At 34.6% G+C, this 288,358-nt stretch overlaps 1 protein-coding gene and 2 long non-coding RNA genes across 10 annotated transcripts; 1 reads left to right on the forward strand and 2 right to left on the reverse strand.

Moving 5' to 3' along the window:
• Positions 1-15,927: 15,927 nt before the first annotated feature.
• Positions 15,928-226,631, reverse strand: LOC149784237 (uncharacterized). Of its 6 annotated transcripts, none has more exons than XR_016413815.1 (6): positions 226,207-226,631; positions 225,583-225,704; positions 221,098-221,304; positions 115,419-115,630; positions 18,646-18,857; positions 15,928-16,053 (listed from the first exon to the last, which is right to left on the reverse strand). It is a non-coding gene; the product is annotated as an uncharacterized LOC149784237 (long non-coding RNA). The 6 variants fall into 6 exon arrangements; XR_016413813.1 differs by having other exon boundaries at positions 115,424-115,630; positions 221,093-221,304; XR_016413810.1 differs by having other exon boundaries at positions 15,929-16,053; positions 221,093-221,304; positions 226,207-226,628.
• Positions 185,954-189,184, forward strand: LOC149784238 (uncharacterized). The gene has a single exon (XM_089933244.1). It carries the CDS (start codon positions 186,037-186,039, stop codon positions 187,375-187,377), a length of 1,341 nt encoding a protein of 446 aa, XP_089789370.1. The 5' UTR covers positions 185,954-186,036; the 3' UTR covers positions 187,378-189,184.
• LOC149784239 (uncharacterized) lies at positions 204,918-218,364 on the reverse strand. Of its 3 annotated transcripts, XR_016413809.1 has the most exons (6): positions 218,276-218,364; positions 207,923-208,048; positions 207,487-207,576; positions 206,438-206,634; positions 205,780-205,937; positions 205,058-205,584 (listed from the first exon to the last, which is right to left on the reverse strand). It is a non-coding gene; the product is annotated as an uncharacterized LOC149784239 (long non-coding RNA). The 3 variants fall into 3 exon arrangements; XR_016413807.1 differs by adding an exon at positions 204,918-205,025 and having other exon boundaries at positions 205,478-205,584; positions 206,438-208,048; XR_016413808.1 differs by having other exon boundaries at positions 206,438-207,603.
• Positions 226,632-288,358: the final 61,727 nt, after the last annotated feature.

Consider the following 288,358-nt stretch of genomic DNA (forward strand, 5'->3'; position numbering starts at 1 on the left):
TGGCCTTATAGGATGTCTGTACAGCACCATAATTCTCATTCAGGACCTGCTAGACATCAACATAAGTATTTTGTACACATGTTGACACGCTGACACAATTATCCATTCAGAAGTAGCGATAAAAAGTTTCTTAATATGGCTACTGTGGCAACCACATTGTATGTGTGAGTGGCACCATCTTGTTTTTTCTTCCAGATATTTTCACACAAATATCATATTTAAAGATAACATGAATTCATACAAGATCTTGTCGGTTTATTTCATAACAGATTTTTCCCTCATATTAATATAATCTTTTGAAAACATTTATACATTATAGTTCTAGAAATTTTTCATGCTCTCAGAAACTATTAAAATCACAGCAGAAAGTGTTCTGTTATATCTTTATTCATCACTGAAAAATATTTATGAACTCTTAAAGTTTTTTCCCCTATATTAACTTAATTTAATGAAGATTTTCAGACTATAACCTTTCCATTGGATTTATTTTTTCAAACATGGCGTAAAAAGTATGTTATAGTAACCAATTTTTACATTGCCTTCACCATCGCAGAAATCTCTATAATCAATTTCCTAGTAAAGAAAAGCCAAGAAAATAAATGGACAGTTAATATTCACTTCAGGATCACAGACCTGAGGCAAATATGTCATTGTTAAATCAAACATTTTTATTGTGTTTCCTTAGACCTAAATATATATATATACTTGCTGTTACTCTAAACGAAGGCTGGTGATCCAGTTGATAACCTTTTGGGGGTTTTAAGGATGTCTTTAAAATTAAGGCCTTAAAAATGTTGAGATCTTATATTAAAAATTACAATTTGAGCCTTGCAGATTCATGTCCACAGGTGCCCAAATAAAAAAAAAAAGGGGGGGGGGGTGCAAGGGGCAAGCTTGTTGGTGTGTTATAAAATAACTGACTTATCATCGGTGTGCTGACAGGTAATGTGTAATTAAATCACTGTTGTAATATTAATAATGAGTGAGTCTGCACAAAGGAATTTCATACAGCTAAACTAACTCAACAACTAGAGGCAATTAAGAAATATATCCACATTCGTGATTCTGTCAAATGGCAGATACAACAGCATCAGGAAGCTCAAGTGGCATTTACAGAAGGTAAAGAGCCGCTATACTTGTTATCTTTTTAGGGATGTGCTTGGATTTTGCCCTCAAGCTGGAGCAGTCATAGGATATATAATAAATCGCCACGGTCGGAATTTATCCCCAAGCTGGGGTAATCGATGGGTAAAGTCTTATCCACAGTCGGGGTTTTATTCAAGCTTCAGGTGCAAGTTTTTGTGCATCTCCATGCCCTTGCATAAAACACAGTTACACGTTTTTTTATATAGATATTTTTCAGTTGTAGACAGGAATAATATGTATTTGCGAGTGTTTGAAATGAATGGGTTCATTATGAATTGAGTGGCACTACATTTCAAAAGCAAAATTGGATTGAAATGCAAGAACTGTAGTACGGAATTAGTGTTGGTTCTGGATCGTAGAATGGAATTGTGTGTGTGTGATTGGATTTTTAACGTAGCTTGAATAATTTTTCAGTCATATTGCTACGATGTCTGCAGTGTGGCAGTTTATAGTGATGTATAGCACTGGGGCATCATGCTGCAAACATGTAGCATGATGTTGCACCCAGTCACATTATCCTGACACCAGGCCGATCAGTCCTAACACTAACCTCTTAATGCTGAGCGTCTAGCGAGGTAGCTGTTAATACCATTTTTGTAAGTCTTTGGTATGACTTGGCTGGGGTTTGAACCCATGACCTCCTGCTTCTGAGGCGGATGCTCTAACCACTAGGACACCGGAGTGGTCAGAATGGAATTGTAACAATTACAATGGAAGCAATTTGTATTATGCTTGTTGGGGCATTCCTCACTGATGGCTGTCAGTGACATCATCATGGGAATGTGTAACAGCCACATTTTGTAAGAACAAGGTGTAGTTGGTGAACAATACAGACACTTTTCTGCCATTTCCACTGGCATCATCTCATATGATGTTATTTAAAAAAACTTCCTACAACATACTCACAACATATAAAACCTATATGCAAATCTGATGAAAGCTGCTTGTGTTTCTGAAACACATATTCCATACTGGTGGCAAGAATGTCCAAATCTACATTACAAAAATGAAAACATTACCATCCACCTAGGAGTTGCAAATGTATGAAATCCTCTTGTTGGGTAGTTTTACTAACAGGCTTTACAGCAGGGCCTTCCATTAGATTTAAATGTGGCAGGTAAGTTGACAAAGTAGGGTGGGGGGTTGGGGGGACCTACCCCAATGGGGATAATTCATTTTTTTTTAAAGTAGCATGGTGTAAAGTAAAAGTAGATGGGCTGATAAGGAATCCACTGAATTTACAGACTAAAGGTTCAGACATTTGTTTTTAAGAGAAAAATGAAAGAAGGAAACAATACAACAGATATTTTAATATGACTTTAATGTTTATTTTCTAGATTTAATTAAGATTATGAATCAGAATCAGTCTCCAACTCCACTGTAAAGTTTATCTATTACTTCTTCTGCTCAGGCACCTGCAAATTAAAACAAAATTGTAATGCTTAAATAAAGTCATATCATCTCAGCACTAGTTACATATGCAGAAGTCATGTTAATCAGCATTATAAAAATGTATGAAATTTTCTTCACTGCACTTGTGCTTCCCTTACTATCGTTAAGCCATGATACAAGATAACTTTGCACTTACTTATCATTTCTGGCAAGTGGATGGTGCAATCAATTTGCACAAAGATGAATTTATTTCATCCAAATATTTCATGTGAATAAAAATTCCAAATGGAGGCACTTGTCCGATCAGACAAGATATATGCATATTGTAGTTAGCTGGACTCTAGCTTTGATAGTCCTGGGCAATAGGATAAGCTGATTTTGTTATCAGTTTAGAAATGCATCCGCTTTGCAAATACTATGCTTTAAAGGACGAAACTGAATCCAATATTGATGAAATAAGAGTCATTTGGATTACCTTGTTTTTTATCATTCTGCGTTGGTTGGGTGCATATTTGAGGGTCTCTGATATGGTCTCTTCCATTCCATTTGCCTTTGCTTTGCCATTAGTTTTCAAGCAGGCTTCTGCAAGAGTAATACAATGTTTTAAAAAAGTTTCACAACAAAGGATGCATTGCATTTTTTTAAATGCCAGCAATAATCAATGGAATATTTTTAAAACATGTACTTTGAAATGTGGTCTCAAGTTACTTTATCAATTCATTTGAAAATCTCTGGCAAGTCACATGAAAAACACAATTTAAATCAAGCCATACTTACTTATCAAAACCTGACATATCACAAGCTCTTGAAATGCTTTTTTCCCTTTACGTCCCTTTGGACTATACTCTGGCCAGTCTTTTTGTTTTAAGCTTTTTCATCATCCTGCAGACACTATCCCCAATTGTAAACCTGCCAAGGGAGCTCAAGTAGCATATCTGAAAATAATAATAATAATAATATTACTATTTTTTGATTTTGATATTATTATTAGTAGTAGTATTTCATGATCGATGTGACAAAATATGCTTGTATATAGTTATTTTTTGCCATGGTTTTGCAAGCAAATTTAATTTCTCTAACTTGAAAAAAATTTGATAACATTAACTATGCAACACAATGTACTAATATCAATTATAAACCAAATTAACCACCGTGAATCTATTAACTTCATAAATGACATTCACTCAAGGATTGAATTAAAGTAGCCACATAATATGTAATAGTGTATATGTAGTAAAATACCTGTTACATGTTCATCTCTAAACATGTTTTGGCCTACATCCGTAAGACAAAACAGCCGACCACTACATGTTCACCCCACCCCCAAAAATAATTATACAGGCACTGCAGAACTTGCATAATGCATATTAAGGTTCACAACAGCAAATAAAGGTTATAACAGTTTTTTTAAATAGAAAATAAAGCCCCAATTTACCATCTTCTTGGAGAGTTTGGGATTCTCCTCCAACCTCTGGCAAAGGCCCTCTAGTTCCTCCACTGAATCACATGGCATTGCAAGAATTTCTTCTCTATATTCTGTGTCTGGGCCTTGTGTATGAACTTGGAGGGCCAGCTGCTCCAACAAATTCTCAATATTTGTGTCCAGTTTCATAAGTACATTGAACTGGAAATCTGTAACAGATTTGTGATGAAATTAGTTTTGAAAGATCAAGATCATTATTATAAACTCCTTAAAAAGATCTGTACAGTGAACATGGGTTTAACAATGAAATATATTTATGGAATGAAATACATGGTTTTTGTACAGTTTATATGAAAACTTTTCCCATAATCCTTTATTTTTTTATTCCCTGGATATGTTGTTTCACTGCTGGTGTCTGTAAAGTCTGCATTCAATGTAGATGGTTTAGGCGTCTGACTTACACAAGACAATGGTATACATCAGAAAGAAAAATAAAAAAAACCAATGGAATGATGAACAGTCGACACATCAATGAAAAACAATTCATTGTTTATTTGCACAAATAAGTCTTGAACAGTATGTTTTATGACCTATAATTTAATTAATTAACATCTCACAATGTTCTGAAATAACAGTATCTAAGCTACAAGAGCTTGTGCTTTCATGTCATAATCTTCCATTTTGCAAACAAATTTTGATGTTGAATCAATGTATATGACCTTAGCATTGAACACTAACATTCAAAATGTCTACAAGATGACAAGACTATTATCAACTGAAGTGACAACAAACCAATGAGTTTTACATGCATTGAACATAAGCATTTTTAAATGCTACAAAATGTGTTTTTAGTGTATGGCCACAAATTACCCAACATTTTGTCAAACATAAAACAGTTCTACTACCTTAGATGAGAATTAAATTCATAAATACAGTGTATAATTGACCTACTCGTATTTAGAGAGCTGTAAATGAAATAAGAGATTATATAAAAGTCAACACCTGTAGTATTTGTTTCATTATTCTATAATGTACATTTTTTTTCCATCCTCAATACTTACTACTTGCAGAGGAACTGGCAGAGAGAAATCTTTATATTCTCCACTCCAGAGTGGATGGGGATGGTGATGGTGTTGTCCTTCTGGATGCAGCTAAGAGTATAAAGATTATCACTACTCCTTAATTGCAGTAAAAAAGAAACAAAGAAATCAGACTGGATTTTTTGGCATGTAAACAAAATGCATACTGGTTGCAATGACCACTGTATATAAAGCAGTGATACAATATATCACAAAATGCATTCTTTTTTTAACAAAACATCTAATCTCATATATACAGCATCATGAGTAAGTAAGTACTCTTAAACACATCTTATTAAACAGACAGAAAAATGATGAAATTTATACATACTTTTGATAAAGAATTTCCAATTGTGGCATGGTATAAAAGCAATTGATAAAAAATAAAAAGAGACCAGATAAACTAAATAGAACATACCAGCAGGATAAGAGGAAATCTTGGAGTCTGCAAAATACTCTCCATTTCAGGAGGTTTTGGATGAGATGGCTGACCAGAAAGGTTTCCACTTGAGATTTTCATCTTTTTTCAGTTCTTCATTTTCATCTGAAATGTCAATGAGAACTTGTAAATACTGTATGAGTCCTTGAATACACTGACTCCTTGTGACATACAGGGTTTGCAGAACAATCGCTAGCAATATTCACCACTTTTAAATCCAGCTGGTGAATTTTCACCATGAAATGCATCCGAATGCAGTGAATAATCCTGGATTAAAGACAAAATAGTGTACAGAAATGTGCAATAAATTAGTCAAGCTCCAGACAAAACAAAGATATGATTTATCTCTGATTCATAATGACTTTTCTTGTGCTACACATTTTACCAATGCAAATTACATTGAATTTTGTAAATTAAATGGTACAATTAAGATATGTATGTCAAAAGATTACTAATCTTCAGCTTTCCAATTAATGCTAAACACAAGTATCAAGTCATGTATTTAGTCTCTCACCACCAATAAATGCATTTTTAAGTAATCATCGTAGAGTGCACCAAAGTCATGTGAACTTGATCCAATTCCAACATTACTGCTGCTTGAGTGCTTAGATCCAGTATTGCCTTCACTAACTGATGTTATTAATACCTCTCTCTCATCAGCATAATTTCCATCATTTTTCAAAACTCCCCATTGTAAAACCTCTGCTGAAGAAACTAACACTACACCATAAGGATTTAAAGAACTACTGCCCGGTTTCTAATCTCCAATTCATATAAAAAAATCTTACAAAAGGTTGTTCAATCCCAGCTTGCATCTTGTCTGAATTCAAACAGTCTTTTTAGCAATGTACAATCTGCATGTCGCCCTTGCCACAGGACACAAATTGTGTCTGCAAATAGATTACACTCCAGCCCAGTTGATCTATGTTGTGGTGTTGCACAGGGGTCTGTTCTTGGACCTGTTCTCTACACTCTATACACTCAGCTGCTCTCAAGTGTCATAGATCATCATCCAGTGTCTCACCAATTGTACACTGATGACACCCAAATATACAAATCTAGCCACCCAACTGAAGTTGATGCTACCATCCAAGGTGTAGAGATGTGCATTTCTGATGTGAAATCATGGATGACTTGTAACAAGCTGCAGATGAATGATGATAAAACTGAGGCCATTCTGATTACAACACAAAGACTTTCTCATTCACATCCTTTACCTCACACAATAAATATCAGCAACGCCAACATTAAATTCACACAATCAGTACAAAACCTAGGTGTTACTCTGGACAGTACTCTCACATTGCACCAACATGTCATGAACATATGCAAGGCTGCATATCTTGAGCTGAGACGCATCAGCTCCATTCTCAGATATCTTTCAGTTGATGCCACTAAAACACTTGTGTGTTCATTACTACTTTCAAGACTGGACTATGGTAACTCAATTCTGTCTGGTTCATCTTAATATCTACTGCAGAGACTTCAAAAAGTTCAAAACATAGCTGCTTGGATCATACTTAGAGTACCACAATCAGAGCACACCTCCCCGCTGCTCTGTACCCAACACTGGCTATCCATTCGATCCAGAATCAAACACAACATTAGTTCTCTGTGCTACGTTTCACTGACAGACTCTAGTCCAACATACCTATCCGACCTCACCTATGTGTACACACAAGCAAGATACTTACACTCCTCTTCCGACAATCATATACTCATTATTCTCACTATGAAAACAGAGTCACATGGACAGCATTCTTTTGCATACCAGGGCCCAGCAACATGGAATGAATTGCCCACTGAACTTAGACACAAAGACGCAGTGATCCCATTCAAGAGTGCTCTCAAAACTACTTATTCTGACTGCAAAAACAAACTTAATGACTTAATAATGTTAACTACCTTAAATATTCTCAGCATGTTTTTTATGTTTTCTAATTTCATGGTGTTTGTTTTTGTAATCATATCATTGTGTATGTTTTTATGTTGTCTAATGTTGCAAAGCACTTAGAGCTTCTAAAGATTAGGCGCTATACAAAGTCCTCATTATTATTATTATTATATTTAGCTTGGATGAATATTTTTTAAATCAGTGGCCATAACTAAAACAATGGGATTTTGTTTTATGATCATAAAAGTATGTTGGACACCATCCATGATGTACAATGCTGTCTGACATTTCTATGCACCTAAGGTTTCCATCTCAAATATTAAAGCAAAATGCATATCAAATTTGACAGATTGACGAAAATAAAAAAAAGCAATGCTTACCATTTGAAAAGAGGCAATTGTCACTAGAATATTCTATTCAAAATGATATTAATTTTGGACACAGGGGATACCACCCCCATGTTTTCCTGACTCATGATATGTCGGCCTATTCTGTGCACAGCTTTAAAAGATGTAATGTTTATCCATCGAGCTATAGAAATGAAATACATTTACTGTAGACTGTTTCTGTCAGCAGTTAAGTTGAGTAATTAGGTCAGATTTATAGCTAGTTTACAAAATTCAATGTAGAATGCCAATAAATGACAAGATATATTATTGCAAACTAAAGTGATCTTGAAAAAAGATTAGTAAAGTTTAACATTTTATAAAAAAAATAAGCTATTATGTGGAAAAGAAACAACAATGAAATAGGATGCAATGTGTTTACGACTAGTTTTGGAAGGTACCGTCTCTAAGGTACCGTCATAATTGTACCGTAGTTTAATGGGTGGAAAGGCCATTGAAAGGTAAGGGCAGTGCGGAGACCATTGAGTATGTTCCAGAATAGCTGAATCTTTGTAGATACATAGATCCATTCGTAACTTCAGTCCGCAAGCGAAACACTGTACTTCGTATCCCAATCCTGACTCAGGTCCGAAGTAGACAAATCCTGTTCTAGCTAAAACATACGAAGAAGGTAATCCTTCCCTATCCGTAGGCCATTTTTGAAACATGTCCAATCGACGGGCACAATCACAATAGTCAGGTAAGAAGACTGGAAAATGGTAGGGTTTGAACTTGGAGTTCTTGCTGGATTTCTCACTCGATTCTTGCTGTGGCGAAGTCATCCTTCTGGTGGGTGGCTATCCTCTTACAACCAATGTTTTATACCGACATGTCCATACGGCAAAGTAAAGTGGGTGGGAAGCCGCACTCGCTTCTGCTACACGATTTGATAGACTTTTTCCAAGGGTCGACTGACGATGTGGTGTGTGGGTAAACGTACAATCTTGTTGGGTTGATAGGTGGTCACTTTCTCTAGACTGCAAGGCTTCTTTCAATACGCCAAAGTTGACCACTCGACTGGTACGATAATTCAGAGTAAGTCCTTTCACTTTACACTTCGTGTGCACTTCTTGTTTGTCCCAGTATTCGTAGCCGTAATTTTTGGGACCACCACTGACGAAACTTAGAATCTTGTCATCGGGGTGCTCGTCTGTCCAGGCTCCTAAACGGTCTCCTTCGATGTCAGGGTGCTGTTGACTCGGGTGATCGATATAAATGCAACTGTCCATGTCAAAGTACAAGACACGTTCCCCTAACAGTTCTAAAGCTTCGTACAATTTTAAGTGAGCATGAGCTGTCATGTAAGCTGCAATGATGACATTTCCAAGGGGGTCATCTTCTACAAAGTTCAGATCTTCTTCGTAATTCACCAAGATCAAATCCTCACGAACGATGTCCACGTGTTTCATGAATTTGGCTTTGTCGTGAATCATCTGAAAGTAGCGGGAAGGTTCGGTCAAATACTCCGTCTTGGGTAAACACAGTCATTGTGCCATTTTACCCCACAAGCAATTTAACATCACTTTGGCAAATCTAAAGTGATCTAAAGTAATGCCTTCTTGTGCCCAGAATTTCTCTCTGAATGTCTTTTGGTCTTTGGGAGTGTGACACCAGGACAGATAGCCACTGGCTTCTTGCTTCAGTTTCAAAAAGGCATCCACGTAGTCTGCGAAAATGCCTTTCTGCGTGGGGTCACCCTTGTGGAATTATTGTGTCTTGGGAAAGTGGCAAATTTCGTACACTTCTAACAGTTAGTATCCCATGTTCAGAGCTTTGAACAATTCTACGCTGACCCATGTCCCCGTCAAGGCCCGTTCTTCCTGGGTGTGATGACAAGGTTGATCTTGGTTGCACGTTTCAGCACAAGTACGGCACAAAGGAAACAAGTTTGCCTTGGCAATGGCGAGGTAAGACGGGATGGTATAGGTTCGTGGGAGGCAAAACTTTGCACTTGATCAAGCCTTCGTAGTGTCGAATGTTTTTTAGGTCGATGTGTTCGGTGAACAATTGTGGGTGCCCTGCAGGAAAGTAACAATATTTGCACACGTAGGGATACAGTGAACACACGTCCAAGTATTTGATTTCTTCTCCTTTCTCTTCATCAGCTTGGTACAGCAAACAGGTGGCATTGGTCCTTCCTCCGTACAAACTATCCCTTGGGTTCAGGGGGTCCATGAACTGGTAACTTTCCATGAGGTGTTTAAACTCGGGATCGGTGTTCAAACGGTGATCGTATTTGTGTTCCCACATTTCCACCACTTGGTATCCTTCCTGTTCTAACTTTAGGCGTCGCTGACAAATGGCCTGGTACAAGTCTTCCATGGTTCGTTGTAAGAACTGATTTTTAGTGCTGCGGTCAGGGTAACAGACGGGACATCCGTGAAATAAGCAACCGTTAAACTCGTACATGATCTTGGGGTTTTCTAAGTCCCAGCCATCGACCGAATGCATTCCGATGATCTTTTCGCCCTGTCCGTTGCGGGCATGCTGAATCCATTTGTCTTCCTTGTCGCACAAGTAATGCAACCAGCATGGGGCTTTGACCGAGTATTGACGTTTGACATAGTTGGTCGTTTGAGGACTGATGACAGCCACAGTGTTTTCAAGCATGAATCGTTGTCGGTAGACTAAGGAACATGCTTTGGCAATGGTGCAAGCTTCTTTCAAAGGATCGACCCCTCCGTGTTCCATGAACAGTTCTCGAAATTTTCCACAGCATCGCCGTAAAATGTCCACGTCGGAATGACGATACTTTAGCATTTCTTCCTGAAAGTCGAAAGGGTCGGAGGCATGAGCCTGGTACCAAGCGTAGAAAGTTTCTCGTTCGGTACGCATGTTGTCAGGGTCGTAATAGTGAGCCTGAGGCAAATGGGGTAGAACGGCGTGTTGATTGGCTTCTGTATTGAAAAAGTGTGGAAAGTACCCTTTAGCCATTTCTGTCATTCCAAACATTTTAGGCATTCGACTCAAAGGCATGGCTAAGTAGCTCATCGAATCTTTAAACTGCACTTGTCCCACTTGCAAGAAAATGATTTTGGCTCCGTTCAAAGTGACTTTAGGACGCTCGGTGCCACGTTCCGTATAGCATCTCAAAAGAAACTGTCCATCGTATCCGGAGAAATTATGAGCCATCACCGTGGCATGGTGATGACATTCTCCATAATAATGTTCGATGTCCTCTTGGCTCCACATCTTGTCGATGGGGTCTAAGACCCATTGTGTGAAATTGGCTAGTGTGTTCGGTCCTTGAAAGATTTTTTCACGCCCTCCAGGAATCTTACTGCAGTGAGGGCAATAACTCAAGATAGGTTCTTGAATCACTTCTCGCACGCTCGATGAGCCACGCAGAAATTAGGAATGTGAATACCGGTCTCTTGCATGCATTCAAAATCGAAAAAGATGAAATTGCCTTTCTTCTTCTTGTGATCATCCTCTTTCTCTGGTTGGGATTGGTATTTTTGCATGTAGCATTGGTGTTCCAAGTCCACGATGCAGTGATAAATGTGACATTTTTTTCTTTCCTGAACATACGTGTGCCTTGGTACTGTTGATACATAGACCTTGTCCACACATTGGGCACAATCTCAGGAGTTGACAAGCACATTTCTTCTGTGAACCTTGCATCTTCAGATGTTGTTGGTAACAGGCAGGGCTGACAAATGTGCGCAGACAAGCAGGACAATGCACTGGTTCTTGCCCTTCGCTCAGACAGGGTTGAGAGGCCAAACATCCTGAGCATTTCGATCCACAATGTTTGTGTTGCTCTCGATTATTATAACCATCATAAGTCACATTTCTCATAGTAATATTTGTATCCCAGGAATCTAGTGATAGTGGTAATGGTATCGAAATGGTCATCGTGATGATAGAGGTGAATGTATTTTCCATCCTTAAAGTCTTTCCCTCGAAACAACAGAGACCTGCGCACTTCTTGAGGGTGCACTTTCAAGGTGTATCGTGGAGCTAGGGCATCTTGCAATTTTTGCATCTCAGGAATGCCACAGGATGTGTCTTTGGATAGGCATGCTTGTTGTAACAGAAGTTCTGCTTCATTTCGTTGTTTGGCTCGGTTCGATTTTCGAATGTTCTCCCAGGCTCTTTTCCATTCTACCGTGTCGTTCTTGTCGGCATAGGTTCATCCCACCACGATGGCTCGGGCTAAACACATGTGGTCTTGAAAATTGTTAATTTGGACAAGACTTGTTTTGGTAATGCGAAGGTTGTTGACCAATAAGGTCTTTCTGCATTGTCCGGTCCCTTGAGGAGGAGAGACGTGGGTCATGTCCAGTGTGGCTTTTCCATCGGTGATGTCAAACTGGTCATTAGATTGTTGCACGTGTTGAATCTTGTCCATGACTTTGGAAGTGGTCAATTCTGCAGGGCTGCTAAACTCGATCCAAACAGGGGATTTCAAACCGTCATGTTGTATGGAAAGTCTCAAGCGATCATCTTCTTTGGGTTGACATTGTCGCTTGAGTGTGGTGAGCAAAGAATCCCACATGTCGGTGATGAACCCTTCTGCTTTCTCTAACAGTACTTCAGACTTGAAATCTTTAAACTTCACTGTGTATTTGTAAGCCGTAGTTCTAAATTTTCTAGAGGGACGCTTTTCCGTCTCTCGAATGTCATAGTACTATTCAGGGTTGACTAAGGGTGGTAAACTTTGTTTAGAGGGTTTGGATTCTGGTTCACTCATGTCCTCTTCAAAATCACTGGCATGAATTTGTGCCAAGACTTCAGCCTTGGTATGAGGCGATAGATCACGTTTCTGCCTCTTACTTTCTTCTTCTTTCTTCTCAAATGAATTGGATCATTTCATCTCGATAGCAAAAAAGTCAAATGACTAAAGTTTAAACACCATGGACTAATTTATAGTCATAGCAGACCAGCGTATATAAAGGGTATGTGTCTTGTCCTTTCACTATTCATTTCACTCTCAAACTGAGCACAACGATGGAAGAGACTACCAAGATCGAACGTTTCATCAGAGCTTTGTGAGGGGTCATTAGAAAATTCTCTTCAGACCAGCCGAGGGACTACTCTCCTTCCTTTCAAGATAAAAGTCAAGATACTTGCTATATCTGTCAGAAGAAAGGGCATTGGTCTTCAGAGTGTCCAGACCGTCAAAAAAGAAAAAAAAGGGGTTAGAAGAGACAAAAGTCAAGATACCTGTTATTATTGTCAAGAAAAAGGACATTGGTCACCAGACTGCCCAAAAAAGAAACAAGAGGAGTCAGAAGAAGAGAGGGATTCTTCAGAGGAAGAGGAAGAAGAAGAGGAAGAAAACAGACAGGTGAAGAAAAAGAAACAGAAGAAGAAAAGAAGGGAAGAAAGTGAGGAGGAAGAGGAGGAAAAGACTATGACGGTGAAGAAATTAAAAAAACAGAGAGTGAACAATGAGACAGAATAAGTCTATGAACTTTTTAAAGTGCTCTGTTGTGAATTGTGAATTGTAAATATTTATAAAAGAATAAATTAATTATAAAAGGTAAGTGTCTTTGGGTTTTGATTTTAAAATAAGAACCTACACTCACGCACACTCATACACAGACAGGTACTATTGGGTAAAATGAATTTTTTTAGTTATTGGCAATTGAAAGTCTATCTCTTTTCGAGAGATGTGGATGGCCCTGAAAAGGGCCTTTTTTGGTGTAAGGGGTGAGTTTAAACAATCAACTTTAACTGTCTTAAGCCTTTGCCACGGCCAAGGCCTAATTCTGGACTGCGTACTGTTGATGATGATTTCATTGAAATCACTAAGGGTGGTGCGGTAGGCGTAGTCACAGGGTTGGAGTGTTTAGCTTGGGAAGGTCGTATTCTCTTCAGCCGTAATAAAGACGTCTGATACATTTGTTTCAGACTTCTTAACTCCGCTAAAATGTCTAACAGTACCGTGACCGTTTGATTTTGACACCCTTGTTTCTTTGCTGCTGCTTCTTCTTGTTGTTGTTTTTTTCTTACCTCTTCTTCTTGCTGCTGTTGCTGTAGGAGAAAAGTTTGTTCCGCTTCCTTTTGCTGTTGTATAAATTTCTCCAATTCTTCTCTCTGTCTCTGTCTAAAATTTTCCATGTGCGGTAATGAAGGAGAAGGTGACGAAGGTTCAGGAACAAATTCTTGCAAGGTAAAAAAATCCACAAAATCCCAATTCACCTCTTCTGAAAGTAAGTCTGGGTTCCCTTGGGTAGTCTCCACCATCAGTGCACCCCAATTGATCGTTTTCTGAGTTTCCGTCATGTTGAAAAACTGTCGCTTAGATTGACTGCGCACAGGCGCTAGCGAATCTATATAGACTATGTGACGTCACAGACTGCTCTCTTCGGACTGGACGTGGGCTGACTGAATTTTGTAACGCGTGTTTGGATTGGTCAACAAACTCAATCCGTTTCAATCCTTCCTCTCCCTATAAATAAGTACAGTTCACTGCATTCCTTCACCTGTTACTCAGCACCCCAACATGTGGACCGACGTACAATCTTCAACGCTTGTGTCTTCGATGATGTTCCGGACGGACATACCAATGTATGTCCGATCCAACTGGACAGTTATCCACAGGACAGACACCAGCCTGTGGATGCGAAGAATCTTATGTGGAGCATCAAGGATGCCTCAAAAGAGTCTTAATCTATGGTCCTGCAGTCAGGCGCAGCCTAAGGTCAAGAAGAAGATGTCACAGATGCTCTTTATGTTAAGGGTATATTAACATAAAACCAAAGGCCCTTTTCAGGGCCATTCCTATCTCTCGAAAAGATCTTGACTTTCAATTGCCTACCCCTTTTTTTATTTTTTTGTTTAAAAAAATAATAAAAAAATAGAGACCCCTCCCTGTTTTAATTTTCGCCTGTTCCATTTTCATAGACCCATCAGGTCGGGACCTTATTAAAATAGGGTCCCGACCCTGTTCCATTTCCCCTAGTCCCAAGACAGTCCCACAATTTATTCCCCATGTTCAATTTCCCTTGTCCCTAGAGTGAATAGTTGTTTTTCTTTCTCCCATATTAAATTCCCCTTGTCCCTAGAATGGATATTTTTTTTTCTCCCATGTTAAATTACATAGTCCCCAGAGTGGATATACCCTTTTTAACATGGAAGTTCCCTAGTCCCTAGACCGTCCCTATTCACTACTACCATTGTCATTACCAGCTTGAAACCCAATTTAATGCCATTTGTATAAATTCATTTCAAATAAATAATTGAAGTGTAAAGTCAAGCAAGTATTCTGTTTGCAGATTTTACATTTTAGATATTATAGTGAAGTCATATTTTCTCTTGTTTAGTAAACTTTATTGCAACTGGTTCCAAAATAGTAAATCTTATTTAATGTTCATTCACCAGAATAGGTATTAATACAATCCCGAATTAACTGTATGGTACTAAAATATACCCTGATCTTGTGTGAGATTACAGAACTATACCTCAAGACAACAATAATATATTGAATTTATATTATATCAAGACTGTCATGGTTATGAACTCCAACTTTATTCAGGTTTTTTCATAATAAATGATCATCTTGTGCTATGGTTGAAAAGAAATCAAAGTTCAGTTTAACTCCATTCTCTCCACATTTGTCAGTTGTTAAGAGGCATACTCATCCTCAGTGTTATAGTAAAATGTAATCTTATTTGGATCAATCTTGGTGGTGTAATATATGAATGGAGAAAGAATATTATCATCCAGATTAAAATATGTTTTATTCAGACTCTACTAAAATTTTTAGTTGGATATGGGTTACGGAGCCTGATGTGTACGAACAAAGCAATGTGTACCATGACCTTTTTAATTTAACATTTTAAACTCCTGCAGAAGAAAGAGATTTTTTAGATCCATTAAACTGTATTAACAAAAACATTTCTTCAGTATGATTTTCATTTACTTAGTATTGACAAAACTCATATTTTAAAGTTGTTGTTTTTTTGTGTTTGGTTTGGCCTTTTATGGTAAGCCAACACAAGTAAGTTATTTAGTGCCAAGGCACTTTAAGTATAGTGCCTTGCCCAAGGACACACCATGGTAGCTAACCCAGGTTGGTCTGATGGTAGAATTTGAACCTACCTTATTTCACAGGTCCAGAAAGCTAACCACTGAGCCACTACAGCTCCCCATCTTATAGTGGAATGCTGGTATACTTTATGATCAAGAAGCTAACCCAGGTTGGTCTGATGGTAGAATTTGAACCTACCTTATTTCACAGGTCCAGAAAGCTAACCACTGAGCCACTACAGCTCCCCATCTTATAGTGGAATGCTGGTATACTTTATGATCAAGAAGGATGGGTTGGGGTATGCATGTTCCATCTGAAAAAAGTGATGGAATTTTTGGTTACATAATATTTTAGTCATACAATATGAATCATTTTCTATAAATTTAAGATGTATCAGATCAAGTTAAGAAAAATCATATATTCTGTTTCCTGGGAATGTACTAAAATTCACTGTTATTGTTTGATTTTTTGGTAGTAAGCTTACTTGGTATTTTTTTCTTTTTAACTTGAATACCTAATTTGTTAACATCCTATTCTAAATCTTCATAGTTCTGTCTATTAAGTGACAACTGTTGATACATGTAGGGAAGTTTCTGTTTATATCTTTTGATTTTTGTGATTCTGGAAGTTGCAGTATTTGTTGTTGTATTATTAACCATTTCAGTCATTTAATGAATGCAGAGTATACTGCTCTATAAATGAAATTTATGGGAAAATAATGTAAAAGCATGTTTCACTGCAAATATAAATTGTTTAAAATAATATATCATTTATCATATGACTATTCAATTGTGGTAACTAGTATTCCATCCAATATCTATATATTAAAATATGTCTTTTCATACAGCTGGTGATCATTTAGATACAAGTCCAATTGAACATGATCAAATTATCAATGCAGGTGTTTTTATTAGTAGTAGTATTGCAAGTATAAGTGTTAGTATTAAGATTTCATATACAGGTATGATAAGTGTATCATAATGTTTAAATGATGCTCCTTGTTACAACATAAAATATGTTCATTGAAACAAATGGTTCACTGGTAAATTGGCAGCAAAGGTCTTCACTGAATTATGTTGCATAAACTATTTTACAATAAAACATATATGATGCATCTCAATTATGATGAATGTGAGGAGGAGGATTAGTAATAATGCAATTTAAGTTATCTTCATAACATAAGTTCTAGCAGATGTGTAATTTTTATGTGGTTCATCATCAGTTTGAAACTGGTCTATGATTTCTGGATCTGGACATATCTGGTCCCCTGCTGTTGTGCTGCTATGGTCTTTACAGTTCATTAGGATATCAGTTACACTTGGTTTACATTTAGAACCCCATGGGATAGAATGCCCAGTTTGAAACTGAGAGAATGGTTAATTATCCATAATATAACTCCTGCAGTTATTATTAGGTTTGATATCAAGGTCTTTCTTTAAAAGCTTTTCAACTCAGGTTCTGTTCTACCATACTGATAAATAAAGTCAAATTCAAGGCTTTCAGATTTGTCCAGTTTGTTTCATGTGTTGCGGCAGACAGACTGTATATTGCCACTGTACCATATAAATATCAGTGCTTAGTCTGCTCTCAGTTGCTGTGGTTTGATTAGTTACAAGTGTCATCACAAGTGACTAATTATTGACCAATGTAATGAAACTTGTATAATTAGAAGGCTGGACATAGTACACAATTAATTTTACTATATGTTCTCTACATTTGTTTCTCAGTACTGACCTTTCCACTGTGTGACAATCAATGCAAATCATATGTTAATCTAAAATACCTTCAAAGATGAATTCACGGTGAAGTTCTTGTCAAAGGTTGACCTGCTCTTTTTTTAGATCATTGACTGTCAACATAACAGCATGTAACCAGAACACGTATTTCACTTCCGGATCATCACCAAGGCCTTATTACTCACTGTGCACTGTCGCCAAAATACATACAGACAACAACACCCTGAGCTCATATTATCAAGAATAAACAGTTACCTTTAAATCCCTACCAAAAATGCATAAATAAAACTCTTCTATCACCACCAAAATGAGAGAGGAAAAAATGTTCTAAAAATAGACTAGAACTACATTCGTGGGTACTGAACTGGAAGTATTAATTGTGATGTAATTCCTGACAGGCTCCATGTTTTATGCCAATTTTAGTCAAACTTTTATATTTGCATGCTATACCTATTTCAACTTTATACATGAAGTCTTTTTGAATTTTCTTGCAAGGAAAACATGTGACACCTGTCAGAAAGTATGTAGTGCTGGTGTTCCACAGGGTGCAAGTTCTGGTCCAAGTGCTCTTGAGAAACCAAAACTAAATTTGCTATATCTTCCTTAATTATAGGAATTTTTCAATGCTGTAAAAATCTAATTGTGATACAAGATAAGCCCTGTCTGAAAATATTTTTTTGAAAGTTACAAATGTTGATAAATTCAGTTTTAATGGTAAATTAAATAAACATTTAAATTTTAAAAACTAAATTTTATTGAAAACTTAAATTTTCATACAAGTTTTAAAACACAGTTTGACAAATTTTAGACAGAAAAGTTGACTAATGAATGATATTTAAAACAAATGGTAGTTTGGGTCTGTATAACTGATAACATTTTCCCCAGGGGTAGTGAAGCATCATAGCTCATAGTGATTTTGGCAGCAAACCGCAATATGCCTGTCCAGATGCACATAGGTGTACACACTAAAGAAACACTGACAGGTGCTATGTTCCACATTTATTGTGTCAGGTACTTAGGCAGTTGTTTCCATAACTAATAGCACATTCAGATTTAAAGTTCTAATGGGACCACTACCTTGTTTTATAGCAAAAATGCATTCCATTTCAATGTCGATAACAACAAAAGGTGGCAATGGGATAGGAAAATAGTTTCTAGGGAGGTTCTACCTTACTGAAAAATGGTGCTGATCTCTCTCATGAAAACCTAAGCCATGTCTTTGAGGTGCCATATATCAGGGTGGTGATATGAACTAATCTTGGTCACTTATGGCAGTACACTGCACATGCCCTTATGAAACCATGCTATTACCACCAGACTACTCAGGAGAGCTTCCAAGCTGATCCAACTCTAACACTTTGTTCCAGATACCAGGCTAGACCTGAAAAGATACAATATGTTTCACTTAATTCTAGAAAACAGTAAGATCTATGTAAATGAAATCAAAATGTGTTAGATATGGTGATTTCAAATTAACATTAAGGTTGCAAGCATGGGGGAAAATATTAAACTTGACAGAGTGACACTCAGAAATGTGAAGCAATGGCCATGTATTAAAGTGTTAAATTCATCCTAAAAGTATATGAGGTTTCTAGAAGCACATTTAGCCATTTACAAGTTAAATAACTAATCAGGTAGACTATGTATCATAAAGTTTAAGGCAATGTTGGGGTGGTGAGGTTTGATCATTGGTGTAAACATTATTACATACCAGTATACAGGAAAGTCAAGTGACAATGTACTAAATTAGAATGTGTTACTATAAGCATTCTTATTCATGAGGGAAATAACAATTTTGGATATTGCAAGTGAATACAGCCAAATGTGGTCATACAAATCAACTATAAGCACCAATAAATCCTATATCATCAGCTAAATGTGAAATTCTCATCCCCAAAACTTGTAAACAAGGATGGAAATTTGCATATGTGGGACATATACAATGTACTTGTTAAGATCAAATGTGCAAACATAATTCAAATGATCTATTTGAACATTTATATGGTATTTTGAAGAGTGTTGGTTACCAATTATTAAGCTCATTGATTGAGTGGAATCAGATATCAGCTGATGTTTCAATACCGCACTCTGTCAAAGTACTAAATTGAAATATGTTACCATACATAGGCATATTCATGATGAAAATAACATTTTGGGATATTTTCAGTGCACATAGCCATAAATGTGCTTTACAGGTTCACTATAGGTACAATGTCAGCCTATATGATGTACTGAATGTGAACTTTTGATCCCAAACATTCTAAAATGGATGGATATTTGTACATGTGGGATATGTAACCATGTACAAAGTTAAATTCAAATAATTTGTTTGAATGCTTCTTATGTAATCTTTAGAGTGTCAGTTAACAATAGTATTAGTAATTAATAATGCATAAAGCAAGATGGATCATTAGAATTCCCATAACATCATATAGGCCACAATGCCGCACTACACCAATAATATCTTAACCTAACTGAACAATGAAATGGAATGCATTTTGTATTCAACTTATATCATTTTGCTTTTTTCTTACATCCAAGGGTAAATATACCTGGGAGAAGCATATTTTATCCCTTTGACCTGTATTTCATTCTCAGACAGCTTAAAATGATTTAGTACAGAACTTGAGTAGGTTCTAGTATAAAGTTTTCATCGCTGTCCTCTCACTAAATACCTTATAACTATGTTTATAAAGAATTACTGAAGGCTATACAAGCAGATGTTTGTTACTCAGGAAGTGACCCCATCGTAAACACATAAATTAACTGATTGGACCCCTAATAAATAGTATGAATGGCCAATACAAATTATAATTTTGTCTTCATGTATTTTTAATGAAGGTCTCATTTTGACTACAAAGATATTTTCTCTGACAAAATGTGACAAAAATCCAACATTGGAGCTTTTATATGGTGTAGGAATACATACATGCTGATAACATTTAATATGATTCCCAAAAATATTATATATGTGCATTTTAGGGGTTTTTTAATTATTTTTTTTAATTTTTTTAAAATTTTATTAAAATTTTTAAAATAAAAATTAATTTTTTACTTTTAATTTCATTTTTATATTTTAAAAGTCAATATACATGACATATTAAAATTTCATGTGTCTATCATTAATACTAAAGATTTCATACCAATTTAAACTTTGCTCCAATACTACCCTGACAGGACATAGTACACAATTAATTTTACTATATGTTCTCTACATTTGTTTCTCAGTACTGACCTTTCCACTGTGTGACAATCAATGCAAATCATATGTTAATCTAAAATACCTTCAAAGATGACTTCACGGTGAAGTTCTTGTCAAAGGTTGACCTGCTCTTTTTTTAGATCATTGACTGTCAACATAACAGCATGTAACCAGAACACGTATTTCACTTCCGATCATCACCAAGGCCTTATTACTCACTGTGCACTGTCGCCAAAATACATACAGACAACAACACCCTGAGCTCATATTATCAAGAATAAACAGTTACCTTTAAATCCCTACCAAAAATGCATAAATAAAACTCTTCTATCATCACCAAAATGAGAGAGGAAAAAATGTTCTAAAAATAAACTAGAACTACATTCGTGGGTACTGAACTGGAAGTATTAATTGTGATGTAATTCCTGGCTGTATTTAAAAACTCTAAAGATCTTAAATGTGTGCTAGAGGGTAGGGTTAGCAGTTATACTCCCAATTATGTTTGTGATGAGCAAAAGCAGCTGCACAAATTTGAGCTTTTAGTTTGGTTCTGGTAGGGTCAAAGGATGCAGGTACATTTTACATTCATTTTTTACTAGAAATAGCTATTTTCAATATTTTTCTGTGACAAGGCAACTAAAAGAATCAGTATGTGCCTTATGCATGAATAAAGTTCACTAGTACTATAACAAATTAGCATACTTTTCATCACCCCTCTACCATCAAGATTTTTTTATATTTACCTCTGTAGCAGACACAAATAAAAGTCGGCAGCTCATTTGCAGACTAAGTTACGCATATGATCTCCAATGCTCATCTAACTGTGACAGGCAGTCACCAACAAGCCAACCTATTTCCATGCCTAACTCAAAGTAAATCTGAACCACATTATAGATTTAGCTTATGTGTAAATTTATAAATGCTAGGCTTGTGATAATTAGGTTCATGCCTTCTACCTTAAAAATTAGAGGGATGTCAAAATACGAAACTATCCAGTGAGACCTATGATGTTAATTTTAATCCCTATGGGATTTGTGACATAAAAAACCCAAATGCTTTATGTATTAAAAGGTAACTAATGGGGGCAGGATCTGCAGTGAATCAATGGTTAGTATGCTAGACTCCTGATAAAAATGTTTGTGTTAAAATCCTGTTATCAAGTCAACCAGGTTACCTACTGCAATGTACCCTTGCCTTACTCCAATTCCCTCTGTACTCAGTAAACAACTAGTGTTGCTGTACATAACAAAACCAGTCCATATTGATTTTACATATTTTACTAAATCCTGACAAAAATAATTCTCTAAATAAAGAATGATTAATATGTGATGGTCTCGCATGTAATCAAACTCTTCCAAGCTTTTAATGATATGAACCGATTTATCAATGTTTATCAAATTTGCATGAAAAACTATTTCTTATTTGTCATCAAATATGTTCAATGTTTTGATCATATAAGCATTTCTGCTACATTAGATCAAAATAATCTTTTTGTCAGAAATAGAGTCCTTATAGTATTTGCAAGGTCAACCAATCAGATGCAGAATTTGAGTTTAATATGAATGAATATATTTTTTACAAAATTGCTCTTTTGCTATATCTTGATGAGATAAATCTATTCACCAAGTCTGATAAAATTAATGAGAAATAGTTTTAAGAGCAGTAGCAAGAATGGCTAGTGAGATGTAGAACCACCACATTATATGCATAGATTTTGCTTATAGCCTCAGACATACAAGCAAATAATTAAACAAGTCAGATCTAAATTGGATCATAAACACTTTTGTGCAAATCATAAGAAACTCTGCCAATCAGATGCAAGGTCACTTCACTACCATACCTTTATCACACTCATAATAAGCATCATTGTGAAACTTGACTATATAAGCAAAATGGCCAAGCATGATCAAACTTGAATCAGCAGTAGTGGTTATAACCTCATGTATCTGTATGCATCTTCACTTCTTCAATCTAGATCTCATTTATATAAGCATGTATTCTAAGTTTAGTAAAAACTGCACTACATGTATAAATATTGCATGCGGTGGTAACATACTCAGATGAAAGATCACCTTATTATTATTAATGGTTAACACTCATTAAACTTCAAGGACAACTTAATGATTTTAGCCTATATTGTGGAAGTATGGCTTTTAGGCTGGTTAAAAAACTCAACTAATCTTATACATGATCACATGTATATACTTGGATTTTGCTCATTATTAGATTTATCCAAGATGTTGATTTAAGCCCAAAACCAAGTTTTATATAAACAAATTGATCAGAACTATGGACTCCAAAGTAGCTAATTTCTTACTGTTGAAAGACAGAAGGGGATGTGAAATAAATAACACACTCTGGACCATTACATAAACCCACTTAGCCTTTTGACCAGTTGAGATAAAATATCAACAATATGTTAAATAAGATTGATAAATTATGTTTTCTCACATTACCTCTAGCCCTTTTCAACATGGATGGTATTTTTCTTCCACATATGTCAGCTCTTAATTAGTGGCCCTTTCCCATCATGAATGTTGTAGGTGAAACTCTCAGAATTAGGCTTTTTAATTTATATCTGTAGAAGAAAAAAAACTATTGGTCTGCATATATCAATGTCACCATTTCTGTATTAGATTAAAATACCATATGTGTGTGTGTGTGTGTGTGTGTGTGTGTGTGTTAATTTTAGAATTTAAGCAAACTTGTCTCCATGTGTTTATTTTAAAACTGATGATGATAACACATAACAGGTTCAATGGATAAAATGTTATTTCTTACTTCTTACAACTGCTCATTATATCTGAATTTACATTCAATGTTTGTTTTAATTAACATATTTGGGATAATGGGCAAATTATTTATTTTGTAGTTTATCATTATATCATTTACCAGTCTTTTATCATTCAAATATGTAAAATATAGTACCATTATACTGACTTCATATTCTATATGATATCCCAGCAATACATATTAAGCAGATAAGTGCAAATAAAAATGTTCAGAATGTAAAATTTACTCCAAGCTCAAAGAAGATCAGCAAAAGATAATATCCAACAAATTACCAAACAAAAAGCGAAGTTAACGCAGTTACCTTTATTATGATGTCTCCAACACCAACGGTACTGTACAGCTACGTCTTCTGAGTTTTACCGTCATCTTGTCTTTCAAACCAGAATTAATTTCTTGAGCTCTTACAAAATGAAGAAACTTTTAAATACTATAATTTAAGCAGCTTCTTTACATGCCATCAGATAAATTATGGCACAGTGTTATGTCTGTCAACAAAACGCAACTTCACATTTGGACGGCGCGCTGTGTGGGCATCGCCGACACAGCAACTGACATGAATTCTCTATTAGCAGACAATGATTCGGAATAAATCCTTCGCAAATCTAACATTCTCGATTTTTCATAGTTCCACTTTTCATTGTTGCATCTGTTTGATTGTACAATTGCTAATGATGTTCAATGAATCAACTTCAATTCATCTGCTGTCTGAAATCCCGGTTCAGTTGGTATTTTCTTCCGCGCATGATGCCGTGTAAATAAAAGATACGGTCGACATTCAAAGTGGTTTAGGTTAATTTATTATTTTTCTTTATTAAGGTCATTTGCAGAAAGTGTTTCGCTAGGGTGAGAAAAAAAAATATAACAAAAAGAAAACTTTCTTTTCCAACGCTAATACTGTATATATTTCAATTTGTGATTGATGCTATAAATAAAAAAAGAATGATAATAAAGCATTTTAGCCCGTGGCTTCGGCACGGCACTCGTTTTTGTGGGTTTTTTAAAATGTTGTTAGTGTTGTTTTGGGGTTGTTTTTTGTGTGTGTACCACACTAAAAAACATACCAGGTATTAGGCCTAACGTAGGAAAAGAAATTATCCTCTATTTATTACTATTCTTACTGTCAAATGACGCAAAAGTGATCAAATTGCTATTAAGATTTTGTTTTGTATAACTTACCGCTCGTTTTCCTCGAGATAAAGCAGCCACTTCAAAATGATTATAAAATCTGAGACAGATGAAAAACGTGGTTTAAATAATTCGTAATCGCCTGCCTTAAAATACTGTAGGAATTTGCTAATGTATTTCATGGCCCTCGTTTGAATAGATATCAACGATCACGTATATCGACCAAAATTTGTATATTCCTGCCCACAATCATGTATTTTGTATTAAACCGTACATTACACGAGCGCTCTGTGGCAAACTCGGGGAGGGGGGGGGGTCTCTATTATACCCAGAGGCGTAGCTATGATATTTTGCGCCCGGGGACGAACTATAAAATTGGCGCCCCAGCCCCCTCCCCGTTTAATCACATTTTTGAATATTACCCTTGTTTACTTATTATAATGTAACGTTGTAAGCCTCATTTTGGCGCCCCTGTACCTTGGCGCCCGGGGACATATGTACTCCCCTTCCCCCCCCAACCCCCCCACCCCCAGCTACGCCTCTGATTATACCTGCTGTATCAGTTGAGAAATATATTGAACAGATCAGGCCCCAATACTCTCGCTCTGAAAAACATTAAAATAATTATATGCAGAATATCGGTAGGTCTCCCTCTTGCCGAAAATGTCAGCACCGTATATATTTTGCAAGTAATGTAATGGGTATAATAACACACACACACACACACACACACACACACACACACACACACACACACACACATCTTTTTGGGAGTGGGGTGGGGGCAACGGACAGATGCCCCCATTTCCCAAAAAAAATAAAAAGTATTTTATATTTGTGTATTTCCCCCTCAGATGTGTTCTACGTTTTATTAAAACAAAATTTTATGTAAAAAATTTAGTTTTTAGAATTTTTGATGGGGTATTTATGTTTCCATAGTGTTATCTAAAGGGTTGTTCGTCCGAGTCTGGTTTCCTTCACCTTGCTCGAAGTTCCTTCCCTTGAAATGTTTTGTAACCTTTGCTATATGTCGCCTAGGTCTCAGTGTTTGCTATATGTAATGGTGTTATATTGTGTGTATGCTATATTTTCTTTATGTTTGAGACAGCAAGTATAGATCAAATATCTTTCCCAGTTGTATTTCTTCCTTTATGATGTTATATTGTATCTTTTAATTTGTTTTATGGTTTTCTAATTTTGACGATGGAATGGTGTACTATTTAGATTTTGTTTAAAAAAAAATAATTTCCTATTTTATTATTCGAGTGATAATATGTGTCGTTCCTCATAATAGTCTTTAAAGATGTTGATAGGTAGGTTACGCTCGATCCAAGGTTCACGCTTCTTTATTCTCTATGTGTTTTTCCTGGGTCGCGTTAGGCCTCCTTTATTTAGTTTATCTGATTATGCTTTATTGAAAGATCCAAACGTATTTATGAGACCACATTATTCTATAGTGGTCAACCATGCAGTGCGGGAGAAGTTAGTAGGGTTTTAAACTAAGTGTTATACAGTATGTATTTGTGTCTTTATTTTGTCTGTTTATGTTCTACATTGGGTGTTTTCAAAGACTCATGATGGGCCTGTGCACTTCACTGAGCCCTGTGACTTAGCCCCATGATGTCATCGCCATTTACTTCCCCCTTATATTTTCCCTGTATCCCTTCCTATATATGTCTTTAGAATTTTCTTTCAGAGAAAGAAGAAAAAAAATTAAATTACAAAATTCTTTTATTTTTTTTATTTTTTCCTTTCTTCCCTTTTCTCTTTTAAAAAAAAAAGTTATGTGGGTTTCTTTGAAATATTTGAAATAGAATTTGAAATTTTCTTTGAAATATGGCTGTTGTGGGGTGCGAGGAGGGGGTATGGGTATGGCATCAGCTCGCAATTGCGCTACGCGACCCTTCGGTCTGTAATACCTATTCCTCCCTCCCCCTCTCTCCCCCAATTCCAACATCAATTGCGTTATATCAACCTGACGGTAAGTATCTATTCGTCGTAAGACGTATTGAGTTCTTGTTGTGGTTAATATTCTTATTTTTACCACGTATCTTATTTAAAAATCTTTATCACCTGTCCACAGGATATCATCGTAGTTACTATATAGTCTATACATTTTAGAACGATTTTGTTTTCGTAGTCTAAATCTATGAATAAAATGTTATTTTTGTTATACTTATATTTTTTGCAAATTTTCATTATTAACTTTATCCTATTATGTTTAGTTTTATCACATTGGACAATCGTATGTAGTTTGGTGAAGTTCGCTGTTTTACATAAAGGGCATTTCGGCATTATCCTCAGCATACGATGTTTGATTGTTTCTTCGCCTGTTAGCCAGGTGTTGTGCAGGTATTTAAAAATTATACTTTGTGTTTTGACAGATCTTATTTTCCCCAATTTTTCCAATTTTTTGTCCAATTTACCCTCTCAGTTGTCCTGCTCTACTCTACATTTTATATTTTTGGTTATCTCCTCCCTAATCCAAGCGTGACTTTTACTTATTAAATTTTGCATAAATGTTTTGTGTCTATATATTTTAAAATTAGTTCTCATATGTTTGCGTGGCACTTCGATTTTTTTATATTAATTTGTTATTTTTGTATATCTCTGGTCGGTTTCTCAAGGTGAAGCCGAACCAGTAGATGTACGGTGCTTCTCACGCTGTAGCCGGGTCTGAGTGCATTTTTTTTTTAATCTATTGATTATGTTAGTTAATTATAGTAGTAGAGGGCTCGGCAACCCCAAGCCCCCTCTACTTTTGGCCCTATATAATGTCTCTTTTTTTACATGATGCATTTTATGATTCCATATATAATCTATTATTTCGTTGTCTGTTTTGTTTAAAATTGTATTATCCATATCTATGGATTTAATTATGTAGTTAATATTTGAGTATAAATAAGTCTTGGCCACTTGGGCCCGCTCCATGATAGGTAATGGCGCCATGGCCAGATTTTCACATTTTCTCTTATTTTATTGATAATATGTTCATAATTTTCTACAGCTTCTTTTTTTATTACCAAAGTAAACCCCTAGAGCCTTTACAGTGTCTCTCAGTAAGTGTGTGTGTGTGTGTGGGGGGGGGGCGATAATCCAGGGTGGTTGCCCCTCCAGTTAACTATTTTTAAGATTTCGTGCTTGTTGTGGTTTATTTTGGAACCCGACGCTTATAGCATTTCCCCTCTCTTATAAAGATGTTGCAATCATATGCATGTTAGAGCATTTTTTTATTCTTTTTTAGGTTTGGTATTTGTATGCCTTGTATAATCAGGGGCGGATTAAGGCTCACTGGTGCCCTAAGCACTGACAAATCTTGGTGCCCCCCTCTTTTCCACGTACACCTGAGAAGATAACCCTAGGGTGTACCATGATCAAGAAACAGAACATCATGATCAATTTGCACTAGTTGTATCAGTTTTTTTTACAAATCTTCATTCTTTTTTCTTTCTTTCTTTTCACCCTTTTCTCAACTTTGTGGTGCCCCCTTTGGCCCTGGTGTCCTATGCACGTGCTTAGTCTGCTTAATGGTTAATACGCCCCTGCTTGTATATTTGGGTTGTTTCTTATCGTGTGACGTAGGATTTATATTGCCATTACGTATTCTAGCATTGATAGTGGACATCCTTGTATCACTGATCGTTGTATTTCAAATTCTTTCGTGCATTTCCCGTTTAATTATCCCAGTGTGTAGGATTTTGGTCCATTTTGGAAATTAGGTCTGAAACCAAATTTTTTAAAAACATTCTTTATACAGTTTTGTTCAAATCAGTCGAAAGCTTTCTCCTGGTCGAAGAGTACCATAGCACTCATCATACCAGTTTCATTTATGTAGTTAATTGTAGTTTTAATGTTTAAAATATTGTTTTGTATATCCCTCCCCCACAAGTTTGATTTACATTAATTATCTTGTTTATCCTACCCTTTACTGTATTTGTTAAAATCCTACTTAAAATCTTATAGTCCGTGTTTAAAAGTGATATAGGCCTCCAGTTTTTAATCTCGTCTCTATTCCCTTTCCCTTTGTATATAATTGTGATAACTCCCTCCCTCATAGATTTAGTCATTTTATTTTTACTTAAAACTATATTATTATACAAAGCGTTTAAGATCGGCGTCAGTTCACCGTGGAACTTTTGGTAGAATTCCACGATGAGTCCATCTTTCCCTGGTGACTTTTGTGAGTGTTGATATACTTTTTGTGATTTCTTCATCTGAGATGACATCATCACATTGGTCTCTATGTACTGCTGATGTCATCTCACAGTCAACATTTTTTAAGTAGCCGTCGATTGTGCTGAAGTATATGTTCTGTGTGGTGTGTGGTGTATAGTTCTTTATAATATTTGGAAATATTATTTAGGATATCTTCTTTTACAGTATGGGTTACATTGTTTATTTTGATATTGTTTAAAATTGTATCACCCCCTTTTCTAAATTCTTCTCGCTTATATACGTTTTTTGCCTCGTTGTAGATCTCTGTAAATTTTCCCGCCCTTATTATTCTCCCCTGATTTTCGCCTTCTTCAACGATTTTAATTTTGTCTGTCAATCGTTTTTTTTTTCTTTCTCCATCGTCGTTTGTTGTTTTGCTTAGTTCTAATTTGAGTTCGTTTTTGTCTTTTTTTTCTGGGGTTTTTCCGCCCTCTATTTGAGTACTGAATATTTATTCCTTTTATTTTGTTTTTTAAAACATCCCAATCAATTATTATATTAATATTTTCTTCATTTTTGCCGGTTTCAATTTCTTTTTTTAATTATTATTTCGACATATTCTTTGTCATTTAAAATCTTATTATTTAGTTTCCATAGTCCTGGCCCACATTTTTCTATTTTTTTCATTTTTAGGTCAATAGTGAGCATGAAATGGTCTGATAGCTTTTGGTTGGTTATTGCAGTATTAATATATATTAATGGATCATAAAAATTTCTGTAAAATTTATCAATCCTGCTAGACTGGTTTAATTTATAGTTACCCAGTTGAAATCTCCCCCTATGATTAGATTTTCCATCGAATATTGTTGTAGGTAGGTATATAAGTTTTCTTTAAAATTAGTTTCTTATTTCTATTAGCTGGCATGTACACATTTATAATATGCCAATTAAACATTTTAACACGTAGCAACCGTCCCTTAAAAAATTCCCCCCTCCTCAAACCTTTCCCAGCTTTTTAAAAATATTATTGTTGCAACCAACTCTAATATCATTATTTGCAAAATTGTTGCATATCTTTATTGCGTTAAGTTTGTCTTCTACTAAAATTTTGAACTCTGGCTTAATTCTATAGTGTGTTTCTTGTATCATTATTACATCAAAGTTTGTTTCTTTGGCTACTTTGTCTGCTTTCGCTTTGTCTATCCCATTGCTGTTGATAGTAGCGATCCGGAAATTTGTTTCTTCCATTTTTGCTTTACTCCCAGGTGCCGCTTCACTTTTATATTGAATTTAATTGTATATATTTCAGTTAAAGTTATTATATTCCTTTTTTTTTTGTACACACACACCAGCACGCTCGACAAAGAGCGCTTGAGTAATATACAGTTTGATACATCCTACATGGTAGTGGGCAGGAATACATATATAGGTCGTTATCCTTCTCGACCGAAGTAGTAACATTGTTCCAATGCTAACACTCGACGTCCTCGATTTGTGCTTCATCGTATTTGCAGTCTATACACTTAAAGTTACAATGGAAAAGTGTACATGAACATATTTATACCATAGACAGAGCCTTGAAGTACTACTTTTTTCGGTCTAAAACTGTCAAAAAAAAAAAAACCAAAAAAAACCAGCATGTAATAGTTCATTTCAATACAGTTGCACAGAGCATTTGACGTTCATTTTGATGTCAATATATATTGATATCGATTAAGTGCGATTTGTTTTCAAAGCTGCTTTATTGCTGGTAGTGCTTCTGCTTTCAAGTTCGATATATAATATACCCATGGAGCAGTAGTAATACAGAAATCAGAACAACAACCATAATCATCATCATCGGGAGTATTATTATCGTATATGTTGGTCACATCGATGATCATTAATAAAAAGCGGTTGAAATATGAACAATATTCCATCTCTTCAAATAGCAAATAACCAAGCAAAGTGTGTGTGTGTATGTGTGTGTGTGTGTGTGTGTAATTTGTAACGTAGCTTTAAAAAAAAATGCAATCATATCGCTACCATGTCTGCATTGTGACAGTTTATAATGATGTCTAGCAATGTGGCATCATGCCACAAACATACAGCATTTTGTCCCACCCAATCACATTATCCTCACACCAGTATCTTAATGATGGGCGCCAAAAGAGGCAGCTGCTAGTACCATTTTTATGTCTTTAGTATGATTCGGCAGGGGTTTGAATCCGCGACCTCTCGCATCCAAGGCGGACGCTCTGTACAGACACTGCACCACCTGAGCGATCGCTTAGCAAAGAATGTACGATGCTGTTTCCTGTTGTTCATAAAAACTCGACCTGGAGACCTACCTGACGGAAAATGAAAGCGCATTATAACGTTATAATATACGAATCCGGAATTTTTTTGATTATTATAATTTTCAAGAAAGTTAGTGCCTTTTAGCATTTGACAAAGTGTGCTTGCAGTTGCATACTAAGGGGAGAGGGAGTTTACAACATACTTCGATGCTGACTACTGATTTGAAGCATAAAATTAAAACTAAACAACAGCATAACATGTTTATATATCTTATTAAATACGTCTTCATTTGTCTTTCCGTGCGCCAAAATACCTTCCTACACGAACATGTTCCATATAGGTAAATAAGTTGTACCAATCGTAAACAACCACCGATTTCGACATATATGATATCAATTTATAGGTTTCTCATCAGTTTAAATCGATCTGTGCAACAAAAAAAACAAAAAAAAAATAATTAAAAAAATGTGTGAAAATGAATAATAAAAAAGTTGCTATTTGTGACTCATTGTCGCTTGCGACTTTACCGATCTTCGTATCCTTGATGCTTCCATCCTTCCCGTTTAGGGATGGTAGCACCTACTTGGATGCTAATACTATAGATTTGAAGCATATAATTAAAGCTGTACAACAGTAAATAATATGTTTATGTATCTTCTTATTAAGTACGTCTTCATAATGTATGTTCGTGCGCCCAATGCCTTCCTCTACGAACGGTTTCGATATACACGAATAAGTCATACCAATAGTAAATAAACACCGATTTTGACAAATTTCATATTAATATATAGGTTTCTCATCTGTCTAACTCGATCTGTGCCAACAGACATGTGTGAACATGCAGAATACAAAAAAGTGTACTTTTTACTGAATATTGGGTTCGACTTTACTGATCTTCATATCCTTGCTACGTTCATATACCGTTCCCGTTCTGCGATGGTAGCACATACTTCCATGCTAATACTATAGATCTGAAGCATAGAATTAAAGCTGTACATAATTATAAAATATGTGTATGTATCTTATTAAGCACGTCTTTATCTGTCTTTCCGTGTGCCTACATCTGACCTATACGAAAGTTTTCCATATGGGCGAATAAGTCATACCAATCGCAAAGAACGATTTTGACACGTTTGATATCAGTTGATAAATTTTTATCAGTCTAAATAGATCTGTGCCAATATAAATGGGTGAAAATGCAAAATAGAAAAGTTGGTATTTTTCACTCAGTATCGCTTGCAACGTTACCGATCATCGTATCCTTGCTACGTCCATCTGCCATTCCCGTTTTGCGATCGTATCACATTTTTTCGATGCTAATTCTATAAACCTGACACATATAATAAAAGCTGTTCAACGGTAAATAATGTGTATGCGTCTTATGAAGTACGTCTTCATTTGTACGTCCTTGCGTTTAGTGCCTTCCTAACCGAATATTTTCCATATAGGCGAATAAGTCATACCAATCGCAAACAACCAACGATGTTGACAAGTTTGATATCAATTGATACGTTTCTCATGATTCTAAGTCGATCTCTGCCAATAGACATGTGTGAAAATGCAAAATAAAAAAGATTGTTCTTTTTACTGAATATCGGGTGCGACATTACCGATCTTCATATCCTTGGTACGTGAAACTAACATTGCCGTTTTGCGATTGTACCACATATTTCGATGCTAATACTATAAATTTGAAGAATATAATTAAAGCTGTACAACAGTAAATAATATGTGTGTGTATCTTATTAAGTACGTCTTCATTTGTCTGTCTTTTCTCCTAATATCTTCTATACGATCGTTTAACAAACAGGTGAATAAGTCATTACAATAGTAATAAACACCGATTTAGCAAAATTTGATATCAATTGTTAGGTTTCTCGTCAGTCTAAATCGATCTGTGCCAACAGAAATGTGTGAAAATGAAAATAAAATAGTTTGTATTTTTGACTCGATATCGGTTGCGACTTTAACAATCTTCATATCCTTGATACGTGCCTCTACCATTGCAGTTTGCCACGGTACCATATATTTCAATTTTAATATTATAGATCTCAAACATATAAGGAAAGCTATACAACAATATATAATATGTGTATGCATCTTATAAAGTACATCTTTGTGTGTCTGTATGTCCGCTCAATGTCTTCCTCAATGAGCGTTTTCCATATAGGCAAATAAGTTATAACATTAGTAATTTTTTAAAAACGCGATTTAGACGAATTTGATATCAATTGATAGGTTTCTCATCAGTCTAAATTGATCTGTGAAATATATAAATGTGTGAAAATGCAAGTAAAAAAGTTGATATTTTTTACTTGGTGTCGCTTGCGATATTACGGATCATCAACGGATCATCATATTCTATATTCTACCTATGTGCCTCTACACTTGCCGCTTTGAGATGGTACCATATAATTCGATGATAATCATTTGAATGTTAGTGCTCCTAGATCTTTACAACACGAACGTTTATCTTAGAGTCGAATAAGTCATACCAATCGTAAGCACACACAGATTTTGACAAATCTGGTATTATTTGGTAGGTTTCTCATCAGTCTAAATTGATCTATGCCTACAGAAATGTGTGAAAATGCAACCTAGAAAAGTTTATATATTTTACCCAGTATCCTTTGCGACTTTACCATTACCAATCTTCATATCCTTGTTACGTGCTTCTAGTATTGCTGTTTTGCGATGGTATCACATACCTCGATGCTGATACTAGTGATATGAAGCATATACTTAAGCAATAAAACAGTAAAAATTATGTGTATGTATCTTATTAAGTACATCTTCATTTCTCTGTCCGTGCGCCTACATCCTTGCAACATGATCGTTTTCTATAAGGCTAAATATGTCATGTTAATCGTAAAAAAAGCTACAAAGATTTGGACCTATTTGATATCCAGTTATTGGTTTCTCATTAGTCTAAAACGACCCGTGTCAATATAAATGTGTGAAAATGCTACCTTGAAAGTTGCCTTTTTTGTCTCGGTATTGCTTGCGACTTACCGATCTTCATATCTTTGCTACCCGCTTCTACCCTTGCCGTTTTTTGATGGTTTGTATATAACCAAATAAGTCATGCCAATTGTAAAGAACCACCGATGTTAACACATTTGATATCAGTTTATAGGTTTCTCATCCTCCAAATCTTTCTGTTTTTAAGAAACGTTTTTCTAATTCAACTAACGGGTCATCACGCTAAAATTACGCTACTGACAAATGTCACCTTAATATCCTACATACTAAACTTAGACAAGCAGGTAGTCTCCTGAAATCCGACCTTTACATGGTGAATTTAGTTAACTCTTTCACGTGTGCATGTGCTTATGATAATGAAGAAGTTGAACACTTTGTCTATTGCCCCTTACCTAATGCCAAAGATCCCAGCTATTTCGCTCTACCTTTCAATACACTTCTTGGTTAAGTCTAGATTTATCATTGAAAAGTGACGTGACTACTCACCTACAATAAGATGTCTTTCTGCTTGTGTGATGACACGTTAGTTAAATTAGAGAAACGTTTCTTAAAAATAGAAAGATTTGGAGGATTTCGGATATCATCAGGCAGAGAGTTCTAAAGACGAATCGTATATGGTAAAGGGTCGTATGAAAATATAAAGTTTGGTTGAGATTGGTGTGATACTTTGAGAGTAACGTAGACGATAATTAGATGCCTCATATCTCCTTTGTGGAAGAAGTTCGTTTAAATAGTTAGGTACTTGAGTATTTATAATCGAATACATAATGCATAATCTCTTCCTTTTCATTCGTTGTGCAAACCAAGCAGTTTCCGCATAAAGAGACTATCTAGAAGAATTAATGGGTATAGATCTGGAACGATCCGTGCATCTTCCATCTGATTTTCCCCCCTTTATTCTGATCTTTCCGAATCTTCAATAGAACAATTATCCCAGACTCCAGAAGTATATTCTAAGGTTGGACTTATGAATAGTGTATATAATTTAGCTGAAGTCAACAATTAGTCTGCATTTAGACGGTAGTGTTTTATCTCCTTTCTTATACATCGGTATGTCATACGCTAGCTTGCACTGTGTTAGGAACACGCTGGCTGGGAGTGATTTATTTAAATGTATTTGCAATGGAACATACATTTCTTCAACTATACTTGTACAAGTTTATTACTTATTGGATTGGTTCCAGCGGTTTTGTTTAGGTCAAGACTAGTTACTACATCTATAATTTCTTGTTTATATATAATGATGGCAGAAATAAAAGTTTCATTTCTAACTTCAAAATGCGGTAACTGTTTATCATAATTTTTTAAACGTGTAACATATCAAACTTCCGAGTTCAACAGGTCGCACTTCTCCTGATCACTTGTTGCAAATTTAGATGATCATTTCGTACGTTTCAGTGGAGGTAATAGGTTCCATGTCTTTGTAGAATGTACTTGTTATCTCATTATTTTCCAATAAGGTCGAGGATTTGATCCGATGGCAGGGGTTGAACCTGCATCCTTTCGGTCGCAGGTCTGAGACGCTAACCACTGAGCCAATGTTGCTCCTCTTAAGATTAATATACCCAAATGATATTTTCCAGTATCATACGTAACTATATGATACGTTTAATAACACCCAATAACTCAGCAAATGCCGGCATGACGACATATGAATTGAAGGTGTAATGACGAATGTAATTTAAAGTCAATTATGTAACCTATTTTTATGCTTTTTATTGAATATCATTTCTGTCATGTGATACACATAACATAATCTTACATTTAAGATTATTTAAAATGAAATTTATGAAATTCGTTAAATAGTTTCAATCTTTTGCGACTCTCGTGAAAAGATCCTTCATTGCTGTTCATGTAATTTTACATGTCATTATATTTCTTTATTGATTTGCACTTTGGTTACAAAAGAGACAACTTTTGCAATTTAAAACTTATTTCATCTATACTACACTAGTATAGCTCATGAAATGAAGGCAGTTTACTTGGCCTCTAATTCATCTATAGGGAATGATACCTGCGGGAGACTGCTCTATCTGACCAGTGTGTAACTATGGAAACGGTAATTTAGTGACCTCTTCTCCAGCCTCGAGCTTTAGGTTAAGACTGAAATTCGCTGTCTTATGTAATGTTCTGTATCTGTAGTTTAAAGCTGGGAGAATTATACAAAGAGAATAGCAAGTAAACCCTTCTGTAAATGGAGCAAACTCGCACTTTTACATTGTAAAACTAATTTATCTTACAATCATTTATGAATAATTAAAAATTACTGAGTAGTAACTAAGAATATATAAATTCTTTAGATGGAGACCCAAATTTCATTTTTTAAATTATCGTATTTTTTATGTTTACTTTCCAGATACATTTTTAAAAAAATTCTCAAGAAAATATGAAATCTAACAAAAGATGAACGAAAGTCTTATTATTTTGATTTTTTGTAAAGAGCAAAGAAAGAAAACTATTAATGACATAAGCTTTCATCATGACATATACACACTAGCCTCCACAGAAGTACTTTTATGACAGTACGGTTAAAATAGAAATAAATATGCATATACAGTTGTAAACTTTCCCGATTTATGACTAAACATTTATACTGTGATAGGGTATTCTTAGTAAGTAAAATGTGTATTATACAATGAATGAATAGGAGGTATTCGATGAATGGACTGCACGCATTTCAGGTGCAGTGGCTACTCAAGATTATTTACTGATGCACAAACTAGTCATAGTTGTCATACTGGTTGTCATTCCAGGGATACTGACAGTCAGTGATTTCCACCTTGTAAAATCTTTCCTCTAGGGCGGACAATAATAATAGTTTCTGAAGCTGATTTTATTAGCAATGGTTTGCAAAATAACAACAAATATCCTTGTGTTTTATCAACTCATTATGGTTCCGCTGCTTTGGTAGAACAAAAAGGAATGTTCTTTATTGTTTTATGAATTTTATGCCCTGTGACAATGGCCAACATTTTGTAGGTCACGATCACTTTGGCATAAACTTATTTTATGCATGGCAGTTGGAAACTACGAAAATCTTCTTAGAGGCGAGCTGTATAATCGGCAGTTACATTGTTATTCTGAAAGAGTTCTGATAACTAAATAAATAAGTAAATAAATAAAAACACCATCTTTTATCATTAAAAGTTGCCAAGTGTTGTTTATACATTGTACGTGGCGTAATTCGTAAGTTTACTCGGCATATTTTCAACTCGGTAACGCCTGGTAACGGTCATACTTTTACCTAAATATGTGGGTCCTTTGAGAGCATCGTAAATGTATGGAGGAAAAGAAATAATTGTATTTTATGCTCATCTCAAAAGATTTGTTTGTATTTCTGCGAAATAGTCATGCCTAACCAGATAATAGCACAGACCCCCCCCCCATTGTAACTACAAAGCCTTGAGCAAGTGCGAAGTTACCAGTTAATTTTATTGTTTGTTTCTATTTTTCAAGTTGTCTTCGTGTGTGCGCGCGTAAATTGAAAGCTTGTTATTACTAATCAATATCGTCAATCATATTTGCTCCATTATTCCATGCAGATAAGAAAGGAACTAATTTTGTGTTGAATTTGTGCCCCCCCCCCCCCCCCCCACACACACATCCCACCCCGCCCCGGCACGGTACAATAAACAAACACTTGATTGAAAATAAAATAAAAGAAACTAACCTTGCATTGTTATAATGTATTCCTTCTTTTTTCATCATGCGAAATTTACAGAACAAAATATATCAACGAACTCCGTAAATGTAGCGGATGCCGGCATGCGTATGCATCCTTACTGTGTGTGTATCGCTAATGTCAGATAAAAAAATATCGCAAAAGAGACGAAAATATCACCAGATTGCTTGAAGGCGCCTGCCATTCACGCATGATAAGTTTCAAGGTGCAAACGGACCAAGATTATATTGTATCCAGGTTAACTATACGACGATATCTCGCAAATAAAAAAAGAAATCATTATTTTAAAGAACATACAATGTGAGTGCAAATGATAATCTTTCGCTAGTATGAGTTACGAAAGTATCGGGGGGGCACCAGACAGATGACCCCCCCCCCACAAAAAATAAAGTGTTTTCATGTACTCTTGTATACCCCAAGATGTGTGTGCTTGTTTAAAGTTTAAAAAAGGAATTTTGATCAAACTTTTAGTTTATAATTAGTCCTAGTGTTTTCTAAAGGGTAGTAGTCTGAAACATGGGTCTTATTCCCATTTTCAGATTTCATATCCTTGATTTTTAGTGATCTTTGTCAAGAATTTTCTATGTTCCGTGTATGCTATGTGTATCAATGCTATGGTGTGTGTATGCTATATAGTCTGTGTGTAGGGACAGCAATACTATGTCAAATTTGTCTCTGTTGTCTTAATATATATTTTTCTATGGACTTTTCAAATTTATTTGTTTGTCCTGGTATAAATTTAGTTGCTTTTGAATTAATTTGCAATTTAGAATTCCGGCGAGATGAACGGTATACTACCATTTGAAATTAAAATAAAACCTTTTGTTTTATGTGATTGACTATGGTGTGGCGTTTCTCACATTAAAGTCTATTTTCAAAATGAGGTAGGCTGTATTCGAGTCAGGGTCCGCACTTTCTTTCTTTATTTATTTGTGTTTCTCCCGATTCGAGTTAGGCCTCCTCTCTAGCATTTAATTTATAATGTAAAAGAAGTAAATATCCAACCCAAAACCCCTTAGGAAGCTTTATACATTTACTGGTTTGGTTTTAGCATGAAAAACATAAGTGACATCTACAGAAATAATAAACTGGTAAAAAGACTAGAAACAACAAGGACCTTTAGAAGTATAAAGGAACTTTTATGTAAATATAGGGAAAATGAGGAACTTTGGGGAATTGAAACTAAGGAAACATATAATTGGATAAGGGAAAATTTAACCTCTAAAATTAAAAATAAAGTAGAGGAGGAAATATCTCGGTTAATTGGGACAGACCTCTGAGGTACGTGACCAACATCGGCTCTCCAAAATACAAAGCTTGATATTCAAATATCTACACGACATATGCATACATGTAAAATATCTCATGTGCAAATGTGCGAACTTCACAAAATATCATGCGATGGCACAGTGCGAGTTTAGGAAACAAGACAGGATACAATTAATTATGGAGATATCCAAGAAATAAAAATACAGAAGAAACCAAGTTTTATATCAAGACGGCAACTTTAACAAAACTTTAATAGGAAAAATAACAGATAACATAACTAAAACCATGATGGCGTGTGACCAAGTCATAAACATAAAAAAATGAATAGGCAAATTTTTTTGTAATCCTTTCAAATTAATTAGAAAAAAGAACTTCTAGGAAGATTTGTGAATGGGAGGGACGGGGCTGCAAAGGGTGAAAAGAAGGGGAGGGAGATGGGGCAATGGATAATCTCCCCTTAAAGGGGACCATCACAAAGTGAACCCTTGCCCTCATACCCCCACCCCGGATTGGAATCTGCTGTAGCCGCCACCCTTTTAATTTCTTATAAATTTTCCTAAACAGCTTCAGTTTCTTTTTATTATCCATTACAATTAAAATTAAATAATTAAATAGACTTTAATTATATTACGTAAACTATCACAAATCCTAATTATCGGGACAGAGAAACTATATGGGAAAAGTACGAGATAATGACGTCATGGGGCTATGAAAGAGTCGGGAAAAACACCTCATATAGGAAACTTTACATACATACACGAAAACAAAGGATCTAATAAGTCTCTCTTCTAATTCTATTTGCTCAAAATGTGCAGCTCTCGCACAGCACGGTAAATCCCCACTGTGTGTGTGTATGTGTGTGTGTGTGTGTGTGTGTGGGAAGAACAACCATTTTTAGAGATTTTGGCAGAAATCCAATAAATAATTTGAGACGGCCTAACTCTAGGTGGGAGAAATACAAGCAAATAAAAAAGTGTATGGACTCCAACTCGAGTACAGCGGATTTCAATTTACAAATCCAATATGTGAATAATGACACAATATATTTGCACACAGAACACATTAAGTTTTTTTTTTCTTAATTAAATTATAATACACCGTTACTTAGCCAAAATTCAAAAATATATTAAATAAATAAAAATAAACCTTTTCTTGATCCGATTATAAGGTCCTAAGATTACTGGGGAGATTTGGGAAAAAATAAAGGCTATCCCAACATGGAAGCAAAATATAGCATACACAAACTATAGCATATATATGTATAGCACACACGGGATATAGGCGACCTCTAGCCAAGGTCAACCAAGAGTATAGGGAAGGGATTTCAAGTCAGGTGATGGAAAGATGGAAACCTATTCGGAAAAACAACCCTATAGATAAAACTAGGTTTTAAAAGAAATACCCCGTTAAAAAGGAGAATTAAATTTTTTTGACCTAAATTCTTTTGCATAATATAAAACATACAACACATGGGGGGGGATAAATACACATAAAACACTATAATTTTTTGGAAAAGTGGGGTGGGGGGTCTGTCTGGTGCCGGCCCCCCCCCCCAGTACTTCGTCTTGTGGGGATAAATGTACGTCATTTCCTGCTGGCGTCCTCTATAGGTGGAAAATCGTATCTAAGTAACAGTGATGTATACTTTTATTTCGAGAAATTAAATTATTTTTTCTGTACACTTTATAGGTTTTTTTTGGTTCTTTTTGTTCAAGTATAACTACTTTTAATCATGTTATTCAAATCTGATGTATAAAGAAAAATGTTGGTGCATGGCCGGTAACTTTTATACGTCATGGCAACGGAAAATAAATTCCGCGCATGCGCATTTTGTGTGGGAGCACAAAAAAAACCCCACACAAAAACAAGCAATCTACTAAAACAAGCCATTACGTGAGAACTTGGCCTGAAAAGAGCAAATATAGGTACTATAAAATATTGCTAGTCTCGGATTTGACAATCCTTAGTTTTTTATGCTGATGAAACATTTTTCAGTAGAATTTTTCTTCCTACAGTTTAAATGCCTAATTTTACTGTTTATAATCATACATGTTCAAATGTACTGGTCACATATAACAATATCGTCGAAATATTAACTGATACCATGCTGGATTTATATAGAATGTCTAAATAATCATAAAACTAAAGGTGTAATTGATTATAACCAATATATATTTTTTGCAATAACAAGATAATGAGATCCGAAGATTGACCAAACAGTACTTAGAGAAATTCAATATCGATTAGTTCATCCTCAACCTCCAACTGATATACTTTATTGCAAGGGGTAAATGGTACCGTATTGAAAGACGTGTTAGGATAAAAGATACCGTTGTTAAAGAATATCCTGACCGACTGAGATCTTAACATCGTACATCATAGCTGAAAACAGTGCAAGCCAGTATACATATTTGCATTATGCTCACGCAAGAAATATTGTATCAACCAAATGGGTTTCTTGACCGAGCGATGTCAAGCCCTTGCGCGAATCCCGCTACGAGTCATAGGTTTCCCCGATTCAAAGGAATCCTGTACAACTACTTCTGCAAACTGGAAAGTCCAACGCGTCCAATCTATCAGTAATGTTACTCTAATTAATACATGACCACAAATCCCAACTTCCCAATTGTATGTCAATGTCACAACTGCAAAGCTTCTCTTCGTTAACTTTCCGTAACTTACCGCCAGTATTTCACGCCGTGAAACTATACAACTCAACAACCTAATACAGGGAACCGTTTTTACTACGCCACCTTAGGCCTTTTAAATCATGACTTTTAGCTTCATTTCGCCTGTAACTTTGTAACATATTTATCACCACAGCAACAATAAATGGCGCCCGCCGACGGCGGAACAGTCCTTTTCTGTTGATTCCATTGTATAATTTACCAATCTCCAGTCATAAATACTGCACCTGGAGTCACACGATCAATTCACGCAATTAGATTTGAATAGGGACTACTGAGTGACAGGGATACTCATGCGGCTCTTACCTGAATTCACCAAAAGTAAACCATGTCATCTTGAAACTCACTTACACTTCACTCCGTAACGTTTGCCCCTAGTAACTGGCTAATTATTTTGGTCTAAAGACTATAATCCCAGCACCGACTTCCCATATTCAAGCAAGTATATAAGGAATCCTTAAAATGGAGAGCGGTAAACAAATGCGCATACTCCAAAATATATTACAATATTATACATACCTTGGAATTTTATTAACTATTTTTGTTTACATATTTTCAATGTACTCGTGGATGGGTAATGTGATTTTGCGTTCTGCCTTGCTTATAAAATGTATTGTCTTTGGTCAACAAAAGTTGATTTAGAGAGGATAAGAAAAGAAGTTTTGTTAAACGATGATGGAATTAAATAAACACTGGGGACAATATCGTACGTTGCACATAAATCGCAGAGATTAATTGAGATTTTGCTTAACGGTCAATCAGTCCGCACTCGAAGTAGGGAAATAAGCGAATAGTGCAAAAGCCGACCATTGTCTGATAATCGACGTACATCTGCCACAGCCATATATTGTAAAAATCCCATTACTACAGGTAAAAAAGAATTAACTACAACTGCTTCTTTGGAGCGTCATGTGTGACCAGTGTATATTAGTACTGTGTTAGAAAAATATTGCGACAAACCAAAGTAAAGAAAACAGTCACTTTTATCAATCAGTCCATATCGTTTTACAAATTATACTGAATAACTGACTTCAGTAGAACTCAGAAGAATGTATTCCTGTAAGCACATCACGATTGCGGTGTTTGTACATTTATATAAAGTGGGATCATTTTACAAGCAAAGTATACATTTAAAAATTAACACTACAAATGAGACAACGCTTAAGTACATACGGATTATAATCGTGAGATGGCAAAGAATGGTTCATATGTTGAGAGGTAACCAATACACCAACAAAATAAGAGTTTGTAAGAACATCTTATTTCCTTCTTAGATATACTTAGCCATAATGCAAATTGTTTCCTAATATGAAACATGTAAACATATTCCGACCATGCTGGAAACAAAAATAGTAAATTTAATTTAGTTCAGCGTAAACTGTAAGTTAGTTCTTTCCTTTTGGCATGGTGTCTGAATAAAAAAGTATATTTCTCAAATTTGCTAACCACTACACTGTCATTATGTAATTAGATACCTAATTGATGTACCTTGGTTGTATACATATATCTATAAATATATATAGTTTTGTGGACATGTACGGTTGAATAATACCATCCCGTGTTTGTGTAGGGAAATGCGTACATCACAATCGCACTCGTAAATTTGAATCAATACCATCTCATGAATGGTTAGGGGCCGTCCATTTAGTATGTACGCATAGAGGGGTGGGGGGTGGGGGTAACCCAAATGCATAGGCTTGAGCATGGAGGTATACTGATAATATATGTACGCATTTAAGGGGGGGGGGCGCTGAAACCTCGAAAATAAGTTGTATAATACGTAACCTGTTCGACTTGGTTCAGTAGGCTTTTGCATTTTAGCGGACATAAGACAAACTTGTCCCACCCAGTCACACTATCCTGACACCAGGCCGACTAATCCGAACACTAACCTCTTAATGATCAGCACCAAAAGAGGCAGCTGCTAGTACCATTTTTATGTCTTTAGTATGATTCGGCCGGGGTTTGAATACGCGACCCCTCGCATCCGAGGCGGACGCTCTATAGACACATTGCACCATCGGAGAAGTCGCTTAGTAAAGAATGTACGATACTGGTTCCTGTTTTTCATGACAACTCGACCTGGAGACCTACCTGATGGAAAATGAAGGCGCATTATAAGGTTATAATATACGAGTCCATAAATACATAAATATTTTTTAAATTATAATTTTCGAGCAATTAGTGTCTCTTAGCATTTGACAAAGTCTGCTTGCAGTAGCGTACTAAGGGGAGGGGGATTACAACATACTTCGATGCTAATACTACTGATTTCAAGCATAAAATTAAAGCTAAACAACAGCATATAACATGTTTACATATATTATTAAGTACGTCTTCATTTGTCTTTCCGTGCGCCAAATACCTTCCAACACAAAGATTTTCCATATAGGTAAATTAGTTGTACCAATCTTAAACAACCATATATTTCGACATATATAATATCAGTGTATAGGTTTCTCATCAGTTTAAATCGATCTGTGCCAAAAAAAGTCGAGAAAATTAATAATAAAAAAGTTGGTATTTATGACTCATTATTGCTTGCGACTTTACCGATCTTCATATCCTTGATATGTGCATCTACCCTTCCCGTTTTGCGATAGTAGCACATACTTGGATGCTAATACTATAGATTTGAAGCATATAATTTAAGATGTACAACATTAAATAATATGTGTATGTATCTTATTAAGTACGGTTTCATATGTCTGTTTGTGCACCCGATGCCTTCCTATCCGAACGGTTTCCATATAGGTGAATAATTTATACCAATAGTAAACAAACACAGCTTTTGACAAATTTCATATTAATATATAGGTTCTCATCTGCCTAAATCGATTTGTGCCAATAGACGTGTGTGAAAATACAAAATAAAAAAGTTCCACTTTTTACGGAATATCGGGTGCGACTTTACCGATCTTCATATGCTTGCTACTTTAATACACCCTTCCCGTTTTGTGATTGTAGCACATACTTCGATGCTAATATTAGAGATCTGAAGTATAGAATTAAAACTATACAATATTATAAAATGTGTGTATATATCTTAATAAGCACGTCTTTATTTGTCTGTCTGTGCGCCTAGATCCGACCTATACGAAAGATTTTCATATGGGCGAATAAGTCATAACAATCGCAAAAACAACGGTTTTGACACATTTGATATCAGATGACAAATTTGATTTTAATTGATATGTTTCTAATCATACTAAATCGATCTGTGCCAATAGACATGTGTGAAAATGCAAAATAGAAGGTTTTGTTCTTTTTACTGAATATCGGGTGCGACTTTACCGATCTGCATATCCTTGCTACGTGAATCTACCATTGCCGTTTTGCGATCGTACTACATATTTCGATGCTATTGCTATATATCTAAAGCATATAATTAAAGCCGTACAACTGTAAATAGTATGTGTATGTATCTTATTAAGTATATCTTCCTTTGTCTGTCATTTCGCCTAATGTCTTCCTATACGATCGTTTTCCATACAGGTGAATAACTCATAACAATAGTAAATAAACCCCGATTTTGACAAATTTGATATAAATTGATAGGTTTCGCATCAGTCTAAATCGATCTGTGATAGTAGAAATGTAAGAAAATGCAATATGAAAGTTTTGGTATATTTGACTCTGTATCGCTTGTGAATTTAACAATCTTCATAACCTTGATACGTGCATCTTCCATTGCCGTTTGTCTCGGTATCACAAACTTCAATGTTTATAGTATAAATCTGAAGCATACAAGGAGAGCTATACAACAGTATATAATATGTGTATGAATCTTATTAAATACATCTTGATGTGTCTGTATGTCCGCCCAATGTCTTCCACAGCGAGCGTTTTCCATATTGTGTATTGTTCCACTTTCTATTTTTACACTACCTAATTTTGACCTAGTTTAATAAACACCCATTTCTACAGAGGACACATCTGTCGCAGCCTCGACATTTTTTTACACTTATCAGCATTGAGTCAGTCGGACAAAAAGATTTGTCAAAAGTCATATCATTATTATTAATGAAGTGAAACAAGGACACATACGATGAAAAAAATAATACATTTCTCCAATTCACTTTTTTCCAACCAGGAAGTCCTCTTAAAATCTTTACCAACTATTCTGACAAGGCAAATACAATTCGTTCCATACCAATCATCCAGTCTGCTACTCAGCATGTGTTAGCTATGTGACTCACAGCTGATAACTGCATCTCCATCACTTTTTTAGAATTGTGTTTTGTGTTTTACGTGAATATGTCATTACTGATTTTCTGAGGTGGTTCTTGGGTATTTTACTTTGGAGTAATGAATATGAAACACACGTTTATGGTATATTTCATAAATAAATCAGCATCCTCTACATTACTGCTAATTTAAATAAAATTACGTGTATTACTATTAGGATTTTTCTCTCAAAAATAGGCAATTTTACTTTAATAGTAAATTTTCAAACGTCCATTAAACTAATTTTGATATTTAACTTATTTTGACAAATTAATTCTTTCTAAATGTCTTCTGTCTCCTATTATTTGCACTATTAGAGAAATAAGTTATGAAGTATGCAAAACAGTTTTGTACCTTAAACAGTACATGTACATTAAAGAATTGGGGTTCTGCATATTCACAATGCCATTTAATTATTGCAAGGATGTTGTACACTAAATCTAGTATTCTTTTATTATAAGTAAACAATTGTATTATTATACCATCATGATTTTCCCCCAATTTTATTCTTTCAGTTTTTCCAACAAAATATCTGTTCCAAAACAAATTTTTCGATAAATATAGGAACAAATTCTGAGTAAACACCATTTTTCTTTTGTTGTCGTTGTTAATGGTAGACTGAGAGAAGAAAATGCAGCAGCATATAATATGAACTTAAGTGAAGTTATGAACTTACTAAGCCTGGATTTAAATAAATTGTATCACTTGTATTTCTAATGACAGCCACAATCCTCTTAGTTTGGGCTCAAGACCAGCAATAGTGAACAGAGGTATTTCGAAAGACATATAACAGCTCACTCATTATAATGTTACTAATTAGCATTATTGAAAACTTCTTAGATATCAAAATAAATAGTATATATGTATGGTGCTTGTTGGCGACATTGGCAGATTATTCACTCCACATCCTGGTTCCCGGGCAGTTTTGATCTCTCACAATAATAATCACGGACACAGTGGCTCGTTACAAAGAAAATCAACAGATTTGGGTTCTAACCTGTAACACTATTAACATATTATATTGTTACAGGTTAGAACCCCATCCCTTGATTTTCTTTGTAACGACCCCCTGTCATCATGGGCAGTAAATTTGAAACATGCTACTTCCGGGTCAATCTATTTTTAAGGTGCAATATATACTAGTACATAATGGGAGGTAACTCAAGTTGTGCTATTCAATTCAATTCATTAATGAAAAAATGGAAATAAATAGGTAAAAAGGCAATTATTTATTTTGCAGATGAATATTTATCGAATATTTAACATTCAGCAGCGTAAATATGCATTTATTTTATTGATATTTGTGGCAAGAGTGCAGAAAAGGACGACGTGCTTCGTGGGCAGATGGAAATCTGCCCACGAACTTTTATCTGCCCACGAAACCGTCTGAGGACGACAAAACTGCCCACGACCCACCTTAAATAATAGTATATATATATATATATATATATATATATATATATATATATATATATATATATATATATATATATATATATATATATATATATATATATATATATAATAATAATAATAATAAATTATAACAATCCGAATATGGTTTCCTCAGCAATAAAAAAAATAATTCGTTTAAACTCTTAGATTGCCACCGCATTCTAGGAAGTTTAGAGGATACAACATATAAATCTTAACTAGTGTTTAACTTATTTCTAAGGACAATACAACATCAATCCCCATAAATTCCTAGCCTGCCACCGCATTCTAGCATGTTTAGAGGATAACACAACATATAAATTTAATTAAGGACAATACAACATATACGGGGTTATTTTCTACGCTCAATAGATTTTTTCACACACCCAAATAAATATTTCTGCATTACAACAGCGGTTTCTGAATAAATCGTAACATATCTGCATTAAAACAACGGTTTATGAATAGAACGTAAATATTTCTGCACTAAAACAGCGGTTTCTGAATAAATCGTAAAATATTTCTGTATCAAAGCAGCGGTTTCTGAATACATTGTAAAATATCTGCAGTAAAACAGCAGTTTCTGAATAGATCGTAAAATATCTGTATTAAAAGAGCGTGTTCTGAACATATCTAAAAATAACTTGCTATATTGTACCATGTAACCACGTTTATTTTTCTATTTTGTAAGTTAGAAACCATATAAATCCTTCTAAGAGTATAATTATTGATATTAATTACGACGTAGATGATTAATTTTCTAATTACGACCATATAAATCACAATCTATGGAGAAATATATGTTTACAGAATCATCTCCCTTCGCTCAAGTCGAAAAATAAGTAGTACGTGAGTTGGAATTTCTGACCAAAAAATTTATAATTAAATAAATAGTTAATAAATATAATTTGAGGTAATTACTTGCTACTGATGATAGTTTATCTCATTAACAATAATATAAAATAATTTTGTGTGTATATTTTTTGGAAAGAGTGGACATGGTTATATTTTCTGCGACGTATTTACCACACGCGAGTTAATATCAAAGTATTTCGCAGCAGAATACAATAATTGAAACGTTTTCTCTTCACCAGGATCTACATTTGTAGATTAACCACACTCCTTGCAACTGTTATTTTTCTTCATATTTAACAGTCCCTCCCCGTGCAGAATTATCACTCTGTGTAAGAGCTTGAAGGTTGGATAAATTATTATTAAGTTTATTTCCGTCAATATGATCGATCACAAAGCCGTCTTTGATCACCCCAAAGAAACACTCGCATGTGAAACGATGACAGCGATAATTTTCCTTCCCAATAGTAAATATTAGATTGCCAGCATTAATAACAAAACCAACTGGTCTCTTCAACCTGCAATTTCTTATCACACCATCACGATTTGCTTCGTAGTTCGTTATTATAGGATGCTTTATAAACTCATGGTTCATATTTTGCTCCATTATATAATAATATTATTTGTTTAAATCATAATTTGTCTGAAATTTAGATAATCCTCCAAGGATTTTATAGCATTGTTACTGTTATTATTTTTGTTGTCATAGTATCTTTTTAGTTCGCGATATTTTTTCTACCTCAATTAGCACACTATTGTGTTTTTTCTCGTACTTCAACACCACTTCGCAGACACGGTATTGGTCCTAAACAACCTCTACGAATGCTCTGCAAATGTTGTCCGCAGAACTCCTTTTATCTTCCATGTCATCAGAATTTCTGACTGCCTTGGACATTGGGTCCCTTCACAGAAGTCTTATAATTGACATCCTTGAGGTTGGTAGGCAACAAGTCTTTCAGCTACCCCGCGACCCTCAGTTTCTGTCCTAAAATTAGTACTTAGCTTAGTTCCATAACGTTTCGTCGCGGAAGCCATTCCTATTTTTCTTGGTGAAAGTATTGAGTATATATCACGTTGTCTACTGATTAGATATGGTTGGTTTCACACTGTCTCTAGCTAGTTTAATACACCTATTGCCTTACATGCAAATTTCAGTACGATCAAGTTTAATGTCAAAGCTTAGTCTATGAAGTGCATGTTAAAGTCAATACGTTAATTCACATTCTCTGTATTAGATACCTTTGCATACTCGATAAATATTACTGAAGTAGGTACAGAAAAAGTTATTGTCTCTAAATAAGAAATTAAATACAGCATAAATTAGATACGCTCTTGGAAATATTTTTTGGAAATTAACACACTAACCTTGTAATTTTGTATTTCAAGAAACAAAATATAATAATCCAAAAACATATCTATGTGAGAAAAAACGTATACATACAGAAGGGTGCTTACGAAAGGAAAGTTCGTTCCTCGAGTCAGAATATTCTTCCGAAGAAAATAATTATATATTAAATGAATAGTAAACAATACACGTTTTGTCTGTAATATAGAAAGAGTACGATTTGTAAAAGTTAAAGTCACATACACTGGAGATAAAACTGTCAATGCGGCTGTCGTTGACTTGGAGCCTGGCGGACATATCGCTGTTGGACCCATGAAAATATGTTTCTGGCATGCATAGATGTATGTCCCCCTGGGGTGTAGGTATCTCATATTCGGGGCTGGAAAATGTATAGGATGCATTCGACATGTCTGTAATTTTAGCTGTTACTGCAAGACGAATTCTCATCGGCGATGTATACATTTTATGCTGGAAATCGTCTCAGTAATTATGATACCTCTAGTGCTGAAGTTTCAGGTTAGATCCTTCTTGTGGGCAAAAAGTACGAAAATGACAGAAGAATTGTCCAGTCGTACCGGAGTTGATGTAGCACAGCTGGGCGGCGTGAAGTCTGATGGTCGCAAGGGTTTCGGTGCGAGTCTGTTCCGTAGATCATAATTATGCGGAGTGACACCTTTGTTCATGAGAGAGAGAGAGAGAAAGAGAAGAAGAAGAAGAAGAAGAAGAAGAAGAAGAAGGAGTACAGGCTCTCTAACAAGGGTGTCACCAATAACCTTTCAATAAACGGCTACAGCTTGGGAAATGAGATACGTAATCGCTGTAATGAAAAGACAGAACTGTTTTGACTCGAGGAACGAACGTTTCTTTCGTAAGCACGCTTCTGTATGTATACGTTTTTTTGTTTTTTTTGGCATCGTTCAGTCCATTCAGAACAAGAACCTTGATCCTTTTTTTCCCTATTTCGATCGTGTGAAACATCTGCGTAACTCATATAATAATTTGTCTGTTCAGCAGCTTCCCCCCAAATCTAAATTGCCGACATTTAAATACGAGCGAAATGTATTTTATAGTTACAGTTGGTGAGATTTGGATACGAGCGAAATGTATTTTGTGCTGACAATTGTTGACATTTAGCCACGATCGAAATGTATTTGATGGATTTCTGCACCTGATTGTAAAGTGCGATCTTTATAAGATAGCATACAGTTATATTACACAAATATATTAAAGTTTTCTCAATATATTTTAGTGGAAAATTACTTTCAATATAATTTAATGAAAATCAATTTTAATAAAATTTAGAGAAAATTTCAATCTTAATACTTTTACTTCAAAGTTCTGTCCTAATATATAGATTAGTTTCTAAGCTTTTAAATAAATATCTTCTCATGTTTTTTTCAGGACAGGTGCAATAAAAGAAATATTCAGGTTCTCAGGTTGTCGGTTGTCTTTGACTGTGTGTAATTAGTCCTCGCAATGGCGTCCTTGCAATGATGGTAACTTAAGAGTAGTCCTCATAATGTTGAAAGAAGTATACGGCAAAAATGAAGTGATACAGATTTTGCCTGGCTTACAGTTAAGCTTACTTTCAAATTTATAACATATACTTTCATTTCTTGTTATGGTCCTCGAAATGTAGTCATATGTCAAGGTCCTCACAAGAATTTTGAATCCACGCGAGAGCGCGCGTGTGTGTGTGTGTGTGTGTGTGTGTGTGTGTGTGTTGCAAGACTATTAACAAAAGAATGTGACTGTTCTCCTCACTGTTAATCAAACCCGCAAAGTTGGCATACTCATTAATGTTTTACTAATTAGTTAGCAAATAATATGCTTGGATTAAATATTTCCTATTCAATAACATCAGATGTGATAAACCCATACAAGATCATCAAATATACAAATTTGGGTCCGAAAGGAACAGTATTGGCTAATGTTCAATAACAACTGTTACGTGGCCATACAAGACCAGGTGTAAGGCTGACTTTGATATTTTGTTTAAACATTTATTGTTCAATAACAGTAAGTTTTACGGAGGCATACAAGATCAAGAGAAAGGCCGACTTTCTTGTGTGCCGACTCCGTAATGGGCTGAGTATGTTATGGGAAAATTTCTTAATCACACTCCTTTAACCGAATCTGTAATGGGCCGACTTTGTTCTGGGCCGACTCCGTAATGGACCGATTCCAGTTATGGGCCGAAAACTCCTGGTACCAATAAACCGCTATCTTATTTGATAATTAGACAAAGGAGGACTTTTACTTTATTTGTCAATATCATCTAAAAATAAACGTTTGTTTTGTATTTTTAAAAAAAAAAATAATTCCATTTAATGGTATACGCGCATCCGAGGTCGCTGCGGGCGGTCTCCCCAGATACAGTAATGTACAGTAATGGAGAGTAATGAACAGTAATTGACAGTAATGGGCTGTAATTGACATTAATGGAGACGAATACATCATAATGTAAGAGAAATTTCAGGAATGGAGTAAATTATTGGAACTAGTTTTATAAGATTTATATGCAGAATTTTTTTTAATTCCATCACGATTGTTATTTACAATTTTACATTCCAGACCACATGAATCACTATCCCTCTGTCTTTTTCATTCTTTCATCACTCTCATTATTTCTATGTATATATGTCAACTGTTTTGACTTTTTTCCAGACCTCAAGCATGTGTGTTCATTAATTATGCTTATAATGGAGTAAAACTGGTAAGTTGAAAAACTTATGTCCAATCTATTTGCTCTGTATACACAGATGTGATCTTCTGGGGGAATCAAATATGTAAAATAAAACAAACATATATATGTTGGCACTTGTGAACGATATATACTAATATATGTTATCAAATAATACTAATATCCAATAGACATATATTTCTTATATAAGAAGGTTACAGGCAAACCAAAAAACAGTTTTCTATTCACCGTGTCACAATTTTCAATTTTGTGGACGTTTGTGATATCTTGGATATTATCAGGATGGTAAAAGGAAAGAGCAAGAAACAGTTTCCTTGCGGTGGCTGTAAGAAAGCTTGTGAGTCGGGCTGTCTTTTATGTGAGGTATGTCATCTTTTGAATTGCTTATATATTGTTTAGTTTCCATTTAACGATCATTAACATATATCATAATTATTATATCATCCCTGCAAATTCTTTGAGCCGTCTGTGCAATCATTCATTTGAATATGCAAACAACCTGTTATCTGTGTTTAACACTAAACAGTATCTACATAAAACACATAATTGCCAATAAAATGTAGCAGTTGTTGCCGTTTATAATAAACAGAGTTTATGAGCCACACTTGCTTGAAGAGGCACATTATACACACTGGAAATAACCATTAAAATGTGGAATTTGTGACATAATTTAAGACCAGCCAAAATTTGACGATGCAAAAGTGGATCCATACCGTCTAAAAGCTATCTATGAATTTAGTGGTAAAATGGAGTAAATTACTGGAACTAGTTTTATAAGATTTATATGCAGAAACTGATTATTATTTTTGTTCAATCACGATTGTTATTTACAATTTTACATTACAGACCACATGAATCACTATCCCTCTGACTTTATCATTCTTTCATCCCTCTCATTTCATTCTATGTATGTATGTCAGTGTCAAGTATGGCCTACTATAATTATCGTTTAACGACACACTGTGATGTAATGGTCAGTTGTTGCCATTTATAATAAACACAGTGCTTCAATAATATGCTTTCAAATGTGAAAAGGAAAGATGAAAGAAGCGATTAGAATTATAAATAATATGTTCCCAAGCGTATATATGTCCTGTTTGTGTAAGGTTAACAACATCACATGTAAAAAATAATCAATAACAGTACATTTAATAAATTCAGTTAAACATTGTAAAGTAGATGTTTTTCAATATTAATTGCATTTTATCATTAGCTTTATTATCGGATTGATTATTGTATCTCACTGATCGCAAAATGATGATTTTTAGTCTTTAAATTAGCATTCCATCTTTCCGTCTTATAATTGAGTCTTTGATAAGAAAATTTGACCACTTCGATGTTGTTTGTTGCCGATTGTATACCGGTATGTATCTTGAAAATGGTCAATGTAATGTAGTAAAATCAATTTAAATGAAGAAAATGTACGGAATGTCATGATAACATTTTGGGTGATGAATTCCATTACCTTGATAATACATGCTCTCTCTCTCTTGTAATGGTATTCATATATCTCAGCAACTTTATTGTCAGATGATACATGATAAGCATATTAGGTACTTTACTGTAGTAATGTATTACGCTGTTTCTGTATTTTTTTGGCAAATCATCCATATTGAAATGACTCAAGCTTTTTTTAAATGATGTCGGTAATATGCACCCTAGAATTATTGTTGAATTGTTGTTTTTAATCAGGACGTTAAATAAATCATATTTTATCTTTCTCATAGAGTATTATATTTAAACTCCCAAAATTATCCGCTGGAAATATTACATGAAAAGATTTTCTATCTGCTCATTTATTTTTTCTGTATTACTAATTATGTACATTATTTTCAACATACTCAATTATTTTAAGAGCCCACATCATAAATTACTCTTTCATGTTTATGTCAAATCTTAAACAATTTGATATATCTAAATTAGACACACCATCCTAGAACTGTCTTAGCATCATAAAATAAAGTTTTAATTATTATTATTATTATTATTATTATTATTATTATTATTATTATTATTATTATTATACTTACATATAAACGTTAATAGTTTACCCTTTCAATTTAGACTACCGGTAGTTTGCATCTATATATTTTGATTCAGGTATGTAATTCTTGGTTCCACTCTACGTGCGAAGTGATAACAAGCCAAGATTTTAAGACCTGTTCCTCCATTGATGAGGGATACATCTGTCGTCAGTGTCGTTCGCTAGGAGGCAAATGTGATTAGTTGATGGTTATCACACGACTTGAAAAAGTAAGGAATTATTTTATAAGGATGTAATTGTTTATTTTCTAGTCTATTCGATAAGTTTCTCCCAAATATTTATAATGGTCCTATTATTAGACTTGTAATTATATAACATCGATTTCAATTTCTTGAAACTTTTGAGTAGACCGGATATATTTTTGATTGCAATGATCTGTAATTTTAGGAATCTGTAAAGTTACTGAGACTTACGGAAATTTGATTTTCAGTCTATGTGTTTACTTACTTAAAAATAGTGATATGTGTACATGTCTTGTATTGATCATAGCGGAGTACATGTTGGGTTGTTTAGTTTTCATCAATATATCACAGAATTTCTATTAACGTGTGGTGTCAAGAAACAGAAACTGAACGAGAACCAAAATTTAGAAAGTTTTTCAAAGACAAGGGTACAAATAAGTTAACAACAAGGTCGACAAATGGTAAAATCACTATACCAAAGAAAAGGAAAAAAGCTCACCAGAGAAAAAGCATGAGAGCTGAGCGGAGTGTTCAAGTTTTGGCATTATTTTAATTAAAGCGTATTATGTGCACTAATGAAACAATATCACAACCACATTTATTATTTATGATTTATGTATTTAAGTCCGTACAATAAAAATTATAATATTTAGTGTACATTACTATAAATTCTTTCGCAATATTCTATTTTTGTACCCATTACTGTCCATTACAGCCCATTACTCTCCATTACTGTACATTAGTATGTTTAGGGAGGCCCGCTGCGGAAGTACCGTGGCAGTGGGGGGTGGGGGTGAGTTTCCGGGCAGTTTTGAACACAGGCACTTGATTCTGTGGAAACTAATGTGCACACTCACCATTGATTCTGTGGAAACTAATGTGTACACTCACCAAATAACACAAGGTACCTAACTCCGGCCGGTCAAAATCTGACCCCTCGATGACTCCGATCTAAGTTTCCGATACTATCTACGCATTCAGTCACTCATAGCGTACACCACTGTAAAGAAGACAATCCCCACCTTTCATCCATTACTATTTAAGCATTCTTACTGATTCTGAAGGGCCAATTTTGCGAAAAATGTATCCGTTGCTTCGTGTATTCCACACACAGGCACTACTGTTATGGCCTATCTTCCGTTCTATTTCGGAGTAAATGCGATTTGATCGTGATTGCTTCAGTGATTGGTTCTTTCATTGAATGAGTCTTTTCAAACATCGTTGTCAATCGCTACATCTCTGCTTAACCCGGCAAATATGTAATCGGAATATCCACGGTATTTTCTGTTAAGTCGTTTCGCCGTTTTCGATAGTTACATGTGCTCAAAACTATGTGACATTTGCCGGGAAAATATTTAACAATTTGTCTTGACGTGTTGAATTTTTTCATAGCGCTTTCTGAATAGCTATATAGGTGATCTCTGGTTGTGCGTGAAGAAAGATTTTTTTCTCTTTATAATTGTAGACTTATTTAATTGATAGTTAAGTAATTACTCGAATTTCAACGGACATGGATTAACTAGGTTACATTTTGTGTAGTTATTTGTCACTAATTTGCATACCCAAACACAAAATTGAATATCATATAGAATTTGCATTGTCAAGAAGAAACAAAAACGATTAACTCACAGGCATTTCTCGTATAATGTAGTATTTTTTTTGTGTGCTTTAAATGATAATTTATTAAATTTTAGTTTATGCAAAACTTGATGATCTTGAGTTATTGTAGGTGCATATTGCTATTGTTCCAATGGGGTTTGTCTGTTAATGACCATTGAGGGAGGAATTGGTGGTGTGGTAAGATGATGTAATGCCAAATTATAAGGCTTAGTCAGTGGCTAACACTTCCATATGATTGTTGTGTATGTACCCTGAGACTGAGAGGCTGACAGGGAATTATGCAAGATACTGTTATCAGCCTCTTACTTGCTGTCTTCATGGGGCTTGTTGGAGGATTGGGGGGGGGGGAGTGAGAGCAGAACTATTCTTGTTAGTTGGCATTGGCAGTATAATTCAATGAGAAAAAACAAATTAGATAATATTATGTAACATTGCATGATCATATGGAATACATGTGACAGTCACTTCTCTGGTTTGTCAAATGTACAGACAATTAATGTTGAGTTTCACTTCTCTGGATTTTCAAAGGTACAGAAAACGGATTTTGAGTGTCCTCATCAAACTTTTATTGTGGATCTGCGCTGTAACAACTTACTCTTTGTAAATGAAAGCTATTTTATTTTGGTAAACTTCACTTGTTTAAGCACTGCATGTGTGTTTTGAATGTAAAATGAATAAAGACAACTATTTGCTGTTGAAAAGGCTGTTGAAGGCCGCAATATCATTTTGTTAGGCCAAAGTGGGACAGGAAAAGTTTTGTGGTTAAGAAAATACAAAAGAAATTGTCAGCATCAGGTAAAAATGTCAGTGTAACAGGCACAACAGGCATCGCAGCACTGAATGTGAAAGGATGCACAGTATTTTCCTGGTCTGGGATTGGTGATGGTAGATATGACAGTGACGAACTACGTAGAAAACTTCTCACTGACGAACATTTTGATTCCTATAAACAAAATATTTTGAAAGCAGACTGTCTGATAATTGATGAAATTTCTATGCTTTGACTGAAACTTTTTGAACAAATTGAATATGTATGAAGAATGATTAAACATACAGATTTATATTTTGGAGGTATACATGATATCGCACGTGGGGACGTTTATCATCTTCCACCTGTACCTGACCCACTGACATCTGATTCGGGTGAATATTGTTTCAAATCCACCATTTTCACAATGGTATTTGGGCATAAAATTGTCCTTGATGAGGTCATAAGACAAATGAATTAGATTTCATAAAAGCTATCAATAATGTTTCAAAGGGAGAAATCCCTGATGATACCAAAAACTTGATCTTGAGGCTGCAGAGACCTCTCCCCCTCCTTGAGATAACCCAATAAGACTTTGTGGACAGAATTTTGAATGTGAAATATATAATGCATACAAACTTATGGAAATGGATGGCATATCAAAGTGTTATCAGTCAATAGACGAAGGTGACAATAATCATTGCAATAAGATGTGTGTTCCAAAAGTGTTACACTTGAAAATTGGCTGTCCAGTTATGCTGGTCAAAAACTTAAACTCAGCACTAGTAAATGGTTTACAGGGAAAGGTTGTGGCAATGAAAGAAGACTCAGTGACAGTTGATTTTAAAAATAATGTATTTCAGTTGGGAAAAGAAACTTTTACTGTTTACAGTACCATTGATAAAAAGATTGTAGCCACAAGGCATCAAATTCCACTCATTCTGTCTTTCAACATTACCATTCACAAGGCACAAGGATTGACTTTAGATAGAGTTGAAGTTGATGCCTCAAATATTTTTGCACCAGGTCAGTTAGGTATGGCAATGGGGAGAACAAGAAATAAAAAGGGACTAAGGGTTATCAGTTTCAATTCCAACTCTGTGATTCCACATAGCTCTTACTTAAATGAATTTTACAATACAAGTTTTGTACAATTTGATTCAAGTTTAGAATGCTGTAGACATTCTATTTCCTTATTAGAGAACCTCAGTGTGGACTTTGATTATGAAACAGGTTCTGATTCTGATAACTCTGACTTTGTTGATCGAGAAATTTTAGAAGTTGATGAAATATTGTCCACTGGGTAAGATATGCCTGCTTCATCTAGTGACCAAGAATGTAGGTTAACCACAGTTGATGACATTTTAGAGCACCATGTTGACCATACAATATTGTACCAAAAAATTCAAAGCATCTTTAATAAGATATGTGGTAGTATAGAGGTCAGAAAGCCAGACTCAAAGTCATGGACTGAATATTATTCTGAAGTTTATCGGTTTTCAGTGTCTCTAGAATGTATCCAAATTCTTGAAAATTTCTTGAATTCTGTGCCAAATGATGATACTTTTTTGCATTTGGAAAGATTTTTGACAGAATTTGTGAAATTGTTTTGGACAAAAATACTACTGACATTTTCAGTACCACACAAGTTACACGCGCACCTTCCATACTTGTATCAGAGCCAGGACAAGGGAAATTAAGGTATATTGCAGGTAGATTATTGCAAAGAGTAGATACCATAATATGAAGAAAGGAAAGAACAGCTTGTACAGAAAGGGCAAAATTAACCTGGTCAGTCAATGTTTCTTACAAGTAAAAATGTTAGACCACCTTACAGCTTCAGCTGTTGATTTGGAAAACAATAGCAAGTATAAACAGAACTTGCACGAGACACAAAGAAGACATCATATCAACCATGGTCTTACTAACATCAAGGACTCTGTATTTGACTTTTTCTTGCAAGTTGATGATAAAAGGATGGCAGTATCAACATGTAGATGCATTACATTAGCATGGTGCAGGGAGTTTACAGTATTGTAAGACTGTAATACTTAAGGATGAGACACTGTTTGAAAACTGGAAGCTGCTGTACATAAAGTTTGATCCCTGTATAAGTGTCACACATGTGGACGACACTATGATTGCATCATGTATCAGAGATCTATATGAAGATTTGATAGGTCGTTACAGTAGAATAGGTGACAATCAAGTCAGAAAAGACACCATTTCCAGTCTTGGAAAATTGAAATCAGACAGTTTGAGAAAGAGGGTGGTCATGAGATCAAAGCACAAACACAGTAGTGATGCATTAGCCTTGGACATGAAATATATCTTGGAAGATCAGTCAGAAAATAAACTGTATTCTCACTTAAAACTGAAATCACATATTCATGATCTGAAGGCTGTAGTATTTACTAGCTTCTTGAAATCGGATCTGAATTTGCTAGTAAAGCCTATGGCATAGAAGCAGGAAAATGTACAAAAGAGTGGTCTAGTTAATAAACTATGTACAGTAATACCTACTTTGAATGAAATGCCAATGCCATTTTGTTTAGTACATAATAATCATGTTGCCAGTTCGAAATTATGCATTAATCAAGACACTTCCAGCTGTAGCAAAAGTCAGCCATATACTAGAAAAAGAACTATTGTGGGAAAAGGAAAGGTTAAAGGAAAAAGGAAAATTGAAAAATATGACAAAAGTAACACTGATAATTCAATTTGGTCTGGATGTAAACGTATTTATGCAGAGGATGAGTTGTAGATTCAGTGTGATTTGTGTGATGAATGGTTTGATTGGTTTTATCAGGGCATAGATGAAGAGACATGGAGTAGCTCAGAAAATGAAAAATAATTCTGTACCAAATGCTCTTAGAAACAGTCAACGCTACATCAGACTACACGCATATGGCAATATTGTCGCATTTTGTCATTGTGCTTTTGGACTTTGGTTACATACACTGAACTCACGTGCACTTGTTTGTTTCTGTAAAATAGGAAAACTAATGACAATTTGATCCTCCGCTCTCTGATGACATGTTAAGTCTTAGTAAGGGATGGTGTTATCATTAGTTTTCCCCATTTAACTAAAATGTACTGTCTTTAGTTTGCATCACCCTAAATCATTTTTATTATTTTACTTGTTCAGTATGTGTATCATAAATATTCAAGTTACTGTATGTGTTGTTCATGGGATTATTTTTCGATTGCATTTATTTCACTCTTCAGACATATACTGTCTTGCAATCATGTATTGCAGCTGTATCTGTTTTTGCAAAGAACTTGTATATTGAACACTTATGAATATTGTTTATGAAATCAAAAGAATACAAAATATTTTGTTGCTGAAAAGGGTGATGTATAGTTAACAATGATGCCAGTTTGGTTATAATCTCATATAGTAAAGGACGATACCTGAAATCTCACTTACACATTGTAGGCATCAATTCCATTACAATTACATAGGTTGACCAAAGCTGGAGAACTTAACAAGGCATTGATTTCCTATAAGAGCCTTGAGAATCTTGGCAAAGTATACAGTAATTTAATGGCATAGTATTATTTTGGCTTGGAATATGTGATGTAACAAGAAAACAGATGGCAACTCATTCTTCTTTTGCACATAACCATTGAATATATTTATCAAGGTGCAATAAAAGTATTTGCTAATAATGCTTTTTGGAAAGTGTCCCCAAATTAAATTTGGAGACTTGAAATTCCTCCTATGTTGAACACATTTTTTTATTGGACATAGTGAGAATCTGAAGAGAAAAGATTGTCCAAAATCTTAAACGCAACTGTATTGTGTGTGTATTCATTCAGTTTCTAGCTACGATTGGATGACATACATCCAAATCCAATAGTGGCAAGATATTGGTTACATATGATTTTGGAATGCCATTACAATAATTCATAGTCTACAAAGATTTTGCCATTTCTATTTCCAAAGTTTCTTGGCTGTTGTCATATTATTCTTTATGTGTCATACCTTCTTGATTCAGACCTCTTTTCTTTACAATGAGACAAAATGTTGTATGCCTTAAATATTGTTTTGCACTTAAGTTTCTTATATTTCGTACTATTTTAATTCATTGTAGATTAGTCAACTTTTAATTTAAAATCCTACATCAGAGTATATAATGGCTATTGTAAGGATTGTCTTATCGCACACCTATAAAACTGATCCGGGTTAATACCAGGTTATCTTATCATGATAACATAATAATGGAAAAATATATAGAGCAAATTTAGCTTTCACATTTCCAACTCACATTTACAGCATTTTGTACTTCTATATTTATGTTTCCAATATATAACACAACATTATCTGTAATTAATATTTTTCCACATCATAGGTAAATTTGTGTTTAAATTATTACATCATATATTATAATTATTCAGATTTTAGATTTCAGTAGGAGCATCTAGATCAGTGATGGTAAGGATTGCCCTGTCACATGTCTCTAGATTTGATCCCAATAACAAAGATAGCAGCAGTTAAGATGATAATACAGCTGTTTGTAACTGTTATGTTTTGGAATATTTAAGAACACTGTATTTACTTGCTTACAAGATGAGCCCAAATGTTAAGTTCACTGACCCATATATGCCTTCACATAATATACAGGCAGATCTGGGTCTCTGCAGTTTATTAGGAATAGTAAGTAGAACCACATTGACCCTGGTCTGCAGGCATATTATGCTACAGCAGATCAGGATCTTAGTTATTTGCAGTTTGACTCGACATCTAAGCGAGTATATATGGTTCGGTGATCAAAAAATATATGTATTCATGTGGATTTTGAAAGGTAGGTGTTCTGTATATTGTTACCAAGTTTGAAATCAGCCCTGTAATGAACAAATAAAATATGGCATTTCTTTTGTTCCAAGTGCACAATTCAGTCTTTCTCAGCTCACTAATTTATTTGAATGCCACACCTCAAAACACAATCCTAATTGATACGGGTTGAATCAATGTTAACTATAACTTGTCAGAGGAAAATCATTTTTGTGCTTCTTAGTTTGGCCAAACCATTGATTTTGGTAATATTGTCCTAAATTTGTGTCTCTATTCCTTTTACATTATTTGAGCATGCTAATTACTTTTGCTGTCCTTACCACCATTATTGCCGCACTCCTTTATTCCATATCGACTAGGGCAAGGTTGCTTGGCTCATACATTTCTTTATAGTATCTTCTCGTGTATTTTACAAGATGAGATTGTGAACTGACTTAGGTGTACTAATATATTAAGTTGTTTTAGTTTATTTTTAATGCAAATACTCTAGTGATCTTTTACAAATATTAGGAATTATACATGGACAGAATATAGAAGCATGACATTACCTTTAAAAAGTAACAATCCAGCAATGCATGGTATACGACAAGATTAAATGAGATTGAGAAAGAGAAAGATTATCGAAGTGGTACAAAACAGATGATATTTCTCCCATTTGTGTAGTAGGTTGTCAGAATGACACCCACTCTATCTGTCATAATATATAAATATTTCCAATCCCTACTGCACTGACTCAGGAAAATAACAAAAACACATATATATTTTCCAATGAATTTGTCTTATTTGGATATGACATTTTTAAATGACAAGATAGCAGCCAGTAGTATGATGAATGACTACATGTTGTGAACATGAAGTTTAAGACAACAATCTACCTGTATTCATTAAGCCAGTAGTATGATGAATGACTACATGTTGTAAATATTAAGTTTAAAAGCAGTTTTCCACAGCCGTATATTTTTGTAATATTAATGATGTTCTACATTACCCTCCCATATTAGTATTTTGTAGAATATAGCTCAGTGTCTTAGTTTTTTTATTCTTCGTAAATAATTAAAAAGATGGTATCAGAAAAATTTAGCCTATTGTAAATTTTTGTGTTGATTAATTTTATACTGTTGGACCAATACAGCTACTTTCGGTATCCTTATCACCATCAAATCCTCACTCTTGTATTCAGTATAAAATAGAGCAAGGGTTTTATGACCTATACATTTACTTTAATTTTACAATATTTTTGATTATGAAGTCACATAGGAGTTCTATATATATATTCAGGACTCAGGAATACGATGTTTTCAAGAAAATTATTGTATCAGTTACTTTCAAATATATATATATATATATATATATATATATATATATATATATATATATATATAGCGTTTGGCCATATATATGCGGGTTTGTAAGGAAATTAAATTTTAAATACATTATTGATCGGATGTTTGTTGTATCGATATTAGTTATGAACAAATATAATTATTTTATTGAATAAATGCAAACAATTACTTATTGGAGAATTTGTAGATGATTAGTGCACAGGGGCTTAGACCTTGAGATTACCCGTCTGTTGAATTGAAAATTGTTCTTTGTGGCCATGCGGCTAGAAAAGTGACCGGGGATTTTATGACGGGGGTGGGGGGGGGGCGGGCGCAGTCTCCGATGAAGGGTACGAATACAGGTTGGATGATAGTCATTTTCTGAACGTACGTGCTTGCAGTGCTTGTCGACGCACCTTATCACTTGTAAGGGATGAACTGGTATTTGCCTAGGTGCAACGCAATTAGTGAAGAATTGGTGTCAACTATGTTTTTCTGGGTCATACGGATAACGAAAAAACCAAAACCAATGTGCACATACACTAGAACTAATAGGACACAGCATACCGTACACAGACGCTCAAAATGTAGATAACAGAAGAGCAGAGAGAGGCAGTGTGAGATACAGAGCGAGCGAGAGACAATGTGTGTGTGTGAGAGAGACAGCACGAGGGAGAGCGAAAGAATGCTTGAGACAGAGCAAGAGAGCGAGTGAAAGTCAGCAAGCGTGAGACAGGTGCAGAGAACGAGCGAGCGAGACGCAAAGCACGACAGACAGCAAGAGAGAAAAGGAGAGCGTCAAAGCGAGCGAGACAGAACGAGATAAAGCATGAGACAAAGTGATACAGGGAGAAAACGGACAGATAGAGCAAGTGGGACAGAGTAAGAGGGAGATAGGGATTGAACAAGAGGGACAGAGCAAGAGATAGAGAGCAAAAGAGACAGATATAGAGATAGAGCACGAGACATACATATGGAGACAGAGTGAGAAAAAGACATAGAATCTATGTTGGTTTTGGACCGAGACAAGGAAATCCCAGTCAAGGGGTGACGTTATTTGTCTCCCTACGAGGCTTTCCGTGCCATCCAAAGTACACAGTAGTTATGTTTGAGACCCAAAAAATAATAACATAAAACATTGCATAATATTGATGTATTATTATATTTAGCATACAGATGTTATATGAAATTAACAAGAAATAGCTAATATTTATTACAAAAGAATGTTTCATTTTTGTCAGATCCGATTTAGAAAATAATGGAACGATACTGGGCCCACACCTCTGTTGTAGTAGTAGAGGCTATTATTATAATGAAAGGTTACATGTAGCATGTGTTCATGCTTGGGTTATTCACATGTAATTAGTGATCTGTGTCATTATGGTATATAACATTTTTTGGAGGAGGTGAAACTTTGTGACATTCTCGTGTTGTCCTTAATATTGATTGTAAAATAACCCCCTCATGTATAAAAACATCCTTCAAATACGTACCCAAGCGGATAAGCATGTGCTAAACTTTGAAGTTCACGGATTCTTTGAAAATTTATTTTTCTGTCTTGGAAATATAGCAAGTGCTATTGTGAAATTTGCTTATGGATGTGTCGACGGATAAATGATTCCTTCTGACAGGTAAGTGCAATATTTGTCATTAAATATTGCAAATTTATTTTTGATTCAACTGGGGCACAACGGATATGCTTAACAAAATTAGAATAAAGCATATTTGACACAACACATTTCTGGCTGTTACTAAGTTTTCGGTAGTTGTTAAGAGAGTTGGAAGGCTATGAAGTGTATATGTCTACAGTCTATGTGCATAGATCAATGTTTTCTGTCATAGTTTTGAATTTTGTCCTATCTGTAGCACAGTAAATTTTCAGGTTAGCGTCATTAATTGTTGCAAACAGTATATTTTTTTCACACGAAGTATCTAAAACTAGTTAGGTAGCTTTAGCTACATTTAATGACGCTGACCTGAAAATGTACCGGGCAATAACTGCATATACGATAAAATTTACTATGCTGTATGGAACGAACTAGCATAATATCAAAGAGCTAAACATCATATGCATGTGTATCTCTGTCTCTCTCAAAATGTTTTTGTATGGTGTGTTCTCAAAGATGTTTTGACATAAGTTACTATGTTTTTTGTTATATATTTGTTGTTGTTTGATTTTAAAATAACTACGTCAGGCACAGCAGAAGACAACAAGGTTTCTTTTTTAAAAGTAGTTCTGAGCGCATGGACACTTTGACTGGGACGACTGGTCTGAGATAAGAAAAGTAAGGTTAGCAAAACAGCTATATTTTTCTGCTGCATGGGGGAGAAAAACAAATAATAGCCATTTGAAACTTTTATTATGTATTCCCAGCCACAAGAATAGCATAAAAAAATTTATAAAACATTAATAATTTTAAACAATGGTAACATCAACAGAGCGGTTCAAATACAAATATTGAAAATAAAGTTTTACAAATGTTCATCTCATGAAGACGTTTGATGAGTTTCTCTAAAAACCGATACAATAGACGACAGCTGATAAAGCGAAAAAGAAACAGTGGGTCAATATTTGAAGGGCAAATAGCTCTGGTCAATTTCACGAGGATATTATATAACAGAGCAAAATCAAGACCCATTTATTGATGGGATTGAAATGTACATAAAAGTTTGGGGTTAACAAAAGAATTACTATATACCATGATGAAAGGAGGGGGACAAAACCTAATACTGTGTAGGTTACCTGCAGTTTAATGAGCCGAGCAGTGAGACCCATTAACTATGTCATCATGTCCAATAGGAACTGACATGCAGTCACTCTAAAATTAGTACTGGAAGAAAATAATATATAAAAGGAAAACAAAAGGTCCAATATACGGAAATATTCTGAACTGGAACAGCTATCAAATTTATTACATCAAAGAAATGAAAAGATTTCCGACTCTCTATTAAGTTTTTTGTTGATTAATACCACAACTTTTGTGTCAGTTAACATTCATGAAAATAAATGAAGAAAAAACATGAAGTGTATGTGTGTATCTGTTTTAGATTTTTAACGCATAATTAACAATTTTTCAGTCATATCGCTATAATATCTGCAGTGTGACATTTTTTAGTGATATCAAGCACTGGGGCATGATGACGCAGATATGCAGTATCATGCCCCACCCAGTCACATTATCCTGTCACCAGGCCGACCAGTCCTAACACTAACCTCTTAAAACTAATCGCCAAGCGAGGCAGCTTCTAGTACCATTTTTATAAGTCTCTGGTTTGACTTGGTCAAATGTCATTCATTCTTACAAGCATGTACATGTACTGAAATGTATTGATTAGGGCTGAAAGCAGCCACAGGTTTTGTAGATACAAACAATGGAAGCAGACAGAGCTGTTTTACACAAGAACAAATTTCACTGACTATAGGATAGGGTTTCCCCCAAGGAATCTGCTGTTTTGAACCAGTCAATTCATTCCTTGAAACCATTTTATGTGCGACTATGATGGCTTTTCCACAGAATGTATCTGAATGGATTGTTTTCTTATAAAGCCTGTGCAAGATGAAGAAAAGATGAATAAAATATTATATAAAAAAGGATTAAAACTAAACCTGACTATAACATGAAATATGATAAATAAAGAAAGGGAACTTCAAAGATTCTTAGGCGCACGATGCCAACAAAGATCAAACAATTGCAGCTTGTAATGCATGTAAGAGATGGCCCTGATACCAGCAAAAATCAGCGGATTGTTTGCAGGACAGGTTACCACAAGGAAAGATGCACTGTTTACAAACCAAAAAGTGCAAAGCACAATACATGTCAATTAAAATGTTTTAGTGAAAAAGTCAAATCTGATAAAGATGTTGTGGGTGATTTAGATTGAGTGATCAATAAATATAATGTGAGCCAAACTGAGTTTTACAAAAATCTGTTTAATTAATTTTAAAAAATTCACACTTCAATTAGTTATGTAGGGTTTTCAGTAAAAATAGGAAAATAGTGAAGTAGTGCAAGTTTTCCTTATTCAAAACTGGTGATGACAGCCATAACCCAAGGACCCAAAATAAATATTTTTAGTTCATATTTTTATGTAACACAAATAAATCTATTTATCTATCTATCTATCTATCTATCTATCTATCTATCTATCTATATATATATATATATATATATATATATATATATATATATATATATATATATATAATACATTGATATTGTATTGTTTCAAAATTAATAATTCACATTCTTTTAAAAAAGTGTACATGGAGGAAACAAAGAGCTGATTCGTGCTTTAAAAAAAACAATACTTTTGTAAATAATACTCACAAATGCAACCAATAAAACTTTGTATCACAGAAAACACCAAATATATAATACAATAAATTCTAATGCTTTTATGGTGCCCAGAAGAAGCAAATTAATTGGGCTAATTTTGAACTGTTACAGACCTGTTTACCCATACATTTTCTTGTCAGTATTTTAAGCAGTGCCTGTCACTATTTTCATTCAGTGTTTCTAGCATCTTAGCACATATCACCTATGAAAAAGGGCACAAATAGTAGACACTATAAATACACTATAATTACCATTATTTAGTACTGCACGACATACTGATGATACACTATTTTGTTGTTGTTGTTGTAGGGTTATCGCCATTTTTCAGCACACGATAGGTTATACATGCCGGCCAGTATTAATGGTGGAGGAAGAACCCGGGAAAACCCAGGAAAGAACCAATGCTTTCTCACATACCCACATTGGTTGAATCCGAGACTCGAACCCACGCAAACAGAGGTGCGATGGCAGTGATCCGTAACGGAGATCGCTTTAGACCACTCGGCGCCCCACACTATTCTGTAAATAACTTCTAATTTGTAAAGACACTGATATTTAGGCAACTCTGTGTGTTCTAAGCAAAATCTGCAGATACTGACCATTGACTTAAACATATTTATATTACAGTGATAAAACCCTTCAAAGGAATACCTCAACAAACCCAAATTCATGCTGTTATTTACCTCTGTTACTTTCTCTAGAAAATCTCTTTTCTCAGCTTCATACGTATCCGTAACATTTAAAATAAAGCCAAATCTCTACATTTGACATGGTTAAGGAAGACTTAATACAAAACATTATGACATAAATTGTTACCACCAACCATCCTCTCAGAAAATAATAAGTCCATGTAGATAGGTGAAGTCAATCTTATTTATTTCATAAAATCTGATATCAGCTTTGTTAACATTTACAGTAATGGATTGCTTCTAAATACCTTGTGCAATTTTGGAATCTGGGAACATATTTGTCATTGCTTCTGTTAACTTGTTAGCTGTGCTCAATGACAAATTCATATTCATGATCAACTCACAGAGAATCGCCTCAGCATGTGTTATTTGCTTTTGAAATACGTGTTGATCACTGACTCCCTTTCCCTTCATCATGGACAAAACATTTCTATTTCCCGTCACTAATGATTCCAATTTTACATGATTTTCTGGTTCCACATGCCGTGAACTGTCATTCCATCCACCATGTGCACAGGAAAAGTCTAAATTACAGGAAAAGTCTAAGTTCTCTTTCAGACGATGGTTTAAGGCATGGCCACAGAGTTGGTAGAAAATGCTGCTTTCTATTTTTGGACTTTCCATTTTCATGCTGAAACTTTCTTATCATCGACAATTTTCTTTGCATAAACAACCGGATGCTGAGAATGTTAAAATCAGTGATGTGGCACAGACTGCAGACACTGGTGTGGATTGAAGAGATGATACAACAAAACAAAACGGAATAAAAACCACTTTAAAAAAAATTAATAAATAAATGCATCCTCAAATCGTATTTTCAGATCAATGACCATACCGAGGGACTTTATTCTGTACAAATACAGCACAATATGGACGGGTAAACAGGTCTGCAGTTATTTCAGATTTTGCAATAAATGCTTTAAGAAACATACAAATCATCTCCATTTTCGTTCTATAAGGAGCATGTCTGCACAATTAATGGTTCAAAAAAACGTCTACGTGAGTGAATTTCACAGGACAACCAGGACAGCAGAATACCTACAATGAAAGAAGAGTTTCAATAGTTATAATGTAACTGCAAAAGGAAAAGTATATACATGTTAACCATGCTGAATTAAAAAATAGCTTATTATTTATAATAATTCTAGTATAGTGATCGAAACATTGATCAAATCGAAATATCAGATTTTAGTTTCACTGGTCAACTGTAAAAGTAGTAGTTACAAACATGGTTCCTACGCTTTTCAAAAGATAAATGTTCAGGTCATTTCCAGGATGAAATTACTTTGTTCAAGATTCACATATGACCATTACTGAATGGAATTAAAGAATATTTTGGATTATAAAACATGCATTTTCTAAATCTAAAGCTGTTTATCATTTAAGACTCTCCAAAATTGTCAGAAAAGATGATATGTGCAAAACCATAAAATGTATCTCACAAAACAAATGACTATACTCATATAAATTGGCATGCAAAGTCATTTCAACATACAGAATACAAATTCTAATTTTACCATGCTGACATGCATTATGTTATGTGGAAACAATATAATGAACATATGCATGTTATACAATGTAAACATTTCCTATCACAGTAGGAAAATAATATAAAAGCTAAGTATTAGAATCTTTTCTTGAAACGAAAACAGTTTAACTTTAAATTTATCTGTGCCAAAAACCCAAACAATTTTTTGTAAATGACCTAAACTCATTAAGATGATCTTGTTTAACATCAATCATTTAAAAACATTTACAAAAAGGGTCGATTTAAATTTTGACAAAGAAGCCTTCAAAATGATAACTGCTGCATAAACAACAGACAATTTCTTTAAAATCAAATTGTCTTTTTGTAATTGATAAACCAGTCCCCAAACCTGTACGGATACAGGGGCTCGCTTTGTTTTTGAATATATAATAAAAGCGATGACAATTTCCCATTTCTCCTGTGTTCTATTTAAGATCTGAAACCAATGCTTTAAGCTACATGTCACTGTGTACTAGTTTCACACCAAAGTTCAGCTAAGCAATTCAACATTTTGGACAAGATAAATTGGCTTCAAATGAATAGCAGTCCGTTTCCTAATCCGAATTTCCTATGAATATACAAATTCTATTTTTTACATTTGGTTTTCTAGGTTCAAGTGTGAGGTCAGAGCAATTGCATTTAATAAAATAGGAATTTGCTGCCAATGTGCAGTAGTGGCATATGGTAGTCACTTACCAGCAGGCCTAGCAAATTTAAACTATGTCATATAATCGATAGGAAAATGATTTATTTTCTCAAAAATGGCAAATATGGCAAGTATTATAATCATTATGTCTTTAATCCGCTGACAGACTAGACAAAACTACACCAGAGATGAAACATGACCCAGCCATTTGTGTTACTTGTCAGATGGCTTCACAACTCCAACAACGATAACAGAAGTCCAATAGTCATCTGATATCAACAACAAACTTCTTTTTAATGTTGTTGTACAAAAATGCAATAATATTAAATGAAAGACAGATACAGAAAGAACATATAATTCTCAACATATTTTATTCAAGAACAATGACAAATAAACCCGGCCAGTCTTAAAAGTAAACATTTGCATGAATTGCACAGATAAAATGTCTTACTTTCGTCTGCATTTTCCACTTCAGGAGATGAGTTGTCACCAATGGTAATTGTTAACAGCATGAGGAAGATTAAAAATATTCATGCATCGAAAGCATGGATCGTATGTGTACAGGAGAATAGTTGGGTTGATGAAAAGATACTGCAGTGGATAAAAGTGTTTTATCTCAAGAACACACTTTAATACATTTTAAATTTGAGTGCGTTTACTGACATGTACTTTTTGAATGATTTAAATGTTGTCCCACAACCTAAAACTCATAAAAACATACAGTTCACCAAAACGTTATTTTAAAAATTAATTTAAGCTGTCACAATGTATACTGTAAATATGGTATATTCAATGTTTTTAAAAAGAATAAAAAAAGGAAATAAAACTATCATTTTAATAAAGTGAGATCAATCAGCTTTAAAATAGATTTGTTGTTGATAGGTTTTTCACTAACCTTCCATGACAGAACTTTAATTCCACTTGCAGATTCAGCACAATGGTGGACACTGTCAGCCCAGGGGATATTCTCCCAAAACAAACTACCAGTGTTCAGCTAAATAAAAATAAATTGTAATACATCAACATCTTGATCATTAATGGAGAAAAAAGATACAAACATTGTCCATCTTATAGTTAAATCAATGTAAGACCACAATATTGATGCCATGACTGATATCTGGATAGGTTGACAAAGGAGTGTAGAACTAATATTGTTATATTATATATATTTATATTTATTCACTAAGGCTATTCAATGCTTCTTTTTCAATTTAATTAGAAAAGACAAGTCATGCCTCATTTAGAAAGTCTTTTGAACTGGTCAACAAGTATATAATTTACGTCAAGCTATCTGTATGGCTACCGCATACCTGAACTGCGAAATATACTAATTGTTGCAAATGATTACCTTTTCCAGCTACACTTTTCCTAATCTGAGAAATCCCTTTTTATAATCATAATATCCAATAGTTTTGTTTCTATCTCTAAATGTTTGCACAGAGACATACATTGATACTGCAAGACACACACTTTGAAGTTTAACAGGAAACATGAATATCCTTTCTATAATTAACATCTGTAAAAAAAAAAAAAAAAAAAAAAAAAACATGCATTAAAATGGCCAACTGATTTAATAGAACAGAGACCTCTGGTAAGACAACGCTGTTGCACCTTACTAATGGAAAAAGACAGACTTAATAAGTAGTTTTTTAACATGATTATTTCAGTAATGTGATTATCCAAATACTAAATGTTAAATTCGGACCTATCTTAGCTTTTGTCCACTACATCTGTATGATCACGAAACAGGTTTCTGCAGGTCACTGTTGTTACAACTTGCACAATGTTACAGTCCTTTATCTCCTCCAGAAACAGACATTTTAAAATAGATATTGAGTATATATAATGGGTAACAAATCCAATCGATCTTTTTCTGGTCTACACTCAGAACAAACAAATCTTTTTACGTTATGTTCAAACTAGTTGGCAAAAAACTGTATTATAAGTTTGAAAGTGGATTTCTTATATAATGTCACCTGTTCAATGTTTATTTCCCTCAGTGTTTTGTGTACATCTGCACAGTATCATCGACTGTCTTTACTTTGTACCAGTCCTTGATTTGTGACCGATGTCTCTCGCAACCTTACATCCCTGTTTCAAAATCATTATTTCACCAACAGAATCGTTACTTTTTTTAATACTGATAGTAAGTGCTGATTAAGAAATATTTGACAAAATAAAATATAAATATGTACCACGATTACAATAATAGAAAACAAAATGGAAATATCCAGTTTAACTAATGCCATATTTGCAACAAGTTTGTTGCTCTGGAGCGAGTGTTGGCTGTTTAGGTCAGAGCATATGGTTGTGTTGGTTTTCTTTGTCTTTTTATTTGAGGAAAGCCGTGACGGATATTGTTTTGAAGGCAAACGCAAAGCAAAACTTGGTTACCATAACATACACTTTTTATACCGTGTTATAGTATTCTTCCACCATCCCATTTGTTTCTACCACCTTTTAATTTTAAAAACAGAAGTATCAAGTATATAAAAATGCACAGAACGTAATCATTTCATTCATTGATTTATAATTTTTAATCTGATTGTCACTAGGGGTTCCCAAACAGTCATCTTATTGGCATTTTGAATCACCGCTCCGGTGGCCTAGTGGTTAGAGTGTCCACCTCAAATGCAGGAGGTCGTGGGTTCTATTCCCGGCTGAGTCATACTAAAGACTTAAAAAATGGTACTAACAGTTGCCTCGCTTGGCGCTCAGCATTAAGAGGTTAGTGTTAGGACTGGTCGGCCTGGATTTTTAATGTAGCTTTAACAATTGTTCAGTCATATTGGTACGATGTCTGCAGTGTGACAGCTTATAGTGATGTCTAGCACAGTGGCATCATGCCGCAGACATGTAGCATGATGTCCCACCCAGTGACATTATCCTGACACCAGACCGACCAGTCCTAACACTAACCTCTTAATGCTGAGCGCCAAGTGAGGCAGCTGTTAGCATAAGTTGTAGAAAAAATTATAGTGGAGCAAGATCCGAAAATTACAAGACATATAAATGTTATATTTGCACACATACCCCGAAACGGTGTCCAAAATCAAACTGTAAATACAGTGTAACTACTAATCCAGATGAATTTAGACGATTTGAGACGAAACTTTTAACTACTGATCCAGGTAATTAGCAGACCCGCTTATAACATGGGGTCAGTTGTAGAGCCCATTTTATTTTACTAGAAAGTACCAAAAATCTGACCCATATTTGTTGAATATGAAAGAAATCGTGATCAAAGTTGGTAATTGAAACCATCATATATTGTTTGAAACCTGCTGGAATTGTTATCGATCTCTCAGTGGTTGGGCATCTTGAATATAAAGGTCATTGTTACATAAAAACATTAACTTAATTAGAAAAATCACTTTATTGCCAGTTATTGCCAACGAGATTTTAAAATGAGTATTCAGCCATTAAACAGACCAGCTAGCCCTACCCATCTTAGAGGCTTTCACAGTGTCAAGCAAGGATGGCATCATTTCATATCGTTATGGAGGCCCCTCGATAAATTACACCCTTGCCTAGAGCGCAGTCTGTTTTTGGACCTGCGGTGCATGAGTTATCAAGGGAGTGGTGTATATTGCTATTTTTATGCTCAGATTATGCTTTCTTGCTGCTTATATAAGTAATAATTATGCTTATACCTTTTATATGGGGTTAGCACATGTGAACCTACAACAAGGCAGTTCAGGTTAACATTTAATACAATTTTCATTTGATCGGGTACCCAGGTAACCGATGGTTAGGACTACATATGGGCGGATATGCAAATAGTTTAGGAATAATTAATCTAATTGAAAACCATACAGAATGAAATCTTTCATTTAAATATTTTAGCCTAAGGGGAAAACATTTCTGTTGTAACATAAACAAATCTTTAAAAAAACTTCACTAAGTATTGTATTGTAGTTTTTGGGGATAATTTTTATAATTATTACTTATAGGTGTATTATTGCAGATAATATGTGTTTGAAAGAAATAAAATATATTAAAGATGCAAATAATAATAATACAGGGACATCAAAAACGATCCATTTATATACCCTGGACTAAATGTCACATCTTATGTCATGTGGCATGTATTTGGCAAATGGATAACTCACCCATGGAGAACTCGCTTAGGGAAAACTAGCCCTAGGGTGGTTGGTGAATTCGCTCCAGGCTGACTGAAGAGAGAGAGAGAGAGAGAGAGAGAGAGTTAGAGCGCTTCTTTGGAGAAGTGAGAGAGCTTACTTGTATACTGATTAAGACTGTAAAATTTATACCTTAAGTGTTCACAAAGAAATCAACCAGTTATCATTAATAATATCAATTCTCAAAGAAGATGAAATTGTCAATAAATCCTGGCATATTTATCGCCAATTTGCCTCATGTACCAGCTGCATAAGCTCCAGCAGGTCAAGCTTAAAATGTAGGTAACATTGCATGTAGAAATAAAACATCGCTGAATTTTACACCTCAAAAAGTATCTTACACAGTTGATTGACGGGGTAGGGGTGCTGATGCACATCTGTGAAGTTAGTGGACAAACAGACGGAGTGAAGCCTTCAGATACTCATATTTAACTTATTCTAACCCAGGTTTGTTTCTATAAAAAAAGGGTATTTGGTGACATAATTTCGTTATTACTATAAAAATGAGGCAGATATTAAATTCCAATGAAAATAATTGGGATCATTTAAAATAAATAGTTAAATAGACAGTTACAAATGTTTTTTGGGGATGGAGACAAAGCTTATGAGGTAAATTAGGAAGCCTTGAAATAGTCAGATATATGCTGAAATAAATGAGGCTGCACTTAAGTTTTTACTATCTAGGATACCACAAAGATTATTTAATATTATGTCATTTTGTTTTTGGTAAGTTTCAAACAAACAAGTCTGATATAATGATATAACACCACACAATGGTGACATTACTATAGTACAAGTCACATGGGTCATGTATGCGCATTTGCTCATTTTTAATTAAATGTAAGTTGTTCTTTTACAATTTAGCACTAATTTTATTTAACCAAAGTCTATTCAATCCTGATTACTGAATGCTCTGCACCTTAACTGTCTGCATGAATCTTCCAGACAAATATCTATCACTATGAACTTTTACAATGGTGGCCATGTACTGAACTTGGGTCAAAATAAGATCATGTCCAGTGTAATCATCACAATCGAGGGTAGTACGAATTTGTTTTTCAATATATGTAGCTTTCATTGTGACATCACAGTGCGCACCATTTAATCCAGATTGTACTGGATAACACCTTTAGGTTCATTTTGTCAAAATATCTACGTACTTTAATATTGATTTTGCCGCTGGGACCTCTCAGGGCATCGAAATAATGACCTTCCAAAGGAATATGGATGTATAAGAATCCAAGTGAAGTGAATACTTGCTACTCAAAGGCATGTAGAATCAAAGTATAAAAAATGACAGCCATTACTGAAATAGTTGGTGCTGAATGCCTACATGTCCTGTGTAACTTGTACTATATAAACAAAATCAACAACAGCAAAATGTTATTCTGCAATGACCTGCAATAATAGTCCAACATAAACAGGGAATAAGTAAACACTTACTATAGAAATGAACAGGTGGGGGTATATTTGAATTTAAGCGTGACTAAGTCCTGAATGATGTATGTATGTGAATGTGATATGGATTTTTAATGTAGCTTTAAACAAAATTCAGTCATATTGCTAAGATGTCTGTATGTGGCAGTTTATAGTGATGTCTAGCACTGGAGCATCATGCCTCAGACATGTAGCACAATGTATCTCGGTTATTCGGTAACTGAACAATTCAAGAGGCGATCATATAAAGCGGTATCCATCATTGTGCGATACCTCTAAATTAGTATTTATGATATTCGGGGCGACTTTTCCTGACATCTGGAATGATAATTTCTCCAAGGGACAGGTTCTCCATGGAGCTAGTCCTACATGTAAGACCATGACACTGATATTTATGTTTTGGGCGTCAGGACTAGCACTAAAACAAAACCAACTTGTGTTATGTCTTACATTGTAGGACTATTTATGGGACGAGTAATCCCAAGGCGAGTTCTCGACTATTCCAGCGGCACGAACCATTTAAAGTTGAAACTCCGGTCAAAGCTAGGATTAGACCAGCAAGTTGTTCTCCACCGTTTTTTTTTTGTTTTTTTTTTCCACTGGCGCCGCCAGTCAAACAAAAAAATAAGGTGGAGAACAACCTGCTGGTCTAAGCTAGGATTTAAACTCAGCCTATCTAAGCCCCAGCAAGCAAAAATATTTATGTAGTAAGTTACTATCCATCTTATTCGGTAATACATTCAAATTCTACGATTGATCATAGTCGACAGACGCTTACAAAACATAACATTACAATGACCGGTCTCTAGCTGGAGAAACCTGATAATAAATTTGATAAAAAGCTTTTACATTTAATTTTTAAAAAAAATATTTATCATTAATCCATTTATGTGACTTATTTACATCAATTTTTACATACGTATTCAATGGATTATTTGAGTTTAATTAAGCAAGGCTGATAACCATGGCTGATCGCCGTTTCCTGAATGCTATTATACCTGGAATACACGAAGCAACGGATACACTTTTCGCAAAATTGGCCCTTCAGAATCAGTAAGGTTGCTTAAATACAAATGGATGAAAGGTGGGATTGTCTTCTTTACAGTGGTGTACGTTATGAGTGACTGAATGCGTAGATAGTATCGGAAACTTAGATCGGAGTCATCGAGGGGTCAGATTTTGATAGAGGCAGTCTCCATCAGCGCTTGTCGTCAGGGGGATTCCATTTATGTGGTCGACGTAATTCTCCATCACCTCAGCAGCGACTGGATCAACGTCTGGCAAATAAGAATTTGTAATTTCACTTTGAACATTAGCTCTCCCTAAACAGCCTCCTTTAGTTTATCTATGTTCTTTGATGCCGCCGCCTAGAGAGAAAAGAAAACCGCATTAAAATAGTCGATAAATACTGGACTTAATGCAGATTTTGAGTTTGTTCAGACATTAGCAATATGCATGAAACGTGAATAGCATCGAGATATGTTTTATCATCCCAAAACGGCATGGGTAGACGCATGTATCAAGGATATGATGATCGGTAGCGTTCTATGAGATGGCGTTATGCGCACGGACAGACAAATGAAGAGGTACTCAATAAGATACCTATACATATTATAGATTGTTGTATCGCTTGAAATCTCCGCTTCACATCTATAGTTTTAGCCTAGAAATACGTGGTACCATCACACAACAGCATGGTTAGATGAACGTAGCCTGTATATAAAAATATTTAAATTCGCAAGCGAAAAAGAACACAAAATACAAACATTTTTATTTTGCATCTGTACAAATAATTTTTTTGGCACAGATGGCTTTAAAGTGATTAGGAACTTATCAATTGCTATCAAATTTATCCAAACCGGTGGTTGTGTACAACCCATATTGAACATGCCTATAGGGTAGTGAAGTGCTGCTGTAATCCGATTCACACGTGTTATCGCGTGTTACAACCGCAAGTAGCCGAGTATACACGCGTTACAACAATTACCATTGCGGCGGTACAAAGACAGTTAAAATGATTTACAACAAATATATAAAATTTATAGTGGTTCCCTGTTGTTGTTTGTCAAAATCGTCTTGCGAGAAAGCCAAACAATATACTCGTTGAAAATCAACGATGTTGACTAAAACTCCTGGGACTAGCATCGCACATTTGTGTACTGATTTGTATATATATATATATATATATATATATATATATATATATATATATATATATATATATATATATTGTATATGTATCGTATTTAGATAAAAAAAAAAATTAAACTAAATCTATTACATCTTTTTATCTCTTTATCTTTTTTCATGTTATTTCTATGTATAAACTGTAAAGGAAAAAAATTAAAGAGATTTTAATCTCTTTTACTTTTTTTTTGTTTGTTTATATGTAGGTATTAAAAGAGTTTTGATATTCTGTATCAATTTATTCGTTTGTCATCTCTTTATACTACAAATCTCAGACTGTGGATTCATGTATTAAGAGCTAAATAATATGCATTGAGAAACCTTTAGCATTTTATGCATGTAAAACCGATAGGTATTAAATTCAAAATTGTTGAATATAAAAAGCAGGGCCCAGGTACCTAGTCCCGGGTAGACAAATGTGTAGCAAATTCGTAACAAGATATACTATAGAAAGTAGTCCAGTACAATACTATACAAATTTTGCTTGACAAAAGACCCTTTTTAAATAAGAACACTAACTTAATACAAGGGTGAGTGGCAATAGACATTTTAAAAAAATGGGCAATATAACAGTATGGTATTATAATAATTTTAAAACAGTATTATCACAGAAAGTGCTATAACAATATACACATGTGAATGAATTTATGCCTCATCTGATCTGAAGACTGTACATTTCATCATGCTATAAACTTCAACTGGTGAGATTGATTTGCAATGTCGTGTGATCAGGTTGTATCATAAGTATATCACACATTTAGTATAATATAAAGAAATAGAAACATTAGACAAAATAAATTAATAACATTGTGCATAGGCTGCATTTTTTATAAGATAAAATGGTCATTTAATCAGATGATAATCTATGATTATGCATGATAATTAAATACATAATTAGGGATCTATAAAAAAAAATGCATTGCGAAAAGAAAGTTGTCTTTGCGTGTTCCAGCCTAAGTAATTTAATTATTACAAATTTTAAAGTAAATGCTGATACTTACATTCTGCAGACGATGCATGGCCATCAGGTAGTCAAACTCATTACCATCCAATGTACGACACGAAACGCAGACGTATTCCAGATCAATATTTCCCCACATTTTCAATTCATCGTCTGAAATTTCTTGGCATTTGTTCTGATACCAGTTCTTACACAATGAACATTTAACACAGTCACTTGAACAATTTGATTTGCACCCACCACATGGAAACCTGGCTCCGCGTTTGTTACTGAAATTAGCCATGATTCACTTACAGATCACCAACACAGAATAAAGAAAACAAGAAATGTGCAGCATTTAAGCTTTGTTTCGAATGAGAGAGGAGGTGATGAAACTTAATGATTATATACCTTGCATTTGATTGCTTGTAACTAAGAATAATGTTTCTTACAGATGGTTAAGCAGTTTATTAATGATAAAAAATACAAAACTTGAAACCCGTCCTATTTCCACAGAAAACATGCCGGCAATTGTCAGTACTCAATATGAAGTCAAAAACAATTCGAGGCTGATTTTAGCAGCTTGCTGGTGAACAAATATTAATTGAGTAAATGAGAGCTTGCCGCTTAATCACCTTTATTGGCATTTTCTTTCTTTGGTTTCTTTTTGTAATCCTCGACAAGAAGCACTTGCGTTTGCTGATCCTGTTCGGTAATTCCTTTCATTTCATTTTATGCGATTGCCGACAACTTACCTGTTATTGTTCACGTTTTCTAATATTTATAATTAATTCCTGCCCAAGGGCCTAGTTATCTTTCTGCTATTCAACTTGAACCAAGAGGCCATTACTCAATAATTGCATGAGAAAGAAAACAATAAGAATTGTCTATCTTCTAATACAAAAATATCAGAATTCGAACAGGAACAGGTAAGTCTTTGAATGTTGGGGAACAAAGAGCCATGGGGGGGGGGGGATGCACTCGAGGCCAATAGCTAAATATATCTAAATATTGAAGGTGTGTCCACAAATAAAAAATAACATTATTGTAGAATATAGATATCTAAGTATTAAGTATGCAAATTAGGGACATATATATGTCGTTCCGGGCTATGTCGATAATATCCAAGCAAATGGTAACTGGAGATGTACGAAACGTTTCGTACAACGAATTTCTAATTGCTTTAGCCATTTAAAGTATTCATTTTTGACCCAGAACTTAACTTGACAATGAATTTAATTAATTTGTTTAGTAGTAAATGTATCAGTTGCTTGTCTCTAGACAGTATTTGGGCAGTATTTGGGTATATTTGGGTGTATTTAGGCAGTATTTGGGTATATTTGGGTAAATCGTGCCACCCGAGTTAGGTGCCTTATGTTATATGGTGAGTGTGCACATTAGTTTACCCCAGAAGCAAATGCCTGTGGTTTTCAAGTTTCTAGTTTAGGAGTGTGCGGTCGGTTCTTTGAAAGGCAGATATAATTTATAGGTGGAGATTGTGATAAAATGTCTGGCGGAAGTAGTCTTTTGAAGGGCCACTTGAGCGAAAGTACTGAAGATAAATCATTCAAATGTGAAGTTTGTGATGCAATGTTTGGATCTGGTAGTAATTTGAAGGTCCACATGAGATTGCATACTGGAGATAAACCATACCAATGTGAAGTTTGTGACAAAATATTTGGACATAATTGCAATTTAAAGAAACACATGATTATACATACTGGAGATAGAGCATTCAAATGTGAAGTTTGTGATAAAATGTTTAGAGAAAGTGACCAGTTGAAGATTCACATGAGGATACATACTGGAGAGAAACCATTCAAATGTAAAGTTTGTGATATAACGTTTCGACAAAATGCACATTTGAAGAATCACATGAGGATACATACGGAAGAGAAATCATTCAGATGCGAAGTTTGCGATAAAATGTTTCGATGTAGTAGTAATTTAAAGAGTCACATGACGATACATACTGGAGATAAACCATTCAAATGTGAAGTTTGTGATAAAATGTTTAGGCGTAAAAGTGATGCATATATTCACATGAGGATGCATACGCTAGATAAACCATTCAAATGTGAAGTGTGTAACAGAATGTTTGGGCATATTAGTTTGGTGAGGATCCATATGAGGATACACACAGGAGATAAACCATTCAGGTGTAAAGTTTGTGATACAATGTTTAGACAAAGTAATCATTTGAAGACACACATGAGGATACATACTGTATGTAAAACATTTAGATGTGATGTTTGTGATAAAATTTTTGGACATAGTAGTACTTTGAAGAATCACATGCTGGTACATGCGGCAGACAAAACCGTCGAGAAAACATTCAGATGTGAAGTTTGTGATAAAATGTTTAGACCTAGTTATATAAAGAGTCACATGAGGATACATACTGGAGATAAACCATTCAAATGTGAAATATGTGACAGGATGTTTGGACAGATTGGTTTGCTGAAGAACCACATAAGGACACATACAGGAGATAAACCATTCAAATGTAAAGTTTGTGATAAAATGTTTCAAAATGGTAGTCATTTGAAGAGACATATGAGGGTACATACTGGAGAGAAATCATTTAGATGTGATGTTTGTGATAAAATGTTTGGAGATAGAAGTCATTTGGTGAAACACATGATGATACACACTGGAGATAAACCATTCAGGTGCAAAATTTGTAATCAAATGTTTCGAAACAAATCTAATTTGAATTGCCACATGAGGATACATACTGGAGAGAAACCATTTATATGTAAAGTTTGTGACAAAATGTTTGCATTGAGTAGTAATTTGAAGAGACACACGAGAATACATACTGGAGATAAAACAGTAAAATGTTAACTTTGTATTAAAAGGTTTCAATCAAGTAGCCATTTGAAGGACCACTAGAACATGCATACTGGATATAAGCTGTACAAATGTGAACTTTGTAAGAAAATGTTTGGAAAGATTAGTACTTTGAAGGAACACATATAACAATATATACTGGAGATAAGCCATTGAAATGTGAACTTTGTGATAAAATATATCATGGACAACTTAAGTCATCTGATGATCCACACGAGGAGACATACTGAGGATAATCTGCTCAATAGTGAAAAATGCTATAAAATATGGGTTACTAGAAACACCGAAATACACTGAAAAACCGAAATGCACACTGAAATACATGTCTTTACATTTTATCATTGTATATGTCGGTTTCCACGCACAAATTATTTGTTTTTGTTTGATTTATGTGATTTTGAAACGAATTAATTACTTTTGTCCTATTTATAGCACAATTCAAGTAATGATGCTACTCAGTCGTACTTGATTCGACATACCTGTCCATACCAGAGATTACATTTGTTCCAGAACAATCAGTTGTTATCACACCACCTCCGTTCCGGAACGATTAACCTGTCCAATAAAGTACGACCAACTGACGCATGCTATAACTAGGAACAAGTAAATAATTCATGTCAAAATCACATAAGTCATATTTTATTTTTCCTTATATTATTATAAAAAAATAAATAAATTGTGTGTGGAAACCGATATATAAAGAGAGAACATGTAAATACATGTGTATTTCGGTTTTTCAGTGTATAGGGGTCCCACTGTATTTTGGTGTTTCTAGTAACCAATAAAATATTTAAAGAAAGGAATCATTTGAATTATTTTTTTCATAATGCTTATATGATACATACTGAAGTGTGTTGTTCCAGGTTTTAGCTCACTGGGTTTGTAATTAAATGGTTTTAATTGCTTTCAGTTCAGTGTGTGTGTGTTATTTGGAGTTTTAATGTAGCTTTAACTCTGGGTGGTGTTTCCAGAGTACATGTGATGACAGGTACTTGAGTTTTATAGTAAAAGTCACACGGTTCATGTAAACGCATTTACTAATATAAATTAAAATTGTAATTTTAGATTTAAAATTTAATCATAATATAGTTACAATAAAGTTTATTCAGCCATGTTTTTATATTGATCTGCACATTGATTGTAGTAAAAGGAAATTCCATATAATAAATCTTGTGATTGCTATAGACTTTTAAAATGGCAGTTCGGCTTTAGACTGGGTCAAGAAAATTTATGTTTTAATGAACTGTTACTGTTGCAGGTGGAAGGTACAGTCTCATGAACAAGAAGTTGCACTTAGTTTCATGCATATCCTATATGGATGTTCAACTATGAATGGGATAGAGGAGTAATATACAATAAGATTTATTCTAAACTTTTACATATGACATTTTTTCAAAATGATAATTTAGCATGATGTAAAATTTATTGAAAATATATCTGAATTGACTGCCATGTTTCTAGTCTTATAAATGCATGAAGGAGAATATTTGTATGGGAAAAATAAGTATTATATAAGATTTAAAATTAAAGACTTGATTTAACCATAGAGAAGATATATATGAAGTTACATAATTGCCTCCAATTTATTGGACTTGATTGCCATTCTTCATTCATGTGGGTGTTTTCCTTCCTACATTATAGTGCCATAAAACCGATTTAAACAAGATTGCCCCACTTGTTTGATTGTGCCTAAAAATGAATTTTCTATTAAAGATTTGTTGAGCAAATTTATGCAATAATCTTCAATGGAATTTTGATGGACAAGGTGTGAAATAAGGTGAATAAATGACATTTAAAGGTGTGTGTAGTCAAATTCTTCAAAATAACTCCTATAGCTGCAAATAATGACAAATAGTTTGTACATGAGCTTCATGTGTTGTACTGTAGGTTTTGACTTTGTAGGTTTGTAAATGTTTTTAGTTGCTTTCAGTTCAATAGTTTCACTTGTAGCATTCATCTGTTTCTTATCCATCTCAGCACCATTGCTGCTTAGTATGTTGATATGCTGCATGATTTACTGAACAGTTATATCCAGAATTTCTACAGTAAAATTGTATAACCCCACTATAACATGGTTTACAGTCAAGACATATCCAAACTGTAACATAGCCAAGTCAAAACGTACCCAGGTAAAGTATTACTCAATTTAAAACATGAATTACATTCACTTTAAATATTGACATAATTTTAGTGTATTGTGTTTCATATGACAGTGACTAGCCTGCTCAGCAATGGAAATCAGCACATGCAATTTAACTATCTTGTGTAGCAGCAGGGAGGGCGAACAGACCACTTGGTTGAAATATAATTTGCTTAAAACAAAACATCATACAAAAAAAAAATAAGGTCATTTATGTACTTTGTTTACATATATGAGGTCGCGCCCTTCCTGCTGCTATTAATTAAAAAAATTATTGTTATAATAAAATGGTACATCCGAAATCTTATACTGCAAGAATAGCTCGAGAATGATTAGAAGCAATTAAGAAATTCCTTCTAGTTAGAGATTCATTCAGTAAAAACCTACAAGTGCAGCAGGAAGCAGAAGTTGAGTATGAAGAACACACTAAAAAACTATTTATAACCCGTCAGTGCAGCTACTGAGAAAGTTGCAGCGGCTACTGAAAAAGCTGCAGCGGATGCTGGAAAAACTATATGGGGAGATATTAAGGAGGAGGATGAGGAGAGGAAAAAGGGTATATTTCCAGTATTAAAACAAACCACAGAACAAACTAAAAAATAGCAAGAATAACCAAACAAACAAAAAAGATTTTAAAAGATCTTCCAACTGATATAGCTGCAGCTCAACCGCCACCTGTTAGTGAAGAAATATTTGAGGTTGAAGAAGAACAAAAAAGGGATATTCCTATTACAGAAAAATTTACTGATGAAGGTATACAGGCAATAAGAGATATTGAATTAAAAGGTAGAGATGATATTATGGAATATGGTGCATTTGCTGATTCAATTTTTCCACGTAGACATAGATTTTTAAAACCCGAACACGTTAAAAATATTGATCATAATAGATGGGTTAATTGGGTATATAAAATAAACCAGGGTATTACCCGGATAAACCGAGATAATAATTATGAAATTTATTTGGATGGAGTACTTTTACAAAAAGAAATTGAACGAAAAGAAAAGGAGGAAAGTAAACAAAGAAAGCAGGAGAAAAGAAAACCAGTAACAGAAACGAAAGGAACAGAAGTAGAAAAGCAGGAACCTTCATATCAACTTCCTCCACCTCTGCAACAGATAGAACAACAACAATCTTCTCTACCGCAACAAAAACCTTCACCCCTGCAGCGCTTATACACCTGACAACGTACTATATTGCGGGAACCAATTGAGGGGTTTAAAAAAGAAAGGAAACAGATGTTAGCAGGAAAGGATGTTGATGATCCTCCGAGCACTGTAGGAAGTGGTTTCCTGACTACATCAGGAGAAAATAATTCTGTTTGTCCTGATAATATCATCAATGACGTGTCACGGTTAGAAGTTTTCATAGGGGAAAACATGCAGGAAATACCTCACCAGAAATAATTAATAAAGCAGCTGATATTTGTCGGCGATTATTTCAAGGTGGTATCATGGATATCAGCGTTTGCCAAGAACTTATCGATGAACTCGATGATTAGAGTGACTAGTTGTTAGATAAGTGGTAAATAAAATAAGATGATTGTACACAATAATCATCGCAAATCTGTACCTGTCAGAGTAGTGAACTCGCGATTACCAGTCTACGAGGTATTTTACGGAGATGGACTTTGTGATGCTGTACGGGGATTATTTACAAGGATGGCTCCAAAAGCAGCGCCTATTGCAAAACAATTATCGATGAAGGCTATTGATATTGTACGTGAAAAAGGTCCTGGTGCAATTGTCAGTGTTGCTGGTAAGGCTTTCTCAGCAATCAAGGATAGACTAGCATGATTAATAAGATGAAAATCACAGCCAGTAAAACTACCAAGTACTGAAATTATGCCTGCAGACGTCAGTAAAATAATAAATCAAGTTGCAAATCAGAGACTAGCAGCACGTGCAGATCAAGGGCTCGGTGAACCAAAGAATAATATTTCAAGTTTAATATCAGGGAGTGGAATTTCCTGAACACGATTCTCGTGTTAGACGAAAATAATTATAATAAAATGTTCAAGCGCATATCCGACGAAGCATTTGATATGGAAGCACCTGTCTGTAAGGTTGAATCAGTACGTGATTATCAGTTTTATTCTTATGACGCACGAATACCAGATCAACGTGGAAGAATTGAAGTACAAGTTCATGACACAAATAGATATTTTCTACCCGCCGAGGCTTTTATTGAGGTAGAAGGTGAAATTATAAAAACGGATGATGATAATTGTGGAGATGTAGTAAAAGTTGGTTTTGTCAACAATGGTATTATGGCATTATTTGATAGCGCCACTTATATGATGGATGAAAAAATATGGAATCGATTCAGAAAGATGTCGACGTTGATACAACAATAATAGGGTTGGCAAGATACTCTGATGATTATACAAGATCAGCAGGTCCCACGATGATGTTTGTAAAAGGTAATTCTGATCACCCTGAAAGCGATCTGTATAATATAAGATGACCAAGAAACAGTGCCAATAACGCTGATGCTGATGTGTAGCAAGTGGTTCATGGTGCTACCCCAAATTTCAACTTGGGATTTGCAACACGCCGATCAATGTTGAATACAGGGAGTAGAAATTTTTCATGTGTTATTCCATTATCACACATCTTTGGATTTTTTAGAAATGTTAGAAAAGTTATCTTTGAAGCTAGACACACGGTTCTCTTGTGAGAAAAGGTGATGATAACGATGCTCTCTGGAGACCTGTTGGTGATGATGGTAAAGTAGTACTAAAAAAACTATCGTTGTGGATGCCGGTAATGACTCCAACGATCGCAGAAGAACAAAAATTGATTTCTTTCATGGATACAGGTGGTAAGTCTATGTTGTGTTGTTTAACAATAACCACAGATAGTATACAAAGTAATACTAACGGTCAGTTTGCATGGCATATAGCATCACAGCAAGGTTTTTCTGCACCGCAACATATTTTTATTGCACTGCAAAATTATAATCGATTAAACTCACAAACTCACTCTCATATGATATTTGACCAACTAGATGTTAAAGAGGTTTCTTTGCAGATAAACGGACAACAAGAACCAACGGAAAATATACTACTATATTATGAACAAAATGACAGCACGGGTATATCATTATTTGATGACATTCATGGGATGTGATCAAAATGTGGATACCGGTTTGCAAATATCACAACATGATTTTAGAACTTTGTATCCGACTTATTATTTTTCGCTAGAGCAGCTTGATTTATCAAAGCAATCTGTCGTTGATATACACTTTAGAGCCAGCGTTAATGCAGGTGGTGGTGTTGTTTATAGAGAAATCTTGGTATTGCTCAGCGACAAAGTGATGTTACTTAAAGGTGGTAGTGGTTGAATGAAAATCCTTGATGCACCAGTAGAAAGTCTATAATCATTATTTGGAGCGTGGCAAGTATTTATCATAAAATGTCATACAGCCATGCTAATGTCACTTTGACTCCCGGTCAGGTCAAGAAACTTCAATCAAATTCAAGAAAAACGTGCGGAACAAAAATAAAGTTAAAATAAGATCAGATTTCTAGTGGTGGTCCAAATAAATTGTCACTAACCAAGAATCGGATTAAATACTTCAATAAAGCACTGAAATCAATAACTGGGGTTCCACTTGTTCTTTCTCCGAGTGCTATGAAGGACATGGTTAAAACAGGTGGTATTTTTCCACTTCTTGCTGCAATACCAGCGTTAATAGCTGCTGCCGCTCCAGCCGTAGCAACAGCAGCCGCGTTAGGTGCTGTTGGAACAGATGCTGAAATGGCCCTAAAGAAAGCAACAGGAAAAGGATATAAAAAAGGGGAAAGGGTTTAAGATAACCAGGAACTTACCTGGGGAGAGGCCTAAGATTACCAGGGACCTATCTAGGAAAAGGCATGAGGATTCCAGGACCTAATCTTCACACCGATGTCAAATTTTGATTTACTTGATGCTGCTAAACAACTAAAAATAAAGAACTTCAGAGGTGTTTTTATGCGATATCAATTACCGAAACAACCGAACGAACTCGAAACGGGTATTATTAATCTCGACTCAAATTCAGGACCCGGTGATCATTGGGTATCATACGTGGTTGATCCACGTGGAATCGTTTATTTTGATTCATACGGGTTAGCTCCACCGCGTGAGTTTATCAAGTATGTCTCGCCACTTCACGCGCAAGTTTGGTATTCAACGCTACCCACACAAACAATGACAGATCCGCCAGGATGCGGCCGTGAAGTAATTAATGTACTTAACGCTATATCAAAATCATCCAAACCACCACATAAAGTCGTGCATGATGATACAAGTAACCGATTCGTTTTAAACAGATCTTAGATCTTATATAATGGTTGATATTTACGGAAGATCTTCTTCTACCGGCGTTAAAATAAGAAAGATGACATTGATCTGTAGAAGTACGCCACTAAAGATGAACTCGCTCATATTATGAATCTTGTTGGAGTTGACCCAGATGAGGTTGTTATTTTTCAGGATCGATATGGTAAACTAAAAACCAGCAATGTCAAATGGAATGATATAGTTCGACGAGTACTCGGTGCGGTCAGGGATAATATTCCTGTGTTTACTGACAGCGGGAAAATCAGGGATTCAAGTGTATCGTTTACAACTATCAGAGATGAAATTGCAAGAAGCGTTGCTAATCGGGTGAAAAATACGGGTGACACAATGACGGGAGAACTCAGTATGAACGGGAATAAGATAGTGGTTTTAAGAGATCCAACATCCGACGAAGATGCAGCAACGAAAAAATATGTTGACACGAACTACAACACCGTAGATGGTAAATTATTCACGTTGTGGGCCGAGTATGACGTTCACGTAAACGCGTTCACAAATCTCCGCAGATATTTTAGAAAACTTAACGAAACCGCAGATGAATTTTTTGGTAATCCGTTGATCGTTGACGTAAAACTGTCTGATATAAAAAAAAACATTAGATACGATTGAATAAAACATAAGAAGACATCGTAGCGGGGATCCCTGAAATCGTTAATAAAATTAGTCTCATTAAAATTTCAGCAGGAATAACTCCCGGGCATATTACCAACATCGTGTGCACGGTATCATCTGGATTAGCAATATGGTCAACGCAGAATAATACTTTCTAATATACCGCAACAGTCAATGGCGTGTACAGGTTGTCTGTGTTCAGTGCTGCAAAATTTGAGATATTCACAAATATCTCTGGCGACATTCCACCGATAGGTTTTCCGGAATTGTGACTGTTCTATTAAATAAAGGAACCGAAGAAATATTTACACTGGAAGCAGCTGATAAGTAAAATTAAAAGATATCGTAGAACAATATACAGTAAAAATAAAAGAATATCGACAACGACTAGTTATCGTTGACGTGATTGTTTATTCAGGATCCGCTGCTGTTGCTGGAACCGGTGTGATATTATCAACAATGGCAATGATGGCACCAGTAGCCGTGACAATCTGTATTTCAGCTACCACAACGACTTCAGGTGTTTTTAATATTATTGAAAACAAATATGTACTTGCACGAATGAAAAATTATCTGATTACATGATATAAATACACACAGCGACGGTCGCATATTCCAAATTATCTTCGTTGTTATCAGCGAGTCTCAGTGATGGAATTATATCTGATTTCGGGTTTTCAGAGATGATTAAAATATACAACTGCGCTGGTATTAAAGGTACGAGTATTATTATTGACATCAATAGAACTACCCAAGCAGATCGTGACAAACACAACCCCGCACAAGACCACGATGATCTCTGTAAGCTCGACTAATCTTGACTTTAACATCAATTTTCCAACTGCAATTCCAGTAAAAGAAATTGCACTAGCGCAATTACGAGTATATTATAGTTGGCCAAATATCAAATCGAAATCAATTAATGGCACACCAGCAAATAATTCGCTTGTATTTGCTAATAAAAACAAACCGGATGGAATACCTGACTGGAACGTTGTTGGAATACCAACTGGTAGTTATCAGATTGAATAAATCAATGATGAATTTCAGCGCAGAATAAAAAATATCACCGGAAAAGAATCAAAAGTAACAATAACAGTCCATGAACTAACACTGTCTTCTGCAATCGAAATAAACTCTCCTGATTATGTCGTAGATATATATCAGAGTTCAATCAGAACTGTTTTAGGTTGGCCGAAATACACCGCCCCCCCCCCCGTGCATAAAGGACTACCAGAACCGAAGTTAACTGTTGAGGTAATAAATGCCAGTACTTACAATATCGGAAAAGAAGATAAAAAACAACCATCAGGCAAGTATACATCAATCGTTATAAAAGAAGCTGAGGCAGATTTATTAAATTTTATACTATCAGTATTTGAAATAAACGAACTGGTAAAATCTCTCAACGATCTTATTAACGAAATCTTTCTCAAAATTGTTGAGGCAGGGAGAAAAATAGCCTCACCAGCAACTGTTCTTAGATACAATAATGATCCATACGGAGACGGTAGACATGTATCTCCGGGAATAGTCAACATAACATCGACAATCGCAGTCAATCTAGTTTGTGATGTGATCGATGACAGTTACGAAATAGATCTTGGAAAATCAAATCAGGCTCAACAAGGATATGTCTTATAAACGTTCACACCACAGGTTCCCCCTGGAAATTTAATTGTGCAAGAACCAACTAATCATGTTTATCTGCTGTGTCTTACTAATATGTTAACACGAATAAATTTTAAGTTCACTGACCACCTCGGGCGCCTAATTGACCTACGGGGGGTGGAATTAATTGTGAATCTGTATGTAAAATAAGACTTTTATCGTAATGATCTTTAATCAGAAATATTTTATTTATTCAGAAATATTTTATCAAAAATATTTTATTTTATCAGAAGTATTGCATTTATTCTGAAATATTTTATTTATTCTGAAATATTTTATTTTTATCAGAAACATTTTATTGATTCAGAAATACTTTATTTATTAGAAATATTTATTTTATCAGAAATATTTAATCAGAAATATTTTATTTTATCAGAAATATTTTTTTATTTTAAAATTGATGGGTAGTTAGGTAGTCAAAATTATACAATTCGATCAGTTTGTTAATTCTGATGGGGTGGTTGATACTCAAATTTATACAAATCGATCAGTTTGTTAATTGTGATGGGGTGGTTATGCTCAAAATTCTACAAATCGATCAGATTTTATAGGAAAAAATATTTCTGAATAAATAAAATATTACACGTGCTCATGTTCGATCGTTTCATCAGTAACGAATTACTTTGGATCGTTTCACGATCTAACATAATTTTTCTTAATTGTCTTACACAAACATTAATTGATTTCTCTGCCTCGTATTCACGAGATAACCACAATCTAATTTTTTTTTCTACTTTGGCAGAGAGAGAGAGGGACGAATTCCTTGACCTGATCATCTTTTACTGCAGCTAGTGACTAGAACATCGCTGCCTGAATTCGTTTTATAAACTTGTATTCAGGCAACAGTGTAAAACCACCATCAATTTTACGTTGTTCTATAAATTCAAAATCAGAAATAATCTGAAATAATATATATATATATATATATATATATATATATATATATATATATATATATATATATATATATATATATATATATATATATATATATATATATATACACGTTTTAGGTGCGTTGTGGGCAGTCATCCCGAAAGTGGGTTTACGGGAAGGACATGATATAGTTTACATTTCAAATCAAAATACATATACATAGGTTGTATTTCTTACATAGTAATTATGTATATGTTGAAAATAAGTATATACACTTATGTTATAGTCCTATTCATGTTTTCGGTTCGTGGGCAGATATATAAATTTCATGGGCAGTTTTGACCTTTAGGTTGAAGATGACAAAGTAACTGCCCAAAAATACGTTCACGAAGAACAAACATATAGCATTCTGCCCGCGAATACGGCCCGGGAACAATATATAGCGTACTGCCCACGAATACGTTCACAAGTAACAAATATATAGCATGACTTTCCGGTGTGCGCGCGCAAAATGGTTGTCAAGACACGACGATAAACATTAATCTATTAAAGCATCCTTTGCAATGGCCAGCGTACATATAGCGTACGTGAGGTTCGTTTTTCACAGCTTGTTTGAAATAAATGGATGATTATATATCCAGTGTAACAACTTGTCTTGACAGCTTATGGATGCTAATGTTTGACATTTATTGTGAAGATGATTGTTCACTGCTTGTTGATGAATTCGTAGCTTCTGTTAATCGATGCTATAGCTCAATTTAACTGTCATACACTGATATGTTTAAGTCTGCTTGCACAGTTAACTATGCAGAGTTATGGAAATATAACAAATTGGTTTTAATAACTTTCAGAGTTTGTTTTACTATTACTCAATATTTGTTTCAAGTACTATAAAGGCTGTGATAGGTTGGGTGGCTTAGATTACAAATCAGGCCCTTCTCACTTGGGGGGTGGGGGGTGGGTACTGCCCATTATGAATATTACTGGTCCTAGATGTCCAACTTGATATTTATGACATATAGGTTCAACATCTTACTGCCAGCAGAAATGGTGTTCTGTAGTATTTTTCCCAGTCAATAGTTTATGGATATATTATGTCATGTACTATGCTTGTTTAATTCTCTCATCTCAGTTCTGACGTTACCATTGAATGCTATAATGTTCCCAGACATCCGGTATTATTGGTTATTAAAATTATATATATACACAGATAACTGAAGGTGAGTTCTCATTATTCCCTAACAATTGTAATTAGTGGGGCTGTAGCAATTGATGGTCTGAGAATTCAAGTTAACTGGTTCAAAACTTGGGTAAACAACAAACTGTTTTCTTCCTTTGACAGGCATCATAAAGTTTTGCATCTTTGTCACTCTGATGACTGTGGTACACAAGTTACAGACTTTGCCTTAGAATGAGAATGATTTTTGATACTTGTTACTGAATGGGGTGGGGTAGGGAAGTAACAAAATTATTAAAGGTGGAATGTATGCAAACCATGCTGGAAATAGATATGTGCCAGCAACTGCAACATGTAAGCTTCAATCAATTTGGAAACTATAAGCTTTATCCTGTAAATATTAACAGTTCACACCCTGTATAAAAGATGATTTTGTGTTTGATTAACTGGAACTGTTAATTTATTATGTTAAGGAATTTATTGTTTTAACCCTAGTAAATGTAATATAATTAGGTCAAAAGTTCCAGTTTGTTTATTGTTTCCAGAGTTGATTATTGTAACTTGAAGAACCTGTTTCTAAGTGTTAAATGAAACGAAAGAGATATTGTTTACTCAAGTGATATAAAATAAAAGTTTAAAATGAACTGAAAGAAATATTGTTTATTCAAGTGATACAAAATAAATGTAAAAGTGTATATTCATTAAGAAGTGTATTGTCAATTGCAAATAAATGAAGATTTATCTTATTTTGTTCTTTACTTGTGTACAAAATTATACCTGGATTGGGCAATAATTACTTGGACTCCATTTGGAAAAGAAAAATCTATATGTTCTAAATACCTAATGTTCATATCATAATGCTCTTTTAATGGATGATTATGCTTTTCAGCTGACGTTACCATATTGCCAAGTGAACTAATAGTATGGCCTTCGGTGTGGCCCACTAATCACATTTGTAAATGAATTATGCATACAATAGAGAAATAGCTCTTAAAATATCTTAGGAGTTGAACAATGTGTGTACACAAATAAACATGAAGCAAATCTTTGAACTTGTATGCCACACATGCAAGTGAATTGGTGGTTTTCATATGTAACTTGTGTACTCTTATGGCTTTTGTCTATATTACTTTTAGCCATTTCTATTCACACACCAGAACACAACCTTTTTTGTCTGATTCAGGTACTAATGCAAAACTTATTTCAGCTGTAACTGAAGTATACAGAATTCTTCCTGATACTGAGGCCTACTGTGTAGACAGTATAGCTGTAAGTCATCAAATCAAATGGAAGACAACAGTGTTCAGTTGAAGAAAATGATATATACCCAGTACCATTTAGAGTTATCTTAAAGAAAAGTCACAATGCACACTGATACAAGTAGTTTTAGAAAATGCATTTGTTCCACATACATTTTAACTTAACCCAAAAGTTCAGTCTCTTGCCTAAAATTCAATCAGATGTATGCATTTATTCCATAAAACACAAAGATGTAATGAACCAAATCATTTTCATTATTGAGTTAGGTAGTAGGCTATGTTAAAGAGTGCAATCACTTTATCAATTTTTTTTTCCATTACATTTTTATTTATCATAAAATGACATTTCTTAGTGGAGTGCCAGCAACTGTAACTTGAGGAATATTTTGTACATGCTGGCCTAAGTGTCATGAATATACTGTGCTACATTTTGCTTTATTAGGTATAATACTATCATGAGACTTGCTTGATTAAATCCTGAATTTGTCAGTTACACTTACAAGTCCACTGGTAGAATTTAAAATCTGTGACAGTTTGGGAACTTTTTTTGCAGTAACTGCAAATCACTTTGCCTTCACAGTCAATGAATTCAAGCCATTGATAATTGTCAAACCATTGTGACTGAAAATGTGATTGTCTCTTAGTTGTGTCCTATTTGATAATTTTGCTGCCACAGAGTCTGGATTGTGTCTCTGAAGAAATAGTTCATCTAGACTCTGTTGCAGTATTACATTTTATATGTTCAATTTAATGAATTTTCTTTCTTTGAATCATTCTTATGTCATAACTTGCGAAAATAGTTTAGTTAACAATATTTATTCAAACAGAAAAGATAACCTCACTTGACAAATCATCCTACTAAAGTGATCATGGCATACACTTTTATCTTTGAAATTCAAATATTGCCCACTCGTTAATTAACATAACTAATATTGCACATTGAAGGTGATCATATGTATCATCAGTTTTAAAAAAATAAAGACATAATACTATCATTTAATTACTGCATACAGGAAACAGACACTTGTGTCTGTAAAATGCCTTTCATTGGATTACTTTGGTTTATTAAAACCAAACAGCGATCCACTCAGGATTTTCTAGGGTAGATACAGAGAATATATTATGGTCATTCAGAACGCTATCAATACATCAGACCAGATTGTTTTTATTATTATTTAGGCAAAATAACTTAGTAAGTCAGATGGCAAACATGAGGATGGTGATAGGTTATGTGGAATTTGCATTGAATCATCTGATCCCAGAAGATTTGATACAATGTCACTGGTTGTGGTAATCTTCAAGTGCAGTTGCACGGCACCATAAGACTTATCAAGATACCATAAGCTAGAAAGATGAAGAAAAAGAAAAACGATGACCCAAAGACAAATCCTGCAAACTGTGTGCAAAAACGATTCCACAGATTATAGATGAAAACTTTACTATATTTAGCTTCAAGATATTAATAAATTCGGATTACTTCCTCCAGTCTGCTACAGTAATTCATGCCCATTGCACTCATAAATTGATTATAGTCCTTGCAGTATTTTGTGTGGGCCACAATATTTTAATTGATGCAACTGATGCTCCATTCTTCAGGTCAGTGTTGATTCAAACATAGCAATGTCCCTTTGGGATGTGTGCATAAATAAAGAATGCCTGTCCCTTCATTACCACACTTGTTGAATTTATCGTGTCTCTCTGAAAACTGTACCATGTGAGAAAGAATTTTATAAACAAACTGGACATAAGTATTGCTAGACATATACTCAGACCTGAGACTTCATAAAAGACTGCTTACTTGTGAGGCATTATTAGTGCTAGGGTTTGAGGTAATAACTTGCTATATGTTTGGTAAGGCAAAATAAGGGGCCTTATGACTTAAATTGAAACTGTGAAAAAACAAAAGGTTCAAATGCAATAAACTTTTGTTTTTCCTCATTTGTTATATTACAGTGCCATGAAAGGTCATTTCTTTTATCTTTTTAATCCCTTGCCAATTTTAAGTCATCATCACTAACCAAGTCTCTAAATCAATTCTTGGCATATTTAGCTAAAATGGTGTCTACTGTTCCATTATATCATTGATTGTTTAGCTTGCTTGTATGGAGCTTAACACCATTTTTCAGGACATCATAGACTTTACATGGCAGCCAACATATTTATTGGAAGAAATCAACACACATAACGCTACTGGCAAGCTTTCCCATATACACACATTGGTTGGACTAGAGAGAGTTGATTAGTGATGTGTATGCCTACACCATTCTATAATCCAGGGACCCATGATTGAATACAGCTTAAAGAAATTAACCCTAATTCAATTTCCTTGTTGCATTTAAATCATAACACCCACCATGCAAAGTGACACGTCTCAAGATTTTCAAATTTGTATATGTTTTGCAACTTTTAATTCTGAGTTGATGCATGTGGATGTGGAAATTCAGTTACTGAATACTTAGCTACTTATATAAGAAGCTCTCACACTGGTAAAAGCATGCAATTGGGATTTTATTTGCAAGAGGGCAATTAATTGTTCAAAATACTGTTTTAGCTAACTACATATGCGAAGGGTTGATGTATAAAAAAAGAGGATCAAGAAATCCTAGCTGGTAAAGATAATTGTATCCAACTTGATAGAAAGTCAGAAGGCCTTTTAATTTTGTACAGCAGTTTCATTAAGGAACCAACTATAATACCATTAGAAGTTTATGAGCAGCAAAAACCACATTTAGGACCAACTAGACATCAAAACCATATGCATAGTTCCATTTACGACCAACCAGACATCAAATAGGTCATCTAGTGAAAGCACAATGTCAAAATGACCAGCCATCTAGGAGAAGTAGCAAGGAAGGGGTTTTCCAGATGCCCATTAAAACAGCCATATTGGAGGTTAGATTGGCACTATTTTCATTTACGTCCAACTAGACATAAGAAGTCTTTCACTGATATGACGATTCATTCAGGAGAAGTAGTTATAACAAGATTTTCAGGATGGCCACATTGGTGGCCTTATAGGATGTCTGTACAGCACCATAATTCTCATTCAGGACCTGCTAGACATCAACATAAGTATTTTGTACACATGTTGACACGCTGACACAATTATCCATTCAGAAGTAGCGATAAAAAGTTTCTTAATATGGCTACTGTGGCAACCACATTGTATGTGTGAGTAGCACCATCTTGTTTTTTCTTCCAGATATTTTCACACAAATATCATATTTAAAGATAACATGAATTCATACAAGATCTTGTCGGTTTATTTCATAACAGATTTTTCCCTCATATTAATATAATCTTTTGAAAACATTTATACATTATAGTTCTAGAAATTTTTCATGCTCTCAGAAACTATTAAAATCACAGCAGAAAGTGTTCTGTTATATCTTTATTCATCACTGAAAAATATTTATGAACTCTTAAAGTTTTTTCCCCTATATTAACTTAATTTAATGAAGATTTTCAGACTATAACCTTTCCATTGGATTTATTTTTTCAAACATGGCGTAAAAAGTATGTTATAGTAACCAATTTTTACATTGCCTTCACCATCGCAGAAATCTCTATAATCAATTTCCTAGTAAAGAAAAGCCAAGAAAATAAATGGACAGTTAATATTCACTTCAGGATCACAGACCTGAGGCAAATATGTCATTGTTAAATCAAACATTTTTATTGTGTTTCCTTAGACCTAAATATATATATATACTTGCTGTTACTCTAAACGAAGGCTGGTGATCCAGTTGATAACCTTTTGGGGGTTTTAAGGATGTCTTTAAAATTAAGGCCTTAAAAATGTTGAGATCTTATATTAAAAATTACAATTTGAGCCTTGCAGATTCATGTCCACAGGTGCCCAAATAAAAAAAAAAGGGGGGGGGTGCAAGGGGCAAGCTTGTTGGTGTGTTATAAAATAACTGACTTATCATCGGTGTGCTGACAGGTAATGTGTAATTAAATCACTGTTGTAATATTAATAATGAGTGAGTCTGCACAAAGGAATTTCATACAGCTAAACTAACTCAACAACTATAGGCAATTAAGAAATATATCCACATTCGTGATTCTGTCAAATGGCAGATACAACAGCATCAGGAAGCTCAAGTGGCATTTACAGAAGGTAAAGAGCCGCTATACTTGTTATCTTTTTAGGGATGTGCTTGGATTTTGCCCTCAAGCTGGAGCAGTCATAGGATATATAATAAATCGCCACGGTCGGAATTTATCCCCAAGCTGGGGTAATCGATGGGTAAAGTCTTATCCACAGTCGGGGTTTTATTCAAGCTTCAGGTGCAAGTTTTTGTGCATCTCCATGCCCTTGCATAAAACACAGTTACACGTTTTTTTATATAGATATTTTTCAGTTGTAGACAGGAATAATATGTATTTGCGAGTGTTTGAAATGAATGGGTTCATTATGAATTGAGTGGCACTACATTTCAAAAGCAAAATTGGATTGAAATGCAAGAACTGTAGTACGGAATTAGTGTTGGTTCTGGATCGTAGAATGGAATTGTGTGTGTGTGATTGGATTTTTAACGTAGCTTGAATAATTTTTCAGTCATATTGCTACGATGTCTGCAGTGTGGCAGTTTATAGTGATGTATAGCACTGGGGCATCATGCTGCAAACATGTAGCATGATGTTGCACCCAGTCACATTATCCTGACACCAGGCCGATCAGTCCTAACACTAACCTCTTAATGCTGAGCGTCTAGCGAGGTAGCTGTTAATACCATTTTTGTAAGTCTTTGGTATGACTTGGCTGGGGTTTGAACCCATGACCTCCTGCTTCTGAGGCGGATGCTCTAACCACTAGGACACCGGAGTGGTCAGAATGGAATTGTAACAATTACAATGGAAGCAATTTGTATTATGCTTGTTGGGGCATTCCTCACTGATGGCTGTCAGTGACATCATCATGGGAATGTGTAACAGCCACATTTTGTAAGAACAAGGTGTAGTTGGTGAACAATACAGACACTTTTCTGCCATTTCCACTGGCATCATCTCATATGATGTTATTTAAAAAAACTTCCTACAACATACTCACAACATATAAAACCTATATGCAAATCTGATGAAAGCTGCTTGTGTTTCTGAAACACATATTCCATACTGGTGGCAAGAATGTCCAAATCTACATTACAAAAATGAAAACATTACCATCCACCTAGGAGTTGCAAATGTATGAAATCCTCTTGTTGGGTAGTTTTACTAACAGGCTTTACAGCAGGGCCTTCCATTAGATTTAAATGTGGCAGGTAAGTTGACAAAGTAGGGTGGGGGGTTGGGGGGACCTACCCCAATGGGGATAATTCATTTTTTTTTTAAAGTAGCATGGTGTAAAGTAAAAGTAGATGGGCTGATAAGGAATCCACTGAATTTACAGACTAAAGGTTCAGACATTTGTTTTTAAGAGAAAAATGAAAGAAGGAAACAATACAACAGATATTTTAATATGACTTTAATGTTTATTTTCTAGATTTAATTAAGATTATGAATCAGAATCAGTCTCCAACTCCACTGTAAAGTTTATCTATTACTTCTTCTGCTCAGGCACCTGCAAATTAAAACAAAATTGTAATGCTTAAATAAAGTCATATCATCTCAGCACTAGTTACATATGCAGAAGTCATGTTAATCAGCATTATAAAAATGTATGAAATTTTCTTCACTGCACTTGTGCTTCCCTTACTATCGTTAAGCCATGATACAAGATAACTTTGCACTTACTTATCATTTCTGGCAAGTGGATGGTGCAATCAATTTGCACAAAGATGAATTTATTTCATCCAAATATTTCATGTGAATAAAAATTCCAAATGGAGGCACTTGTCCGATCAGACAAGATATATGCATATTGTAGTTAGCTGGACTCTAGCTTTGATAGTCCTGGGCAATAGGATAAGCTGATTTTGTTATCAGTTTAGAAATGCATCCGCTTTGCAAATACTATGCTTTAAAAGACGAAACTGAATCCAATATTGATGAAATAAGAGTCATTTGGATTACCTTGTTTTTTATCATTCTGCGTTGGTTGGGTGCATATTTGAGGGTCTCTGATATGGTCTCTTCCATTCCATTTGCCTTTGCTTTGCCATTAGTTTTCAAGCAGGCTTCTGCAAGAGTAATACAATGTTTTAAAAAAGTTTCACAACAAAGGATGCATTGCATTTTTTTAAATGCCAGCAATAATCAATGGAATATTTTTAAAACATGTACTTTGAAATGTGGTCTCAAGTTACTTTATCAATTCATTTGAAAATCTCTGGCAAGTCACATGAAAAACACAATTTAAATCAAGCCATACTTACTTATCAAAACCTGACATATCACAAGCTCTTGAAATGCTTTTTTCCCTTTACGTCCCTTTGGACTATACTCTGGCCAGTCTTTTTGTTTTAAGCTTTTTCATCATCCTGCAGACACTATCCCCAATTGTAAACCTGCCAAGGGAGCTCAAGTAGCATATCTGAAAATAATAATAATAATAATATTACTATTTTTTGATTTTGATATTATTATTAGTAGTAGTATTTCATGATCGATGTGACAAAATATGCTTGTATATAGTTATTTTTTGCCATGGTTTTGCAAGCAAATTTAATTTCTCTAACTTGAAAAAAATTTGATAACATTAACTATGCAACACAATGTACTAATAGCAATTATAAACCAAATTAACCACCGTGAATCTATTAACTTCATAAATGACATTCACTCAAGGATTGAATTAAAGTAGCCACATAATATGTAATAGTGTATATGTAGTAAAATACCTGTTACATGTTCATCTCTAAACATGTTTTGGCCTACATCCGTAAGACAAAACAGCCGACCACTACATGTTCACCCCACCCCCAAAAATAATTATACAGGCACTGCAGAACTTGCATAATGCATATTAAGGTTCACAACAGCAAATAAAGGTTATAACAGTTTTTTTAAATAGAAAATAAAGCCCCAATTTACCATCTTCTTGGAGAGTTTGGGATTCTCCTCCAACCTCTGGCAAAGGCCCTCTAGTTCCTCCACTGAATCACATGGCATTGCAAGAATTTCTTCTCTATATTCTGTGTCTGGGCCTTGTGTATGAACTTGGAGGGCCAGCTGCTCCAACAAATTCTCAATATTTGTGTCCAGTTTCATAAGTACATTGAACTGGAAATCTGTAACAGATTTGTGATGAAATTAGTTTTGAAAGATCAAGATCATTATTATAAACTCCTTAAAAAGATCTGTACAGTGAACATGGGTTTAACAATGAAATATATTTATGGAATGAAATACATGGTTTTTGTACAGTTTATATGAAAACTTTTCCCATAATCCTTTATTTTTTTATTCCCTGGATATGTTGTTTCACTGCTGGTGTCTGTAAAGTCTGCATTCAATGTAGATGGTTTAGGCGTCTGACTTACACAAGACAATGGTATACATCAGAAAGAAAAATAAAAAAAACCAATGGAATGATGAACAGTCGACACATCAATGAAAAACAATTCATTGTTTATTTGCACAAATAAGTCTTGAACAGTATGTTTTATGACCTATAATTTAATTAATTAACATCTCACAATGTTCTGAAATAACAGTATCTAAGCTACAAGAGCTTGTGCTTTCATGTCATAATCTTCCATTTTGCAAACAAATTTTGATGTTGAATCAATGTATATGACCTTAGCATTGAACACTAACATTCAAAATGTCTACAAGATGACAAGACTATTATCAACTGAAGTGACAACAAACCAATGAGTTTTACATGCATTGAACATAAGCATTTTTAAATGCTACAAAATGTGTTTTTAGTGTATGGCCACAAATTACCCAACATTTTGTCAAACATAAAACAGTTCTACTACCTTAGATGAGAATTAAATTCATAAATACAGTGTATAATTGACCTACTCGTATTTAGAGAGCTGTAAATGAAATAAGAGATTATATAAAAGTCAACACCTGTAGTATTTGTTTCATTATTCTATAATGTACATTTTTTTTCCATCCTCAATACTTACTACTTGCAGAGGAACTGGCAGAGAGAAATCTTTATATTCTCCACTCCAGAGTGGATGGGGATGGTGATGGTGTTGTCCTTCTGGATGCAGCTAAGAGTATAAAGATTATCACTACTCCTTAATTGCAGTAAAAAAGAAACAAAGAAATCAGACTGGATTTTTTGGCATGTAAACAAAATGCATACTGGTTGCAATGACCACTGTATATAAAGCAGTGATACAATATATCACAAAATGCATTCTTTTTTTAACAAAACATCTAATCTCATATATACAGCATCATGAGTAAGTAAGTACTCTTAAACACATCTTATTAAACAGACAGAAAAATGATGAAATTTATACATACTTTTGATAAAGAATTTCCAATTGTGGCATGGTATAAAAGCAATTGATAAAAAATAAAAAGAGACCAGATAAACTAAATAGAACATACCAGCAGGATAAGAGGAAATCTTGGAGTCTGCAAAATACTCTCCATTTCAGGAGGTTTTGGATGAGATGGCTGACCAGAAAGGTTTCCACTTGAGATTTTCATCTTTTTTCAGTTCTTCATTTTCATCTGAAATGTCAATGAGAACTTGTAAATACTGTATGAGTCCTTGAATACACTGACTCCTTGTGACATACAGGGTTTGCAGAACAATCGCTAGCAATATTCACCACTTTTAAATCCAGCTGGTGAATTTTCACCATGAAATGCATCCGAATGCAGTGAATAATCCTGGATTAAAGACAAAATAGTGTACAGAAATGTGCAATAAATTAGTCAAGCTCCAGACAAAACAAAGATATGATTTATCTCTGATTCATAATGACTTTTCTTGTGCTACACATTTTACCAATGCAAATTACATTGAATTTTGTAAATTAAATGGTACAATTAAGATATGTATGTCAAAAGATTACTAATCTTCAGCTTTCCAATTAATGCTAAACACAAGTATCAAGTCATGTATTTAGTCTCTCACCACCAATAAATGCATTTTTAAGTAATCATCGTAGAGTGCACCAAAGTCATGTGAACTTGATCCAATTCCAACATTACTGCTGCTTGAGTGCTTAGATCCAGTATTGCCTTCACTAACTGATGTTATTAATACCTCTCTCTCATCAGCATAATTTCCATCATTTTTCAAAACTCCCCATTGTAAAACCTCTGCTGAAGAAACTAACACTACACCATAAGGATTTAAAGAACTACTGCCCGGTTTCTAATCTCCAATTCATATAAAAAAATCTTACAAAAGGTTGTTCAATCCCAGCTTGCATCTTGTCTGAATTCAAACAGTCTTTTTAGCAATGTACAATCTGCATGTCGCCCTTGCCACAGGACACAAATTGTGTCTGCAAATAGATTACACTCCAGCCCAGTTGATCTATGTTGTGGTGTTGCACAGGGGTCTGTTCTTGGACCTGTTCTCTACACTCTATACACTCAGCTGCTCTCAAGTGTCATAGATCATCATCCAGTGTCTCACCAATTGTACACTGATGACACCCAAATATACAAATCTAGCCACCCAACTGAAGTTGATGCTACCATCCAAGGTGTAGAGATGTGCATTTCTGATGTGAAATCATGGATGACTTGTAACAAGCTGCAGATGAATGATGATAAAACTGAGGCCATTCTGATTACAACACAAAGACTTTCTCATTCACATCCTTTACCTCACACAATAAATATCAGCAACGCCAACATTAAATTCACACAATCAGTACAAAACCTAGGTGTTACTCTGGACAGTACTCTCACATTGCACCAACATGTCATGAACATATGCAAGGCTGCATATCTTGAGCTGAGACGCATCAGCTCCATTCTCAGATATCTTTCAGTTGATGCCACTAAAACACTTGTGTGTTCATTACTACTTTCAAGACTGGACTATGGTAACTCAATTCTGTCTGGTTCATCTTAATATCTACTGCAGAGACTTCAAAAAGTTCAAAACATAGCTGCTTGGATCATACTTAGAGTACCACAATCAGAGCACACCTCCCCGCTGCTCTGTACCCAACACTGGCTATCCATTCGATCCAGAATCAAACACAACATTAGTTCTCTGTGCTACGTTTCACTGACAGACTCTAGTCCAACATACCTATCCGACCTCACCTATGTGTACACACAAGCAAGATACTTACACTCCTCTTCCGACAATCATATACTCATTATTCTCACTATGAAAACAGAGTCACATGGACAGCATTCTTTTGCATACCAGGGCCCAGCAACATGGAATGAATTGCCCACTGAACTTAGACACAAAGACGCAGTGATCCCATTCAAGAGTGCTCTCAAAACTACTTATTCTGACTGCAAAAACAAACTTAATGACTTAATAATGTTAACTACCTTAAATATTCTCAGCATGTTTTTTATGTTTTCTAATTTCATGGTGTTTGTTTTTGTAATCATATCATTGTGTATGTTTTTATGTTGTCTAATGTTGCAAAGCACTTAGAGCTTCTAAAGATTAGGCGCTATACAAAGTCCTCATTATTATTATTATTATATTTAGCTTGGATGAATATTTTTTAAATCAGTGGCCATAACTAAAACAATGGGATTTTGTTTTATGATCATAAAAGTATGTTGGACACCATCCATGATGTACAATGCTGTCTGACATTTCTATGCACCTAAGGTTTCCATCTCAAATATTAAAGCAAAATGCATACCAAATTTGACAGATTGACGAAAATAAAAAAAAGCAATGCTTACCATTTGAAAAGAGGCAATTGTCACTAGAATATTCTATTCAAAATGATATTAATTTTGGACACAGGGGATAACACCCCCATGTTTTCCTGACTCATGATATGTCGGCCTATTCTGTGCACAGCTTTAAAAGATGTAATGTTTATCCATCGAGCTATAGAAATGAAATACATTTACTGTAGACTGTTTCTGTCAGCAGTTAAGTTGAGTAATTAGGTCAGATTTATAGCTAGTTTACAAAATTCAATGTAGAATGCCAATAAATGACAAGATATATTATTGCAAACTAAAGTGATCTTGAAAAAAGATTAGTAAAGTTTAACATTTTATAAAAAAAATAAGCTATTATGTGGAAAAGAAACAACAATGAAATAGGATGCAATGTGTTTACGACTAGTTTTGGAAGGTACCGTCTCTAAGGTACCGTCATAATTGTACCGTAGTTTAATGGGTGGAAAGGCCATTGAAAGGTAAGGGCAGTGCGGAGACCATTGAGTATGTTCCAGAATAGCTGAATCTTTGTAGATACATAGATCCATTCGTAACTTCAGTCCGCAAGCGAAACACTGTACTTCGTATCCCAATCCTGACTCAGGTCCGAAGTAGACAAATCCTGTTCTAGCTAAAACATACGAAGAAGGTAATCCTTCCCTATCCGTAGGCCATTTTTGAAACATGTCCAATCGACGGGCACAATCACAATAGTCAGGTAAGAAGACTGGAAAATGGTAGGGTTTGAACTTGGAGTTCTTGCTGGATTTCTCACTCGATTCTTGCTGTGGCGAAGTCATCCTTCTGGTGGGTGGCTATCCTCTTACAACCAATGTTTTATACCGACATGTCCATACGGCAAAGTAAAGTGGGTGGGAAGCCGCACTCGCTTCTGCTACACGATTTGATAGACTTTTTCCAAGGGTCGACTGACGATGTGGTGTGTGGGTAAACGTACAATCTTGTTGGGTTGATAGGTGGTCACTTTCTCTAGACTGCAAGGCTTCTTTCAATACGCCAAAGTTGACCACTCGACTGGTACGATAATTCAGAGTAAGTCCTTTCACTTTACACTTCGTGTGCACTTCTTGTTTGTCCCAGTATTCGTAGCCGTAATTTTTGGGACCACCACTGACGAAACTTAGAATCTTGTCATCGGGGTGCTCGTCTGTCCAGGCTCCTAAACGGTCTCCTTCGATGTCAGGGTGCTGTTGACTCGGGTGATCGATATAAATGCAACTGTCCATGTCAAAGTACAAGACACGTTCCCCTAACAGTTCTAAAGCTTCGTACAATTTTAAGCGAGCATGAGCTGTCATGTAAGCTGCAATGATGACATTTCCAAAGGGGTCATCTTCTACAAAGTTCAGATCTTCTTCGTAATTCACCAAGATCAAATCCTCACGAACGATGTCCACGTGTTTCATGAATTTGGCTTTGTCGTGAATCATCTGAAAGTAGCGGGAAGGTTCGGTCAAATACTCCGTCTTGGGTAAACACAGTCATTGTGCCATTTTACCCCACAAGCAATTTAACATCACTTTGGCAAATCTAAAGTGATCTAAAGTAATGCCTTCTTGTGCCCAGAATTTCTCTCTGAATGTCTTTTGGTCTTTGGGAGTGTGACACCAGGACAGATAGCCACTGGCTTCTTGCTTCAGTTTCAAAAAGGCATCCACGTAGTCTGCGAAAATGCCTTTCTGCGTGGGGTCACCCTTGTGGAATTATTGTGTCTTGGGAAAGTGGCAAATTTCGTACACTTCTAACAGTTGGTATCCCATGTTCACAGCTTTGAACAATTCTACGCTGACCCATGTCCCCGTCAAGGCCCGTTCTTCCTGGGTGTGATGACAAGGTTGATCTTGGTTGCACGTTTCAGCACAAGTACGGCACAAAGGAAACAAGTTTGCCTTGGCAATGGCGAGGTAAGACGGGATGGTATAGGTTCGTGGGAGGCAAAACTTTGCACTTGATCAAGCCTTCGTAGTGTCGAATGTTTTTTAGGTCGATGTGTTCGGTGAACAATTGTGGGTGCCCTGCAGGAAAGTAACAATATTTGCACACGTAGGGATACAGTGAACACACGTCCAAGTATTTGATTTCTTCTCCTTTCTCTTCATCAGCTTGGTACAGCAAACAGGTGGCATTGGTCCTTCCTCCGTACAAACTATCCCTTGGGTTCAGGGGGTCCATGAACTGGTAACTTTCCATGAGGCGTTTAAACTCGGGATCGGTGTTCAAACGGTGATCGTATTTGTGTTCCCACATTTCCACCACTTGGTATCCTTCCTGTTCTAACTTTAGGCGTCGCTGACAAATGGCCTGGTACAAGTCTTCCATGGTTCGTTGTAAGAACTGATTTTTAGTGCTGCGGTCAGGGTAACAGACGGGACATCCGTGAAATAAGCAACCGTTAAACTCGTACATGATCTTGGGGTTTTCTAAGTCCCAGCCATCGACCGAATGCATTCCGATGATCTTTTCGCCCTGTCCGTTGCGGGCATGCTGAATCCATTTGTCTTCCTTGTCGCACAAGTAATGCAACCAGCATGGGGCTTTGACCGAGTATTGACGTTTGACATAGTTGGTCGTTTGAGGACTGATGACAGCCACAGTGTTTTCAAGCATGAATCGTTGTCGGTAGACTAAGGAACATGCTTTGGCAATGGTGCAAGCTTCTTTCAAAGGATCGACCCCTCCGTGTTCCATGAACAGTTCTCGAAATTTTCCACAGCATCGCCGTAAAATGTCCACGTCGGAATGACGATACTTTAGCATTTCTTCCTGAAAGTCGAAAGGGTCGGAGGCATGAGCCTGGTACCAAGCGTAGAAAGTTTCTCGTTCGGTACGCATGTTGTCAGGGTCGTAATAGTGAGCCTGAGGCAAATGGGGTAGAACGGCGTGTTGATTGGCTTCTGTATTGAAAAAGTGTGGAAAGTACCCTTTAGCCATTTCTGTCATTCCAAACATTTTAGGCATTCGACTCAAAGGCATGGCTAAGTAGCTCATCGAATCTTTAAACTGCACTTGTCCCACTTGCAAGAAAATGATTTTGGCTCCGTTCAAAGTGACTTTAGGACGCTCGGTGCCACGTTCCGTATAGCATCTCAAAAGAAACTGTCCATCGTATCCGGAGAAATTATGAGCCATCACCGTGGCATGGTGATGACATTCTCCATAATAATGTTCGATGTCCTCTTGGCTCCACATCTTGTCGATGGGGTCTAAGACCCATTGTGTGAAATTGGCTAGTGTGTTCGGTCCTTGAAAGATTTTTTCACGCCCTCCAGGAATCTTACTGCAGTGAGGGCAATAACTCAATATAGGTTCTTGAATCACTTCTCGCACGCTCGATGAGCCACGCAGAAATTAGGAATGTGAATACCGGTCTCTTGCATGCATTCAAAATCGAAAAAGATGAAATTGCCTTTCTTCTTCTTGTGATCATCCTCTTTCTCTGGTTGGGATTGGTATTTTTGCATGTAGCATTGGTGTTCCAAGTCCACGATGCAGTGATAAATGTGACATTTTTTTCTTTCCTGAACATACGTGTGCCTTGGTACTGTTGATACACAGACCTTGTCCACACATTGGGCACAATCTCAGGAGTTGACAAGCACATTTCTTCTGTGAACCTTGCATCTTCAGATGTTGTTGGTAACAGGCAGGGCTGACAAATGTGCGCAGACAAGCAGGACAATGCACTGGTTCTTGCCCTTCGCTCAGACAGGGTTGAGAGGCCAAACATCCTGAGCATTTCGATCCACAATGTTTGTGTTGCTCTCGATTATTATAACCATCATAAGTCACATTTCTCATAGTAATATTTGTATCCCAGGAATCTAGTGATAGTGGTAATGGTATCGAAATGGTCATCGTGATGATAGAGGTGAATGTATTTTCCATCCTTAAAGTCTTTCCCTCGAAACAACAGAGACCTGCGCACTTCTTGAGGGTGCACTTTCAAGGTGTATCGTGGAGCTAGGGCATCTTGCAATTTTTGCATCTCAGGAATGCCACAGGATGTGTCTTTGGATAGGCATGCTTGTTGTAACAGAAGTTCTGCTTCATTTCGTTGTTTGGCTCGGTTCGATTTTCGAATGTTCTCCCAGGCTCTTTTCCATTCTACCGTGTCGTTCTTGTCGGCATAGGTTCATCCCACCACGATGGCTCGGGCTAAACACATGTGGTCTTGAAAATTGTTAATTTGGACAAGACTTGTTTTGGTAATGCGAAGGTTGTTGACCAATAAGGTCTTTCTGCATTGTCCGGTCCCTTGAGGAGGAGAGACGTGGGTCATGTCCAGTGTGGCTTTTCCATCGGTGATGTCAAACTGGTCATTAGATTGTTGCACGTGTTGAATCTTGTCCATGACTTTGGAAGTGGTCAATTCTGCAGGGCTGCTAAACTCGATCCAAACAGGGGATTTCAAACCGTCATGTTGTATGGAAAGTCTCAAGCGATCATCTTCTTTGGGTTGACATTGTCGCTTGAGTGTGGTGAGCAAAGAATCCCACATGTCGGTGATGAACCCTTCTGCTTTCTCTAACAGTACTTCAGACTTGAAATCTTTAAACTTCACTGTGTATTTGTAAGCCGTAGTTCTAAATTTTCTAGAGGGACGCTTTTCCGTCTCTCGAATGTCATAGTACTATTCAGGGTTGACTAAGGGTGGTAAACTTTGTTTAGAGGGTTTGGATTCTGGTTCACTCATGTCCTCTTCAAAATCACTGGCATGAATTTGTGCCAAGACTTCAGCCTTGGTACGAGGCGATAGATCACGTTTCTGCCTCTTACTTTCTTCTTCTTTCTTCTCAAATGAATTGGATCATTTCATCTCGATAGCAAAAAAGTCAAATGACTAAAGTTTAAACACCATGGACTAATTTATAGTCATAGCAGACCAGCGTATATAAAGGGTATGTGTCTTGTCCTTTCACTATTCATTTCACTCTCAAACTGAGCACAACGATGGAAGAGACTACCAAGATCGAACGTTTCATCAGAGCTTTGTGAGGGGTCATTAGAAAATTCTCTTCAGACCAGCCGAGGGACTACTCTCCTTCCTTTCAAGATAAAAGTCAAGATACTTGCTATATCTGTCAGAAGAAAGGGCATTGGTCTTCAGAGTGTCCAGACCGTCAAAAAAGAAAAAAAAGGGGTTAGAAGAGACAAAAGTCAAGATACCTGTTATTATTGTCAAGAAAAAGGACATTGGTCACCAGACTGCCCAAAAAAGAAACAAGAGGAGTCAGAAGAAGAGAGGGATTCTTCAGAGGAAGAGGAAGAAGAAGAGGAAGAAAACAGACAGGTGAAGAAAAAGAAACAGAAGAAGAAAAGAAGGGAAGAAAGTGAGGAGGAAGAGGAGGAAAAGACTATGACGGTGAAGAAATTAAAAAAACAGAGAGTGAACAATGAGACAGAATAAGTCTATGAACTTTTTAAAGTGCTCTGTTGTGAATTGTGAATTGTAAATATTTATAAAAGAATAAATTAATTATAAAAGGTAAGTGTCTTTGGGTTTTGATTTTAAAATAAGAACCTACACTCACGCACACTCATACACAGACAGGTACTATTGGGTAAAATGAATTTTTTTAGTTATTGGCAATTGAAAGTCTATCTCTTTTCGAGAGATGTGGATGGCCCTGAAAAGGGCCTTTTTTGGTGTAAGGGGTGAGTTTAAACAATCAACTTTAACTGTCTTAAGCCTTTGCCACGGCCAAGGCCTAATTCTGGACTGCGTACTGTTGATGATGATTTCATTGAAATCACTAAGGGTGGTGCGGTAGGCGTAGTCACAGGGTTGGAGTGTTTAGCTTGGGAAGGTCGTATTCTCTTCAGCCGTAATAAAGAAGTCTGATACATTTGTTTCAGACTTCTTAACTCCGCTAAAATGTCTAACAGTACCGTGACCGTTTGATTTTGACACCCTTGTTTCTTTGCTGCTGCTTCTTCTTGTTGTTGTTTTTTTCTTACCTCTTCTTCTTGCTGCTGTTGCTGTAGGAGAAAAGTTTGTTCCGCTTCCTTTTGCTGTTGTATAAATTTCTCCAATTCTTCTCTCTGTCTCTGTCTAAAATTTTCCATGTGCGGTAATGAAGGAGAAGGTGACGAAGGTTCAGGAACAAATTCTTGCAAGGTAAAAAAATCCACAAAATCCCAATTCACCTCTTCTGAAAGTAAGTCTGGGTTCCCTTGGGTAGTCTCCACCATCAGTGCACCCCAATTGATCGTTTTCTGAGTTTCCGTCATGTTGAAAAACTGTCGCTTAGATTGACTGCGCACAGGCGCTAGCGAATCTATATAGACTATGTGACGTCACATACTGCTCTCTTCGGACTGGACGTGGGCTGACTGAATTTTGTAACGCGTGTTTGGATTGGTCAACAAACTCAATCCGTTTCAATCCTTCCTCTCCCTATAAATAAGTACAGTTCACTGCATTCCTTCACCTGTTACTCAGCACCCCAACATGTGGACCGACGTACAATCTTCAACGCTTGTGTCTTCGATGATGTTCCGGACGGACATACCAATGTATGTCCGATCCAACTGGACAGTTATCCACAGGACAGACACCAGCCTGTGGATGCGAAGAATCTTATGTGGAGCATCAAGGATGCCTCAAAAGAGTCTTAATCTATGGTCCTGCAGTCAGGCGCAGCCTAAGGTCAAGAAGAAGATGTCACAGATGCTCTTTATGTTAAGGGTATATTAACATAAAACCAAAGGCCCTTTTCAGGGCCATTCCTATCTCTCGAAAAGATCTTGACTTTCAATTGCCTACCCCTTTTTTTATTTTTTTGTTTAAAAAAATAATAAAAAAATAGAGACCCCTCCCTGTTTTAATTTTCGCCTGTTCCATTTTCATAGACCCATCAGGTCGGGACCTTATTAAAATAGGGTCCCGACCCTGTTCCATTTCCCCTAGTCCCAAGACAGTCCCACAATTTATTCCCCATGTTCAATTTCCCTTGTCCCTAGAGTGAATAGTTGTTTTTCTTTCTCCCATGTTAAATTCCCCTTGTCCCTAGAATGGATATTTTTTTTTCTCCCATGTTAAATTACATAGTCCCCAGAGTGGATATACCCTTTTTAACATGGAAGTTCCCTAGTCCCTAGACCGTCCCTATTCACTACTACCATTGTCATTACCAGCTTGAAACCCAATTTAATGCCATTTGTATAAATTCATTTCAAATAAATAATTGAAGTGTAAAGTCAAGCAAGTATTCTGTTTGCAGATTTTACATTTTAGATATTATAGTGAAGTCATATTTTCTCTTGTTTAGTAAACTTTATTGCAACTGGTTCCAAAATAGTAAATCTTATTTAATGTTCATTCACCAGAATAGGTATTAATACAATCCCGAATTAACTGTATGGTACTAAAATATACCCTGATCTTGTGTGAGATTACAGAACTATACCTCAAGACAACAATAATATATTGAATTTATATTATATCAAGACTGTCATGGTTATGAACTCCAACTTTATTCAGGTTTTTTCATAATAAATGATCATCTTGTGCTATGGTTGAAAAGAAATCAAAGTTCAGTTTAACTCCATTCTCTCCACATTTGTCAGTTGTTAAGAGGCATACTCATCCTCAGTGTTATAGTAAAATGTAATCTTATTTGGATCAATCTTGGTGGTGTAATATATGAATGGAGAAAGAATATTATCATCCAGATTAAAATATGTTTTATTCAGACTCTACTAAAATTTTTAGTTGGATATGGGTTACGGAGCCTGATGTGTACGAACAAAGCAATGTGTACCATGACCTTTTTAATTTAACATTTTAAACTCCTGCAGAAGAAAGAGATTTTTTAGATCCATTAAACTGTATTAACAAAAACATTTCTTCAGTATGATTTTCCTTTACTTAGTATTGACAAAACTCATATTTTAAAGTTGTTGTTTTTTTGTGTTTGGTTTGGCCTTTTATGGTAAGCCAACACAAGTAAGTTATTTAGTGCCAAGGCACTTTAAGTATAGTGCCTTGCCCAAGGACACACCATGGTAGCTAACCCAGGTTGGTCTGATGGTAGAATTTGAACCTACCTTATTTCACAGGTCCAGAAAGCTAACCACTGAGCCACTACAGCTCCCCATCTTATAGTGGAATGCTGGTATACTTTATGATCAAGAAGCTAACCCAGGTTGGTCTGATGGTAGAATTTGAACCTACCTTATTTCACAGGTCCAGAAAGCTAACCACTGAGCCACTACAGCTCCCCATCTTATAGTGGAATGCTGGTATACTTTATGATCAAGAAGGATGGGTTGGGGTATGCATGTTCCATCTGAAAAAAGTGATGGAATTTTTGGTTACATAATATTTTAGTCATACAATATGAATCATTTTCTATAGATTTAAGATGTATCAGATCAAGTTAAGAAAAATCATATATTCTGTTTCCTGGGAATGTACTAAAATTCACTGTTATTGTTTGATTTTTTGGTAGTAAGCTTACTTGGTATTTTTTTCTTTTTAACTTGAATACCTAATTTGTTAACATCCTATTCTAAATCTTCATAGTTCTGTCTATTAAGTGACAACTGTTGATACATGTAGGGAAGTTTCTGTTTATATCTTTTGATTTTTGTGATTCTGGAAGTTGCAGTATTTGTTGTTGTATTATTAACCATTTCAGTCATTTAATGAATGCAGAGTATACTGCTCTATAAATGAAATTTATGGGAAAATAATGTAAAAGCATGTTTCACTGCAAATATAAATTGTTTAAAATAATATATCATTTATCATATGACTATTCAATTGTGGTAACTAGTATTCCATCCAATATCTATATATTAAAATATGTCTTTTCATACAGCTGGTGATCATTTAGATACAAGTCCAATTGAACATGATCAAATTATCAATGCAGGTGTTTTTATTAGTAGTAGTATTGCAAGTATAAGTGTTAGTATTAAGATTTCATATACAGGTATGATAAGTGTATCATAATGTTTAAATGATGCTCCTTGTTACAACATAAAATATGTTCATTGAAACAAATGGTTCACTGGTAAATTGGCAGCAAAGGTCTTCACTGAATTATGTTGCATAAACTATTTTACAATAAAACATATATGATGCATCTCAATTATGATGAATGTGAGGAGGAGGATTAGTAATAATGCAATTTAAGTTATCTTCATAACATAAGTTCTAGCAGATGTGTAATTTTTATGTGGTTCATCATCAGTTTGAAACTGGTCTATGATTTCTGGATCTGGACATATCTGGTCCCCTGCTGTTGTGCTGCTATGGTCTTTACAGTTCATTAGGATATCAGTTACACTTGGTTTACATTTAGAACCCCATGGGATAGAATGCCCAGTTTGAAACTGAGAGAATGGTTAATTATCCATAATATAACTCCTGCAGTTATTATTAGGTTTGATATCAAGGTCTTTCTTTAAAAGCTTTTCAACTCAGGTTCTGTTCTACCATACTGATAAATAAAGTCAAATTCAAGGCTTTCAGATTTGTCCAGTTTGTTTCATGTGTTGCGGCAGACAGACTGTATATTGCCACTGTACCATATAAATATCAGTGCTTAGTCTGCTCTCAGTTGCTGTGGTTTGATTAGTTACAAGTGTCATCACAAGTGACTAATTATTGACCAATGTAATGAAACTTGTATAATTAGAAGGCTGGACATAGTACACAATTAATTTTACTATATGTTCTCTACATTTGTTTCTCAGTACTGACCTTTCCACTGTGTGACAATCAATGCAAATCATATGTTAATCTAAAATACCTTCAAAGATGAATTCACGGTGAAGTTCTTGTCAAAGGTTGACCTGCTCTTTTTTTAGATCATTGACTGTCAACATAACAGCATGTAACCAGAACACGTATTTCACTTCCGGATCATCACCAAGGCCTTATTACTCACTGTGCACTGTCGCCAAAATACATACAGACAACAACACCCTGAGCTCATATTATCAAGAATAAACAGTTACCTTTAAATCCCTACCAAAAATGCATAAATAAAACTCTTCTATCACCACCAAAATGAGAGAGGAAAAAATGTTCTAAAAATAGACTAGAACTACATTCGTGGGTACTGAACTGGAAGTATTAATTGTGATGTAATTCCTGACAGGCTCCATGTTTTATGCCAATTTTAGTCAAACTTTTATATTTGCATGCTATACCTATTTCAACTTTATACATGAAGTCTTTTTGAATTTTCTTGCAAGGAAAACATGTGACACCTGTCAGAAAGTATGTAGTGCTGGTGTTCCACAGGGTGCAAGTTCTGGTCCAAGTGCTCTTGAGAAACCAAAACTAAATTTGCTATATCTTCCTTAATTATAGGAATTTTTCAATGCAGTAAAAACCTAATTGTGATACAAGATAAGCCCTGTCTGAAAATATGTTTGAAAGTTACAAATGTTGATAAATTCAGTTTTAATGGTAAATTAAATAAACATTTAAATTTTAAAAACTAAATTTTATTGAAAACTTAAATTTTCATACAAGTTTTAAAACACAGTTTGACAAATTTTAGACAGAAAAGTTGACTAATGAATGATATTTAAAACAAATGGTAGTTTGGGTCTGTATAACTGATAACATTTTCCCCAGGGGTAGTGAAGCATCATAGCTCATAGTGATTTTGGCAGCAAACCGCAATATGCCTGTCCAGATGCACATAGGTGTACACACTAAAGAAACACTGACAGGTGCTATGTTCCACATTTATTGTGTCAGGTACTTAGGCAGTTGTTTCCATAACTAATAGCACATTCAGATTTAAAGTTCTAATGGGACCACTACCTTGTTTTATAGCAAAAATGCATTCCATTTCAATGTCGATAACAACAAAAGGTGGCAATGGGATAGGAAAATAGTTTCTAGGGAGGTTCTACCTTACTGAAAAATGGTGCTGATCTCTCTCATGAAAACCTAAGCCATGTCTTTGAGGTGCCATATATCAGTGTGGTGATATGAACTAATCTTGGTCACTTATGGCAGTACACTGCACATGCCCTTATGAAACCATGCTATTACCACCAGACTACTCAGGAGAGCTTCCAAGCTGATCCAACTCTAACACTTTGTTCCAGATACCAGGCTAGACCTGAAAAGATACAATATGTTTCACTTAATTCTAGAAAACAGTAAGATCTATGTAAATGAAGTCAAAATGTGTTAGATATGGTGATTTCAAATTAACATTAAGGTTGCAAGCATGGGGGAAAATATTAAACTTGACAGAGTGACACTCAGAAATGTGAAGCAATGGCCATGTATTAAAGTGTTAAATTCATCCTAAAAGTATATGAGGTTTCTAGAAGCACATTTAGCCATTTACAAGTTAAATAACTAATCAGGTAGACTATGTATCATAAAGTTTAAGGCAATGTTGGGGTGGTGAGGTTTGATCATTGGTGTAAACATTATTACATACCAGTATACAGGAAAGTCAAGTGACAATGTACTAAATTAGAATGTGTTACTATAAGCATTCTTATTCATGAGGGAAATAACAATTTTGGATATTGCAAGTGAATACAGCCAAATGTGGTCATACAAATCAACTATAAGCACCAATAAATCCTATATCATCAGCTAAATGTGAAATTCTCATCCCCAAAACTTGTAAACAAGGATGGAAATTTGCATATGTGGGACATATACAATGTACTTGTTAAGATCAAATGTGCAAACATAATTCAAATGATCTATTTGAACATTTATATGGTATTTTGAAGAGTGTTGGTTACCAATTATTAAGCTCATTGATTGAGTGGAATCAGATATCAGCTGATGTTTCAATACCGCACTCTGTCAAAGTACTAAATTGAAATATGTTACCATACATAGGCATATTCATGATGAAAATAACATTTTGGGATATTTTCAGTGCACATAGCCATAAATGTGCTTTACAGGTTCACTATAGGTACAATGTCAGCCTATATGATGTACTGAATGTGAACTTTTGATCCCAAACATTCTAAAATGGATGGATATTTGTACATGTGGGATATGTAACCATGTACAAAGTTAAATTCAAATAATTTGTTTGAATGCTTCTTATGTAATCTTTAGAGTGTCAGTTAACAATAGTATTAGTAATTAATAATGCATAAAGCAAGATGGATCATTAGAATTCCCATAACATCATATAGGCCACAATGCCGCACTACACCAATAATATCTTAACCTAACTGAACAATGAAATGGAATGCATTTTGTATTCAACTTATATCATTTTGCTTTTTTCTTACATCCAAGGGTAAATATACCTGGGAGAAGCATATTTTATCCCTTTGACCTGTATTTCATTCTCAGACGGCTTAAAATGATTTAGTACAGAACTTGAGTAGGTTCTAGTATAAAGTTTTCATCGCTGTCCTCTCACTAAATACCTTATAACTATGTTTATAAAGAATTACTGAAGGCTATACAAGCAGATGTTTGTTACTCAGGAAGTGACCCCATCGTAAACACATAAATTAACTGATTGGACCCCTAATAAATAGTATGAATGGCCAATACAAATTATAATTTTGTCTTCATGTATTTTTAATGAAGGTCTCATTTTGACTACAAAGATATTTTCTCTGACAAAATGTGACAAAAATCCAACATTGGAGCTTTTATATGGTGTAGGAATACATACATGCTGATAACATTTAATATGATTCCCAAAAATATTATATATGTGCATTTTAGGGGTTTTTTAATTATTTTTTTTAATTTTTTTAAAATTTTATTAAAATTTTTAAAATAAAAATTAATTTTTTACTTTTAATTTCATTTTTATATTTTAAAAGTCAATATACATGACATATTAAAATTTCATGTGTCTATCATTAATAATAAAGATTTCATACCAATTTAAACTTTGCTCCAATACTGCCCTGACAGGACATAGTACACAATTAATTTTACTATATGTTCTCTACATTTGTTTCTCAGTACTGACCTTTCCACTGTGTGACAATCAATGCAAATCATATGTTAATCTAAAATACCTTCAAAGATGACTTCACGGTGAAGTTCTTGTCAAAGGTTGACCTGCTCTTTTTTTAGATCATTGACTGTCAACATAACAGCATGTAACCAGAACACGTATTTCACTTCCGGATCATCACCAAGGCCTTATTACTCACTGTGCACTGTCGCCAAAATACATACAGACAACAACACCCTGAGCTCATATTATCAAGAATAAACAGTTACCTTTAAATCCCTACCAAAAATGCATAAATAAAACTCTTCTATCATCACCAAAATGAGAGAGGAAAAAATGTTCTAAAAATAAACTAGAACTACATTCGTGGGTACTGAACTGGAAGTATTAATTGTGATGTAATTCCTGGCTGTATTTAAAAACTCTAAAGATCTTAAATGTGTGCTAGAGGGTAGGGTTAGCAGTTATACTCCCAATTATGTTTGTGATGAGCAAAAGCAGCTGCACAAATTTGAGCTTTTAGTTTGGTTCTGGTAGGGTCAAAGGATGCAGGTACATTTTACATTCATTTTTTACTAGAAATAGCTATTTTCAATATTTTTCTGTGACAAGGCAACTAAAAGAATCAGTATGTGCCTTATGCATGAATAAAGTTCACTAGTACTATAACAAATTAGCATACTTTTCATCACCCCTCTACCATCAAGATTTTTTTATATTTACCTCTGTAGCAGACACAAATAAAAGTCGGCAGCTCATTTGCAGACTAAGTTACGCATATGATCTCCAATGCTCATCTAACTGTGACAGGCAGTCACCAACAAGCCAACCTATTTCCATGCCTAACTCAAAGTAAATCTGAACCACATTATAGATTTAGCTTATGTGTAAATTTATAAATGCTAGGCTTGTGATAATTAGGTTCATGCCTTCTACCTTAAAAATTAGAGGGATGTCAAAATACGAAACTATCCAGTGAGACCTATGATGTTAATTTTAATCCCTATGGGATTTGTGACATAAAAAACCCAAATGCTTTATGTATTAAAAGGTAACTAATGGGGGCAGGATCTGCAGTGAATCAATGGTTAGTATGCTAGACTCCTGATAAAAATGTTTGTGTTAAAATCCTGTTATCAAGTCAACCAGGTTACCTACTGCAATGTACCCTTGCCTTACTCCAATTCCCTCTGTACTCAGTAAACAACTAGTGTTGCTGTACATAACAAAACCAGTCCATATTGATTTTACATATTTTACTAAATCCTGACAAAAATAATTCTCTAAATAAAGAATGATTAATATGTGATGGTCTCGCATGTAATCAAACTCTTCCAAGCTTTTAATGATATGAACCGATTTATCAATGTTTATCAAATTTGCATGAAAAACTATTTCTTATTTGTCATCAAATATGTTCAATGTTTTGATCATATAAGCATTTCTGCTACATTAGATCAAAATAATCTTTTTGTCAGAAATAGAGTCCTTATAGTATTTGCAAGGTCAACCAATCAGATGCAGAATTTGAGTTTAATATGAATGAATATATTTTTTACAAAATTGCTCTTTTGCTATATCTTGATGAGATAAATCTATTCACCAAGTCTGATAAAATTAATGAGAAATAGTTTTAAGAGCAGTAGCAAGAATGGCTAGTGAGATGTAGAACCACCACATTATATGCATAGATTTTGCTTATAGCCTCAGACATACAAGCAAATAATTAAACAAGTCAGATCTAAATTGGATCATAAACACTTTTGTGCAAATCATAAGAAACTCTGCCAATCAGATGCAAGGTCACTTCACTACCATACCTTTATCACACTCATAATAAGCATCATTGTGAAACTTGACTATATAAGCCCAATGGCCAAGCATGATCAAACTTGAATCAGCAGTAGTGGTTATAACCTCATGTATCTGTATGCATCTTCACTTCTTCAATCTAGATCTCATTTATATAAGCATGTATTCTAAGTTTAGTAAAAACTGCACTACATGTATAAATATTGCATGCGGTGGTAACATACTCAGATGAAAGATCACCTTATTATTATTAATGGTTAACACTCATTAAACTTCAAGGACAACTTAATGATTTTAGCCTATATTGTGGAAGTATGGCTTTTAGGCTGGTTAAAAAACTCAACTAATCTTATACATGATCACATGTATATACTTGGATTTTGCTCATTATTAGATTTATCCAAGATGTTGATTTAAGCCCAAAACCAAGTTTTATATAAACAAATTGATCAGAACTATGGACTCCAAAGTAGCTAATTTCTTACTGTTGAAAGACAGAAGGGGATGTGAAATAAATAACACACTCTGGACCATTACATAAACCCACTTAGCCTTTTGACCAGTTGAGATAAAATATCAACAATATGTTAAATAAGATTGATAAATTATGTTTTCTCACATTACCTCTAGCCCTTTTCAACATGGATGGTATTTTTCTTCCACATATGTCAGCTCTTAATTAGTGGCCCTTTCCCATCATGAATGTTGTAGGTGAAACTCTCAGAATTAGGCTTTTTAATTTATATCTGTAGAAGAAAAAAAACTATTGGTCTGCATATATCAATGTCACCATTTCTGTATTAGATTAAAATACCATATGTGTGTGTGTGTGTGTGTGTGTGTGTGTGTGTGTGTGTGTTAATTTTAGAATTTAAGCAAACTTGTCTCCATGTGTTTATTTTAAAACTGATGATGATAACACATAACAGGTTCAATGGATAAAATGTTATTTCTTACTTCTTACAACTGCTCATTATATCTGAATTTACATTCAATGTTTGTTTTAATTAACATATTTGGGATAATGGGCAAATTATTTATTTTGTAGTTTATCATTATATCATTTACCAGTCTTTTATCATTCAAATATGTAAAATATAGTACCATTATACTGACTTCATATTCTATATGATATCCCAACAATACATATTAAGCAGATAAGTGCAAATAAAAATGTTCAGAATGTAAAATTTACTCCAAGCTCAAAGAAGATCAGCAAAAGATAATATCCAACAAATTACCAAACAAAAAGCGAAGTTAACGCAGTTACCTTTATTATGATGTCTCCAACACCAACGGTACTGTACAGCTACGTCTTCTGAGTTTTACCGTCATCTTGTCTTTCAAACCAGAATTAATTTCTTGAGCTCTTACAAAATGAAGAAACTTTTAAATACTATAATTTAAGCAGCTTCTTTACATGCCATCAGATAAATTATGGCACAGTGTTATGTCTGTCAACAAAACGCAACTTCACATTTGGACGGCGCGCTGTGTGGGCATCGCCGACACAGCAACTGACATGAATTCTCTATTAGCAGACAATGATTCGGAATAAATCCTTCGCAAATCTAACATTCTCGATTTTTCATAGTTCCACTTTTCATTGTTGCATCTGTTTGATTGTACAATTGCTAATGATGTTCAATGAATCAACTTCAATTCATCTGCTGTCTGAAATCCCGGTTCAGTTGGTATTTTCTTCCGCGCATGATGCCGTGTAAATAAAAGATACGGTCGACATTCAAAGTGGTTTAGGTTAATTTATTATTTTTCTTTATTAAGGTCATTTGCAGAAAGTGTTTCGCTAGGGTGAGAAAAAAAAATATAACAAAAAGAAAACTTTCTTTTCCAACGCTAATACTGTATATATTTCAATTTGTGATTGATGCTATAAATAAAAAAAGAATGATAATAAAGCATTTTAGCCCGTGGCTTCGGCACGGCACTCGTTTTTGTGGGTTTTTTTAAATGTTGTTAGTGTTGTTTTGGGGTTGTTTTTTGTGTGTGTACCACACTAAAAGACATACCAGGTATTAGGCCTAACGTAGGAAAAGAAATTATCCTCTATTTATTACTATTCTTACTGTCAAATGACGCAAAAGTGATCAAATTGCTATTAAGATTTTGTTTTGTATAACTTACCGCTCGTTTTCCTCGAGATAAAGCAGCCACTTCAAAATGATTATAAAATCTGAGACAGATGAAAAACGTGGTTTAAATAATTCGTAATCGCCTGCCTTAAAATACTGTAGGAATTTGCTAATGTATTTCATGGCCCTCGTTTGAATAGATATCAACGATCACGTATATCGACCAAAATTTGTATATTCCTGCCCACAATCATGTATTTTGTATTAAACCGTACATTACACGAGCGCTCTGTGGCAAACTCGGGGAGGGGGGGGGTCTCTATTATACCCAGAGGCGTAGCTATGATATTTTGCGCCCGGGGACGAACTATAAAATTGGCGCCCCAGCCCCCTCCCCGTTTAATCACATTTTTGAATATTACCCTTGTTTACTTATTATAATGTAACGTTGTAAGCCTCATTTTGGCGCCCCTGTACCTTGGCGCCCGGGGACATATGTACTCCCCTTCCCCCCCCCCAACCCCCCCCACCCCCAGCTACGCCTCTGATTATACCTGCTGTATCAGTTGAGAAATATATTGAACAGATCAGGCCCCAATACTCTCGCTCTGAAAAACATTAAAATAATTATATGCAGAATATCGGTAGGTCTCCCTCTTGCCGAAAATGTCAGCACCGTATATATTTTGCAAGTAATGTAATGGGTATAATAACACACACACACACACACACACATCTTTTTGGGAGTGGGGTGGGGGCAACGGACAGATGCCCCCATTTCCAAAAAAAAATAAAAAGTATTTTATATTTGTGTATTTCCCCCTCAGATGTGTTCTACGTTTTATTAAAACAAAATTTTATATAAAAAATTTAGTTTTTAGAATTTTTGATGGGGTATTTATGTTTCCATAGTGTTATCTAAAGGGTTGTTCGTCCGAGTCTGGTTTCCCTCACCTTGCTCGAAGTTCCTTCCCTTGAAATGTTTTGTAACCTTTGCTATATGTCGCCTAGGTCTCAGTGTTTGCTATATGTAATGGTGTTATATTGTGTGTATGCTATATTTTCTTTATGTTTGAGACAGCAAGTATAGATCAAATATCTTTCCCAGTTGTATTTCTTCCTTTATGATGTTATATTGTATCTTTTAATTTGTTTTATGGTTTTCTAATTTTGACGATGGAATGGTGTACTATTTAGATTTTGTTTAAAAAAAATAATTTCCTATTTTATTATTCGAGTGATAATATGTGTCGTTCCTCATAATAGTCTTTAAAGATGTTGATAGGTAGGTTACGCTCGATCCAAGGTTCACGCTTCTTTATTCTCTATGTGTTTTTCCTGGGTCGCGTTAGGCCTCCTTTATTTAGTTTATCTGATTATGCTTTATTGAAAGATCCAAACGTATTTATGAGACCACATTATTCTATAGTGGTCAACCATGCAGTGCGGGAGAAGTTAGTAGGGTTTTAAACTAAGTGTTATACAGTATGTATTTGTGTCTTTATTTTGTCTGTTTATGTTCTACATTGGGTGTTTTCAAAGACTCATGATGGGCCTGTGCACTTCACTGATCCCTGTGACTTAGCCCCATGATGTCATCGCCATTTACTTCCCCCTTATATTTTCCCTGTATCCCTTCCTATATATGTCTTTAGAATTTTCTTTCAGAGAAAGAAGAAAAAAAATTAAATTACAAAATTCTTTTTCTTTTTTTAATTTTTCCTTTCTTCCCTTTTCTCTTTTAAAAAAAAAAGTTATGTGGGTTTCTTTGAAATATTTGAAATAGAATTTGAAATTTTCTTTGAAATATGGCTGTTGTGGGGTGCGAGGAGGGGGTATGGGTATGGCATCAGCTCGCAATTGCGCTACGCGACCCTTCGGTCTGTAATACCTATTCCTCCCTCCCCCTCTCTCCCCCAATTCCAACATCAATTGCGTTATATCAACCTGACGGTAAGTATCTATTCGTCGTAAGACGTATTGAGTTCTTGTTGTGGTTAATATTCTTATTTTTACCACGTATCTTATTTAAAAATCTTTATCACCTGTCCACAGGATATCATCGTAGTTACTATATAGTCTATACATTTTAGAACGATTTTGTTTTCGTAGTCTAAATCTATGAATAAAATGTTATTTTTGTTATACTTATATTTTTTGCAAATTTTCATTATTAACTTTATCCTATTATGTTTAGTTTTATCACATTGGACAATCGTATGTAGTTTGGTGAAGTTCGCTGTTTTACATAAAGGGCATTTCGGCATTATCCTCAGCATACGATGTTTGATTGTTTCTTCGCCTGTTAGCCAGGTGTTGTGCAGGTATTTAAAAATTATACTTTGTGTTTTGACAGATCTTATTTTCCCCAATTTTTCCAATTTTTTGTCCAATTTACCCTCTCAGTTGTCCTGCTCTACTCTACATTTTATATTTTTGGTTATCTCCTCCCTAATCCAAGCGTGACTTTTACTTATTAAATTTTGCATAAATGTTTTGTGTCTATATATTTTAAAATTAGTTCTCATATGTTTGCGTGGCACTTCGATTTTTTTATATTAATTTGTTATTTTTGTATATCTCTGGTCGGTTTCTCAAGGTGAAGCCGAACCAGTAGATGTACGGTGCTTCTCACGCTGTAGCCGGGTCTGAGTGCATTTTTTTTTTAATCTATTGATTATGTTAGTTAATTATAGTAGTAGAGGGCTCGGCAACCCCAAGCCCCCTCTACTTTTGGCCCTATATAATGTCTCTTTTTTTACATGATGCATTTTATGATTCCATATATAATCTATTATTTCGTTGTCTGTTTTGTTTAAAATTGTATTATCCATATCTATGGATTTAATTATGTAGTTAATATTTGAGTATAAATAAGTCTTGGCCACTTGGGCCCGCTCCATGATAGGTAATGGCGCCATGGCCAGATTTTCACATTTTCTCTTATTTTATTGATAATATGTTCATAATTTTCTACAGCTTCTTTTTTTATTACCAAAGTAAACCCCTAGAGCCTTTACAGTGTCTCTCAGTAAGTGTGTGTGTGTGTGGGGGGGGGGGGGCGATAATCCAGGGTGGTTGCCCCTCCAGTTAACTATTTTTAAGATTTCGTGCTTGTTGTGGTTTATTTTGGAACCCGACGCTTATAGCATTTCCCCTCTCTTATAAAGATGTTGCAATCATATGCATGTTAGAGCATTTTTTAATTCTTTTTTAGGTTTGGTATTTGTATGCCTTGTATAATCAGGGGCGGATTAAGGCTCACTGGTGCCCTAAGCACTGACAAATCTTGGTGCCCCCCTCTTTTCCACGTACACCTGAGAAGATAACCCTAGGGTGTACCATGATCAAGAAACAGAACATCATGATCAATTTGCACTAGTTGTATCAGTTTTTTTTACAAATCTTCATTCTTTTTTCTTTCTTTCTTTTCACCCTTTTCTCAACTTTGTGGTGCCCCCTTTGGCCCTGGTGTCCTATGCACGTGCTTAGTCTGCTTAATGGTTAATACGCCCCTGCTTGTATATTTGGGTTGTTTCTTATCGTGTGACGTAGGATTTATATTGCCATTACGTATTCTAGCATTGATAGTGGACATCCTTGTATCACTGATCGTTGTATTTCAAATTCTTTCGTGCATTTCCCGTTTAATTATCCCAGTGTGTAGGATTTTGGTCCATTTTGGAAATTAGGTCTGAAACCAAATTTTTTAAAAACATTCTTTATACAGTTTTGTTCAAATCAGTCGAAAGCTTTCTCCTGGTCGAAGAGTACCATAGCACTCATCATACCAGTTTCATTTATGTAGTTAATTGTAGTTTTAATGTTTAAAATATTGTTTTGTATATCCCTCCCCCACAAGTTTGATTTACATTAATTATCTTGTTTATCCTACCCTTTACTGTATTTGTTAAAATCCTACTTAAAATCTTATAGTCCGTGTTTAAAAGTGATATAGGCCTCCAGTTTTTAATCTCGTCTCTATTCCCTTTCCCTTTGTATATAATTGTGATAACTCCCTCCCTCATAGATTTAGTCATTTTATTTTTACTTAAAACTATATTATTATACAAAGCGTTTAAGATCGGCGTCAGTTCACCGTGGAACTTTTGGTAGAATTCCACGATGAGTCCATCTTTCCCTGGTGACTTTTGTGAGTGTTGATATACTTTTTGTGATTTCTTCATCTGAGATGACATCATCACATTGGTCTCTATGTACTGCTGATGTCATCTCACAGTCAACATTTTTTAAGTAGCCGTCGATTGTGCTGAAGTATATGTTCTGTGTGGTGTGTGGTGTATAGTTCTTTATAATATTTGGAAATATTATTTAGGATATCTTCTTTTACAGTATGGGTTACATTGTTTATTTTGATATTGTTTAAAATTGTATCACCCCCTTTTCTAAATTCTTCTCGCTTATATACGTTTTTTGCCTCGTTGTAGATCTCTGTAAATTTTCCCGCCCTTATTATTCTCCCCTGATTTTCGCCTTCTTCAACGATTTTAATTTTGTCTGTCAATCGTTTTTTTTTTCTTTCTCCATCGTCGTTTGTTGTTTTGCTTAGTTCTAATTTGAGTTCGTTTTTGTCTTTTTTTTCTGGGGTTTTTCCGCCCTCTATTTGAGTACTGAATATTTATTCCTTTTATTTTGTTTTTTAAAACATCCCAATCAATTATTATATTAATATTTTCTTCATTTTTGCCGGTTTCAATTTCTTTTTTTAATTATTATTTCGACATATTCTTTGTCATTTAAAATCTTATTATTTAGTTTCCATAGTCCTGGCCCACATTTTTCTATTTTTTTCATTTTTAGGTCAATAGTGAGCATGAAATGGTCTGATAGCTTTTGGTTGGTTATTGCAGTATTAATATATATTAATGGATCATAAAAATTTCCGTAAAATTTATCAATCCTGCTAGACTGGTTTAATTTATAGTTACCCAGTTGAAATCTCCCCCTATGATTAGATTTTCCATCGAATATTGTTGTAGGTAGGTATATAAGTTTTCTTTAAAATTAGTTTCTTATTTCTATTAGCTGGCATGTACACATTTATAATATGCCAATTAAACATTTTAACACGTAGCAACCGTCCCTTAAAAAATTCCCCCCTCCTCAAACCTTTCCCAGCTTTTTAAAAATATTATTGTTGCAATCAACTCTAATATCATTATTTGCAAAATTGTTGCATATCTTTATTGCGTTAAGTTTGTCTTCTACTAAAATTTTGAACTCTGGCTTAATTCTATAGTGTGTTTTTTGTATCATTATTACATCAAAGTTTGTTTCTTTGGCTACTTTGTCTGCTTTCGCTTTGTCTATCCCATTGCTGTTGATAGTAGCGATCCGGAAATTTGTTTCTTCCATTTTTGCTTTACTCCCAGGTGCCGCTTCACTTTTATATTGAATTTAATTGTATATATTTCAGTTAAAGTTATTATATTCCTTTTTTTTTTGTACACACACACCAGCACGCTCGACAAAGAGCGCTTGAGTAATATACAGTTTGATACATCCTACATGGTAGTGGGCAGGAATACATATATAGGTCGTTATCCTTCTCGACCGAAGTAGTAACATTGTTCCAATGCTAACACTCGACGTCCTCGATTTGTGCTTCATCGTATTTGCAGTCTATACACTTAAAGTTACAATGGAAAAGTGTACATGAACATATTTATACCATAGACAGAGCCTTGAAGTACTACTTTTTTCGGTCTAAAACTGTCAAAAAAAAAAAAACGAAAAAAAACCAGCATGTAATAGTTCATTTCGATACAGTTGCACAGAGCATTTGACGTTCATTTTGATGTCAATATATATTGATATCGATTAAGTGCGATTTGTTTTCAAAGCTGCTTTATTGCTGGTAGTGCTTCTGCTTTCAAGTTCGATATATAATATACCCATGGAGCAGTAGTAATACAGAAATCAGAACAACAACCATAATCATCATCATCGGGAGTATTATTATCGTATATGTTGGTCACATCGATGATCATTAATAAAAAGCGGTTGAAATATGAACAATATTCCATCTCTTCAAATAGCAAATAACCAAGCAAAGTGTGTGTGTGTATGTGTGTGTGTGTGTGTGTAATTTTTAACGTAGCTTTAAAAAAAAATGCAATCATATCGCTACCATGTCTGCATTGTGACAGTTTATAATGATGTCTAGCAATGTGGCATCATGCTACAAACATGCAGCATTTTGTCCCACCCAATCACATTATCCTCACACCAGTATCTTAATGATGGGCGCCAAAAGAGGCAGCTGCTAGTACCATTTTTATGTCTTTAGTATGATTCGGCAGGGGTTTGAATCCGCGACCTCTCGCATCCAAGGCGGACGCTCTGTACAGACACTGCACCACCTGAGCGATCGCTTAGCAAAGAATGTACGATGCTGTTTCCTGTTGTTCATAAAAACTCGACCTGGAGACCTACCTGACGGAAAATGAAAGCGCATTATAACGTTATAATATACGAATCCGGAATTTTTTTGATTATTATAATTTTCAAGAAAGTTAGTGCCTTTTAGCATTTGACAAAGTGTGCTTGCAGTTGCATACTAAGGGGAGAGGGAGTTTACAACATACTTCGATGCTGACTACTGATTTGAAGCATAAAATTAAAACTAAACAACAGCATAACATGTTTATATATCTTATTAAATACGTCTTCATTTGTCTTTCCGTGCGCCAAAATGCCTTCCTACACGAACATGTTCCATATAGGTAAATAAGTTGTACCAATCGTAAACAACCACCGATTTCGACATATATGATATCAATTTATAGGTTTCTCATCAGTTTAAATCGATCTGTGCAACAAAAAAAAAAAAAAAAAAATAATTAAAAAAATGTGTGAAAATGAATAATAAAAAAGTTGCTATTTGTGACTCATTGTCGCTTGCGACTTTACCGATCTTCGTATCCTTGATGCTTCCATCCTTCCCGTTTAGGGATGGTAGCACCTACTTGGATGCTAATACTATAGATTTGAAGCATATAATTAAAGCTGTACAACAGTAAATAATATGTTTATGTATCTTCTTATTAAGTACGTCTTCATAATGTATGTTCGTGCGCCCAATGCCTTCCTCTACGAACGGTTTCGATATACACGAATAAGTCATACCAATAGTAAATAAACACCGATTTTGACAAATTTCATATTAATATATAGGTTTCTCATCTGTCTAACTCGATCTGTGCCAACAGACATGTGTGAACATGCAGAATACAAAAAAGTGTACTTTTTACTGAATATTGGGTTCGACTTTACTGATCTTCATATCCTTGCTACGTTCATATACCGTTCCCGTTCTGCGATGGTAGCACATACTTCCATGCTAATACTATAGATCTGAAGCATAGAATTAAAGCTGTACATAATTATAAAATATGTGTATGTATCTTATTAAGCACGTCTTTATCTGTCTTTCCGTGTGCCTACATCTGACCTATACGAAAGTTTTCCATATGGGCGAATAAGTCATACCAATCGCAAAGAACGATTTTGACACGTTTGATATCAGTTGATAAATTTTTATCAGTCTAAATAGATCTGTGCCAATATAAATGGGTGAAAATGCAAAATAGAAAAGTTGGTATTTTTCACTCAGTATCGCTTGCAACGTTACCGATCATCGTATCCTTGCTACGTCCATCTGCCATTCCCGTTTTGCGATCGTATCACATTTTTTCGATGCTAATTCTATAAACCTGACACATATAATAAAAGCTGTTCAACGGTAAATAATGTGTATGCGTCTTATGAAGTACGTCTTCATTTGTACGTCCTTGCGTTTAGTGCCTTCCTAACCGAATATTTTCCATATAGGCGAATAAGTCATACCAATCGCAAACAACCAACGATGTTGACAAGTTTGATATCAATTGATACGTTTCTCATGATTCTAAGTCGATCTCTGCCAATAGACATGTGTGAAAATGCAAAATAAAAAAGATTGTTCTTTTTACTGAATATCGGGTGCGACATTACCGATCTTCATATCCTTGGTACGTGAAACTACCATTGCCGTTTTGCGATTGTACCACATATTTCGATGCTAATACTATAAATTTGAAGAATATAATTAAAGCTGTACAACAGTAAATAATATGTGTGTGTATCTTATTAAGTACGTCTTCATTTGTCTGTCTTTTCTCCTAATATCTTCTATACGATCGTTTAACAAACAGGTGAATAAGTCATTACAATAGTAATAAACACCGATTTAGCAAAATTTGATATCAATTGTTAGGTTTCTCGTCAGTCTAAATCGATCTGTGCCAACAGAAATGTGTGAAAATGAAAATAAAATAGTTTGTATTTTTGACTCGATATCGGTTGCGACTTTAACAATCTTCATATCCTTGATACGTGCCTCTACCATTGCAGTTTGCCACGGTACCATATATTTCAATTTTAATATTATAGATCTCAAACATATAAGGAAAGCTATACAACAATATATAATATGTGTATGCATCTTATAAAGTACATCTTTGTGTGTCTGTATGTCCGCTCAATGTCTTCCTCAATGAGCGTTTTCCATATAGGCAAATAAGTTATAACATTAGTAATTTTTTAAAAACGCGATTTAGACGAATTTGATATCAATTGATAGGTTTCTCATCAGTCTAAATTGATCTGTGAAATATATAAATGTGTGAAAATGCAAGTTAAAAAGTTGATATTTTTTACTTGGTGTCGCTTGCGATATTACGGATCATCAACGGATCATCATATTCTATATTCTACCTATGTGCCTCTACACTTGCCGCTTTGAGATGGTACCATATAATTCGATGATAATCATTTGAATGTTAGTGCTCCTAGATCTTTACAACACGAACGTTTATCTTAGAGTCGAATAAGTCATACCAATCGTAAGCACACACAGATTTTGACAAATCTGGTATTATTTGGTAGGTTTCTCATCAGTCTAAATTGATCTATGCCTACAGAAATGTGTGAAAATGCAACCTAGAAAAGTTTATATATTTTACCCAGTATCCTTTGCGACTTTACCATTACCAATCTTCATATCCTTGTTACGTGCTTCTAGTATTGCTGTTTTGCGATGGTATCACATACCTCGATGCTGATACTAGTGATATGAAGCATATACTTAAGCAATAAAACAGTAAAAATTATGTGTATGTATCTTATTAAGTACATCTTCATTTCTCTGTCCGTGCGCCTACATCCTTGCAACATGATCGTTTTCTATAAGGCTAAATATGTCATGTTAATCGTAAAAAAAGCTACAAAGATTTGGACCTATTTGATATCCAGTTATTGGTTTCTCATTAGTCTAAAACGACCCGTGTCAATATAAATGTGTGAAAATGCTACCTTGAAAGTTGCCTTTTTTGTCTCGGTATTGCTTGCGACTTACCGATCTTCATATCTTTGCTACCCGCTTCTACCCTTGCCGTTTTTTGATGGTTTGTATATAACCAAATAAGTCATGCCAATTGTAAAGAACCACCGATGTTAACACATTTGATATCAGTTTATAGGTTTCTCATCCTCCAAATCTTTCTGTTTTTAAGAAACGTTTTTCTAATTCAACTAACGGGTCATCACGCTAAAATTACGCTACTGACAAATGTCACCTTAATATCCTACATACTAAACTTAGACAAGCAGGTAGTCTCCTGAAATCCGACCTTTACATGGTGAATTTAGTTAACTCTTTCACGTGTGCATGTGCTTATGATAATGAAGAAGTTGAACACTTTGTCTATTGCCCCTTACCTAATGCCAAAGATCTCAGCTCTTTCGCTCTACCTTTCAATACACTTCAGGGTTAAGTCTAGATTTATCATTGAAAAGTGACGTGACTACTCACCTACAATAAGATGTCTTTCTGCTTGTGTGATGACACGTTAGTTAAATTAGAGAAACGTTTCTTAAAAATAGAAAGATTTGGAGGATTTCGGATATCAGGCAGAGAGTTCTAAAGACGAATCGTATATGGTAAAAGGTCGTGTGAAAATATAAAGTTTGGTTGAGATTGGTGTGATACTTTGAGAGTAACGTAGACGATAATTAGATGCCTCATATCTCCTTTGTGGAAGAAGTTCTTTTAAATAGTTAGGTACTTGAGTATTTATAATCGAATACATAATGCATAATCTCTTCCTTTTCCTTCGTTGTGCAAACCAAGCAGTTTCCGCATAAAGAGACTATCTAGAAGAATTAATGGGTATAGATCTGGAACGATCCGTGCATCTTCCATCTGATTTTCCCCCCTTTATTCTGATCTTTCCGAATCTTCAATAGAACAATTATCCCAGACTCCAGAAGTATATTCTAAGGTTGGACTTATGAATAGTGTATATAATTTAGCTGAAGTCAACAATTAGTCTGCATTTAGACGGTAGTGTTTTATCTCCTTTCTTATACATCGGTATGTCATACGCTAGCTTGCACTGTGTTAGGAACACGCTGGCTGGGAGTGATTTATTTAAATGTATTTGCAATGGAACATACATTTCTTCAACTATACTTGTACAAGTTTATTACTTATTGGATTGGTTCCAGCGGTTTTGTTTAGGTCAAGACTAGTTACTACATCTATAATTTCTTGTTTATATATAATGATGGCAGAAATAAAAGTTTCATTTCTAACTTCAAAATGCGGTAACTGTTTATCATAATTTTTTAAACGTGTAACATATCAAACTTCCGAGTTCAACAGGTCGCACTTCTCCTGATCACTTGTTGCAAATTTAGATGATCATTTCGTACGTTTCAGTGGAGGTAATAGGTTCCATGTCTTTGTAGAATGTACTTGTTATCTCATTATTTTCCAATAAGGTCGAGGATTTGATCCGATGGCAGGGGTTGAACCTGCATCCTTTCGGTCGCAGGTCTGAGACGCTAACCACTGAGCCAATGTTGCTCCTCTTAAGATTAATATACCCATATGATATTTTCCAGTATCATACGTAACTATATGGTACGTTTAATAACACCCAATAACTCAGCAAATGCCGGCATGACGACATATGAATTGAAGGTGTAATGACGAATGTAATTTAAAGTCAATTATGTAACCTATTTTTATGCTTTTTATTGAATATCATTTCTGTCATGTGATACACATAACATAATCTTACATTTAAGATTATTTAAAATGAAATTTATGAAATTCGTTAAATAGTTTCAATCTTTTGCGACTCTCGTGAAAAGATCCTTCATTGCTGTTCATGTAATTTTACATGTCATTATATTTCTTTATTGATTTGCACTTTGGTTACAAAAGAGACAACTTTTGCAATTTAAAACTTATTTCATCTATACTACACTAGTATAGCTCATGAAATGAAGGCAGTTTACTTGGCCTCTAATTCATCTATAGGGAATGATACCTGCGGGAGACTGCTCTATCTGACCAGTGTGTAACTATGGAAACGGTAATTTAGTGACCTCTTCTCCAGCCTCGAGCTTTAGGTTAAGACTGAAATTCGCTGTCTTATGTAATGTTCTGTATCTGTAGTTTAAAGCTGGGAGAATTATACAAAGAGAATAGCAAGTAAACCCTTCTGTAAATGGAGCAAACTCGCACTTTTACATTGTAAAACTAATTTATCTTACAATCATTTATGAATAATTAAAAATTACTGAGTAGTAACTAAGAATATATAAATTCTTTAGATGGAGACCCAAATTTCATTTTTTAAATTATCGTATTTTTTATGTTTACTTTCCAGATACATTTTTAAAAAAATTCTCAAGAAAATATGAAATCTAACAAAAGATGAACGAAAGTCTTATTATTTTGATTTTTTGTAAAGAGCAAAGAAAGAAAACTATTAATGACATAAGCTTTCATCATGACATATACACACTAGCCTCCACAGAAGTACTTTTATGACAGTACGGTTAAAATAGAAATAAATATGCATATACAGTTGTAAACTTTCCCGATTTATGACTAAACATTTATACTGTGATAGGGTATTCTTAGTAAGTAAAATGTGTATTATACAATGAATGAATAGGAGGTATTCGATGAATGGACTGCACGCATTTCAGGTGCAGTGGCTACTCAAGATTATTTACTGATGCACAAACTAGTCATAGTTGTCATACTGGTTGTCATTCCAGGGATACTGACAGTCAGTGATTTCCACCTTGTAAAATCTTTCCTCTAGGGCGGACAATAATAATAGTTTCTGAAGCTGATTTTATTAGCAATGGTTTGCAAAATAACAACAAATATCCTTGTGTTTTATCAACTCATTATGGTTCCGCTGCTTTGGTAGAACAAAAAGGAATGTTCTTTATTGTTTTATGAATTTTATGCCCTGTGACAATGGCCAACATTTTGTAGGTCACGATCACTTTGGCATAAACTTATTTTATGCATGGCAGTTGGAAACTACGAAAATCTTCTTAGAGGCGAGCTGTATAATCGGCAGTTACATTGTTATTCTGAAAGAGTTCTGATAACTAAATAAATAAGTAAATAAATAAAAACACCATCTTTTATCATTAAAAGTTGCCAAGTGTTGTTTATACATTGTACGTGGCGTAATTCGTAAGTTTACTCGGCATATTTTCAACTCGGTAACGCCTGGTAACGGTCATACTTTTACCTAAATATGTGGGTCCTTTGAGAGCATCGTAAATGTATGGAGGAAAAGAAATAATTGTATTTTATGCTCATCTCAAAAGATTTGTTTGTATTTCTGCGAAATAGTCATGCCTAACCAGATAATAGCACAGACCCCCCCCCCCATTGTAACTACAAAGCCTTGAGCAAGTGCGAAGTTACCAGTTAATTTTATTGTTTGTTTCTATTTTTCAAGTTGTCTTCGTGTGTGCGCGCGTAAATTGAAAGCTTGTTATTACTAATCAATATCGTCAATCATATTTGCTCCATTATTCCATGCAGATAAGAAAGGAACTAATTTTGTGTTGAATTTGTGCCCCCCCCCCCACACACACACACACATCCCACCCCGCCCCGGCACGGTACAATAAACAAACACTTGATTGAAAATAAAATAAAAGAAACTAACCTTGCATTGTTATAATGTATTCCTTCTTTTTTCATCATGCGAAATTTACAGAACAAAATATGTCAACGAACTCCGTAAATGTAGCGGATGCCGGCATGCGTATGCATCCTTACTGTGTGTGTATCGCTAATGTCAGATAAAAAAATATCGCAAAAGAGACGAAAATATCACCAGATTGCTTGAAGGCGCCTGCCATTCACGCATGATAAGTTTCAAGGTGCAAACGGACCAAGATTATATTGTATCCAGGTTAACTATACGACGATATCTCGCAAATAAAAAAAGAAATCATTATTTTAAAGAACATACAATGTGAGTGCAAATGATAATCTTTCGCTAGTATGAGTTACGAAAGTATCGGGGGGGCACCAGACAGATGACCCCCCCCCACAAAAAATAAAGTGTTTTCATGTACTCTTGTATACCCCAAGATGTGTGTGCTTGTTTAAAGTTTAAAAAAGGAATTTTGATCAAACTTTTAGTTTATAATTAGTCCTAGTGTTTTCTAAAGGGTAGTAGTCTGAAACATGGGTCTTATTCCCATTTTCAGATTTCATATCCTTGATTTTTAGTGATCTTTGTCAAGAATTTTCTATGTTCCGTGTATGCTATGTGTATCAATGCTATGGTGTGTGTATGCTATATAGTCTGTGTGTAGGGACAGCAATACTATGTCAAATTTGTCTCTGTTGTCTTAATATATATTTTTCTATGGACTTTTCAAATTTATTTGTTTGTCCTGGTATAAATTTAGTTGCTTTTGAATTAATTTGCAATTTAGAATTCCGGCGAGATGAACGGTATACTACCATTTGAAATTAAAATAAAACCTTTTGTTTTATGTGATTGACTATGGTGTGGCGTTTCTCACATTAAAGTCTATTTTCAAAATGAGGTAGGCTGTATTCGAGTCAGGGTCCGCACTTTCTTTCTTTATTTATTTGTGTTTCTCCCGATTCGAGTTAGGCCTCCTCTCTAGCATTTAATTTATAATGTAAAAGAAGTAAATATCCAACCCAAAACCCCTTAGGAAGCTTTATACATTTACTGGTTTGGTTTTAGCATGAAAAACATAAGTGACATCTACAGAAATAATAAACTGGTAAAAAGACTAGAAACAACAAGGACCTTTAGAAGTATAAAGGAACTTTTATGTAAATATAGGGAAAATGAGGAACTTTGGGGAATTGAAACTAAGGAAACATATAATTGGATAAGGGAAAATTTAACCTCTAAAATTAAAAATAAAGTAGAGGAGGAAATATCTCGGTTAATTGGGACAGACCTCTGAGGTACGTGACCAACATCGGCTCTCCAAAATACAAAGCTTGATATTCAAATATCTACACGACATATGCATACATGTAAAATATCTCATGTGCAAATGTGCGAACTTCACAAAATATCATGCGATGGCACAGTGCGAGTTTAGGAAACAAGACAGGATACAATTAATTATGGAGATATCCAAGAAATAAAAATACAGAAGAAACCAAGTTTTATATCAAGACGGCAACTTTAACAAAACTTTAATAGGAAAAATAACAGATAACATAACTAAAACCATGATGGCGTGTGACCAAGTCATAAACATAAAAAAATGAATAGGCAAATTTTTTTGTAATCCTTTCAAATTAATTAGAAAAAAGAACTTCTAGGAAGATTTGTGAATGGGAGGGACGGGGCTGCAAAGGGTGAAAAGAAGGGGAGGGAGATGGGGCAATGGATAATCTTCCCTTAAAGGGGACCATCACAAAGTGAACCCTTGCCCTCATACCCCCACCCCGGATTGGAATCTGCTGTAGCCGCCACCCTTTTAATTTCTTATAAATTTTCCTAAACAGCTTCAGTTTCTTTTTATTATCCATTACAATTAAAATTAAATAATTAAATAGACTTTAATTATATTACGTAAACTATCACAAATCCTAATTATCGGGACAGAGAAACTATATGGGAAAAGTACGAGATAATGACGTCATGGGGCTATGAAAGAGTCGGGAAAAACACCTCATATAGGAAACTTTACATACATACACGAAAACAAAGGATCTAATAAGTCTCTCTTCTAATTCTATTTGCTCAAAATGTGCAGCTCTCGCACAGCACGGTAAATCCCCACTGTGTGTGTGTATGTGTGTGTGTGTGTGTGTGTGTGGGAAGAACAACCATTTTTAGAGATTTTGGCAGAAATCCAATAAATAATTTGAGACGGCCTAACTCTAGGTGGGAGAAATACAAGCAAATAAAAAAGTGTATGGACTCCAACTCGAGTACAGCGGATTTCAATTTACAAATCCAATATGTGAATAATGACACAATATATTTGCACACAGAACACATTAAGTTTTTTTTTTCTTAATTAAATTATAATACACCGTTACTTAGCCAAAATTCAAAAATATATTAAATGAATAAAAATAAACCTTTTCTTGATCCGATTATAAGGTCCTAAGATTACTGGGGAGATTTGGGAAAAAATAAAGGCTATCCCAACATGGAAGCAAAATATAGCATACACAAACTATAGCATATATATGTATAGCACACACGGGATATAGGCGACCTCTAGCCAAGGTCAACCAAGAGTATAGGGAAGGGATTTCAAGTCAGGTGATGGAAAGATGGAAACCTATTCGGAAAAACAACCCTATAGATAAAACTAGGTTTTAAAAGAAATACCCCGTTAAAAAGGAGAATTAAATTTTTTTGACCTAAATTCTTTTGCATAATATAAAACATACAACACATGGGGGGGGGGATAAATACACATAAAACACTATAATTTTTTGGAAAAGTGGGGTGGGGGGTCTGTCTGGTGCCGGCCCCCCCCCCAGTACTTCGTCTTGTGGGGATAAATGTACGTCATTTCCTGCTGGCGTCCTCTATAGGTGGAAAATCGTATCTAAGTAACAGTGATGTATACTTTTATTTCGAGAAATTAAATTATTTTTTCTGTACACTTTATAGGTTTTTTTTGGTTCTTTTTGTTCAAGTATAACTACTTTTAATCATGTTATTCAAATCTGATGTATAAAGAAAAATGTTGGTGCATGGCCGGTAACTTTTATACGTCATGGCAACGGAAAATAAATTCCGCGCATGCGCATTTTGTGTGGGAGCACAAAAAAAAACCCACACAAAAACAAGCAATCTACTAAAACAAGCCATTACGTGAGAACTTGGCCTGAAAAGAGCAAATATAGGTACTATAAAATATTGCTAGTCTCGGATTTGACAATCCTTAGTTTTTTATGCTGATGAAACATTTTTCAGTAGAATTTTTCTTCCTACAGTTTAAATGCCTAATTTTACTGTTTATAATCATACATGTTCAAATGTACTGGTCACATATAACAATATCGTCGAAATATTAACTGATACCATGCTGGATTTATATAGAATGTCTAAATAATCATAAAACTAAAGGTGTAATTGATTATAACCAATATATATTTTTTGCAATAACAAGATAATGAGATCCGAAGATTGACCAAACAGTACTTAGAGAAATTCAATATCGATTAGTTCATCCTCAACCTCCAACTGATATACTTTATTGCAAGGGGTAAATGGTACCGTATTGAAAGACGTGTTAGGATAAAAGATACCGTTGTTAAAGAATATCCTGACCGACTGAGATCTTAACATCGTACATCATAGCTGAAAACAGTGCAAGCCAGTATACATATTTGCATTATGCTCACGCAAGAAATATTGTATCAACCAAATGGGTTTCTTGACCGAGCGATGTCAAGCCCTTGCGCGAATCCCGCTACGAGTCATAGGTTTCCCCGATTTAAAGGAATCCTGTACAACTACTTCTGCAAACTGGAAAGTCCAACGCGTCCAATCTATCAGTAATGTTACTCTAATTAATACATGACCACAAATCCCAACTTCCCAATTGTATGTCAATGTCACAACTGCAAAGCTTCTCTTCGTTAACTTTCCGTAACTTACCGCCAGTATTTCACGCCGTGAAACTATACAACTCAACAACCTAATACAGGGAACCGTTTTTACTACGCCACCTTAGGCCTTTTAAATCATGACTTTTAGCTTCATTTCGCCTGTAACTTTGTAACATATTTACCACCACAGCAACAATAAATGGCGCCCGCCGACGGCGGAACAGTCCTTTTCTGTTGATTCCATTGTATAATTTACCAATCTCCAGTCATAAATACTGCACCTGGAGTCACACGATCAATTCACGCAATTAGATTTGAATAGGGACTACTGAGTGACAGGGATACTCATGCGGCTCTTACCTGAATTCACCAAAAGTAAACCATGTCATCTTGAAACTCACTTACACTTCACTCCGTAACGTTTGCCCCTAGTAACTGGCTAATTATTTTGGTCTAAAGACTATAATCCCAGCACCGACTTCCCATATTCAAGCAAGTATATAAGGAATCCTTAAAATGGAGAGCGGTAAACAAATGCGCATACTCCAAAATATATTACAATATTATACATACCTTGGAATTTTATTAACTATTTTTGTTTACATATTTTCAATGTACTCGTGGATGGGTAATGTGATTTTGCGTTCTGCCTTGCTTATAAAATGTATTGTCTTTGGTCAACAAAAGTTGATTTAGAGAGGATAAGAAAAGAAGTTTTGTTAAACGATGATGGAATTAAATAAACACTGGGGACAATATCGTACGTTGCACATAAATCGCAGAGATTAATTGAGATTTTGCTTAACGGTCAATCAGTCCGCACTCGAAGTAGGGAAATAAGCGAATAGTGCAAAAGCCGACCATTGTCTGATAATCGACGTACATCTGCCACAGCCATATATTGTAAAAATCCCATTACTACAGGTAAAAAAGAATTAACTACAACTGCTTCTTTGGGGCGTCATGTGTGACCAGTGTATATTAGTACTGTGTTAGAAAAATATTGCGACAAACCAAAGTAAAGAAAACAGTCACTTTTATCAATCAGTCCATATCGTTTTACAAATTATACTGAATAACTGACTTCAGTAGAACTCAGAAGAATGTATTCCTGTAAGCACATCACGATTGCGGTGTTTGTACATTTATATAAAGTGGGATCATTTTACAAGCAAAGTATACATTTAAAAATTAACACTACAAATGAGACAACGCTTAAGTACATACGGATTATAATCGTGAGATGGCAAAGAATGGTTCATATGTTGAGAGGTAACCAATACACCAACAAAATAAGAGTTTGTAAGAACATCTTATTTCCTTCTTAGATATACTTAGCCATAATGCAAATTGTTTCCTAATATGAAACATGTAAACATATTCCGACCATGCTGGAAACAAAAATAGTAAATTTAATTTAGTTCAGCGTAAACTGTAAGTTAGTTCTTTCCTTTTGGCATGGTGTCTGAATAAAAAAGTATATTTCTCAAATTTGCTAACCACTACACTGTCATTATGTAATTAGATACCTAATTGATGTACCTTGGTTGTATACATATATCTATAAATATATATAGTTTTGTGGACATGTACGGTTGAATAATACCATCCCGTGTTTGTGTAGGGAAATGCGTACATCACAATCGCACTCGTAAATTTGAATCAATACCATCTCATGAATGGTTAGGGGCCGTCCATTTAGTATGTACGCATAGAGGGGTGGGGGGTGGGGGTAACCCAAATGCATAGGCTTGAGCATGGAGGTATACTGATAATATATGTACGCATTTAAGGGGGGGGGGGGCGCTGAAACCTCGAAAATAAGTTGTATAATACGTAACCTGTTCGACTTGGTTCAGTAGGCTTTTGCATTTTAGCGGACATAAGACAAACTTGTCCCACCCAGTCACACTATCCTGACACCAGGCCGACTAATCCGAACACTAACCTCTTAATGATCAGCACCAAAAGAGGCAGCTGCTAGTACCATTTTTATGTCTTTAGTATGATTCGGCCGGGGTTTGAATACGCGACCCCTCGCATCCGAGGCGGACGCTCTATAGACACATTGCACCATCGGAGAAGTCGCTTAGTAAAGAATGTACGATACTGGTTCCTGTTTTTCATGACAACTCGACCTGGAGACCTACCTGATGGAAAATGAAGGCGCATTATAAGGTTATAATATACGAGTCCTTAAATACATAAATATTTTTTAAATTATAATTTTCGAGCAATTAGTGTCTTTTAGCATTTGACAAAGTCTGCTTGCAGTAGCGTACTAAGGGGAGGGGGATTATAACATACTTCGATGCTAATACTACTGATTTCAAGCATAAAATTAAAGCTAAACAACAGCATATAACATGTTTACATATATTATTAAGTACGTCTTCATTTGTCTTTCCGTGCGCCAAATACCTTCCAACACAAAGATTTTCCATATAGGTAAATTAGTTGTACCAATCTTAAACAACCATATATTTCGACATATATAATATCAGTGTATAGGTTTCTCATCAGTTTAAATCGATCTGTGCCAAAAAAAGTCGAGAAAATTAATAATAAAAAAGTTGGTATTTATGACTCATTATTGCTTGCGACTTTACCGATCTTCATATCCTTGATATGTGCATCTACCCTTCCCGTTTTGCGATAGTAGCACATACTTGGATGCTAATACTATAGATTTGAAGCATATAATTTAAGATGTACAACATTAAATAATATGTGTATGTATCTTATTAAGTACGGTTTCATATGTCTGTTTGTGCACCCGATGCCTTCCTATCCGAACGGTTTCCATATAGGTGAATAATTTATACCAATAGTAAACAAACACAGCTTTTGACAAATTTCATATTAATATATAGGTTCTCATCTGCCTAAATCGATTTGTGCCAATAGACGTGTGTGAAAATACAAAATAAAAAAGTTCCACTTTTTACGGAATATCGGGTGCGACTTTACCGATCTTCATATGCTTGCTACTTTAATACACCCTTCCCGTTTTGTGATTGTAGCACATACTTCGATGCTAATATTAGAGATCTGAAGTATAGAATTAAAACTATACAATATTATAAAATGTGTGTATATATCTTAATAAGCACGTCTTTATTTGTCTGTCTGTGCGCCTAGATCCGACCTATACGAAAGATTTTCATATGGGCGAATAAGTCATAACAATCGCAAAAACAACGGTTTTGACACATTTGATATCAGATGACAAATTTGATTTTAATTGATATGTTTCTAATCATACTAAATCGATCTGTGCCAATAGACATGTGTGAAAATGCAAAATAGAAGGTTTTGTTCTTTTTACTGAATATCGGGTGCGACTTTACCGATCTGCATATCCTTGCTACGTGAATCTACCATTGCCGTTTTGCGATCGTACTACATATTTCGATGCTATTGCTATATATCTAAAGCATATAATTAAAGCCGTACAACTGTAAATAGTATGTGTATGTATCTTATTAAGTATATCTTCCTTTGTCTGTCATTTCGCCTAATGTCTTCCTATACGATCGTTTTCCATACAGGTGAATAACTCATAACAATAGTAAATAAACCCCGATTTTGACAAATTTGATATAAATTGATAGGTTTCGCATCAGTCTAAATCGATCTGTGATAGTAGAAATGTAAGAAAATGCAATATGAAAGTTTTGGTATATTTGACTCTGTATCGCTTGTGAATTTAACAATCTTCATAACCTTGATACGTGCATCTTCCATTGCCGTTTGTCTCGGTATCACAAACTTCAATGTTTATAGTATAAATCTGAAGCATACAAGGAGAGCTATACAACAGTATATAATATGTGTATGAATCTTATTAAATACATCTTGATGTGTCTGTATGTCCGCCCAATGTCTTCCACAGCGAGCGTTTTCCATATTGTGTATTGTTCCACTTTCTATTTTTACACTACCTAATTTTGACCTAGTTTAATAAACACCCATTTCTACAGAGGACACATCTGTCGCAGCCTCGACATTTTTTTACACTTATCAGCATTGAGTCAGTCGGACAAAAAGATTTGTCAAAAGTCATATCATTATTATTAATGAAGTGAAACAAGGACACATACGATGAAAAAAATAATACATTTCTCCAATTCACTTTTTTCCAACCAGGAAGTCCTCTTAAAATCTTTACCAACTATTCTGACAAGGCAAATACAATTCGTTCCATACCAATCATCCAGTCTGCTGCTCAGCATGTGTTAGCTATGTGACTCACAGCTGATAACTGCATCTCCATCACTTTTTTAGAATTGTGTTTTGTGTTTTACGTGAATATGTCATTACTGATTTTCTGAGGTGGTTCTTGGGTATTTTACTTTGGAGTAATGAATATGAAACACACGTTTATGGTATATTTCATAAATAAATCAGCATCCTCTACATTACTGCTAATTTAAATAAACTTACGTGTATTACTATTAGGATTTTTCTCTCAAAAATAGGCAATTTTACTTTAATAGTAAATTTTCAAACGTCCATTAAACTAATTTTGATATTTAACTTATTTTGACAAATTAATTCTTTCTAAATGTCTTCTGTCTCCTATTATTTGCACTATTAGAGAAATAAGTTATGAAGTATGCAAAACAGTTTTGTACCTTAAACAGTACATGTACATTAAAGAATTGGGGTTCTGCATATTCACAATGCCATTTAATTATTGCAAGGATGTTGTACACTAAATCTAGTATTCTTTTATTATAAGTAAACAATTGTATTATTATACCATCATGATTTTCCCCCAATTTTATTCTTTCAGTTTTTCCAACAAAATATCTGTTCCAAAACAAATTTTTCGATAAATATAGGAACAAATTCTGAGTAAACACCATTTTTCTTTTGTTGTCGTTGTTAATGGTAGACTGAGAGAAGAAAATGCAGCAGCATATAATATGAACTTAAGTGAAGTTATGAACTTACTAAGCCTGGATTTAAATAAATTGTATCACTTGTATTTCTAATGACAGCCACAATCCTCTTAGTTTGGGCTCAAGACCAGCAATAGTGAACAGAGGTATTTCGAAAGACATATAACAGCTCACTCATTATAATGTTACTAATTAGCATTATTGAAAACTTCTTAGATATCAAAATAAATAGTATATATGTATGGTGCTTGTTGGCGACATTGGCAGATTATTCACTCCACATCCTGGTTCCCGGGCAGTTTTGATCTCTCACAATAATAATCACGGACACAGTGGCTCGTTACAAAGAAAATCAACAGATTTGGGTTCTAACCTGTAACACTATTAACATATTATATTGTTACAGGTTAGAACCCCATCCCTTGATTTTCTTTGTAACGACCCCCTGTCATCATGGGCAGTAAATTTGAAACATGCTACTTCCGGGTCAATCTATTTTTAAGGTGCAATATATACTAGTACATAATGGGAGGTAACTCAAGTTGTGCTATTCAATTCAATTCATTAATGAAAAAATGGAAATAAATAGGTAAAAAGGCAATTATTTATTTTGCAGATGAATATTTATCGAATATTTAACATTCAGCAGCGTAAATATGCATTTATTTTATTGATATTTGTGGCAAGAGTGCAGAAAAGGACGACGTGCTTCGTGGGCAGATGGAAATCTGCCCACGAACTTTTATCTGCCCACGAAACCGTCTGAGGACGACAAAACTGCCCACGACCCACCTTAAATAATAGTATATATATATATATATATATATATATATATATATATATATATATATATATATATATATATATATATATATATAATAATAATAATAAATTATAACAATCCGAATATGGTTTCCTCAGCAATAAAAAAAATAATTCGTTTAAACTCTTAGATTGCCACCGCATTCTAGGAAGTTTAGAGGATACAACATATAAATCTTAACTAGTGTTTAACTTATTTCTAAGAACAATACAACATCAATCCCCATAAATTCCTAGCCTGCCACCGCATTCTAGCATGTTTAGAGGATAACACAACATATAAATTTAATTAAGGACAATACAACATATACGGGGTTATTTTCTACGCTCAATAGATTTTTTCACACACCCAAATAAATATTTCTGCATTACAACAGCGGTTTCTGAATAAATCGTAACATATCTGCATTAAAACAACGGTTTATGAATAGAACGTAAATATTTCTGCACTAAAACAGCGGTTTCTGAATAAATCGTAAAATATTTCTGTATCAAAGCAGCGGTTTCTGAATACATTGTAAAATATCTGCAGTAAAACAGCGGTTTCTGAATAGATCGTAAAATATCTGTATTAAAAGAGCGTGTTCTGAACATATCTAAAAATAACTTGCTATATTGTACCATGTAACCACGTTTATTTTTCTATTTTGTAAGTTAGAAACCATATAAATCCTTCTAAGAGTATAATTATTGATATTAATTACGACGTAGATGATTAATTTTCTAATTACGACCATATAAATCACAATCTATGGAGAAATATATGTTTACAGAATCATCTCCCTTCGCTCAAGTCGAAAAATAAGTAGTACGTGAGTTGGAATTTCTGACCAAAAAATTTATAATTAAATAAATAGTTAATAAATATAATTTGAGGTAATTACTTGCTACTGATGATAGTTTATCTCATTAACAATAATATAAAATAATTTTGTGTGTATATTTTTTGGAAAGAGTGGACATGGTTATATTTTCTGCGACGTATTTACCACACGCGAGTTAATATCAAAGTATTTCGCAGCAGAATACAATAATTGAAACGTTTTCTCTTCACCAGGATCTACATTTGTAGATTAACCACACTCCTTGCAACTGTTATTTTTCTTCATATTTAACAGTCCCTCCCCGTGCAGAATTATCACTCTGTGTAAGAGCTTGAAGGTTGGATAAATTATTATTAAGTTTATTTCCGTCAATATGATCGATCACAAAGCCGTCTTTGATCACCCCAAAGAAACACTCGCATGTGAAACGATGACAGCGATAATTTTCCTTCCCAATAGTAAATATTAGATTGCCAGCATTAATAACAAAACCAACTGGTCTCTTCAACCTGCAATTTCTTATCACACCATCACGATTTGCTTCGTAGTTCGTTATTATAGGATGCTTTATAAACTCATGGTTCATATTTTGCTCCATTATATAATAATATTATTTGTTTAAATCATAATTTGTCTGAAATTTAGATAATCCTCCAAGGATTTTATAGCATTGTTACTGTTATTATTTTTGTTGTCATAGTATCTTTTTAGTTCGCGATATTTTTTCTACCTCAATTAGCACACTATTGTGTTTTTTCTCGTACTTCAACACCACTTCGCAGACACGGTATTGGTCCTAAACAACCTCTACGAATGCTCTGCAAATGTTGTCCGCAGAACTCCTTTTATCTTCCATGTCATCAGAATTTCTGACTGCCTTGGACATTGGGTCCCTTCACAGAAGTCTTATAATTGACATCCTTGAGGTTGGTAGGCAACAAGTCTTTCAGCTACCCCGCGACCCTCAGTTTCTGTCCTAAAATTAGTACTTAGCTTAGTTCCATAACGTTTCGTCGCGGAAGCCATTCCTATTTTTCTTGGTGAAAGTATTGAGTATATATCACGTTGTCTACTGATTAGATATGGTTGGTTTCACACTGTCTCTAGCTAGTTTAATACACCTATTGCCTTACATGCAAATTTCAGTACGATCAAGTTTAATGTCAAAGCTTAGTCTATGAAGTGCATGTTAAAGTCAATACGTTAATTCACATTCTCTGTATTAGATACCTTTGCATACTCGATAAATATTACTGAAGTAGGTACAGAAAAAGTTATTGTCTCTAAATAAGAAATTAAATACAGCATAAATTAGATACGCTCTTGGAAATATTTTTTGGAAATTAACACACTAACCTTGTAATTTTGTATTTCAAGAAACAAAATATAATAATCCAAAAACATATCTATGTGAGAAAAAACGTATACATACAGAAGGGTGCTTACGAAAGGAAAGTTCGTTCCTCGAGTCAGAATATTCTTCCGAAGAAAATAATTATATATTAAATGAATAGTAAACAATACACGTTTTGTCTGTAATATAGAAAGAGTACGATTTGTAAAAGTTAAAGTCACATACACTGGAGATAAAACTGTCAATGCGGCTGTCGTTGACTTGGAGCCTGGCGGACATATCGCTGTTGGACCCATGAAAATATGTTTCTGGCATGCATAGATGTATGTCCCCCTGGGGTGTAGGTATCTCATATTCGGGGCTGGAAAATGTATAGGATGCATTCGACATGTCTGTAATTTCAGCTGTTACTGCAAGACGAATTCTCATCGGCGATGTATACATTTTATGCTGGAAATCGTCTCAGTAATTATGATACCTCTAGTGCTGAAGTTTCAGGTTAGATCCTTCTTGTGGGCAAAAAGTACGAAAATGACAGAAGAATTGTCCAGTCGTACCGGAGTTGATGTAGCACAGCTGGGCGGCGTGAAGTCTGATGGTCGCAAGGGTTTCGGTGCGAGTCTGTTCCGTAGATCATAATTATGCGGAGTGACACCTTTATTCATGAGAGAGAGAGAGAGAAAGAGAAGAAGAAGAAGAAGAAGAAGAAGAAGGAGTACAGGCTCTCTAACAAGGGTGTCACCAATAACCTTTCAATAAACGGCTACAGCTTGGGAAATGAGATACGTAATCGCTGTAATGAAAAGACAGAACTGTTTTGACTCGAGGAACGAACGTTTCTTTCGTAAGCACGCTTCTGTATGTATACGTTTTTTTGTTTTTTTTGGCATCGTTCAGTCCATTCAGAACAAGAACCTTGATCCTTTTTTTCCCTATTTCGATCGTGTGAAACATCTGCGTAACTCATATAATAATTTGTCTGTTCAGCAGCTTCCCCCCAAATCTAAATTGCCGACATTTAAATACGAGCGAAATGTATTTTATAGTTACAGTTGGTGAGATTTGGATACGAGCGAAATGTATTTTGTGCTGACAATTGTTGACATTTAGCCACGATCGAAATGTATTTGATGGATTTCTGCACCTGATTGTAAAGTGCGATCTTTATAAGATAGCATACAGTTATATTACACAAATATATTAAAGTTTTCTCAATATATTTTAGTGGAAAATTACTTTCAATATAATTTAATGAAAATCAATTTTAATAAAATTTAGAGAAAATTTCAATCTTAATACTTTTACTTCAAAGTTCTGTCCTAATATATAGATTAGTTTCTAAGCTTTTAAATAAATATCTTCTCATGTTTTTTTCAGGACAGGTGCAATAAAAGAAATATTCAGGTTCTCAGGTTGTCGGTTGTCTTTGACTGTGTGTAATTAGTCCTCGCAATGGCGTCCTTGCAATGATGGTAACTTAAGAGTAGTCCTCATAATGTTGAAAGAAGTATACGGCAAAAATGAAGTGATACAGATTTTGCCTGGCTTACAGTTAAGCTTACTTTCAAATTTATAACATATACTTTCATTTCTTGTTATGGTCCTCGAAATGTAGTCATATGTCAAGGTCCTCACAAGAATTTTGAATCCACGCGAGAGCGCGTGTGCGTGTGTGTGTGTGTGTGTGTGTGTGTGTGTTGCAAGACTATTAACAAAAGAATGTGACTGTTCTCCTCACTGTTAATCAAACCCGCAAAGTTGGCATACTCATTAATGTTTTACTAATTAGTTAGCAAATAATATGCTTGGATTAAATATTTCCTATTCAATAACATCAGATGTGATAAACCCATACAAGATCATCAAATATACAAATTTGGGTCCGAAAGGAACAGTATTGGCTAATGTTCAATAACAACTGTTACGTGGCCATACAAGACCAGGTGTAAGGCTGACTTTGATATTTTGTTTAAACATTTATTGTTCAATAACAGTAAGTTTTACGGAGGCATACAAGATCAAGAGAAAGGCCGACTTTCTTGTGTGCCGACTCCGTAATGGGCTGAGTATGTTATGGGGAAATTTCTTAATCACACTCCTTTAACCGAATCTGTAATGGGCCGACTTTGTTCTGGGCCGACTCCGTAATGGACCGATTCCAGTTATGGGCCGAAAACTCCTGGTACCAATAAACCGCTATCTTATTTGATAATTAGACAAAGGAGGACTTTTACTTTATTTGTCAATATCATCTAAAAATAAACGTTTATTTTGTATTTTTAAAAAAAAAAATAATTCCATTTAATGGTATACGCGCATCCGAGGTCGCTGCGGGCGGTCTCCCCAGATACAGTAATGTACAGTAATGGAGAGTAATGAACAGTAATTGACAGTAATGGGCTGTAATTGACATTAATGGAGACGAATACATCATAATGTAAGAGAAATTTCAGGAATGGAGTAAATTATTGGAACTAGTTTTATAAGATTTATATGCAGAATTTTTTTTAATTCCATCACGATTGTTATTTACAATTTTACATTCCAGACCACATGAATCACTATCCCTCTGTCTTTTTCATTCTTTCATCACTCTCATTATTTCTATGTATATATGTCAACTGTTTTGACTTTTTTCCAGACCTCAAGCATGTGTGTTCATTAATTATGCTTATAATGGAGTAAAACTGGTAAGTTGAAAAACTTATGTCCAATCTATTTGCTCTGTATACACAGATGTGATCTTCTGGGGGAATCAAATATGTAAAATAAAACAAACATATATATGTTGGCACTTGTGAACGATATATACTAATATATGTTATCAAATAATACTAATATCCAATAGACATATATTTCTTATATAAGAAGGTTACAGGCAAACCAAAAAACAGTTTTCTATTCACCGTGTCACAATTTTCAATTTTGTGGACGTTTGTGATATCTTGGATATTATCAGGATGGTAAAAGGAAAGAGCAAGAAACAGTTTCCTTGCGGTGGCTGTAAGAAAGCTTGTGAGTCGGGCTGTCTTTTATGTGAGGTATGTCATCTTTTGAATTGCTTATATATTGTTTAGTTTCCATTTAACGATCATTAACATATATCATAATTATTATATCATCCCTGCAAATTCTTTGAGCCGTCTGTGCAATCATTCATTTGAATATGCAAACAACCTGTTATCTGTGTTTAACACTAAACAGTATCTACATAAAACACATAATTGCCAATAAAATGTAGCAGTTGTTGCCGTTTATAATAAACAGAGTTTATGAGCCACACTTGCTTGAAGAGGCACATTATACACACTGGAAATAACCATTAAAATGTGGAATTTGTGACATAATTTAAGACCAGCCAAAATTTGACGATGCAAAAGTGGATCCATACCGTCTAAAAGCTATCTATGAATTTAGTGGTAAAATGGAGTAAATTACTGGAACTAGTTTTATAAGATTTATATGCAGAAACTGATTATTATTTTTGTTCAATCACGATTGTTATTTACAATTTTACATTACAGACCACATGAATCACTATCCCTCTGACTTTATCATTCTTTCATCCCTCTCATTTCATTCTATGTATGTATGTCAGTGTCAAGTATGGCCTACTATAATTATCGTTTAACGACACACTGTGATGTAATGGTCAGTTGTTGCCATTTATAATAAACACAGTGCTTCAATAATATGCTTTCAAATGTGAAAAGGAAAGATGAAAGAAGCGATTAGAATTATAAATAATATGTTCCCAAGCGTATATATGTCCTGTTTGTGTAAGGTTAACAACATCACATGTAAAAAATAATCAATAACAGTACATTTAATAAATTCAGTTAAACATTGTAAAGTAGATGTTTTTCAATATTAATTGCATTTTATCATTAGCTTTATTATCGGATTGATTATTGTATCTCACTGATCGCAAAATGATGATTTTTAGTCTTTAAATTAGCATTCCATCTTTCCGTCTTATAATTGAGTCTTTGATAAGAAAATTTGACCACTTCGATGTTGTTTGTTGCCGATTGTATACCGGTATGTATCTTGAAAATGGTCAATGTAATGTAGTAAAATCAATTTAAATGAAGAAAATGTACGGAATGTCATGATAACATTTTGGGTGATGAATTCCATTACCTTGATAATACATGCTCTCTCTCTCTTGTAATGGTATTCATATATCTCAGCAACTTTATTGTCAGATGATACATGATAAGCATATTAGGTACTTTACTGTAGTAATGTATTACGCTGTTTCTGTATTTTTTTGGCAAATCATCCATATTGAAATGACTCAAGCTTTTTTTAAATGATGTCGGTAATATGCACCCTAGAATTATTGTTGAATTGTTGTTTTTAATCAGGACGTTAAATAAATCATATTTTATCTTTCTCATAGAGTATTATATTTAAACTCCCAAAATTATCCGCTGGAAATATTACATGAAAAGATTTTCTATCTGCTCATTTATTTTTTCTGTATTACTAATTATGTACATTATTTTCAACATACTCAATTATTTTAAGAGCCCACATCATAAATTACTCTTTCATGTTTATGTCAAATCTTAAACAATTTGATATATCTAAATTAGACACACCATCCTAGAACTGTCTTAGCATCATAAAATAAAGTTTTAATTATTATTATTATTATTATTATTATTATTATTATTATTATACTTACATATAAACGTTAATAGTTTACCCTTTCAATTTAGACTACCGGTAGTTTGCATCTATATATTTTGATTCAGGTATGTAATTCTTGGTTCCACTCTACGTGCGAAGTGATAACAAGCAAAGATTTTAAGACCTGTTCCTCCATTGATGAGGGATACATCTGTCGTCAGTGTCGTTCGCTAGGAGGCAAATGTGATTAGTTGATGGTTATCACACGACTTGAAAAAGTAAGGAATTATTTTATAAGGATGTAATTGTTTATTTTCTAGGCTATTCGATAAGTTTCTCCCAAATATTTATAATGGTCCTATTATTAGACTTGTAATTATATAACATCGATTTCAATTTCTTGAAACTTTTGAGTAGACCGGATATATTTTTGATTGCAATGATCTGTAATTTTAGGAATCTGTAAAGTTACTGAGACTTACGGAAATTTGATTTTCAGTCTATGTGTTTACTTACTTAAAAATAGTGATATGTGTACATGTCTTGTATTGATCATAGCGGAGTACATGTTGGGTTGTTTAGTTTTCATCAATATATCACAGAATTTCTATTAACGTGTGGTGTCAAGAAACAGAAACTGAACGAGAACCAAAATTTAGAAAGTTTTTCAAAGACAAGGGTACAAATAAGTTAACAACAAGGTCGACAAATGGTAAAATCACTATACCAAAGAAAAGGAAAAAAGCTCACCAGAGAAAAAGCATGAGAGCTGAGCGGAGTGTTCAAGTTTTGGCATTATTTTAATTAAAGCGTATTATGTGCACTAATGAAACAATATCACAACCACATTTATTATTTATGATTTATGTATTTAAGTCCGTACAATAAAAATTATAATATTTAGTGTACATTACTATAAATTCTTTCGCAATATTCTATTTTTGTACCCATTACTGTCCATTACAGCCCATTACTCTCCATTACTGTACATTAGTATGTTTAGGGAGGCCCGCTGCGGAAGTACCGTGGCAGTGGGGGGTGGGGGTGAGTTTCCGGGCAGTTTTGAACACAGGCACTTGATTCTGTGGAAACTAATGTGCACACTCACCATTGATTCTGTGGAAACTAATGTGTACACTCACCAAATAACACAAGGTACCTAACTCCGGCCGGTCAAAATCTGACCCCTCGATGACTCCGATCTAAGTTTCCGATACTATCTACGCATTCAGTCACTCATAGCGTACACCACTGTAAAGAAGACAATCCCCACCTTTCATCCATTACTATTTAAGCATTCTTACTGATTCTGAAGGGCCAATTTTGCGAAAAATGTATCCGTTGCTTCGTGTATTCCACACACAGGCACTACTGTTATGGCCTATCTTCCGTTCTATTTCGGAGTAAATGCGATTTGATCGTGATTGCTTCAGTGATTGGTTCTTTCATTGAATGAGTCTTTTCAAACATCGTTGTCAATCGCTACATCTCTGCTTAACCCGGCAAATATGTAATCGGAATATCCACGGTATTTTCTGTTAAGTCGTTTCGCCGTTTTCGATAGTTACATGTGCTCAAAACTATGTGACATTTGCCGGGAAAATATTTAACAATTTGTCTTGACGTGTTGAATTTTTTCATAGCGCTTTCTGAATAGCTATATAGGTGATCTCTGGTTGTGCGTGAAGAAAGATTTTTTTCTCTTTATAATTGTAGACTTATTTAATTGATAGTTAAGTAATTACTCGAATTTCAACGGACATGGATTAACTAGGTTACATTTTGTGTAGTTATTTGTCACTAATTTGCATACCCAAACACAAAATTGAATATCATATAGAATTTGCATTGTCAAGAAGAAACAAAAACGATTAACTCACAGGCATTTCTCGTATAATGTAGTATTTTTTTTTTGTGCTTTAAATGATAATTTATTAAATTTTAGTTTATGCAAAACTTGATGATCTTGAGTTATTGTAGGTGCATATTGCTATTGTTCCAATGGGGTTTGTCTGTTAATGACCATTGAGGGAGGAATTGGTGGTGTGGTAAGATGATGTAATGCCAAATTATAAGGCTTAGTCAGTGGCTAACACTTCCATATGATTGTTGTGTATGTACCCTGAGACTGAGAGGCTGACAGGGAATTATGCAAGATACTGTTATCAGCCTCTTACTTGCTGTCTTCATGGGGCTTGTTGGAGGATTGGGGGGGGGGGAGTGAGAGCAGAACTATTCTTGTTAGTTGGCATTGGCAGTATAATTCAATGAGAAAAAACAAATTAGATAATATTATGTAACATTGCATGATCATATGGAATACATGTGACAGTCACTTCTCTGGTTTGTCAAATGTACAGACAATTAATGTTGAGTTTCACTTCTCTGGATTTTCAAAGGTACAGAAAACGGATTTTGAGTGTCCTCATCAAACTTTTATTGTGGATCTGCGCTGTAACAACTTACTCTTTGTAAATGAAAGCTATTTTATTTTGGTAAACTTCACTTGTTTAAGCACTGCATGTGTGTTTTGAATGTAAAATGAATAAAGACAACTATTTGCTGTTGAAAAGGCTGTTGAAGGCCGCAATATCATTTTGTTAGGCCAAAGTGGGACAGGAAAAGTTTTGTGGTTAAGAAAATACAAAAGAAATTGTCAGCATCAGGTAAAAATGTCAGTGTAACAGGCACAACAGGCATCGCAGCACTGAATGTGAAAGGATGCACAGTATTTTCCTGGTCTGGGATTGGTGATGGTAGATATGACAGTGACGAACTACGTAGAAAACTTCTCACTGACGAACATTTTGATTCCTATAAACAAAATATTTTGAAAGCAGACTGTCTGATAATTGATGAAATTTCTATGCTTTGACTGAAACTTTTTGAACAAATTGAATATGTATGAAGAATGATTAAACATACAGATTTATATTTTGGAGGTATACATGATATCGCACGTGGGGACGTTTATCATCTTCCACCTGTACCTGACCCACTGACATCTGATTCGGGTGAATATTGTTTCAAATCCACCATTTTCACAATGGTATTTGGGCATAAAATTGTCCTTGATGAGGTCATAAGACAAATGAATTAGATTTCATAAAAGCTATCAATAATGTTTCAAAGGGAGAAATCCCTGATGATACCAAAAACTTGATCTTGAGGCTGCAGAGACCTCTCCCCCTCCTTGAGATAACCCAATAAGACTTTGTGGACAGAATTTTGAATGTGAAATATATAATGCATACAAACTTATGGAAATGGATGGCATATCAAAGTGTTATCAGTCAATAGACGAAGGTGACAATAATCATTGCAATAAGATGTGTGTTCCAAAAGTGTTACACTTGAAAATTGGCTGTCCAGTTATGCTGGTCAAAAACTTAAACTCAGCACTAGTAAATGGTTTACAGGGAAAGGTTGTGGCAATGAAAGAAGACTCAGTGACAGTTGATTTTAAAAATAATGTATTTCAGTTGGGAAAAGAAACTTTTACTGTTTACAGTACCATTGATAAAAAGATTGTAGCCACAAGGCATCAAATTCCACTCATTCTGTCTTTCAACATTACCATTCACAAGGCACAAGGATTGACTTTAGATAGAGTTGAAGTTGATGCCTCAAATATTTTTGCACCAGGTCAGTTAGGTGTGGCAATGGGGAGAACAAGAAATAAAAAGGGACTAAGGGTTATCAGTTTCAATTCCAACTCTGTGATTCCACATAGCTCTTACTTAAATGAATTTTACAATACAAGTTTTGTACAATTTGATTCAAGTTTAGAATGCTGTAGACATTCTATTTCCTTATTAGAGAACCTCAGTGTGGACTTTGATTATGAAACAGGTTCTGATTCTGATAACTCTGACTTTGTTGATCGAGAAATTTTAGAAGTTGATGAAATATTGTCCACTGGGTAAGATATGCCTGCTTCATCTATTGACCAAGAATGTAGGTTAACCACAGTTGATGACATTTTAGAGCACCATGTTGACCATACAATATTGTACCAAAAAATTCAAAGCATCTTTAATAAGATATGTGGTAGTATAGAGGTCAGAAAACCAGACTCAAAGTCATGGACTGAATATTATTCTGAAGTTTATCGGTTTTCAGTGTCTCTAGAATGTATCCAAATTCTTGAAAATTTCTTGAATTCTGTGCCAAATGATGATACTTTTTTGCATTTGGAAAGATTTTTGACAGAATTTGTGAAATTGTTTTGGACAAAAATACTACTGACATTTTCAGTACCACACAAGTTACACGCGCACCTTCCATACTTGTATCAGAGCCAGGACAAGGGAAATTAAGGTATATTGCAGGTAGATTATTGCAAAGAGTAGATACCATAATATGAAGAAAGGAAAGAACAGCTTGTACAGAAAGGGCAAAATTAACCTGGTCAGTCAATGTTTCTTACAAGTAAAAATGTTAGACCACCTTACAGCTTCAGCTGTTGATTTGGAAAACATTAGCAAGTATAAACAGAACTTGCACGAGACACAAAGAAGACATCATATCAACCATGGTCTTACTAACATCAAGGACTCTGTATTTGACTTTTTCTTGCAAGTTGATGATAAAAGGATGGCAGTATCAACATGTAGATGCATTACATTAGCATGGTGCAGGGAGTTTACAGTATTGTAAGACTGTAATACTTAAGGATGAGACACTGTTTGAAAACTGGAAGCTGCTGTACATAAAGTTTGATCCCTGTATAAGTGTCACACATGTGGACGACACTATGATTGCATCATGTATCAGAGATCTATATGAAGATTTGATAGGTCGTTACAGTAGAATAGGTGACAATCAAGTCAGAAAAGACACCATTTCCAGTCTTGGAAAATTGAAATCAGACAGTTTGAGAAAGAGGGTGGTCATGAGATCAAAGCACAAACACAGTAGTGATGCATTAGCCTTGGACATGAAATATATCTTGGAAGATCAGTCAGAAAATAAACTGTATTCTCACTTAAAACTGAAATCACATATTCATGATCTGAAGGCTGTAGTATTTACTAGCTTCTTGAAATCGGATCTGAATTTGCTAGTAAAGCCTATGGCATAGAAGCAGGAAAATGTACAAAAGAGTGGTCTAGTTAATAAACTATGTACAGTAATACCTACTTTGAATGAAATGCCAATGCCATTTTGTTTAGTACAGAATAATCATGTTGCCAGTTCGAAATTATGCATTAATCAAGACACTTCCAGCTGTAGCAAAAGTCAGCCATATACTAGAAAAAGAACTATTGTGGGAAAAGGAAAGGTTAAAGGAAAAAGGAAAATTGAAAAATATGACAAAAGTAACACTGATAATTCAATTTGGTCTGGATGTAAACGTATTTATGCAGAGGATGAGTTGTAGATTCAGTGTGATTTGTGTGATGAATGGTTTGATTGGTTTTATCAGGGCATAGATGAAGAGACATGGAGTAGCTCAGAAAATGAAAAATAATTCTGTACCAAATGCTCTTAGAAACAGTCAACGCTACATCAGACTACACGCATATGGCAATATTGTCGCATTTTGTCATTGTGCTTTTGGACTTTGGTTACATACACTGAACTCACGTGCACTTGTTTGTTTCTGTAAAATGGGAAAACTAATGACAATTTGATCCTCCGCTCTCTGATGACATGTTAAGTCTTAGTAAGGGATGGTGTTATCATTAGTTTTCCCCATTTAACTAAAATGTACTGTCTTTAGTTTGCATCACCCTAAATCATTTTTATTATTTTACTTGTTCAGTATGTGTATCATAAATATTCAAGTTACTGTATGTGTTGTTCATGGGATTATTTTTCGATTGCATTTATTTCACTCTTCAGACATATACTGTCTTGCAATCATGTATTGCAGCTGTATCTGTTTTTGCAAAGAACTTGTATATTGAACACTTATGAATATTGTTTATGAAATCAAAAGAATACAAAATATTTTGTTGCTAAAAAGGGTGATGTACAGTTAACAATGATGCCAGTTTGGTTATAATCTCATATAGTAAAGGACGATACCTGAAATCTCACTTACACATTGTAGGCATCAATTCCATTACAATTACATAGGTTGACCAAAGCTGGAGAACTTAACAAGGCATTGATTTCCTATAAGAGCCTTGAGAATCTTGGCAAAGTATACAGTAATTTAATGGCATAGTATTATTTTGGCTTGGAATATGTGATGTAACAAGAAAACAGATGGCAACTCATTCTTCTTTTGCACATAACCATTGAATATATTTATCAAGGTGCAATAAAAGTATTTGCTAATAATGCTTTTTGGAAAGTGTCCCCAAATTAAATTTGGAGACTTGAAATTCCTCCTATGTTGAACACATTTTTTTATTGGACATAGTGAGAATCTGAAGAGAAAAGATTGTCCAAAATCTTAAACGCAACTGTATTGTGTGTGTATTCATTCAGTTTCTAGCTACGATTGGATGACATACATCCAAATCCAATAGTGGCAAGATATTGGTTACATATGATTTTGGAATGCCATTACAATAATTCATAGTCTACAAAGATTTTGCCATTTCTATTTCCAAAGTTTCTTGGCTGTTGTCATATTATTCTTTATGTGTCATACCTTCTTGATTCAGACCTCTTTTCTTTACAATGAGACAAAATGTTGTATGCCTTAAATATTGTTTTGCACTTAAGTTTCTTATATTTCGTACTATTTTAATTCATTGTAGATTAGTCAACTTTTAATTTAAAATCCTACATCAGAGTATATAATGGCTATTGTAAGGATTGTCTTATCGCACACCTATAAAACTGATCCGGGTTAATACCAGGTTATCTTATCATGATAACATAATAATGGAAAAATATATAGAGCAAATTTAGCTTTCACATTTCCAACTCACATTTACAGCATTTTGTACTTCTATATTTATGTTTCCAATATATAACACAACATTATCTGTAATTAATATTTTTCCACATCATAGGTAAATTTGTGTTTAAATTATTACATCATATATTATAATTATTCAGATTTTAGATTTCAGTAGGAGCATCTAGATCAGTGATGGTAAGGATTGCCCTGTCACATGTCTCTAGATTTGATCCCAATAACAAAGATAGCAGCAGTTAAGATGATAATACAGCTGTTTGTAACTGTTATGTTTTGGAATATTTAAGAACACTGTATTTACTTGCTTACAAGATGAGCCCAAATGTTAAGTTCACTGACCCATATATGCCTTCACATAATATACAGGCAGATCTGGGTCTCTGCAGTTTATTAGGAATAGTAAGTAGAACCACATTGACCCTGGTCTGCAGGCATATTATGCTACAGCAGATCAGGATCTTAGTTATTTGCAGTTTGACTCGACATCTAAGCGAGTATATATGGTTCGGTGATCAAAAAATATATGTATTCATGTGGATTTTGAAAGGTAGGTGTTCTGTATATTGTTACCAAGTTTGAAATCAGCCCTGTAATGAACAAATAAAATATGGCATTTCTTTTGTTCCAAGTGCACAATTCAGTCTTTCTCAGCTCACTAATTTATTTGAATGCCACACCTCAAACACAATCCTAATTGATACGGGTTGAATCAATGTTAACTATAACTTGTCAGAGGAAAATCATTTTTGTGCTTCTTAGTTTGGCCAAACCATTGATTTTGGTAATATTGTCCTAAATTTGTGTCTCTATTCCTTTTACATTATTTGAGCATGCTAATTACTTTTGCTGTCCTTACCACCATTATTGCCGCACTCCTTTATTCCATATCGAATAGGGCAAGGTTGCTTGGCTCATACATTTCTTTATAGTATCTTCTCGTGTATTTTACAAGATGAGATTGTGAACTGACTTAGGTGTACTAATATATTAAGTTGTTTTAGTTTATTTTTAATGCAAATAATCTAGTGATCTTTTACAAATATTAGGAATTATACATGGACAGAATATAGAAGCATGACATTACCTTTAAAAAGTAACAATCCAGCAATGCATGGTATACGACAAGATTAAATGAGATTGAGAAAGAGAAAGATTATCGAAGTGGTACAAAACAGATGATATTTCTCCCATTTGTGTAGTAGGTTGTCAGAATGACACCCACTCTATCTGTCATAATATATAAATATTTCCAATCCCTACTGCACTGACTCAGGAAAATAACAAAAACACATATATATTTTCCAATGAATTTGTCTTATTTGGATATGACATTTTTAAATGACAAGATAGCAGCCAGTAGTATGATGAATGACTACATGTTGTGAACATGAAGTTTAAGACAACAATCTACCTGTATTCATTAAGCCAGTAGTATGATGAATGACTACATGTTGTAAATATTAAGTTTAAAAGCAGTTTTCCACAGCCGTATATTTTTGTAATATTAATGATGTTCTACATTACCCTCCCATATTAGTATTTTGTAGAATATAGCTCAGTGTCTTAGTTTTTTTATTCTTCGTAAATAATTAAAAAGATGGTATCAGAAAAATTTAGCCTATTGTAAATTTTTGTGTTGATTAATTTTATACTGTTGGACCAATACAGCTACTTTCGGTATCCTTATCACCATCAAATCCTCACTCTTGTATTCAGTATAAAATAGAGCAAGGGTTTTATGACCTATACATTTACTTTAATTTTACAATATTTTTGATTATGAAGTCACATAGGAGTTCTATATATATATTCAGGACTCAGGAATACGATGTTTTCAAGAAAATTATTGTATCAGTTACTTTCAAATATATATATATATATATATATATATATATATATATATATATATATATATATATATATATAGCGTTTGGCCATATATATGCGGGTTTGTAAGGAAATTAAATTTTAAATACATTATTGATCGGATGTTTGTTGTATCGATATTAGTTATGAACAAATATAATTATTTTATTGAATAAATGCAAACAATTACTTATTGGAGAATTTGTAGATGATTAGTGCACAGGGGCTTAGACCTTGAGATTACCCGTCTGTTGAATTGAAAATTGTTCTTTGTGGCCATGCGGCTAGAAAAGTGACCGGGGATTTTATGACGGGGGGGGGGGGGGGCGGGCGCAGTCTCCGATGAAGGGTACGAATACAGGTTGGATGATAGTCATTTTCTGAACGTACGTGCTTGCAGTGCTTGTCGACGCACCTTATCACTTGTAAGGGATGAACTGGTATTTGCCTAGGTGCAACGCAATTAGTGAAGAATTGGTGTCAACTATGTTTTTCTGGGTCATACGGATAACGAAAAAACCAAAACCAATGTGCACATACACTAGAACTAATAGGACACAGCATACCGTACACAGACGCTCAAAATGTAGATAACAGAAGAGCAGAGAGAGGCAGTGTGAGATACAGAGCGAGCGAGAGACAATGTGTGTGTGTGAGAGAGACAGCACGAGGGAGAGCGAAAGAATGCTTGAGACAGAGCAAGAGAGCGAGTGAAAGTCAGCAAGCGTGAGACAGGTGCAGAGAACGAGCGAGCGAGACGCAAAGCACGACAGACAGCAAGAGAGAAAAGGAGAGCGTCAAAGCGAGCGAGACAGAACGAGATAAAGCATGAGACAAAGTGATACAGGGAGAAAACGGACAGATAGAGCAAGTGGGACAGAGTAAGAGGGAGATAGGGATTGAACAAGAGGGACAGAGCAAGAGATAGAGAGCAAAAGAGACAGATATAGAGATAGAGCACGAGACATACATATGGAGACAGAGTGAGAAAAAGACATAGAATCTATGTTGGTTTTGGACCGAGACAAGGAAATCCCAGTCAAGGGGTGACGTTATTTGTCTCCCTACGAGGCTTTCCGTGCCATCCAAAGTACACAGTAGTTATGTTTGAGACCCAAAAAATAATAACATAAAACATTGCATAATATTGATGTATTATTATATTTAGCATACAGATGTTATATGAAATTAACAAGAAATAGCTAATATTTATTACAAAAGAATGTTTCATTTTCGTCAGATCTGATTTAGAAAATAATGGAACGATACTGGGCCCACACCTCTGTTGTAGTAGTAGAGGCTATTATTATAATGAAAGGTTACATGTAGCATGTGTTCATGCTTGGGTTATTCACATGTAATTAGTGATCTGTGTCATTATGGTATATAACATTTTTTGGAGGAGGTGAAACTTTGTGACATTCTCGTGTTGTCCTTAATATTGATTGTAAAATAACCCCCTCATGTATAAAAACATCCTTCAAATACGTACCCAAGCGGATAAGCATGTGCTAAACTTTGAAGTTCACGGATTCTTTGAAAATTTATTTTTCTGTCTTGGAAATATAGCAAGTGCTATTGTGAAATTTGCTTATGGATGTGTCGACGGATAAATGATTCCTTCTGACAGGTAAGTGCAATATTTGTCATTAAATATTGCAAATTTATTTTTGATTCAACTGGGGCACAACGGATATGCTTAACAAAATTAGAATAAAGCATATTTGACACAACACATTTCTGGCTGTTACTAAGTTTTCGGTAGTTGTTAAGAGAGTTGGAAGGCTATGAAGTGTATAGGTCTACAGTCTATGTGCATAGATCAATGTTTTCTGTCATAGTTTTGAATTTTGTCCTATCTGTAGCACAGTAAATTTTCAGGTCAGCGTCATTAATTGTTGCAAACAGTATATTTTTTTCACACGAAGTATCTAAAACTAGTTAGGTAGCTTTAGCTACATTTAATGACGCTGACCTGAAAATGTACCGGGCAATAACTGCATATACGATAAAATTTACTATGCTGTATGGAACGAACTAGCATAATATCAAAGAGCTAAACATCATATGCATGTGTATCTCTGTCTCTCTCAAAATGTTTTTGTATGGTGTGTTCTCAAAGATGTTTTGACATAAGTTACTATGTTTTTTGTTATATATTTGTTGTTGTTTGATTTTAAAATAACTACGTCAGGCACAGCAGAAGACAACAAGGTTTCTTTTTTAAAAGTAGTTCTGAGCGCATGGACACTTTGACTGGGACGACTGGTCTGAGATAAGAAAAGTAAGGTTAGCAAAACAGTTATATTTTTCTGCTGCATGGGGGAGAAAAACAAATAATAGCCATTTGAAACTTTTATTATGTATTCCCAGCCACAAGAATAGCATAAAAAAATTTATAAAACATTAATAATTTTAAACAATGGTAACATCAACAGAGCGGTTCAAATACAAATATTGAAAATAAAGTTTTAGAAATGTTCATCTCATGAAGACGTTTGATGAGTTTCTCTAAAAACCGATACAATAGACGACAGCTGATAAAGCGAAAAAGAAACAGTGGGTCAATATTTGAAGGGCAAATAGCTCTGGTCAATTTCACGAGGATATTATATAACAGAGCAAAATCAAGACCCATTTATTGATGGGATTGAAATGTACATAAAAGTTTGGGGTTAACAAAAGAATTACTATATACCATGATGAAAGGAGGGGGACAAAACCTAATACTGTGTAGGTTACCTGCAGTTTAATGAGCCGAGCAGTGAGACCCATTAACTATGTCATCATGTCCAATAGGAACTGACATGCAGTCACTCTAAAATTAGTACTGGAAGAAAATAATATATAAAAGGAAAACAAAAGGTCCAATATACGGAAATATTCTGAACTGGAACAGCTATCAAATTTATTACATCAAAGAAATGAAAAGATTTCCGACTCTCTATTAAGTTTTTTGTTGATTAATACCACAACTTTTGTGTCAGTTAACATTCATGAAAATAAATGAAGAAAAAACATTAAGTGTATGTGTGTATCTGTTTTAGATTTTTAACGCATAATTAACAATTTTTCAGTCATATCGCTATAATATCTGCAGTGTGACATTTTTTAGTGATATCAAGCACTGGGGCATGATGACGCAGATATGCAGTATCATGCCCCACCCAGTCACATTATCCTGTCACCAGGCCGACCAGTCCTAACACTAACCTCTTAAAACTAATCGCCAAGCGAGGCAGCTTCTAGTACCATTTTTATAAGTCTCTGGTTTGACTTGGTCAAATGTCATTCATTCTTACAAGCATGTACATGTACTGAAATGTATTGATTAGGGCTGAAAGCAGCCACAGGTTTTGTAGATACAAACAATGGAAGCAGACAGAGCTGTTTTACACAAGAACAAATTTCACTGACTATAGGATAGGGTTTCCCCCAAGGAATCTGCTGTTTTGAACCAGTCAATTCATTCCTTGAAACCATTTTATGTGCGACTATGATGGCTTTTCCACAGAATGTATCTGAATGGATTGTTTTCTTATAAAGCCTGTGCAAGATGAAGAAAAGATGAATAAAATATTATATAAAAAAGGCTTAAAACTAAACCTGACTATAACATGAAATATGATAAATAAAGAAAGGGAACTTCAAAGATTCTTAGGCGCACGATGCCAACAAAGATCAAACAATTGCAGCTTGTAATGCATGTAAGAGATGGCCCTGATACCAGCAAAAATCAGCGGATTGTTTGCAGGACAGGTTACCACAAGGAAAGATGCACTGTTTACAAACCAAAAAGTGCAAAGCACAATACATGTCAATTAAAATGTTTTAGTGAAAAAGTCAAATCTGATAAAGATGTTGTGGGTGATTTAGATTGAGTGATCAATAAATACAATGTGAGCCAAACTGAGTTTTACAAAAATCTGTTTAATTAATTTTAAAAAATTCACACTTCAATTAGTTATGTAGGGTTTTCAGTAAAAATAGGAAAATAGTGAAGTAGTGCAAGTTTTCCTTATTCAAAACTGGTGATGACAGCCATAACCCAAGGACCCAAAATAAATATTTTTAGTTCATATTTTTATGTAACACAAATAAATCTATTTATCTATCTATCTATCTATCTATCTATCTATATATATATATATATATATATATATATATATATATATATATATATATATATATATATATATATATATATATATATATATATATATAATACATTGATATTGTATTGTTTCAAAATTAATAATTCACATTCTTTTAAAAAAGTGTACATGGAGGAAACAAAGAGCTGATTCGTGCTTTAAAAAAAACAATACTTTTGTAAATAATACTCACAAATGCAACCAATAAAACTTTGTATCACAGAAAACACCAAATATATAATACAATAAATTCTAATGCTTTTATGGTGCCCAGAAGAAGCAAATTAATTGGGCTAATTTTGAACTGTTACAGACCTGTTTACCCATACATTTTCTTGTCAGTATTTTAAGCAGTGCCTGTCACTATTTTCATTCAGTGTTTCTAGCATCTTAGCACATATCACCTATGAAAAAGGGCACAAATAGTAGACACTATAAATACACTATAATTACCATTATTTAGTACTGCACGACATACTGATGATACACTATTTTGTTGTTGTTGTTGTAGGGTTATCGCCATTTTTCAGCACACGATAGGTTATACATGCCGGCCAGTATTAATGGTGGAGGAAGAACCCGGGAAAACCCAGGAAAGAACCAATGCTTTCTCACATACCCACATTGGTTGAATCCGAGACTCGAACCCACGCAAACAGAGGTGCGATGGCAGTGATCCGTAACGGAGATCGCTTTAGACCACTCGGCGCCCCACACTATTCTGTAAATAACTTCTAATTTGTAAAGACACTGATATTTAGGCAACTCTGTGTGTTCTAAGCAAAATCTGCAGATACTGACCATTGACTTAAACATGTTTATATTACAGTGATAAAACCCTTCAAAGGAATACCTCAACAAACCCAAATTCATGCTGTTATTTACCTCTGTTACTTTCTCTAGAAAATCTCTTTTCTCAGCTTCATACGTATCCGTAACATTTAAAATAAAGCCAAATCTCTACATTTGACATGGTTAAGGAAGACTTAATACAAAACATTATGACATAAATTGTTACCACCAACCATCCTCTCAGAAAATAATAAGTCCATGTAGATAGGTGAAGTCAATCTTATTTATTTCATAAAATCTGATATCAGCTTTGTTAACATTTACAGTAATGGATTGCTTCTAAATACCTTGTGCAATTTTGGAATCTGGGAACATATTTGTCATTGCTTCTGTTAACTTGTTAGCTGTGCTCAATGACAAATTCATATTCATGATCAACTCACAGAGAATCGCCTCAGCATGTGTTATTTGCTTTTGAAATACGTGTTGATCACTGACTCCCTTTCCCTTCATCATGGACAAAACATTTCTATTTCCCGTCACTAATGATTCCAATTTTACATGATTTTCTGGTTCCACATGCCGTGAACTGTCATTCCATCCACCATGTGCACAGGAAAAGTCTAAATTACAGGAAAAGTCTAAGTTCTCTTTCAGACGATGGTTTAAGGCATGGCCACAGAGTTGGTAGAAAATGCTGCTTTCTATTTTTGGACTTTCCATTTTCATGCTGAAACTTTCTTATCATCGACAATTTTCTTTGCATAAACAACCGGATGCTGAGAATGTTAAAATCAGTGATGTGGCACAGACTGCAGACACTGGTGTGGATTGAAGAGATGATACAACAAAACAAAACGGAATAAAAACCACTTTAAAAAAAATTAATAAATAAATGCATCCTCAAATCGTATTTTCAGATCAATGACCATACCGAGGGACTTTATTCTGTACAAATACAGCACAATATGGACGGGTAAACAGGTCTGCAGTTATTTCAGATTTTGCAATAAATGCTTTAAGAAACATACAAATCATCTCCATTTTCGTTCTATAAGGAGCATGTCTGCACAATTAATGGTTCAAAAAAACGTCTACGTGAGTGAATTTCACAGGACAACCAGGACAGCAGAATACCTACAATGAAAGAAGAGTTTCAATAGTTATAATGTAACTGCAAAAGGAAAAGTATATACATGTTAACCATGCTGAATTAAAAAAATAGCTTATTATTTATAATAATTCTAGTATAGTGATCGAAAAATTGATCAAATCTAAATATCAGATTTTAGTTTCACTGGTCAACTGTAAAAGTAGTAGTTACAAACATGGTTCCTACGCTTTTCAAAAGATAAATGTTCAGGTCATTTCCAGGATGAAATTACTTTGTTCAAGATTCACATATGACCATTACTGAATGGAATTAAAGAATATTTTGGATTATAAAACATGCATTTTCTAAATCTAAAGCTGTTTATCATTTAAGACTCTCCAAAATTGTCAGAAAAGATGATATGTGCAAAACCATAAAATGTATCTCACAAAACAAATGACTATACTCATATAAATTTGCATGCAAAGTCATTTCAACATACAGAATACAAATTCTAATTTTACCATGCTGACATGCATTATGTTATGTGGAAACAATATAATGAACATATGCATGTTATACAATGTAAACATTTCCTATCACAGTAGGAAAATAATATAAAAGCTAAGTATTAGAATCTTTTCTTGAAACGAAAACAGTTTAACTTTAAATTTATCTGTGCCAAAAACCCAAACAATTTTTTGTAAATGACCTAAACTCATTAAGATGATCTTGTTTAACATCAATCATTTAAAAACATTTACAAAAAGGGTCGATTTAAATTTTGACAAAGAAGCCTTCAAAATGATAACTGCTGCATAAACAACAGACAATTTCTTTAAAATCAAATTGTCTTTTTGTAATTGATAAACCAGTCCCCAAACCTGTACGGATACAGGGGCTCGCTTTGTTTTTGAATATATAATAAAAGCGATGACAATTTCCCATTTCTCCTGTGTTCTATTTAAGATCTGAAACCAATGCTTTAAGCTACATGTCACTGTGTAATAGTTTCACACCAAAGTTCAGCTAAGCAATTCAACATTTTGGACAAGATAAATTGGCTTCAAATGAATAGCAGTCCGTTTCCTAATCCGAATTTCCTATGAATATACAAATTCTATTTTTTACATTTGGTTTTCTAGGTTCAAGTGTGAGGTCAGAGCAATTGCATTTAATAAAATAGGAATTTGCTGCCAATGTGCAGTAGTGGCATATGGTAGTCACTTACCAGCAGGCCTAGCAAATTTAAACTATGTCATATAATCGATAGGAAAATGATTTATTTTCTCAAAAATGGCAAATATGGCAAGTATTATAATCATTATGTCTTTAATCCGCTGACAGACTAGACAAAACTACACCAGAGATGAAACATGACCCAGCCATTTGTGTTACTTGTCAGATGGCTTCACAACTCCAACAACGATAACAGAAGTCCAATAGTCATCTGATATCAACAACAAACTTCTTTTTAATGTTGTTGTACAAAAATGCAATAATATTAAATGAAAGACAGATACAGAAAGAACATATAATTCTCAACATATTTTATTCAAGAACAATGACAAATAAACCCGGCCAGTCTTAAAAGTAAACATTTGCATGAATTGCACAGATAAAATGTCTTACTTTCGTCTGCATTTTCCACTTCAGGAGATGAGTTGTCACCAATGGTAATTGTTAACAGCATGAGGAAGATTAAAAATATTCATGCATCGAAAGCATGGATCGTATGTGTACAGGAGAATAGTTGGGTTGATGAAAAGATACTGCAGTGGATAAAAGTGTTTTATCTCAAGAACACACTTTAATACATTTTAAATTTGAGTGCGTTTACTGACATGTACTTTTTGAATGATTTAAATGTTGTCCCACAACCTAAAACTCATAAAAACATACAGTTCACCAAAACGTTATTTTAAAAATTAATTTAAGCTGTCACAATGTATACTGTAAATATGGTATATTCAATGTTTTTAAAAAGAATAAGAAAAGGAAATAAAACTATCATTTTAATAAAGTGAGATCAATCAGCTTTAAAATAGATTTGTTGTTGATAGGTTTTTCACTAACCTTCCATGACAGAACTTTAATTCCACTTGCAGATTCAGCACAATGGTGGACACTGTCAGGCCAGGGGATATTCTCCCAAAACAAACTACCAGTGTTCAGCTAAATAAAAATAAATTGTAATACATCAACATCTTGATCATTAATGGAGAAAAAAGATACAAACATTGTCCATCTTATAGTTAAATCAATGTATGGCCACAATATTGATGCCATGACTGATATCTGGATAGGTTGACAAAGGAGTGTAGAACTAATATTGTTATATTATATATATTTATATTTATTCACTAAGGCTATTCAATACTTCTTTTTCAATTTAATTAGAAAAGACAAGTCATGCCTCATTTAGAAAGTCTTTTGAACTGGTCACCAAGTATATAATTTACGTCAAGCTATCTGTATGGCTACCGCATACCTGAACTGCGAAATATACTAATTGTTGCAAATGATTACCTTTTCCAGCTACACTTTTCCTAATCTGAGAAATCCCTTTTTATAATCATAATATCCAATAGTTTTGTTTCTATCTCTAAATGTTTGCACAGAGACATACATTGATACTGCAAGACACACACTTTGAAGTTTAACAGGAAACATGAATATCCTTTCTATAATTAACATCTGTAAAAAAAAAAAAAAAAAAAAACATGCATTAAAATGGCCAACTGATTTAATAGAACAGAGACCTCTGGTAAGACAACGCTGTTGCACCTTACTAATGGAAAAAGACAGACTTAATAAGTAGTTTTTTAACATGATTATTTCAGTAATGTGATTATCCAAATACTAAATGTTAACTTCGGACCTATCTTAGCTTTTGTCCACTACATCTGTATGATCACGAAACAGGTTTCTGCAGGTCACTGTTGTTACAACTTGCACAATGTTACAGTCCTTTATCTCCTCCAGAAACAGACATTTTAAAATAGATATTGAGTATATATAATGGGTAACAAATCCAATCGATCTTTTTCTGGTCTACACTCAGAACAAGCAAATCTTTTTACGTTATGTTCAAACTAGTTGGCAAAAAACTGTATTATAAGTTTGAAAGTGGATTTCTTATATAATGTCACCTGTTCAATGTTTATTTCCCTCAGTGTTTTGTGTACATCTGCACAGTATCATCGACTGTCTTTACTTTGTACCAGTCCTTGATTTGTGACCGATGTCTCTCGCAACCTTACATCCCTGTTTCAAAATCATTATTTCACCAACAGAATCGTTACTTTTTTTAATACTGATAGTAAGTGCTGATTAAGAAATATTTGACAAAATAAAATATAAATATGTACCACGATTACAATAATAGAAAACAAAATGGAAATATCCAGTTTAACTAATGCCATATTTGCAACAAGTTTGTTGCTCTGGAGCGAGTGTTGGCTGTTTAGGTCAGAGCATATGGTTGTGTTGGTTTTCTTTGTCTTTTTATTTGAGGAAAGCCGTGACGGATATTGTTTTGAAGGCAAACGCAAAGCAAAACTTGGTTACCATAACATACACATTTTATACCGTGTTATAGTATTCTTCCACCATCCCATTTGTTTCTACCACCTTTTAATTTTAAAAACAGAAGTATCAAGTATATAAAAATGCACAGAACGTAATCATTTCATTCATTGATTTATAATTTTTAATCTGATTGTCACTAGGGGTTCCCAAACAGTCATCTTATTGGCATTTTGAATCACCGCTCCGGTGGCCTAGTGGTTAGAGTGTCCACCTCGGATGCAGGAGGTCGTGGGTTCTATTCCCGGCTGAGTCATACTAAAGACTTAAAAAATGGTACTAACAGTTGCCTCGCTTGGCGCTCAGCATTAAGAGGTTAGTGTTAGGACTGGTCGGCCTGGATTTTTAATGTAGCTTTAACAATTGTTCAGTCATATTGGTACGATGTCTGCAGTGTGACAGCTTATAGTGATGTCTAGCACAGTGGCATCATGCCGTAGACATGTAGCATGATGTCCCACCCAGTGACATTATCCTGACACCAGACCGACCAGTCCTAACACTAACCTCTTAATGCTGAGCGCCAAGTGAGGCAGCTGTTAGCATAAGTTGTAGAAAAAATTATAGTGGAGCAAGATCCGAAAATTACAAGACATATAAATGTTATATTTGCACACATACCCCGAAACGGTGTCCAAAATCAAACTGTAAATACAGTGTAACTACTAATCCAGATGAATTTAGACGATTTGAGACGAAACTTTTAACTACTGATCCAGGTAATTAGCAGACCCGCTTATAACATGGGGTCAGTTGTAGAGCCCATTTTATTTTACTAGAAAGTACCAAAAATCTGACCCATATTTGTTGAATATGAAAGAAATCGTGATCAAAGTTGGTAATTGAAACCATCATATATTGTTTGAAACCTGCTGGAATTGTTATCGATCTCTCAGTGGTTGGGCATCTTGAATATAAAGGTCATTGTTACATAAAAACATTAACTTAATTAGAAAAATCACTTTATTGCCAGTTATTGCCAACGAGATTTTAAAATGAGTATTCAGCCATTAAACAGACCAGCTAGCCCTACCCATCTTAGAGGCTTTCACAGTGTCAAGCAAGGATGGCATCATTTCATATCGTTATGGAGGCCCCTCGATAAATTACACCCTTGCCTAGAGCGCAGTCTGTTTTTGGACCTGCGGTGCATGAGTTATCAAGGGAGTGGTGTATATTGCTATTTTTATGCTCAGATTATGCTTTCTTGCTGCTTATATAAGTAATAATTATGCTTATACCTTTTATATGGGGTTAGCACATGTGAACCTACAACAAGGCAGTTCAGGTTAACATTTAATACAATTTTCATTTGATCGGGTACCCAGGTAACCGATGGTTAGGACTACATATGGGCGGATATGCAAATAGTTTAGGAATAATTAATCTAATTGAAAACCATACAGAATGAAATCTTTCATTTAAATATTTTAGCCTAAGGGGAAAACATTTCTGTTGTAACATAAACAAATCTTTAAAAAAACTTCACTAAGTATTGTATTGTAGTTTTTGGGGATAATTTTTATAATTATTACTTATAGGTGTATTATTGCAGATAATATGTGTTTGAAAGAAATAAAATATATTAAAGATGCAAATAATAATAATACAGGGACATCAAAAACGATCCATTTATATACCCTGGACTAAATGTCACATCTTATGTCATGTGGCATGTATTTGGCAAATGGATAACTCACCCATGGAGAACTCGCTTAGGGAAAACTAGCCCTAGGGTGGTTGGTGAATTCGCTCCAGGCTGACTGAAGAGAGAGAGAGAGAGAGAGAGAGAGAGTTAGAGCGCTTCTTTGGAGAAGTGAGAGAGCTTACTTGTATACTGATTAAGACTGTAAAATTTATACCTTAAGTGTTCACAAAGAAATCAACCAGTTATCATTAATAATATCAATTCTCAAAGAAGATGAAATTGTCAATAAATCCTGGCATATTTATCGCCAATTTGCCTCATGTACCAGCTGCATAAGCTCCAGCAGGTCAAGCTTAAAATGTAGGTAACATTGCATGTAGAAATAAAACATCGCTGAATTTTACACCTCAAAAAGTATCTTACACAGTTGATTGACGGGGTAGGGGTGCTGATGCACATCTGTGAAGTTAGTGGACAAACAGACGGAGTGAAGCCTTCAGATACTCATATTTAACTTATTCTAACCCAGGTTTGTTTCTATAAAAAAAGGGTATTTGGTGACATAATTTCGTTATTACTATAAAAATGAGGCAGATATTAAATTCCAATGAAAATAATTGGGATCATTTAAAATAAATAGTTAAATAGACAGTTACAAATGTTTTTTGGGGATGGAGACAAAGCTTATGAGGTAAATTAGGAAGCCTTGAAATAATCAGATATATGCTGAAATAAATGAGGCTGCACTTAAGTTTTTACTATCTAGGATACCACAAAGATTATTTAATATTATGTCATTTTGTTTTTGGTAAGTTTCAAACAAACAAGTCTGATATAATGATATAACACCACACAATGGTGACATTACTATAGTACAAGTCACATGGGTCATGTATGCGCATTTGCTCATTTTTAATTAAATGTAAGTTGTTCTTTTACAATTTAGCACTAATTTTATTTAACCAAAGTCTATTCAATCCTGATTACTGAATGCTCTGCACCTTAACTGTCTGCATGAATCTTCCAGACAAATATCTATCACTATGAACTTTTACAATGGTGGCCATGTACTGAACTTGGGTCAAAATAAGATCATGTCCAGTGTAATCATCACAATCGAGGGTAGTACGAATTTGTTTTTCAATATATGTAGCTTTCATTGTGACATCACAGTGCGCACCATTTAATCCAGATTGTACTGGATAACACCTTTAGGTTCATTTTGTCAAAATATCTACGTACTTTAATATTGATTTTGCCGCTGGGACCTCTCAGGGCATCGAAATAATGACCTTCCAAAGGAATATGGATGTATAAGAATCCAAGTGAAGTGAATACTTGCTACTCAAAGGTATGTAGAATCAAAGTATAAAAAATGACACCCATTACTGAAATAGTTGGTGCTGAATGCCTACATGTCCTGTATAAACAAAATCAACAACAGCAAAATGTTATTCTGCAATGACCTGCAATAATAGTCCAACATAAACAGGGAATAAGTAAACACTTACTATAGAAATGAACAGGTGGGGGTATATTTGAATTTAAGCGTGACTAAGTCCTGAATGATGTATGTATGTGAATGTGATATGGATTTTTAATGTAGCTTTAAATAAAATTCAGTCATATTGCTAAGATGTCTGTATGTGGCAGTTTATAGTGATGTCTAGCACTGGAGCATCATGCCTCAGACATGTAGCACAATGTATCTCGGTTATTCGGTAACTGAACAATTCAAGAGGCGATCATATAAAGCGGTATCCATCATTGTGCGATACCTCTAAATTAGTATTTATGATATTCGGGGCGACTTTTCCTGACATCTGGAATGATAATTTCTCCAAGGGACAGGTTCTCCATGGAACTAGTCCTACATGTAAGACCATGACGCTGATATTTATCTTTTGGGCGTCAGGACTAGCACTAAAACAAAACCAACTTGTGTTATGTCTTACATTGGAGGACTGTTTATGGGACGAGTAATCCCAAGGCGAGTTCTCGACTATTCCAGCGGCACGAACCATTTAAAGTTGAAACTCTGGTCAAAGCTAGGATTAGACCAGCAAGTTGTTCTCCACCGTTTTTTTTGTTGTTTTTTTTTCCACTGGCGCCGCCAGTCAAACAAAAAAATAAGGTGGAGAACAACCTGCTGGTCTAAGCTAGGATTTAAACTCAGCCTATCAGTTATTGCTTCAAAATACAATACGTTCATACACCATGCTCCTGAATATGCGCTCTATTTGGTTAAATTCGAATGTCTTCTCTTGTCGTCGTCTAAGCCCCAGCAAGTAAAAATATTTATGTAGTAAGTTACTATCCATCTTATTCGGTAATACATTCAAATTCTACGATTGATCATAGTCGACAGACGCTTACAAAACATGACATTACAATGACTGGTCTCTAGCTGGAGAAACCTGATAATAAATTTGATAAAAAGCTTTTATATTTAATTTTTAAAAAAAATATTTATCATTAATCCATTTATGTGACTTATTTACATCAATTTTTACATACGTATTCAATGCATTATTTGAGTTTAATTAAGCAAGGCTGATAACCATGGCTGATCGCCGTTTCCTGAATGCTATTATACCTGGAATACACGAAGCAACGGATACACTTTTCGCAAAATTGGCCCTTCAGAATCAGTAAGGTTGCTTAAATACAAATGGATGAAAGGTGGGATTGTCTTCTTTACAGTGGTGTACGTTATGAGTGACTGAATGCGTAGATAGTATCGGAAACTTAGATCGGAGTCATCGAGGGGTCAGATTTTGATAGAGGCAGTCTCCATCAGCGCTTGTCGTCAGGGGGATTCCATTTATGTGGTCGACGTAATTCTCCATCACCTCAGCAGCGACTGGATCAACGTCTGGCAAATAAGAATTTGTAATTTCACTTTGAACATTAGCTCTCCCTAAACAGCCTCCTTTAGTTTATCTATGTTCTTTGATGCCGCCGCCTAGAGAGAAAAGAAAACCGCATTAAAATAGTCGATAAATACTGGACTTAATGCAGATTTTGAGTTTGTTCAGACATTAGCAATATGCATGAAACGCGAATAGCATCGAGATATGTTTTATCATCCCAAAACGGCATGGGTAGACGCATGTATCAAGGATATGAAGATCGGTAGCGTTCTATGAGATAGCGTTATGCGCACGGACAGACAAATGAAGAGGTACTCAATAAGATACCTATACATATTATAGATTGTTGTATAGCTTGAAATCTCCGCTTCACATCTATAGTTTTAGCCTAGAAATACGTGGTACCATCACACAACAGCATGGTTAGATGAACGTAGCCTGTATATAAAAATATTTAAATTCGCAAGAGAAAAAGAACACAAAATACAAACATTTTTATTTTGCATCTGTACAAATATTTTTTTGGCACAGATGGCTTTAAAGTGATTAGGAACTTATCAATTGCTATCAAATTTATCCAAACCGGTGGTTGTTTACAACCCATATTGAACATGCCTATAGGGTAGTGAAGTGCTGCTGTAATCCGATTCACACGTGTTATCGCGTGTTACAACCGCAAGTAGCCGATTATACACGCGTTACATCAATTACCATTGCGGCGCTACAAAGACAGTTAAAATGATTTACAACAAATATATAAAATTTATAGTGGTTCCCTGTTGTTGTTTGTCAAAATCGTCTTGCGAGAAAGCCAAACCAATATACTCGTTGAAAATCAACGATGTTGACTAAAACTCCTGGGACTAGCATCGCACATTTGTGTACTGATTTATATATATATATATATATATATATATATATATATATATATATATATATATATATATATATATATATATATATATATATATATATATATTGTATATGTATCGTATTTAGATGCAAAAAAAAATTAAACTAAATCTATTACATCTTTTTATCTCTTTATCTATTTTCATGTTAGTTCTATGTATAAACTGTAAAGGAAAAAAATTAAAGAGATTTTAATCTCTTTTACTTTTTTTTGTTTGTTTATATGCAGGTATTAAAAGAGTTTTGATATTCTGTATCAATTTATTCGTTTGTCATCTCTTTATACTACACATCTCAAACTGTGGATTCATGTATTAAGAGCTAAATAATATGCATTGAGAAACCTTTAGCATTTTATGCATGTAAAACCGATAGGTATTAAATTCAAAATTGTTGAACATAAAAAGCAGGGCCCAGGTACCTAGTCCCGGGTAGACAAATGTGTAGCAAATTCGTAACAAGATATACTATAGAAAGTAGTCCAGTACAATACTATACAAATTTTGCTTGACAAAAGACCCTTTTTAAATAAGAACACTAACTTAATACAAGGGTGAGTGGCAATAGACATTAAAAAAAAATGGGCAATATAACAGTATGGTATTATAATAATTTTAAAACAGTATTATCACAGAAAGTGCTATAACAATATACACATGTGAATGAATTTATGCCTCATCTGATCTGAAGACTATATATTTCATCATGCTCTAAACTTCAACTGGTGAGATTGATTTGCAATGTCGTGTGATCAGGTTGTATCATAAGTATATCACACATTTAGTATAATATAAAGAAATAGAAACATTAGACAAAATAAATTAATAACATTGTGCATAGGCTGTATTTTTTATAAGATAAAATGGTCATTTAATCAGATGATAATCTATGATTATGCATGATAATTACACACATAATTAGGGATCTATACAAAAAATGCATTGCGAAAAGAAAGTTGTCTTTGCGTGTTCCAGCCTAAGTAATTTAATTATTACAAATTTTAAAGTAAATGCTGATACTTACATTCTGCAGACGATGCATGGCCATCAGGTAGTCAAACTCATTACCATCCAATGTACGACACGAATCGCACACGTATTCCAGATCAATATTTCCCCACAGTTTCAATTCATCGTCTGAAATTTCTTGGTATTTGTTCTGATACCAGTTCTTACACAATGAACATTTAACGCAGTCACTTGAACAATTTAATTTGCATCCACCACATGGAAAAATGGCTCCGCGTTTCTTTACTGAAATTAGCCATGATTCACTTACATATCACCAATACAGAATGAAGAAAACAAGAAATGTGCAGCATTTAAGCTTTGTTTCGAATGAGAGAGGAGGTGATGAAACTTAATGATTATATACCTTGCATTTGATTGCTTGTAACTAACAATAATGTTTCTTACAGATGGTCTAGCAGTTTATTAATGATAAAAAATACAAAACTTGAAACTCGTCCTATTTCCAAAGAAAACATGCCAGCAATTGTCAGTACTCAATACGAAGTTAAAAACAATTCGAGGCTGAGTTTAGCAGCTTGCTGGTGAACAAATATTAATTGAGTAAATGAAAGCTTGCCGCTTGATCACCTTGATTGGCATTTTCTTTCTTTGGTTTCTTTTTGTAATCCTCGACAAGAAGCACTTGCGTTTGCTGATCCTGTTCGGTAATTCCTTTCATTTCATTTTATGCGATTGCCGACAACTTACCTGTTATTGTTCACATTTTCTAATATTTATAATTAATTCCTGCCCAAGGGCCTAGCTATCTTTCTGCTATAAAACTTGTACCAAGAGGCCATTACTCAATAATTGCATGAAAAAGAAAACAATAAGAATTGTCTAATATGTTCTAATTTGCACGTATGTAATAGTGCGGTTTTTTATTTTTGCATTTTGTTCATTAGATGACATAATTATTTTATTCGTTTTATATCAGTAAACAGTCGGAATTGATCTTCATCACGTGAAATTTAGTTTGGATCAAAAGAGTCTAGGATTGCTCGTCGTGGAGAACAGACGTGTTTTGTGTGTGCTCAGATCTGCATTAGCTATCGTGGCACGTATCGCAATGATGCGAGCAAAGCAAACTGTCTAGTGAGAAGGCAAGTGGGTTTTTTTTGGTATTATTATATATTTTTTCTGTAAATTCATTAACTGTGGTTTTGTTGTGCACGTTTCCAGTTGGGAAACTTTGCACTATTGTATTGTTAGTTTTGCCATTTGTGTTTATTTTGTTCATATTAACTTTGTTGGACGGTCAGCCAAAGGTAGGTTTGAGATGTACTCAACTCAACTCAAGGGGATTAGTGCTACTCTATTTCAAGAGACTTACTATAACACGACCGCCCTAGTATTGAAATTACAATAACTTTATATAAATTGAATCTTTATACAGTGGTGTGGTACCTGTTTTTTCAAGGAATTATGTTATATGAACTTTAATCAATTGATTTAGCCTTTGTCTTACTACAATGGAAATCATGGAGGAAAGAAATGTAATGACAAGATCTAAATTGAACCAGTACTTCAGAACTAGTGTAGAAGATAGACGACTACTTGTGCACCATCCACCAGGATGTCAGACTTTGGATTTTGAAGGAGCCGCACAAGCACCAAGACAAGAGGAAATACTGATGGCATTGCATGTCATGGGTGTGGAGATCGGGAAGATAGATGCGCTTCAAAATGGAGGACTGAACAAATATGTGATATACACAAAAGATCGAACTCCGTTATTAGAAATGACGGAAATAGAAATAAAAGGGATGAGAGCAGTGGTAAAGGAGACAGAACCCTTTACAAGGAATATCGAGCCAAAGTTAACAGAGATTCATATAGTGGGGCTTCCATTCGAAGTGGATACAGATCAACTTGTTCTAAAAGTTGAAAAGAAATTCGGAGCGAAGGTCGTAACCCACAGGATGGCAACAATTTGGGGTTTTGCGCCAATCAAATCCGGAAACAGAATTATTTATGTGCAAAAGAAGATGCAAAGAAAATACCCCTTTTTTCTATGTCATGGGGTTCAAACTCAGACGTTGGTATAGAGGAGCAGAGCAAGATCGGAGATGCCACAGATGTTTTCAAACGGGACATGAACCACGTGATTGCCCAGGCGTAGAACAAACAGCGCAAGGCACAACCAACAGGGATACGTACGCAAGTAGGGTGGCAGCTGCACCACTAAAGCGTAACATGCAAGAACCCGATCCGATACTAAAACTCATAAAAGAAGTCAGAACTGAAAAAGAGCAAAATAAGGAAGTAACGGCAAGCTCACTCACGGATTTGGACTTAACATAAATAAAAGGAGAAGAACAATCGACACTGGAGTGGCAAAAAGTACTTAGCCCAAACAACTCGGGACCTTCAAAAACCCCAAACAACAAAGAGGGACTAACGTTGAGAAATAGGTACGGATGCTTATCAGAGGAAGAGGAACAGGATAACCATACTGGGAATGACTTAATAGGAATTCAACCTCTAACATCCACGCCCATACCAAAGTTGTGAATAAAAAGAAAAGCAGCCACAGGACCGGAATCACCCCAGGAGGGCGAAACAGAAAGAAATGAAGATTATACAATAGAAGAAAGGAAAAATGTGTCAGAGAGGAAGGAAACCATAACCAAAAAGAAAAGGGAGGAAACAATCGAAGAAGAAACAATGGAAACAGAAACAGAAAATGAAACTAGATTTGAACAGGAAAATGACAAAGAAACTGGAAATGATGATGATTATGAAACAGAACGTGAATACGAGAGTGAGACGGATGAAACGCAAAGAAAAGAAATGGAAGACAATACGACAGAGAACAAGACTGAACAAGCAAGCAAAGGAAATACAAATTCAACAGAAGAAACCCCACCCACCCTTTTGACGGGGGGGGGGGGGGGGCTCTGAAGCCAGTGCCCCGTTGAATAAAAATCTAAAAAATTATTATGAATAAAAATCAAAATAAAATCAAGTGGCAACCATAAATGCGGCAACCTCAAGGCAACCAGAAATGGAAGGAACGAACTTCCAGGTATACTCAATAAATGTAAATGGAATAAATATAGAAAAACTTGCCAAATTCAATGAAGGCCTAAATTTTGATATTCTGTTTTTTACAAGAAACCCATAATGGTTTTAAAAATGATGTGATGTCTTTTTGTGAAAGTCACTTAAAAGGAATTCTGTTGAAAAATGACTTTGAGGGGAATGATGTGAAAGGGGGTGTGGCAACAATAATTAAAAATAAACCAGGAATCCAATGGGAGAGAATTGAAGAGGGTAAAGATTTTAAAGGGAGACTTCTACATGTCAAAATTGGGAAAATACATTTTATTAACCTCTATATGCCGTCCAACAAATATCCAAGACAGGAATTTATTAGAAATCTATCAAAATATCTAGAAAGATATACAATGGAAGATGTAATATTAGGAGGGGACTATAACTGGGTAGGGGATAATATAGATAGGGAGGGGGAACTAACAATCAATGATATAAGATTTAAGATAGAAATGGAAAACTTCATAAACAGGCATACATTTAAAGATGTATACCGACAGTTAAATATACTTAGGAAACAATATACATATGAATATAAAATAAACAAAGGGAGTAGAATAGATAAATTCTTGTGTACAAACTTTAACGAAGAAACGCACAAAGAGGCTGGAATTATTGATTTTAAGATCTCTGATCACAAACTTATATACATGACAGTAAATTTTAAAGCTAAAAATAACTGGGGAAAGGGGGCTGGAAATTTAACAATAAGTTATTGGAGGATCCCAATTTTATAAACGAAATTAAAAATGAATTAAAAAGGTTTATTGAAAGAGGAAACATGGATATTATTAGAGAATGGGATAAATTTAAACTAAAAATAAAAACTATAGCTATTGAAACTTCAAATATCAGAAGTAAAAAACTTAAAATGGAGAAAGAGGAAATTGAACGGCAGTTAAAGAGGGAAAACACAGCAGATATGGAAAAAAAACTAAACGATAGACTAAACAAAATAATAGAAGAAAACATCAGGGGTAAAGAAATGAGAGCGGGAAAATTCACACATATATACAGAAAAGCGGAAGGGCTGTATAAGCGAGAAGAGATTGGGGGGGGGGGGAGAAAAAATTATGGAGACCTTGAAAATTAATGGGGAAAAACTACTGATAAAAATAAAATACTCAAATACATTGAGGAATACTACACCCAGATATATACATCTCAAAAAATTGAAGGCTACAAAATTGATGACTAAAAAATATTCAGTGCGAGAGGATATCATCAGCACATAAAGACTTATGTGATGAGTTCATCTCGCAAAAAGAAATAGTGGAAAGTATTCGAAGCCTCACCAAAGGAAAATCCCCAGGTGGAGATGGACTCACCACGGACTTCTATGCGATATTCTGTGATGAGTTGTTGCTCATCTTAGAACGGTTGTATAATAATATTTTACTTAGAAATGATGTCATGACAGAGAGTATGAGGGAAGGGACAATAACACCACTGTATAAAGGAAAGGGGGATAGGGAAGATCTTAAAAATTGGAGGCCCATCTCCCTCCTAAATACGGACTATAAAATACTAAGCAAAATTTTAGCGAATAGGATAAAAAAGGAAATGGGGAAAATAATAAATACAAATCACACATGTGGTCCCAAAGGCAGAGACATACAAAATAATATATTAAGCTTAAAAACAATTATTGAACATATAAATGATAGTAGATAAAAAGCTGCTATGGTACTTTTTGACCAAGAAAAAGCCTTTGATAGATTAGAACACAACTATATACAAAAAGTCTTAGAGAAATTTGGCTTTGGAAACAGATTTCAAATATGGACCAAAATCCTGTACAAAAAAATAACTTCAAGAATGCAGATGAAAGGAGCAAAGACGGGTAAATTTGATATTAAAAGATCGGTGAGGCAAGGCTGCCCACTATCTATGCTATTATATTTAATAGCGATTGAAATACTAAGCATGAGCATTAAACTAAATAAAGATATTGAAGGCATTAAAATACCGAATATAAAAGAAGTGAAAATGTTACAACACGCCGACGATTGTACAAACTTTATAAAGGATCATAACTCCTTTAAACACCTGATCCAAGAATTTGACAGATTTAGCAAAGCATCAGGATCACAGATTAATCACGACAAAACGGAAATACTCAAAATAAGAAACTGGAGAGGTAACCACCCAGGTTTACCCACATTTAATCAAGAAAAGGGTCAAAGTTTTGGGAGTCAATTTTGGAGAAAATGAAGAGAAGGAAAACTGCAGACAAATAAGAGAAGCAGTCGAACAGAATGTGAAAATCTGGGCACTAACGCCACTATGCCTAATGGAGAGAGTCCAAGTAGCGAAAACATACATGTACGCCCATATTAATTATATCTTAAAATCTATAGATATTAGTAACAAAGCATTCGGCACAATAGATAATAATATAATAGACTACATTTGGGATTTTAAACTTCATTATATTAATAAAGAAACACTATATAAAGCTAAAGAAAGGGGAGGGGTAGGACTCCCCAACCCTATACTGCTTAAAGCCAGCAATATTTTAAATAGATTTAAGAGGCTAAGAGTAGAACCAAAGAGTCCATGGGAAGGTATTTACATATACCGTTATGGATTCTCCATAAGAAATAGGGACGATATTTACAAAAATAATAAGTTAATAAAACAATTAGAAATTCCGAGAAAATTCAAAAACATTAAAGATTTACTAATAAAATATAGAGATAAAAAATAACTATGGAATAAAGAAGAAACTTTAACATATAACTGGATAAAGGAGGACGTAACAAAAAATATTAAAAGCACAGCAGAAAAAGAAAATTTATACGTTAACTGGGACAGAACATGGGGGCACTGGATGAAACTAGGCTCCCTTAAAATTCAAAGCCTCTGCTTTAAAGGGGACCAACATGCAAAACTAAAATTCGCACAAACTTCATATATAATTTGCTGTATGTATAATGTTCATTTTCTGAGATTTTTTTATCGTTTATTCTTACTCGTTACGAAGAAATGTATGAAAAACCGATCATCTCTCCCGATCCGTCTTGAATAGAACAACGCGCTTTCCTCCCCTTGTGAAAATAGCGGGTGTGACGTCATTTGAGACACTGTGTACACACTGGCATTGTTGATCATGAATTATGGAGAACTCGCCCTGGTTGTTAAAGCTTTATTTATTGTTGTATTTCTTCAACTAAATAACTTATCAAATCTAGAAAATTTACAGCTTTTAAACTTTTCCATTTGATCAACTCCGCTTCTGTACTTAACGAAAAAAGAAGTGGCATCCATCCCTTTTGCTCTGTTCTTCAAATCATTAAATGCATTTCCATTGAAAAAAATAGAGCGGGTGTAAGCATGATGTGACATCTGCAGTTTTATACATGAAAGGGCTCCAACATAATAACTAATGTCATCATGAGACGACTTTATGGCATGGACCTCTATAACCCGAAATCGACTGAATTCTTGCCGTGAATAATCCAAACGGTTATAGTATCATCTCTCTAACTGAACAATTTAATCTGATTGTTCATTGAGATTTGCTAACAATTGACGAATGTTACTTGAACTCGATAAAAAGTATCATTGACGCCTACTCAGGAAATCCGGTCGCTATTGAGTTCAACATCATGGCTAATGCACAGAATTCGGACGGTTTCTAAAAGCTATCATGTACTACGCCAATCATTTAGTTTATTTCTTCTTTTTGTCAGTGTTCGTAATTTTATTATTTCTCAATAAAACAAACTACTTAAAGTTGAACGAGAAGTTTAAAAAATATTTCACTACTAAATTGCCGATGCACAATAAACATGATTACGTCATTTTATTATATATAACAATACCATGATCACGCGTACTAACGGGATTTTGTTACTTTAAATGCATATTTGAACTGCTCAACGTACTTGGGACATAATGAGAAGATCAATCTTTAAAAACAAATTTAAATGTCACATTTAAATCCTGGACTAAACTGAATAACATTTCACATGGTCCGAATCAGCTTGGAAGTTTGGAGAATCAGCAAGATATACGGGCCGAATCAGTCAGCGATTTGTACCGAATCAGCCGGGTCCGAGTTTGAGAGTAATTACCACATTAATGAATAATGTTGCTATAATAGATTTATCAATCAAGAAAGTTAACAGTAACATTTGTTTAAAATTTTTTTAAAAAATTGTATCGTGGTGTTCAGGTGTGTGTAGTTATAAGAAATCTAACGAGTTTATATGAACACACAGACTTTCAATTATAAGTGATTTATTTTTCTATTATCGACATTACACAAACAAGATGAATGCTGAATGGGAAGGACGGGTTTATTATATAACGAGTGGAAAACAGTCTTGAACGTAAGTGTGGAAGACAAAATGCATATTCATCCGATGCAGTTACATACTAAATCCAACGTGCATAATAAATTGATGCTGGAAACATTGAATGAAACAGCGTTAACATTTCTTTAATGTTATTTCATTTGGTAGATAATTTCTTACTTTTCATAGATGGAGAAAAAAAAAGAGTAAAATAATTAAGGACTGTTCCAGAACTGCTATTATTCACGCAATTTAGAGCTGCACATTGAACCATCTTGTTTCTACTTGACACTTCGCTGCACAAACTGAATACAACTCTTATACGTCAATCGTCTCAAATGACGTCACATCCTGCTTGTATGGAAGGGAGCTAACAAATTCGGGGCAGGTTCTTTCCGTTTGATCTCGTAATACAGGACAATATTTTGTATGAAATGTTTGTGCAAATACAATAGATGCAAAGAAACAAATAGTCGGGATAGATTATCTACACAAACTACTATATATCCTTCTATTTACAATAAAATTGTGCAGGTCCGGGTTTTCGTCCCCTTTAAATACATGCACAATGCATGGTTGACAGGAGAGGCTGCAGTGAGACGGCGCATGGTCAGAGTACCGCCAAAATGTCCACTGTGTAAAAGAGGCCCGTTTTCTAAATTCCATGTGATAATACAATGTGAAAAACAAAAATAAATAGGGACAAGGTAATAGCTGAAGTAAACAAAACAGATAAATATAAACAACAAAGCATTTTATATCTTGATGGGAATTTTACTAAAAATACGCTATATAAAATTACTGACTATATCGTTACAACAATGATGGCCTGTGGCCAAATAATAGTCATAGGAAAATAAACTAGAGTGAGAGGCAATGTAATGATAACTACCAATGGTAGTTACCCCAATGGGACATTACTCCTGCCTACTCTTGATAAATAATAATAGAACGTATACCTCTCCATTTCTACTTAACCAAATGTATATTGAATACTAATACTTTTCTTTTATCTTTGAGAATTATAGGACAGAGACCTACACTCACATGGAGCTAGGAAGGAAGGAACAGACATGCGACATGGAAAAGTAGACATACAGCACAATAGAAACCAATCTATACTAACACCTATACTGTCACTCAGCTGTATAGGAAATAAAATTTTTGGCAACCCTTTTCGGAAACATAATAAATAAATAAAGGTAGCCAAGTTCGAGAGAGTGAAGTAAAAAAAATAAAGTAAATATGAAACTCTCTCGAACACAGCTGACCTCAGCAGAATATAGATTTGCGAAGAACGACACACACATAGCACACACTAAAACAATAGTTGTTTTTTTCCCCCTCTAAATATTATTACACCGTTACTTCGCCCAAAATTCAAAATTCTTATTCTAAAAACTTGGAAATATAAATATATACAAAATCTAGAAGATCCATTTTATAAGGATCGCAGGACAACTGGGGAAGAATACGATATAGACGGCTGTCCCAACACGAACACAACTATAGCACGAACAAACATATAGCACATTCACACATAGCAAACACGGGACGTAGGCGACCTTTAGCCAAGGTAACAAGGATACTAGGAGAGGGACTCCGAGTCAGGTGATCGAAACCGACTCTGAAGAACAATCCTATAGAATACACTAGGAAATAAATACCCCGTCAAAAATTCATTTAAAATTTTTGATCGAAATTCTGTTTAAATTAAAAAACAAAGCAACATATCTGGGGGACTCAGTGAAACATAAAAACACTTTATTCTTTGTGGGGGGGGGGGGGGCATCTGTCTGGTGCCAAAAAATAAAAAGATAAAAGAAATTTATTTGAACATGTGGCTTTGATTTGGTATATAAATATAACATGGAAATGAGACAGTAATGAGACAGTAAAGTCAAAGAATCAGTTGGAAACTATCAGACACCAAGTTATAAATAGATTCGTTAACTATATCAACATTGGTGCTGAATTGGATTTTTTCCTTAGCATTTTTCTATATACTATGTATATAGAAAAATGCTAGGGAAAAATCCAATTCAGCATGCATCCAAGGATTTAAGCCAAAGGTAAGGTAACAATTTTTGCACATGTATTATGTATGTATGTATGTATATATATATATATATATATATATATGTGTGTGTGTGTGTGTGTGTGTGTGTGTGTGTGTGGTCAGAGTCTATATTCTTGTTAGCAGAAATAAACATCAAGTAAATAAAAGAAAAAATTTGACCACACAAAGGCCAGTCCAGACACAGAAACTATATAGCAGACAAAACACTATAGCACATACATAGCGAAAAATTTTAAGAAGAAACAACACAAAAATATCAGAGAGTTGGAACAGGAACACGTAAGTCTTAGAATGTTTCGAACAAAGAGCCATGGGTCGGGGGGGGGGGAGATACACTCGAGGCCAATAGCTAATTATATCTAATTGTTGAAGGTATGTCCACAAATAAAAACTAACATTATTGTCGAATATAGATATCTAAGTACTAAGTATGCAAAGCAGGGACATATATATGTCGTCCCGGACTATGTCGATAATTTCCGAGCAAATGGTAATTGGAAATGTACGAAATGTTTCGTACAACGAATTTCTAATTGCTTTGTCATTTAAAGTATTCATTTTTGACCCAGAACTTAACTTGACAATGAATTTAATTAATTTGTTTAGTAGTAAATGTATCAGTTGCTTGTCTCTAGACAGTATTTGGGTATATTTGGGCAGTATCTGGGTTTATTTGGGCAGTATTTGGGTATATTTAGGCTGTATTTTGGTGTATTTGGGTATATTTGGGTAAATCGTGCCACCCGAGTTAGGCGCCTTATGTTATATGGTGAGTGTGCACATTAGTTTACCCCAGAAGCAAATGCCTGTGGTTTTAAAGTTTCTAGTTTAGGACTGTGCGGTCGGTTCTTTGAAAGGCAGATATAATTTATAGGTGGAGATTGTGATAAAATGTCTGGCGGAAGTAGTCTTTTGAAGGGCCACATGAGCGAAAACACTGAAGATAAACCATTCAAATGTGAAGTTTGTTATAAAATGTTTGGATCTGGTAGTAATTTGAAGGTCCACATGAGACTGCATACTGGAGATACACGATACAAATGTAAGTTGTGTGACAAAATGTTTGGATATAATTGCAGTTTGAAGAGACACATGATTATACATACCGGAGATAGAGCATTCAAATGTGAAGTTTGTGATAAAATGTTTAGAGAAAGTGGCCAATTGAAGACTCACATGAGGATACATACTGGAGAGAAACCATTCAAATGTGAAGTTTGTGATATAACGTTTCGACAAAACGCACATTTGAAGAATCACATGAGGATACATACGGAAGAGAAATCATTCAGATGCGAAGTTTGTGATAAAATGTTTCGATATAGTAGTAATTTAAAGAGTCACATGACGATACATACTGGAGATAAACCATTCAAATGTGAAGTTTGTGATAAAATGTTTAGGCGTAAAAGTGATGCATATATTCACATGAGGATGCATACGCTAGATAAACCATTCAAATGTGAAGTGTGTAACAGAATGTTTGGGCATATTAGTTTGGTGAGGATCCATATGAGGACACACACAGGAGATAAACCATTCAGGTGTAAAGTTTGTGATACAATGTTTAGACAAAGTAATCATTTGAAGACACACATGAGGATACATACTGTATGTAAAACATTTAGATGTGATGTTTGTGATAAAATTTTTGGACATAGTAGTACTTTGAAGAATCACATGCTGGTACATGCGGCAGACAAAACCGTCGAGAAAACATTCAGATGTGAAGTTTGTGATAAAATGTTTAGACCTAGTTATATAAAGAGTCACATGAGGATACATACTGGAGATAAACCATTCAAATGTGAAATATGTGACAGGATGTTTGGACAGATTGGTTTGCTGAAGAACCACATAAGGACACATACAGGAGATAAACCATTCAAATGTAAAGTTTGTGATAAAATGTTTCAAAATGGTAGTCATTTGAAGAGACATATGAGGGTACATACTGGAGAGAAATCATTTAGATGTGATGTTTGTGATAAAATGTTTGGAGATAGAAGTCATTTGGTGAAACACATGATGATACACACTGGAGATAAACCATTCAGGTGCAAAATTTGTAATCAAATGTTTCGAAACAAATCTAATTTGAATTGCCACATGAGGATACATACTGGAGAGAAACCATTTATATGTAAAGTTTGTGACAAAATGTTTGCATTGAGTAGTAATTTGAAGAGACACACGAGAATACATACTGGAGATAAAACAGTAAAATGTTAACTTTGTATTAAAAGGTTTCAATCAAGTAGCCATTTGAAGGACCACTAGAACATGCATACTGGATATAAGCTGTACAAATGTGAACTTTGTAAGAAAATGTTTGGAAAGATTAGTACTTTGAAGGAACACATATAACAATATATACTGGAGATAAGCCATTGAAATGTGAACTTTGTGATAAAATATATCATGGACAACTTAAGTCATCTGATGATCCACACGAGGAGACATACTGAGGATAATCTGTTCAATAGTGAAAAATGCTATAAAATATGGGTTACTAGAAACACCGAAATACACTGAAAAACCGAAATGCACACTGAAATACATGTCTTTACATTTTATCATTGTATATGTCGGTTTCCACGCACAAATTATTTGTTTTTGTTTGATTTATGTGATTTTGAAACGAATTAATTACTTTTGTCCTATTTATAGCACAATTCAAGTAATGATGCTACTCAGTCGTACTTGATTCGACATACCTGTCCATACCAGAGATTACATTTGTTCCAGAACAATCAGTTGTTATCACACCACCTCCGTTCCGGAACGATTAACCTGTCCAATAAAGTACGACCAACTGACGCATGCTATAACTAGGAACAAGTAAATAATTCATGTCAAAATCACATAAGTCATATTTTATTTTTCCTTATATTATTATAAAAAAATAAATAAATTGTGTGTGGAAACCGATATATAAAGAGAGAACATGTAAATACATGTGTATTTCGGTTTTTCAGTGTATAGGGGTCCCACTGTATTTTGGTGTTTCTAGTAACCAATAAAATATTTAAAGAAAGGAATCATTTGAATTATTTTTTTCATAATGCTTATATGATACATACTGAAGTGTGTTGTTCCAGGTTTTAGCTCACTGGGTTTGTAATTAAATGGTTTTAATTGCTTTCAGTTCAGTGTGTGTGTGTTATTTGGAGTTTTAATGTAGCTTTAACTCTGGGTGGTGTTTCCAGAGTACATGTGATGACAGGTACTTGAGTTTTATAGTAAAAGTCACACGGTTCATGTAAACGCATTTACTAATATAAATTAAAAATGTAATTTTAGATTTAAAATTTAATCATAATATAGTTACAATAAAGTTTATTCAGCCATGTTTTTATATTGATCTGCACATTGATTGTAGTAAAAGGAAATTCCATATAATAAATCTTGTGATTGCTATAGACTTTTAAAATGGCAGTTCGGCTTTAGACTGGGTCAAGAAAATTTATGTTTTAATGAACTGTTACTGTTGCAGGTGGAAGGTACAGTCTCATGAACAAGAAGTTGCACTTAGTTTCATGCATATCCTATATGGATGTTCAACTATGAATGGGATAGAGGAGTAATATACAATAAGATTTATTCTAAACTTTTACATATGACATTTTTTCAAAATGATAATTTAGCATGATGTAAAATTTATTGAAAATATATCTGAATTGACTGCCATGTTTCTAGTCTTATAAATGCATGAAGGAGAATATTTGTATGGGAAAAATAAGTATTATATAAGATTTAAAATTAAAGACTTGATTTAACCATAGAGAAGATATATATGAAGTTACATAATTGCCTCCAATTTATTGGACTTGATTGCCATTCTTCATTCATGTGGGTGTTTTCCTTCCTACATTATAGTGCCATAAAACCGATTTAAACAAGATTGCCCCACTTGTTTGATTGTGCCTAAAAATGAATTTTCTATTAAAGATTTGTTGAGCAAATTTATGCAATAATCTTCAATGGAATTTTGATGGACAAGGTGTGAAATAAGGTGAATAAATGACATTTAAAGGTGTGTGTAGTCAAATTCTTCAAAATAACTCCTATAGCTGCAAATAATGACAAATAGTTTGTACATGAGCTTCATGTGTTGTACTGTAGGTTTTGACTTTGTAGGTTTGTAAATGTTTTTAGTTGCTTTCAGTTCAATAGTTTCACTTGTAGCATTCATCTGTTTCTTATCCATCTCAGCACCATTGCTGCTTAGTATGTTGATATGCTGCATGATTTACTGAACAGTTATATCCAGAATTTCTACAGTAAAATTGTATAACCCCACTATAACATGGTTTACAGTCAAAACATATCCAAACTGTAACATAGCCAAGTCAAAACGTACCCAGGTAAAGTATTACTCAATTTAAAACATGAATTACATTCACTTTAAATATTGACATAATTTTAGTGTATTGTGTTTCATATGACAGTGACTAGCCTGCTCAGCAATGGAAATCAGCACATGCAATTTAACTATCTTGTGTAGCAGCAGGGAGGGCGAACAGACCACTTGGTTGAAATATAATTTGCTTAAAACAAAACATCATACAAAAAAAAAATAAGGTCATTTATGTACTTTGTTTACATATATGAGGTCGCGCCCTTCCTGCTGCTATTAATTAAAAAAATTATTGTTATAATAAAATGGTACATCCGAAATCTTATACTGCAAGAATAGCTCGAGAATGATTAGAAGCAATTAAGAAATTCCTTCTAGTTAGAGATTCATTCAGTAAAAACCTACAAGTGCAGCAGGAAGCAGAAGTTGAGTATGAAGAACACACTAAAAAACTATTTATAACCCGTCAGTGCAGCTACTGAGAAAGTTGCAGCGGCTACTGAAAAAGCTGCAGCGGATGCTGGAAAAACTATATGGGGAGATATTAAGGAGGAGGATGAGGAGAGGAAAAAGGGTATATTTCCAGTATTAAAACAAACCACAGAACAAACTAAAAAATAGCAAGAATAACCAAACAAACAAAAAAGATTTTAAAAGATCTTCCAACTGATATAGCTGCAGCTCAACCGCCACCTGTTAGTGAAGAAATATTTGAGGTTGAAGAAGAACAAAAAAGGGATATTCCTATTACAGAAAAATTTACTGATGAAGGTATACAGGCAATAAGAGATATTGAATTAAAAGGTAGAGATGATATTATGGAATATGGTGCATTTGCTGATTCAATTTTTCCACGTAGACATAGATTTTTAAAACCCGAACACGTTAAAAATATTGATCATAATAGATGGGTTAATTGGGTATATAAAATAAACCAGGGTATTACCCGGATAAACCGAGATAATAATTATGAAATTTATTTGGATGGAGTACTTTTACAAAAAGAAATTGAACGAAAAGAAAAGGAGGAAAGTAAACAAAGAAAGCAGGAGAAAAGAAAACCAGTAACAGAAACGAAAGGAACAGAAGTAGAAAAGCAGGAACCTTCATATCAACTTCCTCCACCTCTGCAACAGATAGAACAACAACAATCTTCTCTACCGCAACAAAAACCTTCACCCCTGCAGCGCTTATACACCTGACAACGTACTATATTGCGGGAACCAATTGAGGGGTTTAAAAAAGAAAGGAAACAGATGTTAGCAGGAAAGGATGTTGATGATCCTCCGAGCACTGTAGGAAGTGGTTTCCTGACTACATCAGGAGAAAATAATTCTGTTTGTCCTGATAATATCATCAATGACGTGTCACGGTTAGAAGTTTTCATAGGGGAAAACATGCAGGAAATACCTCACCAGAAATAATTAATAAAGCAGCTGATATTTGTCGGCGATTATTTCAAGGTGGTATCATGGATATCAGCGTTTGCCAAGAACTTATCGATGAACTGGATGATTAGAGTGACTAGTTGTTAGATAAGTGGTAAATAAAATAAGATGATTGTACACAATAATCATCGCAAATCTGTACCTGTCAGAGTAGTGAACTCGCGATTACCAGTCTACGAGGTATTTTACGGAGATGGACTTTGTGATGCTGTACGGGGATTATTTACAAGGATGGCTCCAAAAGCAGCGCCTATTGCAAAACAATTATCGATGAAGGCTATTGATATTGTACGTGAAAAAGGTCCTGGTGCAATTGTCAGTGTTGCTGGTAAGGCTTTCTCAGCAATCAAGGATAGACTAGCATGATTAATAAGATGAAAATCACAGCCAGTAAAACTACCAAGTACTGAAATTATGCCTGCAGACGTCAGTAAAATAATAAATCAAGTTGCAAATCAGAGACTAGCAGCACGTGCAGATCAAGGGCTCGGTGAACCAAAGAATAATATTTCAAGTTTAATATCAGGGAGTGGAATTTCCTGAACACGATTCTCGTGTTAGACGAAAATAATTATAATAAAATGTTCAAGCGCATATCCGACGAAGCATTTGATATGGAAGCACCTGTCTGTAAGGTTGAATCAGTACGTGATTATCAGTTTTATTCTTATGACGCACGAATACCAGATCAACGTGGAAGAATTGAAGTACAAGTTCATGACACAAATAGATATTTTCTACCCGCCGAGGCTTTTATTGAGGTAGAAGGTGAAATTATAAAAACGGATGATGATAATTGTGGAGATGTAGTAAAAGTTGGTTTTGTCAACAATGGTATTATGGCATTATTTGATAGCGCCACTTATATGATGGATGAAAAAATATGGAATCGATTCAGAAAGATGTCGACGTTGATACAACAATAATAGGGTTGGCAAGATACTCTGATGATTATACAAGATCAGCAGGTCCCACGATGATGTTTGTAAAAGGTAATTCTGATCACCCTGAAAGCGATCTGTATAATATAAGATGACCAAGAAACAGTGCCAATAACGCTGATGCTGATGTGTAGCAAGTGGTTCATGGTGCTACCCCAAATTTCAACTTGGGATTTGCAACACGCCGATCAATGTTGAATACAGGGAGTAGAAATTTTTCATGTGTTATTCCATTATCACACATCTTTGGATTTTTTAGAAATGTTAGAAAAGTTATCTTTGAAGCTAGACACACGGTTCTCTTGTGAGAAAAGGTGATGATAACGATGCTCTCTGGAGACCTGTTGGTGATGATGGTAAAGTAGTACTAAAAAAACTATCGTTGTGGATGCCGGTAATGACTCCAACGATCGCAGAAGAACAAAAATTGATTTCTTTCATGGATACAGGTGGTAAGTCTATGTTGTGTTGTTTAACAATAACCACAGATAGTATACAAAGTAATACTAACGGTCAGTTTGCATGGCATATAGCATCACAGCAAGGTTTTTCTGCACCGCAACATATTTTTATTGCACTGCAAAATTATAATCGATTAAACTCACAAACTCACTCTCATATGATATTTGACCAACTAGATGTTAAAGAGGTTTCTTTGCAGATAAACGGACAACAAGAACCAACGGAAAATATACTACTATATTATGAACAAAATGACAGCACGGGTATATCATTATTTGATGACATTCATGGGATGTGATCAAAATGTGGATACCGGTTTGCAAATATCACAACATGATTTTAGAACTTTGTATCCGACTTATTATTTTTCGCTAGAGCAGCTTGATTTATCAAAGCAATCTGTCGTTGATATACACTTTAGAGCCAGCGTTAATGCAGGTGGTGGTGTTGTTTATAGAGAAATCTTGGTATTGCTCAGCGACAAAGTGATGTTACTTAAAGGTGGTAGTGGTTGAATGAAAATCCTTGATGCACCAGTAGAAAGTCTATAATCATTATTTGGAGCGTGGCAAGTATTTATCATAAAATGTCATACAGCCATGCTAATGTCACTTTGACTCCCGGTCAGGTCAAGAAACTTCAATCAAATTCAAGAAAAACGTGCGGAACAAAAATAAAGTTAAAATAAGATCAGATTTCTAGTGGTGGTCCAAATAAATTGTCACTAACCAAGAATCGGATTAAATACTTCAATAAAGCACTGAAATCAATAACTGGGGTTCCACTTGTTCTTTCTCCGAGTGCTATGAAGGACATGGTTAAAACAGGTGGTATTTTTCCACTTCTTGCTGGAATACCAGCGTTAATAGCTGCTGCCGCTCCAGCCGTAGCAACAGCAGCCGCGTTAGGTGCTGTTGGAACAGATGCTGAAATGGCCCTAAAGAAAGCAACAGGAAAAGGATATAAAAAAGGGGAAAGGGTTTAAGATAACCAGGAACTTACCTGGGGAGAGGCCTAAGATTACCAGGGACCTATCTAGGAAAAGGCATGAGGATTCCAGGACCTAATCTTCACACCGATGTCAAATTTTGATTTACTTGATGCTGCTAAACAACTAAAAATAAAGAACTTCAGAGGTGTTTTTATGCGATATCAATTACCGAAACAACCGAACGAACTCGAAACGGGTATTATTAATCTCGACTCAAATTCAGGACCCGGTGATCATTGGGTATCATACGTGGTTGATCCACGTGGAATCGTTTATTTTGATTCATACGGGTTAGCTCCACCGCGTGAGTTTATCAAGTATGTCTCGCCACTTCACGCGCAAGTTTGGTATTCAACGCTACCCACACAAACAATGACAGATCCGCCAGGATGCGGCCGTGAAGTAATTAATGTACTTAACGCTATATCAAAATCATCCAAACCACCACATAAAGTCGTGCATGATGATACAAGTAACCGATTCGTTTTAAACAGATCTTAGATCTTATATAATGGTTGATATTTACGGAAGATCTTCTTCTACCGGCGTTAAAATAAGAAAGATGACATTGATCTGTAGAAGTACGCCACTAAAGATGAACTCGCTCATATTATGAATCTTGTTGGAGTTGACCCAGATGAGGTTGTTATTTTTCAGGATCGATATGGTAAACTAAAAACCAGCAATGTCAAATGGAATGATATAGTTCGACGAGTACTCGGTGCGGTCACTGATAATATTCCTGTGTTTACTGACAGCGGGAAAATCAGGGATTCAAGTGTATCGTTTACAACTATCAGAGATGAAATTGCAAGAAGCGTTGCTAATCGGGTGAAAAATACGGGTGACACAATGACGGGAGAACTCAGTATGAACGGGAATAAGATAGTGGTTTTAAGAGATCCAACATCCGACGAAGATGCAGCAACGAAAAAATATGTTGACACGAACTACAACACCGTAGATGGCAAATTATTCACGTTGTGGGCCGAGTATGACGTTCACGTAAACGCGTTCACAAATCTCCACAGATATTTTAGAAAACTTAACGAAACCGCAGATGAATTTTTTGGTAATCCGTTGATCGTTGACGTAAAACTGTCTGATATAAAAAAAAAACATTAGATACGATTGAATAAAACATAAGAAGACATCGTAGCGGGGATCCCTGAAATCGTTAATAAAATTAGTCTGATTAAAATTTCAGCAGGAATAACTCCCGGGCATATTACCAACATCGTGTGCACGGTATCATCTGGATTAGCAATATGGTCAACGCAGAATAATACTTTCTAATATACCGCAACAGTCAATGGCGTGTACAGGTTGTCTGTGTTCAGCGCTGCAAAATTTGAGATATTCACAAATATCTCTGGCGACATTCCACCGATAGGTTTTCCGGAATTGTGACTGTTCTATTAAATAAAGGAACCGAAGAAATATTTACACTGGAAGCAGCTGATAAGTAAAATTAAAAGATATCGTAGAACAATATACAGTAAAAATAAAAGAATATCGACAACGACTAGTTATCGTTGACGTGATTGTTTATTCAGGATCCGCTGCTGTTGCATGAACCGGTGTGATATTATCAACAATGGCAATGATGGCACCAGTAGCCGTGACAATCTGTATTTCAGCTACCACAACGACTTCAGGTGTTTTTAATATTATTGAAAACAAATATGTACTTGCACGAATGAAAAATTATCTGATTACATGATATAAATACACACAGCGACGGTCGCATATTCCAAATTATCTTCGTTGTTATCAGCGAGTCTCAGTGATGGAATTATATCTGATTTCGGGTTTTCAGAGATGATTAAAATATACAACTGCGCTGGTATTAAAGGTACGAGTATTATTATTGACATCAATAGAACTACCCAAGCAGATCGTGACAAACACAACCCCGCACAAGACCACGATGATCTCTGTAAGCTCGACTAATCTTGACTTTAACATCAATTTTCCAACTGCAATTCCAGTAAAAGAAATTGCACTAGCGCAATTACGAGTATATTATAGTTGGCCAAATATCAAATCGAAATCAATTAATGGCACACCAGCAAATAATTCGCTTGTATTTGCTAATAAAAACAAACCGGATGGAATACCTGACTGGAACGTTGTTGGAATACCAACTGGTAGTTATCAGATTGAATAAATCAATGATGAATTTCAGCGCAGAATAAAAAATATCACCGGAAAAGAATCAAAAGTAACAATAACAGTCCATGAACTAACACTGTCTTCTGCAATCGAAATAAACTCTCCTGATTATGTCGTAGATATATATCAGAGTTCAATCAGAACTGTTTTAGGTTGGCCGAAATACACCGCCCCCCCCCCCCCCCGTGCATAAAGGACTACCAGAACCGAAGTTAACTGTTGAGGTAATAAATGCCAGTACTTACAATATCGGAAAAGAAGATAAAAAACAACCATCAGGCAAGTATACATCAATCGTTATAAAAGAAGCTGAGGCAGATTTATTAAATTTTATACTATCAGTATTTGAAATAAACGAACTGGTAAAATCTCTCAACGATCTTATTAACGAAATCTTTCTCAAAATTGTTGAGGCAGGGAGAAAAATAGCCTCACCAGCAACTGTTCTTAGATACAATAATGATCCATACGGAGACGGTAGACATGTATCTCCGGGAATAGTCAATATAACATCGACAATCGCAGTCAATCTAGTTTGTGATGTGATCGATGACAGTTACGAAATAGATCTTGGAAAATCAAATCAGGCTCAACAAGGATATGTCTTATAAACGTTCACACCACAGGTTCCCCCTGGAAATTTAATTGTGCAAGAACCAACTAATCATGTTTATCTGCTGTGTCTTACTAATATGTTAACACGAATAAATTTTAAGTTCACTGACCACCTCGGGCGCCTAATTGACCTACGGGGGGTGGAATTAATTGTGAATCTGTATGTAAAATAAGACTTTTATCGTAATGATCTTTAATCAGAAATATTTTATTTATTCAGAAATATTTTATCAAAAATATTTTATTTTATCAGAAGTATTGCATTTATTCTGAAATATTTTATTTATTCTGAACTATTTTATTTTTATCAGAAACATTTTATTGATTCAGAAATACTTTATTTATTAGAAATATTTATTTTATCAGAAATATTTAATCAGAAATATTTTATTTTATCAGAAATATTTTTTTATTTTAAAATTGATGGGTAGTTAGGTAGTCAAAATTATACAATTCGATCAGTTTGTTAATTCTGATGGGGTGGTTGATACTCAAATTTATACAAATCGATCAGTTTGTTAATTGTGATGGGGTGGTTATGCTCAAAATTATACAAATCGATCAGATTTTATAGGAAAAAATATTTCTGAATAAATAAAATATTACACGTGCTCATGTTCGATCGTTTCATCAGTAACGAATTACTTTGGATCGTTTCACGATCTAACATAATTTTTCTTATTTGTCTTACACAAACATTAATTGATTTCTCTGCCTCGTATTCACGAGATAACCACAATCTAATTTTTTTTTCTACTTTGGCAGAGAGAGAGAGGGACGAATTCCTTGACCTGATCATCTTTTACTGCAGCTAGTGACTAGAACATCGCTGCCTGAATTCGTTTTATAAACTTGTATTCAGGCAACAGTGTAAAACCACCATCAATTTTACGTTGTTCTATAAATTCAAAATCAGAAATAATCTGAAATAATATATATATATATATATATATATATATATATATATATATATATATATATATATATATATATATATATATATATATATATACACGTTTTAGGTGCGTTGTGGGCAGTCATCCCGAAAGTGGGTTTACGGGAAGGACATGATATAGTTTACATTTCAAATCAAAATACATATACATAGGTTGTATTTCTTACATAGTAATTATGTATATGTTGAAAATAAGTATATACACTTATGTTATAGTCCTATTCATGTTTTCGGTTCGTGGGCAGATATATAAATTTCATGGGCAGTTTTGACCTTTAGGTTGAAGATGACAAAGTAACTGCCCAAAAATACGTTCACGAAGAACAAACATATAGCATTCTGCCCGCGAATACGGCCCGGGAACAATATATAGCGTACTGCCCACGAATACGTTCACAAGTAACAAATATATAGCATGACTTTCCGGTGTGCGCGCGCAAAATGGTTGTCAAGACACGACGATAAACATTAATCTATTAAAGCATCCTTTGCAATGGCCAGCGTACATATAGCGTACGTGAGGTTCGTTTTTCACAGCTTGTTTGAAATAAATGGATGATTATATATCCAGTGTAACAACTTGTCTTGACAGCTTATGGATGCTAATGTTTGACATTTATTGTGAAGATGATTGTTCACTGCTTGTTGATGAATTCGTAGCTTCTGTTAATCGATGCTATAGCTCAATTTAACTGTCATACACTGATATGTTTAAGTCTGCTTGCACAGTTAACTATGCAGAGTTATGGAAATATAACAAATTGGTTTTAATAACTTTCAGAGTTTGTTTTACTATTACTCAATATTTGTTTCAAGTACTATAAAGGCTGTGATAGGTTGGGTGGCTTAGATTACAAATCAGGCCCTTCTCACTTGGGGGGTGGGGGGTGGGTACTGCCCATTATGAATATTACTGGTTCTAGATGTCCAACCTGATATTTATGACATATAGGTTCAACATCTTACTGCCAGCAGAAATGGTGTTCTGTAGTATTTTTCCCAGTCAATAGTTTATGGATATATTATGTCATGTACTATGCTTGTTTAATTCTCTCATCTCAGTTCTGACGTTACCATTGAATGCTATAATGTTCCCAGACATCCGGTATTATTGGTTATTAAAATTATATATATACACAGATAACTGAAGGTGAGTTCTCATTATTCCCTAACAATTGTAATTAGTGGGGCTGTAGCAATTGATGGTCTGAGAATTCAAGTTAACTGGTTCAAAACTTGGGTAAACAACAAACTGTTTTCTTCCTTTGACAGGCATCATAAAGTTTTGCATCTTTGTCACTCTGATGACTGTGGTACACAAGTTACAGACTTTGCCTTAGAATGAGCCTGATTTTTGATACTTGTTACTGAATGGGGTGGGGTAGGGAAGTAACAAAATTATTAAAGGTGGAATGTATGCAAACCATGCTGGAAATAGATATGTGCCAGCAACTGCAACATGTAAGCTTCAATCAATTTGGAAACTATAAGCTTTATCCTGTAAATATTAACAGTTCACACCCTGTATAAAAGATGATTTTGTGTTTGATTAACTGGAACTGTTAATTTATTATGTTAAGGAATTTATTGTTTTAACCCTAGTAAATGTAATATAATTAGGTCAAAAGTTCCAGTTTGTTTATTGTTTCCAGAGTTGATTATTGTAACTTGAAGAACCTGTTTCTAAGTGTTAAATGAAACGAAAGAGATATTGTTTACTCAAGTGATATAAAATAAAAGTTTAAAATGAACTGAAAGAAATATTGTTTATTCAAGTGATACAAAATAAATGTAAAAGTGTATATTCATTAAGAAGTGTATTGTCAATTGCAAATAAATGAAGATTTATCTTATTTTGTTCTTTACTTGTGTACAAAATTATACCTGGATTGGGCAATAATTACTTGGACTCCATTTGGAAAAGAAAAATCTATATGTTCTAAATACCTAATGTTCATATCATAATGCTCTTTTAATGGATGATTATGCTTTTCAGCTGACGTTACCATATTGCCAAGTGAACTAATAGTATGGCCTTCGGTGTGGCCCACTAATCACATTTGTAAATGAATTATGCATACAATAGAGAAATAGCTCTTAAAATATCTTAGGAGTTGAACAATGTGTGTACACAAATAAACATGAAGCAAATCTTTGAACTTGTATGCCACACATGCAAGTGAATTGGTGGTTTTCATATGTAACTTGTGTACTCTTATGGCTTTTGTCTATATTACTTTTAGCCATTTCTATTCACACACCAGAACACAACCTTTTTTGTCTGATTCAGGTACTAATGCAAAACTTATTTCAGCTGTAACTGAAGTATACAGAATTCTTCCTGATACTGAGGCCTACTGTGTAGACAGTATAGCTGTAAGTCATCAAATCAAATGGAAGACAACAGTGTTCAGTTGAAGAAAATGATATATACCCAGTACCATTTAGAGTTATCTTAAAGAAAAGTCACAATGCACACTGATACAAGTAGTTTTAGAAAATGCATTTGTTCCACATACATTTTAACTTAACCCAAAAGTTCAGTCTCTTGCCTAAAATTCAATCAGATGTATGCATTTATTCCATAAAACACAAAGATGTAATGAACCAAATCATTTTCATTATTGAGTTAGGTAGTAGGCTATGTTAAAGAGTGCAATCACTTTATCAATTTTTTTTTCCATTACATTTTTATTTATCATAAAATGACATTTCTTAGTGGAGTGCCAGCAACTGTAACTTGAGGAATATTTTGTACATGCTGGCCTAAGTGTCATGAATATACTGTGCTACATTTTGCTTTATTAGGTATAATACTATCATGAGACTTGCTTGATTAAATCCTGAATTTGTCAGTTACACTTACAAGTCCACTGGTAGAATTTAAAATCTGTGACAGTTTGGGAACTTTTTTTGCAGTAACTGCAAATCACTTTGCCTTCACAGTCAATGAATTCAAGCCATTGATAATTGTCAAACCATTGTGACTGAAAATGTGATTGTCTCTTAGTTGTGTCCTATTTGATAATTTTGCTGCCACAGAGTCTGGATTGTGTCTCTGAAGAAATAGTTCATCTAGACTCTGTTGCAATATTACATTTTATATGTTCAATTTAATGAATTTTCTTTCTTTGAATCATTCTTATGTCATAACTTGCGAAAATAGTTTAGTTAACAATATTTATTCAAACAGAAAAGATAACCTCACTTGACAAATCATCCTACTAAAGTGATCATGGCATACACTTTTATCTTTGAAATTCAAATATTGCCCACTCGTTAATTAACATAACTAATATTGCACATTGAAGGTGATCATATGTATCATCAGTTTTAAAAAAATAAAGACATAATACTATCATTTAATTACTGCATACAGGAAACAGACACTTGTGTCTGTAAAATGCCTTTCATTGGATTACTTTGGTTTATTAAAACCAAACAGCGATCCACTCAGGATTTTCTAGGGTAGATACAGAGAATATATTATGGTCATTCAGAACGCTATCAATACATCAGACCAGATTGTTTTTATTATTATTTAGGCAAAATAACTTAGTAAGTCAGATGGCAAACATGAGGATGGTGATAGGTTATGTGGAATTTGCATTGAATCATCTGATCCCAGAAGATTTGATACAATGTCACTGGTTGTGGTAATCTTCAAGTGCAGTTGCACGGCACCATAAGACTTATCAAGATACCATAAGCTAGAAAGATGAAGAAAAAGAAAAACGATGACCCAAAGACAAATCCTGCAAACTGTGTGCAAAAACGATTCCACAGATTATAGATGAAAACTTTACTATATTTAGCTTCAAGATATTAATAAATTCGGATTACTTCCTCCAGTCTGCTACAGTAATTCATGCCCATTGCACTCATAAATTGATTATAGTCCTTGCAGTATTTTGTGTGGGCCACAATATTTTAATTGATGCAACTGATGCTCCATTCTTCAGGTCAGTGTTGATTCAAACATAGCAATGTCCCTTTGGGATGTGTGCATAAATAAAGAATGCCTGTCCCTTCATTACCACACTTGTTGAATTTATCGTGTCTCTCTGAAAACTGTACCATGTGAGAAAGAATTTTATAAACAAACTGGACATAAGTATTGCTAGACATATACTCAGACCTGAGACTTCATAAAAGACTGCTTACTTGTGAGGCATTATTAGTGCTAGGGTTTGAGGTAATAACTTGCTATATGTTTGGTAAGGCAAAATAAGGGGCCTTATGACTTAAATTGAAACTGTGAAAAAACAAAAGGTTCAAATGCAATAAACTTTTGTTTTTCCTCATTTGTTATATTACAGTGCCATGAAAGGTCATTTCTTTTATCTTTTTAATCCCTTGCCAATTTTAAGTCATCATCACTAACCAAGTCTCTAAATCAATTCTTGGCATATTTAGCTAAAATGGTGTCTACTGTTCCATTATATCATTGATTGTTTAGCTTGCTTGTATGGAGCTTAACACCATTTTTCAGGACATCATAGACTTTACATGGCAGCCAACATATTTATTGGAAGAAATCAACACACATAACGCTACTGGCAAGCTTTCCCATATACACACATTGGTTGGACTAGAGAGAGTTGATTAGTGATGTGTATGCCTACACCATTCTATAATCCAGGGACCCATGATTGAATACAGCTTAAAGAAATTAACCCTAATTCAATTTCCTTGTTGCATTTAAATCATAACACCCACCATGCAAAGTGACACGTCTCAAGATTTTCAAATTTGTATATGTTTTGCAACTTTTAATTCTGAGTTGATGCATGTGGATGTGGAAATTCAGTTACTGAATACTTAGCTACTTATATAAGAAGCTCTCACACTGGTAAAAGCATGCAATTGGGATTTTATTTGCAAGAGGGCAATTAATTGTTCAAAATACTGTTTTAGCTAACTACATATGCGAAGGGTTGATGTATAAAAAAAGAGGATCAAGAAATCCTAGCTGGTAAAGATAATTGTATCCAACTTGATAGAAAGTCAGAAGGCCTTTTAATTTTGTACAGCAGTTTCATTAAGGAACCAACTATAATACCATTAGAAGTTTATGAGCAGCAAAAACCACATTTAGGACCAACTAGACATCAAAACCATATGCATAGTTCCATTTACGACCAACCAGACATCAAATAGGTCATCTAGTGAAAGCACAATGTCAAAATGACCAGCCATCTAGGAGAAGTAGCAAGGAAGGGGTTTTCCAGATGCCCATTAAAACAGCCATATTGGAGGTTAGATTGGCACTATTTTCATTTACGTCCAACTAGACATAAGAAGTCTTTCACTGATATGACGATTCATTCAGGAGAAGTAGTTATAACAAGATTTTCAGGATGGCCACATTGGTGGCCTTATAGGATGTCTGTACAGCACCATAATTCTCATTCAGGACCTGCTAGACATCAACATAAGTATTTTGTACACATGTTGACACGCTGACACAATTATCCATTCAGAAGTAGCGATAAAAAGTTTCTTAATATGGCTACTGTGGCAACCACATTGTATGTGTGAGTGGCACCATCTTGTTTTTTCTTCCAGATATTTTCACACAAATATCATATTTAAAGATAACATGAATTCATACAAGATCTTGTCGGTTTATTTCATAACAGATTTTTCCCTCATATTAATATAATCTTTTGAAAACATTTATACATTATAGTTCTAGAAATTTTTCATGCTCTCAGAAACTATTAAAATCACAGCAGAAAGTGTTCTGTTATATCTTTATTCATCACTGAAAAATATTTATGAACTCTTAAAGTTTTTTCCCCTATATTAACTTAATTTAATGAAGATTTTCAGACTATAACCTTTCCATTGGATTTATTTTTTCAAACATGGCGTAAAAAGTATGTTATAGTAACCAATTTTTACATTGCCTTCACCATCGCAGAAATCTCTATAATCAATTTCCTAGTAAAGAAAAGCCAAGAAAATAAATGGACAGTTAATATTCACTTCAGGATCACAGACCTGAGGCAAATATGTCATTGTTAAATCAAACATTTTTATTGTGTTTCCTTAGACCTAAATATATATATATACTTGCTGTTACTCTAAACGAAGGCTGGTGATCCAGTTGATAACCTTTTGGGGGTTTTAAGGATGTCTTTAAAATTAAGGCCTTAAAAATGTTGAGATCTTATATTAAAAATTACAATTTGAGCCTTGCAGATTCATGTCCACAGGTGCCCAAATAAAAAAAAAAGGGGGGGGGGTGCAAGGGGCAAGCTTGTTGGTGTGTTATAAAATAACTGACTTATCATCGGTGTGCTGACAGGTAATGTGTAATTAAATCACTGTTGTAATATTAATAATGAGTGAGTCTGCACAAAGGAATTTCATACAGCTAAACTAACTCAACAACTAGAGGCAATTAAGAAATATATCCACATTCGTGATTCTGTCAAATGGCAGATACAACAGCATCAGGAAGCTCAAGTGGCATTTACAGAAGGTAAAGAGCCGCTATACTTGTTATCTTTTTAGGGATGTGCTTGGATTTTGCCCTCAAGCTGGAGCAGTCATAGGATATATAATAAATCGCCACGGTCGGAATTTATCCCCAAGCTGGGGTAATCGATGGGTAAAGTCTTATCCACAGTCGGGGTTTTATTCAAGCTTCAGGTGCAAGTTTTTGTGCATCTCCATGCCCTTGCATAAAACACAGTTACACGTTTTTTTATATAGATATTTTTCAGTTGTAGACAGGAATAATATGTATTTGCGAGTGTTTGAAATGAATGGGTTCATTATGAATTGAGTGGCACTACATTTCAAAAGCAAAATTGGATTGAAATGCAAGAACTGTAGTACGGAATTAGTGTTGGTTCTGGATCGTAGAATGGAATTGTGTGTGTGTGATTGGATTTTTAACGTAGCTTGAATAATTTTTCAGTCATATTGCTACGATGTCTGCAGTGTGGCAGTTTATAGTGATGTATAGCACTGGGGCATCATGCTGCAAACATGTAGCATGATGTTGCACCCAGTCACATTATCCTGACACCAGGCCGATCAGTCCTAACACTAACCTCTTAATGCTGAGCGTCTAGCGAGGTAGCTGTTAATACCATTTTTGTAAGTCTTTGGTATGACTTGGCTGGGGTTTGAACCCATGACCTCCTGCTTCTGAGGCGGATGCTCTAACCACTAGGACACCGGAGTGGTCAGAATGGAATTGTAACAATTACAATGGAAGCAATTTGTATTATGCTTGTTGGGGCATTCCTCACTGATGGCTGTCAGTGACATCATCATGGGAATGTGTAACAGCCACATTTTGTAAGAACAAGGTGTAGTTGGTGAACAATACAGACACTTTTCTGCCATTTCCACTGGCATCATCTCATATGATGTTATTTAAAAAAACTTCCTACAACATACTCACAACATATAAAACCTATATGCAAATCTGATGAAAGCTGCTTGTGTTTCTGAAACACATATTCCATACTGGTGGCAAGAATGTCCAAATCTACATTACAAAAATGAAAACATTACCATCCACCTAGGAGTTGCAAATGTATGAAATCCTCTTGTTGGGTAGTTTTACTAACAGGCTTTACAGCAGGGCCTTCCATTAGATTTAAATGTGGCAGGTAAGTTGACAAAGTAGGGTGGGGGGTTGGGGGGACCTACCCCAATGGGGATAATTCATTTTTTTTTTAAAGTAGCATGGTGTAAAGTAAAAGTAGATGGGCTGATAAGGAATCCACTGAATTTACAGACTAAAGGTTCAGACATTTGTTTTTAAGAGAAAAATGAAAGAAGGAAACAATACAACAGATATTTTAATATGACTTTAATGTTTATTTTCTAGATTTAATTAAGATTATGAATCAGAATCAGTCTCCAACTCCACTGTAAAGTTTATCTATTACTTCTTCTGCTCAGGCACCTGCAAATTAAAACAAAATTGTAATGCTTAAATAAAGTCATATCATCTCAGCACTAGTTACATATGCAGAAGTCATGTTAATCAGCATTATAAAAATGTATGAAATTTTCTTCACTGCACTTGTGCTTCCCTTACTATCGTTAAGCCATGATACAAGATAACTTTGCACTTACTTATCATTTCTGGCAAGTGGATGGTGCAATCAATTTGCACAAAGATGAATTTATTTCATCCAAATATTTCATGTGAATAAAAATTCCAAATGGAGGCACTTGTCCGATCAGACAAGATATATGCATATTGTAGTTAGCTGGACTCTAGCTTTGATAGTCCTGGGCAATAGGATAAGCTGATTTTGTTATCAGTTTAGAAATGCATCCGCTTTGCAAATACTATGCTTTAAAAGACGAAACTGAATCCAATATTGATGAAATAAGAGTCATTTGGATTACCTTGTTTTTTATCATTCTGCGTTGGTTGGGTGCATATTTGAGGGTCTCTGATATGGTGTCTTCCATTCCATTTGCCTTTGCTTTGCCATTAGTTTTCAAGCAGGCTTCTGCAAGAGTAATACAATGTTTTAAAAAAGTTTCACAACAAAGGATGCATTGCATTTTTTTAAATGCCAGCAATAATCAATGGAATATTTTTAAAACATGTACTTTGAAATGTGGTCTCAAGTTACTTTATCAATTCATTTGAAAATCTCTGGCAAGTCACATGAAAAACACAATTTAAATCAAGCCATAGTTACTTATCAAAACCTGACATATCACAAGCTCTTGAAATGCTTTTTTCCCTTTACGTCCCTTTGGACTATACTCTGGCCAGTCTTTTTGTTTTAAGCTTTTTCATCATCCTGCAGACACTATCCCCAATTGTAAACCTGCCAAGGGAGCTCAAGTAGCATATCTGAAAATAATAATAATAATAATATTACTATTTTTTGATTTTGATATTATTATTAGTAGTAGTATTTCATGATCGATGTGACAAAATATGCTTGTATATAGTTATTTTTTGCCATGGTTTTGCAAGCAAATTTAATTTCTCTAACTTGAAAAAAATTTGATAACATTAACTATGCAACACAATGTACTAATAGCAATTATAAACCAAATTAACCACCGTGAATCTATTAACTTCATAAATGACATTCACTCAAGGATTGAATTAAAGTAGCCACATAATATGTAATAGTGTATATGTAGTAAAATACCTGTTACATGTTCATCTCTAAACATGTTTTGGCCTACATCCGTAAGACAAAACAGCCGACCACTACATGTTCACCCCACCCCCAAAAATAATTATACAGGCACTGCAGAACTTGCATAATGCATATTAAGGTTCACAACAGCAAATAAAGGTTATAACAGTTTTTTTAAATAGAAAATAAAGCCCCAATTTACCATCTTCTTGGAGAGTTTGGGATTCTCCTCCAACCTCTGGCAAAGGCCCTCTAGTTCCTCCACTGAATCACATGGCATTGCAAGAATTTCTTCTCTATATTCTGTGTCTGGGCCTTGTGTATGAACTTGGAGGGCCAGCTGCTCCAACAAATTCTCAATATTTGTGTCCAGTTTCATAAGTACATTGAACTGGAAATCTGTAACAGATTTGTGATGAAATTAGTTTTGAAAGATCAAGATCATTATTATAAACTCCTTAAAAAGATCTGTACAGTGAACATGGGTTTAACAATGAAATATATTTATGGAATGAAATACATGGTTTTTGTACAGTTTATATGAAAACTTTTCCCATAATCCTTTATTTTTTTATTCCCTGGATATGTTGTTTCACTGCTGGTGTCTGTAAAGTCTGCATTCAATGTAGATGGTTTAGGCGTCTGACTTACACAAGACAATGGTATACATCAGAAAGAAAAATAAAAAAAACCAATGGAATGATGAACAGTCGACACATCAATGAAAAACAATTCATTGTTTATTTGCACAAATAAGTCTTGAACAGTATGTTTTATGACCTATAATTTAATTAATTAACATCTCACAATGTTCTGAAATAACAGTATCTAAGCTACAAGAGCTTGTGCTTTCATGTCATAATCTTCCATTTTGCAAACAAATTTTGATGTTGAATCAATGTATATGACCTTAGCATTGAACACTAACATTCAAAATGTCTACAAGATGACAAGACTATTATCAACTGAAGTGACAACAAACCAATGAGTTTTACATGCATTGAACATAAGCATTTTTAAATGCTACAAAATGTGTTTTTAGTGTATGGCCACAAATTACCCAACATTTTGTCAAACATAAAACAGTTCTACTACCTTAGATGAGAATTAAATTCATAAATACAGTGTATAATTGACCTACTCGTATTTAGAGAGCTGTAAATGAAATAAGAGATTATATAAAAGTCAACACCTGTAGTATTTGTTTCATTATTCTATAATGTACATTTTTTTTCCATCCTCAATACTTACTACTTGCAGAGGAACTGGCAGAGAGAAATCTTTATATTCTCCACTCCAGAGTGGATGGGGATGGTGATGGTGTTGTCCTTCTGGATGCAGCTAAGAGTATAAAGATTATCACTACTCCTTAATTGCAGTAAAAAAGAAACAAAGAAATCAGACTGGATTTTTTGGCATGTAAACAAAATGCATACTGGTTGCAATGACCACTGTATATAAAGCAGTGATACAATATATCACAAAATGCATTCTTTTTTTAACAAAACATCTAATCTCATATATACAGCATCATGAGTAAGTAAGTACTCTTAAACACATCTTATTAAACAGACAGAAAAATGATGAAATTTATACATACTTTTGATAAAGAATTTCCAATTGTGGCATGGTATAAAAGCAATTGATAAAAAATAAAAAGAGACCAGATAAACTAAATAGAACATACCAGCAGGATAAGAGGAAATCTTGGAGTCTGCAAAATACTCTCCATTTCAGGAGGTTTTGGATGAGATGGCTGACCAGAAAGGTTTCCACTTGAGATTTTCATCTTTTTTCAGTTCTTCATTTTCATCTGAAATGTCAATGAGAACTTGTAAATACTGTATGAGTCCTTGAATACACTGACTCCTTGTGACATACAGGGTTTGCAGAACAATCGCTAGCAATATTCACCACTTTTAAATCCAGCTGGTGAATTTTCACCATGAAATGCATCCGAATGCAGTGAATAATCCTGGATTAAAGACAAAATAGTGTACAGAAATGTGCAATAAATTAGTCAAGCTCCAGACAAAACAAAGATATGATTTATCTCTGATTCATAATGACTTTTCTTGTGCTACACATTTTACCAATGCAAATTACATTGAATTTTGTAAATTAAATGGTACAATTAAGATATGTATGTCAAAAGATTACTAATCTTCAGCTTTCCAATTAATGCTAAACACAAGTATCAAGTCATGTATTTAGTCTCTCACCACCAATAAATGCATTTTTAAGTAATCATCGTAGAGTGCACCAAAGTCATGTGAACTTGATCCAATTCCAACATTACTGCTGCTTGAGTGCTTAGATCCAGTATTGCCTTCACTAACTGATGTTATTAATACCTCTCTCTCATCAGCATAATTTCCATCATTTTTCAAAACTCCCCATTGTAAAACCTCTGCTGAAGAAACTAACACTACACCATAAGGATTTAAAGAACTACTGCCCGGTTTCTAATCTCCAATTCATATAAAAAAATCTTACAAAAGGTTGTTCAATCCCAGCTTGCATCTTGTCTGAATTCAAACAGTCTTTTTAGCAATGTACAATCTGCATGTCGCCCTTGCCACAGGACACAAATTGTGTCTGCAAATAGATTACACTCCAGCCCAGTTGATCTATGTTGTGGTGTTGCACAGGGGTCTGTTCTTGGACCTGTTCTCTACACTCTATACACTCAGCTGCTCTCAAGTGTCATAGATCATCATCCAGTGTCTCACCAATTGTACACTGATGACACCCAAATATACAAATCTAGCCACCCAACTGAAGTTGATGCTACCATCCAAGGTGTAGAGATGTGCATTTCTGATGTGAAATCATGGATGACTTGTAACAAGCTGCAGATGAATGATGATAAAACTGAGGCCATTCTGATTACAACACAAAGACTTTCTCATTCACATCCTTTACCTCACACAATAAATATCAGCAACGCCAACATTAAATTCACACAATCAGTACAAAACCTAGGTGTTACTCTGGACAGTACTCTCACATTGCACCAACATGTCATGAACATATGCAAGGCTGCATATCTTGAGCTGAGACGCATCAGCTCCATTCTCAGATATCTTTCAGTTGATGCCACTAAAACACTTGTGTGTTCATTACTACTTTCAAGACTGGACTATGGTAACTCAATTCTGTCTGGTTCATCTTAATATCTACTGCAGAGACTTCAAAAAGTTCAAAACATAGCTGCTTGGATCATACTTAGAGTACCACAATCAGAGCACACCTCCCCGCTGCTCTGTACCCAACACTGGCTATCCATTCGATCCAGAATCAAACACAACATTAGTTCTCTGTGCTACGTTTCACTGACAGACTCTAGTCCAACATACCTATCCGACCTCACCTATGTGTACACACAAGCAAGATACTTACACTCCTCTTCCGACAATCATATACTCATTATTCTCACTATGAAAACAGAGTCACATGGACAGCATTCTTTTGCATACCAGGGCCCAGCAACATGGAATGAATTGCCCACTGAACTTAGACACAAAGACGCAGTGATCCCATTCAAGAGTGCTCTCAAAACTACTTATTCTGACTGCAAAAACAAACTTAATGACTTAATAATGTTAACTACCTTAAATATTCTCAGCATGTTTTTTATGTTTTCTAATTTCATGGTGTTTGTTTTTGTAATCATATCATTGTGTATGTTTTTATGTTGTCTAATGTTGCAAAGCACTTAGAGCTTCTAAAGATTAGGCGCTATACAAAGTCCTCATTATTATTATTATTATATTTAGCTTGGATGAATATTTTTTAAATCAGTGGCCATAACTAAAACAATGGGATTTTGTTTTATGATCATAAAAGTATGTTGGACACCATCCATGATGTACAATGCTGTCTGACATTTCTATGCACCTAAGGTTTCCATCTCAAATATTAAAGCAAAATGCATATCAAATTTGACAGATTGACGAAAATAAAAAAAAGCAATGCTTACCATTTGAAAAGAGGCAATTGTCACTAGAATATTCTATTCAAAATGATATTAATTTTGGACACAGGGGATACCACCCCCATGTTTTCCTGACTCATGATATGTCGGCCTATTCTGTGCACAGCTTTAAAAGATGTAATGTTTATCCATCGAGCTATAGAAATGAAATACATTTACTGTAGACTGTTTCTGTCAGCAGTTAAGTTGAGTAATTAGGTCAGATTTATAGCTAGTTTACAAAATTCAATGTAGAATGCCAATAAATGACAAGATATATTATTGCAAACTAAAGTGATCTTGAAAAAAGATTAGTAAAGTTTAACATTTTATAAAAAAAATAAGCTATTATGTGGAAAAGAAACAACAATGAAATAGGATGCAATGTGTTTACGACTAGTTTTGGAAGGTACCGTCTCTAAGGTACCGTCATAATTGTACCGTAGTTTAATGGGTGGAAAGGCCATTGAAAGGTAAGGGCAGTGCGGAGACCATTGAGTATGTTCCAGAATAGCTGAATCTTTGTAGATACATAGATCCATTCGTAACTTCAGTCCGCAAGCGAAACACTGTACTTCGTATCCCAATCCTGACTCAGGTCCGAAGTAGACAAATCCTGTTCTAGCTAAAACATACGAAGAAGGTAATCCTTCCCTATCCGTAGGCCATTTTTGAAACATGTCCAATCGACGGGCACAATCACAATAGTCAGGTAAGAAGACTGGAAAATGGTAGGGTTTGAACTTGGAGTTCTTGCTGGATTTCTCACTCGATTCTTGCTGTGGCGAAGTCATCCTTCTGGTGGGTGGCTATCCTCTTACAACCAATGTTTTATACCGACATGTCCATACGGCAAAGTAAAGTGGGTGGGAAGCCGCACTCGCTTCTGCTACACGATTTGATAGACTTTTTCCAAGGGTCGACTGACGATGTGGTGTGTGGGTAAACGTACAATCTTGTTGGGTTGATAGGTGGTCACTTTCTCTAGACTGCAAGGCTTCTTTCAATACGCCAAAGTTGACCACTCGACTGGTACGATAATTCAGAGTAAGTCCTTTCACTTTACACTTCGTGTGCACTTCTTGTTTGTCCCAGTATTCGTAGCCGTAATTTTTGGGACCACCACTGACGAAACTTAGAATCTTGTCATCGGGGTGCTCGTCTGTCCAGGCTCCTAAACGGTCTCCTTCGATGTCAGGGTGCTGTTGACTCGGGTGATCGATATAAATGCAACTGTCCATGTCAAAGTACAAGACACGTTCCCCTAACAGTTCTAAAGCTTCGTACAATTTTAAGCGAGCATGAGCTGTCATGTAAGCTGCAATGATGACATTTCCAAAGGGGTCATCTTCTACAAAGTTCAGATCTTCTTCGTAATTCACCAAGATCAAATCCTCACGAACGATGTCCACGTGTTTCATGAATTTGGCTTTGTCGTGAATCATCTGAAAGTAGCGGGAAGGTTCGGTCAAATACTCCGTCTTGGGTAAACACAGTCATTGTGCCATTTTACCCCACAAGCAATTTAACATCACTTTGGCAAATCTAAAGTGATCTAAAGTAATGCCTTCTTGTGCCCAGAATTTCTCTCTGAATGTCTTTTGGTCTTTGGGAGTGTGACACCAGGACAGATAGCCACTGGCTTCTTGCTTCAGTTTCAAAAAGGCATCCACGTAGTCTGCGAAAATGCCTTTCTGCGTGGGGTCACCCTTGTGGAATTATTGTGTCTTGGGAAAGTGGCAAATTTCGTACACTTCTAACAGTTGGTATCCCATGTTCAGAGCTTTGAACAATTCTACGCTGACCCATGTCCCCGTCAAGGCCCGTTCTTCCTGGCTGTGATGACAAGGTTGATCTTGGTTGCACGTTTCAGCACAAGTACGGCACAAAGGAAACAAGTTTGCCTTGGCAATGGCGAGGTAAGACGGGATGGTATAGGTTCGTGGGAGGCAAAACTTTGCACTTGATCAAGCCTTCGTAGTGTCGAATGTTTTTTAGGTCGATGTGTTCGGTGAACAATTGTGGGTGCCCTGCAGGAAAGTAACAATATTTGCACACGTAGGGATACAGTGAACACACGTCCAAGTATTTGATTTCTTCTCCTTTCTCTTCATCAGCTTGGTACAGCAAACAGGTGGCATTGGTCCTTCCTCCGTACAAACTATCCCTTGGGTTCAGGGGGTCCATGAACTGGTAACTTTCCATGAGGCGTTTAAACTCGGGATCGGTGTTCAAACGGTGATCGTATTTGTGTTCCCACATTTCCACCACTTGGTATCCTTCCTGTTCTAACTTTAGGCGTCGCTGACAAATGGCCTGGTACTAGTCTTCCATGGTTCGTTGTAAGAACTGATTTTTAGTGCTGCGGTCAGGGTAACAGACGGGACATCCGTGAAATAAGCAACCGTTAAACTCGTACATGATCTTGGGGTTTTCTAAGTCCCAGCCATCGACCGAATGCATTCCGATGATCTTTTCGCCCTGTCCGTTGCGGGCATGCTGAATCCATTTGTCTTCCTTGTCGCACAAGTAATGCAACCAGCATGGGGCTTTGACCGAGTATTGACGTTTGACATAGTTGGTCGTTTGAGGACTGATGACAGCCACAGTGTTTTCAAGCATGAATCGTTGTCGGTAGACTAAGGAACATGCTTTGGCAATGGTGCAAGCTTCTTTCAAAGGATCGACCCCTCCGTGTTCCATGAACAGTTCTCGAAATTTTCCACAGCATCGCCGTAAAATGTCCACGTCGGAATGACGATACTTTAGCATTTCTTCCTGAAAGTCGAAAGGGTCGGAGGCATGAGCCTGGTACCAAGCGTAGAAAGTTTCTCGTTCGGTACGCATGTTGTCAGGGTCGTAATAGTGAGCCTGAGGCAAATGGGGTAGAACGGCGTGTTGATTGGCTTCTGTATTGAAAAAGTGTGGAAAGTACCCTTTAGCCATTTCTGTCATTCCAAACATTTTAGGCATTCGACTCAAAGGCATGGCTAAGTAGCTCATCGAATCTTTAAACTGCACTTGTCCCACTTGCAAGAAAATGATTTTGGCTCCGTTCAAAGTGACTTTAGGACGCTCGGTGCCACGTTCCGTATAGCATCTCAAAAGAAACTGTCCATCGTATCCGGAGAAATTATGAGCCATCACCGTGGCATGGTGATGACATTCTCCATAATAATGTTCGATGTCCTCTTGGCTCCACATCTTGTCGATGGGGTCTAAGACCCATTGTGTGAAATTGGCTAGTGTGTTCGGTCCTTGAAAGATTTTTTCACGCCCTCCAGGAATCTTACTGCAGTGAGGGCAATAACTCAAGATAGGTTCTTGAATCACTTCTCGCACGCTCGATGAGCCACGCAGAAATTAGGAATGTGAATACCGGTCTCTTGCATGCATTCAAAATCGAAAAAGATGAAATTGCCTTTCTTCTTCTTGTGATCATCCTCTTTCTCTGGTTGGGATTGGTATTTTTGCATGTAGCATTGGTGTTCCAAGTCCACGATGCAGTGATAAATGTGACATTTTTTTCTTTCCTGAACATACGTGTGCCTTGGTACTGTTGATACATAGACCTTGTCCACACATTGGGCACAATCTCAGGAGTTGACAAGCACATTTCTTCTGTGAACCTTGCATCTTCAGATGTTGTTGGTAACAGGCAGGGCTGACAAATGTGCGCAGACAAGCAGGACAATGCACTGGTTCTTGCCCTTCGCTCAGACAGGGTTGAGAGGCCAAACATCCTGAGCATTTCGATCCACAATGTTTGTGTTGCTCTCGATTATTATAACCATCATAAGTCACATTTCTCATAGTAATATTTGTATCCCAGGAATCTAGTGATAGTGGTAATGGTATCGAAATGGTCATCGTGATGATAGAGGTGAATGTATTTTCCATCCTTAAAGTCTTTCCCTCGAAACAACAGAGACCTGCGCACTTCTTGAGGGTGCACTTTCAAGGTGTATCGTGGAGCTAGGGCATCTTGCAATTTTTGCATCTCAGGAATGCCACAGGATGTGTCTTTGGATAGGCATGCTTGTTGTAACAGAAGTTCTGCTTCATTTCGTTGTTTGGCTCGGTTCGATTTTCGAATGTTCTCCCAGGCTCTTTTCCATTCTACCGTGTCGTTCTTGTCGGCATAGGTTCATCCCACCACGATGGCTCGGGCTAAACACATGTGGTCTTGAAAATTGTTAATTTGGACAAGACTTGTTTTGGTAATGCGAAGGTTGTTGACCAATAAGGTCTTTCTGCATTGTCCGGTCCCTTGAGGAGGAGAGACGTGGGTCATGTCCAGTGTGGCTTTTCCATCGGTGATGTCAAACTTGTCATTAGATTGTTGCACGTGTTGAATCTTGTCCATGACTTTGGAAGTGGTCAATTCTGCAGGGCTGCTAAACTCGATCCAAACAGGGGATTTCAAACCGTCATGTTGTATGGAAAGTCTCAAGCGATCATCTTCTTTGGGTTGACATTGTCGCTTGAGTGTGGTGAGCAAAGAATCCCACATGTCGGTGATGAACCCTTCTGCTTTCTCTAACAGTACTTCAGACTTGAAATCTTTAAACTTCACTGTGTATTTGTAAGCCGTAGTTCTAAATTTTCTAGAGGGACGCTTTTCCGTCTCTCGAATGTCATAGTACTATTCAGGGTTGACTAAGGGTGGTAAACTTTGTTTAGAGGGTTTGGATTCTGGTTCACTCATGTCCTCTTCAAAATCACTGGCATGAATTTGTGCCAAGACTTCAGCCTTGGTACGAGGCGATAGATCACGTTTCTGCCTCTTACTTTCTTCTTCTTTCTTCTCAAATGAATTGGATCATTTCATCTCGATAGCAAAAAAGTCAAATGACTAAAGTTTAAACACCATGGACTAATTTATAGTCATAGCAGACCAGCGTATATAAAGGGTATGTGTCTTGTCCTTTCACTATTCATTTCACTCTCAAACTGAGCACAACGATGGAAGAGACTACCAAGATCGAACGTTTCATCAGAGCTTTGTGAGGGGTCATTAGAAAATTCTCTTCAGACCAGCCGAGGGACTACTCTCCTTCCTTTCAAGATAAAAGTCAAGATACTTGCTATATCTGTCAGAAGAAAGGGCATTGGTCTTCAGAGTGTCCAGACCGTCAAAAAAGAAAAAAAAGGGGTTAGAAGAGACAAAAGTCAAGATACCTGTTATTATTGTCAAGAAAAAGGACATTGGTCACCAGACTGCCCAAAAAAGAAACAAGAGGAGTCAGAAGAAGAGAGGGATTCTTCAGAGGAAGAGGAAGAAGAAGAGGAAGAAAACAGACAGGTGAAGAAAAAGAAACAGAAGAAGAAAAGAAGGGAAGAAAGTGAGGAGGAAGAGGAGGAAAAGACTATGACGGTGAAGAAATTAAAAAAACAGAGAGTGAACAATGAGACAGAATAAGTCTATGAACTTTTTAAAGTGCTCTGTTGTGAATTGTGAATTGTAAATATTTATAAAAGAATAAATTAATTATAAAAGGTAAGTGTCTTTGGGTTTTGATTTTAAAATAAGAACCTACACTCACGCACACTCATACACAGACAGGTACTATTGGGTAAAATGAATTTTTTTAGTTATTGGCAATTGAAAGTCTATCTCTTTTCGAGAGATGTGGATGGCCCTGAAAAGGGCCTTTTTTGGTGTAAGGGGTGAGTTTAAACAATCAACTTTAACTGTCTTAAGCCTTTGCCACGGCCAAGGCCTAATTCTGGACTGCGTACTGTTGATGATGATTTCATTGAAATCACTAAGGGTGGTGCGGTAGGCGTAGTCACAGGGTTGGAGTGTTTAGCTTGGGAAGGTCGTATTCTCTTCAGCCGTAATAAAGACGTCTGATACATTTGTTTCAGACTTCTTAACTCCGCTAAAATGTCTAACAGTACCGTGACCGTTTGATGTTGACACCCTTGTTTCTTTGCTGCTGCTTCTTCTTGTTGTTGTTTTTTTCTTACCTCTTCTTCTTGCTGCTGTTGCTGTAGGAGAAAAGTTTGTTCCGCTTCCTTTTGCTGTTGTATAAATTTCTCCAATTCTTCTCTCTGTCTCTGTCTAAAATTTTCCATGTGCGGTAATGAAGGAGAAGGTGACGAAGGTTCAGGAACAAATTCTTGCAAGGTAAAAAAATCCACAAAATCCCAGTTCACCTCTTCTGAAAGTAAGTCTGGGTTCCCTTGGGTAGTCTCCACCATCAGTGCACCCCAATTGATCGTTTTCTGAGTTTCCGTCATGTTGAAAAACTGTCGCTTAGATTGACTGCGCACAGGCGCTAGCGAATCTATATAGACTATGTGACGTCACAGACTGCTCTCTTCGGACTGGACGTGGGCTGACTGAATTTTGTAACGCGTGTTTGGATTGGTCAACAAACTCAATCCGTTTCAATCCTTCCTCTCCCTATAAATAAGTACAGTTCACTGCATTCCTTCACCTGTTACTCAGCACCCCAACATGTGGACCGACGTACAATCTTCAACGCTTGTGTCTTCGATGATGTTCCGGACGGACATACCAATGTATGTCCGATCCAACTGGACAGTTATCCACAGGACAGACACCAGCCTGTGGATGCGAAGAATCTTATGTGGAGCATCAAGGATGCCTCAAAAGAGTCTTAATCTATGGTCCTGCAGTCAGGCGCAGCCTAAGGTCAAGAAGAAGATGTCACAGATGCTCTTTATGTTAAGGGTATATTAACATAAAACCAAAGGCCCTTTTCAGGGCCATTCCTATCTCTCGAAAAGATCTTGACTTTCAATTGCCTACCCCTTTTTTTATTTTTTTGTTTAAAAAAATAATAAAAAAATAGAGACCCCTCCCTGTTTTAATTTTCGCCTGTTCCATTTTCATAGACCCATCAGGTCGGGACCTTATTAAAATAGGGTCCCGACCCTGTTCCATTTCCCCTAGTCCCAAGACAGTCCCACAATTTATTCCCCATGTTCAATTTCCCTTGTCCCTAGAGTGAATAGTTGTTTTTCTTTCTCCCATGTTAAATTCCCCTTGTCCCTAGAATGGATATTTTTTTTTCTCCCATGTTAAATTACATAGTCCCCAGAGTGGATATACCCTTTTTAACATGGAAGTTCCCTAGTCCCTAGACCGTCCCTATTCACTACTACCATTGTCATTACCAGCTTGAAACCCAATTTAATGCCATTTGTATAAATTCATTTCAAATAAATAATTGAAGTGTAAAGTCAAGCAAGTATTCTGTTTGCAGATTTTACATTTTAGATATTATAGTGAAGTCATATTTTCTCTTGTTTAGTAAACTTTATTGCAACTGGTTCCAAAATAGTAAATCTTATTTAATGTTCATTCACCAGAATAGGTATTAATACAATCCCGAATTAACTGTATGGTACTAAAATATACCCTGATCTTGTGTGAGATTACAGAACTATACCTCAAGACAACAATAATATATTGAATTTATATTATATCAAGACTGTCATGGTTATGAACTCCAACTTTATTCAGGTTTTTTCATAATAAATGATCATCTTGTGCTATGGTTGAAAAGAAATCAAAGTTCAGTTTAACTCCATTCTCTCCACATTTGTCAGTTGTTAAGAGGCATACTCATCCTCAGTGTTATAGTAAAATGTAATCTTATTTGGATCAATCTTGGTGGTGTAATATATGAATGGAGAAAGAATATTATCATCCAGATTAAAATATGTTTTATTCAGACTCTACTAAAATTTTTAGTTGGATATGGGTTACGGAGCCTGATGTGTACGAACAAAGCAATGTGTACCATGACCTTTTTAATTTAACATTTTAAACTCCTGCAGAAGAAAGAGATTTTTTAGATCCATTAAACTGTATTAACAAAAACATTTCTTCAGTATGATTTTCCTTTACTTAGTATTGACAAAACTCATATTTTAAAGTTGTTGTTTTTTTGTGTTTGGTTTGGCCTTTTATGGTAAGCCAACACAAGTAAGTTATTTAGTGCCAAGGCACTTTAAGTATAGTGCCTTGCCCAAGGACACACCATGGTAGCTAACCCAGGTTGGTCTGATGGTAGAATTTGAACCTACCTTATTTCACAGGTCCAGAAAGCTAACCACTGAGCCACTACAGCTCCCCATCTTATAGTGGAATGCTGGTATACTTTATGATCAAGAAGCTAACCCAGGTTGGTCTGATGGTAGAATTTGAACCTACCTTATTTCACAGGTCCAGAAAGCTAACCACTGAGCCACTACAGCTCCCCATCTTATAGTGGAATGCTGGTATACTTTATGATCAAGAAGGATGGGTTGGGGTATGCATGTTCCATCTGAAAAAAGTGATGGAATTTTTGGTTACATAATATTTTAGTCATACAATATGAATCATTTTCTATAGATTTAAGATGTATCAGATCAAGTTAAGAAAAATCATATATTCTGTTTCCTGGGAATGTACTAAAATTCACTGTTATTGTTTGATTTTTTGGTAGTAAGCTTACTTGGTATTTTTTTCTTTTTAACTTGAATACCTAATTTGTTAACATCCTATTCTAAATCTTCATAGTTCTGTCTATTAAGTGACAACTGTTGATACATGTAGGGAAGTTTCTGTTTATATCTTTTGATTTTTGTGATTCTGGAAGTTGCAGTATTTGTTGTTGTATTATTAACCATTTCAGTCATTTAATGAATGCAGAGTATACTGCTCTATAAATGAAATTTATGGGAAAATAATGTAAAAGCATGTTTCACTGCAAATATAAATTGTTTAAAATAATATATCATTTATCATATGACTATTCAATTGTGGTAACTAGTATTCCATCCAATATCTATATATTAAAATATGTCTTTTCATACAGCTGGTGATCATTTAGATACAAGTCCAATTGAACATGATCAAATTATCAATGCAGGTGTTTTTATTAGTAGTAGTATTGCAAGTATAAGTGTTAGTATTAAGATTTCATATACAGGTATGATAAGTGTATCATAATGTTTAAATGATGCTCCTTGTTACAACATAAAATATGTTCATTGAAACAAATGGTTCACTGGTAAATTGGCAGCAAAGGTCTTCACTGAATTATGTTGCATAAACTATTTTACAATAAAACATATATGATGCATCTCAATTATGATGAATGTGAGGAGGAGGATTAGTAATAATGCAATTTAAGTTATCTTCATAACATAAGTTCTAGCAGATGTGTAATTTTTATGTGGTTCATCATCAGTTTGAAACTGGTCTATGATTTCTGGATCTGGACATATCTGGTCCCCTGCTGTTGTGCTGCTATGGTCTTTACAGTTCATTAGGATATCAGTTACACTTGGTTTACATTTAGAACCCCATGGGATAGAATGCCCAGTTTGAAACTGAGAGAATGGTTAATTATCCATAATATAACTCCTGCAGTTATTATTAGGTTTGATATCAAGGTCTTTCTTTAAAAGCTTTTCAACTCAGGTTCTGTTCTACCATACTGATAAATAAAGTCAAATTCAAGGCTTTCAGATTTGTCCAGTTTGTTTCATGTGTTGCGGCAGACAGACTGTATATTGCCACTGTACCATATAAATATCAGTGCTTAGTCTGCTCTCAGTTGCTGTGGTTTGATTAGTTACAAGTGTCATCACAAGTGACTAATTATTGACCAATGTAATGAAACTTGTATAATTAGAAGGCTGGACATAGTACACAATTAATTTTACTATATGTTCTCTACATTTGTTTCTCAGTACTGACCTTTCCACTGTGTGACAATCAATGCAAATCATATGTTAATCTAAAATACCTTCAAAGATGAATTCACGGTGAAGTTCTTGTCAAAGGTTGACCTGCTCTTTTTTTAGATCATTGACTGTCAACATAACAGCATGTAACCAGAACACGTATTTCACTTCCGGATCATCACCAAGGCCTTATTACTCACTGTGCACTGTCGCCAAAATACATACAGACAACAACACCCTGAGCTCATATTATCAAGAATAAACAGTTACCTTTAAATCCCTACCAAAAATGCATAAATAAAACTCTTCTATCACCACCAAAATGAGAGAGGAAAAAATGTTCTAAAAATAGACTAGAACTACATTCGTGGGTACTGAACTGGAAGTATTAATTGTGATGTAATTCCTGACAGGCTCCATGTTTTATGCCAATTTTAGTCAAACTTTTATATTTGCATGCTATACCTATTTCAACTTTATACATGAAGTCTTTTTGAATTTTCTTGCAAGGAAAACATGTGACACCTGTCAGAAAGTATGTAGTGCTGGTGTTCCACAGGGTGCAAGTTCTGGTCCAAGTGCTCTTGAGAAACCAAAACTAAATTTGCTATATCTTCCTTAATTATAGGAATTTTTCAATGCAGTAAAAACCTAATTGTGATACAAGATAAGCCCTGTCTGAAAATATGTTTGAAAGTTACAAATGTTGATGGTAAATTAAATAAACATTTAAATTTTAAAAACTAAATTTTATTGAAAACTTAAATTTTCATACAAGTTTTAAAACACAGTTTGACAAATTTTAGACAGAAAAGTTGACTAATGAATGATATTTAAAACAAATGGTAGTTTGGGTCTGTATAACTGATAACATTTTCCCCAGGGGTAGTGAAGCATCATAGCTCATAGTGATTTTGGCAGCAAACCGCAATATGCCTGTCCAGATGCACATAGGTGTACACACTAAAGAAACACTGACAGGTGCTATGTTCCACATTTATTGTGTCAGGTACTTAGGCAGTTGTTTCCATAACTAATAGCACATTCAGATTTAAAGTTCTAATGGGACCACTACCTTGTTTTATAGCAAAAATGCATTCCATTTCAATGTCGATAACAACAAAAGGTGGCAATGGGATAGGAAAATAGTTTCTAGGGAGGTTCTACCTTACTGAAAAATGGTGCTGATCTCTCTCATGAAAACCTAAGCCATGTCTTTGAGGTGCCATATATCAGTGTGGTGATATGAACTAATCTTGGTCACTTATGGCAGTACACTGCACATGCCCTTATGAAACCATGCTATTACCACCAGACTACTCAGGAGAGCTTCCAAGCTGATCCAACTCTAACACTTTGTTCCAGATACCAGGCTAGACCTGAAAAGATACAATATGTTTCACTTAATTCTAGAAAACAGTAAGATCTATGTAAATGAAATCAAAATGTGTTAGATATGGTGATTTCAAATTAACATTAAGGTTGCAAGCATGGGGGAAAATATTAAACTTGACAGAGTGACACTCAGAAATGTGAAGCAATGGCCATGTATTAAAGTGTTAAATTCATCCTAAAAGTATATGAGGTTTCTAGAAGCACATTTAGCCATTTACAAGTTAAATAACTAATCAGGTAGACTATGTATCATAAAGTTTAAGGCAATGTTGGGGTGGTGAGGTTTGATCATTGGTGTAAACATTATTACATACCAGTATACAGGAAAGTCAAGTGACAATGTACTAAATTAGAATGTGTTACTATAAGCATTCTTATTCATGAGGGAAATAACAATTTTGGATATTGCAAGTGAATACAGCCAAATGTGGTCATACAAATCAACTATAAGCACCAATAAATCCTATATCATCAGCTAAATGTGAAATTCTCATCCCCAAAACTTGTAAACAAGGATGGAAATTTGCATATGTGGGACATATACAATGTACTTGTTAAGATCAAATGTGCAAACATAATTCAAATGATCTATTTGAACATTTATATGGTATTTTGAAGAGTGTTGGTTACCAATTATTAAGCTCATTGATTGAGTGGAATCAGATATCAGCTGATGTTTCAATACCGCACTCTGTCAAAGTACTAAATTGAAATATGTTACCATACATAGGCATATTCATAATGAAAATAACATTTTGGGATATTTTCAGTGCACATAGCCATAAATGTGCTTTACAGGTTCACTATAGGTACAATGTCAGCCTATATGATGTACTGAATGTGAACTTTTGATCCCAAACATTCTAAAATGGATGGATATTTGTACATGTGGGATATGTAACCATGTACAAAGTTAAATTCAAATAATTTGTTTGAATGCTTCTTATGTAATCTTTAGAGTGTCAGTTAACAATAGTATTAGTAATTAATAATGCATAAAGCAAGATGGATCATTAGAATTCCCATAACATCATATAGGCCACAATGCCGCACTACACCAATAATATCTTAACCTAACTGAACAATGAAATGGAATGCATTTTGTATTCAACTTATATCATTTTGCTTTTTTCTTACATCCAAGGGTAAATATACCTGGGAGAAGCATATTTTATCCCTTTGACCTGTATTTCATTCTCAGACAGCTTAAAATGATTTAGTACAGAACTTGAGTAGGTTCTAGTATAAAGTTTTCATCGCTGTCCTCTCACTAAATACCTTATAACTATGTTTATAAAGAATTACTGAAGGCTATACAAGCAGATGTTTGTTACTCAGGAAGTGACCCCATCGTAAACACATAAATTAACTGATTGGACCCCTAATAAATAGTATGAATGGCCAATACAAATTATAATTTTGTCTTCATGTATTTTTAATGAAGGTCTCATTTTGACTACAAAGATATTTTCTCTGACAAAATGTGACAAAAATCCAACATTGGAGCTTTTATATGGTGTAGGAATACATACATGCTGATAACATTTAATATGATTCCCAAAAATATTATATATGTGCATTTTAGGGGTTTTTTAATTATTTTTTTTAATTTTTTTAAAATTTTATTAAAATTTTTAAAATAAAAATTAATTTTTTACTTTTAATTTCATTTTTATATTTTAAAAGTCAATATACATGACATATTAAAATTTCATGTGTCTATCATTAATAATAAAGATTTCATACCAATTTAAACTTTGCTCCAATACTGCCCTGACAGGACATAGTACACAATTAATTTTACTATATGTTCTCTACATTTGTTTCTCAGTACTGACCTTTCCACTGTGTGACAATCAATGCAAATCATATGTTAATCTAAAATACCTTCAAAGATGACTTCACGGTGAAGTTCTTGTCAAAGGTTGACCTGCTCTTTTTTTAGATCATTGACTGTCAACATAACAGCATGTAACCAGAACACGTATTTCACTTCCGGATCATCACCAAGGCCTTATTACTCACTGTGCACTGTCGCCAAAATACATACAGACAACAACACCCTGAGCTCATATTATCAAGAATAAACAGTTACCTTTAAATCCCTACCAAAAATGCATAAATAAAACTCTTCTATCATCACCAAAATGAGAGAGGAAAAAATGTTCTAAAAATAAACTAGAACTACATTCGTGGGTACTGAACTGGAAGTATTAATTGTGATGTAATTCCTGGCTGTATTTAAAAACTCTAAAGATCTTAAATGTGTGCTAGAGGGTAGGGTTAGCAGTTATACTCCCAATTATGTTTGTGATGAGCAAAAGCAGCTGCACAAATTTGAGCTTTTAGTTTGGTTCTGGTAGGGTCAAAGGATGCAGGTACATTTTACATTCATTTTTTACTAGAAATAGCTATTTTCAATATTTTTCTGTGACAAGGCAACTAAAAGAATCAGTATGTGCCTTATGCATGAATAAAGTTCACTAGTACTATAACAAATTAGCATACTTTTCATCACCCCTCTACCATCAAGATTTTTTTATATTTACCTCTGTAGCAGACACAAATAAAAGTCGGCAGCTCATTTGCAGACTAAGTTACGCATATGATCTCCAATGCTCATCTAACTGTGACAGGCAGTCACCAACAAGCCAACCTATTTCCATGCCTAACTCAAAGTAAATCTGAACCACATTATAGATTTAGCTTATGTGTAAATTTATAAATGCTAGGCTTGTGATAATTAGGTTCATGCCTTCTACCTTAAAAATTAGAGGGATGTCAAAATACGAAACTATCCAGTGAGACCTATGATGTTAATTTTAATCCCTATGGGATTTGTGACATAAAAAACCCAAATGCTTTATGTATTAAAAGGTAACTAATGGGGGCAGGATCTGCAGTGAATCAATGGTTAGTATGCTAGACTCCTGATAAAAATGTTTGTGTTAAAATCCTGTTATCAAGTCAACCAGGTTACCTACTGCAATGTACCCTTGCCTTACTCCAATTCCCTCTGTACTCAGTAAACAACTAGTGTTGCTGTACATAACAAAACCAGTCCATATTGATTTTACATATTTTACTAAATCCTGACAAAAATAATTCTCTAAATAAAGAATGATTAATATGTGATGGTCTCGCATGTAATCAAACTCTTCCAAGCTTTTAATGATATGAACCGATTTATCAATGTTTATCAAATTTGCATGAAAAACTATTTCTTATTTGTCATCAAATATGTTCAATGTTTTGATCATATAAGCATTTCTGCTACATTAGATCAAAATAATCTTTTTGTCAGAAATAGAGTCCTTATAGTATTTGCAAGGTCAACCAATCAGATGCAGAATTTGAGTTTAATATGAATGAATATATTTTTTACAAAATTGCTCTTTTGCTATATCTTGATGAGATAAATCTATTCACCAAGTCTGATAAAATTAATGAGAAATAGTTTTAAGAGCAGTAGCAAGAATGGCTAGTGAGATGTAGAACCACCACATTATATGCATAGATTTTGCTTATAGCCTCAGACATACAAGCAAATAATTAAACAAGTCAGATCTAAATTGGATCATAAACACTTTTGTGCAAATCATAAGAAACTCTGCCAATCAGATGCAAGGTCACTTCACTACCATACCTTTATCACACTCATAATAAGCATCATTGTGAAACTTGACTCTATAAGCCCAATGGCCAAGCATGATCAAACTTGAATCAGCAGTAGTGGTTATAACCTCATGTATCTGTATGCATCTTCACTTCTTCAATCTAGATCTCATTTATATAAGCATGTATTCTAAGTTTAGTAAAAACTGCACTACATGTATAAATATTGCATGCGGTGGTAACATACTCAGATGAAAGATCACCTTATTATTATTAATGGTTAACACTCATTAAACTTCAAGGACAACTTAATGATTTTAGCCTATATTGTGGAAGTATGGCTTTTAGGCTGGTTAAAAAACTCAACTAATCTTATACATGATCACATGTATATACTTGGATTTTGCTCATTATTAGATTTATCCAAGATGTTGATTTAAGCCCAAAACCAAGTTTTATATAAACAAATTGATCAGAACTATGGACTCCAAAGTAGCTAATTTCTTACTGTTGAAAGACAGAAGGGGATGTGAAATAAATAACACACTCTGGACCATTACATAAACCCACTTAGCCTTTTGACCAGTTGAGATAAAATATCAACAATATGTTAAATAAGATTGATAAATTATGTTTTCTCACATTACCTCTAGCCCTTTTCAACATGGATGGTATTTTTCTTCCACATATGTCAGCTCTTAATTAGTGGCCCTTTCCCATCATGAATGTTGTAGGTGAAACTCTCAGAATTAGGCTTTTTAATTTATATCTGTAGAAGAAAAAAAACTATTGGTCTGCATATATCAATGTCACCATTTCTGTATTAGATTAAAATACCATATGTGTGTGTGTGTGTGTGTTAATTTTAGAATTTAAGCAAACTTGTCTCCATGTATTTATTTTAAAACTGATGATGATAACACATAACAGGTTCAATGGATAAAATGTTATTTCTTACTTCTTACAACTGCTCATTATATCTGAATTTACATTCAATGTTTGTTTTAATTAACATATTTGGGATAATGGGCAAATTATTTATTTTGTAGTTTATCATTATATCATTTACCAGTCTTTTATCATTCAAATATGTAAAATATAGTACCATTATACTGACTTCATATTCTATATGATATCCCAGCAATACATATTAAGCAGATAAGTGCAAATAAAAATGTTCAGAATGTAAAATTTACTCCAAGCTCAAAGAAGATCAGCAAAAGATAATATCCAACAAATTACCAAACAAAAAGCGAAGTTAACGCAGTTACCTTTATTATGATGTCTCCAACACCAACGGTACTGTACAGCTACGTCTTCTGAGTTTTACCGTCATCTTGTCTTTCAAACCAGAATTAATTTCTTGAGCTCTTACAAAATGAAGAAACTTTTAAATACTATAATTTAAGCAGCTTCTTTACATGCCATCAGATAAATTATGGCACAGTGTTATGTCTGTCAACAAAACGCAACTTCACATTTGGACGGCGCGCTGTGTGGGCATCGCCGACACAGCAACTGACATGAATTCTCTATTAGCAGACAATGATTCGGAATAAATCCTTCGCAAATCTAACATTCTCGATTTTTCATAGTTCCACTTTTCATTGTTGCATCTGTTTGATTGTACAATTGCTAATGATGTTCAATGAATCAACTTCAATTCATCTGCTGTCTGAAATCCCGGTTCAGTTGGTATTTTCTTCCGCGCATGATGCCGTGTAAATAAAAGATACGGTCGACATTCAAAGTGGTTTAGGTTAATTTATTATTTTTCTTTATTAAGGTCATTTGCAGAAAGTGTTTCGCTAGGGTGAGAAAAAAAAATATAACAAAAAGAAAACTTTCTTTTCCAACGCTAATACTGTATATATTTCAATTTGTGATTGATGCTATAAATAAAAAAAGAATGATAATAAAGCATGTTAGCCCGTGGCTTCGGCACGGCACTCGTTTTTGTGGGTTTTTTAAAATGTTGTTAGTGTTGTTTTGGGGTTGTTTTTTGTGTGTGTACCACACTAAAAAACATACCAGGTATTAGGCCTAACGTAGGAAAAGAAATTATCCTCTATTTATTACTATTCTTACTGTCAAATGACGCAAAAGTGATCAAATTGCTATTAAGATTTTGTTTTGTATAACTTACCGCTCGTTTTCCTCGAGATAAAGCAGCCACTTCAAAATGATTATAAAATCTGAGACAGATGAAAAACGTGGTTTAAATAATTCGTAATCGCCTGCCTTAAAATACTGTAGGAATTTGCTAATGTATTTCATGGCCCTCGTTTGAATAGATATCAACGATCACGTATATCGACCAAAATTTGTATATTCCTGCCCACAATCATGTATTTTGTATTAAACCGTACATTACACGAGCGCTCTGTGGCAAACTCGGGGAGGGGGGGGGGTCTCTATTATACCCAGAGGCGTAGCTATGATATTTTGCGCCCGGGGACGAACTATAAAATTGGCGCCCCAGCCCCCTCCCCGTTTAATCACATTTTTGAATATTACCCTTGTTTACTTATTATAATGTAACGTTGTAAGCCTCATTTTGGCGCCCCTGTACCTTGGCGCCCGGGGACATATGTACTCCCCTTCCCCCCCCAACCCCCCCACCCCCAGCTACGCCTCTGATTATACCTGCTGTATCAGTTGAGAAATATATTGAACAGATCAGGCCCCAATACTCTCGCTCTGAAAAACATTAAAATAATTATATGCAGAATATCGGTAGGTCTCCCTCTTGCCGAAAATGTCAGCACCGTATATATTTTGCAAGTAATGTAATGGGTATAATAACACACACACACACACACACACACACACACACACATCTTTTTGGGAGTGGGGTGGGGGCAACGGACAGATGCCCCCATTTCCAAAAAAAAATAAAAAGTATTTTATATTTGTGTATTTCCCCCTCAGATGTGTTCTACGTTTTATTAAAACAAAATTTTATGTAAAAAATTTAGTTTTTAGAATTTTTGATGGGGTATTTATGTTTCCATAGTGTTATCTAAAGGGTTGTTCGTCCGAGTCTGGTTTCCCTCACCTTGCTCGAAGTTCCTTCCCTTGAAATGTTTTGTAACCTTTGCTATATGTCGCCTAGGTCTCAGTGTTTGCTATATGTAATGGTGTTATATTGTGTGTATGCTATATTTTCTTTATGTTTGAGACAGCAAGTATAGATCAAATATCTTTCCCAGTTGTATTTCTTCCTTTATGATGTTATATTGTATCTTTTAATTTGTTTTATGGTTTTCTAATTTTGACGATGGAATGGTGTACTATTTAGATTTTGTTTAAAAAAAATAATTTCCTATTTTATTATTCGAGTGATAATATGTGTCGTTCCTCATAATAGTCTTTAAAGATGTTGATAGGTAGGTTACGCTCGATCCAAGGTTCACGCTTCTTTATTCTCTATGTGTTTTTCCTGGGTCGCGTTAGGCCTCCTTTATTTAGTTTATCTGATTATGCTTTATTGAAAGATCCAAACGTATTTATGAGACCACATTATTCTATAGTGGTCAACCATGCAGTGCGGGAGAAGTTAGTAGGGTTTTAAACTAAGTGTTATACAGTATGTATTTGTGTCTTTATTTTGTCTGTTTATGTTCTACATTGGGTGTTTTCAAAGACTCATGATGGGCCTGTGCACTTCACTGATCCCTGTGACTTAGCCCCATGATGTCATCGCCATTTACTTCCCCCTTATATTTTCCCTGTATCCCTTCCTATATATGTCTTTAGAATTTTCTTTCAGAGAAAGAAGAAAAAAAATTAAATTACAAAATTCTTTTATTTTTTTTATTTTTTCCTTTCTTCCCTTTTCTCTTTTAAAAAAAAAAGTTATGTGGGTTTCTTTGAAATATTTGAAATAGAATTTGAAATTTTCTTTGAAATATGGCTGTTGTGGGGTGCGAGGAGGGGGTATGGGTATGGCATCAGCTCGCAATTGCGCTACGCGACCCTTCGGTCTGTAATACCTATTCCTCCCTCCCCCTCTCTCCCCCAATTCCAACATCAATTGCGTTATATCAACCTGACGGTAAGTATCTATTCGTCGTAAGACGTATTGAGTTCTTGTTGTGGTTAATATTCTTATTTTTACCACGTATCTTATTTAAAAATCTTTATCACCTGTCCACAGGATATCATCGTAGTTACTATATAGTCTATACATTTTAGAACGATTTTGTTTTCGTAGTCTAAATCTATGAATAAAATGTTATTTTTGTTATACTTATATTTTTTGCAAATTTTCATTATTAACTTTATCCTATTATGTTTAGTTTTATCACATTGGACAATCGTATGTAGTTTGGTGAAGTTCGCTGTTTTACATAAAGGGCATTTCGGCATTATCCTCAGCATACGATGTTTGATTGTTTCTTCGCCTGTTAGCCAGGTGTTGTGCAGGTATTTAAAAATTATACTTTGTGTTTTGACAGATCTTATTTTCCCCAATTTTTCCAATTTTTTGTCCAATTTACCCTCTCAGTTGTCCTGCTCTACTCTACATTTTATATTTTTGGTTATCTCCTCCCTAATCCAAGCGTGACTTTTACTTATTAAATTTTGCATAAATGTTTTGTGTCTATATATTTTAAAATTAGTTCTCATATGTTTGCGTGGCACTTCGATTTTTTTATATTAATTTGTTATTTTTGTATATCTCTGGTCGGTTTCTCAAGGTGAAGCCGAACCAGTAGATGTACGGTGCTTCTCACGCTGTAGCCGGGTCTGAGTGCATTTTTTTTTTTAATCTATTGATTATGTTAGTTAATTATAGTAGTAGAGGGCTCGGCAACCCCAAGCCCCCTCTACTTTTGGCCCTATATAATGTCTCTTTTTTTACATGATGCATTTTATGATTCCATATATAATCTATTATTTCGTTGTCTGTTTTGTTTAAAATTGTATTATCCATATCTATGGATTTAATTATGTAGTTAATATTTGAGTATAAATAAGTCTTGGCCACTTGGGCCCGCTCCATGATAGGTAATGGCGCCATGGCCAGATTTTCACATTTTCTCTTATTTTATTGATAATATGTTCATAATTTTCTACAGCTTCTTTTTTTATTACCAAAGTAAACCCCTAGAGCCTTTACAGTGTCTCTCAGTAAGTGTGTGTGTGTGTGGGGGGGGGGGGGGGCGATAATCCAGGGTGGTTGCCCCTCCAGTTAACTATTTTTAAGATTTCGTGCTTGTTGTGGTTTATTTTGGAACCCGACGCTTATAGCATTTCCCCTCTCTTATAAAGATGTTGCAATCATATGCATGTTAGAGCATTTTTTAATTCTTTTTTAGGTTTGGTATTTGTATGCCTTGTATAATCAGGGGCGGATTAAGGCTCACTGGTGCCCTAAGCACTGACAAATCTTGGTGCCCCCCTCTTTTCCACGTACACCTGAGAAGATAACCCTAGGGTGTACCATGATCAAGAAACAGAACATCATGATCAATTTGCACTAGTTGTATCAGTTTTTTTTACAAATCTTCATTCTTTTTTCTTTCTTTCTTTTCACCCTTTTCTCAACTTTGTGGTGCCCCCTTTGGCCCTGGTGTCCTATGCACGTGCTTAGTCTGCTTAATGGTTAATACGCCCCTGCTTGTATATTTGGGTTGTTTCTTATCGTGTGACGTAGGATTTATATTGCCATTACGTATTCTAGCATTGATAGTGGACATCCTTGTATCACTGATCGTTGTATTTCAAATTCTTTCGTGCATTTCCCGTTTAATTATCCCAGTGTGTAGGATTTTGGTCCATTTTGGAAATTAGGTCTGAAACCAAATTTTTTAAAAACATTCTTTATACAGTTTTGTTCAAATCAGTCGAAAGCTTTCTCCTGGTCGAAGAGTACCATAGCACTCATCATACCAGTTTCATTTATGTAGTTAATTGTAGTTTTAATGTTTAAAATATTGTTTTGTATATCCCTCCCCCACAAGTTTGATTTACATTAATTATCTTGTTTATCCTACCCTTTACTGTATTTGTTAAAATCCTACTTAAAATCTTATAGTCCGTGTTTAAAAGTGATATAGGCCTCCAGTTTTTAATCTCGTCTCTATTCCCTTTCCCTTTCTATATAATTGTGATAACTCCCTCCCTCATAGATTTAGTCATTTTATTTTTACTTAAAACTATATTATTATACAAAGCGTTTAAGATCGGCGTCAGTTCACCGTGGAACTTTTGGTAGAATTCCACGATGAGTCCATCTTTCCCTGGTGACTTTTGTGAGTGTTGATATACTTTTTGTGATTTCTTCATCTGAGATGACATCATCACATTGGTCTCTATGTACTGCTGATGTCATCTCACAGTCAACATTTTTTAAGTAGCCGTCGATTGTGCTGAAGTATATGTTCTGTGTGGTGTGTGGTGTATAGTTCTTTATAATATTTGGAAATATTATTTAGGATATCTTCTTTTACAGTATGGGTTACATTGTTTATTTTGATATTGTTTAAAATTGTATCACCCCCTTTTCTAAATTCTTCTCGCTTATATACGTTTTTTGCCTCGTTGTAGATCTCTGTAAATTTTCCCGCCCTTATTATTCTCCCCTGATTTTCGCCTTCTTCAACGATTTTAATTTTGTCTGTCAATCGTTTTTTTTTTTCTTTCTCCATCGTCGTTTGTTGTTTTGCTTAGTTCTAATTTGAGTTCGTTTTTGTCTTTTTTTTCTGGGGTTTTTCCGCCCTCTATTTGAGTACTGAATATTTATTCCTTTTATTTTGTTTTTTAAAACATCCCAATCAATTATTATATTAATATTTTCTTCATTTTTGCCGGTTTCAATTTCTTTTTTTAATTATTATTTCGACATATTCTTTGTCATTTAAAATCTTATTATTTAGTTTCCATAGTCCTGGCCCACATTTTTCTATTTTTTTCATTTTTAGGTCAATAGTGAGCATGAAATGGTCTGATAGCTTTTGGTTGGTTATTGCAGTATTAATATATATTAATGGATCATAAAAATTTCCGTAAAATTTATCAATCCTGCTAGACTGGTTTAATTTATAGTTACCCAGTTGAAATCTCCCCCTATGATTAGATTTTCCATCGAATATTGTTGTAGGTAGGTATATAAGTTTTCTTTAAAATTAGTTTCTTATTTCTATTAGCTGGCATGTACACATTTATAATATGCCAATTAAACATTTTAACACGTAGCAACCGTCCCTTAAAAAATTCCCCCCTCCTCAAACCTTTCCCAGCTTTTTAAAAATATTATTGTTGCAACCAACTCTAATATCATTATTTGCAAAATTGTTGCATATCTTTATTGCGTTAAGTTTGTCTTCTACTAAAATTTTGAACTCTGGCTTAATTCTATAGTGTGTTTCTTGTATCATTATTACATCAAAGTTTGTTTCTTTGGCTACTTTGTCTGCTTTCGCTTTGTCTATCCCATTGCTGTTGATAGTAGCGATCCGGAAATTTGTTTCTTCCATTTTTGCTTTACTCCCAGGTGCCGCTTCACTTTTATATTGAATTTAATTGTATATATTTCAGTTAAAGTTATTATATTCCTTTTTTTTTTGTACACACACACCAGCACGCTCGACAAAGAGCGCTTGAGTAATATACAGTTTGATACATCCTACATGGTAGTGGGCAGGAATACATATATAGGTCGTTATCCTTCTCGACCGAAGTAGTAACATTGTTCCAATGCTAACACTCGACGTCCTCGATTTGTGCTTCATCGTATTTGCAGTCTATACACTTAAAGTTACAATGGAAAAGTGTACATGAACATATTTATACCATAGACAGAGCCTTGAAGTACTACTTTTTTCGGTCTAAAACTGTCAAAAAAAAAAAAACGAAAAAAAACCAGCATGTAATAGTTCATTTCGATACAGTTGCACAGAGCATTTGACGTTCATTTTGATGTCAATATATATTGATATCGATTAAGTGCGATTTGTTTTCAAAGCTGCTTTATTGCTGGTAGTGCTTCTGCTTTCAAGTTCGATATATAATATACCCATGGAGCAGTAGTAATACAGAAATCAGAACAACAACCATAATCATCATCATCGGGAGTATTATTATCGTATATGTTGGTCACATCGATGATCATTAATAAAAAGCGGTTGAAATATGAACAATATTCCATCTCTTCAAATAGCAAATAACCAAGCAAAGTGTGTGTGTGTATGTGTGTGTGTGTGTGTGTAATTTTTAACGTAGCTTTAAAAAAAAATGCAATCATATCGCTACCATGTCTGCATTGTGACAGTTTATAATGATGTCTAGCAATGTGGCATCATGCCACAAACATACAGCATTTTGTCCCACCCAATCACATTATCCTCACACCAGTATCTTAATGATGGGCGCCAAAAGAGGCAGCTGCTAGTACCATTTTTATGTCTTTAGTATGATTCGGCAGGGGTTTGAATCCGCGACCTCTCGCATCCAAGGCGGACGCTCTGTACAGACACTGCACCACCTGAGCGATCGCTTAGCAAAGAATGTACGATGCTGTTTCCTGTTGTTCATAAAAACTCGACCTGGAGACCTACCTGACGGAAAATGAAAGCGCATTATAACGTTATAATATACGAATCCGGAATTTTTTTGATTATTATAATTTTCAAGAAAGTTAGTGCCTTTTAGCATTTGACAAAGTGTGCTTGCAGTTGCATACTAAGGGGAGAGGGAGTTTACAACATACTTCGATGCTGACTACTGATTTGAAGCATAAAATTAAAACTAAACAACAGCATAACATGTTTATATATCTTATTAAATACGTCTTCATTTGTCTTTCCGTGCGCCAAAATGCCTTCCTACACGAACATGTTCCATATAGGTAAATAAGTTGTACCAATCGTAAACAACCACCGATTTCGACATATATGATATCAATTTATAGGTTTCTCATCAGTTTAAATCGATCTGTGCAACAAAAAAAAAAAAAAAAAATAATTAAAAAAATGTGTGAAAATGAATAATAAAAAAGTTGCTATTTGTGACTCATTGTCGCTTGCGACTTTACCGATCTTCGTATCCTTGATGCTTCCATCCTTCCCGTTTAGGGATGGTAGCACCTACTTGGATGCTAATACTATAGATTTGAAGCATATAATTAAAGCTGTACAACAGTAAATAATATGTTTATGTATCTTCTTATTAAGTACGTCTTCATAATGTATGTTCGTGCGCCCAATGCCTTCCTCTACGAACGGTTTCGATATACACGAATAAGTCATACCAATAGTAAATAAACACCGATTTTGACAAATTTCATATTAATATATAGGTTTCTCATCTGTCTAACTCGATCTGTGCCAACAGACATGTGTGAACATGCAGAATACAAAAAAGTGTACTTTTTACTGAATATTGGGTTCGACTTTACTGATCTTCATATCCTTGCTACGTTCATATACCGTTCCCGTTCTGCGATGGTAGCACATACTTCCATGCTAATACTATAGATCTGAAGCATAGAATTAAAGCTGTACATAATTATAAAATATGTGTATGTATCTTATTAAGCACGTCTTTATCTGTCTTTCCGTGTGCCTACATCTGACCTATACGAAAGTTTTCCATATGGGCGAATAAGTCATACCAATCGCAAAGAACGATTTTGACACGTTTGATATCAGTTGATAAATTTTTATCAGTCTAAATAGATCTGTGCCAATATAAATGGGTGAAAATGCAAAATAGAAAAGTTGGTATTTTTCACTCAGTATCGCTTGCAACGTTACCGATCATCGTATCCTTGCTACGTCCATCTGCCATTCCCGTTTTGCGATCGTATCACATTTTTTCGATGCTAATTCTATAAACCTGACACATATAATAAAAGCTGTTCAACGGTAAATAATGTGTATGCGTCTTATGAAGTACGTCTTCATTTGTACGTCCTTGCGTTTAGTGCCTTCCTAACCGAATATTTTCCATATAGGCGAATAAGTCATACCAATCGCAAACAACCAACGATGTTGACAAGTTTGATATCAATTGATACGTTTCTCATGATTCTAAGTCGATCTCTGCCAATAGACATGTGTGAAAATGCAAAATAAAAAAGATTGTTCTTTTTACTGAATATCGGGTGCGACATTACCGATCTTCATATCCTTGGTACGTGAAACTACCATTGCCGTTTTGCGATTGTACCACATATTTCGATGCTAATACTATAAATTTGAAGAATATAATTAAAGCTGTACAACAGTAAATAATATGTGTGTGTATCTTATTAAGTACGTCTTCATTTGTCTGTCTTTTCTCCTAATATCTTCTATACGATCGTTTAACAAACAGGTGAATAAGTCATTACAATAGTAATAAACACCGATTTAGCAAAATTTGATATCAATTGTTAGGTTTCTCGTCAGTCTAAATCGATCTGTGCCAACAGAAATGTGTGAAAATGAAAATAAAATAGTTTGTATTTTTGACTCGATATCGGTTGCGACTTTAACAATCTTCATATCCTTGATACGTGCCTCTACCATTGCAGTTTGCCACGGTACCATATATTTCAATTTTAATATTATAGATCTCAAACATATAAGGAAAGCTATACAACAATATATAATATGTGTATGCATCTTATAAAGTACATCTTTGTGTGTCTGTATGTCCGCTCAATGTCTTCCTCAATGAGCGTTTTCCATATAGGCAAATAAGTTATAACATTAGTAATTTTTTAAAAACGCGATTTAGACGAATTTGATATCAATTGATAGGTTTCTCATCAGTCTAAATTGATCTGTGAAATATATAAATGTGTGAAAATGCAAGTAAAAAAGTTGATATTTTTTACTTGGTGTCGCTTGCGATATTACGGATCATCAACGGATCATCATATTCTATATTCTACCTATGTGCCTCTACACTTGCCGCTTTGAGATGGTACCATATAATTCGATGATAATCATTTGAATGTTAGTGCTCCTAGATCTTTACAACACGAACGTTTATCTTAGAGTCGAATAAGTCATACCAATCGTAAGCACACACAGATTTTGACAAATCTGGTATTATTTGGTAGGTTTCTCATCAGTCTAAATTGATCTATGCCTACAGAAATGTGTGAAAATGCAACCTAGAAAAGTTTATATATTTTACCCAGTATCCTTTGCGACTTTACCATTACCAATCTTCATATCCTTGTTACGTGCTTCTAGTATTGCTGTTTTGCGATGGTATCACATACCTCGATGCTGATACTAGTGATATGAAGCATATACTTAAGCAATAAAACAGTAAAAATTATGTGTATGTATCTTATTAAGTACATCTTCATTTCTCTGTCCGTGCGCCTACATCCTTGCAACATGATCGTTTTCTATAAGGCTAAATATGTCATGTTAATCGTAAAAAAAGCTACAAAGATTTGGACCTATTTGATATCCAGTTATTGGTTTCTCATTAGTCTAAAACGACCCGTGTCAATATAAATGTGTGAAAATGCTACCTTGAAAGTTGCCTTTTTTGTCTCGGTATTGCTTGCGACTTACCGATCTTCATATCTTTGCTACCCGCTTCTACCCTTGCCGTTTTTTGATGGTTTGTATATAACCAAATAAGTCATGCCAATTGTAAAGAACCACCGATGTTAACACATTTGATATCAGTTTATAGGTTTCTCATCCTCCAAATCTTTCTGTTTTTAAGAAACGTTTTTCTAATTCAACTAACGGGTCATCACGCTAAAATTACGCTACTGACAAATGTCACCTTAATATCCTACATACTAAACTTAGACAAGCAGGTAGTCTCCTGAAATCCGACCTTTACATGGTGAATTTAGTTAACTCTTTCACGTGTGCATGTGCTTATGATAATGAAGAAGTTGAACACTTTGTCTATTGCCCCTTACCTAATGCCAAAGATCTCAGCTCTTTCGCTCTACCTTTCAATACACTTCAGGGTTAAGTCTAGATTTATCATTGAAAAGTGACGTGACTACTCACCTACAATAAGATGTCTTTCTGCTTGTGTGATGACACGTTAGTTAAATTAGAGAAACGTTTCTTAAAAATAGAAAGATTTGGAGGATTTCGGATATCATCAGGCAGAGAGTTCTAAAGACGAATCGTATATGGTAAAAGGTCGTGTGAAAATATAAAGTTTGGTTGAGATTGGTGTGATACTTTGAGAGTAACGTAGACGATAATTAGATGCCTCATATCTCCTTTGTGGAAGAAGTTCTTTTAAATAGTTAGGTACTTGAGTATTTATAATCGAATACATAATGCATAATCTCTTCCTTTTCCTTCGTTGTGCAAACCAAGCAGTTTCCGCATAAAGAGACTATCTAGAAGAATTAATGGGTATAGATCTGGAACGATCCGTGCATCTTCCATCTGATTTTCCCCCCTTTATTCTGATCTTTCCGAATCTTCAATAGAACAATTATCCCAGACTCCAGAAGTATATTCTAAGGTTGGACTTATGAATAGTGTATATAATTTAGCTGAAGTCAACAATTAGTCTGCATTTAGACGGTAGTGTTTTATCTCCTTTCTTATACATCGGTATGTCATACGCTAGCTTGCACTGTGTTAGGAACACGCTGGCTGGGAGTGATTTATTTAAATGTATTTGCAATGGAACATACATTTCTTCAACTATACTTGTACAAGTTTATTACTTATTGGATTGGTTCCAGCGGTTTTGTTTAGGTCAAGACTAGTTACTACATCTATAATTTCTTGTTTATATATAATGATGGCAGAAATAAAAGTTTCATTTCTAACTTCAAAATGCGGTAACTGTTTATCATAATTTTTTAAACGTGTAACATATCAAACTTCCGAGTTCAACAGGTCGCACTTCTCCTGATCACTTGTTGCAAATTTAGATGATCATTTCGTACGTTTCAGTGGAGGTAATAGGTTCCATGTCTTTGTAGAATGTACTTGTTATCTCATTATTTTCCAATAAGGTCGAGGATTTGATCCGATGGCATGGGTTGAACCTGCATCCTTTCGGTCGCAGGTCTGAGACGCTAACCACTGAGCCAATGTTGCTCCTCTTAAGATTAATATACCCATATGATATTTTCCAGTATCATACGTAACTATATGGTACGTTTAATAACACCCAATAACTCAGCAAATGCCGGCATGACGACATATGAATTGAAGGTGTAATGACGAATGTAATTTAAAGTCAATTATGTAACCTATTTTTATGCTTTTTATTGAATATCATTTCTGTCATGTGATACACATAACATAATCTTACATTTAAGATTATTTAAAATGAAATTTATGAAATTCGTTAAATAGTTTCAATCTTTTGCGACTCTCGTGAAAAGATCCTTCATTGCTGTTCATGTAATTTTACATGTCATTATATTTCTTTATTGATTTGCACTTTGGTTACAAAAGAGACAACTTTTGCAATTTAAAACTTATTTCATCTATACTACACTAGTATAGCTCATGAAATGAAGGCAGTTTACTTGGCCTCTAATTCATCTATAGGGAATGATACCTGCGGGAGACTGCTCTATCTGACCAGTGTGTAACTATGGAAACGGTAATTTAGTGACCTCTTCTCCAGCCTCGAGCTTTAGGTTAAGACTGAAATTCGCTGTCTTATGTAATGTTCTGTATCTGTAGTTTAAAGCTGGGAGAATTATACAAAGAGAATAGCAAGTAAACCCTTCTGTAAATGGAGCAAACTCGCACTTTTACATTGTAAAACTAATTTATCTTACAATCATTTATGAATAATTAAAAATTACTGAGTAGTAACTAAGAATATATAAATTCTTTAGATGGAGACCCAAATTTCATTTTTTAAATTATCGTATTTTTTATGTTTACTTTCCAGATACATTTTTAAAAAAATTCTCAAGAAAATATGAAATCTAACAAAAGATGAACGAAAGTCTTATTATTTTGATTTTTTGTAAAGAGCAAAGAAAGAAAACTATTAATGACATAAGCTTTCATCATGACATATACACACTAGCCTCCACAGAAGTACTTTTATGACAGTACGGTTAAAATAGAAATAAATATGCATATACAGTTGTAAACTTTCCCGATTTATGACTAAACATTTATACTGTGATAGGGTATTCTTAGTAAGTAAAATGTGTATTATACAATGAATGAATAGGAGGTATTCGATGAATGGACTGCACGCATTTCAGGTGCAGTGGCTACTCAAGATTATTTACTGATGCACAAACTAGTCATAGTTGTCATACTGGTTGTCATTCCAGGGATACTGACAGTCAGTGATTTCCACCTTGTAAAATCTTTCCTCTAGGGCGGACAATAATAATAGTTTCTGAAGCTGATTTTATTAGCAATGGTTTGCAAAATAACAACAAATATCCTTGTGTTTTATCAACTCATTATGGTTCCGCTGCTTTGGTAGAACAAAAAGGAATGTTCTTTATTGTTTTATGAATTTTATGCCCTGTGACAATGGCCAACATTTTGTAGGTCACGATCACTTTGGCATAAACTTATTTTATGCATGGCAGTTGGAAACTACGAAAATCTTCTTAGAGGCGAGCTGTATAATCGGCAGTTACATTGTTATTCTGAAAGAGTTCTGATAACTAAATAAATAAGTAAATAAATAAAAACACCATCTTTTATCATTAAAAGTTGCCAAGTGTTGTTTATACATTGTACGTGGCGTAATTCGTAAGTTTACTCGGCATATTTTCAACTCGGTAACGCCTGGTAACGGTCATACTTTTACCTAAATATGTGGGTCCTTTGAGAGCATCGTAAATGTATGGAGGAAAAGAAATAATTGTATTTTATGCTCATCTCAAAAGATTTGTTTGTATTTCTGCGAAATAGTCATGCCTAACCAGATAATAGCACAGACCCCCCCCCCATTGTAACTACAAAGCCTTGAGCAAGTGCGAAGTTACCAGTTAATTTTATTGTTTGTTTCTATTTTTCAAGTTGTCTTCGTGTGTGCGCGCGTAAATTGAAAGCTTGTTATTACTAATCAATATCGTCAATCATATTTGCTCCATTATTCCATGCAGATAAGAAAGGAACTAATTTTGTGTTGAATTTGTGCCCCCCCCCCCCCCACACACACACACATCCCACCCCGCCCCGGCACGGTACAATAAACAAACACTTGATTGAAAATAAAATAAAAGAAACTAACCTTGCATTGTTATAATGTATTCCTTCTTTTTTCATCATGCGAAATTTACAGAACAAAATATATCAACGAACTCCGTAAATGTAGCGGATGCCGGCATGCGTATGCATCCTTACTGTGTGTGTATCGCTAATGTCAGATAAAAAAATATCGCAAAAGAGACGAAAATATCACCAGATTGCTTGAAGGCGCCTGCCATTCACGCATGATAAGTTTCAAGGTGCAAACGGACCAAGATTATATTGTATCCAGGTTAACTATACGACGATATCTCGCAAATAAAAAAAGAAATCATTATTTTAAAGAACATACAATGTGAGTGCAAATGATAATCTTTCGCTAGTATGAGTTACGAAAGTATCGGGGGGGCACCAGACAGATGACCCCCCCCCCACAAAAAATAAAGTGTTTTCATGTACTCTTGTATACCCCAAGATGTGTGTGCTTGTTTAAAGTTTAAAAAAGGAATTTTGATCAAACTTTTAGTTTATAATTAGTCCTAGTGTTTTCTAAAGGGTAGTAGTCTGAAACATGGGTCTTATTCCCATTTTCAGATTTCATATCCTTGATTTTTAGTGATCTTTGTCAAGAATTTTCTATGTTCCGTGTATGCTATGTGTATCAATGCTATGGTGTGTGTATGCTATATAGTCTGTGTGTAGGGACAGCAATACTATGTCAAATTTGTCTCTGTTGTCTTAATATATATTTTTCTATGGACTTTTCAAATTTATTTGTTTGTCCTGGTATAAATTTAGTTGCTTTTGAATTAATTTGCAATTTAGAATTCCGGCGAGATGAACGGTATACTACCATTTGAAATTAAAATAAAACCTTTTGTTTTATGTGATTGACTATGGTGTGGCGTTTCTCACATTAAAGTCTATTTTCAAAATGAGGTAGGCTGTATTCGAGTCAGGGTCCGCACTTTCTTTCTTTATTTATTTGTGTTTCTCCCGATTCGAGTTAGGCCTCCTCTCTAGCATTTAATTTATAATGTAAAAGAAGTAAATATCCAACCCAAAACCCCTTAGGAAGCTTTATACATTTACTGGTTTGGTTTTAGCATGAAAAACATAAGTGACATCTACAGAAATAATAAACTGGTAAAAAGACTAGAAACAACAAGGACCTTTAGAAGTATAAAGGAACTTTTATGTAAATATAGGGAAAATGAGGAACTTTGGGGAATTGAAACTAAGGAAACATATAATTGGATAAGGGAAAATTTAACCTCTAAAATTAAAAATAAAGTAGAGGAGGAAATATCTCGGTTAATTGGGACAGACCTCTGAGGTACGTGACCAACATCGGCTCTCCAAAATACAAAGCTTGATATTCAAATATCTACACGACATATGCATACATGTAAAATATCTCATGTGCAAATGTGCGAACTTCACAAAATATCATGCGATGGCACAGTGCGAGTTTAGGAAACAAGACAGGATACAATTAATTATGGAGATATCCAAGAAATAAAAATACAGAAGAAACCAAGTTTTATATCAAGACGGCAACTTTAACAAAACTTTAATAGGAAAAATAACAGATAACATAACTAAAACCATGATGGCGTGTGACCAAGTCATAAACATAAAAAAATGAATAGGCAAATTTTTTTGTAATCCTTTCAAATTAATTAGAAAAAAGAACTTCTAGGAAGATTTGTGAATGGGAGGGACGGGGCTGCAAAGGGTGAAAAGAAGGGGAGGGAGATGGGGCAATGGATAATCTCCCCTTAAAGGGGACCATCACAAAGTGAACCCTTGCCCTCATACCCCCACCCCGGATTGGAATCTGCTGTAGCCGCCACCCTTTTAATTTCTTATAAATTTTCCTAAACAGCTTCAGTTTCTTTTTATTATCCATTACAATTAAAATTAAATAATTAAATAGACTTTAATTATATTACGTAAACTATCACAAATCCTAATTATCGGGACAGAGAAACTATATGGGAAAAGTACGAGATAATGACGTCATGGGGCTATGAAAGAGTCGGGAAAAACACCTCATATAGGAAACTTTACATACATACACGAAAACAAAGGATCTAATAAGTCTCTCTTCTAATTCTATTTGCTCAAAATGTGCAGCTCTCGCACAGCACGGTAAATCCCCACTGTGTGTGTGTATGTGTGTGTGTGTGTGTGTGTGTGGGAAGAACAACCATTTTTAGAGATTTTGGCAGAAATCCAATAAATAATTTGAGACGGCCTAACTCTAGGTGGGAGAAATACAAGCAAATAAAAAAGTGTATGGACTCCAACTCGAGTACAGCGGATTTCAATTTACAAATCCAATATGTGAATAATGACACAATATATTTGCACACAGAACACATTAAGTTTTTTTTTTCTTAATTAAATTATAATACACCGTTACTTAGCCAAAATTCAAAAATATATTAAATAAATAAAAATAAACCTTTTCTTGATCCGATTATAAGGTCCTAAGATTACTGGGGAGATTTGGGAAAAAATAAAGGCTATCCCAACATGGAAGCAAAATATAGCATACACAAACTATAGCATATATATGTATAGCACACACGGGATATAGGCGACCTCTAGCCAAGGTCAACCAAGAGTATAGGGAAGGGATTTCAAGTCAGGTGATGGAAAGATGGAAACCTATTCGGAAAAACAACCCTATAGATAAAACTAGGTTTTAAAAGAAATACCCCGTTAAAAAGGAGAATTAAATTTTTTTGACCTAAATTCTTTTGCATAATATAAAACATACAACACATGGGGGGGGGGATAAATACACATAAAACACTATAATTTTTTGGAAAAGTGGGGTGGGGGGTCTGTCTGGTGCCGGCCCCCCCCCCCCAGTACTTCGTCTTGTGGGGATAAATGTACGTCATTTCCTGCTGGCGTCCTCTATAGGTGGAAAATCGTATCTAAGTAACAGTGATGTATACTTTTATTTCGAGAAATTAAATTATTTTTTCTGTACACTTTATAGGTTTTTTTTGGTTCTTTTTGTTCAAGTATAACTACTTTTAATCATGTTATTCAAATCTGATGTATAAAGAAAAATGTTGGTGCATGGCCGGTAACTTTTATACGTCATGGCAACGGAAAATAAATTCCGCGCATGCGCATTTTGTGTGGGAGCACAAAAAAAAACCCCACACAAAAACAAGCAATCTACTAAAACAAGCCATTACGTGAGAACTTGGCCTGAAAAGAGCAAATATAGGTACTATAAAATATTGCTAGTCTCGGATTTGACAATCCTTAGTTTTTTATGCTGATGAAACATTTTTCAGTAGAATTTTTCTTCCTACAGTTTAAATGCCTAATTTTACTGTTTATAATCATACATGTTCAAATGTACTGGTCACATATAACAATATCGTCGAAATATTAACTGATACCATGCTGGATTTATATAGAATGTCTAAATAATCATAAAACTAAAGGTGTAATTGATTATAACCAATATATATTTTTTGCAATAACAAGATAATGAGATCCGAAGATTGACCAAACAGTACTTAGAGAAATTCAATATCGATTAGTTCATCCTCAACCTCCAACTGATATACTTTATTGCAAGGGGTAAATGGTACCGTATTGAAAGACGTGTTAGGATAAAAGATACCGTTGTTAAAGAATATCCTGACCGACTGAGATCTTAACATCGTACATCATAGCTGAAAACAGTGCAAGCCAGTATACATATTTGCATTATGCTCACGCAAGAAATATTGTATCAACCAAATGGGTTTCTTGACCGAGCGATGTCAAGCCCTTGCGCGAATCCCGCTACGAGTCATAGGTTTCCCCGATTCAAAGGAATCCTGTACAACTACTTCTGCAAACTGGAAAGTCCAACGCGTCCAATCTATCAGTAATGTTACTCTAATTAATACATGACCACAAATCCCAACTTCCCAATTGTATGTCAATGTCACAACTGCAAAGCTTCTCTTCGTTAACTTTCCGTAACTTACCGCCAGTATTTCACGCCGTGAAACTATACAACTCAACAACCTAATACAGGGAACCGTTTTTACTACGCCACCTTAGGCCTTTTAAATCATGACTTTTAGCTTCATTTCGCCTGTAACTTTGTAACATATTTACCACCACAGCAACAATAAATGGCGCCCGCCGACGGCGGAACAGTCCTTTTCTGTTGATTCCATTGTATAATTTACCAATCTCCAGTCATAAATACTGCACCTGGAGTCACACGATCAATTCACGCAATTAGATTTGAATAGGGACTACTGAGTGACAGGGATACTCATGCGGCTCTTACCTGAATTCACCAAAAGTAAACCATGTCATCTTGAAACTCACTTACACTTCACTCCGTAACGTTTGCCCCTAGTAACTGGCTAATTATTTTGGTCTAAAGACTATAATCCCAGCACCGACTTCCCATATTCAAGCAAGTATATAAGGAATCCTTAAAATGGAGAGCGGTAAACAAATGCGCATACTCCAAAATATGTTACAATATTATACATACCTTGGAATTTTATTAACTATTTTTGTTTACATATTTTCAATGTACTCGTGGATGGGTAATGTGATTTTGCGTTCTGCCTTGCTTATAAAATGTATTGTCTTTGGTCAACAAAAGTTGATTTAGAGAGGATAAGAAAAGAAGTTTTGTTAAACGATGATGGAATTAAATAAACACTGGGGACAATATCGTACGTTGCACATAAATCGCAGAGATTAATTGAGATTTTGCTTAACGGTCAATCAGTCCGCACTCGAAGTAGGGAAATAAGCGAATAGTGCAAAAGCCGACCATTGTCTGATAATCGACGTACATCTGCCACAGCCATATATTGTAAAAATCCCATTACTACAGGTAAAAAAGAATTAACTACAACTGCTTCTTTGGGGCGTCATGTGTGACCAGTGTATATTAGTACTGTGTTAGAAAAATATTGCGACAAACCAAAGTAAAGAAAACAGTCACTTTTATCAATCAGTCCATATCGTTTTACAAATTATACTGAATAACTGACTTCAGTAGAACTCAGAAGAATGTATTCCTGTAAGCACATCACGATTGCGGTGTTTGTACATTTATATAAAGTGGGATCATTTTACAAGCAAAGTATACATTTAAAAATTAACACTACAAATGAGACAACGCTTAAGTACATACGGATTATAATCGTGAGATGGCAAAGAATGGTTCATATGTTGAGAGGTAACCAATACACCAACAAAATAAGAGTTTGTAAGAACATCTTATTTCCTTCTTAGATATACTTAGCCATAATGCAAATTGTTTCCTAATATGAAACATGTAAACATATTCCGACCATGCTGGAAACAAAAATAGTAAATTTAATTTAGTTCAGCGTAAACTGTAAGTTAGTTCTTTCCTTTTGGCATGGTGTCTGAATAAAAAAGTATATTTCTCAAATTTGCTAACCACTACACTGTCATTATGTAATTAGATACCTAATTGATGTACCTTGGTTGTATACATATATCTATAAATATATATAGTTTTGTGGACATGTACGGTTGAATAATACCATCCCGTGTTTGTGTAGGGAAATGCGTACATCACAATCGCACTCGTAAATTTGAATCAATACCATCTCATGAATGGTTAGGGGCCGTCCATTTAGTATGTACGCATAGAGGGGTGGGGGGTGGGGGTAACCCAAATGCATAGGCTTGAGCATGGAGGTATACTGATAATATATGTACGCATTTAAGGGGGGGGGGGCGCTGAAACCTCGAAAATAAGTTGTATAATACGTAACCTGTTCGACTTGGTTCAGTAGGCTTTTGCATTTTAGCGGACATAAGACAAACTTGTCCCACCCAGTCACACTATCCTGACACCAGGCCGACTAATCCGAACACTAACCTCTTAATGATCAGCACCAAAAGAGGCAGCTGCTAGTACCATTTTTATGTCTTTAGTATGATTCGGCCGGGGTTTGAATACGCGACCCCTCGCATCCGAGGCGGACGCTCTATAGACACATTGCACCATCGGAGAAGTCGCTTAGTAAAGAATGTACGATACTGGTTCCTGTTTTTCATGACAACTCGACCTGGAGACCTACCTGATGGAAAATGAAGGCGCATTATAAGGTTATAATATACGAGTCCATAAATACATAAATATTTTTTAAATTATAATTTTCGAGCAATTAGTGTCTCTTAGCATTTGACAAAGTCTGCTTGCAGTAGCGTACTAAGGGGAGGGGGATTACAACATACTTCGATGCTAATACTACTGATTTCAAGCATAAAATTAAAGCTAAACAACAGCATATAACATGTTTACATATATTATTAAGTACGTCTTCATTTGTCTTTCCGTGCGCCAAATACCTTCCAACACAAAGATTTTCCATATAGGTAAATTAGTTGTACCAATCTTAAACAACCATATATTTCGACATATATAATATCAGTGTATAGGTTTCTCATCAGTTTAAATCGATCTGTGCCAAAAAAAGTCGAGAAAATTAATAATAAAAAAGTTGGTATTTATGACTCATTATTGCTTGCGACTTTACCGATCTTCATATCCTTGATATGTGCATCTACCCTTCCCGTTTTGCGATAGTAGCACATACTTGGATGCTAATACTATAGATTTGAAGCATATAATTTAAGATGTACAACATTAAATAATATGTGTATGTATCTTATTAAGTACGGTTTCATATGTCTGTTTGTGCACCCGATGCCTTCCTATCCGAACGGTTTCCATATAGGTGAATAATTTATACCAATAGTAAACAAACACAGCTTTTGACAAATTTCATATTAATATATAGGTTCTCATCTGCCTAAATCGATTTGTGCCAATAGACGTGTGTGAAAATACAAAATAAAAAAGTTCCACTTTTTACGGAATATCGGGTGCGACTTTACCGATCTTCATATGCTTGCTACTTTAATACACCCTTCCCGTTTTGTGATTGTAGCACATACTTCGATGCTAATATTAGAGATCTGAAGTATAGAATTAAAACTATACAATATTATAAAATGTGTGTATATATCTTAATAAGCACGTCTTTATTTGTCTGTCTGTGCGCCTAGATCCGACCTATACGAAAGATTTTCATATGGGCGAATAAGTCATAACAATCGCAAAAACAACGGTTTTGACACATTTGATATCAGATGACAAATTTGATTTTAATTGATATGTTTCTAATCATACTAAATCGATCTGTGCCAATAGACATGTGTGAAAATGCAAAATAGAAGGTTTTGTTCTTTTTACTGAATATCGGGTGCGACTTTACCGATCTGCATATCCTTGCTACGTGAATCTACCATTGCCGTTTTGCGATCGTACTACATATTTCGATGCTATTGCTATATATCTAAAGCATATAATTAAAGCCGTACAACTGTAAATAGTATGTGTATGTATCTTATTAAGTATATCTTCCTTTGTCTGTCATTTCGCCTAATGTCTTCCTATACGATCGTTTTCCATACAGGTGAATAACTCATAACAATAGTAAATAAACCCCGATTTTGACAAATTTGATATAAATTGATAGGTTTCGCATCAGTCTAAATCGATCTGTGATAGTAGAAATGTAAGAAAATGCAATATGAAAGTTTTGGTATATTTGACTCTGTATCGCTTGTGAATTTAACAATCTTCATAACCTTGATACGTGCATCTTCCATTGCCGTTTGTCTCGGTATCACAAACTTCAATGTTTATAGTATAAATCTGAAGCATACAAGGAGAGCTATACAACAGTATATAATATGTGTATGAATCTTATTAAATACATCTTGATGTGTCTGTATGTCCGCCCAATGTCTTCCACAGCGAGCGTTTTCCATATTGTGTATTGTTCCACTTTCTATTTTTACACTACCTAATTTTGACCTAGTTTAATAAACACCCATTTCTACAGAGGACACATCTGTCGCAGCCTCGACATTTTTTTACACTTATCAGCATTGAGTCAGTCGGACAAAAAGATTTGTCAAAAGTCATATCATTATTATTAATGAAGTGAAACAAGGACACATACGATGAAAAAAATAATACATTTCTCCAATTCACTTTTTTCCAACCAGGAAGTCCTCTTAAAATCTTTACCAACTATTCTGACAAGGCAAATACAATTCGTTCCATACCAATCATCCAGTCTGCTACTCAGCATGTGTTAGCTATGTGACTCACAGCTGATAACTGCATCTCCATCACTTTTTTAGAATTGTGTTTTGTGTTTTACGTGAATATGTCATTACTGATTTTCTGAGGTGGTTCTTGGGTATTTTACTTTGGAGTAATGAATATGAAACACACGTTTATGGTATATTTCATAAATAAATCAGCATCCTCTACATTACTGCTAATTTAAATAAAATTACGTGTATTACTATTAGGATTTTTCTCTCAAAAATAGGCAATTTTACTTTAATAGTAAATTTTCAAACGTCCATTAAACTAATTTTGATATTTAACTTATTTTGACAAATTAATTCTTTCTAAATGTCTTCTGTCTCCTATTATTTGCACTATTAGAGAAATAAGTTATGAAGTATGCAAAACAGTTTTGTACCTTAAACAGTACATGTACATTAAAGAATTGGGGTTCTGCATATTCACAATCCCATTTAATTATTGCAAGGATGTTGTACACTAAATCTAGTATTCTTTTATTATAAGTAAACAATTGTATTATTATACCATCATGATTTTCCCCCAATTTTATTCTTTCAGTTTTTCCAACAAAATATCTGTTCCAAAACAAATTTTTCGATAAATATAGGAACAAATTCTGAGTAAACACCATTTTTCTTTTGTTGTCGTTGTTAATGGTAGACTGAGAGAAGAAAATGCAGCAGCATATAATATGAACTTAAGTGAAGTTATGAACTTACTAAGCCTGGATTTAAATAAATTGTATCACTTGTATTTCTAATGACAGCCACAATCCTCTTAGTTTGGGCTCAAGACCAGCAATAGTGAACAGAGGTATTTCGAAAGACATATAACAGCTCACTCATTATAATGTTACTAATTAGCATTATTGAAAACTTCTTAGATATCAAAATAAATAGTATATATGTATGGTGCTTGTTGGCGACATTGGCAGATTATTCACTCCACATCCTGGTTCCCGGGCAGTTTTGATCTCTCACAATAATAATCACGGACACAGTGGCTCGTTACAAAGAAAATCAACAGATTTGGGTTCTAACCTGTAACACTATTAACATATTATATTGTTACAGGTTAGAACCCCATCCCTTGATTTTCTTTGTAACGACCCCCTGTCATCATGGGCAGTAAATTTGAAACATGCTACTTCCGGGTCAATCTATTTTTAAGGTGCAATATATACTAGTACATAATGGGAGGTAACTCAAGTTGTGCTATTCAATTCAATTCATTAATGAAAAAATGGAAATAAATAGGTAAAAAGGCAATTATTTATTTTGCAGATGAATATTTATCGAATATTTAACATTCAGCAGCGTAAATATGCATTTATTTTATTGATATTTGTGGCAAGAGTGCAGAAAAGGACGACGTGCTTCGTGGGCAGATGGAAATCTGCCCACGAACTTTTATCTGCCCACGAAACCGTCTGAGGACGACAAAACTGCCCACGACCCACCTTAAATAATAGTATATATATATATATATATATATATATATATATATATATATATATATATATATATATATATATATATATATATATATATATATATATATATATATATATATATATATAATAATAATAATAATAATAATAAATTATAACAATCCGAATATGGTTTCCTCAGCAATAAAAAAAATAATTCGTTTAAACTCTTAGATTGCCACCGCATTCTAGGAAGTTTAGAGGATACAACATATAAATCTTAACTAGTGTTTAACTTATTTCTAAGGACAATACAACATCAATCCCCATAAATTCCTAGCCTGCCACCGCATTCTAGCATGTTTAGAGGATAACACAACATATAAATTTAATTAAGGACAATACAACATATACGGGGTTATTTTCTACGCTCAATAGATTTTTTCACACACCCAAATAAATATTTCTGCATTACAACAGCGGTTTCTGAATAAATCGTAACATATCTGCATTAAAACAACGGTTTATGAATAGAACGTAAATATTTCTGCACTAAAACAGCGGTTTCTGAATAAATCGTAAAATATTTCTGTATCAAAGCAGCGGTTTCTGAATACATTGTAAAATATCTGCAGTAAAACAGCGGTTTCTGAATAGATCGTAAAATATCTGTATTAAAAGAGCGTGTTCTGAACATATCTAAAAATAACTTGCTATATTGTACCATGTAACCACGTTTATTTTTCTATTTTGTAAGTTAGAAACCATATAAATCCTTCTAAGAGTATAATTATTGATATTAATTACGACGTAGATGATTAATTTTCTAATTACGACCATATAAATCACAATCTATGGAGAAATATATGTTTACAGAATCATCTCCCTTCGCTCAAGTCGAAAAATAAGTAGTACGTGAGTTGGAATTTCTGACCAAAAAATTTATAATTAAATAAATAGTTAATAAATATAATTTGAGGTAATTACTTGCTACTGATGATAGTTTATCTCATTAACAATAATATAAAATAATTTTGTGTGTATATTTTTTGGAAAGAGTGGACATGGTTATATTTTCTGCGACGTATTTACCACACGCGAGTTAATATCAAAGTATTTCGCAGCAGAATACAATAATTGAAACGTTTTCTCTTCACCAGGATCTACATTTGTAGATTAACCACACTCCTTGCAACTGTTATTTTTCTTCATATTTAACAGTCCCTCCCCGTGCAGAATTATCACTCTGTGTAAGAGCTTGAAGGTTGGATAAATTATTATTAATTTTATTTCCGTCAATATGATCGATCACAAAGCCGTCTTTGATCACCCCAAAGAAACACTCGCATGTGAAACGATGACAGCGATAATTTTCCTTCCCAATAGTAATTATTAGATTGCCAGCATTAATAACAAAACCAACTGGTCTCTTCAACCTGCAATTTCTTATCACACCATCACGATTTGCTTCGTAGTTCGTTATTATAGGATGCTTTATAAACTCATGGTTCATATTTTGCTCCATTATATAATAATATTATTTGTTTAAATCATAATTTGTCTGAAATTTAGATAATCCTCCAAGGATTTTATAGCATTGTTACTGTTATTATTTTTGTTGTCATAGTATCTTTTTAGTTCGCGATATTTTTTCTACCTCAATTAGCACACTATTGTGTTTTTTCTCGTACTTCAACACCACTTCGCAGACACGGTATTGGTCCTAAACAACCTCTACGAATGCTCTGCAAATGTTGTCCGCAGAACTCCTTTTATCTTCCATGTCATCAGAATTTCTGACTGCCTTGGACATTGGGTCCCTTCACAGAAGTCTTATAATTGACATCCTTGAGGTTGGTAGGCAACAAGTCTTTCAGCTACCCCGCGACCCTCAGTTTCTGTCCTAAAATTAGTACTTAGCTTAGTTCCATAACGTTTCGTCGCGGAAGCCATTCCTATTTTTCTTGGTGAAAGTATTGAGTATATATCACGTTGTCTACTGATTAGATATGGTTGGTTTCACACTGTCTCTAGCTAGTTTAATACACCTATTGCCTTACATGCAAATTTCAGTACGATCAAGTTTAATGTCAAAGCTTAGTCTATGAAGTGCATGTTAAAGTCAATACGTTAATTCACATTCTCTGTATTAGATACCTTTGCATACTCGATAAATATTACTGAAGTAGGTACAGAAAAAGTTATTGTCTCTAAATAAGAAATTAAATACAGCATAAATTAGATACGCTCTTGGAAATATTTTTTGGAAATTAACACACTAACCTTGTAATTTTGTATTTCAAGAAACAAAATATAATAATCCAAAAACATATCTATGTGAGAAAAAACGTATACATACAGAAGGGTGCTTACGAAAGGAAAGTTCGTTCCTCGAGTCAGAATATTCTTCCGAAGAAAATAATTATATATTAAATGAATAGTAAACAATACACGTTTTGTCTGTAATATAGAAAGAGTACGATTTGTAAAAGTTAAAGTCACATACACTGGAGATAAAACTGTCAATGCGGCTGTCGTTGACTTGGAGCCTGGCGGACATATCGCTGTTGGACCCATGAAAATATGTTTCTGGCATGCATAGATGTATGTCCCCCTGGGGTGTAGGTATCTCATATTCGGGGCTGGAAAATGTATAGGATGCATTCGACATGTCTGTAATTTCAGCTGTTACTGCAAGACGAATTCTCATCGGCGATGTATACATTTTATGCTGGAAATCGTCTCAGTAATTATGATACCTCTAGTGCTGAAGTTTCAGGTTAGATCCTTCTTGTGGGCAAAAAGTACGAAAATGACAGAAGAATTGTCCAGTCGTACCGGAGTTGATGTAGCACAGCTGGGCGGCGTGAAGTCTGATGGTCGCAAGGGTTTCGGTGCGAGTCTGTTCCGTAGATCATAATTATGCGGAGTGACACCTTTATTCATGAGAGAGAGAGAGAGAAAGAGAAGAAGAAGAAGAAGAAGAAGAAGAAGAAGAAGAAGGAGTACAGGCTCTCTAACAAGGGTGTCACCAATAACCTTTCAATAAACGGCTACAGCTTGGGAAATGAGATACGTAATCGCTGTAATGAAAAGACAGAACTGTTTTGACTCGAGGAACGAACGTTTCTTTCGTAAGCACGCTTCTGTATGTATACGTTTTTTTGTTTTTTTTGGCATCGTTCAGTCCATTCAGAACAAGAACCTTGATCCTTTTTTTCCCTATTTCGATCGTGTGAAACATCTGCGTAACTCATATAATAATTTGTCTGTTCAGCAGCTTCCCCCCAAATCTAAATTGCCGACATTTAAATACGAGCGAAATGTATTTTATAGTTACAGTTGGTGAGATTTGGATACGAGCGAAATGTATTTTGTGCTGACAATTGTTGACATTTAGCCACGATCGAAATGTATTTGATGGATTTCTGCACCTGATTGTAAAGTGCGATCTTTATAAGATAGCATACAGTTATATTACACAAATATATTAAAGTTTTCTCAATATATTTTAGTGGAAAATTACTTTCAATATAATTTAATGAAAATCAATTTTAATAAAATTTAGAGAAAATTTCAATCTTAATACTTTTACTTCAAAGTTCTGTCCTAATATATAGATTAGTTTCTAAGCTTTTAAATAAATATCTTCTCATGTTTTTTTCAGGACAGGTGCAATAAAAGAAATATTCAGGTTCTCAGGTTGTCGGTTGTCTTTGACTGTGTGTAATTAGTCCTCGCAATGGCGTCCTTGCAATGATGGTAACTTAAGAGTAGTCCTCATAATGTTGAAAGAAGTATACGGCAAAAATGAAGTGATACAGATTTTGCCTGGCTTACAGTTAAGCTTACTTTCAAATTTATAACATATACTTTCATTTCTTGTTATGGTCCTCGAAATGTAGTCATATGTCAACGTCCTCACAAGAATTTTGAATCCACGCGAGAGCGCGTGTGCGTGTGTGTGTGTGTGTGTGTGTGTGTGTGTGTGTGTGTGTGTTGCAAGACTATTAACAAAAGAATGTGACTGTTCTCCTCACTGTTAATCAAACCCGCAAAGTTGGCATACTCATTAATGTTTTACTAATTAGTTAGCAAATAATATGCTTGGATTAAATATTTCCTATTCAATAACATCAGATGTGATAAACCCATACAAGATCATCAAATATACAAATTTGGGTCCGAAAGGAACAGTATTGGCTAATGTTCAATAACAACTGTTACGTGGCCATACAAGACCAGGTGTAAGGCTGACTTTGATATTTTGTTTAAACATTTATTGTTCAATAACAGTAAGTTTTACGGAGGCATGCAAGATCAAGAGAAAGGCCGACTTTCTTGTGTGCCGACTCCGTAATGGGCTGAGTATGTTATGGGGAAATTTCTTAATCACACTCCTTTAACCGAATCTGTAATGGGCCGACTTTGTTCTGGGCCGACTCCGTAATGGACCGATTCCAGTTATGGGCCGAAAACTCCTGGTACCAATAAACCGCTATCTTATTTGATAATTAGACAATGGAGGACTTTTACTTTATTTGTCAATATCATCTAAAAATAAACGTTTATTTTGTATTTTTAAAAAAAAAAATAATTCCATTTAATGGTATACGCGCATCCGAGGTCGCTGCGGGCGGTCTCCCCAGATACAGTAATGTACAGTAATGGAGAGTAATGAACAGTAATTGACAGTAATGGGCTGTAATTGACATTAATGGAGACGAATACATCATAATGTAAGAGAAATTTCAGGAATGGAGTAAATTATTGGAACTAGTTTTATAAGATTTATATGCAGAATTTTTTTTAATTCCATCACGATTGTTATTTACAATTTTACATTCCAGACCACATGAATCACTATCCCTCTGTCTTTTTCATTCTTTCATCACTCTCATTATTTCTATGTATATATGTCAACTGTTTTGACTTTTTTCCAGACCTCAAGCATGTGTGTTCATTAATTATGCTTATAATGGAGTAAAACTGGTAAGTTGAAAAACTTATGTCCAATCTATTTGCTCTGTATACACAGATGTGATCTTCTGGGGGAATCAAATATGTAAAATAAAACAAACATATATATGTTGGCACTTGTGAACGATATATACTAATATATGTTATCAAATAATACTAATATCCAATAGACATATATTTCTTATATAAGAAGGTTACAGGCAAACCAAAAAACAGTTTTCTATTCACCGTGTCACAATTTTCAATTTTGTGGACGTTTGTGATATCTTGGATATTATCAGGATGGTAAAAGGAAAGAGCAAGAAACAGTTTCCTTGCGGTGGCTGTAAGAAAGCTTGTGAGTCGGGCTGTCTTTTATGTGAGGTATGTCATCTTTTGAATTGCTTATATATTGTTTAGTTTCCATTTAACGATCATTAACATATATCATAATTATTATATCATCCCTGCAAATTCTTTGAGCCGTCTGTGCAATCATTCATTTGAATATGCAAACAACCTGTTATCTGTGTTTAACACTAAACAGTATCTACATAAAACACATAATTGCCAATAAAATGTAGCAGTTGTTGCCGTTTATAATAAACAGAGTTTATGAGCCACACTTGCTTGAAGAGGCACATTATACACACTGGAAATAACCATTAAAATGTGGAATTTGTGACATAATTTAAGACCAGCCAAAATTTGACGATGCAAAAGTGGATCCATACCGTCTAAAAGCTATCTATGAATTTAGTGGTAAAATGGAGTAAATTACTGGAACTAGTTTTATAAGATTTATATGCAGAAACTGATTATTATTTTTGTTCAATCACGATTGTTATTTACAATTTTACATTACAGACCACATGAATCACTATCCCTCTGACTTTATCATTCTTTCATCCCTCTCATTTCATTCTATGTATGTATGTCAGTGTCAAGTATGGCCTACTATAATTATCGTTTAACGACACACTGTGATGTAATGGTCAGTTGTTGCCATTTATAATAAACACAGTGCTTCAATAATATGCTTTCAAATGTGAAAAGGAAAGATGAAAGAAGCGATTAGAATTATAAATAATATGTTCCCAAGCGTATATATGTCCTGTTTGTGTAAGGTTAACAACATCACATGTAAAAAATAATCAATAACAGTACATTTAATAAATTCAGTTAAACATTGTAAAGTAGATGTTTTTCAATATTAATTGCATTTTATCATTAGCTTTATTATCGGATTGATTATTGTATCTCACTGATCGCAAAATGATGATTTTTAGTCTTTAAATTAGCATTCCATCTTTCCGTCTTATAATTGAGTCTTTGATAAGAAAATTTGACCACTTCGATGTTGTTTGTTGCCGATTGTATACCGGTATGTATCTTGAAAATGGTCAATGTAATGTAGTAAAATCAATTTAAATGAAGAAAATGTACGGAATGTCATGATAACATTTTGGGTGATGAATTCCATTACCTTGATAATACATGCTCTCTCTCTCTTGTAATGGTATTCATATATCTCAGCAACTTTATTGTCAGATGATACATGATAAGCATATTAGGTACTTTACTGTAGTAATGTATTACGCTGTTTCTGTATTTTTTTGGCAAATCATCCATATTGAAATGACTCAAGCTTTTTTTAAATGATGTCGGTAATATGCACCCTAGAATTATTGTTGAATTGTTGTTTTTAATCAGGACGTTAAATAAATCATATTTTATCTTTCTCATAGAGTATTATATTTAAACTCCCAAAATTATCCGCTGGAAATATTACATGAAAAGATTTTCTATCTGCTCATTTATTTTTTCTGTATTACTAATTATGTACATTATTTTCAACATACTCAATTATTTTAAGAGCCCACATCATAAATTACTCTTTCATGTTTATGTCAAATCTTAAACAATTTGATATATCTAAATTAGACACACCATCCTAGAACTGTCTTAGCATCATAAAATAAAGTTTTAATTATTATTATTATTATTATTATTATTATTATTATTATTATTATTATTATTATACTTACATATAAACGTTAATAGTTTACCCTTTCAATTTAGACTACCGGTAGTTTGCATCTATATATTTTGATTCAGGTATGTAATTCTTGGTTCCACTCTACGTGCGAAGTGATAACAAGCAAAGATTTTAAGACCTGTTCCTCCATTGATGAGGGATACATCTGTCGTCAGTGTCGTTCGCTAGGAGGCAAATGTGATTAGTTGATGGTTATCACACGACTTGAAAAAGTAAGGAATTATTTTATAAGGATGTAATTGTTTATTTTCTAGGCTATTCGATAAGTTTCTCCCAAATATTTATAATGGTCCTATTATTAGACTTGTAATTATATAACATCGATTTCAATTTCTTGAAACTTTTGAGTAGACCGGATATATTTTTGATTGCAATGATCTGTAATTTTAGGAATCTGTAAAGTTACTGAGACTTACGGAAATTTGATTTTCAGTCTATGTGTTTACTTACTTAAAAATAGTGATATGTGTACATGTCTTGTATTGATCATAGCAGAGTACATGTTGGGTTGTTTAGTTTTCATCAATATATCACAGAATTTCTATTAACGTGTGGTGTCAAGAAACAGAAACTGAACGAGAACCAAAATTTAGAAAGTTTTTCAAAGACAAGGGTACAAATAAGTTAACAACAAGGTCGACAAATGGTAAAATCACTATACCAAAGAAAAGGAAAAAAGCTCACCAGAGAAAAAGCATGAGAGCTGAGCGGAGTGTTCAAGTTTTGGCATTATTTTAATTAAAGCGTATTATGTGCACTAATGAAACAATATCACAACCACATTTATTATTTATGATTTATGTATTTAAGTCCGTACAATAAAAATTATAATATTTAGTGTACATTACTATAAATTCTTTCGCAATATTCTATTTTTGTACCCATTACTGTCCATTACAGCCCATTACTCTCCATTACTGTACATTAGTATGTTTAGGGAGGCCCGCTGCGGAAGTACCGTGGCAGTGGGGGGTGGGGGTGAGTTTCCGGGCAGTTTTGAACACAGGCACTTGATTCTGTGGAAACTAATGTGCACACTCACCATTGATTCTGTGGAAACTAATGTGTACACTCACCAAATAACACAAGGTACCTAACTCCGGCCGGTCAAAATCTGACCCCTCGATGACTCCGATCTAAGTTTCCGATACTATCTACGCATTCAGTCACTCATAGCGTACACCACTGTAAAGAAGACAATCCCCACCTTTCATCCATTACTATTTAAGCATTCTTACTGATTCTGAAGGGCCAATTTTGCGAAAAATGTATCCGTTGCTTCGTGTATTCCACACACAGGCACTACTGTTATGGCCTATCTTCCGTTCTATTTCGGAGTAAATGCGATTTGATCGTGATTGCTTCAGTGATTGGTTCTTTCATTGAATGAGTCTTTTCAAACATCGTTGTCAATCGCTACATCTCTGCTTAACCCGGCAAATATGTAATCGGAATATCCACGGTATTTTCTGTTAAGTCGTTTCGCCGTTTTCGATAGTTACATGTGCTCAAAACTATGTGACATTTGCCGGGAAAATATTTAACAATTTGTCTTGACGTGTTGAATTTTTTCATAGCGCTTTCTGAATAGCTATATAGGTGATCTCTGGTTGTGCGTGAAGAAAGATTTTTTTCTCTTTATAATTGTAGACTTATTTAATTGATAGTTAAGTAATTACTCGAATTTCAACGGACATGGATTAACTAGGTTACATTTTGTGTAGTTATTTGTCACTAATTTGCATACCCAAACACAAAATTGAATATCATATAGAATTTGCATTGTCAAGAAGAAACAAAAACGATTAACTCACAGGCATTTCTCGTATAATGTAGTATTTTTTTTTTTGTGCTTTAAATGATAATTTATTAAATTTTAGTTTATGCAAAACTTGATGATCTTGAGTTATTGTAGGTGCATATTGCTATTGTTCAAATGGGGTTTGTCTGTTAATGACCATTGAGGGAGGAATTGGTGGTGTGGTAAGATGATGTAATGCCAAATTATAAGGCTTAGTCAGTGGCTAACACTTCCATATGATTGTTGTGTATGTACCCTGAGACTGAGAGGCTGACAGGGAATTATGCAAGATACTGTTATCAGCCTCTTACTTGCTGTCTTCATGGGGCTTGTTGGAGGATTGGGGGGGGGGAGTGAGAGCAGAACTATTCTTGTTAGTTGGCATTGGCAGTATAATTCAATGAGAAAAAACAAATTAGATAATATTATGTAACATTGCATGATCATATGGAATACATGTGACAGTCACTTCTCTGGTTTGTCAAATGTACAGACAATTAATGTTGAGTTTCACTTCTCTGGATTTTCAAAGGTACAGAAAACGGATTTTGAGTGTCCTCATCAAACTTTTATTGTGGATCTGCGCTGTAACAACTTACTCTTTGTAAATGAAAGCTATTTTATTTTGGTAAACTTCACTTGTTTAAGCACTGCATGTGTGTTTTGAATGTAAAATGAATAAAGACAACTATTTGCTGTTGAAAAGGCTGTTGAAGGCCGCAATATCATTTTGTTAGGCCAAAGTGGGACAGGAAAAGTTTTGTGGTTAAGAAAATACAAAAGAAATTGTCAGCATCAGGTAAAAATGTCAGTGTAACAGGCACAACAGGCATCGCAGCACTGAATGTGAAAGGATGCACAGTATTTTCCTGGTCTGGGATTGGTGATGGTAGATATGACAGTGACGAACTACGTAGAAAACTTCTCACTGACGAACATTTTGATTCCTATAAACAAAATATTTTGAAAGCAGACTGTCTGATAATTGATGAAATTTCTATGCTTTGACTGAAACTTTTTGAACAAATTGAATATGTATGAAGAATGATTAAACATACAGATTTATATTTTGGAGGTATACATGATATCGCACGTGGGGACGTTTATCATCTTCCACCTGTACCTGACCCACTGACATCTGATTCGGGTGAATATTGTTTCAAATCCACCATTTTCACAATGGTATTTGGGCATAAAATTGTCCTTGATGAGGTCATAAGACAAATGAATTAGATTTCATAAAAGCTATCAATAATGTTTCAAAGGGAGAAATCCCTGATGATACCAAAAACTTGATCTTGAGGCTGCAGAGACCTCTCCCCCTCCTTGAGATAACCCAATAAGACTTTGTGGACAGAATTTTGAATGTGAAATATATAATGCATACAAACTTATGGAAATGGATGGCATATCAAAGTGTTATCAGTCAATAGACGAAGGTGACAATAATCATTGCAATAAGATGTGTGTTCCAAAAGTGTTACACTTGAAAATTGGCTGTCCAGTTATGCTGGTCAAAAACTTAAACTCAGCACTAGTAAATGGTTTACAGGGAAAGGTTGTGGCAATGAAAGAAGACTCAGTGACAGTTGATTTTAAAAATAATGTATTTCAGTTGGGAAAAGAAACTTTTACTGTTTACAGTACCATTGATAAAAAGATTGTAGCCACAAGGCATCAAATTCCACTCATTCTGTCTTTCAACATTACCATTCACAAGGCACAAGGATTGACTTTAGATAGAGTTGAAGTTGATGCCTCAAATATTTTTGCACCAGGTCAGTTAGGTGTGGCAATGGGGAGAACAAGAAATAAAAAGGGACTAAGGGTTATCAGTTTCAATTCCAACTCTGTGATTCCACATAGCTCTTACTTAAATGAATTTTACAATACAAGTTTTGTACAATTTGATTCAAGTTTAGAATGCTGTAGACATTCTATTTCCTTATTAGAGAACCTCAGTGTGGACTTTGATTATGAAACAGGTTCTGATTCTGATAACTCTGACTTTGTTGATCGAGAAATTTTAGAAGTTGATGAAATATTGTCCACTGGGTAAGATATGCCTGCTTCATCTAGTGACCAAGAATGTAGGTTAACCACAGTTGATGACATTTTAGAGCACCATGTTGACCATACAATATTGTACCAAAAAATTAAAAGCATCTTTAATAAGATATGTGGTAGTATAGAGGTCAGAAAACCAGACTCAAAGTCATGGACTGAATATTATTCTGAAGTTTATCGGTTTTCAGTGTCTCTAGAATGTATCCAAATTCTTGAAAATTTCTTGAATTCTGTGCCAAATGATGATACTTTTTTGCATTTGGAAAGATTTTTGACAGAATTTGTGAAATTGTTTTGGACAAAAATACTACTGACATTTTCAGTACCACACAAGTTACACGCGCACCTTCCATACTTGTATCAGAGCCAGGACAAGGGAAATTAAGGTATATTGCAGGTAGATTATTGCAAAGAGTAGATACCATAATATGAAGAAAGGAAAGAACAGCTTGTACAGAAAGGGCAAAATTAACCTGGTCAGTCAATGTTTCTTACAAGTAAAAATGTTAGACCACCTTACAGCTTCAGCTGTTGATTTGGAAAACAATAGCAAGTATAAACAGAACTTGCACGAGACACAAAGAAGACATCATATCAACCATGGTCTTACTAACATCAAGGACTCTGTATTTGACTTTTTCTTGCAAGTTGATGATAAAAGGATGGCAGTATCAACATGTAGATGCATTACATTAGCATGGTGCAGGGAGTTTACAGTATTGTAAGACTGTAATACTTAAGGATGAGACACTGTTTGAAAACTGGAAGCTGCTGTACATAAAGTTTGATCCCTGTATAAGTGTCACACATGTGGACGACACTATGATTGCATCATGTATCAGAGATCTATATGAAGATTTGATAGGTCGTTACAGTAGAATAGGTGACAATCAAGTCAGAAAAGACACCATTTCCAGTCTTGGAAAATTGAAATCAGACAGTTTGAGAAAGAGGGTGGTCATGAGATCAAAGCACAAACACAGTAGTGATGCATTAGCCTTGGACATGAAATATATCTTGGAAGATCAGTCAGAAAATAAACTGTATTCTCACTTAAAACTGAAATCACATATTCATGATCTGAAGGCTGTAGTATTTACTAGCTTCTTGAAATCGGATCTGAATTTGCTAGTAAAGCCTATGGCATAGAAGCAGGAAAATGTACAAAAGAGTGGTCTAGTTAATAAACTATGTACAGTAATACCTACTTTGAATGAAATGCCAATGCCATTTTGTTTAGTACAGAATAATCATGTTGCCAGTTCGAAATTATGCATTAATCAAGACACTTCCAGCTGTAGCAAAAGTCAGCCATATACTAGAAAAAGAACTATTGTGGGAAAAGGAAAGGTTAAAGGAAAAAGGAAAATTGAAAAATATGACAAAAGTAACACTGATAATTCAATTTGGTCTGGATGTAAACGTATTTATGCAGAGGATGAGTTGTAGATTCAGTGTGATTGGTGTGATGAATGGTTTGATTGGTTTTATCAGGGCATAGATGAAGAGACATGGAGTAGCTCAGAAAATGAAAAATAATTCTGTACCAAATGCTCTTAGAAACAGTCAACGCTACATCAGACTACACGCATATGGCAATATTGTCGCATTTTGTCATTGTGCTTTTGGACTTTGGTTACATACACTGAACTCACGTGCACTTGTTTGTTTCTGTAAAATGGGAAAACTAATGACAATTTGATCCTCCGCTCTCTGATGACATGTTAAGTCTTAGTAAGGGATGGTGTTATCATTAGTTTTCCCCATTTAACTAAAATGTACTGTCTTTAGTTTGCATCACCCTAAATCATTTTTATTATTTTACTTGTTCAGTATGTGTATCATAAATATTCAAGTTACTGTATGTGTTGTTCATGGGATTATTTTTCGATTGCATTTATTTCACTCTTCAGACATATACTGTCTTGCAATCATGTATTGCAGCTGTATCTGTTTTTGCAAAGAACTTGTATATTGAACACTTATGAATATTGTTTATGAAATCAAAAGAATACAAAATATTTTGTTGCTAAAAAGGGTGATGTACAGTTAACAATGATGCCAGTTTGGTTATAATCTCATATAGTAAAGGACGATACCTGAAATCTCACTTACACATTGTAGGCATCAATTCCATTACAATTACATAGGTTGACCAAAGCTGGAGAACTTAACAAGGCATTGATTTCCTATAAGAGCCTTGAGAATCTTGGCAAAGTATACAGTAATTTAATGGCATAGTATTATTTTGGCTTGGAATATGTGATGTAACAAGAAAACAGATGGCAACTCATTCTTCTTTTGCACATAACCATTGAATATATTTATCAAGGTGCAATAAAAGTATTTGCTAATAATGCTTTTTGGAAAGTGTCCCCAAATTAAATTTGGAGACTTGAAATTCCTCCTATGTTGAACACATTTTTTTATTGGACATAGTGAGAATCTGAAGAGAAAAGATTGTCCAAAATCTTAAACGCAACTGTATTGTGTGTGTATTCATTCAGTTTCTAGCTACGATTGGATGACATACATCCAAATCCAATAGTGGCAAGATATTGGTTACATATGATTTTGGAATGCCATTACAATAATTCATAGTCTACAAAGATTTTGCCATTTCTATTTCCAAAGTTTCTTGGCTGTTGTCATATTATTCTTTATGTGTCATACCTTCTTGATTCAGACCTCTTTTCTTTACAATGAGACAAAATGTTGTATGCCTTAAATATTGTTTTGCACTTAAGTTTCTTATATTTCGTACTATTTTAATTCATTGTAGATTAGTCAACTTTTAATTTAAAATCCTACATCAGAGTATATAATGGCTATTGTAAGGATTGTCTTATCGCACACCTATAAAACTGATCCGGGTTAATACCAGGTTATCTTATCATGATAACATAATAATGGAAAAATATATAGAGCAAATTTAGCTTTCACATTTCCAACTCACATTTACAGCATTTTGTACTTCTATATTTATGTTTCCAATATATAACACAACATTATCTGTAATTAATATTTTTCCACATCATAGGTAAATTTGTGTTTAAATTATTACATCATATATTATAATTATTCAGATTTTAGATTTCAGTAGGAGCATCTAGATCAGTGATGGTAAGGATTGCCCTGTCACATGTCTCTAGATTTGATCCCAATAACAAAGATAGCAGCAGTTAAGATGATAATACAGCTGTTTGTAACTGTTATGTTTTGGAATATTTAAGAACACTGTATTTACTTGCTTACAAGATGAGCCCAAATGTTAAGTTCACTGACCCATATATGCCTTCACATAATATACAGGCAGATCTGGGTCTCTGCAGTTTATTAGGAATAGTAAGTAGAACCACATTGACCCTGGTCTGCAGGCATATTATGCTACAGCAGATCAGGATCTTAGTTATTTGCAGTTTGACTCGACATCTAAGCGAGTATATATGGTTCGGTGATCAAAAAATATATGTATTCATGTGGATTTTGAAAGGTAGGTGTTCTGTATATTGTTACCAAGTTTGAAATCAGCCCTGTAATGAACAAATAAAATATGGCATTTCTTTTGTTCCAAGTGCACAATTCAGTCTTTCTCAGCTCACTAATTTATTTGAATGCCACACCTCAAAACACAATCCTAATTGATACGGGTTGAATCAATGTTAACTATAACTTGTCAGAGGAAAATCATTTTTGTGCTTCTTAGTTTGGCCAAACCATTGATTTTGGTAATATTGTCCTAAATTTGTGTCTCTATTCCTTTTACATTATTTGAGCATGCTAATTACTTTTGCTGTCCTTACCACCATTATTGCCGCACTCCTTTATTCCATATCGACTAGGGCAAGGTTGCTTGGCTCATACATTTCTTTATAGTATCTTCTCGTGTATTTTACAAGATGAGATTGTGAACTGACTTAGGTGTACTAATATATTAAGTTGTTTTAGTTTATTTTTAATGCAAATACTCTAGTGATCTTTTACAAATATTAGGAATTATACATGGACAGAATATAGAAGCATGACATTACCTTTAAAAAGTAACAATCCAGCAATGCATGGTATACGACAAGATTAAATGAGATTGAGAAAGAGAAAGATTATCGAAGTGGTACAAAACAGATGATATTTCTCCCATTTGTGTAGTAGGTTGTCAGAATGACACCCACTCTATCTGTCATAATATATAAATATTTCCAATCCCTACTGCACTGACTCAGGAAAATAACAAAAACACATATATATTTTCCAATGAATTTGTCTTATTTGGATATGACATTTTTAAATGACAAGATAGCAGCCAGTAGTATGATGAATGACTACATGTTGTGAACATGAAGTTTAAGACAACAATCTACCTGTATTCATTAAGCCAGTAGTATGATGAATGACTACATGTTGTAAATATTAAGTTTAAAAGCAGTTTTCCACAGCCGTATATTTTTGTAATATTAATGATGTTCTACATTACCCTCCCATATTAGTATTTTGTAGAATATAGCTCAGTGTCTTAGTTTTTTTATTCTTCGTAAATAATTAAAAAGATGGTATCAGAAAAATTTAGCCTATTGTAAATTTTTGTGTTGATTAATTTTATACTGTTGGACCAATACAGCTACTTTCGGTATCCTTATCACCATCAAATCCTCACTCTTGTATTCAGTATAAAATAGAGCAAGGGTTTTATGACCTATACATTTACTTTAATTTTACAATATTTTTGATTATGAAGTCACATAGGAGTTCTATATATATATTCAGGACTCAGGAATACGATGTTTTCAAGAAAATTATTGTATCAGTTACTTTCAAATATATATATATATATATATATATATATATATATATATATATATATATATATATATATATATATATATATAGCGTTTGGCCATATATATGCGGGTTTGTAAGGAAATTAAATTTTAAATACATTATTGATCGGATGTTTGTTGTATCGATATTAGTTATGAACAAATATAATTATTTTATTGAATAAATGCAAACAATTACTTATTGGAGAATTTGTAGATGATTAGTGCACAGGGGCTTAGACCTTGAGATTACCCGTCTGTTGAATTGAAAATTGTTCTTTGTGGCCATGCGGCTAGAAAAGTGACCGGGGATTTTATGACGGGGGTGGGGGGGGGGGGGGCGGGCGCAGTCTCCGATGAAGGGTACGAATACAGGTTGGATGATAGTCATTTTCTGAACGTACGTGCTTGCAGTGCTTGTCGACGCACCTTATCACTTGTAAGGGATGAACTGGTATTTGCCTAGGTGCAACGCAATTAGTGAAGAATTGGTGTCAACTATGTTTTTCTGGGTCATACGGATAACGAAAAAACCAAAACCAATGTGCACATACACTAGAACTAATAGGACACAGCATACCGTACACAGACGCTCAAAATGTAGATAACAGAAGAGCAGAGAGAGGCAGTGTGAGATACAGAGCGAGCGAGAGACAATGTGTGTGTGTGAGAGAGACAGCACGAGGGAGAGCGAAAGAATGCTTGAGACAGAGCAAGAGAGCGAGTGAAAGTCAGCAAGCGTGAGACAGGTGCAGAGAACGAGCGAGCGAGACGCAAAGCACGACAGACAGCAAGAGAGAAAAGGAGAGCGTCAAAGCGAGCGAGACAGAACGAGATAAAGCATGAGACAAAGTGATACAGGGAGAAAACGGACAGATAGAGCAAGTGGGACAGAGTAAGAGGGAGATAGGGATTGAACAAGAGGGACAGAGCAAGAGATAGAGAGCAAAAGAGACAGATATAGAGATAGAGCACGAGACATACATATGGAGACAGAGTGAGAAAAAGACATAGAATCTATGTTGGTTTTGGACCGAGACAAGGAAATCCCAGTCAAGGGGTGACGTTATTTGTCTCCCTACGAGGCTTTCCGTGCCATCCAAAGTACACAGTAGTTATGTTTGAGACCCAAAAAATAATAACATAAAACATTGCATAATATTGATGTATTATTATATTTAGCATACAGATGTTATATGAAATTAACAAGAAATAGCTAATATTTATTACAAAAGAATGTTTCATTTTCGTCAGATCCGATTTAGAAAATAATGGAACGATACTGGGCCCACACCTCTGTTGTAGTAGTAGAGGCTATTATTATAATGAAAGGTTACATGTAGCATGTGTTCATGCTTGGGTTATTCACATGTAATTAGTGATCTGTGTCATTATGGTATATAACATTTTTTGGAGGAGGTGAAACTTTGTGACATTCTCGTGTTGTCCTTAATATTGATTGTAAAATAACCCCCTCATGTATAAAAACATCCTTCAAATACGTACCCAAGCGGATAAGCATGTGCTAAACTTTGAAGTTCACGGATTCTTTGAAAATTTATTTTTCTGTCTTGGAAATATAGCAAGTGCTATTGTGAAATTTGCTTATGGATGTGTCGACGGATAAATGATTCCTTCTGACAGGTAAGTGCAATATTTGTCATTAAATATTGCAAATTTATTTTTGATTCAACTGGGGCACAACGGATATGCTTAACAAAATTAGAATAAAGCATATTTGACACAACACATTTCTGGCTGTTACTAAGTTTTCGGTAGTTGTTAAGAGAGTTGGAAGGCTATGAAGTGTATAGGTCTACAGTCTATGTGCATAGATCAATGTTTTCTGTCATAGTTTTGAATTTTGTCCTATCTGTAGCACAGTACATTTTCAGGTCAGCGTCATTAATTGTTGCAAACAGTATATTTTTTTCACACGAAGTATCTAAAACTAGTTAGGTAGCTTTAGCTACATTTAATGACGCTGACCTGAAAATGTACCGGGCAATAACTGCATATACGATAAAATTTACTATGCTGTATGGAACGAACTAGCATAATATCAAAGAGCTAAACATCATATGCATGTGTATCTCTGTCTCTCTCAAAATGTTTTTGTATGGTGTGTTCTCAAAGATGTTTTGACATAAGTTACAATGTTTTTTGTTATATATTTGTTGTTGTTTGATTTTAAAATAACTACGTCAGGCACAGCAGAAGACAACAAGGTTTCTTTTTTAAAAGTAGTTCTGAGCGCATGGACACTTTGACTGGGACGACTGGTCTGAGATAAGAAAAGTAAGGTTAGCAAAACAGCTATATTTTTCTGCTGCATGGGGGAGAAAAACAAATAATAGCCATTTGAAACTTTTATTATGTATTCCCAGCCACAAGAATAGCATAAAAAAATTTATAAAACATTAATAATTTTAAACAATGGTAACATCAACAGAGCGGTTCAAATACAAATATTGAAAATAAAGTTTTACAAATGTTCATCTCATGAAGACGTTTGATGAGTTTCTCTAAAAACCGATACAATAGACGACAGCTGATAAAGCGAAAAAGAAACAGTGGGTCAATATTTGAAGGGCAAATAGCTCTGGTCAATTTCACGAGGATATTATATAACAGAGCAAAATCAAGACCCATTTATTGATGGGATTGAAATGTACATAAAAGTTTGGGGTTAACAAAAGAATTACTATATACCATGATGAAAGGAGGGGGACAAAACCTAATACTGTGTAGGTTACCTGCAGTTTAATGAGCCGAGCAGTGAGACCCATTAACTATGTCATCATGTCCAATAGGAACTGACATGCAGTCACTCTAAAATTAGTACTGGAAGAAAATAATATATAAAAGGAAAACAAAAGGTCCAATATACGGAAATATTCTGAACTGGAACAGCTATCAAATTTATTACATCAAAGAAATGAAAAGATTTCCGACTCTCTATTAAGTTTTTTGTTGATTAATACCACAACTTTTGTGTCAGTTAACATTCATGAAAATAAATGAAGAAAAAACATTAAGTGTATGTGTGTATCTGTTTTAGATTTTTAACGCATAATTAACAATTTTTCAGTCATATCGCTATAATATCTGCAGTGTGACATTTTTTAGTGATATCAAGCACTGGGGCATGATGACGCAGATATGCAGTATCATGCCCCACCCAGTCACATTATCCTGTCACCAGGCCGACCAGTCCTAACACTAACCTCTTAAAACTAATCGCCAAGCGAGGCAGCTTCTAGTACCATTTTTATAAGTCTCTGGTTTGACTTGGTCAAATGTCATTCATTCTTACAAGCATGTACATGTACTGAAATGTATTGATTAGGGCTGAAAGCAGCCACAGGTTTTGTAGATACAAACAATGGAAGCAGACAGAGCTGTTTTACACAAGAACAAATTTCACTGACTATAGGATAGGGTTTCCCCCAAGGAATCTGCTGTTTTGAACCAGTCAATTCATTCCTTGAAACCATTTTATGTGCGACTATGATGGCTTTTCCACAGAATGTATCTGAATGGATTGTTTTCTTATAAAGCCTGTGCAAGATGAAGAAAAGATGAATAAAATATTATATAAAAAAGGCTTAAAACTAAACCTGACTATAACATGAAATATGATAAATAAAGAAAGGGAACTTCAAAGATTCTTAGGCGCACGATGCCAACAAAGATCAAACAATTGCAGCTTGTAATGCATGTAAGAGATGGCCCTGATACCAGCAAAAATCAGCGGATTGTTTGCAGGACAGGTTACCACAAGGAAAGATGCACTGTTTACAAACCAAAAAGTGCAAAGCACAATACATGTCAATTAAAATGTTTTAGTGAAAAAGTCAAATCTGATAAAGATGTTGTGGGTGATTTAGATTGAGTGATCAATAAATATAATGTGAGCCAAACTGAGTTTTACAAAAATCTGTTTAATTAATTTTAAAAAATTCACACTTCAATTAGTTATGTAGGGTTTTCAGTAAAAATAGGAAAATAGTGAAGTAGTGCAAGTTTTCCTTATTCAAAACTGGTGATGACAGCCATAACCCAAGGACCCAAAATAAATATTTTTAGTTCATATTTTTATGTAACACAAATAAATCTATTTATCTATCTATCTATCTATCTATCTATCTATCTATCTATCTATCTATCTATATATATATATATATATATATATATATATATATATATATATATATATATATATATATATATATATATATATATATATATATATATATAATACATTGATATTGTATTGTTTCAAAATTAATAATTCACATTCTTTTAAAAAAGTGTACATGGAGGAAACAAAGAGCTGATTCGTGCTTTAAAAAAAACAATACTTTTGTAAATAATACTCACAAATGCAACCAATAAAACTTTGTATCACAGAAAACACCAAATATATAATACAATAAATTCTAATGCTTTTATGGTGCCCAGAAGAAGCAAATTAATTGGGCTAATTTTGAACTGTTACAGACCTGTTTACCCATACATTTTCTTGTCAGTATTTTAAGCAGTGCCTGTCACTATTTTCATTCAGTGTTTCTAGCATCTTAGCACATATCACCTATGAAAAAGGGCACAAATAGTAGACACTATAAATACACTATAATTACCATTATTTAGTACTGCACGACATACTGATGATACACTATTTTGTTGTTGTTGTTGTAGGGTTATCGCCATTTTTCAGCACACGATAGGTTATACATGCCGGCCAGTATTAATGGTGGAGGAAGAACCCGGGAAAACCCAGGAAAGAACCAATGCTTTCTCACATACCCACATTGGTTGAATCCGAGACTCGAACCCACGCAAACAGAGGTGCGATGGCAGTGATCCGTAACGGAGATCGCTTTAGACCACTCGGCGCCCCACACTATTCTGTAAATAACTTCTAATTTGTAAAGACACTGATATTTAGGCAACTCTGTGTGTTCTAAGCAAAATCTGCAGATACTGACCATTGACTTAAACATATTTATATTACAGTGATAAAACCCTTCAAAGGAATACCTCAACAAACCCAAATTCATGCTGTTATTTACCTCTGTTACTTTCTCTAGAAAATCTCTTTTCTCAGCTTCATACGTATCCGTAACATTTAAAATAAAGCCAAATCTCTACATTTGACATGGTTAAGGAAGACTTAATACAAAACATTATGACATAAATTGTTACCACCAACCATCCTCTCAGAAAATAATAAGTCCATGTAGATAGGTGAAGTCAATCTTATTTATTTCATAAAATCTGATATCAGCTTTGTTAACATTTACAGTAATGGATTGCTTCTAAATACCTTGTGCAATTTTGGAATCTGGGAACATATTTGTCATTGCTTCTGTTAACTTGTTAGCTGTGCTCAATGACAAATTCATATTCATGATCAACTCACAGAGAATCGCCTCAGCATGTGTTATTTGCTTTTGAAATACGTGTTGATCACTGACTCCCTTTCCCTTCATCATGGACAAAACATTTCTATTTCCCGTCACTAATGATTCCAATTTTACATGATTTTCTGGTTCCACATGCCGTGAACTGTCATTCCATCCACCATGTGCACAGGAAAAGTCTAAATTACAGGAAAAGTCTAAGTTCTCTTTCAGACGATGGTTTAAGGCATGGCCACAGAGTTGGTAGAAAATGCTGCTTTCTATTTTTGGACTTTCCATTTTCATGCTGAAACTTTCTTATCATCGACAATTTTCTTTGCATAAACAACCGGATGCTGAGAATGTTAAAATCAGTGATGTGGCACAGACTGCAGACACTGGTGTGGATTGAAGAGATGATACAACAAAACAAAACGGAATAAAAACCACTTTAAAAAAAATTAATAAATAAATGCATCCTCAAATCGTATTTTCAGATCAATGACCATACCGAGGGACTTTATTCTGTACAAATACAGCACAATATGGACGGGTAAACAGGTCTGCAGTTATTTCAGATTTTGCAATAAATGCTTTAAGAAACATACAAATCATCTCCATTTTCGTTCTATAAGGAGCATGTCTGCACAATTAATGGTTCAAAAAAACGTCTACGTGAGTGAATTTCACAGGACAACCAGGACAGCAGAATACCTACAATGAAAGAAGAGTTTCAATAGTTATAATGTAACTGCAAAAGGAAAAGTATATACATGTTAACCATGCTGAATTAAAAAATAGCTTATTATTTATAATAATTCTAGTATAGTGATCGAAAAATTGATCAAATCTAAATATCAGATTTTAGTTTCACTGGTCAACTGTAAAAGTAGTAGTTACAAACATGGTTCCTACGCTTTTCAAAAGATAAATGTTCAGGTCATTTCCAGGATGAAATTACTTTGTTCAAGATTCACATATGACCATTACTGAATGGAATTAAAGAATATTTTGGATTATAAAACATGCATTTTCTAAATCTAAAGCTGTTTATCATTTAAGACTCTCCAAAATTGTCAGAAAAGATGATATGTGCAAAACCATAAAATGTATCTCACAAAACAAATGACTATACTCATATAAATTGGCATGCAAAGTCATTTCAACATACAGAATACAAATTCTAATTTTACCATGCTGACATGCATTATGTTATGTGGAAACAATATAATGAACATATGCATGTTATACAATGTAAACATTTCCTATCACAGTAGGAAAATAATATAAAAGCTAAGTATTAGAATCTTTTCTTGAAACGAAAACAGTTTAACTTTAAATTTATCTGTGCCAAAAACCCAAACAATTTTTTGTAAATGACCTAAACTCATTAAGATGATCTTGTTTAACATCAATCATTTAAAAACATTTACAAAAAGGGTCGATTTAAATTTTGACAAAGAAGCCTTCAAAATGATAACTGCTGCATAAACAACAGACAATTTCTTTAAAATCAAATTGTCTTTTTGTAATTGATAAACCAGTCCCCAAACCTGTACGGATACAGGGGCTCGCTTTGTTTTTGAATATATAATAAAAGCGATGACAATTTCCCATTTCTCCTGTGTTCTATTTAAGATCTGAAACCAATGCTTTAAGCTACATGTCACTGTGTAATAGTTTCACACCAAAGTTCAGCTAAGCAATTCAACATTTTGGACAAGATAAATTGGCTTCAAATGAATAGCAGTCCGTTTCCTAATCCGAATTTCCTATGAATATACAAATTCTATTTTTTACATTTGGTTTTCTAGGTTCAAGTGTGAGGTCAGAGCAATTGCATTTAATAAAATAGGAATTTGCTGCCAATGTGCAGTAGTGGCATATGGTAGTCACTTACCAGCAGGCCTAGCAAATTTAAACTATGTCATATAATCGATAGGAAAATGATTTATTTTCTCAAAAATGGCAAATATGGCAAGTATTATAATCATTATGTCTTTAATCCGCTGACAGACTAGACAAAACTACACCAGAGATGAAACATGACCCAGCCATTTGTGTTACTTGTCAGATGGCTTCACAACTCCAACAACGATAACAGAAGTCCAATAGTCATCTGATATCAACAACAAACTTCTTTTTAATGTTGTTGTACAAAAATGCAATAATATTAAATGAAAGACAGATACAGAAAGAACATATAATTCTCAACATATTTTATTCAAGAACAATGACAAATAAACCCGGCCAGTCTTAAAAGTAAACATTTGCATGAATTGCACAGATAAAATGTCTTACTTTCGTCTGCATTTTCCACTTCAGGAGATGAGTTGTCACCAATGGTAATTGTTAACAGCATGAGGAAGATTAAAAATATTCATGCATCGAAAGCATGGATCGTATGTGTACAGGAGAATAGTTGGGTTGATGAAAAGATACTGCAGTGGATAAAAGTGTTTTATCTCAAGAACACACTTTAATACATTTTAAATTTGAGTGCGTTTACTGACATGTACTTTTTGAATGATTTAAATGTTGTCCCACAACCTAAAACTCATAAAAACATACACTTCACCAAAACGTTATTTTAAAAATTAATTTAAGCTGTCACAATGTATACTGTAAATATGGTATATTCAATGTTTTTAAAAAGAATAAGAAAAGGAAATAAAACTATCATTTTAATAAAGTGAGATCAATCAGCTTTAAAATAGATTTGTTGTTGATAGGTTTTTCACTAACCTTCCATGACAGAACTTTAATTCCACTTGCAGATTCAGCACAATGGTGGACACTGTCAGCCCAGGGGATATTCTCCCAAAACAAACTACCAGTGTTCAGCTAAATAAAAATAAATTGTAATACATCAACATCTTGATCATTAATGGAGAAAAAAGATACAAACATTGTCCATCTTATAGTTAAATCAATGTATGGCCACAATATTGATGCCATGACTGATATCTGGATAGGTTGACAAAGGAGTGTAGAACTAATATTGTTATATTATATATATTTATATTTATTCACTAAGGCTATTCAATACTTCTTTTTCAATTTAATTAGAAAAGACAAGTCATGCCTCATTTAGAAAGTCTTTTGAACTGGTCAACAAGTATATAATTTACGTCAAGCTATCTGTATGGCTACCGCATACCTGAACTGCGAAATATACTAATTGTTGCAAATGATTACCTTTTCCAGCTACACTTTTCCTAATCTGAGAAATCCCTTTTTATAATCATAATATCCAATAGTTTTGTTTCTATCTCTAAATGTTTGCACAGAGACATACATTGATACTGCAAGACACACACTTTGAAGTTTAACAGGAAACATGAATATCCTTTCTATAATTAACATCTGTAAAAAAAAACAAAAAAAAAAAAAGACATGCATTAAAATGGCCAACTGATTTAATAGAACAGAGACCTCTGGTAAGACAACGCTGTTGCACCTTACTAATGGAAAAAGACAGACTTAATAAGTAGTTTTTTAACATGATTATTTCAGTAATGTGATTATCCAAATACTAAATGTTAAATTCGGACCTATCTTAGCTTTTGTCCACTACATCTGTATGATCACGAAACAGGTTTCTGCAGGTCACTGTTGTTACAACTTGCACAATGTTACAGTCCTTTATCTCCTCCAGAAACAGACATTTTAAAATAGATATTGAGTATATATAATGGGTAACAAATCCAATCGATCTTTTTCTGGTCTACACTCAGAACAAACAAATCTTTTTACGTTATGTTCAAACTAGTTGGCAAAAAACTGTATTATAAGTTTGAAAGTGGATTTCTTATATAATGTCACCTGTTCAATGTTTATTTCCCTCAGTGTTTTGTGTACATCTGCACAGTATCATCGACTGTCTTTACTTTGTACCAGTCCTTGATTTGTGACCGATGTCTCTCGCAACCTTACATCCCTGTTTCAAAATCATTATTTCACCAACAGAATCGTTACTTTTTTTAATACTGATAGTAAGTGCTGATTAAGAAATATTTGACAAAATAAAATATAAATATGTACCACGATTACAATAATAGAAAACAAAATGGAAATATCCAGTTTAACTAATGCCATATTTGCAACAAGTTTGTTGCTCTGGAGCGAGTGTTGGCTGTTTAGGTCAGAGCATATGGTTGTGTTGGTTTTCTTTGTCTTTTTATTTGAGGAAAGCCGTGACGGATATTGTTTTGAAGGCAAACGCAAAGCAAAACTTGGTTACCATAACATACACTTTTTATACCGTGTTATAGTATTCTTCCACCATCCCATTTGTTTCTACCACCTTTTAATTTTAAAAACAGAAGTATCAAGTATATAAAAATGCACAGAACGTAATCATTTCATTCATTGATTTATAATTTTTAATCTGATTGTCACTAGGGGTTCCCAAACAGTCATCTTATTGGCATTTTGAATCACCGCTCCGGTGGCCTAGTGGTTAGAGTGTCCACCTCGGATGCAGGAGGTCGTGGGTTCTATTCCCGGCTGAGTCATACTAAAGACTTAAAAAATGGTACTAACAGTTGCCTCGCTTGGCGCTCAGCATTAAGAGGTTAGTGTTAGGACTGGTCGGCCTGGATTTTTAATGTAGCTTTAACAATTGTTCAGTCATATTGGTACGATGTCTGCAGTGTGACAGCTTATAGTGATGTCTAGCACAGTGGCATCATGCCGCAGACATGTAGCATGATGTCCCACCCAGTGACATTATCCTGACACCAGACCGACCAGTCCTAACACTAACCTCTTAATGCTGAGCGCCAAGTGAGGCAGCTGTTAGCATAAGTTGTAGAAAAAATTATAGTGGAGCAAGATCCGAAAATTACAAGACATATAAATGTTATATTTGCACACATACCCCGAAACGGTGTCCAAAATCAAACTGTAAATACAGTGTAACTACTAATCCAGATGAATTTAGACGATTTGAGACGAAACTTTTAACTACTGATCCAGGTAATTAGCAGACCCGCTTATAACATGGGGTCAGTTGTAGAGCCCATTTTATTTTACTAGAAAGTACCAAAAATCTGACCCATATTTGTTGAATATGAAAGAAATCGTGATCAAAGTTGGTAATTGAAACCATCATATATTGTTTGAAACCTGCTGGAATTGTTATCGATCTCTCAGTGGTTGGGCATCTTGAATATAAAGGTCATTGTTACATAAAAACATTAACTTAATTAGAAAAATCACTTTATTGCCAGTTATTGCCAACGAGATTTTAAAATGAGTATTCAGCCATTAAACAGACCAGCTAGCCCTACCCATCTTAGAGGCTTTCACAGTGTCAAGCAAGGATGGCATCATTTCATATCGTTATGGAGGCCCCTCGATAAATTACACCCTTGCCTAGAGCGCAGTCTGTTTTTGGACCTGCGGTGCATGAGTTATCAAGGGAGTGGTGTATATTGCTATTTTTATGCTCAGATTATGCTTTCTTGCTGCTTATATAAGTAATAATTATGCTTATACCTTTTATATGGGGTTAGCACATGTGAACCTACAACAAGGCAGTTCAGGTTAACATTTAATACAATTTTCATTTGATCGGGTACCCAGGTAACCGATGGTTAGGACTACATATGGGCGGATATGCAAATAGTTTAGGAATAATTAATCTAATTGAAAACCATACAGAATGAAATCTTTCATTTAAATATTTTAGCCTAAGGGGAAAACATTTCTGTTGTAACATAAACAAATCTTTAAAAAAACTTCACTAAGTATTGTATTGTAGTTTTTGGGGATAATTTTTATAATTATTACTTATAGGTGTATTATTGCAGATAATATGTGTTTGAAAGAAATAAAATATATTAAAGATGCAAATAATAATAATACAGGGACATCAAAAACGATCCATTTATATACCCTGGACTAAATGTCACATCTTATGTCATGTGGCATGTATTTGGCAAATGGATAACTCACCCATGGAGAACTCGCTTAGGGAAAACTAGCCCTAGGGTGGTTGGTGAATTCGCTCCAGGCTGACTGAAGAGAGAGAGAGAGAGAGAGAGAGAGTTAGAGCGCTTCTTTGGAGAAGTGAGAGAGCTTACTTGTATACTGATTAAGACTGTAAAATTTATACCTTAAGTGTTCACAAAGAAATCAACCAGTTATCATTAATAATATCAATTCTCAAAGAAGATGAAATTGTCAATAAATCCTGGCATATTTATCGCCAATTTGCCTCATGTACCAGCTGCATAAGCTCCAGCAGGTCAAGCTTAAAATGTAGGTAACATTGCATGTAGAAATAAAACATCGCTGAATTTTACACCTCAAAAAGTATCTTACACAGTTGATTGACGGGGTAGGGGTGCTGATGCACATCTGTGAAGTTAGTGGACAAACAGACGGAGTGAAGCCTTCAGATACTCATATTTAACTTATTCTAACCCAGGTTTGTTTCTATAAAAAAAGGGTATTTGGTGACATAATTTCGTTATTACTATAAAAATGAGGCAGATATTAAATTCCAATGAAAATAATTGGGATCATTTAAAATAAATAGTTAAATAGACAGTTACAAATGTTTTTTGGGGATGGAGACAAAGCTTATGAGGTAAATTAGGAAGCCTTGAAATAATCAGATATATGCTGAAATAAATGAGGCTGCACTTAAGTTTTTACTATCTAGGATACCACAAAGATTATTTAATATTATGTCATTTTGTTTTTGGTAAGTTTCAAACAAACAAGTCTGATATAATGATATAACACCACACAATGGTGACATTACTATAGTACAAGTCACATGGGTCATGTATGCGCATTTGCTCATTTTTAATTAAATGTAAGTTGTTCTTTTACAATTTAGCACTAATTTTATTTAACCAAAGTCTATTCAATCCTGATTACTGAATGCTCTGCACCTTAACTGTCTGCATGAATCTTCCAGACAAATATCTATCACTATGAACTTTTACAATGGTGGCCATGTACTGAACTTGGGTCAAAATAAGATCATGTCCAGTGTAATCATCACAATCGAGGGTAGTACGAATTTGTTTTTCAATATATGTAGCTTTCATTGTGACATCACAGTGCGCACCATTTAATCCAGATTGTACTGGACAACACCTTTAGGTTCATTTTGTCAAAATATCTACGTACTTTAATATTGATTTTGCCGCTGGGACCTCTCAGGGCATCGAAATAATGACCTTCCAAAGGAATATGGATGTATAAGAATCCAAGTGAAGTGAATACTTGCTACTCAAAGGTATGTAGAATCAAAGTATAAAAAATGACACCCATTACTGAAATAGTTGGTGCTGAATGCCTACATGTCCTGTGTAACTTGTACTATATAAACAAAATCAACAACAGCAAAATGTTATTCTGCAATGACCTGCAATAATAGTCCAACATAAACAGGGAATAAGTAAACACTTACTATAGAAATGAACAGGTGGGGGTATATTTGAATTTAAGAGTGACTAAGTCCTGAATGATGTATGTATGTGAATGTGATATGGATTTTTAATGTAGCTTTAAATAAAATTCAGTCATATTGCTAAGATGTCTGTATGTGGCAGTTTATAGTGATGTCTAGCACTGGAGCATCATGCCTCAGACATGTAGCACAATGTATCTCGGTTATTCGGTAACTGAACAATTCAAGAGGCGATCATATAAAGCGGTATCCATCATTGTGCGATACCTCTAAATTAGTATTTATGATATTCGGGGCGACTTTTCCTGACACCTGGAATGATAATTTCTCCAAGGGACAGGTTCTCCATGGAGCTAGTCCTACATGTAAGACCATGACGCTGATATTTATGTTTTGGGCGTCAGGACTAGCACTAAAACAAAACCAACTTGTGTTATGTCTTACATTGTAGGACTATTTATGGGACGAGTAATCCCAAGGCGAGTTCTCGACTATTCCAGCGGCACGAACCATTTAAAGTTGAAACTCTGGTCAAAGCTAGGATTAGACCAGCAAGTTGTTCTCCACCGTTTTTTTTTGTTTTTTTTTTCCACTGGCGCCGCCAGTCAAACAAAAAAATAAGGTGGAGAACAACCTGCTGGTCTAAGCTAGGATTTAAACTCAGCCTATCTAAGCCCCAGCAAGCAAAAATATTTATGTAGTAAGTTACTATCCATCTTATTCGGTAATACATTCAAATTCTACGATTGATCATAGTCGACAGACGCTTACAAAACATAACATTACAATGACCGGTCTCTAGCTGGAGAAACCTGATAATAAATTTGATAAAAAGCTTTTACATTTAATTTTTAAAAAAAATATTTATCATTAATCCATTTATGTGACTTATTTACATCAATTTTTACATACGTATTCAATGGATTATTTGAGTTTAATTAAGCAAGGCTGATAACCATGGCTGATCGCCGTTTCCTGAATGCTATTATACCTGGAATACACGAAGCAACGGATACACTTTTCGCAAAATTGGCCCTTCAGAATCAGTAAGGTTGCTTAAATACAAATGGATGAAAGGTGGGATTGTCTTCTTTACAGTGGTGTACGTTATGAGTGACTGAATGCGTAGATAGTATCGGAAACTTAGATCGGAGTCATCGAGGGGTCAGATTTTGATAGAGGCAGTCTCCATCAGCGCTTGTCGTCAGGGGGATTCCATTTATGTGGTCGACGTAATTCTCCATCACCTCAGCAGCGACTGGATCAACGTCTGGCAAATAAGAATTTGTAATTTCACTTTGAACATTAGCTCTCCCTAAACAGCCTCCTTTAGTTTATCTATGTTCTTTGATGCCGCCGCCTAGAGAGAAAAGAAAACCGCATTAAAATAGTCGATAAATACTGGACTTAATGCAGATTTTGAGTTTGTTCAGACATTAGCAATATGCATGAAACGTGAATAGCATCGAGATATGTTTTATCATCCCAAAACGGCATGGGTAGACGCATGTATCAAGGATATGATGATCGGTAGCGTTCTATGAGATGGCGTTATGCGCACGGACAGACAAATGAAGAGGTACTCAATAAGATACCTATACATATTATAGATTGTTGTATCGCTTGAAATCTCCGCTTCACATCTATAGTTTTAGCCTAGAAATACGTGGTACCATCACACAACAGCATGGTTAGATGAACGTAGCCTGTATATAAAAATATTTAAATTCGCAAGCGAAAAAGAACACAAAATACAAACATTTTTATTTTGCATCTGTACAAATAATTTTTTTGGCACAGATGGCTTTAAAGTGATTAGGAACTTATCAATTGCTATCAAATTTATCCAAACCGGTGGTTGTGTACAACCCATATTGAACATGCCTATAGGGTAGTGAAGTGCTGCTGTAATCCGATTCACACGTGTTATCGCGTGTTACAACCGCAAGTAGCCGAGTATACACGCGTTACAACAATTACCATTGCGGCGGTACAAAGACAGTTAAAATGATTTACAACAAATATATAAAATTTATAGTGGTTCCCTGTTGTTGTTTGTCAAAATCGTCTTGCGAGAAAGCCAAACAATATACTCGTTGAAAATCAACGATGTTGACTAAAACTCCTGGGACTAGCATCGCACATTTGTGTACTGATTTGTATATATATATATATATATATATATATATATATATATATATATATATATATATATATATTGTATATGTATCGTATTTAGATAAAAAAAAAATTAAACTAAATCTATTACATCTTTTTATCTCTTTATCTTTTTTCATGTTATTTCTATGTATAAACTGTAAAGGAAAAAAATTAAAGAGATTTTAATCTCTTTTACTTTTTTTTTGTTTGTTTATATGTAGGTATTAAAAGAGTTTTGATATTCTGTATCAATTTATTCGTTTGTCATCTCTTTATACTACAAATCTCAGACTGTGGATTCATGTATTAAGAGCTAAATAATATGCATTGAGAAACCTTTAGCATTTTATGCATGTAAAACCGATAGGTATTAAATTCAAAATTGTTGAATATAAAAAGCAGGGCCCAGGTACCTAGTCCCGGGTAGACAAATGTGTAGCAAATTCGTAACAAGATATACTATAGAAAGTAGTCCAGTACAATACTATACAAATTTTGCTTGACAAAAGACCCTTTTTAAATAAGAACACTAACTTAATACAAGGGTGAGTGGCAATAGACATTTAAAAAAAATGGGCAATATAACAGTATGGTATTATAATAATTTTAAAACAGTATTATCACAGAAAGTGCTATAACAATATACACATGTGAATGAATTTATGCCTCATCTGATCTGAAGACTGTACATTTCATCATGCTATAAACTTCAACTGGTGAGATTGATTTGCAATGTCGTGTGATCAGGTTGTATCATAAGTATATCACACATTTAGTATAATATAAAGAAATAGAAACATTAGACAAAATAAATTAATAACATTGTGCATAGGCTGCATTTTTTATAAGATAAAATGGTCATTTAATCAGATGATAATCTATGATTATGCATGATAATTAAATACATAATTAGGGATCTATAAAAAAAAATGCATTGCGAAAAGAAAGTTGTCTTTGCGTGTTCCAGCCTAAGTAATTTAATTATTACAAATTTTAAAGTAAATGCTGATACTTACATTCTGCAGACGATGCATGGCCATCAGGTAGTCAAACTCATTACCATCCAATGTACGACACGAAACGCAGACGTATTCCAGATCAATATTTCCCCACATTTTCAATTCATCGTCTGAAATTTCTTGGCATTTGTTCTGATACCAGTTCTTACACAATGAACATTTAACACAGTCACTTGAACAATTTGATTTGCACCCACCACATGGAAACCTGGCTCCGCGTTTGTTACTGAAATTAGCCATGATTCACTTACAGATCACCAACACAGAATAAAGAAAACAAGAAATGTGCAGCATTTAAGCTTTGTTTCGAATGAGAGAGGAGGTGATGAAACTTAATGATTATATACCTTGCATTTGATTGCTTGTAACTAAGAATAATGTTTCTTACAGATGGTTAAGCAGTTTATTAATGATAAAAAATACAAAACTTGAAACCCGTCCTATTTCCACAGAAAACATGCCGGCAATTGTCAGTACTCAATATGAAGTCAAAAACAATTCGAGGCTGATTTTAGCAGCTTGCTGGTGAACAAATATTAATTGAGTAAATGAGAGCTTGCCGCTTAATCACCTTTATTGGCATTTTCTTTCTTTGGTTTCTTTTTGTAATCCTCGACAAGAAGCACTTGCGTTTGCTGATCCTGTTCGGTAATTCCTTTCATTTCATTTTATGCGATTGCCGACAACTTACCTGTTATTGTTCACGTTTTCTAATATTTATAATTAATTCCTGCCCAAGGGCCTAGTTATCTTTCTGCTATTCAACTTGAACCAAGAGGCCATTACTCAATAATTGCATGAGAAAGAAAACAATAAGAATTGTCTATCTTCTAATACAAAAATATCAGAATTCGAACAGGAACAGGTAAGTCTTTGAATGTTGGGGAACAAAGAGCCATGGGGGGGGGATGCACTCGAGGCCAATAGCTAAATATATCTAAATATTGAAGGTGTGTCCACAAATAAAAAATAACATTATTGTAGAATATAGATATCTAAGTATTAAGTATGCAAATTAGGGACATATATATGTCGTTCCGGGCTATGTCGATAATATCCAAGCAAATGGTAACTGGAGATGTACGAAACGTTTCGTACAACGAATTTCTAATTGCTTTAGCCATTTAAAGTATTCATTTTTGACCCAGAACTTAACTTGACAATGAATTTAATTAATTTGTTTAGTAGTAAATGTATCAGTTGCTTGTCTCTAGACAGTATTTGGGCAGTATTTGGGTATATTTGGGTGTATTTAGGCAGTATTTGGGTATATTTGGGTAAATCGTGCCACCCGAGTTAGGTGCCTTATGTTATATGGTGAGTGTGCACATTAGTTTACCCCAGAAGCAAATGCCTGTGGTTTTCAAGTTTCTAGTTTAGGAGTGTGCGGTCGGTTCTTTGAAAGGCAGATATAATTTATAGGTGGAGATTGTGATAAAATGTCTGGCGGAAGTAGTCTTTTGAAGGGCCACTTGAGCGAAAGTACTGAAGATAAATCATTCAAATGTGAAGTTTGTGATGCAATGTTTGGATCTGGTAGTAATTTGAAGGTCCACATGAGATTGCATACTGGAGATAAACCATACCAATGTGAAGTTTGTGACAAAATATTTGGACATAATTGCAATTTAAAGAAACACATGATTATACATACTGGAGATAGAGCATTCAAATGTGAAGTTTGTGATAAAATGTTTAGAGAAAGTGGCCAGTTGAAGATTCACATGAGGATACATACTGGAGAGAAACCATTCAAATGTAAAGTTTGTGATATAACGTTTCGACAAAATGCACATTTGAAGAATCACATGAGGATACATACGGAAGAGAAATCATTCAGATGCGAAGTTTGCGATAAAATGTTTCGATGTAGTAGTAATTTAAAGAGTCACATGATGATACATACTGGAGATAAACCATTCAAATGTGAAGTTTGTGATAAAATGTTTAGGCGTAAAAGTACTGCATATATTCACATGAGGATGCATACGCTAGATAAACCATTCAAATGTGAAGTGTGTAACAGAATGTTTGGGCATATTAGTTTGGTGAGGATCCATATGAGGACACACACAGGAGATAAACCATTCAGGTGTAAAGTTTGTGATACAATGTTTAGACAAAGTAATCATTTGAAGACACACATGAGGATACATACTGGATGTAAAACATTTAGATGTGATGTTTGTGATAAAATTTTTGGACATAGTAGTACTTTGAAGAATCACATGCTGGTACATGCGGCAGACAAAACCGTCGAGAAAACATTCAGATGTGAAGTTTGTGATAAAATGTTTAGACCTAGTTATATAAAGAGTCACATGAGGATACATACTGGAGATAAACCATTCAAATGTGAAATATGTGACAGGATGTTTGGACAGATTGGTTTGCTGAAGAACCACATAAGGACACATACAGGAGATAAACCATTCAAATGTAAAGTTTGTGATAGAATGTTTCAAAATGGTAGTCATTTGAAGAGACATATGAGGGTACATACTGGAGAGAAATCATTTAGATGTGATGTTTGTGATAAAATGTTTGGAGATAGAAGTCATTTGGTGAAACACATGATGATACACACTGGAGATAAACCATTCAGGTGCAAAATTTGTAATCAAATGTTTCGAAACAAATCTAATTTGAATTGCCACATGAGGATACATACTGGAGAGAAACCATTTATATGTAAAGTTTGTGACAAAATGTTTGCATTGAGTAGTAATTTGAAGAGACACACGAGAATACATACTGGAGATAAAACAGTAAAATGTTAACTTTGTATTAAAAGGTTTCAATCAAGTAGCCATTTGAAGGACCACTAGAACATGCATACTGGATATAAGCTGTACAAATGTGAACTTTGTAAGAAAATGTTTGGAAAAATTAGTACTTTGAAGGAACACATATAACAATATATACTGGAGATAAGCCATTGAAATGTGAACTTTGTGATAAAATATATCATGGACAACTTAAGTCATCTGATGATCCACACGAGGAGACATACTGAGGATAATCTGTTCAATAGTGAAAAATGCTATAAAATATGGGTTACTAGAAACACCGAAATACACTGAAAAACCGAAATGCACACTGAAATACATGTCTTTACATTTTATCATTGTATATGTCGGTTTCCACGCACAAATTATTTGTTTTTGTTTGATTTATGTGATTTTGAAACGAATTAATTACTTTTGTCCTATTTATAGCACAATTCAAGTAATGATGCTACTCAGTCGTACTTGATTCGACATACCTGTCCATACCAGAGATTACATTTGTTCCAGAACAATCAGTTGTTATCACACCACCTCCGTTCCGGAACGATTAACCTGTCCAATAAAGTACGACCAACTGACGCATGCTATAACTAGGAACAAGTAAATAATTCATGTCAAAATCACATAAGTCATATTTTATTTTTCCTTATATTATTATAAAAAAATAAATAAATTGTGTGTGGAAACCGATATATAAAGAGAGAACATGTAAATACATGTGTATTTCGGTTTTTCAGTGTATAGGGGTCCCACTGTATTTTGGTGTTTCTAGTAACCAATAAAATATTTAAAGAAAGGAATCATTTGAATTATTTTTTTCATAATGCTTATATGATACATACTGAAGTGTGTTGTTCCAGGTTTTAGCTCACTGGGTTTGTAATTAAATGGTTTTAATTGCTTTCAGTTCAGTGTGTGTGTGTTATTTGGAGTTTTAATGTAGCTTTAACTCTGGGTGGTGTTTCCAGAGTACATGTGATGACAGGTACTTGAGTTTTATAGTAAAAGTCACACGGTTCATGTAAACGCATTTACTAATATAAATTAAAAATGTAATTTTAGATTTAAAATTTAATCATAATATAGTTACAATAAAGTTTATTCAGCCATGTTTTTATATTGATCTGCACATTGATTGTAGTAAAAGGAAATTCCATATAATAAATCTTGTGATTGCTATAGACTTTTAAAATGGCAGTTCGGCTTTAGACTGGGTCAAGAAAATTTATGTTTTAATGAACTGTTACTGTTGCAGGTGGAAGGTACAGTCTCATGAACAAGAAGTTGCACTTAGTTTCATGCATATCCTATATGGATGTTCAACTATGAATGGGATAGAGGAGTAATATACAATAAGATTTATTCTAAACTTTTACATATGACATTTTTTCAAAATGATAATTTAGCATGATGTAAAATTTATTGAAAATATATCTGAATTGACTGCCATGTTTCTAGTCTTATAAATGCATGAAGGAGAATATTTGTATGGGAAAAATAAGTATTATATAAGATTTAAAATTAAAGACTTGATTTAACCATAGAGAAGATATATATGAAGTTACATAATTGCCTCCAATTTATTGGACTTGATTGCCATTCTTCATTCATGTGGGTGTTTTCCTTCCTACATTATAGTGCCATAAAACCGATTTAAACAAGATTGCCCCACTTGTTTGATTGTGCCTAAAAATGAATTTTCTATTAAAGATTTGTTGAGCAAATTTATGCAATAATCTTCAATGGAATTTTGATGGACAAGGTGTGAAATAAGGTGAATAAATGACATTTAAAGGTGTGTGTAGTCAAATTCTTCAAAATAACTCCTATAGCTGCAAATAATGACAAATAGTTTGTACATGAGCTTCATGTGTTGTACTGTAGGTTTTGACTTTGTAGGTTTGTAAATGTTTTTAGTTGCTTTCAGTTCAATAGTTTCACTTGTAGCATTCATCTGTTTCTTATCCATCTCAGCACCATTGCTGCTTAGTATGTTGATATGCTGCATGATTTACTGAACAGTTATATCCAGAATTTCTACAGTAAAATTGTATAACCCCACTATAACATGGTTTACAGTCAAAACATATCCAAACTGTAACATAGCCAAGTCAAAACGTACCCAGGTAAAGTATTACTCAATTTAAAACATGAATTACATTCACTTTAAATATTGACATAATTTTAGTGTATTGTGTTTCATATGACAGTGACTAGCCTGCTCAGCAATGGAAATCAGCACATGCAATTTAACTATCTTGTGTAGCAGCAGGGAGGGCGAACAGACCACTTGGTTGAAATATAATTTGCTTAAAACAAAACATCATACAAAAAAAAAATAAGGTCATTTATATACTTTGTTTACATATATGAGGTCGCGCCCTTCCTGCTGCTATTAATTAAAAAAATTATTGTTATAATAAAATGGTACATCCGAAATCTTATACTGCAAGAATAGCTCGAGAATGATTAGAAGCAATTAAGAAATTCCTTCTAGTTAGAGATTCATTCAGTAAAAACCTACAAGTGCAGCAGGAAGCAGAAGTTGAGTATGAAGAACACACTAAAAAACTATTTATAACCCGTCAGTGCAGCTACTGAGAAAGTTGCAGCGGCTACTGAAAAAGCTGCAGCGGATGCTGGAAAAACTATATGGGGAGATATTAAGGAGGAGGATGAGGAGAGGAAAAAGGGTATATTTCCAGTATTAAAACAAACCACAGAACAAACTAAAAAATAGCAAGAATAACCAAACAAACAAAAAAGATTTTAAAAGATCTTCCAACTGATATAGCTGCAGCTCAACCGCCACCTGTTAGTGAAGAAATATTTGAGGTTGAAGAAGAACAAAAAAGGGATATTCCTATTACAGAAAAATTTACTGATGAAGGTATACAGGCAATAAGAGATATTGAATTAAAAGGTAGAGATGATATTATGGAATATGGTGCATTTGCTGATTCAATTTTTCCACGTAGACATAGATTTTTAAAACCCGAACACGTTAAAAATATTGATCATAATAGATGGGTTAATTGGGTATATAAAATAAACCAGGGTATTACCCGGATAAACCGAGATAATAATTATGAAATTTATTTGGATGGAGTACTTTTACAAAAAGAAATTGAACGAAAAGAAAAGGAGGAAAGTAAACAAAGAAAGCAGGAGAAAAGAAAACCAGTAACAGAAACGAAAGGAACAGAAGTAGAAAAGCAGGAACCTTCATATCAACTTCCTCCACCTCTGCAACAGATAGAACAACAACAATCTTCTCTACCGCAACAAAAACCTTCACCCCTGCAGCGCTTATACACCTGACAACGTACTATATTGCGGGAACCAATTGAGGGGTTTAAAAAAGAAAGGAAACAGATGTTAGCAGGAAAGGATGTTGATGATCCTCCGAGCACTGTAGGAAGTGGTTTCCTGACTACATCAGGAGAAAATAATTCTGTTTGTCCTGATAATATCATCAATGACGTGTCACGGTTAGAAGTTTTCATAGGGGAAAACATGCAGGAAATACCTCACCAGAAATAATTAATAAAGCAGCTGATATTTGTCGGCGATTATTTCAAGGTGGTATCATGGATATCAGCGTTTGCCAAGAACTTATCGATGAACTCGATGATTAGAGTGACTAGTTGTTAGATAAGTGGTAAATAAAATAAGATGATTGTACACAATAATCATCGCAAATCTGTACCTGTCAGAGTAGTGAACTCGCGATTACCAGTCTACGAGGTATTTTACGGAGATGGACTTTGTGATGCTGTACGGGGATTATTTACAAGGATGGCTCCAAAAGCAGCGCCTATTGCAAAACAATTATCGATGAAGGCTATTGATATTGTACGTGAAAAAGGTCCTGGTGCAATTGTCAGTGTTGCTGGTAAGGCTTTCTCAGCAATCAAGGATAGACTAGCATGATTAATAAGATGAAAATCACAGCCAGTAAAACTACCAAGTACTGAAATGATGCCTGCAGACGTCAGTAAAATAATAAATCAAGTTGCAAATCAGAGACTAGCAGCACGTGCAGATCAAGGGCTCGGTGAACCAAAGAATAATATTTCAAGTTTAATATCAGGGAGTGGAATTTCCTGAACACGATTCTCGTGTTAGACGAAAATAATTATAATAAAATGTTCAAGCGCATATCCG

This window comes from Sinohyriopsis cumingii, chromosome 14, assembly GCF_028554795.1.
Source record: "Sinohyriopsis cumingii isolate HCF-2022 chromosome 14, ASM2855479v2, whole genome shotgun sequence".
Taxonomy (NCBI): domain Eukaryota; kingdom Metazoa; phylum Mollusca; class Bivalvia; order Unionida; family Unionidae; genus Sinohyriopsis; species Sinohyriopsis cumingii.

Excerpts from the sequence above, each read along its gene's own strand:
- LOC149784238 (XM_089933244.1), top strand. The coding sequence starts at position 186,037 with ATGTCTGGCGGAAGTAGTCTTTTGAAGGGCCACATGAGCGAAAACACT.